Source organism: Ranitomeya imitator, chromosome 3 (assembly GCF_032444005.1).
Source record: "Ranitomeya imitator isolate aRanImi1 chromosome 3, aRanImi1.pri, whole genome shotgun sequence".
Lineage (NCBI taxonomy): Eukaryota > Metazoa > Chordata > Amphibia > Anura > Dendrobatidae > Ranitomeya > Ranitomeya imitator.
This window is the reverse complement of record NC_091284.1, coordinates 136702275-136990632: the sequence shown is the minus strand read 5'-3', so window position 1 is coordinate 136990632 and position 288358 is coordinate 136702275. Positions and strand designations below refer to the sequence as shown.

At 44.5% G+C, this 288358-nt stretch overlaps 2 protein-coding genes across 4 annotated transcripts in view; both read right to left on the bottom strand.

Moving 5' to 3' along the window:
* The window catches only part of EIF1AX (eukaryotic translation initiation factor 1A X-linked), a 20679-nt gene extending 19199 nt beyond the window's left edge, over positions 1-1480 (bottom strand). Inside the window, exon 1 of the mRNA XM_069761493.1 lies at positions 1230-1480. Coding sequence (XP_069617594.1) covers positions 1230-1245 — 16 coding nt within the window. The 5' untranslated portion in view covers positions 1246-1480. The remainder of the gene's footprint in view (positions 1-1229) is intronic.
* Positions 1481-82610: 81130 nt separating this feature from the next.
* On the bottom strand, positions 82611-280445 carry RPS6KA3 (ribosomal protein S6 kinase A3). Of its 3 annotated transcripts, XM_069761490.1 has the most exons (22): positions 280114-280445; positions 237210-237263; positions 129266-129382; positions 127456-127537; positions 123221-123301; positions 122342-122421; positions 120552-120658; positions 120187-120224; positions 118140-118282; positions 115203-115273; positions 113325-113413; positions 112071-112135; positions 111838-111940; positions 109433-109557; positions 105801-105923; positions 102250-102339; positions 101062-101220; positions 99183-99344; positions 97505-97581; positions 96153-96270; positions 87307-87447; positions 82611-85277 (listed from the first exon to the last, which is right to left on the bottom strand). In XM_069761490.1, the coding sequence occupies exons 1-22, from the start codon at positions 280438-280440 to the stop codon at positions 85152-85154; spliced, it is 2478 nt and encodes an 825-aa protein (XP_069617591.1). In that variant the 5' UTR covers positions 280441-280445; the 3' UTR covers positions 82611-85151. The 3 variants fall into 3 exon arrangements, with proteins under 3 accessions (XP_069617591.1, XP_069617592.1, XP_069617593.1); XM_069761491.1 differs by lacking the exons at positions 237210-237263; positions 280114-280445 and adding an exon at positions 192406-192546; XM_069761492.1 differs by lacking the exons at positions 237210-237263; positions 280114-280445 and adding an exon at positions 129850-129868.
* Between the last annotated feature and the right edge of the window lie 7913 nt (positions 280446-288358).

The following is a 288358-nucleotide window of genomic DNA, read 5'->3' as shown; positions in this document are numbered from 1 at the left end:
GGTTCAGCAGTTATCGCTATAAGTGAGAACTTACTGTAATTTTAAGAGGCTCTTGTAGACCAGAGCTCTCCATGTAATTCATGGACGAAGAATCATGGAGCACATATATTCAAGGGCTAGCCTGACTACCCAGCTCTCACTTCCAATCCCCCACCACTCTGGTAGGTCCCCATCAGTCCTGTAGTAATTACATCTTGCCTACCATCCACATGACTCCTGCAACCAATTGCTGGCCTCAATGGTGATGCTGGTATGGTAGAAAAGATTTAAAGAATCACTTTTTTTTTTTTTTTACTAAATCTGTGTGTGATAATATACTCACCTGCCGCCACCTTCTCCAGGTTCGCTCCTCTCCACGTTACTGTTCTTCAGATGCTCCGGAGCTGGATGTCTCTTTTCCAGTGTAAGCCTACAGGGCCTCGGTCTGACGCGCCATAGGCTTATACTGTAAGAGTCACTTTTGGGTAACACAGAGGGAAGTGTGACCCACACAGTGTGCAGCAGGGTGATATCACGGAGGAGAAGCACAGCGCTGGATACTGGAGAAGACAGCAGTAGGTTGGTATATTAACACACACATTATTTAGTAACAACCCTCCATGAGAGCGCTTCTGTAAGGGATTGTCTAGTAAAACAAACGATCACCAATACACAGGGTAGGTGAGAACCTGCTGAGCTGTGGTCGTGCGACCGCCGGAGCGGCACCAATCCCCAGAACAGGGAAGTGTTACCCTGGTCACAGTGTGAAGCGGCAGGACTGACGCCGGCCTCAGCTCCATTCATTCTGACTGCTTAATAGACAGTCTCACGGGGAGCGCAGCAGCGGCTGATCACGCGAGTTACCAGGGGATAACCAGGTAACCAGGGTTCAGCCGATCAGCGCAGCGCCAGCAGTGGGACCCCACAAATCAACAAGTTCGCTTTTCGTCATCGGAGAACCTTTAGTCCCCACAGAACAGCAGGAAACCACCAGAACACGGACCAGTATGGCGGTTACTGATTTTATTACCTCTCCTGCCCTCAATCTATTTTGTCTGTATTCTCTTCGGAAACCACTACGTACATCTGGTGCGGGCTACTGCTATCAGCTGTTCTAACACCCCGTGCTGGCACATGTCCGCCTACGTGCACAGGCCGCTATGGCTCCCAGTGCGGACACACGGCAAGTCCGGGCACCGCGCTCCTCCCCTTACTGACCACGAGTCGCCCGAGCCTTCCCTGGGCCTCACCTTTATTTTTAGGCATAGTGTGTGATACCGGCTGGCTCTGTGCGTGTACAGGAAGCGTTCAGGGCGTACAACGAGCGCAGGGACAGCGCCGACAACTCCGCCTTCCGGTGCTCGGGCGGTAACAGCACCACGTCAGGCCACAGACGCTTATTTTCTTACTCGGTCTCCCGCGTGCGTAAGGAACCGGCGTGCACAGGCGTAAAAGAGAACGTCCTCACGCCGGAAGCAACGATGAGGCACACGGTGACGTCAGAGGCATCACGGCGCTCACAGCCAATAAGATGAGAGCTGTTTTTTTTTTCAAGAGATAACTTTATTTGTAGGAAGAGTTTTAGACAAAACAACAATTGAAATTGAAGGAACCTTGGAGGGTTGGTCTCTGAGGACGATGGTAGAAAACAGATCATATGCAAAGAGGGACATATCCTCTGTCACCTGTGTCTTGTGTGATATGTGTCCTCTGTCACCTGTGTCTTCTGTCATATGTGCCCTCTGTCACCTGTGTCTTCTGTCACCTGTGTCTTTTGTCATATGTGTCGTCTGTCATATGTGTCCCCTGTCACCTGTGTCTTCTGTCATGTGTGTCCTCTGTCACCTGTGTCTTCTGTCATATGTGTCCTCTGTCACCTGTGTCTTCTGTCATATGTGTCCTCTGTCACCTGTGTCTTCTGTCACCTGTGTCCTCTGTCACCTGTGTCCTCTGTCACCTGTGTCCTCTGTCACCTGTGTCTTCTGTCATATGTATCCTCTGTCACCTGTGTCTTCTGTCATATGTATCCTCTGTCACCTGTGTCCTCTGTCATATGTGTCCTCTGTCACCTGTGTCCTGTGTCTTCTGTCATGTGTCCTATGTCACCTGTGTCTTCTGTCATATGTGTCACCTGTGTCTTCTGTCATATGTGTCCTCTGTCACCTGTGTCCTCTGTCACCTGTCTCTTCTGTCATATGTGTCCTCTGTCACCTGTGTCCTGTGTCTTCTGTCATATACAATACGATACGATACACTTTATTGATCCCGTGGGAAATTATGGTATCACAGCAGCACAACTTAAAATATTTCAGCACAACTTAAAATAAAAATCATAAATGTGTCCTCTGTCACCTGTGTCTTCTGTCATGTGTCCTCTGTCACCTGTGTCTTCTGTCATGTGTCCCCTGTCACCTGTGTCTTCTGTCATATGTGTCCTCTGTCACCTGTGTATTCTGTCACCTGTGTCTTCTGTCATATGTCTCCTCTGTCACCTGTGTCCTGTGTCTTCTGTCATGTGTCCTCTGTCACCTGTGTCCTCTGTCACCTGTGTCTTCTGTCACCTGTGTCTTCTGTCATATGTGTCCTCTGTCACCTGTGTCCTCTGTCACCTGTGTCCTCTGTCATATGTGTCCCCTGTCACCTGTGTCCTCTGTCACCTGTTTCTTCTGTCATATGTGTTCTCTGTCACCTGTGTCTTCTGTCATATTTGTCCTCTGTCACCTGTATCTTCTGTCATATTTGTCCTCTGTCACCTGTGTCTTCTGTCATATTTGTCCTCTGTCACCTGTGTTGTCTGTCATATGTGTTTTCTGTCACCTGTGTCTTCTGTCATATGTGTCCTCTGTCACCTGTGTCTTCTGTCATATGTGTCCTCTGTCACCTGTGTCTTCTGTCATATGTGTCCTCTGTCACCTGTTTCCTGTGTCTTCTGTCATATATGTCCTCTGTCACCTTTGTCCTCTGTCACCTGTGTCCTCTGTCACCTGTGTCTTCTGTCATATGTGTCCTCTGTCACCTGTGTCTTCTGTCATATGTGTTCTCTGTCACCTGTGTCTTCTGTCATATGTGTCCTCTGTCACCTGTGTCCTCTGTCACCTGTGTCCTCTGTTACATGTGTCCCCTGTCACTTATGTCTTCTGTCATATGTGTCCTCTGTCACCTGTGTATTCTGTCATATGTGTCCTCTGTCACGTCTGTCTTCTGTCATATGTGTCCTCTGTCATATTTGTCCTCTGTCACCTGTGTCTTCTGTCATATGTGTCCTCTGTCACCTGTGTCTTCTGTCATGTGTCCTCTGTCACCTGTGTCTTCTGTGATATGTGTCCTCTGTCACCTGTGTCTTCTGTCATGTGTCCTCTGTCACCTGTGTCTTCTGTGAATGTGTCCTCTGTCACCTGTGTCTTCTGTCATGTGTCCTCTGTCACGTGTGTCTTCTGTCATATGTGTCCTCTGTCACCTGTGTCTTCTGTCACATGTGTCCTCTGTCACCTGTGTTTTCTGTCATGTGTCCTCTGTCACCTGTGTCTTCTGTGATGTGTCCTCTGTCACCTGTGTCTTCTGTCATATGTGTCCTCTGTCACCTGTGTCTTCTGTCATGTGTCCTCTGTCACCTGTGTCTTCTGTCATATGTGTCCTCTGTCACCTGTGTCCTCTGTCACCTGTGTCTTCTGTCACCTGTGTCTTCTGTCACATGTGTCTTCTGTCACCTGTGTATTCTGTCACATGTGTCTTCTGTCACCTGTGTATTCTGTCACCTGTGTCTTCTGTCACATGTGTCCTCTGTCACCTGTGTCCTCTGTCATGTGTCCTCTGTCACCTGTGTCTTCTGTGATGTGTCCTCTGTCACCTGTGTCTTCTGTCATATGTGTCGTCTGTCACCTGTGTCTTCTGTCATATGTGTCCTCTGTCACCTGTGTCCTGTCACCTGTGTCTTCTGTCACATGTGTCTTCTGTCACCTGTGTATTCTGTCACCTGTGTCTTCTGTCATATGTGTCCTCTGTCACCTGTGTCTTCTGTCATATGTGTCCTCTGTCACCTGTGTATTCTGTCACCTGTGTCTTCTGTCATATGTGTCCTCTGTCACCTGTGTCTTCTGTCATATGTGTCCTCTGTCACCTGTGTCTTCTGTCATATGTGTCCTCTGTCATATTTGTCCTCTGTCACCTGTGTCTTCTGTCACCTGTGTCTTCTGTCATATGTGTCCTCTGTCACCTGTGTCTTCTGTGATGTGTCCTCTGTCACCTGTGTCTTCTGTGATGTGTCCTCTGTCACCTGTGTCTTCTGTCATATGTGTCCTCTGTCACCTGTGTCTTCTGTCATATGTGTCCTCTGTCACCTGTGTCTTCTGTCATATGTGTCCTCTGTCACCTGTGTCCTCTGTCACCTGTGTCTTCTGTCACCTGTGTCTTCTGTCACATGTGTCCTCTGTCACCTGTGTCTTCTGTCATATGTGTCCTCTGTCACCTGTGTCTTCTGTCACCTGTGTCTTCTGTCATATGTGTCCTGTCACCTGTGTCTTCTGTCACCTGTGTCTTCTGTCATATGTGTCCTCTGTCATATTTGTCCTCTGTCACCTGTGTCTTCTGTCACCTGTGTCTTCTGTCATATGTGTCCTCTGTCACCTGTGTCTTCTGTGATATGTGTCCTCTGTCACCTGTGTCTTGTGTCATATGTGTCCTATGTCACCTGTGTCTTCTGTCATATGTGTCCTCTTCACCTGTGTCTTCTGTCATATGTGTCCTCTGTCACCTGTGTCTTCTGTCATATGTGTCCTCTGTCACCTGTGTATTCTGTCACCTGTGTCTTCTGTCATATGTGTCCTCTGTCACCTGTGTCTTCTGTCATATGTGTCCTCTGTCACCTGTGTCTTCTGTCATATGTGTCCTCTGTCACCTGTGTCCTCTGTCACCTGTGTATTCTGTCACCTGTGTCTTCTGTCACATGTGTCCTCTGTCACCTGTGTCTTCTGTCACCTGTGTCTTCTGTCATATGTGTCCTCTGTCACCTGTGTCTTCTGTCACCTGTGTCTTCTGTCATATGTGTCCTGTCACCTGTGTCTTCTGTCACCTGTGTCTTCTGTCATATGTGTCCTCTGTCATATTTGTCCTCTGTCACCTGTGTCTTCTGTCACCTGTGTCTTCTGTCATATGTGTCCTCTGTCACCTGTGTCTTCTGTCATTTGTGTCCTCTGTCACCTGTGTCTTCTGTCATATGTGTCCTCTTCACCTGTGTCTTCTGTCATATGTGTCCTCTGTCACCTGTGTCTTCTGTCATATGTGTCCTCTGTCACCTGTGTCTTCTGTCATATGTGTCCTCTTCACCTGTGTCTTCTGTCATATGTGTCCTCTGTCACCTGTGTCTTCTGTCATATGTGTTTTCTGTCACCTGTGTCTTCTGTCATATGTGTCCTCTGTCACCTGTGTCTTCTGTCATATGTGTCCTCTGTCACCTGTGTCTTCTGTCATATGTGTCCTCTGTCACCTGTGTCCTGTGTCTTCTGTCATATATGTCCTCTGTCACCTTTGTCCTCTGTCACCTGTGTCCTCTGTCACCTGTGTCTTCTGTCACATGTGTCCTCTGTCACCTGTGTCTTCTGTCATATGTGTCCTCTGTCACCTGTGTCTTCTGTCATATGTGTCCTCTGTCACCTGTGTCCTCTGTCACCTGTGTCCTCTGTCACCTGTGTCCTCTGTCACCTGTGTCCTCTGTTACATGTGTCCCCTGTCACTTATGTCTTCTGTCATATGTGTCCTCTGTCACCTGTGTATTCTGTCATATGTGTCCTCTGTCACGTCTGTCTTCTGTCATATGTGTCCTCTGTCATATTTGTCCTCTGTCACCTGTGTCTTCTGTCACTTGTGTCTTCTGTCATATGTGTCCTCTGTCACCTGTGTCTTCTGTCATGTGTCCTCTGTCACCTGTGTCTTCTGTGATATGTGTCCTCTGTCACCTGTGTCTTCTGTCATGTGTCCTCTGTCACCTGTGTCTTCTGTGAATGTGTCCTCTGTCACCTGTGTCTTCTGTCATGTGTCCTCTGTCACGTGTGTCTTCTGTCATATGTGTCCTCTGTCATATTTGTCCTCTGTCACCTGTGTCTTCTGTCACCTGTGTCTTCTGTCATATGTGTCCTCTGTCACCTGTGTCTTCTGTCATGTGTCCTCTGTCACCTGTGTCTTCTGTCATATGTGTCCTCTGTCACCTGTCTTCTGTCATGTGTCCTCTGTCACCTGTGTCTTCTGTCATATGTGTCCTCTGTCACCTGTGTCTTCTGTCATATGTGTCCTCTGTCACCTGTGTCTACTGTCATGTGTCCCCCTGTCACCTGTGTCTTCTGTCATATGTGTCCTCTGTCACCTGTGTATTCTGTCACCTGTGTCTTCTGTCATATGTGTCCTCTGTCACCTGTGTATTCTGTCACCTGTGTCTTCTGTCATATGTGTCCTCTGTCACCTGTGTCTTCTGTCATATGTGTCCTCTGTCACCTGTGTATTCTGTCACCTGTGTATTCTGTCACCTGTGTCTTCTGTCATATGTGTCCTCTGTCACCTGTGTCTTCTGTCATATGTGTCCTCTGTCACCTGTGTCTTCTGTCATATGTGTCCTCTGTCATATTTGTCCTCTGTCACCTGTGTCTTCTGTCACCTGTGTCTTCTGTCATATGTGTCCTCTGTCACCTGTGTCTTCTGTGATGTGTCCTCTGTCACCTGTGTCTTCTGTGATGTGTCCTCTGTCACCTGTGTCTTCTGTCATATGTGTCCTTTGTCACCTGTGTCTTCTGTCATATGTGTTTTCTGTCACCTGTGTCTTCTGTCATATGTGTCCTCTGTCACCTGTGTCTTCTGTCATATGTGTCCTCTGTCACCTGTGTCTTCTGTCATATGTGTCCTCTGTCACCTGTGTCTTCTGTCATATATGTCCTCTGTCACCTTTGTCCTCTGTCACCTGTGTCCTCTGTCACCTGTGTCTTCTGTCATATGTGTCCTCTGTCACCTGTGTCTTCTGTCATATGTGTCCTCTGTCACCTGTGTCTTCTGTCATATGTGTCCTCTGTCACCTGTGTCCTCTGTCACCTGTGTCCTCTGTCACCTGTGTCCTCTGTCACCTGTGTCTTCTGTCACTTGTGTCTTCTGTCATATGTGTCCTCTGTCACCTGTGTCTTCTGTCATGTGTCCTCTGTCACCTGTGTCTTCTGTGATATGTGTCCTCTGTCACCTGTGTCTTCTGTCATGTGTCCTCTGTCACCTGTGTCTTCTGTGAATGTGTCCTCTGTCACCTGTGTCTTCTGTCATGTGTCCTCTGTCACGTGTGTCTTCTGTCATATGTGTCCTCTGTCATATTTGTCCTCTGTCACCTGTGTCTTCTGTCACCTGTGTCTTCTGTCATATGTGTCCTCTGTCACCTGTGTCTTCTGTCATGTGTCCTCTGTCACCTGTGTCTTCTGTCATATGTGTCCTCTGTCACCTGTCTTCTGTCATGTGTCCTCTGTCACCTGTGTCTTCTGTCATATGTGTCCTCTGTCACCTGTGTCTTCTGTCATATGTGTCCTCTGTCACCTGTGTCTACTGTCATGTGTCCCCCTGTCACCTGTGTCTTCTGTCATGTGTCCTCTGTCACCTGTGTCTTCTGTGAATGTGTCCTCTGTCACCTGTGTCTTGTGTCATATGTGTCCTATGTCACCTGTGTCTTCTGTCATATGTGTCCTCTTCACCTGTGTCTTCTGTCATATGTGTCCTCTGTCACCTGTGTCTTCTGTCATATGTGTCCTCTGTCACCTGTGTATTCTGTCACCTGTGTCTTCTGTCATATGTGTCCTCTGTCACCTGTGTCTTCTGTCATATGTGTCCTCTGTCATATTTGTCCTCTGTCACCTGTGTCTTCTGTCACCTGTGTCTTCTGTCATATGTGTCCTCTGACACCTGTGTCTTCTGTGATGTGTCCTCTGTCACCTGTGTCTTCTGTGATGTGTCCTCTGTCACCTGTGTCTTCTGTCATATGTGTCCTCTGTCACCTGTGTCTTCTGTCATATGTGTCCTCTGTCACCTGTGTCTTCTGTCATATGTGTCCTCTGTCACCTGTGTCCTCTGTCACCTGTGTATTCTGTCACCTGTGTCTTCTGTCACATGTGTCCTCTGTCACCTGTGTCTTCTGTCACCTGTGTCTTCTGTCACCTGTGTCTTCTGTCATATGTGTCCTGTCACCTGTGTCTTCTGTCACCTGTGTCTTCTGTCATATGTGTCCTCTGTCATATTTGTCCTCTGTCACCTGTGTCTTCTGTCACCTGTGTCTTCTGTCATATGTGTCCTCTGTCACCTGTGTCTTCTGTCATTTGTGTCCTCTGTCACCTGTGTCTTCTGTCATATGTGTCCTCTTCACCTGTGTCTTCTGTCATATGTGTCCTCTGTCACCTGTGTCTTCTGTCATATGTGTCCTCTGTCACCTGTGTCTTCTGTCATATGTGTCCTCTTCACCTGTGTCTTCTGTCATATGTGTCCTCTGTCACCTGTGTCTTCTGTCATATGTGTTTTCTGTCACCTGTGTCTTCTGTCATATGTGTCCTCTGTCACCTGTGTCTTCTGTCATATGTGTCCTCTGTCACCTGTGTCTTCTGTCATATGTGTCCTCTGTCACCTGTGTCCTGTGTCTTCTGTCATATATGTCCTCTGTCACCTTTGTCCTCTGTCACCTGTGTCCTCTGTCACCTGTGTCTTCTGTCATATGTGTCCTCTGTCACCTGTGTCTTCTGTCATATGTGTCCTCTGTCACCTGTGTCTTCTGTCATATGTGTCCTCTGTCACCCGTGTCCTCTGTCACCTGTGTCCTCTGTCACCTGTGTCCTCTGTTACATGTGTCCCCTGTCACTTATGTCTTCTGTCATATGTGTCCTCTGTCACCTGTGTATTCTGTCATATGTGTCCTCTGTCACGTCTGTCTTCTGTCATATGTGTCCTCTGTCATATTTGTCCTCTGTCACCTGTGTCTTCTGTCACTTGTGTCTTCTGTCATATGTGTCCTCTGTCACCTGTGTCTTCTGTCATGTGTCCTCTGTCACCTGTGTCTTCTGTGATATGTGTCCTCTGTCACCTGTGTCTTCTGTCATGTGTCCTCTGTCACCTGTGTCTTCTGTGAATGTGTCCTCTGTCACCTGTGTCTTCTGTCATGTGTCCTCTGTCACGTGTGTCTTCTGTCATATGTGTCCTCTGTCATATTTGTCCTCTGTCACCTGTGTCTTCTGTCACCTGTGTCTTCTGTCATATGTGTCCTCTGTCACCTGTGTCTTCTGTCATGTGTCCTCTGTCACCTGTGTCTTCTGTCATATGTGTCCTCTGTCACCTGTCTTCTGTCATGTGTCCTCTGTCACCTGTGTCTTCTGTCATATGTGTCCTCTGTCACCTGTGTCTTCTGTCATATGTGTCCTCTGTCACCTGTGTCTACTGTCATGTGTCCTCCTGTCACCTGTGTCTTCTGTCATATGTGTCCTCTGTCACCTGTGTATTCTGTCACCTGTGTCTTCTGTCATATGTGTCCTCTGTCACCTGTGTATTCTGTCACCTGTGTCTTCTGTCATATGTGTCCTCTGTCACCTGTGTCTTCTGTCATATGTGTCCTCTGTCACCTGTGTATTCTGTCACCTGTGTATTCTGTCACCTGTGTCTTCTGTCATATGTGTCCTCTGTCACCTGTGTCTTCTGTCATATGTGTCCTCTGTCACCTGTGTCTTCTGTCATATGTGTCCTCTGTCATATTTGTCCTCTGTCACCTGTGTCTTCTGTCACCTGTGTCTTCTGTCATATGTGTCCTCTGTCACCTGTGTCTTCTGTGATGTGTCCTCTGTCACCTGTGTCTTCTGTGATGTGTCCTCTGTCACCTGTGTCTTCTGTCATATGTGTCCTTTGTCACCTGTGTCTTCTGTCATATGTGTCCTCTGTCACCTGTGTCTTCTGTCATATGTGTCCTCTGTCACCTGTGTCCTCTGTCACCTGTGTCTTCTGTCACCTGTGTCTTCTGTCACATGTGTCCTCTGTCACCTGTGTCTTCTGTCACCTGTGTCTTCTGTCATATGTGTCCTCTGTCACCTGTGTCTTCTGTCACCTGTGTCTTCTGTCATATGTGTCCTGTCACCTGTGTCTTCTGTCACCTGTGTCTTCTGTCATATGTGTCCTCTGTCACCTGTGTCTTCTGTGATATGTGTCCTCTGTCACCTGTCTTGTGTCATATGTGTCCTCTGTCACCTGTGTCTTCTGTCATGTGTCCTCTTCACCTGTGTCTTCTGTCATATGTGTCCTCTGTCACCTGTGTCTTCTGTCATATGTGTCCTCTGTCATATTTGTCCTCTGTCACCTGTGTCTTCTGTCACCTGTGTCTTCTGTCATATGTGTCCTCTGTCACCTGTGTCTTCTGTGATGTGTCCTCTGTCACCTGTGTCTTCTGTGATGTGTCCTCTGTCACCTGTGTCTTCTGTCATATGTGTCCTCTGTCACCTGTGTCTTCTGTCATATGTGTCCTCTGTCACCTGTGTCTTCTGTCATATGTGTCCTCTGTCACCTGTGTCCTCTGTCACCTGTGTCTTCTGTCACCTGTGTCTTCTGTCACATGTGTCCTCTGTCACATGTGTCCTCTGTCACCTGTGTCTTCTGTCACCTGTGTCTTCTGTCATATGTGTCTTCTGTCACCTGTGTCTTCTGTCACCTATGTCTTCTGTCATATGTGTCCTGTCACCTGTGTCTTCTGTCACCTGTGTCTTCTGTCATATGTGTCCTCTGTCATATTTGTCCTCTGTCACCTGTGTCTTGTCACCTGTGTCTTCTGTCATATGTGTCCTCTGTCACCTGTGTCTTCTGTCATATGTGTCCTCTGTCATATGTGTCCTCTGTCACCTGTGTCCTCTGTCACCTGTGTCTTCTGTCACCTGTGTCTTCTGTCACATGTGTCCTCTGTCACCAGTGTCTTCTGTCACCTGTGTCTTCTATCATGTGTCCTCTGTCACCTGTGTCCTCTGTCACCTGTGTCCTCTGTCACCTGTGTCTTCTGTCACCTGTGTCTTCTGTCATATGTGTCCTCTGTCACCTGTGTCTTCTGTCATATGTGTCCTCTGTCACCTGTGTCTTCTGTCATATGTGTCCTCTGTCACCTGTGTCCTCTGTCACCTGTGTCTTCTGTCACCTGTGTCTTCTGTCACATGTGTCCTCTGTCACCTGTGTCTTCTGTCACCTATGTCTTCTGTCATATGTGTCCTGTCACCTGTGTCTTCTGTCACCTGTGTCTTCTGTCACCTGTGTCTTCTGTCATATTTGTCCTCTGTCACCTGTGTCTTCTGTCACCTGTGTCCTCTGTCACCTGTGTCTTCTGTCATTTGTGTCCTCTGTCACCTGTGTCTTGTGTCATATGTGTCCTCTGTCACCTGTGTCTTCTGTCATATGTGTCCTCTTCACCTGTGTCTTCTGTCATATGTGTCCTCTGTCACCTGTGTCTTCTGTCATATGTGTCCTCTGTCACCTGTGTCTTCTGTCATATGTGTCCTCTGTCATATTTGTCCTCTGTCACCTGTGTCTTCTGTCACCTGTGTCTTCTGTCTCCTGTGTCCTCTGTCACCTGTGTCTTCTGTCATATGTGTCCTCTGTCACCTGTGTCTTCTGTCACCTGTGTCTTCTGTCATATGTGTCTTCTGTCACCTGTGTCTTCTGTCACCTGTGTCTTCTGTCACCTGTGTCCTCTGTCACCTGTGTCTTCTGTCATATGTGTCCTCTGTCACCTGTGTCTTCTGTCATATGTGTCCTCTGTCACCTGTGTCCTGTGTCTTCTGTCATATATGTCCTCTGTCACCTTTGTCCTCTGTCACCTGTGTCCTCTGTCACCTGTGTCTTCTGTCATATGTGTCCTCTGTCACCTGTGTCTTCTGTCATATGTGTCCTCTGTCACCTGTGTCTTCTGTCATATGTGTCCTCTGTCACCTGTGTCCTCTGTCACCTGTGTCCTCTGTTACATGTGTCCCCTGTCACTTATGTCTTCTGTCATATGTGTCCTCTGTCACCTGTGTATTCTGTCATATGTGTCCTCTGTCACGTCTGTCTTCTGTCATATGTATCCTCTGTCATATTTGTCCTCTGTCACCTGTGTCTTCTGTCACCTGTGTCTTCTGTCATATGTGTCCTCTGTCACCTGTGTCTTCTGTCATGTGTCCTCTGTCACCTGTGTCTTCTGTGATATGTGTCCTCTGTCACCTGTGTCTTCTGTCATGTGTCCTCTGTCACCTGTGTCTTCTGTGAATGTGTCCTCTGTCACCTGTGTCTTCTGTCATGTGTCCTCTGTCACGTTTGTCTTCTGTCATATGTGTCCTCTGTCATATTTGTCCTCTGTCACCTGTGTCTTCTGTCACCTGTGTCTTCTGTCATATGTGTCCTCTGTCACCTGTGTCTTCTGTCATGTGTCCTCTGTCACCTTGTCTTCTGTCATATGTGTCCTCTGTCACCTGTGTCCTCTGTTACATGTGTCCCCTGTCACTTATGTCTTCTGTCATATGTGTCCTCTGTCACCTGTGTATTCTGTCATATGTGTCCTCCGTCACGTCTGTCTTCTGTCATATGTGTCCTCTGTCATATTTGTCCTCTGTCACCTGTGTCTTCTGTCACCTGTGTCTTCTGTCATATGTGTCCTCTGTCACCTGTGTCTTCTGTCATGTGTCCTCTGTCACCTGTGTCTTCTGTGATATGTGTCCTCTGTCACCTGTGTCTTCTGTCATGTGTCCTCTGTCACCTGTGTCTTCTGTGAATGTGTCCTCTGTCACCTGTGTCTTCTGTCATGTGTCCTCTGTCACGTGTGTCTTCTGTCATATGTGTCCTCTGTCATATTTGTCCTCTGTCACCTGTGTCTTCTGTCACCTGTGTCTTCTGTCATATGTGTCCTCTGTCACCTGTGTCTTCTGTCATGTGTCCTCTGTCACCTGTGTCTTCTGTCATATGTGTCCTCTGTCACCTGTGTCTTCTGTCATGTGTCCTCTGTCACCTGTGTCTTCTGTCATATGTGTCCTCTGTCACCTGTGTCTTCTGTCATATGTGTCCTCTGTCACCTGTGTCTTCTGTCATATGTGTCCTCTGTCACCTGTGTCTTCTGTCATGTGTCCCCTGTCACCAGTGTCTTCTGTCATATGTGTCCTCTGTCACCTGTGTATTCTGTCACCTGTGTCTTCTGTCATATGTGTCCTCTGTCACCTGTGTATTCTGTCACCTGTGTCTTCTGTCATATGTGTCCTCTGTCACCTGTGTCTTCTGTCATATGTGTCCTCTGTCACCTGTGTATTCTGTCACCTGTGTCTTCTGTCATATGTGTCCTCTGTCACCTGTGTCTTCTGTCATATGTGTCCTCTGTCACCTGTGTCTTCTGTCATATGTGTCCTCTGTCATATTTGTCCTCTGTCACCTGTGTCTTCTGTCACCTGTGTCTTCTGTCATATGTGTCCTCTGTCACCTGTGTCTTCTGTGATGTGTCCTCTGTCACCTGTGTCTTCTGTGATGTGTCCTCTGTCACCTGTGTCTTCTGTGATGTGTCCTCTGTCACCTGTGTCTTCTGTCATATGTGTCCTTTGTCACCTGTGTCTTCTGTCATATGTGTCCTTTGTCACCTGTGTCTTCTGTCATATGTGTCCTCTGTCACCTGTGTCTTCTGTCATATGTGTCCTCTGTCACCTGTGTCCTCTGTCACCTGTGTCTTCTGTCACCTGTGTCTTCTGTCACATGTGTCTTCTGTCACATGTGTCCTCTGTCACCTGTGTCTTCTGTCACCTGTGACTTCTGTCACCTGTGTCCTCTGTCACCTGTGTCTTCTGTCACCTGTGTCTTCTGTCATATGTGTCCTGTCACCTGTGTCTTCTGTCACCTGTGTCTTCTGTCATATGTGTCCTCTGTCATATTTGTCCTCTGTCACCTGTGTCTTCTGTCACCTGTGTCTTCTGTCATATGTGTCCTCTGTCACCTGTGTCTTCTGTGATATGTGTCCTCTGTCACCTGTGTCTTGTGTCATATGTGTCCTCTGTCACCTGTGTCTTCTGTCATATGTGTCCTCTTCACCTGTGTCTTCTGTCATATGTGTCCTCTGTCACCTGTGTCTTCTGTCATATGTGTCCTCTGTCACCTGTGTATTCTGTCACCTGTGTCTTCTGTCATATGTGTCCTCTGTCACCTGTGTCTTCTGTCATATGTGTCCTCTGTCACCTGTGTCTTCTGTCATATGTGTCCTCTGTCATATTTGTCCTCTGTCGCCTGTGTCTTCTGTCACCTGTGTCTTCTGTCATATGTGTCCTCTGTCACCTGTGTCTTCTGTGATGTGTCCTCTGTCACCTGTGTCTTCTGTCATATGTGTCCTCTGTCACCTGTGTCTTCTGTCATATGTGTCCTCTGTCACCTGTGTCTTCTGTCATATGTGTCCTCTGTCACCTGTGTCCTCTGTCACCTGTGTCTTCTGTCACCTGTGTCTTCTGTCACATGTGTCCTCTGTCACCTGTGTCTTCTGTCACCTGTGTCTTCTGTCACCTGTGTCTTCTGTCACCTATGTCTTCTGTCATATGTGTCCTGTCACCTGTGTCTTCTGTCACCTGTGTCTTCTGTCATATGTGTCCTCTGTCATATTTGTCCTCTGTCACCTGTGTCTTCTGTCACCTGTGTCTTCTGTCACCTGTGTCTTCTGTCACATGTGTCCTCTGTCACCAGTGTCTTCTGTCACCTGTGTCTTCTATCATGTGTCCTCTGTCACCTGTGTCCTCTGTCACCTGTGTCCTCTGTCACCTGTGTCTTCTGTCACCTGTGTCTTCTGTCATATGTGTCCTCTGTCACCTGTGTCTTCTGTCATATGTGTCCTCTGTCACCTGTGTCTTCTGTCATATGTGTCCTCTGTCACCTGTGTCCTCTGTCACCTGTGTCTTCTGTCACCTGTGTCTTCTGTCACATGTGTCCTCTGTCACCTGTGTCTTCTGTCACCTATGTCTTCTGTCATATGTGTCCTGTCACCTGTGTCTTCTGTCACCTGTGTCTTCTGTCACCTGTGTCTTCTGTCATATTTGTCCTCTGTCACCTGTGTCTTCTGTCACCTGTGTCCTCTGTCACCTGTGTCTTCTGTCATTTGTGTCCTCTGTCACCTGTGTCTTGTGTCATATGTGTCCTCTGTCACCTGTGTCTTCTGTCATATGTGTCCTCTTCACCTGTGTCTTCTGTCATATGTGTCCTCTGTCACCTGTGTCTTCTGTCATATGTGTCCTCTGTCACCTGTGTCTTCTGTCATATGTGTCCTCTGTCATATTTGTCCTCTGTCACCTGTGTCTTCTGTCACCTGTGTCTTCTGTCTCCTGTGTCCTCTGTCACCTGTGTCTTCTGTCATATGTGTCCTCTGTCACCTGTGTCTTCTGTCACCTGTGTCTTCTGTCATATGTGTCTTCTGTCACCTGTGTCTTCTGTCACCTGTGTCTTCTGTCACCTGTGTCCTCTGTCACCTGTGTCTTCTGTCATATGTGTCCTCTGTCACCTGTGTCTTCTGTCATATGTGTCCTCTGTCACCTGTGTCCTGTGTCTTCTGTCATATATGTCCTCTGTCACCTTTGTCCTCTGTCACCTGTGTCCTCTGTCACCTGTGTCTTCTGTCATATGTGTCCTCTGTCACCTGTGTCTTCTGTCATATGTGTCCTCTGTCACCTGTGTCTTCTGTCATATGTGTCCTCTGTCACCTGTGTCCTCTGTCACCTGTGTCCTCTGTTACATGTGTCCCCTGTCACTTATGTCTTCTGTCATATGTGTCCTCTGTCACCTGTGTCTTCTGTCATATGTGTCCTCTGTCACCTGTGTCTTCTGTCATATATGTCCTCTGTCACCTTTGTCCTCTGTCACCTGTGTCCTCTGTCACCTGTGTCTTCTGTCACCTGTGTCTTCTGTCATGTGTCCTATGTCACCTGTGTCTTCTGTCATATGTGTCACCTGTGTCTTCTGTCATATGTGTCCTCTGTCACCTGTGTCCTCTGTCACCTGTCTCTTCTGTCATATGTGTCCTCTGTCACCTGTGTCCTGTGTCTTCTGTCATATACAATACGATACGATACACTTTATTGATCCCGTGGGAAATTATGGTATCACAGCAGCACAACTTAAAATATTTCAGCACAACTTAAAATAAAAATCATAAATGTGTCCTCTGTCACCTGTGTCTTCTGTCATGTGTCCTCTGTCACCTGTGTCTTCTGTCATGTGTCCCCTGTCACCTGTGTCTTCTGTCATATGTGTCCTCTGTCACCTGTGTATTCTGTCACCTGTGTCTTCTGTCATATGTCTCCTCTGTCACCTGTGTCCTGTGTCTTCTGTCATGTGTCCTCTGTCACCTGTGTCCTCTGTCACCTGTGTCTTCTGTCACCTGTGTCTTCTGTCATATGTGTCCTCTGTCACCTGTGTCCTCTGTCACCTGTGTCCTCTGTCATATGTGTCCCCTGTCACCTGTGTCCTCTGTCACCTGTTTCTTCTGTCATATGTGTTCTCTGTCACCTGTGTCTTCTGTCATATTTGTCCTCTGTCACCTGTATCTTCTGTCATATTTGTCCTCTGTCACCTGTGTCTTCTGTCATATTTGTCCTCTGTCACCTGTGTTGTCTGTCATATGTGTTTTCTGTCACCTGTGTCTTCTGTCATATGTGTCCTCTGTCACCTGTGTCTTCTGTCATATGTGTCCTCTGTCACCTGTGTCTTCTGTCATATGTGTCCTCTGTCACCTGTTTCCTGTGTCTTCTGTCATATATGTCCTCTGTCACCTTTGTCCTCTGTCACCTGTGTCCTCTGTCACCTGTGTCTTCTGTCATATGTGTCCTCTGTCACCTGTGTCTTCTGTCATATGTGTTCTCTGTCACCTGTGTCTTCTGTCATATGTGTCCTCTGTCACCTGTGTCCTCTGTCACCTGTGTCCTCTGTTACATGTGTCCCCTGTCACTTATGTCTTCTGTCATATGTGTCCTCTGTCACCTGTGTATTCTGTCATATGTGTCCTCTGTCACGTCTGTCTTCTGTCATATGTGTCCTCTGTCATATTTGTCCTCTGTCACCTGTGTCTTCTGTCATATGTGTCCTCTGTCACCTGTGTCTTCTGTCATGTGTCCTCTGTCACCTGTGTCTTCTGTGATATGTGTCCTCTGTCACCTGTGTCTTCTGTCATGTGTCCTCTGTCACCTGTGTCTTCTGTGAATGTGTCCTCTGTCACCTGTGTCTTCTGTCATGTGTCCTCTGTCACGTGTGTCTTCTGTCATATGTGTCCTCTGTCACCTGTGTCTTCTGTCACATGTGTCCTCTGTCACCTGTGTTTTCTGTCATGTGTCCTCTGTCACCTGTGTCTTCTGTGATGTGTCCTCTGTCACCTGTGTCTTCTGTCATATGTGTCCTCTGTCACCTGTGTCTTCTGTCATGTGTCCTCTGTCACCTGTGTCTTCTGTCATATGTGTCCTCTGTCACCTGTGTCCTCTGTCACCTGTGTCTTCTGTCACCTGTGTCTTCTGTCACATGTGTCTTCTGTCACCTGTGTATTCTGTCACATGTGTCTTCTGTCACCTGTGTATTCTGTCACCTGTGTCTTCTGTCACATGTGTCCTCTGTCACCTGTGTCCTCTGTCATGTGTCCTCTGTCACCTGTGTCTTCTGTGATGTGTCCTCTGTCACCTGTGTCTTCTGTCATATGTGTCGTCTGTCACCTGTGTCTTCTGTCATATGTGTCCTCTGTCACCTGTGTCCTGTCACCTGTGTCTTCTGTCACATGTGTCTTCTGTCACCTGTGTATTCTGTCACCTGTGTCTTCTGTCATATGTGTCCTCTGTCACCTGTGTCTTCTGTCATATGTGTCCTCTGTCACCTGTGTATTCTGTCACCTGTGTCTTCTGTCATATGTGTCCTCTGTCACCTGTGTCTTCTGTCATATGTGTCCTCTGTCACCTGTGTCTTCTGTCATATGTGTCCTCTGTCATATTTGTCCTCTGTCACCTGTGTCTTCTGTCACCTGTGTCTTCTGTCATATGTGTCCTCTGTCACCTGTGTCTTCTGTGATGTGTCCTCTGTCACCTGTGTCTTCTGTGATGTGTCCTCTGTCACCTGTGTCTTCTGTCATATGTGTCCTCTGTCACCTGTGTCTTCTGTCATATGTGTCCTCTGTCACCTGTGTCTTCTGTCATATGTGTCCTCTGTCACCTGTGTCCTCTGTCACCTGTGTCTTCTGTCACCTGTGTCTTCTGTCACATGTGTCCTCTGTCACCTGTGTCTTCTGTCATATGTGTCCTCTGTCACCTGTGTCTTCTGTCACCTGTGTCTTCTGTCATATGTGTCCTGTCACCTGTGTCTTCTGTCACCTGTGTCTTCTGTCATATGTGTCCTCTGTCATATTTGTCCTCTGTCACCTGTGTCTTCTGTCACCTGTGTCTTCTGTCATATGTGTCCTCTGTCACCTGTGTCTTCTGTGATATGTGTCCTCTGTCACCTGTGTCTTGTGTCATATGTGTCCTATGTCACCTGTGTCTTCTGTCATATGTGTCCTCTTCACCTGTGTCTTCTGTCATATGTGTCCTCTGTCACCTGTGTCTTCTGTCATATGTGTCCTCTGTCACCTGTGTATTCTGTCACCTGTGTCTTCTGTCATATGTGTCCTCTGTCACCTGTGTCTTCTGTCATATGTGTCCTCTGTCACCTGTGTCTTCTGTCATATGTGTCCTCTGTCACCTGTGTCCTCTGTCACCTGTGTATTCTGTCACCTGTGTCTTCTGTCACATGTGTCCTCTGTCACCTGTGTCTTCTGTCACCTGTGTCTTCTGTCATATGTGTCCTCTGTCACCTGTGTCTTCTGTCACCTGTGTCTTCTGTCATATGTGTCCTGTCACCTGTGTCTTCTGTCACCTGTGTCTTCTGTCATATGTGTCCTCTGTCATATTTGTCCTCTGTCACCTGTGTCTTCTGTCACCTGTGTCTTCTGTCATATGTGTCCTCTGTCACCTGTGTCTTCTGTCATTTGTGTCCTCTGTCACCTGTGTCTTCTGTCATATGTGTCCTCTTCACCTGTGTCTTCTGTCATATGTGTCCTCTGTCACCTGTGTCTTCTGTCATATGTGTCCTCTGTCACCTGTGTCTTCTGTCATATGTGTCCTCTTCACCTGTGTCTTCTGTCATATGTGTCCTCTGTCACCTGTGTCTTCTGTCATATGTGTTTTCTGTCACCTGTGTCTTCTGTCATATGTGTCCTCTGTCACCTGTGTCTTCTGTCATATGTGTCCTCTGTCACCTGTGTCTTCTGTCATATGTGTCCTCTGTCACCTGTGTCCTGTGTCTTCTGTCATATATGTCCTCTGTCACCTTTGTCCTCTGTCACCTGTGTCCTCTGTCACCTGTGTCTTCTGTCACATGTGTCCTCTGTCACCTGTGTCTTCTGTCATATGTGTCCTCTGTCACCTGTGTCTTCTGTCATATGTGTCCTCTGTCACCTGTGTCCTCTGTCACCTGTGTCCTCTGTCACCTGTGTCCTCTGTCACCTGTGTCCTCTGTTACATGTGTCCCCTGTCACTTATGTCTTCTGTCATATGTGTCCTCTGTCACCTGTGTATTCTGTCATATGTGTCCTCTGTCACGTCTGTCTTCTGTCATATGTGTCCTCTGTCATATTTGTCCTCTGTCACCTGTGTCTTCTGTCACTTGTGTCTTCTGTCATATGTGTCCTCTGTCACCTGTGTCTTCTGTCATGTGTCCTCTGTCACCTGTGTCTTCTGTGATATGTGTCCTCTGTCACCTGTGTCTTCTGTCATGTGTCCTCTGTCACCTGTGTCTTCTGTGAATGTGTCCTCTGTCACCTGTGTCTTCTGTCATGTGTCCTCTGTCACGTGTGTCTTCTGTCATATGTGTCCTCTGTCATATTTGTCCTCTGTCACCTGTGTCTTCTGTCACCTGTGTCTTCTGTCATATGTGTCCTCTGTCACCTGTGTCTTCTGTCATGTGTCCTCTGTCACCTGTGTCTTCTGTCATATGTGTCCTCTGTCACCTGTCTTCTGTCATGTGTCCTCTGTCACCTGTGTCTTCTGTCATATGTGTCCTCTGTCACCTGTGTCTTCTGTCATATGTGTCCTCTGTCACCTGTGTCTACTGTCATGTGTCCCCCTGTCACCTGTGTCTTCTGTCATATGTGTCCTCTGTCACCTGTGTATTCTGTCACCTGTGTCTTCTGTCATATGTGTCCTCTGTCACCTGTGTATTCTGTCACCTGTGTCTTCTGTCATATGTGTCCTCTGTCACCTGTGTCTTCTGTCATATGTGTCCTCTGTCACCTGTGTATTCTGTCACCTGTGTATTCTGTCACCTGTGTCTTCTGTCATATGTGTCCTCTGTCACCTGTGTCTTCTGTCATATGTGTCCTCTGTCACCTGTGTCTTCTGTCATATGTGTCCTCTGTCATATTTGTCCTCTGTCACCTGTGTCTTCTGTCACCTGTGTCTTCTGTCATATGTGTCCTCTGTCACCTGTGTCTTCTGTGATGTGTCCTCTGTCACCTGTGTCTTCTGTGATGTGTCCTCTGTCACCTGTGTCTTCTGTCATATGTGTCCTTTGTCACCTGTGTCTTCTGTCATATGTGTTTTCTGTCACCTGTGTCTTCTGTCATATGTGTCCTCTGTCACCTGTGTCTTCTGTCATATGTGTCCTCTGTCACCTGTGTCTTCTGTCATATGTGTCCTCTGTCACCTGTGTCTTCTGTCATATATGTCCTCTGTCACCTTTGTCCTCTGTCACCTGTGTCCTCTGTCACCTGTGTCTTCTGTCATATGTGTCCTCTGTCACCTGTGTCTTCTGTCATATGTGTCCTCTGTCACCTGTGTCTTCTGTCATATGTGTCCTCTGTCACCTGTGTCCTCTGTCACCTGTGTCCTCTGTCACCTGTGTCCTCTGTCACCTGTGTCTTCTGTCACTTGTGTCTTCTGTCATATGTGTCCTCTGTCACCTGTGTCTTCTGTCATGTGTCCTCTGTCACCTGTGTCTTCTGTGATATGTGTCCTCTGTCACCTGTGTCTTCTGTCATGTGTCCTCTGTCACCTGTGTCTTCTGTGAATGTGTCCTCTGTCACCTGTGTCTTCTGTCATGTGTCCTCTGTCACGTGTGTCTTCTGTCATATGTGTCCTCTGTCATATTTGTCCTCTGTCACCTGTGTCTTCTGTCACCTGTGTCTTCTGTCATATGTGTCCTCTGTCACCTGTGTCTTCTGTCATGTGTCCTCTGTCACCTGTGTCTTCTGTCATATGTGTCCTCTGTCACCTGTCTTCTGTCATGTGTCCTCTGTCACCTGTGTCTTCTGTCATATGTGTCCTCTGTCACCTGTGTCTTCTGTCATATGTGTCCTCTGTCACCTGTGTCTACTGTCATGTGTCCCCCTGTCACCTGTGTCTTCTGTCATGTGTCCTCTGTCACCTGTGTCTTCTGTGAATGTGTCCTCTGTCACCTGTGTCTTGTGTCATATGTGTCCTATGTCACCTGTGTCTTCTGTCATATGTGTCCTCTTCACCTGTGTCTTCTGTCATATGTGTCCTCTGTCACCTGTGTCTTCTGTCATATGTGTCCTCTGTCACCTGTGTATTCTGTCACCTGTGTCTTCTGTCATATGTGTCCTCTGTCACCTGTGTCTTCTGTCATATGTGTCCTCTGTCATATTTGTCCTCTGTCACCTGTGTCTTCTGTCACCTGTGTCTTCTGTCATATGTGTCCTCTGACACCTGTGTCTTCTGTGATGTGTCCTCTGTCACCTGTGTCTTCTGTGATGTGTCCTCTGTCACCTGTGTCTTCTGTCATATGTGTCCTCTGTCACCTGTGTCTTCTGTCATATGTGTCCTCTGTCACCTGTGTCTTCTGTCATATGTGTCCTCTGTCACCTGTGTCCTCTGTCACCTGTGTATTCTGTCACCTGTGTCTTCTGTCACATGTGTCCTCTGTCACCTGTGTCTTCTGTCACCTGTGTCTTCTGTCACCTGTGTCTTCTGTCATATGTGTCCTGTCACCTGTGTCTTCTGTCACCTGTGTCTTCTGTCATATGTGTCCTCTGTCATATTTGTCCTCTGTCACCTGTGTCTTCTGTCACCTGTGTCTTCTGTCATATGTGTCCTCTGTCACCTGTGTCTTCTGTCATTTGTGTCCTCTGTCACCTGTGTCTTCTGTCATATGTGTCCTCTTCACCTGTGTCTTCTGTCATATGTGTCCTCTGTCACCTGTGTCTTCTGTCATATGTGTCCTCTGTCACCTGTGTCTTCTGTCATATGTGTCCTCTTCACCTGTGTCTTCTGTCATATGTGTCCTCTGTCACCTGTGTCTTCTGTCATATGTGTTTTCTGTCACCTGTGTCTTCTGTCATATGTGTCCTCTGTCACCTGTGTCTTCTGTCATATGTGTCCTCTGTCACCTGTGTCTTCTGTCATATGTGTCCTCTGTCACCTGTGTCCTGTGTCTTCTGTCATATATGTCCTCTGTCACCTTTGTCCTCTGTCACCTGTGTCCTCTGTCACCTGTGTCTTCTGTCATATGTGTCCTCTGTCACCTGTGTCTTCTGTCATATGTGTCCTCTGTCACCTGTGTCTTCTGTCATATGTGTCCTCTGTCACCCGTGTCCTCTGTCACCTGTGTCCTCTGTCACCTGTGTCCTCTGTTACATGTGTCCCCTGTCACTTATGTCTTCTGTCATATGTGTCCTCTGTCACCTGTGTATTCTGTCATATGTGTCCTCTGTCACGTCTGTCTTCTGTCATATGTGTCCTCTGTCATATTTGTCCTCTGTCACCTGTGTCTTCTGTCACTTGTGTCTTCTGTCATATGTGTCCTCTGTCACCTGTGTCTTCTGTCATGTGTCCTCTGTCACCTGTGTCTTCTGTGATATGTGTCCTCTGTCACCTGTGTCTTCTGTCATGTGTCCTCTGTCACCTGTGTCTTCTGTGAATGTGTCCTCTGTCACCTGTGTCTTCTGTCATGTGTCCTCTGTCACGTGTGTCTTCTGTCATATGTGTCCTCTGTCATATTTGTCCTCTGTCACCTGTGTCTTCTGTCACCTGTGTCTTCTGTCATATGTGTCCTCTGTCACCTGTGTCTTCTGTCATGTGTCCTCTGTCACCTGTGTCTTCTGTCATATGTGTCCTCTGTCACCTGTCTTCTGTCATGTGTCCTCTGTCACCTGTGTCTTCTGTCATATGTGTCCTCTGTCACCTGTGTCTTCTGTCATATGTGTCCTCTGTCACCTGTGTCTACTGTCATGTGTCCTCCTGTCACCTGTGTCTTCTGTCATATGTGTCCTCTGTCACCTGTGTATTCTGTCACCTGTGTCTTCTGTCATATGTGTCCTCTGTCACCTGTGTATTCTGTCACCTGTGTCTTCTGTCATATGTGTCCTCTGTCACCTGTGTCTTCTGTCATATGTGTCCTCTGTCACCTGTGTATTCTGTCACCTGTGTATTCTGTCACCTGTGTCTTCTGTCATATGTGTCCTCTGTCACCTGTGTCTTCTGTCATATGTGTCCTCTGTCACCTGTGTCTTCTGTCATATGTGTCCTCTGTCATATTTGTCCTCTGTCACCTGTGTCTTCTGTCACCTGTGTCTTCTGTCATATGTGTCCTCTGTCACCTGTGTCTTCTGTGATGTGTCCTCTGTCACCTGTGTCTTCTGTGATGTGTCCTCTGTCACCTGTGTCTTCTGTCATATGTGTCCTTTGTCACCTGTGTCTTCTGTCATATGTGTCCTCTGTCACCTGTGTCTTCTGTCATATGTGTCCTCTGTCACCTGTGTCCTCTGTCACCTGTGTCTTCTGTCACCTGTGTCTTCTGTCACATGTGTCCTCTGTCACCTGTGTCTTCTGTCACCTGTGTCTTCTGTCATATGTGTCCTCTGTCACCTGTGTCTTCTGTCACCTGTGTCTTCTGTCATATGTGTCCTGTCACCTGTGTCTTCTGTCACCTGTGTCTTCTGTCATATGTGTCCTCTGTCACCTGTGTCTTCTGTGATATGTGTCCTCTGTCACCTGTCTTGTGTCATATGTGTCCTCTGTCACCTGTGTCTTCTGTCATGTGTCCTCTTCACCTGTGTCTTCTGTCATATGTGTCCTCTGTCACCTGTGTCTTCTGTCATATGTGTCCTCTGTCATATTTGTCCTCTGTCACCTGTGTCTTCTGTCACCTGTGTCTTCTGTCATATGTGTCCTCTGTCACCTGTGTCTTCTGTGATGTGTCCTCTGTCACCTGTGTCTTCTGTGATGTGTCCTCTGTCACCTGTGTCTTCTGTCATATGTGTCCTCTGTCACCTGTGTCTTCTGTCATATGTGTCCTCTGTCACCTGTGTCTTCTGTCATATGTGTCCTCTGTCACCTGTGTCCTCTGTCACCTGTGTCTTCTGTCACCTGTGTCTTCTGTCACATGTGTCCTCTGTCACATGTGTCCTCTGTCACCTGTGTCTTCTGTCACCTGTGTCTTCTGTCATATGTGTCTTCTGTCACCTGTGTCTTCTGTCACCTATGTCTTCTGTCATATGTGTCCTGTCACCTGTGTCTTCTGTCACCTGTGTCTTCTGTCATATGTGTCCTCTGTCATATTTGTCCTCTGTCACCTGTGTCTTGTCACCTGTGTCTTCTGTCATATGTGTCCTCTGTCACCTGTGTCTTCTGTCATATGTGTCCTCTGTCATATGTGTCCTCTGTCACCTGTGTCCTCTGTCACCTGTGTCTTCTGTCACCTGTGTCTTCTGTCACATGTGTCCTCTGTCACCAGTGTCTTCTGTCACCTGTGTCTTCTATCATGTGTCCTCTGTCACCTGTGTCCTCTGTCACCTGTGTCCTCTGTCACCTGTGTCTTCTGTCACCTGTGTCTTCTGTCATATGTGTCCTCTGTCACCTGTGTCTTCTGTCATATGTGTCCTCTGTCACCTGTGTCTTCTGTCATATGTGTCCTCTGTCACCTGTGTCCTCTGTCACCTGTGTCTTCTGTCACCTGTGTCTTCTGTCACATGTGTCCTCTGTCACCTGTGTCTTCTGTCACCTATGTCTTCTGTCATATGTGTCCTGTCACCTGTGTCTTCTGTCACCTGTGTCTTCTGTCACCTGTGTCTTCTGTCATATTTGTCCTCTGTCACCTGTGTCTTCTGTCACCTGTGTCCTCTGTCACCTGTGTCTTCTGTCATTTGTGTCCTCTGTCACCTGTGTCTTGTGTCATATGTGTCCTCTGTCACCTGTGTCTTCTGTCATATGTGTCCTCTTCACCTGTGTCTTCTGTCATATGTGTCCTCTGTCACCTGTGTCTTCTGTCATATGTGTCCTCTGTCACCTGTGTCTTCTGTCATATGTGTCCTCTGTCATATTTGTCCTCTGTCACCTGTGTCTTCTGTCACCTGTGTCTTCTGTCTCCTGTGTCCTCTGTCACCTGTGTCTTCTGTCATATGTGTCCTCTGTCACCTGTGTCTTCTGTCACCTGTGTCTTCTGTCATATGTGTCTTCTGTCACCTGTGTCTTCTGTCACCTGTGTCTTCTGTCACCTGTGTCCTCTGTCACCTGTGTCTTCTGTCATATGTGTCCTCTGTCACCTGTGTCTTCTGTCATATGTGTCCTCTGTCACCTGTGTCCTGTGTCTTCTGTCATATATGTCCTCTGTCACCTTTGTCCTCTGTCACCTGTGTCCTCTGTCACCTGTGTCTTCTGTCATATGTGTCCTCTGTCACCTGTGTCTTCTGTCATATGTGTCCTCTGTCACCTGTGTCTTCTGTCATATGTGTCCTCTGTCACCTGTGTCCTCTGTCACCTGTGTCCTCTGTTACATGTGTCCCCTGTCACTTATGTCTTCTGTCATATGTGTCCTCTGTCACCTGTGTATTCTGTCATATGTGTCCTCTGTCACGTCTGTCTTCTGTCATATGTATCCTCTGTCATATTTGTCCTCTGTCACCTGTGTCTTCTGTCACCTGTGTCTTCTGTCATATGTGTCCTCTGTCACCTGTGTCTTCTGTCATGTGTCCTCTGTCACCTGTGTCTTCTGTGATATGTGTCCTCTGTCACCTGTGTCTTCTGTCATGTGTCCTCTGTCACCTGTGTCTTCTGTGAATGTGTCCTCTGTCACCTGTGTCTTCTGTCATGTGTCCTCTGTCACGTTTGTCTTCTGTCATATGTGTCCTCTGTCATATTTGTCCTCTGTCACCTGTGTCTTCTGTCACCTGTGTCTTCTGTCATATGTGTCCTCTGTCACCTGTGTCTTCTGTCATGTGTCCTCTGTCACCTTGTCTTCTGTCATATGTGTCCTCTGTCACCTGTGTCCTCTGTTACATGTGTCCCCTGTCACTTATGTCTTCTGTCATATGTGTCCTCTGTCACCTGTGTATTCTGTCATATGTGTCCTCCGTCACGTCTGTCTTCTGTCATATGTGTCCTCTGTCATATTTGTCCTCTGTCACCTGTGTCTTCTGTCACCTGTGTCTTCTGTCATATGTGTCCTCTGTCACCTGTGTCTTCTGTCATGTGTCCTCTGTCACCTGTGTCTTCTGTGATATGTGTCCTCTGTCACCTGTGTCTTCTGTCATGTGTCCTCTGTCACCTGTGTCTTCTGTGAATGTGTCCTCTGTCACCTGTGTCTTCTGTCATGTGTCCTCTGTCACGTGTGTCTTCTGTCATATGTGTCCTCTGTCATATTTGTCCTCTGTCACCTGTGTCTTCTGTCACCTGTGTCTTCTGTCATATGTGTCCTCTGTCACCTGTGTCTTCTGTCATGTGTCCTCTGTCACCTGTGTCTTCTGTCATATGTGTCCTCTGTCACCTGTGTCTTCTGTCATGTGTCCTCTGTCACCTGTGTCTTCTGTCATATGTGTCCTCTGTCACCTGTGTCTTCTGTCATATGTGTCCTCTGTCACCTGTGTCTTCTGTCATATGTGTCCTCTGTCACCTGTGTCTTCTGTCATGTGTCCCCTGTCACCAGTGTCTTCTGTCATATGTGTCCTCTGTCACCTGTGTATTCTGTCACCTGTGTCTTCTGTCATATGTGTCCTCTGTCACCTGTGTATTCTGTCACCTGTGTCTTCTGTCATATGTGTCCTCTGTCACCTGTGTCTTCTGTCATATGTGTCCTCTGTCACCTGTGTATTCTGTCACCTGTGTCTTCTGTCATATGTGTCCTCTGTCACCTGTGTCTTCTGTCATATGTGTCCTCTGTCACCTGTGTCTTCTGTCATATGTGTCCTCTGTCATATTTGTCCTCTGTCACCTGTGTCTTCTGTCACCTGTGTCTTCTGTCATATGTGTCCTCTGTCACCTGTGTCTTCTGTGATGTGTCCTCTGTCACCTGTGTCTTCTGTGATGTGTCCTCTGTCACCTGTGTCTTCTGTGATGTGTCCTCTGTCACCTGTGTCTTCTGTCATATGTGTCCTTTGTCACCTGTGTCTTCTGTCATATGTGTCCTTTGTCACCTGTGTCTTCTGTCATATGTGTCCTCTGTCACCTGTGTCTTCTGTCATATGTGTCCTCTGTCACCTGTGTCCTCTGTCACCTGTGTCTTCTGTCACCTGTGTCTTCTGTCACATGTGTCTTCTGTCACATGTGTCCTCTGTCACCTGTGTCTTCTGTCACCTGTGACTTCTGTCACCTGTGTCCTCTGTCACCTGTGTCTTCTGTCACCTGTGTCTTCTGTCATATGTGTCCTGTCACCTGTGTCTTCTGTCACCTGTGTCTTCTGTCATATGTGTCCTCTGTCATATTTGTCCTCTGTCACCTGTGTCTTCTGTCACCTGTGTCTTCTGTCATATGTGTCCTCTGTCACCTGTGTCTTCTGTGATATGTGTCCTCTGTCACCTGTGTCTTGTGTCATATGTGTCCTCTGTCACCTGTGTCTTCTGTCATATGTGTCCTCTTCACCTGTGTCTTCTGTCATATGTGTCCTCTGTCACCTGTGTCTTCTGTCATATGTGTCCTCTGTCACCTGTGTATTCTGTCACCTGTGTCTTCTGTCATATGTGTCCTCTGTCACCTGTGTCTTCTGTCATATGTGTCCTCTGTCACCTGTGTCTTCTGTCATATGTGTCCTCTGTCATATTTGTCCTCTGTCGCCTGTGTCTTCTGTCACCTGTGTCTTCTGTCATATGTGTCCTCTGTCACCTGTGTCTTCTGTGATGTGTCCTCTGTCACCTGTGTCTTCTGTCATATGTGTCCTCTGTCACCTGTGTCTTCTGTCATATGTGTCCTCTGTCACCTGTGTCTTCTGTCATATGTGTCCTCTGTCACCTGTGTCCTCTGTCACCTGTGTCTTCTGTCACCTGTGTCTTCTGTCACATGTGTCCTCTGTCACCTGTGTCTTCTGTCACCTGTGTCTTCTGTCACCTGTGTCTTCTGTCACCTATGTCTTCTGTCATATGTGTCCTGTCACCTGTGTCTTCTGTCACCTGTGTCTTCTGTCATATGTGTCCTCTGTCATATTTGTCCTCTGTCACCTGTGTCTTCTGTCACCTGTGTCTTCTGTCATATGTGTCCTCTGTCACCTGTGTCTTCTGTCATTTGTGTCCTCTGTCACCTGTGTCTTGTGTCATATGTGTCCTCTGTCACCTGTGTCTTCTGTCATATGTGTCCTCTTCACCTGTGTCTTCTGTCATATGTGTCCTCTGTCACCTGTGTCTTCTGTCATATGTGTCCTCTGTCACCTGTGTCTTCTGTCATATGTGTCCTCTGTCATATTTGTCCTCTGTCACCTGTGTCTTCTGTCACCTGTGTCTTCTGTCACCTGTGTCCTCTGTCACCTGTGTCTTCTGTCATATGTGTCCTCTGTCACCTGTGTCTTCTGTCACCTGTGTCTTCTGTCATATGTGTCTTCTGTCACCTGTGTCTTCTGTCACCTGTGTCTTCTGTCACCTGTGTCCTCTGTCACCTGTGTCTTCTGTCATATGTGTCCTCTGTCACCTGTGTCTTCTGTCATATGTGTCCTCTGTCACCTGTGTCCTGTGTCTTCTGTCATATATGTCCTCTGTCACCTTTGTCCTCTGTCACCTGTGTCCTCTGTCACCTGTGTCTTCTGTCATATGTGTCCTCTGTCACCTGTGTCTTCTGTCATATGTGTCCTCTGTCACCTGTGTCTTCTGTCATATGTGTCCTCTGTCACCTGTGTCCTCTGTCACCTGTGTCCTCTGTTACATGTGTCCCCTGTCACTTATGTCTTCTGTCATATGTGTCCTCTGTCACCTGTGTATTCTGTCATATGTGTCCTCTGTCACGTCTGTCTTCTGTCATATGTGTCCTCTGTCATATTTGTCCTCTGTCACCTGTGTCTTCTGTCACCTGTGTCTTCTGTCATATGTGTCCTCTGTCACCTGTGTCTTCTGTGATATGTGTCCTCTGTCACCTGTGTCTTCTGTCATGTGTCCTCTGTCACCTGTGTCTTCTGTGAATGTGTCCTCTGTCACCTGTGTCTTCTGTCATGTGTCCTCTGTCACGTGTGTCTTCTGTCATATGTGTCCTCTGTCATATTTGTCCTCTGTCACCTGTGTCTTCTGTCACCTGTGTCTTCTGTCACCTGTGTCCTCTGTCACCTGTGTCTTCTGTCATATGTGTCCTCTGTCACCTGTGTCTTCTGTCACCTGTGTCTTCTGTCATATGTGTCTTCTGTCACCTGTGTCTTCTGTCACCTGTGTCTTCTGTCACCTGTGTCCTCTGTCACCTGTGTCTTCTGTCATATGTGTCCTCTGTCACCTGTGTCTTCTGTCATATGTGTCCTCTGTCACCTGTGTCCTGTGTCTTCTGTCATATATGTCCTCTGTCACCTTTGTCCTCTGTCACCTGTGTCCTCTGTCACCTGTGTCTTCTGTCATATGTGTCCTCTGTCACCTGTGTCTTCTGTCATATGTGTCCTCTGTCACCTGTGTCTTCTGTCATATGTGTCCTCTGTCACCTGTGTCCTCTGTTACATGTGTCCCCTGTCACTTATGTCTTCTGTCATATGTGTCCTCTGTCACCTGTGTATTCTGTCATATGTGTCCTCTGTCACGTCTGTCTTCTGTCATATGTGTCCTGTCATATTTGACCTCTGTCACCTGTGTCTTCTGTCACCTGTGTCTTCTGTCATATGTGTCCTCTGTCACCTGTGTCTTCTGTCATGTGTCCTCTGTCACTTGTGTCTTCTGTGATATGTGTCCTCTATCACCTGTGTCTTCTGTCATGTGTCCTCTGTCACCTGTGTCTTCTGTGAATGTGTCCTCTGTCACCTGTGTATTCTGTCATGTGTCCTCTGTCACGTGTGTCTTCTGTCATATGTGTCCTCTGTCATATTTGTCCTCTGTCACCTGTGTCTTCTGTCACCTGTGTCTTCTGTCATATGTGTCCTCTGTCACCTGTGTCTTCTGTCATGTGTCCTCTGTCACCTGTGTCTTCTGTCATATGTGTCCTCTGTCACCTGTGTCTTCTGTCATGTGTCCTCTGTCACCTGTCATATGTGTCCTCTGTCACCTGTGTCTTCTGTCATATGTGTCCTCTGTCACCTGTGTCTTCTGTCATGTGTCCCCTGTCACCTGTGTCTTCTGTCATATGTGTCCTCTGTCACCTGTGTATTCTGTCACCTGTGTCTTCTGTCATATGTGTCCTCTGTCACCTGTGTATTCTGTCACCTGTGTCTTCTGTCATATGTGTCCTCTGTCACCTGTGTCTTCTGTCATATGTGTCCTCTGTCACCTGTGTATTCTGTCACCTGTGTCTTCTGTCATATGTGTCCTCTGTCACCTGTGTCTTCTGTCATATGTGTCCTCTGTCACCTGTGTCTTCTGTCATATGTGTCCTCTGTCACCTGTGTCCTCTGTCACCTGTGTCTTCTGTCACCTGTGTCTTCTGTCACATGTGTCTTCTGTCACCTGTGTATTCTGTCACATGTGTCTTCTGTCACCTGTGTATTCTGTCACGTGTGTCTTCTGTCATATGTGTCCTCTGTCACCTGTGTCTTCTGTCACATGTGTCCTCTGTCACCTGTGTCCTCTGTCATGTGTCCTCTGTCACCTGTGTCTTCTGTGATGTGTCCTCTGTCACCTGTGTCTTCTGTCATATGTGTCGTCTGTCACCTGTGTCTTCTGTCATATGTGTCCTCTGTCACCTGTGTCCTGTCACCTGTGTCTTCTGTCACATGTGTCTTCTGTCACCTGTGTATTCTGTCACCTGTGTCTTCTGTCATATGTGTCCTCTGTCACCTGTGTCTTCTGTCATATGTGTCCTCTGTCACCTGTGTATTCTGTCACCTGTGTCTTCTGTCATGCCAATTAGCCTCCTCAAGCTTGAATCCCTGGTTTGGTGATTCTTTCCAAGCAGCTGGTCCCGGCTGTACCCAACGATCTTCTATCTTAGGGAGACTCTTCGCTTTCCCAGAAGGCACCTGGAATATGCCAATTAGCCTCCTCAAGCTTGAATCCCTGGTTTGGTGATTCTTTCCAAGCAGCTGGTCCCGGCTGTACCCAACGATCTTCTAGCTCAGGGAGACTCTTCGCTTTCCCAGAAGGCACCTGGAATATGCAAATTAGCCTCCTCAAGCTTGAATCCCTGGTTTGGTGATTCTTTCCAAGCAGCTGGTCCCGGCTGTACCCAACGATCTTCTAGCTCAGGGAGACTCTTCGCTTTCCCAGAAGGCACCTGGAATATGCAAATTAGCCTCCTCAAGCTTGAATCCCTGGTTTGGTGATTCTTTCCAAGCAGCTGGTCCCGGCTGTACCCAACGATCTTCTAGCTCAGGGAGACTCTTCGCTTTCCCAGAAGGCACCTGGAATATGCAAATTAGCCTCCTCAAGCTTGAATCCCTGGTTTGGTGATTCTTTCCAAGCAGCTGGTCCCGGCTGTACCCAACGATCTTCTAGCTCAGGGAGACTCTTCGCTTTCCCAGAAGGCACCTGGAATATGCAAATTAGCCTCCTCAAGCTTGAATCCCTGGTTTGGTGATTCTTTCCAAGCAGCTGGTCCCGGCTGTACCCAACGATCTTCTAGCTTAGGGAGACTCTTCGCTTTCCCAGAAGGCACCTGGAATATGCAAATTAGCCTCCTCAAGCTTGAATCCCTGGTTTGGTGATTCTTTCCAAGCAGCTGGTCCCGGCTGTACCCAACGATATTCTAGCTTAGGGAGACTCTTCGCTTTCCCAGAAGGCACCTGGAATATGCAAATTAGCCTCCTCAAGCTTGAATCCCTGGTTTGGTGATTCTTTCCAAGCAGCTGGTCCCGGCTGTACCCAACGATCTTCTAGCTTAGGGAGACTCTTCGCTTTCCCAGAAGGCACCGGGAATATGCAAATTAGCCTCCTCAAGCTTGAATCCCTGGTTTGGTGATTCTTTCCAAGCAGCTGGTCCCGGCTGTACCCAACGATCTTCTAGCTTAGGGAGACTCTTCGCTTTCCCAGAAGGCACCGGGAATATGCAAATTAGCCTCCTCAAGCTTGAATCCCTGGTTTGGTGATTCTTTCCAAGCAGCTGGTCCCGGCTGTACCCAACGATCTTCTAGCTTAGGGAGACTCTTCGCTTTCCCAGAAGGCACCGGGAATATGCAAATTAGCCTCCTCAAGCTTGAATCCCTGGTTTGGTGATTCTTTCCAAGCAGCTGGTCCCGGCTGTACCCAACGATCTTCTAGCTTAGGGAGACTCTTCGCTTTCCCAGAAGGCACCGGGAATATGCAAATTAGCCTCCTCAAGCTTGAATCCCTGGTTTGGTGATTCTTTCCAAGCAGCTGGTCCCGGCTGTACCCAACGATCTTCTAGCTTAGGGAGACTCTTCGCTTTCCCAGAAGGCACCGGGAATATGCAAATTAGCCTCCTCAAGCTTGAATCCCTGGTTTGGTGATTCTTTCCAAGCAGCTGGTCCCGGCTGTACCCAACGATCTTCTAGCTTAGGGAGACTCTTCGCTTTCCCAGAAGGCACCGGGAATATGCAAATTAGCCTCCTCAAGCTTGAATCCCTGGTTTGGTGATTCTTTCCAAGCAGCTGGTCCCGGCTGTACCCAACGATCTTCTAGCTTAGGGAGACTCTTCGCTTTCCCAGAAGGCACCGGGAATATGCAAATTAGCCTCCTCAAGCTTGAATCCCTGGTTTGGTGATTCTTTCCAAGCAGCTGGTCCCGGCTGTACCCAACGATCTTCTAGCTTAGGGAGACTCTTCGCTTTCCCAGAAGGCACCTGGAATATGCAAATTAGCCTCCTCAAGCTTGAATCCCTGGTTTGGTGATTCTTTCCAAGCAGCTGGTCCCGGCTGTACCCAACGATCTTCTAGCTTAGGGAGACTCTTCGCTTTCCCAGAAGGCACCGGGAATATGCAAATTAGCCTCCTCAAGCTTGAATCCCTGGTTTGGTGATTCTTTCCAAGCAGCTGGTCCCGGCTGTACCCAACGATCTTCTAGCTTAGGGAGACTCTTCGCTTTCCCAGAAGGCACCGGGAATATGCAAATTAGCCTCCTCAAGCTTGAATCCCTGGTTTGGTGATTCTTTCCAAGCAGCTGGTCCCGGCTGTACCCAACGATCTTCTAGCTTAGGGAGACTCTTCGCTTTCCCAGAAGGCACCGGGAATATGCAAATTAGCCTCCTCAAGCTTGAATCCCTGGTTTGGTGATTCTTTCCAAGCAGCTGGTCCCGGCTGTACCCAACGATCTTCTAGCTTAGGGAGACTCTTCGCTTTCCCAGAAGGCACCGGGAATATGCAAATTAGCCTCCTCAAGCTTGAATCCCTGGTTTGGTGATTCTTTCCAAGCAGCTGGTCCCGGCTGTACCCAACGATCTTCTAGCTTAGGGAGACTCTTCGCTTTCCCAGAAGGCACCGGGAATATGCAAATTAGCCTCCTCAAGCTTGAATCCCTGGTTTGGTGATTCTTTCCAAGCAGCTGGTCCCGGCTGTACCCAACGATCTTCTAGCTTAGGGAGACTCTTCGCTTTCCCAGAAGGCACCGGGAATATGCAAATTAGCCTCCTCAAGCTTGAATCCCTGGTTTGGTGATTCTTTCCAAGCAGCTGGTCCCGGCTGTACCCAACGATCTTCTAGCTTAGGGAGACTCTTCGCTTTCCCAGAAGGCACCGGGAATATGCAAATTAGCCTCCTCAAGCTTGAATCCCTGGTTTGGTGATTCTTTCCAAGCAGCTGGTCCCGGCTGTACCCAACGATCTTCTAGCTTAGGGAGACTCTTCGCTTTCCCAGAAGGCACCTGGAATATGCAAATTAGCCTCCTCAAGCTTGAATCCCTGGTTTGGTGATTCTTTCCAAGCAGCTGGTCCCGGCTGTACCCAACGATCTTCTAGCTTAGGGAGACTCTTCGCTTTCCCAGAAGGCACCTGGAATATGCAAATTAGCCTCCTCAAGCTTGAATCCCTGGTTTGGTGATTCTTTCCAAGCAGCTGGTCCCGGCTGTACCCAACGATCTTCTAGCTTAGGGAGACTCTTCGCTTTCCCAGAAGGCACCGGGAATATGCAAATTAGCCTCCTCAAGCTTGAATCCCTGGTTTGGTGATTCTTTCCAAGCAGCTGGTCCCGGCTGTACCCAACGATCTTCTAGCTTAGGGAGACTCTTCGCTTTCCCAGAAGGCACCGGGAATATGCAAATTAGCCTCCTCAAGCTTGAATCCCTGGTTTGGTGATTCTTTCCAAGCAGCTGGTCCCGGCTGTACCCAACGATCTTCTAGCTTAGGGAGACTCTTCGCTTTCCCAGAAGGCACCGGGAATATGCAAATTAGCCTCCTCAAGCTTGAATCCCTGGTTTGGTGATTCTTTCCAAGCAGCTGGTCCCGGCTGTACCCAACGATCTTCTAGCTTAGGGAGACTCTTCGCTTTCCCAGAAGGCACCGGGAATATGCAAATTAGCCTCCTCAAGCTTGAATCCCTGGTTTGGTGATTCTTTCCAAGCAGCTGGTCCCGGCTGTACCCAACGATCTTCTAGCTTAGGGAGACTCTTCGCTTTCCCAGAAGGCACCGGGAATATGCAAATTAGCCTCCTCAAGCTTGAATCCCTGGTTTGGTGATTCTTTCCAAGCAGCTGGTCCCGGCTGTACCCAACGATCTTCTAGCTTAGGGAGACTCTTCGCTTTCCCAGAAGGCACCGGGAATATGCAAATTAGCCTCCTCAAGCTTGAATCCCTGGTTTGGTGATTCTTTCCAAGCAGCTGGTCCCGGCTGTACCCAACGATCTTCTAGCTTAGGGAGACTCTTCGCTTTCCCAGAAGGCACCTGGAATATGCAAATTAGCCTCCTCAAGCTTGAATCCCTGGTTTGGTGATTCTTTCCAAGCAGCTGGTCCCGGCTGTACCCAACGATCTTCTAGCTTAGGGAGACTCTTCGCTTTCCCAGAAGGCACCGGGAATATGCAAATTAGCCTCCTCAAGCTTGAATCCCTGGTTTGGTGATTCTTTCCAAGCAGCTGGTCCCGGCTGTACCCAACGATCTTCTAGCTTAGGGAGACTCTTCGCTTTCCCAGAAGGCACCGGGAATATGCAAATTAGCCTCCTCAAGCTTGAATCCCTGGTTTGGTGATTCTTTCCAAGCAGCTGGTCCCGGCTGTACCCAACGATCTTCTAGCTTAGGGAGACTCTTCGCTTTCCCAGAAGGCACCGGGAATATGCAAATTAGCCTCCTCAAGCTTGAATCCCTGGTTTGGTGATTCTTTCCAAGCAGCTGGTCCCGGCTGTACCCAACGATCTTCTAGCTTAGGGAGACTCTTCGCTTTCCCAGAAGGCACCGGGAATATGCAAATTAGCCTCCTCAAGCTTGAATCCCTGGTTTGGTGATTCTTTCCAAGCAGCTGGTCCCGGCTGTACCCAACGATCTTCTAGCTTAGGGAGACTCTTCGCTTTCCCAGAAGGCACCGGGAATATGCAAATTAGCCTCCTCAAGCTTGAATCCCTGGTTTGGTGATTCTTTCCAAGCAGCTGGTCCCGGCTGTACCCAACGATCTTCTAGCTTAGGGAGACTCTTCGCTTTCCCAGAAGGCACCTGGAATATGCAAATTAGCCTCCTCAAGCTTGAATCCCTGGTTTGGTGATTCTTTCCAAGCAGCTGGTCCCGGCTGTACCCAACGATCTTCTAGCTTAGGGAGACTCTTCGCTTTCCCAGAAGGCACCTGGAATATGCAAATTAGCCTCCTCAAGCTTGAATCCCTGGTTTGGTGATTCTTTCCAAGCAGCTGGTCCCGGCTGTACCCAACGATCTTCTAGCTTAGGGAGACTCTTCGCTTTCCCAGAAGGCACCGGGAATATGCAAATTAGCCTCCTCAAGCTTGAATCCCTGGTTTGGTGATTCTTTCCAAGCAGCTGGTCCCGGCTGTACCCAACGATCTTCTAGCTTAGGGAGACTCTTCGCTTTCCCAGAAGGCACCGGGAATATGCAAATTAGCCTCCTCAAGCTTGAATCCCTGGTTTGGTGATTCTTTCCAAGCAGCTGGTCCCGGCTGTACCCAACGATCTTCTAGCTTAGGGAGACTCTTCGCTTTCCCAGAAGGCACCGGGAATATGCAAATTAGCCTCCTCAAGCTTGAATCCCTGGTTTGGTGATTCTTTCCAAGCAGCTGGTCCCGGCTGTACCCAACGATCTTCTAGCTTAGGGAGACTCTTCGCTTTCCCAGAAGGCACCGGGAATATGCAAATTAGCCTCCTCAAGCTTGAATCCCTGGTTTGGTGATTCTTTCCAAGCAGCTGGTCCCGGCTGTACCCAACGATCTTCTAGCTTAGGGAGACTCTTCGCTTTCCCAGAAGGCACCGGGAATATGCAAATTAGCCTCCTCAAGCTTGAATCCCTGGTTTGGTGATTCTTTCCAAGCAGCTGGTCCCGGCTGTACCCAACGATCTTCTAGCTTAGGGAGACTCTTCGCTTTCCCAGAAGGCACCGGGAATATGCAAATTAGCCTCCTCAAGCTTGAATCCCTGGTTTGGTGATTCTTTCCAAGCAGCTGGTCCCGGCTGTACCCAACGATCTTCTAGCTTAGGGAGACTCTTCGCTTTCCCAGAAGGCACCGGGAATATGCAAATTAGCCTCCTCAAGCTTGAATCCCTGGTTTGGTGATTCTTTCCAAGCAGCTGGTCCCGGCTGTACCCAACGATCTTCTAGCTTAGGGAGACTCTTCGCTTTCCCAGAAGGCACCGGGAATATGCAAATTAGCCTCCTCAAGCTTGAATCCCTGGTTTGGTGATTCTTTCCAAGCAGCTGGTCCCGGCTGTACCCAACGATCTTCTAGCTTAGGGAGACTCTTCGCTTTCCCAGAAGGCACCGGTAATATGCAAATTAGCCTCCTCAAGCTTGAATCCCTGGTTTGGTGATTCTTTCCAAGCAGCTGGTCCCGGCTGTACCCAACGATCTTCTAGCTTAGGGAGACTCTTCGCTTTCCCAGAAGGCACCGGGAATATGCAAATTAGCCTCCTCAAGCTTGAATCCCTGGTTTGGTGATTCTTTCCAAGCAGCTGGTCCCGGCTGTACCCAACGATCTTCTAGCTTAGGGAGACTCTTCGCTTTCCCAGAAGGCACCGGGAATATGCAAATTAGCCTCCTCAAGCTTGAATCCCTGGTTTGGTGATTCTTTCCAAGCAGCTGGTCCCGGCTGTACCCAACGATCTTCTAGCTTAGGGAGACTCTTCGCTTTCCCAGAAGGCACCGGGAATATGCAAATTAGCCTCCTCAAGCTTGAATCCCTGGTTTGGTGATTCTTTCCAAGCAGCTGGTCCCGGCTGTACCCAACGATCTTCTAGCTTAGGGAGACTCTTCGCTTTCCCAGAAGGCACCGGGAATATGCAAATTAGCCTCCTCAAGCTTGAATCCCTGGTTTGGTGATTCTTTCCAAGCAGCTGGTCCCGGCTGTACCCAACGATCTTCTAGCTTAGCGAGACTCTTCGCTTTCCCAGAAGGCACCTGGAATATGCAAATTAGCCTCCTCAAGCTTGAATCGCTGGTTTGGTGATTCTTTCCAAGCAGCTGGTCCCGGCTGTACCCAACGATCTTCCAGCTTAGGGAGACTCTTCGCTTTCCCAGAAGGCACCGGGAATATGCAAATTAGCCTCCTCAAGCTTGAATCCCTGGTTTGGTGATTCTTTCCAAGCAGCTGGTCCCGGCTGTACCCAACGATCTTCCAGCTTAGGGAGACTCTTCGCTTTCCCAGAAGGCACCGGGAATATGCAAATTAGCCTCCTCAAGCTTGAATCCCTGGTTTGGTGATTCTTTCCAAGCAGCTGGTCCCGGCTGTACCCAACGATCTTCCAGCTTAGGGAGACTCTTCGCTTTCCCAGAAGGCACCTGGAATATGCAAATTAGCCTCCTCAAGCTTGAATCCCTGGTTTGGTGATTCTTTCCAAGCAGCTGGTCCCGGCTGTACCCAACGATCTTCCAGCTTAGGGAGACTCTTCGCTTTCCCAGAAGGCACCTGGAATATGCAAATTAGCCTCCTCAAGCTTGAATCCCTGGTTTGGTGATTCTTTCCAAGCAGCTGGTCCCGGCTGTACCCAACGATCTTCCAGCTTAGGGAGACTCTTCGCTTTCCCAGAAGGCACCTGGAATATGCAAATTAGCCTCCTCAAGCTTGAATCCCTGGTTTGGTGATTCTTTCCAAGCAGCTGGTCCCGGCTGTACCCAACGATCTTCCAGCTTAGGGAGACTCTTCGCTTTCCCAGAAGGCACCTGGAATATGCAAATTAGCCTCCTCAAGCTTGAATCCCTGGTTTGGTGATTCTTTCCAAGCAGCTGGTCCCGGCTGTACCCAACGATCTTCCAGCTTAGGGAGACTCTTCGCTTTCCCAGAAGGCACCTGGAATATGCAAATTAGCCTCCTCAAGCTTGAATCCCTGGTTTGGTGATTCTTTCCAAGCAGCTGGTCCCGGCTGTACCCAACGATCTTCCAGCTTAGGGAGACTCTTCGCTTTCCCAGAAAGCACCTGGAATATGCAAATTAGCCTCCTCAAGCTTGAATCCCTGGTTTGGTGATTCTTTCCAAGCAGCTGGTCCCGGCTGTACCCAACGATCTTCCAGCTTAGGGAGACTCTTCGCTTTCCCAGAAGGCACCTGGAATATGCAAATTAGCCTCCTCAAGCTTGAATCCCTGGTTTGGTGATTCTTTCCAAGCAGCTGGTCCCGGCTGTACCCAACGATCTTCCAGCTTAGGGAGACTCTTCGCTTTCCCAGAAGGCACCTGGAATATGCAAATTAGCCTCCTCAAGCTTGAATCCCTGGTTTCCCAGTAATCCCTTACTTTCACTTAACTACCTGTGTTACTTTCCTTACATTTTTCTGCCAAAATTATTGTATGAAACTGCTGTTTGGGTGGCTGGAAAAATTTTGGGGGGGAGGTGTTGCATGTGGAATCAGGGCTCCCAGCTAAGAAGGCTTTCACCTTTCCCATAACCACCAGGTCCTCATTGAAACTTTAATTCATAGCTGTAAATGCTGGCCCAGACCCAGATACCTCATGCATGGCCCATGGCTGACTGATGCTGTGCCATTTACAAATCTCTACTCTTGGTCAATTAATGACACTTTTCATGGTGTCTGCCCATAATTGTTGCTGTTTGGGAAGCTTTATGTCACCCTGTAAGGTGTTGTGCACATGTTTGGTTTGCCCTCCCATTAAATTTAATGGGGTTCGGGTACATTTGTCGAACTGTTCGACGAACGTCTAAACGTTTGGCGAATCAAACCGAACTGAACCTTAAAAAGATCGGTCATCTTTGGTTAGAACCTTTGCAGGGCATCACTCTGAATCAGGCTTTGGTGACACTTTTTAAAAAAATTTTTTTTTTACTTTTTGTGAAAGCCAAGAGTGTATTCTTCATGTGAGTGTGCTTAAAAAATGTGAGCAGTACCAGAAAAAAGTACACAAACATGAGTTCTATCACTGGTCATTACAAAAACATAAGAGAGTCAAATAAAATTACCAGATCGCCACAGCGAGGGTCAGGGATCAATGGCTTCCTGTTGATGAAGATCTCAGTCTACATTGCCTCCAATCCCAGAGAAGAACCAGTGGTTTGCAATGGGGAGCACAGCCCAATGGCCACTTCCTACCTTACCCCACCTCTATTGATCAGGACAGCACCCATAAGAGCCGCATCCCTAAAAGTCGTTATGACTAGGACAGACAGTGAAAATAATTAAAATAGATAGTGTACTGCCTGGACCTTCAGCCAGGAGTTCGAAAAAATTCTTGTATCCTGGCCGAAAGGTCTGGAATAAAGACGTGTGCTTAAAAGTGTAAAAGAAAAGTGCTGTGCAAATGTTCCATGAAACTCAACTGGGGTCCCTCACCGAGTAAGTTAAGGCACTTTAGGGTCAAAACTCCTCAGGCACTTCTACCCCTTAGCGTTTGAGACTACTCTAGCCTTAGCATCAGGTCGAGGGTAGGGGGTCACCTAACCGGATCACTATACACTACACCTGGCATTAACCCAAAAGCTTCCACCCAGTGTGAAATAATGCATCTGCTGTAGCATGAGCAGGCCTAGACCACAGCCACTAGCAGACAGTACACCTAGTCATAGCCAAAAAGCCAACAGTTACTGATGCTGCTGATTTGACATGTAATAAGTATGACAGTTTAGCCTCACAGACTGTGTATGTATGGTTTCTTAGCTTTCTTAAAAGAATATTGAGAAGCATCACCCTCCCAGCAGGTAGCATTGACATTATGGGATTGATGGCATAGTGTACAAGAAGAAAAAGCATGGTTATTTGTAAAATTCAATGGTGTAAGATTACATTCAGATCAGGTTGCTGCATAGTAAGGGATACCTTATATACAGTGCCTTGAAAAAGTATTCACCCCCCCCCATGAACTTTTCCAAATTTTTTTCACTTTACACCCAGAAACTCCTTTTTATTGGGATTTTATGTGATATACTAACACAAAGTAGCGAGTATTTGTGATGTGTAAAGGAAATGATACATGGTTTTCTAAATAGTTAAAAAATATAAATTTGAAAATTGTGACTTGTATTTGTATTCAGCCCCCTTGAGTTAATTCTTTGCAGAATCACCTTTTGGAGTCTGTCTCACCAGCTTGCAAAAGAGCAGATGTCGGCGCACTACAATATAATCCTTCTATGTATACAAGGGGTGCGGAGAAGTGGCAAACAACATATACCGAAGAGAAGAAAAAGATCCACTCTACAAAGAACTGCACACCACAATAAGTAACAATATATAAAGGGTAAACTTTATTGATGCATAATATTAAAAACATCTAAAAACATCCCCACAAAAACCCAAAGATCCTGCCGGACATACATGAAGCCAATGACTGTATGATAGCAGTCAACATAGCATAACTCCCAACCAGAGATAACATATAAACCGTAATCTAATATGGTGACCTGAATCTCAAAGCGTGCCACAGAGGTGAGCTATAAATAAGGGTGAATATAAGCCCATGTATCAGAGCCTAATAACATACCTTCTGTCTAGGAGAAAACTACACCTGTATGCCAGCTGAAGATGAGCGGACCAGGAGACGAGCCAAGCTAGATATATGTTTGTGAAGAATCCAGAAGGTAAAAAAAGGAGTGAATCTCCTGGAAATAGCGGTAACCACAAAGGTCCCAGTGAGAAAACAAGTGGTCACTGGTACCGGTCTTCAGGGCCGAGCATGGGACCCAAAAGGCATCAGGGAGGTCTCCAGGGAGAATAAAGGCGGCCAGGATCAGCGTTGGGTGAGACCCTACGCGTGTCGCCATTACAAGGACGGCTTCATCAGGGGAAAGTGAACTGACAGCAAACAATCGAAGTTTAAATACCTTACAATGTGCGTGGGTAAGCGTGTAATCAAGTCCGGAGGACGGAACCGGAAGTGATGTAAGGGAGAGGAGGAGCTGGAGAACAAGCAGGCGTCCCTGCCAACGGTGCATAGTGCGCACGCGCCGAAAAAGTATTCAGCGCGGCGCATATTATAATAAACAGCACTGTTGAATAGACGCGAGTAGAGGGGCCAGGAGTGACCGCAATGAAGTATATAAATAAAGAAAATCATGTAAATCGTCTTGGACCAAATGATTCCTGGAATAGAAACAAGTAATATGGGGACCTGTGAAAGAAGATATGAATTAAGAAAACAAAACAAAAATAATTGAGTGAAAAATGAAAAATATTAAAAAATAAAAAATAAAAAAAATGAAAAGTAAAATATGTGACAAGGAAATTATTAAAGATTGATTAAAAAATAAATAAATTAATGAAAAATGAATAATAAATAATAATGAAACATAATGAAGAAAAATCATAATAAACATGAATAAAAATAAAAATAAATGAAAAAATTACGTGACAAATAAAAATACAAGAATAATGATGCATATGTGTAATGACCTAAAAAAAGGAAGAAACACTGTAAAAATAAATAATGAATAGAATTTATTATGAAATATAGCAACATCAGTAAAAGGTTATATTAGTGAATCCAGAAAAGGATAAAAAACCTGTATCAGGTAATGGATATGGAAGATAGCACGAATTTTGAAAACATCTATCAAAGCATTTGTATACCCAGAGCCACAGGGAGACGTATCAAAGTGGCACACAAAGTGGCCAAAAGAGATATATATATATATATATGTAGAGAAGCCGCCCACAAAACTTCGAAGTATGGAAAGAGAGAGGGGCATAAAATGACCCGATATATACAAGCCTACTGGCATACAGAGGTAGGAGAGCAAAGGTTTGCTCTCACTTATGACCTATAACGGGTAATTGAAGCAAGTACATTCACAAGGGTATATATACCCAGGCCCGTCCTGAGGCCGCTACGTTCAGGACGTATAAACCTAATATATCGGTATAGGAAAATGAGAAGTATCTTAGCAGACAGCCTGTTACAGATGGACAAAGCATGGGTGTCCAAAAGGTTATGTATCCACCGAACAATTGTGGGGCCACAACGTTCAGGAATATAAGAATGTGACAATGGACCATGATAACTCGGGGAAATAGGTTAGAATATAGATTAACATAGGACTTGCAGCTGGTCTTATAACATATAAAAGTTCACAAATATCCACAAGTATCATTGATGGTAAAGAGTTCCAAAAATTGTCCATAAACCAAATATCTTCTCATGGCATTTCATTTGTGAGGCATCTTCCATCTGATGTAGAGCCATCCAACCGGATCATAATGTCCATAGATTTGTCAATGCTTATTATCCAGTCTGTGTTGAACTCCTATAGCGAAATGAGGAACTGTAGTGGAACCAAGATAAGTCTTAAAGTATCCTAAAAGAGAACATATAAAGGATGTTATAAAGTGATGACTTTAGCCAAGAAAACCCGTAAAGAGGAGGTCCTCATTTATACCACATGGAGTGGTTGAATGTAACAAAAAAATCCAACGGGCCTCCATTTGTAAAAGCTTGTTCTCTAAGGAGCCACCCATACCTGAACCCTTGACTTGTTCAAGGCCAACAACCCTCGTGCCAGAACATCTGCCAGCATGTTGCGACAGAAAATGTGATGCTACCGTAGTAAGTTCTTTACCTTTTTTAGAGTCTGCAGACGCGGTATTAATAGTGGAGAAATGTTTCTGAATACGTCTGCGTAATTCTTGGGACGTCTGTCCCACATAAACCAGTGGACAGGGGCAGATGATGGCGTCAATGACATTTTGAGACTTGCAGTTGATATATGACTTACGAAGATGTTCAGTGTGGTCAGTCGGATTACAAAATTTCTCTCTAACGGGATGCATGTATGAACATACACTGCAATCACCGCAGGGAAAAGAACCTTTTAGTGTGATACCCCGGTTTAGACGTATAGTGGGTCTGGTGTAATGACTTCTAGTTAAGATATCTCTCAGATTGGGCGCTCTCCTAGCAGTCATGAGTGGTTTCTCACTCACGATCCGTGATGTTGAAAGATCCGCTGTGAGAATACCCCAATGCCTCTGTAAGGCATGTCTTACATGGGACCAATGGGTGTTAAAGCCTGTGATGAACCGAACAGACTTGTCCAAAAGTTTTTGTGTAGGTTCCAAGAGAGATGCCTGTGACCGGAGGTTGGCTCGCTGGTATGCTTGTGAGATGCACCTGTTTGGATACGATCTCTTCTAGAACCTCTCCGTCAAATCTCGAGCTTCCTTACGGAAGTCATCATCAGATGTACAGTTTCTCCTAGTTCGTAGGAATTGACTCACAGGGACCCCTCTCTTCGTGTGTAGTGGATGGAAGCTGTGGTATTCCAGTACATTGTTGGTAGCTGTGGGTTTTCGGTATAATCCAGTGGATAACAGACCATCTTGACACTTGACGTTGAGATCTAAGAAGCATACAGAAGAGGAAGAATGTGTGGGTCAAAAAGATGTTAAACGTATTCTCATTAAGAGAGTTAATGAAGGTAACAACCTCCTCCTGGTGCCCCGACCAAATGAAAAAGACGTCGTCGATATATCTATACCAACAACGTACCTTGGATCTATACCAGACGGAATTGTAGACAATGGTGGATTCCCACCACCCTAAAAACAGATTCGCCAGGGCCGGGGCACAACGTGCACCCATGGCTACACCGGAAGCCTGGAGACAGAATGTCCTATCGAAGACAAAAAAAATTGTGTTTTAATACGAAATCAAGAAGGTCCACGATAAAGGAGTCATGCATCCTATCAGAGACTTGTAGTAGGTCCAGAAAGTACAACACCGCTTGTAAACCATGATCATGATCGATGTTAGAATAGAGTGACTCAACGTCACATGTCACCATGATATCACCTGGTGAAAGGGAAATGCCCTGGAGAGACGTAATGAAGTGTGATGAGTCTCTGATATATGAGGGCAGTTCTAGTACACGGGGTTGTAGGAAGAAATCAATATACGTACCAGCTTTTTCACAAAGACTCCCTATACTAGAAATAATAGGTCGTCCAGGCGGTCTGCAGATGTCTTTGTGTACTTTTGGGAGCATATAGAAGGTCGAGACTACAAGATGCTTGACCCAGATGAAATCGTATTCTCTCCCTTGCTGATAATACCCAAATCCAGGGCTCTGTCAATTAGTGTTCTTAATTTGGATGCATAGACTCCAGTGGGGTCTGATGGAAGTCTATGAGAGAAACGGGGGTTGTTGAGCTGTTTCTGAGCTTCTTCTAAGTAAAGATCATCCAAAGCACGATATTGCCCCCTTTGTCAGCTTCACGTATGATAAATTCATTATTTGATTTTAATTGAGCTAGTGCATGTTTCTCCAGAGATGTAAGATTGGCCACAGTCGGGATCCTAGAGGGCAATGCCTCTATATCTCTTTTGACCATGTCAAAGAAGACCTTAACAGCAGGAACAATAGACAAGGGTGGAGATATGCGAGATCTATTTCTGTATGGAAATTTGGGCTTACCTGCAGTATCTTACCTTTCAACTCTGACCACCTTCCCTCTCTCTTAAGAAAAACATCCCCACAGCATGATGCTTCGACCACCATGCTTGATATTGGGGATGGTGTTTTCAGGTTGATGTGCAGTGTTAGTTAATCACCACACATAGCATTTTGGATTTAGCCCAAAGAGTTTCACTTTGGTCTCATCTGACCAGAGCATCTTCTTACATTTGCTATCTGTGTCCCCTATATGGCTTTTTGCAAACTACAAATGCAATTTCTTATTACTTTTTTTCAAAAGTGGCTTTCTTCTTGCCACCCTTCCATAAAGGCAAGATCAGTGGAGTATACGTTTAAGGCCAGAATCACACTAGCATATGAATCAAGCGCAATGTGATTAAAAATTGCATTGCACTCGGACGAATGTTATTTAAAGGGACACTGTCACCTGAATTTGGAGGGAACAATCTTCAGCCATGGAGGCGGGGTTTTTGGGTGTTTGATTCACCCTTTCCTTACCCGCTGGCTGCATGCTGGCTGCAATATTGGATTGAAGTTTGTTCTCTGTCCTCCATAGTACATGCCCGTGCAAGGCAAGGTTGCCTTGTGCAGGCATGTACTACGGAGGACAGAGAATGAACTTCAATCCAATATTGCAGCCGGCGGGTAAGGAAAGGGTGAGTCAAACACCCAAAAACCCCGCCTCCATGGCTGAAGATTGTTCCCTCCAAATTCAGGTGACAGTGTCCCTTTAATGAAGCAATCCAGAACACCGTTATTTTTCTCTGACATATTTGGCTTCAGGGCAAAATAGCATCAGGCTGCGACTGTACACGTATATTGTGCGAGACTCACCAATGGAAACATATGGGTGCGAGAAAAAAATTGGACGCCACACAGACCATTCGTATAGCTTGCCACAAATATGCACACATCTCCATGAAGCCAGGAAATTGCATCAGACAAGAACAGAAAGCTTGGCAAGCAGATTGTCTCGGCAACCTATAAAACAAAAGAATGCCTCCACGGATACCAGCAACATAGCCAGGCATATCAATGTTGAAATGCTCACTGTCCTGGTGCAGGAGGGCCCAAAAACTGGGACCCTCGTGACGCCAACTATGTGGACCTCCATAAAAATGATGCAGGTTGGACACACATCTTCTACCAGATGTTCCCCAATTATGAGGATAGTACACGATAGGTGCAGCAGGAACTAAGTAAAATATTAATATACTGCAATTGTGTCTGTAGATCAACATAATTTAACATTTATATACCACTAGCTGAAGAGCCCGGCTGTTGTGAATTCTGTGGCTGAATTCACTCCTGTGGTCACAAGTGGTATTGCAGCCTCTGGGCTTCCTCCCTCAGGTGTTTTGGTGAGCTCGTTGGCTGCCTTGCTATTTAACTCCACCTGAGTGTCTTCCTTGCTCCTTGTCAATGTTCCAGTGTTGGATCTGAGCTACTGCATCTTTCCTGTGGCCTGCTGCTCTGCTAGATAAGTGTTACTTTGTTTTTGTTTCTGTTTTTTCTGTCCAGCTGTGCTATTCTCTTTTGCTGGAAGCTCTGAGACGCAAAGGGTGCACCGCCGTGCCGTTAGTTCGGCACGGTGGGTCTTTTTGCCTCCCTTTGCGTGGTTTTGCTTTAGGGTTTTTTGTAGACTGCATAGTTCTCTTTGCTATCCTCGCTCTGTCTAGAATATCGGGCCTCACTTTGCTGAATCTATTTCATTCCTACGTTTTGTCTTTTCATCTTGCTAACTGTCATTATATGTGGGGGGCTGCCTATTCCTTTGGGGTATTTCTCTGAGGCAAGTCAGGCTTGTATTTCTATCTTCAGGCTAGTCAGCTCCTCAGGCAGTGCCGAGTTGCATAGGTAGTGTTAGGCGCAATCCACTGCTGCTTTTAGTTGTGTGAGGATAGGTTCAGGTATTGCAGTCTGCAGAGATTCCACGTCTCAGAGCTGGTTCTATTGTTTTTGGGTTATTGCCATATCACTGTATGTGCGCTGATTACTGCACACTGTGTTGCCTGATAGCACAGCATAACAGTACAAGGAGCCCTACCAATGATTCTCAATAGAGGGAAAAAAGAAGTCCTGACATCATTTTTTTTTTTTTTTCCTCAGCTCTGTCTTCAGTTTTTTTTTTTTCCCCCTAGACATTAGAGTGCTTCAGGACACAGCTGTGGACATGGATATTCAGGCTCTGTGCTCCTCAATGGATAATCTCGTTATAAATGTACAAAAGATTCAAGATACAATTGATCAGAAATCTATGCTAGAACCAAGAATTCCTATTCCTGATTTGTTTTTTGGTGACAGAACTAAGTTCCTGAGCGTCAAAAATAATTGTAAGCTATTTCTGGCCTTGAAACCTCATTCTTCTGGTAATCCTATTCAACAGGTTTTGATTATTATTTCTTTTTTGCGCGGCGACCCACAGGACTGGGCGTTTTCTCTTGCGCCAGGAGACCCTGCATTGAGTAATGTTGATGCGTTTTTCCAGGCGCTTGGATTGCTTTACGATGAGCCTAATTCAGTGGATCAGGCTGAGAAAAATTTGCTGGCTTTATGCCAGGGTCAGGATGATGTAGAAGTATATTGTCAGAAATTTAGGAAGTGGTCAGTACTCACTCTGTGGAATGAATCTGCACTGGCGGCTTGGTTCAGAAAGGGTCTCTCTGAAGCTCTTAAGGATGTCATGGTGGGATTTCCTATGCCTGCTGGTTTGAATGAGTCTATGTCCTTGGCCATTCAGATCGGTCGTTGCTTGCGCGAGCGTAAATCTGTGCACCATCTGGCGGTATTGTCTGAGAGTAAACCTGAGCCTATGCAGTGCGACAGGACTATGTCTAAAGTAGAACGGCAAGAACACAGACGTCTGAACAGGCTGTGTTTCTACTGTGGTGATTCCACTCATGCTATTTCTAATTGTCCTAAGCGCACTAGGCGGTTCGATAGCTCTGCCGTCATTGGTACTGTACAGTCCAAATTCCTTCTGTCCATTACCTTGATATGCTCTTTGTCATCGTATTCTGTCATGGCGTTTGTGGATTCAGGCGCTGCCCTGAATCTGATGGATTTGGATTATGCTAAACGTTGTGGATTTTTCTTGGAGCCTTTGCGGTGTCCTATTCCGTTGAGAGAAATTGATGCTACACCTTTGGCCAAGAATAAGCCTCAGTACTGGGCCCAGCTGACCATGTGCATGGCTCCTGCACATCAGGAAGTTATTCGCTTTCTGGTACTGCATAATCTGCATGATGTGGTCGTGTTGGGGTTGCCATGGCTACAAACCCATAATCCAGTATTAGATTGGAACTCTATGTCGGTAACCAGCTGGGGTTGTCAGGGAGTACATGGTGATGTTCCATTTTTGTCTATTTCGTCATCCATTCCATCTGACATCCCAGAGTTCTTGTCTGACTTTCAGGATGTATTTGAAGAGCCCAAGTCTGATGCCCTACCTCCGCATAGGAATTGTGATTGTGCTATCAATTTGATTCCTGGTAGTAAATTCCCTAAGGGTCGTTTATTTAATTTGTCCGTGCCTGAACACACCGCTATGCGCAGTTATGTGAAAGAATCCCTGGAGAAGGGACATATTCGCCCATCGTCATCACCATTGGGAGCAGGGTTCTTTTTTGTAGCCAAAAAGGATGGTTCGCTAAGACCGTGTATTGATTACCGCCTTCTTAATAAGATCACTGTTAAATTTCAGTATCCCTTGCCATTGATATCTGACTTGTTTGCTCGGATTAAGGGGGCTAGTTGGTTTACTAAGATTGATCTTCGTGGTGCGTATAATCTGGTGAGAATCAGGCAGGGAGATGAATGGAAAACGGCATTTAATACGCCCGAGGGTCATTTTGAGTATCTGGTGATGCCGTTCGGACTTGCCAATGCTCCATCTGTTTTTCAGTCTTTTATGCATGACATTTTCCGTGAGTATCTGGATAAATTCCTGATTGTTTACTTGGATGACATTTTGATCTTCTCTGATGATTGGGAGTCTCATGTGAAGCAAGTCAGAATGGTTTTCCAGGTACTGCGTGCTAATTCCTTGTTCGTGAAGGGATCAAAGTGTCTCTTCGGTGTGCAGAAAGTTTCATTTTTGGGGTTCATCTTTTCCCCTTCTACTATCGAGATGGATCCGGTTAAGGTCCAGGCCATCCAGGATTGGACTCAGCCGACATCTCTGAAAAGTCTGCAGAAATTCCTGGGCTTTGCTAATTTTTATCGTCGCTTCATCTGTAATTTTTCTAGCATTGCCAGACCATTGACCGATTTGACCAAGAAGGGTGCTGATTTGGTTAATTGGTCTTCTGCTGCTGTGGAAGCTTTTCAGGAGTTGAAGCGTCGTTTTTGCTGTGCACCTGTGTTGTGTAAACCAGATGTTTCTCTTCCGTTCCAGGTCGAGGTTGATGCTTCTGAGATTGGAGCAGGGGCGGTTTTGTCACAGAGAGGTTCTGGTTGCTCAGTGTTGAAACCATGTGCTTTCTTTTCCAGGAAGTTTTCTGCTGCTGAGCGTAATTATGATGTGGGCAACCGAGAGTTGCTGGCCATGAAGTGGGCATTCGAGGAGTGGCGTCATTGGCTTGAGGGAGCTAAGCATCGCGTGGTGGTATTGACTGATCATAAGAATCTTACTTATCTCGAGTCTGCCAAGCGCTTGAATCCTAGACAGACCCGTTGGTCGTTATTTTTTGCTCGTTTTGATTTTGTGATTTCGTACCTTCCGGGCTCTAAAAATGTGAAGGCGGATGCTCTGTCTAGGAGTTTTGTGCCCGACTCTCCGGGGTTATCTGAGCCGGCAAGTATCCTCAAGGAAGGAGTCATTGTGTCTGCCATCTCTCCTGATTTGCGGAGAGTGTTGCAGAAATTTCAGGCTAATAAACCTGATCGTTGTCCGGCCGAGAAACTGTTCGTCCCTGATAGGTGGACTAGTAAAGTTATCTCTGAACTTCATTGTTCGGTGCTGGCTGGTCATCCAGGAATCTTTGGTACCAGAGAGTTAGTGGCTAGATCCTTCTGGTGGCCATCTCTGTCACGGGATGTGCGTGCTTTTGTGCAGTCCTGTGGGATTTGTGCTAGGGCTAAGCCCTGCTGTTCACGTGCCAGTGGGTTGCTTTTGCCCTTGCCGGTCCCGAAGAGGCCTTGGACACATTTCGATGGATTTCATTTCTGACCTTCCCGTTTCTCAAAAGATGTCGGTCATTTGGGTGGTCTGTGATCGCTTTTCTAAAATGGTCCATCTGGTGCCCTTGGTTAAATTGCCTTCCTCCTCTGATTTGGTGCCTTTGTTCTTCCAGCATGTGGTTCGTTTGCATGGCATTCCTGAGAATATTGTTTCTGACAGAGGTTCCCAGTTTGTTTCAAGGTTCTGGCGAGCCTTTTGTGGTAGGATGGGCATTGACCTATCTTTTTCCTCGGCCTTCCATCCTCAGACTAATGGTCAGACCGAACGAACCAATCAGACCTTGGAAACATATCTGAGATGTTTTGTTTCTGCTGACCAGGATGATTGGGTGTCATTTTTGCCGTTGGCTGAGTTCGCCCTTAATAATCGGGCCAGCTCGGCTACCTTGGTCTCTCCATTTTTCTGCAATTCTGGGTTCCATCCTCGTTTCTCTTCAGGACAGGTTGAGTCTTCGGACTGTCCTGGTGTGGATTCTGTGGTGGACAGGTTGCAGCAGATCTGGACTCAGGTAGTGGACAATTTGACCTTGTCCCAGGAGAAGGCTCAGCTTTTCGCTAATCGTAGACGCCGTGTGGGTCCCAGACTTCGTGTTGGGGATCTGGTTTGGTGATCTTCTCGTCATATTCCTATGAAGGTTTCCTCTCCTAAATTTAAACCTCGTTTTATTGGTCCGTATAGGATTTCTGAGATTCTCAATCCGGTGTCTTTTCGTCTGACCCTCCCAGACTCCTTTTCCATACATAATGTATTCCATAGGTCGTTGTTGAGAAGATACGTGGCACCTATGGTTCCATCTGTGGAGCCTCCTGCCCCTGTTTTGGTGGAGGGGGAATTGGAGTATATTGTGGAGAAAATTTTGGATTTTCGTGTCTCTAGACGGAAACTCCAGTATCTGGTCAAATGGAAGGGTTATGCTCAGGAGGATAATTCCTGGGTTTTTGCCTCTGATGTCCATGCCCCAGATCTTGTTCGTGCCTTTCATGTGGCTCATCCTGGTCGGCCTGGGGGTTCTGGTGAGGGTTCGGTGACCCCTCCTCAAGGGGGGGTACTGTTGTGAATTCTGTGGCTGAATTCACTCCTGTGGTCACAAGTGGTATTGCAGCCTCTGGGCTTCCTCCCTCAGGTGTTTTGGTGAGCTCGTTGGCTGCCTTGCTATTTAACTCCACCTGAGTCTGTCTTCCTTGCTCCTTGTCAATGTTCCAGTGTTGGATCTGAGCTACTGCATCTTTCCTGTGGCCTGCTGCTCTGCTAGATAAGTGTTACTTTGTTTTTGTTTCCGTTTTTTCTGTCCAGCTGTGCTATTCTCTTTTGCTGGAAGCTCTGAGACGCAAAGGGTGCACCGCCGTGCCGTTAGTTCGGCACGGTGGGTCTTTTTGCCTCCCTTTGCGTGGTTTTGCTTTAGGGTTTTTTGTAGACTGCATAGTTCTCTTTGCTATCCTCGCTCTGTCTAGAATATCGGGCCTCACTTTGCTGAATCTATTTCATTCCTACGTTTTGTCTTTTCATCTTGCTAACAGTCATTATATGTGGGGGGCTGCCTATTCCTTTGGGGTATTTCTCTGAGGCAAGTCAGGCTTGTATTTCTATCTTCAGGCTAGTCAGCTCCTCAGGCAGTGCCGAGTTGCATAGGTAGTGTTAGGCGCAATCCACTGCTGCTTTTAGTTGTGTGAGGATAGGTTCAGGTATTGCAGTCTGCAGAGATTCCACGTCTCAGAGCTTGTTCTATTGTTTTTGGGTTATTGCCATATCACTATGTGCGCTGATTACTGCACACTGTGTTGCCTGATAGCACAGCATAACACCCGGCGTTGCCTGGGAATAGTAAATATCTGTGGCTAGTTATAGCACCTCACGTCTCTTATTTTCCCATCATGCCTCTCATTTTCTCCCTTACACCTCTCATTTTCACCCTCACTCCTCTCATTCCCCCCTAACATTTGTCATTTCGACCTCACATCTGTCATTTTCTGATCACTCCACTATTTTCCCTCACTCCTCTCATTTTGCACTCACACCTTTTCATTTTCACCTCACACCTCTCATTTTCACCTCAGTATATACATGTTTGTCATCTCCCATATATATAGTATACACCTGTATGTCTTCTCTTGTATATAGTATATACCTGCTGTATGTCAACTCCTCCTGTATATTGTATATACCCATGTGTCATCTCCTCCTGTATATATTATATACCTGTATGTCATCTCTTCTGTATATACTATATACCTGTATGCAGGGCTGCCACCAGGATTTTCAGGGCCCCATACTGGCAACATTTTTGAGACCCCGCCCAGGCTCCACCCCAGCTCCGCCTCCACACCTCGAACCTTTCACAATCCCACTGCCCACTCTTGGAAAAACTTCACTTCTGCACCGCATCCTCACCAATTGCACATTAACAGTTCCCATTTAACACCAGATCATATACATAGCAGCTTTTGTTTTGGCCAAAAGATGTTTTAAGCCGCGATCATGACAAGGTAGACTCTTCTAGCTGGGTTATACTCTACTCTAACCTATTAAACATTTCTTGAAATATCCAATACTCGTTTTAAATATATTTTTATTTATTTTTCTTTAAGGGAATGTATCACATACATTTTTTTCACCGTGGTCGAACCACATATTACCATCACATAGTGACCGAATAATACCACATACAAGGGACAAATACCACCACACCATGACCAGACCAAATAATACCTAAAAAAATGAAGACTGCGCCTCTCCAATTGGTGAATTTACATCTCCTTTATTCTGCCTTCTGTGGCAACGTTTCGATCCTTCATGATCTTTATCAAGCACATCATGATGGATCGAAACGTCGCCACAGAAGGAAGAATAAAGGAGATGTAAATTCACCAATTGGTGAGACGCTGGCTTTATTTTTTATGAGATGTTTGGACGTTTTCCCAAGTAAGACTCCTTGGATGTTACATGCGCCTCCACCGTGGGTAAAGTTAACCCTCTGTTGCCATGAGGTGCTGTAAATCATTCTTTTTTTTATTCAGACCACATATTACCATCACAAGTGACCGAATAATACCACATACAAGGGAGAAATATTGCCACACCATGACCAGACCACATATTACCACCACATAGTGACTGAATAATACCACATACAAGGGACAAATACCACCACACCATGACCAGACCACATAATACCATCACAAGTGACTGAATAATACCACATACAAGGGATAAACACCACCACACCATGGCCGGACCACATATTACCACCACATAGTGACTGAATAATACCACATACAAGGGACAAATACCACCACACCATGACCAGACCACATATTACAATTACAAGTGACCGAATAATACCACATACAAGGGATAAACACCACCACACCATGACCAGACCACATATTACAATTACAAGTGACCGAATAATACCACATACAAGGGATAAACACCACCACACCATGGCCGGACCACATATTACCACCACATAGTGACTGAATGCTACAATACTGATCATTAATTAAAAAAAAAAATTAAAAACACTAATATTATATTATACACAGGAGCTCTCTACATAGTGTAAAGATAATACAATGATCACCAGTGACATTATACATAGGAGTTCTGTATACAGTGTATAGGTAATACAGTGATCATTGGTGACATTATGAACAGGAGCTCTGTATATAGTGTCAGTGTACAGGTAATACAGTGGTCACCAGTGACCTTACATACAGCAGTTCTTTATATAGTGTCAGTGTACAAGTAATACAGTGATCACCAGTGACATACACAGGAGCTCTGTATATTGTGTCAGTGTACAGGTAATACAGCGATCACTGGTGACATTATACTCAGGAGCTCTGTATATACTGTCAGTGTACAGATAATACAATGATCACCAGTGACATACATACGAGTTCTGTACATAGTGTATAGGTAATACAGTGATCACTGGAGACATTTTACACAGGAGCTCTGTATATAGTGTCAGTGTACAGGTAATATAGTGATCACCAGTGATTTTATGCACAGGAGCATTGTATATAGTGTACAGGTACTACAGGGATCACCAGTGATATTATACACAGGAGCTCTGTATATAGTGTCATTGTTTAGTGTACAGTGTACATATTGACTAACTAGTGACGTCTCTAGTTGAAGATATTCATCTTCGCTTTTCATCTTCATCCAGCACAGACCACCATCACTTCTTCCAGCCAGAACTCATCTCTGCAGAAAATAATACAGTTATCCAGAGCACCGCTTCCAAAATGCATTCCCCAATGTTTCTCCAACTGTATTCTCATAAATAAAATATACCACTGCAGTAATTATATCCCTTAATTAGCCCCAGCAGTAATAATGTCCTATATCCTGGTACCTTCCTGTAATAACGACCCCTATCCTGGTCTTCATGTGTCTCCATCCTCCTCCCATATGTCCTCCCATCCTGCCCCTTCATATGTCTTCATCCTTTTCCCATATATGTCCTCCCATCCTGCCCCCCTATATGTCCTCATCCTGGCCCAATATGTCTCCATCCTGCCTCCATATTTGACCCCTCATACTGTCCCCCCACATGTTACCATTCTGCCCCATATATGTCCCCTCATCCTGTACCCCCACGTCTCATCCTGCCCCCCATATATGTCCCCTCATCCTTCCCCCACATGTCTCCATCCTTCCCACACATGTCCTATCATCCTGTCCCCCCACATATCTCCATCCTGCCCCCACATGTCACCACATCCTGTCCATATATTTCCATCCTGCCCACATGTCTGTCCTCTCACCGTGCCCCTCCATATGTCTCTCCATATTACAGATTTTAGTCGGAAAAAAAAAAGTTTCTCCTTACCTGGCCACGCCCCAACGGTGGACTCTTCCTCAACCATTTGAGGCACTGGCGCATGACAGTGATGCTACATGCCGGTGCCTTGAGCTGCTGGCCTCTAAAGGTATATGCCCACGTTCAGGAATTGCTACGGTTTTGACTTTGCCTACTTATGCAAAATCAAAACTGCAGCGGCCAGATGTTACAGCATAGTGGATGGGATTTCTAAAATCCCATGGCCACTATGCGTGTATGTGCACCTACGGACAGCGCTGCGCGGGTTTATGAGCCGCAGCATGTCAATGTCTGTTGTGGAGAGGCTCATGTCTGCAACAATAGAAATCTATTTGCATGCAGTAAATCCACATGGTTCAGTGAACACATGTGGATTTACCTACGTGATTAGAATGCAGTATTTTGGAAAATAAGCTGCGTCCAAAGCGCTGCTACTTCCTGATTGTGGGAACATAGCCTAAATGGCTAGTGGGTACTATTGCCATGCAGGAAGCGGTCCTGCATGACAATAGATTTAAACTGAATTTGCGTTGGAGGACGCATGTTGAGTTACTGAGCAAATGGCTGAATCCTGACCCTGGAGTCTAGTGAGGAGAAGGGCCTTGACTGGTGAAGGGAAGGGCCCAGACCGGGGACGCACATTCAGTTACTGAGCGAACGGCTGACTCCTGACCCTGGGGCCAGTGAGGAGAGGGGACCTGACTGGTGAGGGGAAGGGCCCAGACCGAGGACTCACATTCAGTTACTGAGCGAATGGCTGAATCCTGACCCTGGGGTCCAGTGAGGAGAAGGGCCCTGACTGGTGAGGAGAAGGGCCCTGACTGGTGAGGGGAAGGGCCCAGACCATGGCTGCACATTCCGTTACTGAGTGAAGGGCTGAATCCTGACCCTGGGGTCCAGTGAGGAGAGGGGCCCTGACTGGTGAGGGAAGGACCCAGACCGAGGATGCACATTCAGTTACTGAGCGAACGGCTGAATCCTGACCCTGGGGTCCAGTGAGGAGAGGGGCCTTGACTGGTGAGGAGAAGGGCCCTGACTGGTGAGGGGAAGGGCCCAGACCGAGGATGCACATTCAGTTACTGAGCGAAGGGCTGAATCCTGACCCTGGGGTCCAGTGAGGAGAGGGGCCCTGACTGGTGAGGGGAAGGGCCCAGACCATGGACGCACATTCCGTTACTGAGCGAAGGGCTGAATCCTGACCCTGGGGTCCAGTGAGGAGAGGGGCCCTGACTGGTGAGGTGAGGGGCCCTGACTGGTGAGGAGAGGGGCCCTGACTGGTGAGGAGAGGGGCCCAGACTGAGGATGCACATTCAGTTCAAATAGGCGGCACACAGAACCAGATCGGGGCAGCGGCTGCAATTTGAACAATTGGTCCCCCCAAACCAGACAAATCCCACCCCTGGAATTGTCCTTTTCTGACAGCTTATAAAATCATAGGCTGCAGCCAATAGAAAAGGGACACAAAATAATACATTGAATTTATCATAAATCACAAGCAGCACTGGCATGTGATGCCAATATACTGCACCCAGACAAGAGGGAGGACAGCGCAGGAAAAAAGAGAGGGATATTAGAAAAGATGGACGAAGTGTCAAGAAAGAGAGAGAGGCAGGAGACAGCAAAGATGAAGGCAGAAGACAGAGGAATGGGACACAAGAGAGACAGGTGAGGGGGCTGAATATAAGACACTGGCTGTCTCCTCTCTGACTACCCCCTTTCTTTCTTTCCTGCTGCCTCGTCTCCTTGGTTGTCTGTGGCTCCACCCCCTTTGTTTAGCCCCACCCCTCCATGTTATTCCACAGCCTGATAGCTGGAGGGGAGGGATCGGTAGCCTGGCTCCTGAGTCTGACTCTGCTGCTGACTGCAGGCTGGGGTGAGTGATTATCCCGTGTCAGGACTGCTCCTGCCCAGCCTGCACTGCAGCGCAGAGTGCTATATATCAGGGGGCGGCATAGTGCTGCTGCTGTAGGAGGATTGTGCCACCCCCTGAGAGCGCAGATGCCGACATTAGGCACTTTTATCTTGTAAGCATGTCTCACCCAGTCCGGGCCCCTCCTCTTTCCATCTGCTCCCGGGCCCCTTACACCAGTAAGGGCTGTAATGCCATGATGGCGGCCATACCTAGCTGCATGTTCTTATTGCACAGGCAGCGGTTTTTCCTGTGATCTGCATTGTCTTGGCACTTTGTCCCATGTTATGGTCCATATTTTATCTAGTATGTCATTTGCATCAATAAAGGTTTATTCGTTGTTGTTTTTGTTCCCATTGTCGTATTTTCTGTGGTATCCACAGCCCCCCTTGATTTGCATGTCTCCTTTTCTCGTAGATTGGATTCAGTTCTGAATAAAAAGTACAAAGTTTTAAATAATACATTAACATATTGTACAAATTTCAAGATAGAAAACAAGTATGCACTTACGGACGGAGATCTAGAATGGGAGTGAAGAAGTTAAATTGGTCAAAATATATGTACTTCAGCTTTTGAGTGGCTGCAGCACCACTCTAGCATGATGCTGCCTTTCCTGGCGTGATTAATCCCGGCAGCTGCGCCACCGTCTTGTCACATCAGCCACTGCGAACAAATAATTTCAAGATTATTTCAACATCTTATAATTAGTTTAACACAAGAAGAAGTATGCCTGCGTCTGAGCAAGTTAAACATTGACAAATCCCCTGGCCCAGATGGCATTCATCCACGGATAATGAGGGAATTGAGCTCAATAATTGACAGACTGCTCTATCTTATATTCTTAAGGCTGGGTTCACACTGCGTTAGTGTGACCCGTTTATCGGACTACGTTACACCGCGGCATAATGCGGTGTAACGTAGTCCGTTAACGCCATTACTTTCAATGGCGGACGCATCGCTAGCGCACGCCCACAATGGGCTTGCGCTAGCGATGTGCCGTCATTGAGTGACGGACCCGAGACGCGGGCTGCAGCGTTTCCGGGTCCGTCACTGCTAGCAGTCCGTTTAACGGATGTGTTGAACGGACTGCACTAACGCAAGTGTGAACTTAGCCTAAGACTTTCTTGTAACAGGGGTGGTGCCACAAGATTGGAGGATGGCTCACGTGGTACCGATATTTAAGAAAGATAAGAAGGTGGATACCAGTAACTACCGTCCAAAGTTTTTGAGGGCATTAAGAGAGATGACCTGCAGAGATATATTGCAGAAAACACTATGATAACTGACAACTGGCACGGATTCATGAAAGATAAGTCGAGCGGTTGAAAAGTTGGGCTTAATTAGCTTAGAAAAAAGTCCCAGAGGAGATCTCATTTATATGTAGAAATACATGTGTAGTCAATACAAAGGACTGGCACAAGAGGTAGTAATGGCAGACGCTATAACAGCTGTTGAAAAAGGGCTGGATGCTAAAAAAAATTTCAAAGTGTGTAACTTTGCATGTTAGCAATATGGAAGAACTTACGGTAAATAATTCTAAAGGCGAAATTTCATTTGTGTTAAATAAAATGTTCAACCTTGCACAAACTCATGTTTGGACTTGGCTGAAATACAGTTTTAAAGGGAACCTGTCACCCCATTTTTTCAGATTGAGATATAAATACTGTTAAATAGGGCCTGCGCTGTGCGTTACTATAGTGTATGTAGTGTACCCTGATTCCCCACCTACGCTGCGAAATACATTACCAAAGTCGCCGTTTTCGCCTGTCAATCAGGCTGGTCAGGTCGGGTGGGAGTGTTCACAGCGCTGTTTCTTCTTCAGCTTTACGTTGGTGGCGTAGTGGTGTGCGCATGTTGAGGTGACTAATCCACTGTGGGCACGTGAACAAGGAGCGCGCGATCTGCGCTATCACCCCCTGTCATCGGTGGGGGCGGCCATCTTCCTGGGGCCGCGCGTGCGCAGATGGAGTGCTCTGCTGCACGGGGCTTCAGGAAAATGGCCGCGGGATGCCGCGCGTGCGCACAAGAGATCGCGGCGGCCATTTTCCCAAAGCCGAGTTTGCATCTCGGCTTTGGGAAAATGGCCGCCGCAATCTCTTCTGCGCATGCGCGGCATCCCGCGGCCATTTTCCTGAAGCCCCGTGCAGCAGAGCACTCTATCTGCGCACACGCGGCCCCAGGAAGATGGCCGCCCCCACCGATGACAGGGGGTGATAGCGCAGATCGCGCGCTCCTTGTTCACGTGCCCACAGTGGATTAGTCACCTCAACATGCGCACACCACTACGCCACAAACGTAAAGCTGAGGAAGAAACAGCGCTGTGAACACGCCCACCCGACCAGCCTGATTGACAGGCGAAAACGGCGACTTTGGTAATGTATTTCGCAGCGTAGGTGGGGAATCAGGGTACACTACATACACTATAGTAACGCACAGCGCAGGCCCTATTTAACAGTATTTATATCTCAATCTGAAAAAACGGGGTGACAGGTTCCCTTTAAAATGGGATTCTAAACATTTTTTTTAATTTAATTAAAATATAAAAGTGATCCACAGATCATAGTGTGAACACCTTGTTTGGGAGTGGATTAATTATAGGTTACATTGTGAACAAGTGTTGATTAGCAAATCTGCCTGCAATTTTGACTAACATCATTTTGATTATTGCATTTACACATTTTTCCATAATTACGAAATAAATCTAATATATAAAGCTGAATGTGTGTGTGTATGTGTATATGTATGTATGTATGTCTGGGATTGGCATCTGCACCGTCGCAGCTACAGCCACAAAATTTTGCACAGTCACATGTCTGGACCCCGAGAGCGTCATAGGCTATGTTGTGAGGCGAAATTTTAACCCCGCGCGTTCCAATTCACCCAACAATTTTGCCCCTATCTACATAATGGGGAAAAAGTGAAAGGAAAAGTGTTGGGAGGCAAATTGACAGCTGCCAGATGTGAACAAAGGGGACTTAAAGAGTGAAAGCGATGGCGCCAAAGAGTATATACCGTACAGATGCTAAGGTGGGACCCAAACATGGGATACTCACCACACACGGGGATATGAACACACACAAAAGGTGCCACAAACTACCACGTGCTTGAACACATACACCAACCTCGCCACATAAAAGTCGAAACACAAAAGTCGCCGCTCAAAACTCGCCACGCGCAAAACTCGCCATATGCAAAACTAGGCTCACGCAAAACTCGCCACACATGCAAAACTTGCACACGCGGAAAAATTGCCACATGCACAAAAGTTGCAACACATGCAAAAGTTGCCTCACACAAAACTTGCACATACTCAAAACGCACCACACATAAAACTCGCCACACGCAAAACTCGCCATGCGCAAAACTTGCTGCACACAATTTGCTACACTAACCTATCACATGCAACTCGACACACAAAAAGTTGCTACACGCATGTCGCCACACAAAACTCATCTCACAAAAGTCGCTACATGCATGTCGCCACACGCAACTCAACACACAACTTGACAAACAAAACTCGCCCTAAAACACACACAAGTCTGGTATTATCCTTCAAAAATAAAAATCTGATTAATAAGCAGACATACTACAAGAGCAACAAATGTACCATATAGGAAATAAGGCAGCTGTCAGTCACATGACCTGTCTATTATGTGTATGTGTGAGCTAATATATACTGCCAGGGGGGAGGGCTTCCTGTTGGCTGGGGATTTATCAGACTGTTAATTTAGCTTACAAATACTGAAGTAAAAATACTGACCAAATAACGTGTGAACGCGGTCTAATACAGGAGGAGATGACACACAGATATATGCTATATACAGGAGGAGATGACACACAGGTATATACTATATACAGGAGGAGATGACACAGGTATATACTATATACAGGAGGAGATGACACAGGTATATACAGGAGCAGATGAGACAGGTATATACTATATACAGGAGCAGATGACTTACAGGTATATACTATATACAGGAGGAAATGACACAGGTATATAAAATATACAGGAGGAGATGACACACGTATATACTATATACAGGAGATGACACACATATATACTATATACAGGGGAGATGACACAGGTATATACTATATACAGGAGGAGATGACAGGTATATACTATATACAGGAGGACATGACACACGTATATACTATATACAGGAGGAGATGACATACAGGTATATACTATATACAGGAGGAGATGACAACCTGGTATATACTATATACAGGGGAGATGACATACAGGTACATACTATACAGGGGCAATGACACAGGTATATACTATATACAGTGGAGATGACACAGGTATATACTATATACAGGAGCGGATGATACACAGGTATATACTATATACAGGAGGAGATGACTTACAGGTACATACTATATACAGGAGGAGATGACATACGTATATACTATATACAGGGGAGATGACATACAGGTATATACTATATACAGGAGATGACATACAGGTATGGCCGCCATCAGGGCATTACAGCCCTTACTGGTGTAAGGGGCCCGGGAGCAGATGGAAAGAGGAGGGGCCCGGACTGGGTGAGACATGCTTACAAGATAAAAGTGCCTAATGTCGGCATCTGCGCTCTCAGGGGGTGGCACAATCCTCCTACAGCAGCAGCACTATGCCGCCCCCTGATATATAGCACTCTGCGCTGCAGTGCAGGCTGGGCAGGAGCAGTCCTGACACGGGATAATCACTCACCCCAGCCTGCAGTCAGCAGCAGAGTCAGACTCAGGAGCCGGCTACCGATCCCTCCCCTCCAGCAGCGTCACAGCTATCAGGCTGTGGAATAACATGGAGGGGTGGGGCTAAACGAAGGGGGTGGAGCCACAGACAACCAAGGAGACGAGGCAGCAGGAAAGAAAGAAAGGGGGTAGTCAGAGAGGAGACAGCCAGTGTCTTATATTCAGCCCCCTCACCTGTCTCTCTTGTGTCCCATTCCTCTGTCTTCTGCCTTCATCTTTGCTGTCTCCTGCCTCTCTCTCTTTCTTGACACTTCGTCCATCTTTTCTAATATCCCTCTCTTTTTTCCTGCGCTGTCCTCCCTCTTGTCTGGGTGCAGTATATTGGCATCACATGCCAGTGCTGCTTGTGATTTATGATAAATTCAGTGTATTATTTTGTGTCCCTTTTCTATTGGCTGCAGCCTATGATTTTATAAGCTGTCAGAAAAGGACAATTCCAGGGGTGGGATTTGTCTGGTTTGGGGGACCAATTGTTCAAATTGCAGCCGCTGCCCCCGATCTGGTTCTGTGTGCCGCCTATTTGAACTGAATGTGCATCCTCAGTCTGGGCCCTTCCCCTCACCAGTCAGGGCCCCTCTCCTCACCAGTCAGGGCCCCTCACCTCACCAGTCAGGGCCCCTCTCCTCACTGGACCCCAGGGTCAGGATTCAGCCCTTCGCTCAGTAACGGAATGTGCGTCCATGGTCTGGGCCCTTCCCCTCACCAGTCAATGCCCCTCTCCTCACTGGACCCCAGGGTCAGGATTCAGCCCTTCGCTCAGTAACTGAATGTGCATCCTCGGTCTGGGCCCTTCCCCTCACCAGTCAGGGCCCCTCTCCTCACCAGTCAGGGCCCCTCTCCTCACTGGACCCCAGGGTCAGGATTCAGCCCTTCGCTCAGTAACGGAATGTGCGTCCATGGTCAGGGCCCCTCTCCTCACTGGACCCCAGGGTCAGGATTCAGCCCTTCGCTCAGTAACTGAATGTGCATCCTTGGTCTGGGCCCTTCCCCTCACCAGTCAGGGCCCTTCTCCTCACTGGACCCCAGGGTCAGGATTCAGCCGTTCGCTCAGTAACTGAATGTGCATCCTCGGTCTGGGTCCTTCCCTCACCAGTCAGGGCCCCTCTCCTCACTGGACCCCAGGGTCAGGATTCAGCCCTTCACTCAGTAACGGAATGTGCATCCATGGTCTGGGCCCTTCCCCTCACCAGTCAGGGCCCTTCTCCTCACTGGACCCCAGGGTCAGGATTCAGCCATTCGCTCAGTAACTGAATGTGAGTCCTCGGTCTGGGCCCTTCCCCTCACCAGTCAGGGCCCCTCTCCTCACTGGCCCCAGGGTCAGGAGTCAGCTGTTCGCTCAGTAACTGAATGTGCGTCCCCGGTCTGGGCCCTTCCCTTCACCAGTCAAGGCCCTTCTCCTCACTAGACTCCAGGGTCAGGATTCAGCCATTTGCTCAGTAACTCAACATGCGTCCTCCAACGCAAATTCAGTTTAAATCTATTGTCATGCAGGACCGCTTCCTGCATGGCAATAGTACCCACTAGCCATTTAGGCTATGTTCCCACAATCAGGAAGTAGCAGCGCTTTGGACGCAGCTTATTTTCCAAAATACTGCATTCTAATCACGTAGGTAAATCCACATGTGTTCACTGAACCATGTGGATTTACTGCATGCAAATAGATTTCTATTGTTGCAGACATGAGCCTCTCCACAACAGACATTGACATGCTGCGGCTCATAAACCCGCGCAGCGCTGTCCGTAGGTGCACATACACGCATAGTGGCCATGGGATTTTAGAAATCCCATCCACTATGCTGTAACATCTGGCCGCTGCAGTTTTGATTTTGCATAAGTAGGCAAAGTCAAAACCGTAGCAATTCCTGAACGTGGGCATATACCTTTAGAGGCCAGCAGCTCAAGGCACCGGCATGTAGCATCACTGTCATGCGCCAGTGCCTCAAATGGTTGAGGAAGAGTCCACCGTTGGGGCGTGGCCAGGTAAGGAGAAACTTTTTTTTTTCCGACTAAAATCTGTAATCTGGAGAGACATATGGAGGGGCACGGTGAGAGGACAGACATGTGGGCAGGATGGAAATATATGGGGGACAGGATGTGGCGACATGTGGGGGCAGGATGGAGATATGTGGGGGGACAGGATGATAGGACATATGTGTGGGAAGGATGGAGACATGTGGGGGAAGGATGAGGGGACATATATGGGGGGCAGGATGAGACATGGGGGTACAGGATGAGGGGACATATATGGGGCAGAATGGTAACATGTGGGGGGACAGTATGAGGGGTCAAATATGGAGGCAGGATGGAGACATATTGGGCCAGGATGAGGACATATAGGGGGGCAGGATGGGAGGACATATATGGGAAAAGGATGAAGACATATGAAGGGGCAGGATGGGAGGACATATGGGAGGACACATGGAGCCAGGATGGGAGGACATATGGGAGGAGGATGGAGACACATGAAGACCAGGATAGGGGTCGTTATTACAGGAAGGTACCAGGATATAGGACATTATTACTGCTGGGGCTAATTAAGGGATATAATTACTGCAGTGGTATATTTTATTTATGAGAATACAGTTGGAGAAACATTGGGGAATGCATTTTGGAAGCGGTGCTCTGGATAACTATTATTTTCTGCAGAGACGAGTTCTGGCTGGAAGAAGTGATGGTGGTCTGTGCTGGATGAAGATGAAAAGCGAAGATGAATATCTTCAACTAGAGACGTCACTAGTTAGTCAATATGTACACTGTACACTAAACAATGACACTATATACAGAGCTCCTGTGTATAATATCACTGGTGATCCCTGTAGTACCTGTACACTATATACAATGCTCCTGTGCATAAAATCACTGGTGATCACTATATTACCTGTACACTGACACTATATACAGAGCTCCTGTGTAAAATGTCTCCAGTGATCACTGTATTACCAATACACTATGTACAGAACTCGTATGTATGTCACTGGTGATCATTGTATTATCTGTACACTGACAGTATATACAGAGCTCCTGAGTATAATGTCACCAGTGATCGCTGTATTACCTGTACACTGACACAATATACAGAGCTCCTCTGTATGTCACTGGTGATCACTGTATTACTTGTACACTGACACTATATAAAGAACTGCTGTATGTAAGGTCACTGGTGACCACTGTATTACCTGTACACTGACACTATATACAGAGCTCCTGTTCATAATGTCACCAATGATCACTGTATTACCTATACACTATATACAGAACTCCTATGTATAATGTCACTGGTGATCATTGTATTATCTTTACACTATGTAGAGAGCTCCTGTGTATAATATAATATTAGTGTTTTTAATTTTTTTTTTTAATTAATGATCAGTATTGTAGCATTCAGTCACTATGTGGTGGTAATATGTGGTCCGGCCATGGTGTGGTGGTGTTTATCCCTTGTATGTGGTATTATTCGGTCACTTGTGATGGTATTATGTGGTCTGGTCATGGTGTGGTGGTATTTGTCCCTTGTATGTGGTATTATTCAGTCACTATGTGGTGGTAATATGTGGTCCGGCCATGGTGTGGTGGTGTTTATCCCTTGTATGTGGTATTATTCAGTCACTTGTGATGGTATTATGTGGTCTGGTCATGGTGTGGTGGTATTTGTCCCTTGTATGTGGTATTATTCAGTCACTATGTGGTGGTAATATGTGGTCCGGCCATGGTGTGGTGGTGTTTATCCCTTGTATGTGGTATTATTCAGTCACTTGTGATTGTATTATGTGGTCTGGTCATGGTGTGGTGGTATTTGTCCCTTGTATGTGGTATTATTCGGTCACTATGTGATGGTAATATGTGGTTCGACCACGGTGAAAAAAATGTATGTGATACATTCCCTTAAAGAAAAATAAATAAAAATATATTTAAAACGAGTATTGGATATTTCAAGAAATGTTTAATAGGTTAGAGTAGAGTATAACCCAGCTAGAAGAGTCTACCTTGTCATGATCGCGGCTTAAAACATCTTTTGGCCAAAACAAAAGCTGCTGACTATGTATATGATCTGGTGTTAAATGGGAACTGTTAATGTGCAATTGGTGAGGATGCGGTGCAGAAGTGAAGTTTTTCCAAGAGTGGGCAGTGGGATTGTGAAAGGTTCGAGGTGTGGAGGCGGAGCTGGGGTGGAGCCTGGGCGGGGTCTCAAGGGGGCCCCAAAAATGTTGCCAGTATGGGGCCCTGAAAATCCTGGTGGCAGCCCTGCAGCTAGGGAACTGGCAGCCTTAGAAAAATGATACTCGGTAAGTAATACAGATAAGAGCAAACCAGCTAGAGAATTAACTAATGAGTGGTGTCCGTGTACCCCAGTGCAAAACCCCAACACATCGGTGTGCAGTGCTCTGGTGAGGCCCAAACGGTAATTACCTAATCAGCAAGTGCACTCTGAAGGGCCAGCATATTATGCCTATAATAAAGGTAGGGTAATGCCCATACATACATGCTGAGTTACCTGGATCAAGGCTCAAAAGCAAGAATTTTTTGTTGCCAGGAGTTGTCTTTTTCATGGTTCAGACATCGTGAAAACGAGTTTGTTCCTTACTTTGTCCAGGAAGATAAGTTGGTTTATTGAATCAAGGTCGAAGGTTTGATGGGTCAATTCAAAATCCAATATGATTCAGCGCAATGGCATCTTTTTATAGATTCTTCAAAAAGAAGTCTCAAAGCAAAGTCTTGTGCATGCTGCTCAGGCAACAAGCTGGGTATACCAAATACCCTTGTTTTCTGTGTCTATGGGACAGTCGACAAAATCACTGGACCAAGAAGAATTGGCAGCTGAGGGTGCTCGCAGTTGGTGAAAAAAAAAAAAAAATGTCCTCCGAGAAATTTTGGTTCCTCCCCATAAAAGTTCTTCTACCACCTCTCCACATAAAATTGGGATTGATTAAGCAATTCGTAAAATCACTTCCAAAAGATGGAGAATGCTTTAAATACTTGGTCACCAAGTTTCCAGGCATCTCGGAGGCAAAATTGAAGGAAGGTGTGTTCTTCGGACCAGACATTAGAAGGCTTATAGCTGATCAAGAGTTTATCAATACCATGACACATCCTCAAAAAGAAGGGTGGTTTGCATTTAAAGAGGTCATAGAGAAATTTTTAGGCAATAACAAAGACCCTGACTACAAAAAAAAATAGTCGGACGAAAGCTGAAAGCATTTCATGCCTCCATTTTGAACAGAGGATCCCAAAGTCGTACTCCACCACCTCCTTGTGCGTGATAGGTGATAATTAAAAATTTGCCGCCGGTGGTCCAGGCCTCTCCGTAGATATGGCCTCAATATATTGTGGGACTATTTAAATATCTCATCCCTAACCATTACAAAAGGAACTGGTTCCACATATGAAGCTTGTAGAACCTGGGGGGGTGGGATACTCAAATCATTAGTTTGCAAGCCACCAACCCATTATTGAGAAATTGAAGACCCTGGAGTCTCCAGTTCTTCCATAATCTCCAATATCGAAAACTATGTTTGTGCTGTTAACCAGGGCCAACAGCACTACAAAGAAAACGGTTTATAATTGTAATATTGGGACCCCGAGTTTGAAGGCTTACAAACACGGATGTGCTTACCATCCAGGGATCATATGCAGTTGGGGAACTGGCACGTTTCCTCAAAGCCACAGGCTATCCGCAGCAAGTATTCTTGTTTGGGCTCTGGCATAACTGAATTCTGAAGGTGGGGCCAGATCTCATTACACGTAGAATGTACAACACCTGAGATGGTAGATTTCCCAATAAGAAACTCAAGATGAAGTGCAGCATGAGTGACCGTTGGATAGGAACCTAGAATAAAAGTATAACTTATAAATGCCAATATCTAGTTTCATTGTTAAACGCTTTGAGGGTACACAATGTCAAATTAGATTCCTAATAAATATAGCGTGAGTTTTTTTAAATCAAAAACACAGCTAAATTAATAACCTCAACACTGATAACACTAATCAAAAAGATGTATGCAGCATTAAAATAGCAAGTTGTGTGCCATGTTCAAAACAGACGTTTATAATAGGATGTTGAAGTTTACATCACTACTATTCATCCGTTGCACACAAAAAATATAGCCCAAACAAATACTAGTCCACTTGGTCAACAATAAGCATCACCATTTCATGGTTTTGATCTCCCCGAGGTCATTCATCCTTATGTTTATATTTCATGGTAAGGAACATCCAAATGTGATTTACATCAGGTAGTGCTAATGTAGAAATGTTGTAAAATCAGTGAAAACAAGATGGCAGAAAAATGAACACAAGATTTTATAAGAACGTATGGATGCAATTACATGCAATATACAACAAATATAGGAGTAATACATACCATAAAAGTAAGTAAAAGACGCTCCTCAAGTGTAATACATTTCTGCATCTTTTTGTCCTTGAATGTTACCCCACTGTCACACTACCTCCAAAAGTACATCAAAAGAAGAGATGCTCATCTCACTGTCAAAAAAAAAACCTGTCTGGAAGGCTGCGTAATGCACCATACAGATGGTGGAAATGTCCTTTAGTGGCCATTCGCATAAAAAGTGGATGGACCTACATTCATCTCCGCCGCCTTGGATCCACAACTGTGTAAGGATCCCCAAACGTTGAGATAAGACCCAATGTAAAAGAACCTGCTCAGTTATGCTTCAACTAAGCCTGTTAGACATATTTTTAATAAACAAGGACAACAAAAACAATATAAGGGGTCTATTGTATAGATTTGTGGCACGTTTAGTGTGATTCCAGCCTTAGACTTGTCTTGTGGGAAGAATCTTCCACCTGAGCTGTGGATCTCTGCAGCTCCTCCAGTGTCCACGGGACTTTTGGCTGCTTCTGTACTTCGTGCCCTTCCTGCTTGGGATGTCAGTTGAGGTGGTCACCCATGGCTTGGTAAATTTGCAGTTGTACCATATTACTTCCATTTTTGCATGATGAACAGTGCTCCGAGAAATATTCACAGTTTGGGCTATTTATTCTTATTTCATAAGTGATCGCATAAGCTAATGTTAAAAAGTCCTCCATAAAGACACCACTGAACAACAATAGCGAGCAATAAGAAAGTCACTGCTCTTTAAATGGAACATTGCAGCCCATCTGCAGTTTGCTTAACCACTTCGGGACATGCGCCGTACTAGTACTGCGCTGCCGGCACTGCATTTGTGCCAGCAGCAGTACTAGTACGGCACACCGATCACCGCGGTCTCACGCTGAGCGCCGCGGTGATCGGGTGCGGGTGTCAGCTGTATGTGACAGCTGACACCCTGCAGCAATGCCCACGATCGGCGGTAGCGTCGATCGCGGGCATTTAACCCCTCTGATGCCGCTGTCAGTAGTGACAGCGGCATAGAGGGGGATCGCGCAGGGACGGGGGCTCCCTGCGCTCTCCCACTGGAGAAACGCGATGAGATCGCGTTGCTCCGGTGACCCGGAAGGAGTCCCCGGATCCAAGATGGCCGTGGGACTCCTTCCGGGTCATGAAATGACCTGACTAGCCGGCGCCTGCTGAGAGTTGCTGAGAGCAGGCGCCGGAAAGCCTCCTGAACTTGCCTGTCAGATCGTTGATGTGACAGAGTGCTATGCACACTGTCAGATCAACGATCTGATCTAATACAGTGATGTCCCACCCTGGGACAATGGTTGAAAGTAAAAAAAACAAAAAAAAAACAAAACAATAGAATGTATAAAAAAAAAATCCCCAAATAAAGAAAAAAAAACATTTCCCAGTAAATCCATTTATTTATGTAAATAAAATAAACAATAAAAGTACACATATTTGGTATCGCCGCGTCCGTAACGACCCGCTCTATAAAACTATCCCACTAGTTAACCCCTTCAGTGAACACCGCAAAAAAATAAAATAAAAAACAAGACAAAAAACATTGCTTTATTATCATACAGGCGAACAAAAAGTGGAATAACACGCGATCAAAACGACGGATATAAATAACCATGGTACCGCTGAAAACGTCATCTTGTCCCGCAAAAAAAAAGCCGCCATACAGCATCATCAGCAGAAAAATAAAAAAGTTATAGCTCTCAGAATAAAGCGATGCAAAAACAATTATTTTTTTTTATATAAAATAGTTTTTATTGTGTAAAAGCGCCAAAACATAAAAAAATGATATCAATGAGGTATCGCTGTAATCGTACTGACCTGAAGAATAAAGCTGCTTTATCAATTTTACCACACGTGGAACGGTATAAACGCCCCCCCCCCCAAAAAAAAAAGAATTTCAGGAATTGCTGGTTTTTGTTCATTCCGCCTCACAAAAATCGGAATAAAAAGCGATCAAAAAATGTCATCTGCCCAATGGTACCAATAAAAACGTCAACTCGTCCCGCAAAAAACAAGATCTCACATGACTCTGTGGGCCAAAATATGGATAAATTATAGCTCTCAAAATGTGGTGATGCAAAAACTATTTTTTGCAATAAAAAGCGTCTTTTAGTGTGTGACAGCTGCCAACCCTAAAAATCCACCAAAAAAGCGCTATAAAAGTAAATCAAATCCCCCTTCATCACCCCCTTAGTTAGGGAAAAATAATAAAATGTAAAAAAATGTATTTATTTCCATTTTCCCATTAGGGTTAGGGCTAGGGTTAGGGTTACCATTGGGATTAGGGTTAGGGGTGTGTTTGGATTAGGGTTTCAGTTATAATTGGGGGTTTCCACTGTTTAGGCACATCAGGGGCTCTCCAAACGCGACATGGCGTCCGATCTCAATTCCAGCCAATTCTGCTTTGAAAAACAAACACTGCTCCTTCCCCTCCAAGTTCTCCTGTGCGCCCAAACAGTGGTTCCCCCCCACATATGGGGTATCAGCATACTCGAGACAAATTGGACAATAACTTTTGTGGTCCAATATCTCCTGTTACCCTTGGCGAAAAAAAAACTGCGGGCTAAAACATCATTTTGTGGAAAGAAAAAATGATTTTTTTTTAATTTTCACACCGCTACATTCTAAACTTAAGTGAAACAATTGGGGGTTAAAAGTGCTCACCACACATCTAGATAAGTTCCTTAGGGGGTCTTCTTTCCAAAATGGGGTCACTTGTGGGGGGTTTCCACTGTTAAGGCACGTCAGGGGCTCTCCAAATGCGACATGGGTTCCGATCTCAATTCCAGCCAATTTTGCATTGAAAAGTCAAATGGCGCTCCTTCCCTTCCGAGCTCTCCCATGCGCTCAAACAGTGGTTTATCGCCATATATGAAGTATCAGCGTACTCTGGACCCCAAAAGTTGTTGTGCAATTTGTCCTATTTCTCCTGTTACCCTTGGTAAAATGATACAAATTGGACCTGAAGTAAAAATTTTGTGAAAAAAAAAGTTTTGTGAAAAAAAACTGCACGGTGGTGCAGTGGTTAGCACAGCAGCCTTGCAGCGCTGGGGTCCTGGGTTCTAATCCCACCCAGGACAACATCTGCAAAGAGTTTGTATGTTCTCTCCGTGTTTGCGTGGGTTTCCTCCGGGCACTCCGGCTTCCTCCCACATTCCAAAGACATACTGATAGGGATTCTAGATTGTGAGCTCCATCGGGGACAGTGATGATAATGTGTGCAAAACTGTAAAGCGCTGCGGAATATGTTAGCGCTATATAAAAATAAAGATTATTATTATTATTAAATGTTCAATTTTTTTTAAACATTAAAAAAATTCCTGTGAAGCACCTGAAGGGTTAATAAACTTTTTGAATGTGGTTTTGAGTACCTTGAGGGGTGCAGTTTTTAGAATGGTGTCACTTTTGGGCATTTTCTGTCATATAGACCCCTCAAAGTCACTTCAAGTGTGAGGTGGTCCGTAAAAAAAATGGTTTTGCAAATTTTGTTGCAAAAATGAGAAATCGCTGGTCAACTTTTAACCCTTATAACTCCCTAACAAAAAAAAATTATGTTTCCAAAATTGTGCTGATGTAAAGCAGACATGTGGGAAATGTTGTTTATTTGCTATATTGTGTGATATAACTCTCTAATTTAAGGGCATAAAAACTAAAAGTTTGAAAATTGCTAAATTTTCATAATTTCCGACAAATTTTTGTTTTTTTCACAAATAAATGCAAGTCATATCGAAGAAGTTTTACCACTTTCATGAAGTACAATATGTCACGAGAAAACAATGTCAGAATCACCAGGATCCGTTGAAGCGTTTCAGAGTTATGACCTCAAAGTGACAGTGGTCAGAATTGTAAAAATTGGCCCTGTCACTTAGGTGAAAACAGGCTTTGGGGTGAAGGGGTTAAGATCTCGTGAACAAGCCAGAAAGCTATGGGGACAATGTTTTGTGAATAGTTGAGACTGAAATAGAGCTTTTTAGTTAATATCAGAAGTGTAATGTTTGGAGAGAGGAAAACACTACATTACAGCATAAACACCTCATACGATCTATGAAACACTGTGATGGTAGTATCATGGTTTAGGCCTGTTTTGCTGCATCTGGGCCTACTATAAATCTACCAAATCTTTTCCTAGAAATACAAATATCTTTCTGCTCCGCTCCTCAAGCTCTACACCTTTGTTCCTTAAACTCTTCACCCCCATCTTGTTTTCATCTTCGTGTTACAAATTTTACAATCCTGACCAGAGTCACTTTACCAGGTTACAACTCTGGAATGGTTCAATGTATCCCAGTGATTCTGAGACCGATGGAATGTATCCCAGTGATTTTCCTGACCTAATGTATTTCATGTTAGTGGTAAATTTAGGCAAATATTTTTTGCATTTATTTGTGAAAATATTGTAATTTTGGTGACGATTTCACAATTTTTAAACTTTTAATGTCCGTACACCAGTTCCGAACAAACCAGGAGAAACGTTCTGCCTGTACACAACATGTCCCTGTTCAGACTAGGAAAGTCCCTGCCTGACAGCGGAGGCTGGCACCATAAGATTACAAAATGGCGTCCCCACTCAACGTTGACTGACACTGAATGTCCTTAACTGCACCACCCTCACTGTAGACAATAGTGCAACACTAAAGAAATAATACTTCTAGAATGAAATACTCAAATCTGAGGATGAGGCATAGGTCTATGAACGTGTTCACACAGTCACACAGAAAAGACTGAGGGAAATAATCAGAATAAAAACAAAAACAAACGGAAGACGTGGAAACCTCCCCGACCCTAAACATAAAAGAAAGGAAAGTGTACTGGGGAGGAACACACAAAAATTGCAGGAAAAAGCAACAGAGAGTAAACCAGGCAAGTTAATCCCCTAGCTAGGGAGCTGGAACTCCACACATCCATCAACCTTAAAGTATAGCAAGCAAAGAAGGCAGGTGCAAGGCAAGCATGAATAGCTCCTTCCAATAAATGATAGGACAGATCCAAATAGGGAAGCGAGAGACTTGAGTAGATGCAAACCAAAGAAAGGAAAGAAACGTCAAAATAACCATCAGCAGTTGGATAGAGACCAATCACGCTGTGGCTCAGCAGTGAGGAATGTCGATCAGACAGCAAGGAAGTCACTGGATCGAGTCCAGAAACCAAGGCATGACACAATGGTTAAAAGCTGATCAGCAATAATTTCCCAACAAAATCACATTTGAAGTGACTTTGAGCGGCCTATATGACAGAAAATACCCCAAAGTGACAATTTAAAAAAATTCACCCCTCAAATTGCTCACAGCCACATCCAATAAGTGAATTAACTCTTCTGGTGCTTCACCGGAATTAAATCAATGTAGAAAAAAAATGAAAATGTAACACTTCCCCACAAAAATATTGATTTAGCATTTTCACAAGGGTAACAGGAGGAAATGGACCATACAATTTGTTGTAAAATTTCTCCCGAGTACAACAATAGCAGATTGTAATTTCTCTGACTCTGTTCTTTTATCTCATTTTAGGAGGTGTGTGTAAATCTGTTGTAGCATTAGGTCAAATTTATGTAGAAATATGGAGAATTCTGAAGAGTTCACACATTTTCAAACACTGCTATATAATATGCATGTAAATAACACAAACAGTTAACAAAATAACAAATATTACCAAACTGTTACTAAAGAAAACCCAGTATACAAGGGCCAAATACTACCGACATGCTAGGACCACATATTAAACTGAATATACAGTACTGCCTAATCTATCCATAATGCTCCAGAATAAAAACCACTATACAAGACCAAAATTACCAACAGTACCGCGCTGCATACTTTTCAAGTGAATACAGTACAGTAAATATGACATCTTCAGAATGAATTACTGCATTTTCCTTTATTTTTTCCATCCAACACAGACCTCCATGATAATTTCTCACAGCCATGACTAATCTATGCAAAATTGCAACTCTCAGACCTATTCGGTTCATTACTTTTCCAACACCTCTACACAAACACCATAGTGCCCTCCACCCCCACACCCTCAGTGCCTGATAATAGTACCCTTTTGTGTCCTACAGGTAATCTAAAAGTAAAATCCCACTTGTGTCCCCACGCAGTAGTGAGATCTCCCTTCATGGTCCCTAACAGCAATGTCTCTTCCCCTGCCCTGTATAGTAGTGTCATTGTGGTGACCCTCATACCGCAGTAATAAGCAATACTTTTTGCCTCACATACAGTAGTAACATCCTTTGTACCCTCATGAAACAGCATAATTTCCTCTGTGCCTCCTTTATAGTACTACGGTCCCCCATCATGCCCCCATACAGCAGTAACATCTCAGTTTGAGGCCACCAAATAGCATCTACCTTTGTGCCCCTATATAGTAATGTTGTCCCCATAAAATAGACCTCGTTAATTGCAACCTCCATTGTGGTGGATTGTTGATCTCTGCTGGAACCCAGCAGAGCAATGATGTAAGCATCCACAAAGTCATTGATCTACATGGCAGAACATAAATTGGCCAAGAAAAGATGTATACAGGAGCAGAGAGTATTATACTGGTAGAACACACCGTTAGTGCTGGAGGCAGGGCACAGCTATGCTGGCAGGAAGGGAGGGCTGCAGATTATTACTTCTCTAGTCCTTCTGAAAATAATCAGTGGCTGTTATCTGTAACCTGTTGCTTCAGGCGGAGGCGCTAGTCAGTTCTCACGAGTGCTCCTGTGGCAATAGTGATTGGAAGAAAAAGGCTGATCGGGTCAGTGCAGCCTTTTAAAGGACTGCAGAAGAGGCAAACATGGATTTTCTTTGCTTCATATTTTACCACGGTCTCACAAAAATGAATTAGCTTTATTAATAAACTTTAGCGAGAACCAGGGCTGTGGAATCCGTAACCTAAATCTCCGGGCTCCTCAATTTCCCTGATTCCCAACGCCACAGCACTGGTCACTACTGAGCATGTACATAAAATGCAGCACAGATTCATCTCTACTAAAAGCAGAGATCCTTAGATCAGGAACAGAACAGACATTTATAGGACATTTCATAACTTTCCTAAATTCTTATGAAAACACTTACAGCACATCCTGCACTGAACTACTGTACCCAACGTATCTAAACTCCACCAAAATGGCACCGACTCCTACTCTACAGCTTTTTTCCCCCTCTGGTTTTACAGAGCCGGCAGATGGTGCAGTTATATTCTTTGTAAAGCTTTGTCCTTCACGTTACTTCCAATAGATGGGACTAGAAACCCTCTTCTCTGTGAAATGGTTGTTTGCACATTTATTTCTTAATGAGCATTGCAAGGCCAATAAGTCTCCCTAGCCACCTCCTTAAAAAGATTTTTTTTTCCTTAAAGGGAATCTGTCACCCCAAAAATCGTATACATGAGCTAAGGCCACCGGCATCAGGGGCTTATCTACAGCATTCTGTAATGCTGTAGATAAGCCCCCGATGTAACCTGAAAGGAAAGAAAAACAAGTTAAATTATACCCACCCAGGGGCCGTCCCAGTTAGTTTCGGGTCCGATGGGCGTCGCGGTCCGGCGCCTCCTATCTTCATACAATGACGTCCTCTTCTTGTCTTCCTGCCGTGGCTCCGGCGCAGGCATACTTTGTCTGTCCTGTTAAGGGCAGAGCAAAGTACTGCAGTGTGCAGGCGCCGGGAAAGGTCCGAGAAGCCTAGCGCCTGTGCACTGCAGTACTTTGCTCTGCCCTTAACAGGACAAAGTACGCCTGCGCCGGAGCAGGAAGACAAGAAGAGGATGTCATCGTAAGAAGATGGGAGGCACTGGACCGGACCGCGACACCCATCGGACCGCACCGCCCCAGGACCGCCACTGGGCGATTATATAACCTGTTTTTCTTACCTTTTGGGTTACATTGGGGGCTTATCTACAGCATTACAGAATGCTGTAGATAAGCCACTGATGCCGATGGCCCTAGCTCATACGATTTTTGGGGTGACAGATTTCCTTTAAGAGTCAGAGAACTGTCCTCTACCTTCAAGTGTGGTTAAAAAAGAATAGTGAACAAGTGCCATATAAAAAGTGCACGGGAAATGACAGTCCACTCCAAAAGGTGAAAGGCCCCTAATTTATCATCCCCAACCCTCCAAACCAGAAGGCCATGAGAGACCGAGCAGAGGCCTCACAGTTGAGGCTTAGGATCCAATCTTGCTCCCAGAATCCACCTTGGTAGTCACCCCCCCCCCCTCCTTTGGAACTAGCAGTCATCTTAAAATGAATGTGTGATCACAAAATACCGGATTACGTACCGGTAATGCTCTTTTATAGAGCCCACGACAGCACCCACTAGAGAGAGGGGATCCGCCCCTAGGAACAGGAAACCTACAGAGAGATAAAAGGGGCGGCCCCCCCTCGCTCCTCAGTTGTTTTACAGAGAATAGGAGGAACCGCCGCCAGGTTTTAGTTAACAGGTTCGGGTATATACATATATATACATATTTACAACCTCATACTATATCTTCTAATATTTACACCTCACCAAAAAAGCACCATGTGCAACTATATACAGAAAAGGGAGGGATGTGAACAGGTGCTGTCGTGGGCTCTATAAAAGAGCATTACCGGTACGTAATCCGGTATTTTCTATTCGCCACGACAGCACCCACTAGAGAGAATTGCAGAGACTATAGACTGGGTGGGTTTACTGAGTCAAGGACCGATACACCAAAAGTTAGATCAGAAGCAGAGGATAGATCTAATCTATAATGCTTATAGAAGGTATTCGGTGAAGACCAAGTTGCAGCCTTACATATAAGGTCTATTGGCACATTTGCCCTTTCTGCCCAGGAAGTCGACAAGGCTCTTGTAGAGTGCGCTCCCACATGCATTGGAGGATCTTTCCCTCCAGCCTTATACGCCAAGATTATTGCCTCTCTGATCCAGCGAGATAATGTGATCTTTGTGACTCCGGCACCCTTGGTTTTACCCTGAAAAGACACAAAGAGAGCCCTACTCTTCCTCCAGTCCCTAGTTCTCTCTAAATAGGCTAAGACAGTCCTTTTTACGTCTAGGGTGTGAAGTCTTTCTTCTTCTGGAGTTGAGTGGTTCTCATAAAAGGTAGGTAACAGGATCTCCTGGGATCTATGAAAGGTAGAAGCCACCTTAGGGAGATAACAAGGATCTGTTTTTAAAAGTATCCTATCTGATGTTACCACAAAAAAGGGAGGATCTATAGATAAAGCATGAAGATCACTTACTCTTCTGGCAGAAACTAATGCCACTAATAATACCGTTTTTAAAGAAATATTTTTTAGTGAGGCTGCATGGAGAGGCTCAAAAGGTGATGGAGTCAATGCATTTAGGACTATCGATAGATCCCAGAGGGACCCGAGGTATGCTAATTGGTCTCGATCTCTCACAGGCAGATATAAACCGAGATATCCATTTATTAACTGCTACATCAAAATTAAAAAGAGCTCCTAAGGCTGACACCTGTACTTTCAGAGTGCTTACTGAAAGACCTAATTCCAGACCTTTTTGTAGAAATTCCAATATTGGAAATATAGGAATATCAGCGGAAAGTTGTGTAGTATGGAATTGAAGGAATTTCCTCCAAATTCTAACATAAATCCTGGTAGTTGAGGGTTTTCTACTTTTCATCAGAGTATCTATTAACCCACTAGAAAACCCCCTGAGATTTAGTAACTGCCTTTCAAACTCCATGCAGTTAAATTCATGCCCTTTGCCTGAGGATGAAGGAACGGACCCTGAGAGAGCAGGTCCTTGGATTGAGGCAGAATCCACGGGTCCGACACTGACATTGCCCTCAGCCATGAGAACCATGGCCTTTTGGGCCAGAATGGGGCTATTAATAGAATTCTTGCTCCTTCTTCCCTTATTTTTCTTATTACCAAAGGTAGTAGATTCCATGGAGGAAAAGCATATGCCAGGTCGAAAGTCCAGGGTACTTGGAGGGCATCGAGTATGTCCGGCTTGTCCTCCCTGTTTAGAGAGGCAAACGCCCTGACCTGTCGGTTGGCTCTTGTGGCAAACAAGTCTATTTGAGGAATACCCCATTGCGCCGTTATCATTTTGAAAATTTTTCTGTTTAGCATCCATTCCCCTTGATGGAGGGTGTGACGGCTCAGAAAATCGGCACGAAAGTTGTCTGTGCCCCTGATGTGAACTGCTGATAGTGATAGCAGATGACCTTCGGCTAATTCCATGATGTCTGATGCCAGCTCCCTGAGTCTGTCCGACCGCGTACCTCCTTGATGGTTTAAGTAAGCTACTGCCGTGGTGTTGTCGGAGAACACTCTTGTGTGAGAGCCGCTGAGCTGAGGAAGAAAGTGAAGTAGGGAATAATATATCGCCCTCAACTCTTTGACATTCGAAGAACTATCCAGTTCCGAACTAGACCAAAGATCCTGAACCCACTGATCCTTAAAATATGTGCCCCCCAGCCTTTAGGACCAGCATCTGTGGTCACTATACTAGAGGGGGAAATTACCCAGAGAACCCCCCTTGAAAGGTTTTTCTGATTTAACCACCACTTAAGGGAGTGTAATACTTCCGTTGTTAGATAAACTGTTCTATCGAGACAGCCTCTATTCTTGATGTCTTCCTCTAATATAAATTTTTGTAGAAGCCTAGTATGAGCCTGAGCCCACTGGACCGCAGGAATACACGATGTCAGAGAACCTAGTAATGACATGCTCTGTGTGAGTGACATACTACGATTTTCTATTGCTAAGGATACCTTATCAACTATGGAGAATTTCTTATCCTCAGGCAGCTTACAAATCTGGTCAGCTGAATCTAGAAGGAGCCCCAGGAATTTCTGACACTTAACAGGCTGAAGTCTAGATTTTTCCCAATTAACCAGCCACCCCAGGGATTGTAAGGAAATCACTACTTCCCGTAACCTCTGCTCACACTGTAGGGGGTCTTTACCCACAATCAATAGGTCATCCAGATATGGAATGACTAAAGTATCTTTTACTCTTAGGAAAGACATAACTTCCAATAGCAATTTTGTGAAAACCCTTGGGGCCATGGATAATCCGAAGGGCATCGCCTTATATTGTAGATGACGAATTTGTCCCTCTATACAGACTGCTACCCGAAGGAACTGCTGGAATAAATGATGTATAGGAATATGATAGTAAGCATCCTTAAGATCCAATACTACCATGTAACAGTTTGGAAATAGATTCTTTATGGCTGAACGAATGGATTCCATTTTGAATGTTTTAGGCCTTATAAAGGAGTTCAGCTTTCTTAAATTAATTATGGTTCTGAAAGAGCCATCCGGCTTACTAATCAGAAACAAGGGAGAATAAAATCCCCTCCCCATCTGGGAAGATGGGACTTCCACTAGGACTTGTTTGCGTAGGAGGGTTTTAACCTCTGTTTCAAGCGCCTCTTGCTGAGGCCTGGATCTTAAGGTGGTAAGGAGGAAGGAGTCCGGTGGAGTTCTAATAAAGTCTAATGTGAGGCCTGAAGATATTAATTTAATGGCCCAAGTATTTATTGTTATCTCTTCCCATTGTTGCCTAAACTGTTTTAATCTTCCACCCACTGGAGGAATATAATTACTGGAATTTGTCGGCTGGCTTGAATGGACGTTTATTAAACAGGTTTCCTTTTTGTTTAAAATCCTTATTGTTCCATCTGTCTCTGAAGCCTCCCTTCTTTCCGAATGGTGGCTTCCTGAAGGCCCTTCCTGACAGGGTATGGCACATAATTTGGATCTAGATTGGGCATCTCCTTTCCAGTTTTTTAGCCATAAAGCCCGCCTAGCCGTATTGGAGATATTAGCTGTTCTGGCCGCCAGTCGTAGGGAGTCAATAGAGGCATCCGATATAAAGGCAGCCGCACCTTTGATCAAAGGGATAGATGCTCGTAACTTCTCCCTGGATACACCATTTTTAATATTTTGCTCCAGCTGATCCAGCCAGACTAACATTGACCTGCCAGTACATGTGGCTGCAATTGCCGGTTTGAATGCCGTGACACAGGCCTCCCACGATTTTTTAAGGAGCGCATCTGATTTTCGGTCCATGGGATCTGATAAGGAACCTGCATCTTCCACGGGCAAGGAGAACCGGCGAGATGTAGATGCAACTGCAGCATCGACCTTTGGTATTTTGGTCCATGTACTCAAATCTTCGTCATCAAAGGGGTAGCGCCTCTTACAGGGTATTGGTACCAACCCTTTTTGACCTTTACCCCATTCCTTCTTAACGAGGTCCTTTATGGCCTGGTTTATTGGAAACACGTGGCCTTTCCGTTGGGAAAGACCAGCAAACATGATTTCCTGTGGTGTTTGGGGTTCTTTTGACTCAGATACCCCCATCGTATTTCTCACCGATTTAACCAAGTTGTTTATGCCTTCAGTTGGAAAGCAAACAAAGTCTTCTTCCCCTGAAGAGTCAGACAGTTGAGAGACATCAGAGTCGACCTCCCCACTCTCTGCTGACGTGTCAGCTCTAGGTGAGGATACTCTTTTCTTTTTCTCGATATTAATCGAGGAAGAACCGCCCCCTAACGACTGAAGTTCTTCCCGAATTATGAGCCGTATCTCATTCATTTTCACCGATTCCTCCTGCCGTAAGGTGTTATCTATACATGCCTGACATAGACTCTTAGTATAGGAGTCAGGCAGGGGTTCGGTACATATAGCACATTGTTTGTGCTTACTCTTCCCCGTCCTCTTTGCCTAGAATAATACAAGCAAAGGAATCAATATATGCTTCAGTGAAGCTATGTGTACACTCACCCAGCGTATTAATTTTACCGGCTGCGGGGTTGCCTTAGTTTGGGATGTGGAACGGGACGATTTCCTTCCCGATTTATCAGTGGAGTCACTTATCTTAGAGTGTCCACTGCTCTTTTTCCTGGTTTCGCTACTAGGTACTAGTGGCTCTTCCATGGAGTGCACACGGACCTCCTCTTGGGACGACATAATGCACACTGACTGCACTTCTAATCCTGACCTTTATAGTGTAGCCACTCCTGCATACATCCCCTGAAAAAAAAATTTTTTTTTTTTTTTTTTTTTTTTTACTCACAAGTCCGGCGTCCGGACACTGGGATCGCATGGGGGAATCCAATATGGCGGTTCCCCCGGAAATGGTCCTCTGACACCGCGACCCCGGAAGTTCAAGCTTCCTTCCATGGGACGCCGACGCTACTGTGCATGCGCCCGCGTCTGCTGCATACCGGAAGCGCCCTAAGCGCTGCTTCCCACACCATGTCGCCTCTTACCTCTGGAGGGAACGGAGGGAAGATTCCGCCCAGGGACGCCGCACCGCTGCTCAGCTCCACTTAGGAGGGCATTACCGCAGGTATCCACACTGCGCCGTGCATTCATTAGCACTTACCCAACGGTGTCCCAGCAGGGAGACCGTTGGCACCTTCAGGCTTCCCTGTCAGCCGCACCAGATGAGGGGGGAGCCCGCAGGAACATTCCCCCGACACTGTCCACCTGCTCTGGGACCCCTGTCACTCAGCAGAGTCGGTACAGGCGGTAGCCCAGGCAGGCCTTCCTCTTCTTAGCCATAGAGTTTTCTCTGTGGGTTCCCTTCTAGGAACAGGAAACCAACCGAGGAGCGAGGGGGGGCCGCCCATTTTATCTCTCTGTAGGTTTCCTGTTCCTAGGGGCGGATCCCCTCTCTCTAGTGGGTGCTGTCGTGGCGAATAGAAAATTAACTATTTACATCAGGTTTTTGAGTTAAAAGTACTTTTAGAGGTTTTAAGGGGCAACATTTCTCCTTGGGAGCACTAAAGTCCGTGTAAGGAGATTAGGAGATGTAAAGGCCATGCAACACTCTTCTTGTAATTTAAATATGCAACTAGCCTCTTGATGCCTCTTCAGGAGAAAGGATGGAAACTCTTGAATCAGCAATTTTAAAAGCCAATATCGATCTTTTAAGAGGGCCTTGCCACATGGCTTAATATAAAAAGCCAACCCAGGAGCTCCATCCACAGACCTGTTTTCCTGAAGCGTTTTTTAAAAAATGTTTTGTGCATATATGCAACACAGTATTAAGCCGCTTAAGTATGGGCTGGTCACTTTTCATAGCTGATTCATGAATCGGTTAAGAGAAGGGAAAAAAAAAAGTTGTTGCCCTATGGACAATAAGTCATTTCGGCAGTCACACTTTTTGGCATTTTTCTATTGCTTTCTCAGGCAGAATCTGACCGAAAAAGAATTTGTGCACAAACCCTTTGACAAATGTGTAGTATTAAGAATGGGGTCTAAGACAACTCCTTCAAAAGCAAATCGAACAAAAACAAAAAAAAAAATCATACTTCAAACACCACAAACCTAGTTCATGTAGGTATTTGAAAGTTTATTATATAAATGTCTGGATTTTCTTTAGAAGATTACAAAACTGATTAACATATATGTACAAGCAATGATTACCTTTAAGAATGGATCATAGTGGATAAATATTTACGGTTACATTTCAATGCAGGTGATGAGAGATATTCTCACTTGATTGTACTATGACACTGTACTCTAGTTTACTGCAATGGAAGCATTGATAAGCGTCTTCCAAAAATTGGATGATGGCAAAAGGGAGAAGAAATACAGAATTCTACTTCAAGTATGATAATGGTACTGACATGCCATGCAAAGTCTAATATAAAGAAGGATTGTACAATAACTGTAGAAAAATATTCTCTGATTCATAATAAAAAAAAAGTTACACAGCCCCTCCCACTGGAGATACAGTAATTCCAAAATAATTACATCCCTTTGTGTACAATGTCCCTTTATTCAGTGGTGGAATTAAGTCATAGAACACATCATTTTCACAAGAGAAAACTCATCCGTTATACAATACAGTTTAATTAAAAGGAATCTGTCATCAGGTTTATGCCACCTAATTTGAGAGTACCAGAATGTAGAGGCAGACCTTGATTCTAGTGATGGATCACTTACTGGCCTGTAGTTTTGATAAAAATCACTGTTTTATCATCAGGAGATTATCACTATAGGACTAGTAATCTTTTATATGCATGAGCTCTGTATAACCCAGTCCAACCACTGTTTGGCAGCTGTCTGCCTATGCACGGTACATACAGAAAACTGTCAGTGATGTGGGCGGGGTTATATAGAGCTCAGCATTCAGAGCTCTGCTAGATCTCCAGCAGGGAAAACAGGGATTTTATCAAAACTCCAGCCTCCAGTAAGTGATACATCATGCTGCTCTCAGATCGGGTTGCAAAAAAAAAAAAACAAAAAAAAAAAAAAACAAAACACCCCGCAAACATACCTGGTGACATTTCCTTCAAGAAGAATATCGCCTCTCCAGACATTTACTCTGCAGTGATAAAGAAAAATCTAAATGCCAAAATTAATTAAAAAAAATAAATCACATACCGGTTTGTCAGGCAAACAAATAACATATCTAAAGCTCAAAACTGCTTGAAGGGGGGGGATGAAGTTAATAAAAAAAAAATGGAACAATAGAAGGAAAGTCGTCCGTCACCACTGCCACGGATTAAATCCGGGTTTCCACAGGCTGCTGGGATAAGTTACAGCTCCGTATTTCATCCGCACACAGCTCCGATGGCCATACGGTCTTACCGCAGTTCACTGGAAAGAATTGGTGACATGAACAACTTGATTTTAGGACAAAATACAAATCAATGGACGCTTACTTGTTCTATTGCTTGCTTATAATACAATGCGGAAGAAGTGAAGATAGGTAAGAGAAGGTGGTCTCTCCACTGCTTTATCACCAGGCAGGAAAGCGGAGACCCCCTGTACACGCAATGGCTATGTGAAAGTCATCACTGCTCACGTATACATATGGAATACGTTATCGTATGGCGGCCTGCACAGGAACGCTTACATCACAGAACCTACAAGCATCTACCCAGTTCCAGTAGAAATGATGCTTCCATCACTGCCCGGATGACACAACTGAGGCAAGGATTACATGATTTGAGAAGAGCTAATGCTTGGACTAAGTTTTAGAATGAAGGCTGGGGAGCTTTCTCGTGGCTTTGTTCAGCCAAAGCTTCATGGCATTTAAACCCAACATCATCAAGTGAAGTATTACAAACAAAAAAGGCAGTAGAGCATGGATCTAACCGGATAATGCTGCACATCGGCTGTACGTGGTCTATCAAGTCATTTGTGCAGAGTCATAGCGTGCGGGCCAATCAATACCAGTGACGGCCATTTCTTTAGAGAACAGGCTCATGTTCTCCGGTAAGTGTTGGATCGTGTTACATTCAGACGCAGTGACACAGCTGCACTTTCTGAGGACGCACCGCCACTCCTGTGGGAGTCTCAGACCGTACAGGACGACATTGTGAAACCAATACAAGGCATAACAACTGAATAGAAAAAATAAAATAAGAGGTAAATTCGAGGACACAGTAAGAAATCAGGCAACGAATGAAACATAGAAAACTGCCATGAAATAAGCTGACACATCTGCATGGCACGAAGGTCGAGCATTTAACGAACAACGCTTTGAAATCACATAAGTGCTGAAAATGAAGAGTATCTAAATCCCACTGAAATGGGAGACTAAAAACTCCCTATAAAAAAAAATATTGGTTGCCATTGCTTCAGTGTATTCTTCATGCCAGGGAGGAGGGAAGTCTTATTGCTCCGCATTGTTGGAGGACCAGTCTTACACTTGTATCATATCACAGACTGGCCATTTGAGTCAGTAAGGTACAAGGGTTGCCATCAACCAGGTAAAGAGAACAGACAAAAAGCAGCAGCATTGATGGTGATCCGGCAGAGAGCAGGTGCCTGCCGGAGGGTCTCTTTTTGATATGTGCGATCTCTGTTGGCTTGGGTTTGTGCTGTGGATCTTCAGCTCTAGCACTCTGCAGACAGACGTTCACAGGGCGGTGGAGGTAATCTTCTTTATACCTCGCCTTTGGGCGAGAGTGGAACGGCCAACAGGTTCCAGCACTGGAGACAATGGATTGAGGTTCAAAGCAGAATATGTTGCGGCCATAGCTCCCTATAGAGGACAGAGAACATGTCAGTATAAACACATGAAATAGGGGGCGCCTCTGACATAGGGCAAATATAACAATACAACAGGAACAAATATCACCAGGAAAGATGATAGGAAGGAAAGACATTCGCTCATGTAAGTCGTATACTCCATAACAGAAAACAACCCATCTGTGATAGTATTACCCGTACATACCCCCAGTCTGGAGACGGGAAAGCTACAAGTTCAGAAAGATTAGGCACACAATCCATCCCATACTAAGTAGTAATAAACAGGGGCCAATAGCCAGATCAAACAATATATAGGTTTGGGCACTAACACAAGGTTTCCCATTATTTAACACCTGGACGTCACATAAGAGTCTATATATGATCACTAACACTGCAATGCAGCAGGAGAGCGACACTAATCTGTACCACAGAGAATTCTGCCCTGGTCCTCACCCCATGTACAATGATGAAACATGAGCTGGGGCTTCAACTAACTCACATTCAACCCTGTGTCTGCCATAATGACACAGGCCAACATTATAGGACTTAAAGAAATCGGAGCTGCTGATCCTCACACCCCCTCTTTCCAAAGCTGGAACACCGGAGGACCTCCACACGATCAGGAAGAACTGCCCGAGGCTCCTGCAAGCTGTGGCCGATACTGACAAGTAATAGCTGGAACACATTCAGGGTTTGGTGACTGATAACAGTGCTACAACTATAGGACTGCAGACCATGCTTGCTCATATTTAACCCTTTAAGGAACGGGACAATTTCTGCTCTTACACCCCTGTCTCGCCTTCCCTCCCCTTCTTCTAATAGCCATAACTTTTTTAATCTTCAATTGACATCGCCACATTGTGATTTTTTTTTTGTGGGCAGAATTGTTGTTTTGAATATCATTCATTTTACCAAACCATACACTGAAAAAAAAGATACAAGTGGGGTGAAATGGTAAAAAAAAAAAAAAAAAAACACCGTATAAAGTTTGGCCTTTGTACTGTATTCACAGGGCAGTAAAAATGACTAATTCTACATAACTTTTGTATATTCCGTCCACGGAGCTGATCAACTAGAAATGGTTATTTGCTCCGGAGCTGTACTTGTGTGTACCCCTAAACGGCAGCAATTAAATACTGTAATGAAATGTAGGAAGCAAAAATATAAATTTTGGCATTTAGATTTTATTTTTGGCATATAACGTATGCATAAATTCCTATATTGCCAGACTTTCAGACACAATCAACTTTTTTTTTTTTAATGGGAAAATGTTTACAATATTTTTTGAAACATTACTTATTTTTTGGGAACTTGAAATCGGTGACCGATCAGTGCAATTGTGCTTTTCCTAGGAACGCCAACCTCTGGCCGAGCTTCATAGTGGGGCTAAGGTTGCAGCCACTTGGGCCTTCATCGGGACCTCAGCTGCCACAGAAACACAGATTCGGGTGCGGCCATTTAAAAAGGCTACTGACGTTGTTTGACAGTGGGTAACAGCAGTGATCGAAGCTTTCTCTAGCCGCTGCTCTTCTTGACAGGTGACACTATGTAACACAACTGGCATCTGCCATTTTTGAAGTGGGCTGAGCTCCTGAGCCCACGCCACACACCTCAGTGATCTATGATGAACGTCACACAGGTAGTCATTGTAATACATTTCCCAGCTAATTTATAGTTTAAAGAGTTGCTCATAATGGGCACTCTTCCTTTATTAGTAGGGTCTCCCAAAAATAAATCCAGGAAGGTTTGGCTGTGGAAATTCCCAAAGAGGCTGTAATTGCTGGCAAAGTGTCTTCAATTTCACCACAGTGCCCCCCACAGGGGAAATAAAGCATTGCACAGTTCTAAATGAAATCAGTCCTAAGTCCTCTAGATAGACAAACGCCATCTGCACTTGATACTCAAAGGATCTTGAAGTGGAAGCTCGTTATTATCTCTGCGCTTCAGGGTTAGAGAATCTAATCAGAAATCTGTCCTGTCCATGTAACAGTGCTACATGCCTTCTCAATCACACATACACACTTATACGCAGTATTTCTTACCTTTACTAGGTGAGGAGCATCCTGACGGTTGAGCTGGAACTGAGGCAGCTGGTCACAGTGCACGATCCAGGGATGCTTTAGTACCTGGGCTGCTGTTAATCTTTGATGTGGATCCACGTGAAGCATTTTTGACACCAAATCCTAATAAAGCATAAACCAGTCTGAGTTCAACATTCATAACGTGGCTAAATACCGGCATGAATACTACTACAGAAAAGCGACATCATAAAGTAATGCACACCCATTGTAAGTCACAACCAAATTAAAAATTAAAGGTCATCTGTCTGCAGATTTTTACTAACTCATTTGACAGAAGCATGATGTAGGCAAAGAGAACCTAAATCCAAAGACGTATCACTTAGATTACTGGGTATAGCAGTTTTTAGATATAGCAATGCAGCAGAGCTGAGAAAGCTAACCCTGCCCATAACAGGCTGTGTATCTATATACTGAAAGAAATTAACTGGAGTATAAGTTGATACACATGCAATGGGTAGGAGCATGTTCACACAGGACATTAAACAGACTATGAATGTATATATTGTACAGACAGTGAGCTGCTTATCACAGGAAGGGGCGGAGTCGGACTAAAAATAATCAAAAAGTGCAACTGTGCGATATTACTATATATATATATATATATATATATATATATATATATATATATATATATATATATATATATATATTATAATATAATATAAAGTGCCAATGTGCTGTGACCATAGGAGAGGTCAGAACCTGTGCACTCCACATCAATCATGTGAAACTATGTGCAAAGAGAGGGTCAGAATAGCACAGCAGTGAATCGTCGTCATATACCTGTGGGGGACTGGGTCCTGTGGCTGCTTACACCAGACGCGCGTTTCGGAGCACTGTCCTTCGTCAGGGGGACTGACGAAGGATATATATATATATATATATATATATATATATATATATATATATATATATATATATATATATATATATATATATATATATATATATATATATATATATATAGTAATATCGCACAGTTGCACTTTTTGATTATTTTTAGTCTTGCCCCCCATTTCTCCGTATTAAATATTTTTAAAATATTTTTTTTTATAAATTTTTTTTCACGGATTAACACTTTGTTTTTTGTGGTCATCTGTGGCACAGCTGAAGTAAAAATCCTGAGTAGGTTATATCTGGGGTTATTTTCTTGCTGGGAACTATTATGTTTTTATCCTGCTGCGCAATTTTTGTTATTTAATATTTTATTCGTATGTATTATCATATATTTTATGTAATCAATTGCCACTTGCTGAAAATAAAGGCTTTAATTTCTAAATTCCCCTGGATTGGTATACTTTTCTGGTGGTTTTCCTGTTCAGTGCTTTGGTTTTTAATACTCACATTCCGATGTCTGTCACGTCCCCCGGCGTCAGCTTCCTTGCACTGTGTAAGCGCCGGCCGTAAAGCAGAGCGGTGACGTCACCGCTGTGCTCTGCTTTACGGCCGGCCGGCGCTGACCGTGCAGGGAAGCTGACGGCGGGGGACATGACAGACATCGGAATGTGAGTATGTGCTGTTTTTTTTTTTACTTTTAAAATGGTAACCAGGGTAAATATCGGGTTACTAAGCGCGGCCCTGCACTTCGTAACCCGATGTTTACCCTGGTTACAGGTGAACAAGCCGATCTAGCGATGACAGCGGGTGATCAGTGACCAAAAAAAGGTCCTGATCATTCCCCAGCAACCAACGATCTTCCAGCAGGGGCCTGATCGTTGGTCGCTGTCACACAAAGATATCATTAGCGGGATCGTTGCTACGTCACAAAAAGCGTGACGTTGCAACGATATCCTTAACTATATCGTTATGTGTGAAGGTACCTTAATACATCATGCAGTCTTCAGATTACATATAAAAAACCTGCTGACAGATTCCATAGAATAAAATATATAATGTGCAAAAAAATAAAAATAAAAACCCACAAATGTTAACACTTAAAAAGCAACATTTAAAGTGAGTCTGTCAACAGGATTTTGCCAAGTTAACTACATGCATTGTCGGGTTGGCATTGTTAAACTGATTAAAATGATACCTGGAGGTGAAGAAATCCGTCTTGTGGTTCCTGTGTAATGAGTGTTAGAGGTTTTAAGTTATTGATATACCCGTGCTCCGTGGCGGGAATGTAGGCAGAGTCTTATCTTCCTGCTCTAAGCCAGAGAAACCAAGGAAAGCCGCCCGAAGGGAGAGGGAGACACTGTATGTGCTATGGGGGTGGCCTGTGGACAGGTCTTTTCTTGGTTTCTCTGGCTTAGAGCAGGAAGATAAGACTCAGCCCACAATCCCGCCCCGCAGCACAAGAATCTCATCAACTGAAAATTTCTGACACTTATTACACAACATCCATAAGACAGACTTCTTCACCCCAGGTTTCATTTTAATCATTTTAACACTGACAACCTGACAATGCCTGTAGTTACTTCGCAAAATTCTGCTGACAGGTTCGCTCTAAGCCCAAGGATTCCAGGCTGTAAGCTTAGATCTAAACTGCACCATACAGAGCACATCTGTTCTATAGTAACGATTGAGATGACTGCTGTAATAATTCAGACCAGCTGGAACTTCCGAGAACTAAAAGAACTATGTAGCGTGGTGCCCAAGCTTCACATTATTGTTGTCCATAGATGCACTCACTCCATCCATAAGACACAGGTAATACAATTTGATTTGGTATACATCCTATATACGAGGGGCGTTCATTAAAGATTTCCCCTGACCCACTTCTATTTAGCACAGGACTGCATACGTCTAATGACACAAGTCTCTATAGGTTACATGGCAATTTGCAACTCAGAACTGATAGTGGTCTTGATTTTACAGGTGCTGAAGTGGTGTGAGGTTTGATAATGGACCCAGTGGAATACAGAGCAGTCATCAAGTTCCTTTACTTGAAAGGCCGCACAGCAAAGGAGACGTTCAATGAGATAAAAAGGGGTTTATGGTGATGATTCCCCATCACATGATGTAGTCAAGAACTTACATTGTCAATTCTATTGTGGTCGGACTTTGGTGCAACAGCGCCAATTCCAGGGCGTCCCCACTCTGATATTGATGAACACACCAGCCAACAAGTGGAGGTCACCATTTTGGAAAATCACCGCATAACCATTCGCCACCTAACCCAAAATGTCAAGACTAGTGTGGGGTCCATGGAAAAAAAATCATCCAAGACCATCTTCACATGCATAAGGTATCCGCTCGCTGGGTTTCCCAGCTGCTCACACCTTTCCAGAAGCAGGAACGAGTCGAATGCTCTCAGGCTCTATTGACTACGTGCCACGGAAACCAGGAGGATTTTCTCAACAGACTGATAACAGGATGAAAGCTGAGTCCATCACTATGATCCTGAGACTAAAGTCCAGTCGATGCAATGGAAACATCACGACTGCCTGCCTAGATGTAGATCTAGATGTAGCACAGCTTGACCCGTCGTGGGACTAACGGATCATCATCATCTCTGCGGAAAGGTGAGGAATATTGCTGTTTGTTATATTAACTCTTTTGCAGAAGACAGTGGAGTCTGGGGAATGGACGATGTTGTACGTATGGTTTAATTAAAATTTATCAAAGGAGTCTGTCATTCAAATTAACCCCTTAATGACGTTGGGCATAAGTACGCACACGTCGCACTCACTCCCTTTGATGTGGGCTCCGGCAGTGAGCCCACATCTTTCCCAGCACATATCAGCTGTCTCTAACAGCTGACATGTGCCCGGAAAAGCCACAGGTGGAATCGCGATCCACCCAGAGCTATTAATCCGTTAAATGCTGCTGTCAAACACTGACAGCAGCATTTAACATGCACTTTTGGCAATTGTGCAGGAAATCCGCCCATAGGTGACCCTGTCATGTGATCACAAGTCAACCTTGTAGATTGTGAGCCCTCGCGGGCAGGGTCCTCTCTCCTCCTGTACCAGTTGTGACTTGTATTGTTCAAGATTATTGTACCTGTTTTTATTATGTATACCCCTCCTCACATGTAAAGCACCATGGAATAAATGGCGCAATAATAATAATAATAATAATAATAATAATAATAATAATAATAATAATAATAATAAACAACAACAACAACGTGTCGGCATGACAACCAGAGGTCTCCTGGAGACCTCTATGGTTGTCACTGCTGGATTGCTATGAGCGCTGCCCTGTGGTCAGCCCTCATAGCAAGTGAGCAGTTCTGCTGCATGCAGGCAGGCAATCTGAGCATTGCCTGTATGTAGCAGAGCCGATCGTGTTATGGCAGCTTCTAGTCTTCCATGGAAACTATTGAAGCATGCCAAAAAAAAAAAAAAAGTTTTTTAAAAAATATTTAAAATATATTAAAGTTAAAATCACCCCCCTTTTGCCCCATTCAAGAAAAAAAACAAAAAAACTAACATATTTGGTTTGTGTTCAGAATAGCCTGATCAATAAAAAAAAAAAGGATAAACCAGATGACTAAACGGCGTAGCAAGAAAAAGAGTAAAAACGCCACAATTCTGTTTTTTTGGTCGCCACGACATTGCATTAAAATGCAATAATGGGCCATCAAAAGATCGTATCTGCTCCAAAATGGTATCATTAAAAATGACAGCTCACCGTACAAAAAATAAGTCCTCACCCAACCCGAGATCACGAAAAATGGAGACGCTGTGTATCAGAAAATGGCACAAATTTTTTTTTTAAAATAAAGTTTAGAATTTTTTTCACCACTTAGATAAAAAAAAAAGTACCTATACTGGTTTGGTGTCTATGAATTCATAATGACCTGGAAAATCATAATGCCAGGTCAGTTTTAGCATTTAGTGAACATAGTAAAAAAAGCCAAACAAAAAACTGGGATTGCACTCATCTTGCAATTTCAATGCACTTGGATTCTCCCCCCCACCCCGTCGTTTTCCAGTATAGAATATGTTAAAACCAATGGTGTCCTTCAAAAGTACAACTTGTCCTGCAAAAAACAAGCCCTCACATGGCTATATTGACTGAAAAATAAAAAAGTTATGGCTCTGGAAAGAAGGGGCGCAAAAAACGAAAACGAAAATACCTCTGGTAATAAAGGGGTTAAAGGACTTTTTCTGTGTTTTTTTTAAACTATATGACTATGGGGTTTGTAATCGGGGCGTCTTATTGACTCCTCCTTATTACTAACGTCAGGGCTTGATGTTACCCAACAATACAAAGGTGACATCAACCCCCCAACTATCACCCCACTTGCCACTGCTACAGGGCAAGTGGGAAGTGAGAGGATAAGTGCCAGAATTGGCAAATCTTAGTCCGGCTTCACACTCAGCGTATGAAAATACGGTCCGTATATTACGGCCGTAATACGCTGAAATGTCCCGAAAATAGTGGTCCGTAGCTCCTCCGTAGGCAGGGTGTGTCAGCGTTTTTTGCGCATGGCATCCTCCGTATGTAATCCGTATGGCATCCGTACTGCGTGGTTTTCTCGCAGGCTTGAAAGCCGGTAATTCAATTACCGGCTTTTTCTTTCTCCTTCCTAAAAGCCGACATGATTTGAGACATGGTTTACATACAGTAAACCATGTCTTCTCTCCATTTTTTTGCAGATTCCACACTACTAATGTCAGTAGAGTGTATCTGCAAAATTTGGCCGTTCTAGCTCTTAAAATAAAGGGTTAAATGGCGGAAAAAATTGGCGTGGGCTCCCGCGCAATTTTCTCCGCCAGAGTAGTAAAGCCAGTGACTGAGGGCAGATATTAACAGCCTGGAGAGGGTCCATGGTTATTGGCCCCCCCCTGGCTAAAAATATCTGCCCCCAGCCACCCCAGAAAAGGCACATCTGGAAGATGCGCCTATTCTGGCACTTGGCCACTCTCTTCCCATTCCCGTGTAGCGGTGGGATATGGGGTAATGAAGGGTTAATGCCACCTTGCTATTGTAAGGTGACATTAAGCCTAATTAATAATGGAGAGGCGTCAATTATGACACCTATCCATTATTAATCCAATTGAATGAAAGGGTTAAATAAAACACAAACACATTATTTAAAATTATTTTAATGAAATAAAAACAATGGTTGTTGGAGTATTTTATTCTACGCCCAATCCAATCACTGAAGACCCTCGTTCTGTGAAAGAAAAAACATAATAAACCAACAATATACTTACCCTCCGCAGATCTGTAACGTCCAACGATGTAAATCCTTCTGAAGGGGTTAAAACATTTTGCAGCAAGGAGCTTTGCTAATGCAGGCTGCTCCTTGCTGCAAAACCCCGGGGAATGAGTCTAAATATAGATCAATGAGCTATATTTAGCTTCATTTGCGGTGAGGCGCCCTCTGCTGGCTGTTTATAGATCGTGGGAACTTGCCTAGAAAGCCTGGGAGCTTTCTAGGAAATTTCCCACGATCTATGAACATCCAGCAGAGGGCGCCTCACCGCAAATGAAGCTAAATATAGCTCATTGATCTATATTTAGACTCATTCCCCGGGGTTTTGCAGCGAGGAGCAGCCTGCATTAGCAAAGCTCCTTGCTGCAAAATGTTTTAACCCCTTCAGAAGGATTTACATCGTTGGACGTTACAGATCTGCGGAGGGTAAGTATATTGTTGGTTTATTATGTTTTTTCTTTCACAGAACGAGGGTCTTCAGTGATTGGATTGGGCGTAGAATAAAATACTCCAACAACCATTGTTTTTATTTCATTAAAATAATTTTAAATAATGTGTTTGTGTTTTATTTAACCCTTTCATTCAATTGGATTAATAATGGATAGGTGTCATAATTGACGCCTCTCCATTATTAATTAGGCTTAATGTCACCTTACAATAGCAAGGTGGCATTAACCCTTCATTACCCCATATCCCACCGCTACACGGGAATGGGAAGAGAGTGGCCAAGTGCCAGAATAGGCGCATCTTCCAGATGTGCCTTTTCTGGGGTGGCTGGGGGCAGATATTTTTAGCCAGGGGGGGGCCAATAACCATGGACCCTCTCCAGGCTGTTAATATCTGCCCTCAGTCACTGGCTTTACTACTCTGGCGGAGAAAATTGCGCGGGAGGCCACGCCAATTTTTTCCGCCATTTAACCCTTTATTTTAAGAGCTAGAACGGCCAAATTTTGCAGATACACTCTACTGACATTAGTAGTGTGGAATCTGCAAAAAAAATGGAGAGAAGACATGGTTTACTGTATGTAAACCATGTCTCAAATCATGTCGGCTTTTAGGAAGGAGAAAGAAAAAGCCGGTAATTGAATTACCGGCTTTCAAGCTGTATAGCGCTGGAATAAATATTAATATATATACATATATGTGTCTCACTGAATATATATATATATATATATATATATATATATATATATATATATATATATATATATATATATATATATATATATATATATATATATATATATATATATATATATATATACACCTATTCTATGTGTACACATTTATTCTACCTATTGGACTGTAAGCTGTCAGTGTGATTTTACTGTACACCGCACTGAATTACCGGCTTTTCTCTCTAACAGCGCTGCGTATTTCTCGCAAGTCACACTGCTTGTCCGTGTGAAATCCGTATTTTTCACGCTTCCATAGACTTTCATTGGCGTATTTCTTGCGCAGTACGGTGACAAACGCAGCATGCTGCGATTTTGTACGGCCGTAGAAAGCCGTATAATACTGATCAGTAAAATACGGCAGATCGGAGCAGGGGCATAGAGAATAATTGTGCCGTATTTTTTGCGAGTTTTACGGACGTAGTTTCTGCGCTCTTACGTCCGTAAAACTCGCAAGTGTGAAGCCGGCCTTAGAGTTGATGTTCTTAGCCTGGGGAGGGTAAAGAATCCCCGGTTCCTTCCTAGGCTATTAATATCAGCCCACAGCGGTCTGCATAGCCTTTGTTATCATTAATTATATGGGTACCCAACGTCTTTTTGGGGGTCCCCCATTTTAATAGCCAGTAAAGGCTAAGTAAACAGCTGTGAGTTGATATTAATAGCCTGGGAAGCGCCATGGATATTCCCCCCTTGCCAGGCTATACACATCGGCCCCCAGCCATTGGCTTTTGTTCTGCTACACACTGTACTAATTGTATTTGTCAATGACACCCATCTATGCTATGTGTATGTACTGTAATATATATATATATATATATATATATATATATATATATATATATATATATATATATATATATATATATATATTTTAGTATTATTGTTTCTAAATGATTCCGAACTTGAACTCTCTTTCCATTATTTGAGGTCTGAAAGCACTTTTTTTTTTGTTTGATTTTTTTTTTTAAATTTTGACCATTTCTCCTTTCCAGAAGAAAAATACAAAATTTATTGCCTGGAAATTCAGAGACATGTCAGAAGTTTATAGAATAAAAATTTACATTTTACTCAAAAATATACCAATAAAGAGAAAAGTCAGAAAAACTGAACATTTTGCAGTGGTCTCAATTTTTGCCAGAGTTGCTGGCTTTTCAAAGGACATCGGTGTGTAAAAATCAGAAAGCACTCGCATGGTCAGAGTGCTGTGCACTTTTTTTGGTCGCACCCATTGGCTTGCATTGGCGAATATGCTTGAGGAAAAAAAAAACGCTGATGTGAGCTGCCCCATAGATTACCACTGGGCTGGGTGCTATGCGATGTTCTCGCATAGCACTTGGCTGTATTCTACGGTAGTGTGACCCCGGCCTTACACAAATACTAAATGCAAAAGAAAAAAGAAAAAATAGGATATATGTGTTTACACAACTTAAAGCAACAAATAACAGTTTGAAAAGAGACAGAATGGAATATATTTGCTATGAATGCAATTGATTTTATAAATAAAAGGATAGATAACAGACCTTAGCAATATCGGAAACTGAATTCCAGTAACCCCCACTTAGCGAGAACTTTCCGCTACCTATTCTTGCTAATATTTCTTCAGGAGTATCATCAGGTCCATTTGCGAATGGGGTATATCTGCAAATCAATACATACAGTACATTTATTACTTATTTATAGTGCTTATGTAGCACCAACATACTCTGCAGTGCTTTACAGACATTATTCACTATCTATGGACAGAGTAAATTGGGGTATGAAAGCCAAGCAAACAAAGAGAAAACAAAACAAAAAAAAATATTGGAGGCTAATAATAAAATGATAATCAAAAGAATGGTGTCTAAATTCCCAAAGGATTTAAGTAGTGTTCATGTTTTGGATTTAACCTCTTCTCAACATCCGGCATACATGTAAGGTGCAAGTCAGGAGCAGACATGTGGAGCGGGCTTCACAGGCTGACCCTGCGCCATGCCCAGCAGATGATTGTGTGTCACAGCCATCATCTGCCTCTAAGACGCGGGTGGAGTGGTGCACCACTTGCAACTGTGACAGGAACATCAACAGTGCGCCGGCAAGGGGGTGCTTCATTCTATGTTCCCACACACACAAAAAAGAAGCTTAAAAAAAAATATGAAAAAAAATAAAATAAATAAACGTCTAAAAATTCAAAATCAGCCCGGTTTTTGCCCACTAAAAATAAAGATATTAAAAAAAATTAAGCCATGTGTGGTACTGCAGTGTCCATAAAAGTTTAACTAAAATATAAAACTAAATGGTAAACAGAAAAATAAAAATTTCTAATGCCAAATTGCAATTTTTTTGGTCACCGCAATGCTGCGAAACATCAGTAAGAAAATATCAAAATGTCAGATCTCAGTAAATGGCCTCAAATACGTCCCAATCGACAAAAAACACGGCCTCACATTTCAGCACACGAAAAATCAAACATGGAAAACGATCAGATAATGAAAATGTTGTGATTTTGTTTTTTTCCACCAATAAAAAAAAAAAAAATGTGGACAAAGTTTGGCATCGCCATAATAGTACTGACGTGGACATTCGTGGTCATTTTTACTATACAATGCATTTCCAAAATAGATTTTTATTTTGCAATTTTAAAATACTTGGAATTTCCCCCCCCATTTTACAGTGCATTATGTGGTAAAATAAATCGCATCATGGAAACATACAACTTGTCTATATAAAGAAAAAAAAAAATACTCATTCGTCTTCCTGGACAGAAGAATAAAGTTATGGCTCCTGGAAGACGATGAGGAAAAGATGAAAAAGCAAAAATGGAAATCGGCAATATAAGAGGAAGTGGTTCATACTTGCAGCTAAACATCATTATACATCAGGTATGGACACTCACCCAGTAAGCATGGTGTAGAGGAGAACGCCCAGGCTCCAAATATCACACGCAGCATCATAACCCTGACGCTTTAAAACCTGAAATCCCAAGAGAAGTGTAAATACCTCCGCAGATACATTCAGCAGTGATTTAGTCATTTCATATATTGCAGGAATATTATACCATCATTAACCGGGGAGAAAACAGAGCACACAAAAAGCCGTTCACCTCCTCTATATGAAGGCTCTTACAATGGCACATGTCTACATGGCATCTGCTGCACTTTCGGACATCTTCTAAAAGGTCCCTTAGGGCCGGCTGGACCAGCTGCTCCTCGCCACTTCTGCCTCTTATAGTAGAGGCCTGGGAGCGGCATCATTTTCTTTATGGACTGCCATGCTTTTTCCATTCTACATATATATTATTTAATACACAAAGGACAGTAATACTGATAGGCTTTTCTTATTAAATATTAAATTTGGGAAGATTCTGAATGGGTTCTCTCCATAAAATGGGAAGCAATCATCTGAAAATTGTTAAAAAATGGTGTCATTTTTCTTTTCATTTTTCATATCATTCTTTATATGAAAAAAGTAAATAGTAATCTTGTAGGTTTCACACCGACCACTGGGACATTTTTTCTTAGACTTTGTCCTTTCAGGAAGATTTTTCAGCAAGGATCCATGTTTTCAGAGGTTGGATTACAATGACAGGCATCGCCTCTATACACCCGATTGTACAGGATCCACAGATCACAATAGGTGATGTTTCCGCTCGCTTCCTCCCCTCACTACACAATGACCTTTGCTCAATCATTGCTTTCAGGTTAGTTCATTGTGGCTATGTACATGTAACCAGTGTGAAAATTGCAAGATTTCTCTTTTTATTTTTAATACAGACTGATCGATGACAAAAAAACACATTTAAAATACAATTCTTCACGTAAACCTAATTTAAGCTAAAGATCATTTTGTGATGGTAGCCTCCCTTTACAGAAGCCACATCATACCGGAGGTGGCACAGCGCTGCTCATGGTGGTGTGGCTATAAATGGTACTGCAAGCTCTCTCCAGTGCAAGTGTATGGGAGGAAGCGTGTAGCACCATTTATGACGCTGTGCCACTTCCAATGGCCTGCCTCTTTCAATCAACTGATCGATGGTGGTGGTGTCAGAAATACGACCACACCGATCTAATATTGATGGATGATCACAAGGATCTTTTATCAATAATAAAGTCATGGAAAACACTTCATCTCCATGATATTAGGGTTGGTTAACCCCTATAAAAAAAAAAAAAGCTTTCTTTGAGCAGAGATTGTAGGGTGTTGTTATATATGGAACGCTGAATAGTGAAGGACAAAGTGGATATTAAATAATGTCAGACAATCCTTAATCCAAAAGAGAACTGCAGGTAATGAACATTTCCATGAAGTTCATCACAAGAGTTTCCCAGAGGTGAAAAAATGGCCCAAAAGATTTTAGAAATGAAATGTTGATGATACAAGTGCAGAAAAGCTGGAGAAGATTAAAACGTTTCCATCTCAGACAATTAGAGCAGCGCAATCAAAGTGCAACCAAAATGGTGCAGCCATTCGCTTCAGTGATTTGTAGCTTCCGGTTCTGAGCGGGGATCTCGGGGTTGGCACTGACCCGCAGTACGTTTCTTCCGCAAGCAATAGGACAACTAGTAGACAGTTACCTCAGGAGCTACAAAGTTAGCCGTGTAACAAGGAGTCATCAGCAAACCATTTTCTGCCCTGAGCTGCTTTGCAAATCCAAAGTCACAGATTCTAATAGACTCCGGATTTCCAGACTCGTCCACATAAAGAATATTGCTGGGTTTCAAATCTCTGTGGACCACCTGCCAAAAACAAAGTGACATTGTAAGAGCTTACATTTAATGAGCCCAATGCTAAAAAAAACGGAGCTATTGTGATGCATCTGATATACACGGTCATATAGTCAGAAGTGGAGCCCGCAGACAGGGAGTAAGGGTACCGTCACACTATACGATTTACCTACGATCACGACCAGCGATATGACCTGGCCGTGATCGTAGGTAAATCGTAGTGTGGTCGCTGGGGAGCTGTCACACAGACAGCTCTCCAGCGACCAACGATGCCGAGGTCCCTGGGTAACCAGGATAAACATCGGGTAACTAAGCGTAGGACCGCGCTTAGTAACCCGATGTTTACCCTGGTTACAAGCGTAAAACTAAAAAAAACAAACAGCACATACTTACATTCTGGTGTCCGTCAGGTCCCTTGCCGTCTGCTTCCCGCACTCACTGACTGCCGGCCGTAAAGTGAAGTGAAAGTGAAAGCACAGCCGCTGTGCTCTGCTTTCACTTTACGGCCGGCAGTCACAGTGCGGGAAGCAGGCGGCAAGGGACCTGACGGACACCAGAATGTAAGTATGTGCTGTTTGTTTTTTTTAGTTTTACGCTTGTAACCAGGGTAAACATCTGGTTACTAAGCGCGGCCCTGCGCTTAGTAACCCGATGTTTACCCTGGTTACAAGCGAACGCATCGCTGGATCGCATCGCTAGATCGGTGTCACACACACACACCGATCTAGCGATGACAGCGGGAGATCCAGCGATGAAAGAAAGTTCTAAACGATCTGCTACGACGTACGATTCTCAGCAGGATCCCTGATCGCTGCTGCGTGTCAGACACAGCGATATCGTAAAGATATCGCTGGAACGTCACGAATCGTACCGTCGTAGCGATCTAAATGGTATAGTGTGACGGTACCCTTAGGTGCGCAGGGCCGCGCTTAGTAACCCGATGTTTACCCTGGTTACAAGCATAAAACTAAAAAAAAACAAACAGCACATACTTATATTCTGGTGTCCGTCAGGTCCCTTGCCGTCTGCTTCCCGCACTGTGACTGCCGGCCGTAAAGTGAAAGCAGAGCACAGCGGCTGTGCTTTCACTTTCACTTTACGGCCGGCAGTCAGTGAATGCGGGAAGCAGACGGCAAGGGACCTGACGGACACCAGAATGTAAGTATGTGCTGTTTGTTTTTTTTAGTTTTACGCTTGTAACCAGGGTAAACATCGGGTTACTAAGCGCGGTCCTGCGCTTAGTTACCCGATGTTTACCCTGGTTACCCAGGGACCTCGGCATCGTTGGTCGCTGGAGAGCTGTCTGTGTGACAGCTCCCCAGCGACCACACTACGATTTACCTACGATCACGGCCAGGTCATATCGCTGGTCGTGATCGTAGGTAAATCGTATAGTGTGACGGTACCCTTAGTCCTTTCTTTAAGGTGCGCCAATAACTGCAAGTGAAAATCCAGCCTGTTATATTTATGGATTTCACCCTCCGTAGTGCAAAGGGTGAAATCTGCGCCAAAGCAATCCACTGATAAATGTGTTTTCAACCCCATTTCGCACGAGCCCCGTGTTCCTGCTGACATTTTACCACTCCATGCTACGAAGCTTTATCATGTCTTATAGCCGATCATAAACATATCGCCATAAAGTAGCCACGGGGATGGATTAAGCGAACCATTAACAGCAATCTCTGAATCTTCTTGGAAACTTCATTACACGCGTGCTTCTTTTCCTTACCCACTGTGAATGGAGGTATTCTACGGTTTTGGTTATAGTGTGCAGCACGGCACTAGCTTCCCTTTCGGAGAAGAACTTCTGACGCAGGATTTTGTCTAAAAGCTCCCCTCCTTTCATTAGCTCTGTTACTAAATACACATACTTTCCATCATCATACACCTGCAACACAGAAGACCATATATTAGTACATCTTTCACACTGTCCTTCCCCCATTTACTGAGTTCAGGAGTCGTCAATCTATCAGACGCTGGACATAATCATTCGTTACAATAACCTACACGTAATGTGGAAGGGACTAGTCTATGAAATAAGGATGCAGAGGAAATGTATTCACTTGTTGGTAACACCTCATTAAAAGCTCCCTACTTTCTTCCACATGGAGGCAAAAATTCAGTTTATTATACAAACCCTTGTATGTAGATACATACACTTAAAGGGAATCTGTCAATAGGCCCCATCGGGGAGCAGCACGATGTAGGGGCAGAGATTAGGATTGCACAGTTGTATCACTTACTTTACTGCTTGCTGCAGTTTTCATTAAAAAAAAAACTGTTTTCTCTACTGAAGATCTAGCGGATCTCCGAATGCTGAGCTCTGTATAACCCCGTCCCCACCACTGATTGGCAGCTGTGTGTACACTGTGCATAGGCAGAAGGCTGCTAATCTGTGTATGTGTGTGTGTGTGGGGGGGCACGGTTGCATTACTCGGCAGCAGGCCAAGTAGTCCTCTAGTGAATCTCCTGCTGATAAACTTGGGATTTTATCAAAACTACATTAAGTGATACATTACTGGAATCAAGGTCTCTGCCCATAGATCATGATGCTTTCAGATTGGGCAGCAAAAACCTGATGACAGATTCCCTTTGAAGATCAGAGACCCATTTGTCATTACTATTTGCATGTTTTACTTATGTTACATGGCAACTTATGATGCATTTATCATGAATACCATAACCGAATATTACTTTTTAATGGTTATATGTCACTTACAAATTCATGCTACAGAACAGTACCACTCTATTACAGAAATCACAAAATATCATGGATTCTGCTCACAGAACCCTCTATTGTGTAGTATAACAAAGAAGAAATATGAAATGCATTTTCATTCTGGGCATTTTGAGCTAGTAAATTCATTTAGGTAAAATTAAAACAAAAAAATTAAAAATATAAATAAAACAAACTTACATCTTTCAAAGTGATTATGTTTGGATGCTGGCCATAACGTAGCAAAATCTCAATTTCTTCTGTTGGATCTCGCTTACTCTTATCAATAATCTTTGAGCAAAAAAAAAAAAAAAAGATGAGAAAAAAAAAAAAAACACACAACACAACAAATATTGTAATATACAGTAAAGTATATGCACTAGATGTCAGATATCATGGTTAGTCCTGCCTGGTGACTTGTGGGTTACATCATTAGCACATAAGCAAATGTGGTCGCATTGAAACCAGTAATTTACCAATACATGACAGTCACTGGGGATCCAAATTTATTGCAAAATGACCACATTCACAATTACTTGCAATTTTAGCAGTGCAACAATGCGATATTACAATCACACCATCATAGTCATAATGTAGTTCTAGCCAAGTAGCAAGCTTGATAGCAGCAAATCAAAGCAGCATAAGGAAGCACTCCCAACAAAAGTGTTACACACTAAACCTCTCCCACTGCATGTATAAAAGTATAGGCGAGTGTCAAATATCAGTCGTCTCCCTCACAAGGCTTCAGTTCCAACTAGACGGTTCACACTGGGGGTAGTGTGAGGATCAGAAGTCGCTTTTAGGCCGGAGTCACACTACCGTAGAATATGGGCGAGTGCGATGCGAGAAAACATCGTATAGCACTCGGACCAGTGTTAGTCTATGGGGTAGATCACATCATGGTATATTTCTCAGGTGTATTCGACGTGCGTGTAAAATTGCAGCATGCTGTGATTGTACGTGTATATTGCCCGAGAGTCACCAATGCAAGTCTATGGGTGCGAGAAAAACTCAGACACCACATGGACCATCTGTTTAGCTTGTGACAAATAGACAAACATTTTCCTCATTTCAGCCCACTGAGCCATAAAATTCAATGGGGAAAATCAGTGAGAAATGTAAAGCCATACGGATGTCATATGGATACATGGGTGTGAGAAAATCGTATCATTGCATTACACACGGATGACCATATGGAGAACACTTGTGCGACTCTCGGCAGGGAGACTCGGACTGATTTTTCACACGTTTAGTCCGACTCCAGCCTTACAATGTAAGTCCATAGAGACGCCAAACCAGGCTCCATACACTACAATGTAAAAGTGACTTCCAACTCACAAAAACCTCTGTGCGATCCGGAAAGTCGACAGGAGTTCGGGAATTCTGTTTGTTCCATTTTAGAAACAAACTATTAGAATTAATGTCCATCATGGATCCATGGCAAAACTGATGCAAACAGGAGTGGGGGGCCCCATTGATTATTATGCATCTGAGGTCCATTGTCCAGTCTTAAAACAGAAAAATTTTCTGCATCATGCCCATTTGCTTTAGTTCTTGATAAAGGAAAAATAACAGAACCAGAACAAAAGTCTACGATAATCAAGAGGCCCCTCGGCTCCTGCTTCCAGCAGATAGGATCCATTGTGGCGATGAATTCCCTTTGTCTGTTCATAAAATTTAGAACTGTGAAACGCAGGTGGTATCTCGGCCTCAGATTTTCGTGTTCAGGTATTGATTGCCACAAGACGGCTACAGCTGCATATATTTGTAACCGTTCCTCTCACCAGATGTCAAAGACAGCATGTATCAGAGCCTGGCGGTGTGATTGCAGTCAGGTATGTCTTTCTTTGAAATGCAGCAGTGTTTCAGAGAAAAAGTTGAAAAGTTGTTTGACGACTATAGGAGGAGACCTAGTGCGGCCCCGGGCAGATTCTTACCGTCCTGCTCCATGTGCATAGTGAGAAACCGGTCAATTAGAATGCGGTGGGGAAAAGCCAGCTGGGGCCACACCGCACTAGTTACATCTCCCCTCAAGGTCACCGGCCAGCTGTTCAAAATGGCTGCAATCGCGCAGCCAGGCTCCGATTCATGCGCTGAGGCTCAGGCAGTATGACTAATATAGGTATAGGTATGTATTCAGACAACACTTAGTTACACCCTGCTCATATCTCAAATGCAAAAGTAAGAGGCAACGGCATGGTCATGGATCTCAACATAAGTCACAGTCAGAAAAAAGCCCACCGAAATAAAATATTGATTGTCGGCCATTGGCTTCTTGTTAATTTGTTTTAAAAGAATCACCTTTTTTTGCAGGATTTCTGGTGTAAAACCGTTTAAAAAGGTTTTGTGGAACCTTTGCTATTTACAGGTCAGTCCCTGCAAAACAGAGCGGCCAAAGCCCAGCCAACAAATTCCTCTAGAGATACGTCAGGTCAGTGGTGTAACTCAGGCGAGAAACGTACTTAATATTATTGGCGAGCCACACTCCACACAACCGCAGCGATAGAATGCACCAATCTTGCTTTGCGCAGGCGTGTACTACGGAGGACAGAGAATGAACTTCAATCCAATATTGCGGCCAGCATGCAGCCGGCGGGTAAGGAAAGAATGAATTAAACACCCGAAAACTCCGCCCTTATGACCGCAAACCGGTCCCGCCGAATTCAGGTGACAGGTTCCCTTTAACTGGGGTGTCTCTCAACATTAAGGCGCATCTTAATCCTGTAACACCCATCATTAACCCCTTCATGACCTTGGGGTTTTCCATCTTTGCATTTTCATTTATTGCTTCCCTTCTTCCCAGAGCCACAACTTTTTTATTTTTAAGTCAATATGGCCATTTGAGGGCTTGTTTTTTGTGGGACGAGTGGTACCGTTGGCTTTAAGAGTTACCATATCGTGTACTTGAAAACGGGAGACAAAATTCAAAGAGCGGTGAAATTGCAAAAAGACCGTGCAATTCAACATTTATTTTTTTTACCACGTTCACCAAAACTGACCTGCCATTATGAGTTCACAGATAGCAGACATGTCTAGGTTCTGTTTTATTTAGTTGATGAAAAAATAATTCAGTTTGCAAAAAAAAAAAAAAAAATCTGATCTGAGGTTGGGTGAGGGATTATTTTTATGTGTGCAGAGCTGTCATTTTTATTGATACCATTTTGGAGTAGATACGTTTTGATCGCCGGTTATTGCAATGCTGCAGAGACCAAAAAATGTAATTCTGGAGTTTTGATTTTTTTTCCTCTCGTAACGCCGTATACCGCTCTGATTAATTCTCTTTATATTTTGACACATAGGGTGTTTCTGAAAGCGGAGACAACAAATATGTGTTTTTTATTGTTTTATTTTGAATGGGGTGATTTGACTGACAGCATCATTTAACATGTTAACAGTCGAGGGTGGACCGCGATTCCGACCACGGCACGTCACCTGACGAAATCAGCTGGTGTGCAGGAAAACATGCAGGCTCAGAGCCAGAGCCCGCATGGAGTGCAGGGACATGACCTATGACGTACAGTATATATACGTCATAGGTCGTGGAGGGATTAAGATTGGAGCACAAAACACCAGTCTTAAAGAATCGGGTCCAATGACTAAGAAAACTACAAGTGGGCACACACACATCAGTTATTTGTAGATGGCAGTGATCCTACAACATCTCAGGACTGCCCGGTAAAACATATAAGGGGACAGACACTTTACTCTGCAGTAATAACAATCTGCATTATTATTATTGAGACAAACCTTACCTTCACTGCGTACTCCATATTGGTGGCCTTGTGAATGCACCTTTTACAAATGGAATAGGAGCCAACACCAATATCTTCCTTCAAGTCATAACCGTCAGTAAACTGGATGCTATTCCTATGAAGCTGAAATATGAATGTCTATTAATAATTGTCATAATACATATGCAACATAATCACAACACAAGTGCTTTACAGAGAACGCCACGTCAACCATTTGTAACAAATGTAAATCACTATACAGAGACCTTCCAGTTCTATGACAGTCTGATATGGGTAATTGGTCTACAGACACAAGGGACAAGAAAAGTAGTGACGTTGAAGACGCAGGGGGAGTGATTACAGCAGCGCTAACTCTGCAGTGATTGGTGACAGTCACCGCCCTGATGACTGATACAAGTGGCTGCAGGGAGAACAACTTCATTTTCTCCTTGTAGCTGCTGCTACAGTAAAGTAAGCATGCCCAACATAATACAAATGCTATTTATCTGCAGATTACCACTACATCCACAGGTAAATCAAGTTTCTGAGTTTACAGGTCCCCTTTAACCCTTTAAGGATTAGGGTTTTTTGGCAATTGTTTTTTTTCTCTTCAGAATTTTAAATTTATCGGCAACACCCCATATGCTTATATTTTCCCATTTATTTTTAATGAAAGAAAAAAGGGAAGAGTTTCAAACTTATATTTATAGTTTAACCGATTAATAAGCTACGAGTTATAATCTCCCATCAGAATGATCTCACTGACAGTCTCCGTTGACTAACTCCGCAGGCAACAATAGTTACTAAGGATGGCAAACGGTGCAATGTTTTTAATCAAACCCAAGTGCAAAATATATGTATTTGGGTTAAAAATAAAAGTAAAAAAAAAAAAAAAAAAAAATTATGTCCATATCCTTTAGGCTGTGTGCACACGTTGCGGTTTTTTCGTGGTTTTTCCCGATAAAAACGCTATAAAACTGCAAAAAAAACACATACAATAAGCATCCCATCATTAAGAATGAACTCCGCATGTTTTGTGCACATGATGCATTTTCTTCCGTGAAAAAACCGAATCGCGGTAAAAACTGCAGCATGTTCATTAATTTTGTGGGTTTTTTTTGCGGATTTCCCACTACAAATTGCATTGGGAAGTGTCCGGAAAAAAACGCGGCAAAACCGCATGCAGATTTCTTGCAGAAAATGTTCGTTTTTTCTCAGGAATTTTCTGTGAGGAATCCTGAACGTGTGCACATAGCCTTAAGGCATGTGTTCCCAAGCATGCTCTAGTCTGAAATCTCCCAATCAGAATGGCACAGATCTCATGCATTGCATTAAAATGTGTTAGGACGCAAACACGCGTTTCACACTGCAAAAGGGGACCATCAGATGTGAGCATGCCCCAATAAAGGAATTTAATAGTGACAGCCGTTGGCCCCTCTTCAGCTGGCCCCTGTGTCTGCCAGCGCTGGCTGAGAAGTGGAGACGTGTCACACACAAAATTTCCAGTTTCTTTTCCCAGAAGAAAAGCGGACATCTGTTCATTCTAGGAACATTTGCTTATGCTTCACATCAACACACATATGCAGCCATTTTTCCTGCTGACAAAACGCTTCTGCAGTTGTGAATATGCAAATTAATATTTGGTATATTTAAGGTCACAGCAGTAATACCCTGCGCTGGATCCTAAATACTCCGGGGTACAGATCATTTCTTCGGCCACACAGGGTGCGCTCAGGACATAAGGTGCTGCAGGGATATCTTTTCTAACATATTTTGGGAAGTACCGGAGATCCTTTTTGTTGAATGCAATGCATGCTCAGTGACAATCATTCATTGACACATTTATGGTTTGCTGCTGGCTAATGACATTTACCAGCATGATCACCATTTTCTTCCTTGGAACTGAAGTTTCAGTGTGAGTTAATTATTGATGACTGCCCCATAAATCAGAACCATAACTTGGTGCAGCCTACAGTTAAAGTCATACAGGGAAATCTAATGAATGATACTGTAGCTGATGTCCTCGATCTTTACACAGCTATTATCACAACATGTGAAGCACTTAAAAGGGAAGTCCAGGAATCACAGACTAATGACTGATCCAAAGGTGGTGATCGATATGAGATCAGTGAGGGTCGGACACCTACAGACTCCGCTGATCAGTGACTATTTATTCCAGACACCTCTGGATGCATCAGTGGTTGCATATCTGCTACCCCAAATAACAGCTGACCGGTGAGCCTTCTGGACCCCCAAAGATCTGATATCGATAATTTATCCTAGGGACAGGACATCAATATATTGTGCACGGACAACTGGTAGGAAGTCTTTGCTTTTTACTAGTAGTAGATCTCTCAGAATAACTAGGAATGAAAGGTAGGTTACAGAAAAATAAGAGGGGAAAGTTCTCACCATTTTAGGCTCTGTGCACAGGATGCGGATTTTGGTGGGGATCCGCAGCAGTTTCCCATGAGTTTACAGTACAATGTCAACATATGGGAAACCGAAAACGCGGTCCCCATGCTGCGGAAAATACCGCGTGGAAACGCAGCGGTTTACATTCCGCAGCATGCCAATTCTTTGTGCAGAATCTGCAGCGGTTTTACACCTGCTCCATAATTGGAAACCGCAGGTGTAAAACAGCAGTGGAATCCGCACAAAAACTGCGGTAAATCTGCAGTAAATCTGCGATAAATCCGCAGGAAAAACGCAGTGTTTTTGCCCTGCGGATTTATCAAATCCGCTGTGGAAAAATCCGCAGTGGACCATTCTACGTGTGCACATACCCTTAAGGGTTATAGAAAACCCAAGCAAAAGCAGGAACTTCTGAATGTTGAAACATGACAGAGCAGAAGTTATATATGTTTAGAGGAGAGACAGATACAGGTTTTAGGAAATAATTTTTCACCAATGTGAAACATCAGGACATTATGGCATCTTAGGAAGACAGATTTATCCTATTCTGGACTTTCCAGAGACATTACACACCAGGGCACTGATCGGTCCTACCTGCCCCATTTGGCAGACAGCACTCACCAATTCAAGTGAAGGATCAGAGAGAAGGAAAAAAAAATCATGGACTAGTTGCTAGAAGACATGGGAAAATCTAGCTGATTTTTTTCCCCATGTAAGAAAAACTGGGCTCTCCAAGTATTTATCGTCAGTCTTCAAACTTAAGAAAAATGGCTAATCACAAAACTCGGACCATCTGTTTTTTCGTGGATGCAAGACACAGATATATGAATCAGGCTATGTTCACACAGTGTTTTAGGTTACTGTCAGTGGCTTCGTCTGGGCTTATTCTCTAAAGCAGTAGAAAACAGGATTCAGATGTTTGTGATTACGGGGCCATTGACTATGAATTCATCGGACTCACATTGTGCTCCATGGGACATCTTTTTGGCAGTATGCGCCTATTTGAGAGTGGCACCAATAAGTGGTTGACTGCATTTTGGTGCCCGCTTCAAATATATTGGATATCTGAGACCATGTAAAAGTGTTCCCTAGCAGAACTGAGGTCTCTTTACAGGATTTAATTCTAGAATGAGATTTTCTTTTAATGCAGAAATATAATTTTTTAAATGCATCTAGCACCAATTATAGGATGGATTAAGCCTCATCTATGCAGGCAGCTCTTCAAAGCATTTGCTTACCGGAACAATGCCATGGACGCCAACTGTTTGTATAGCCTGGTTGTCATCCTCAGTAGAAATGGCCACAAAGCTAAAACCACGGAAGAGCTGGTGTGCGTTGGCACTAGCTGGAATACCAGGGGAGTCTAAAGAAAAGCAGAAAGAATAAAGCCAACACTGAACACAGCGGAGAGTACTTACAAGCCAGCAGAGACGTTATACATACTTTACTAATAGGAAGAGACAAAAATGCTAAAAGTTATCTTTTCAGGTTGGTTCCCTTTAAAGGGATTTCTGGTTTTATTGAACTACAGCTTAATCACCACTTAATGAAGAGTTATGTCACATTTCTAAAATACCTTGGGATTCAACTGTGCCTTATTATTAAAATCTCTGCTTGGAGCCAGTGAGTTGATATTACAATTATTTGCTCGATATCACTGTGAGATGCATCCTCGGATAAAAGCATGTAAAAATTTATTTAGTTTTTTTTTTTTTTTTTAAAGTACTTTAATATTGGGAAAAAAAACACCATACACACTGGTGTGTCTAATGACCTGAACTATAAGGCTATGTTCACACATTGCGTTTCTGCATGCACACAGCACATTGTCTGGCCATATGGAGAGAGAATGATGTCTCCCGCCGGTCCCCTGATGAACCCCCTGAATGATGCATATGGAAAGGTGTCCGGACTACTAATGGTAAATGTCACTTTTTCCCCACTTATATTGTGCATCATTGATGGATAATCTGTCTGGATTTGGACAGGGGGATTATGGCTCTGAATTATTGAGATAGAAGGGCTACTCCTTAAGTACTGATATTTTTGTATATGTACAATTTTTTTTCCTGGGGATTGGACCAGTGGGAATGAGATACTCCGGAGCAATATCTTGTGTAAAAAGACTGACCTGTTTTGGCAAATTGACAGCTGGACATGGTTTTGACTAAACTGCCTCAGGATAGTTAGTTCACTGTGTCCCTTAGAGATTGTACCAAGGTGAGGCAGCCATGTCACAGTCACTTATAGAAACAAAGGATTTTTCCGGCACTGGAGTCCTTTTCTTAAAAAAAATAATTTTCTTTATTCAGACATCTTCATCAGTAAAAACAGTACATACGGGGGGACCCCCACTTCGGACAAAGTTAATTTTTAGGGGTCTGTTTTTGGTTTTCTAGTTTTTGCACGCGCACACAGCGTACATACACTTGACTGGTACCAGAATACATTTCTAATAGGAATAGCAGAGGAGCAGCTCAACACAGAGGTGTAACAGAACAGGCTACAGAATTATATGGGCAATACAAACAGCCCATCATATTGTAATCTTTATTAGAACAATGTGCTAAAAAAAAAAAACCCTACAAAGCCATTAGACTGTGTTCACACTTTTTTCTGCAATTTTGGAAAATCGAAGCAGAAAATGCAACATGACTGCAAAGTGTGAACACAGCCTTAAACGGGATTACACGCAGCACAAGATGTACAATTGTCAGACTCCAATTACAAACACTATGCGTTAAAGCATGGTCACATTTTTGGACTAGTAGGCCATGTTGCCACATTGTACAAACACTGCATATCTTGGAGTTGTCCACCAATTCCATGCTGATGACTTCTCTCCGGGATAAATCACCAATCTCCTGTCAGTGGGGATGTGACACCGGAACCGCCATAGATCAGCAGTTTCTGCTGCCAGTAGCGGCCTGATGTCAGTAGTGCAGCAGAACAGCACAGCTCTGACAACTGTATCGTGGTTGCAGACAGGTCCTACAGCTCTGCTCCCATTCATTCGAATAGGGGGCGATGTGCAGTACCCGGCCGCTGCCCCAGTAGAGTTGACAGATATGTTGTGCAGTTTTGGCACAGGAAATGGCTGGGTGTTGCACCTTCACAGATATGGATCAATATAAAAAAAAGCGGACAACCCCTTTATCAGATAAGGGAAAGTGAATGTGATTCTATTCTCACTGCAAATATAAAAACTCCGTGGAACTGTGCGGGGGTTTTCTGTGTGCATTTCCCCTTGTATGGGGAGCCTGAAAGAAAAAAGCATGTAAAATTCGCAACAAAAACACTGCTTCAAGCCCAAACCAAAAAGTCATAAAAGATAAGAAAATGCAATAAACAGAGCAATTGGCATATTTGGAACAGGCATCTATGTAAAACAGGTTAGAACCCAAACCACGTCCACAGGTGGGAACATGGCCCTATAGGTACCGAACGATGAGACTGCAATCGGAGAAAGCTTCCTGACCTTTTCAGGGCCTCATTATTTCCAGAGAAGCAGCCGGAGAATACAGTAAATATAACACATCGCTCAGACCGTCTCTTACCATCAATCCAAACCCTTCTCTAAGCAGTCACGAATATACTAAATCCCTACCGATTACAGAATGAAAACTGGAGAAAAGCCTCTTACCTTTGGGTGTTTTTGCAGTGAACTCTGGATCAAAATAAAATGTGTCTTCAGGACCACCTGTGGCTGGCTTGAATGGAGGCTGGATTTCTCTTCTATACAATTTCTACAAAAGAAAAAAAATCAGTTATTTATGTAGGCTGCCAGACGAGAAGAAAAGCAATGTAAAATACCAAGACTGTCATCTGCACACATTCGGAAATATCCTACATTTTCCTTAATATCACTGCACTTACGTTCCAATCAATTGTCGCAAAGAAAGGATGCCTTTTAATTTCCTCAACGCCGTCAGGTCCGGCTCCTGTACAATGAGAAGTGGGAGGTGAAATGATCGTGTTGTGAGAAGACATTGTAAGGGCCTGGGCACACGTTGCAGACTTGGTGCGTTTTTGCCATGTAGATTTGCTAGTAAAACATGAAGCAATCCGGATGACAGCAAAGTGAATGAGAAACCGGAAGTGTCAGCACATGTTGAGTATTTTTGACTTGAAGATTTGATGCAGAAAATGATCTGCTGCAGGTCAATTCTCTGGGCGTTTTTCACAATTGACCTCAATCAAAGCAGTCAGAAAATGCATCAATAATGCAAGTTTTCCCTGCCGAGACACACAGAATAGGTGCAGAAATGGCTGAATCCATTTACTCTACGTATGCATGTAGCCTAAGGGATACATCACTATTCTAGAGTTCCTGTCCTGCCTGGCCGCTGTATGAGACACAGGTAAAAAATCAGAGGCGGCGTCCAGTTGTCAACTGCAAATAGTAGAATAGTTCAGTTTTGAGCTTTGTGGCTCCAAGTAACTCAGCTTGATTATATCAGATATGTAAGTAGAATGAACAAAAGATAACCAGTCCTTTGGGTGCAAAAGGATAAAATGACTACACAACAAAATGAATTATCAGTACGAAAAAAAGAAGTTCACGTAAGGCGACCAAGGAAGTCCAGTAATCATCAGTTAGAACGGAGAGTGGAGCAATATGTTCACAAAAAAGTTGTGCAAACAACTTTAACCACCTGAAAAAAAAAAAAAATTCAACTGGATCCATTTTTATAGCATTTATGTTTATGGAAAACGGATCCATTTCTCTCCCATTTGAAAAGCATCTGTTTTTTGCTGACTGGATCAGTTTCACATAGATGATTACTTGACAGCTCCCACGTCCAGTAGCAAATGTTAAATATTAAGTCGTCCACCTCCAGTAAGGAAAAAACGGTTCCTTTTCATAAGGGATAGCGACACATGGCTATTTAAAGGACCCATTTTACATAGACTTCAATGCGTAAAGAAAAAAAAAAAAAGATCTAGTTGAAATTAATTTTTTTCAGGGGGACATAAAAAAAAAGTTACGGTATGTCTGCACAACTTTTTTGCACTTTGATTGCTGCTAGATCCGTTCTGATGATTACGGGACATGTGAATTTAGCCCACCTGGAAAACATTTACACAAGCAAGAGATCCCAGGGATCCTTATTAAATACAATCACTCACCTAATCTGTTGGTGGGGTTTCTCTTAAAAAGCATACGAAGGAGAGACTGAGCTTCTGGAGTAAGGAACTGAGGCATCCCAAGCTTGGCCCTGGATAATCAGACAAATCACAGTTAACAAGACTTGTGAAGGTAAAGGAAGAAAAGTCAGGAGTTTTGTCAGTGACGTAACAATGTTAAGGACTTGGCCATAGCGCACGTCAACCAGAAGAGAAATCCTGTCACGTAAAGATGGGTATTCCCACCCTAGACATTATAGAATTAGATGCAGGAAAGGTTCACACAATGTCCAGTCATCAATATAATAGTGGAAAACCTCCTAAAAAGCAATATCATTGTTTTCTGTGCAGCAGTAGACAAAAGCCTGTAAGAGGCCGGCTACAGGGGTCATTAAATGGCTATTTCCATCTATGCCTTTTATGGCAGAGATGGGAATTACTGCTTTTAAAGGTCCCAACCATAGGCGGGTTTGCAAGGAGAGAAAAAAAAAATTCAGTGCAGCCGCGCCATTTTGCAGAACTTCTGTAAAACTGAAATGGAGTAACAGATACTGAATAATGAGTGAGCTATGCTGCTGCCGCACCTCCATGGATGTTTCGGTGACTCCCATTCATTTCTATGAAAGGTATGTAAAAGCAGAGGGCACCAGTAGTGCCAGGCCGTCTTCTGTAACCCCACTCCTGGTTGCTGGGACCTAGAAGAAGTTAGTCCTTTCTCTGCTATGGGGGGCACAAATTAAGTTACTAACCAAGAATTGTCTGCTTCCGGGAACGCTTCTTACATGGCATACGAGTATGGATATAATGGCTCCTCGTACTGCACAGTATACGCCGTTGGCTCTCTGTATGGGAAACACATGCTGCAGAGCTTCCTATACAGCAGAATACACGGTGCGCAGAAGCAGGAGAATAGTACCGCATGAATCACCCCCTCCTGGGAATCTATTGTCCCCAACATTTTTCACCAATAAACACTTGGCTTTATATTCAGGAGATCACCAAAAATGCCATTTACCTGCAGCTATAGGGTTTATCTGCAGGCAAATAACATTACAACCCTGGGTAGCCGGCCGACTTTAAAGGGGCTCTGTCAGAAAGGAATGACTGTGCAAACCAAGTGCAGGGGCCCGGGGCTTCACAGCGCGCCCCTTCATTCAAATACAACTTTCCACCTGATGGTTTTCCATCTATCTGCCGTTCTATGAAGAGAGAGCGGTCAATCAAAAAAAAAAAAAAAAGAAGCAGATGGAAATTGAGGAAAAACAAGCAGGTGGGAAGTTGTATGTAAACGATTGGCCCTGCCTCGCGGCGGTACTTCATTTTATCAGTGATTCTATGCTGACAGAGACCCTGTAACTCCTTACATCAGATGCCAAGGCAGTGACGAGGACCATCTTAACGAGATGCATACTTGCCGGACCTCCGTCTGGTGAATAGGGGCCTATGAAAATATAGATGTCGAATGTGATGTGCACTAGGCTTATTAAATGAAGATCAGACTGGGGAATAATCATGTGCCCATTACTGCCAACAAGCCAGCAGAATGCTACCGGTGTCAGCTGTCGGCCCCTCTGGTCCCCCCCAAGAGGCAATTGTCACATTCGGATTCCACTTTGCAGCTCTCCCATTTTCCTAAACCTGCTCCGGTTCACACAGAGGATTCCAACAGCAGAAATATGATTTCTACAGCAAACCAGTGCATCAAGATGTCCTTTATCCGCTCACCGACATGGAGGGTGGGCCACTTGACGAGCACAACCAATAGCCCACTCATTTGCTAGGAATGCGCAGGATTACAGCATCAGTCACCCAGTACATTAATACTAACGTAGCCCCCACATACAGATTACATTAACGCCAGGCCCATGTACGACTACTCACTTCAGAATCATGGTCATAGTTTCTTTTCTGTCCTTTCCTTGAAACGGCAAGGTACCCGTAAGCATCTCAAACTGTGGGCAAAACACGTAGACAAAAGGCATTAAGGCATTAGACGATGACATTGCTTGTATTGGAAAGGCTGAAAAGTCTTCATCCAGCAGTGGAAAAACACTTTCCCTCCACAATGCATTAGGGTAGGACACTTTCCGAGCCCCCATCTGACAGCGCACTAAATCTACTCCATGCGGAGGCTCCGGTCTAATCAGTAGCTGCTCCCGGTACATTACTGGGGTTATTTTTATATCTTCTGGGAGAGAAAGATAAGGAGGTGCAGGCGGCTAGCACAGAACGCAGCGATGGAAACAAAGGAACAATTGTCCGCAAAGGGTCACATGAATTAGATACATTTGGGCATGACTATAATTTAGATGCAAGATCTTTAGGACAATAAACCAGTAGTATTTATCAAGGATGAGGAACACCACACGGGCATATGATGGAAGCTAACCGATGAGCATCGTTGTAATTACTACATGTATTAATCAAGATGTAAATTATAGCCCATTAATGAAATTTTCATGGAATGGCTAATGTGTCGTCTTGGCCACATGATGGATGTGGTGAGCTATACTGCATATAACAGAGCCATTTATCTAAACTGTGCTCAATACCCAGCTCCATGGAGGAAGAGGCAGCGTACAATATAAGGATGCCCACACAGATGGGTATAGGGGATGTCCAGAATATTCACTGATAGATGGCAGCAGAAAGGAGGATCAGGCATGTAGAAATGTAACATACCAAATCGGGACTGGCAGCAGCTATTCTCTTCCCATGGAGAACAAATGCACACTCTGCAAAAGGAGCATGCATGAGTATGGGGAGGAATTAAAGGTGTAGGGTCGGTGAGAATGTGCCGATCCTTCCCTCTAGCAGCCATGAAGAACGGTCCAGCTGCCGTCATACACACAAGATGTGTTCCCCATTTAATGACGTGGAAGCCCAGACTTAGATGTTATCGCTTCTAATAACTAGTACTGGGAAAGATTTTAAAGTTCACTCATGAAAAAATGTCCATTAATTTGCCAGAATATTCTCACCAATTCCAGTTCGGCAAGTTCTGTAAAACGTCCTGCCTGATCTGACACGGACAGATGTGGACAGAGGGCAGTACACACTGAGCATAAAGCTGCAAGGGGAGGATGCCCAGACAAAATCATCCACAGGTCCTGAGATCGGAGCCACGCATAGTGCTCTCCAGGAATCACATGAGAGGCACGGTCATTTTAAAGGATTTTCATTTTTTTTTGCATTTTGGATTTGCTTTAGTTCACATTTTAAGAACTTGGATGGTTGCTTCACAGGAGAATGTCCCAATTTTATCAAAAAATGGAAAGTGAGGGCAACTAAGAATAAAAATTAATTTAGAATACTCAAGAAATGTAAGCACAGCACAGCCTCGGTATTTCATGCATTTTCCGTAGGAAATTACTAAATACTAAAGGCAAACCAATGTTGGAAAGTGAAGAAAAATCTGGCAAGTTGTGCAGACCCTTCTAAGCAGATGGCTGCAGCCTGCATGTATGCTACAGGATTTAGGTTCATTTCCCCACGTACTGTTAATGCCATCTGTAGGTAACATATTGCAGGCAGAAAACGTGGAGAGCTATTAAACCACTGACCTAGAAGCCGCAAACCCAACGTAAACATCCACCTGATGAAGACTGATCCTCTGTCGAAACGCGTGGTGGTTTAACCCCATCTCTCGTCTGTCTCTTTCCTGCGCTCCTCAGACCGTTAATCATTGTCTCATTGCAAACCCAATGTAAGCACAGTGCTTGCTCCAAACACCGCGTCATAACACCTACCGTATGTGGTTTACAAATGTAAAGGGATTTCCAAGTCTCAGAAAACCCCCAAGATGCATTTTACATGAGTTGCACAGTGCTGCGGGACTTGGCCCCTATAACAACCATGCTAGCAGGGTGCCTGTTGCTGGTACAGTACCTGAGAAAATAACCGTTTCATGTGTAAGTAGGGATTGGACACCCTTGGTGTGGCCAAGAATTTGGTGCACGGTTACACCTCCTCACTTGCATGCTGCGACCCTATCCATGCTTCTGATTGGCAGTGCTTGCTTCCCAGAGCGAGAACTGTTTGGATGTTGCTGGCATGTGTGCACACAGCTGTAGGGTGCGTTTTTCTCCCTGTCACTTTCTCTGATGCAGCTTGTTACCATAAAATGGCAAGAAAGGGTGGTGAGCAGCATCAAAAGGAAAAAAAAAAGAAAAAAGGCAGGGAAAATATCACTGGCCACTGCGAGTGTGGCTGCACACATGGCGGCAGCATGCACGAAGTGCTCACTGTCAATCACAAGTGGGGCAAGCGCCTTAATATGCAAATGAGGAGGTGAAACGGCACACCAAACATTAGGCCACACTAAGGGTGCACCAAAGCCACCTACATTACATAGGAATTAAAGGTTATTTTCTCAGGCACTGCACCAGTAATGGGGGCACTGCTAGTTTGCTTCTTATAGAGGCCATTTAAAATGCATTTTGGGGGGGGGTGACTGACTCAATTTATGATTTTTTTTTAATGGTTCTACAAATCTAGATTAGATGATCCGTCAACATTATGTCTATGAGGCTTAGGACACTGAACTGAATGCTGCAGTGAAGAAAGAGACTAGGCTTTTCCTGTTATAAATGATGCAAAAGATGGTATTAATTCATTATCCCTCGACTGAAATATGGCCACAAACTCAAGTATTGCACAAAGTACATTCTCTCATCAGAGGTCAAGGATTTTTACATGACCGACTGAAAAAGGACATGATAATAAAAACACTATATACGGTACTGCCAAAACCAGTGCAGAATAGGTGAAAAGATGTAAACATACTATGAAGAAAGCATTCTGAATGAAGACACCTACCATGAGAACACCAAAAGACCACCAGTCGGCACTCTGTGTATGGCCTCGTCTGTTTACAACCTCTGGAGCCATGTACTCCACTGTCCCGCAGAAAGAGTATGCCTTCTTCTCATGGTCAATAGACTCTTTACTGAGACCGAAATCTAATAAGACAGACACAGATGTACCTACAAAAATGGGCTCACATTTGCAGTTGAAAAATAAAAGGTGACATTCGGTAAGTACAATCAATAGTCTGCTAGGAAACAAGGCCATTTTTGCAGTATAAACGTATTTCGTATTTGCTTGTAGCCTTGCCTCCCTTACAGACCAGGCCATAAATATAGAAAGAATATGTCATTAAATTAGACCCCACCTTCCAAAAACAAAGACCCAACAGAAAGAGGATGTCAGAGTCTGACCCTAATGGAGGGCCCATCACACCATGAACAGAAGGTAAAATAAAGACGCCATTATCCATCCCTAGCTCACCTTACAGTAGAGCCTATACCTTAAGAACTGGCTAAGTCTCATGCCCAGCTAGAATTTCCCATTCTGTGGTTGACACATAAAAGGGTTCTCTGTTCCTGTTCACTTTCATAGGAGGCGGTGAGTGCTACTAATGACATTGTATGGGCAGATGCAAGCCAGGAAGCATGTGCGATACCTGTAAGCCGTGCATACATGCACATAGCCTGCGCCCAGGCACTGCACATCAGCCCCTATTAGAGTGAACGGGGTGGATCTGCAGTACCACACTGCGAACACTACACAGCTGACAGAGGTAATGTCCCGCTCTGCAATGGATCATAAGGCTAGACCACCAATATAAAAGTACTGGACAGCCCCTTTAAAGTGCCCACATATACGATGCACCAGCACACTGCGACTAATGAATACATGAACTCCAATAGTGCAATATTGCTGTAAACGTTAAAAACGCAATATACTTCGTTAGCTTTTTCTGCTCAGTCACATTTCTCCATGTGCCAAACCAGCCCCCCCGATTACATGAGGCTGGATTGGCACATGGGGAGGTAGAATATATAGCGCTTAGGTACCATCCATATAAAAAAGGTACACCTAGACGTGGTTGGATGGCTTAGGCGCGCTTTCATAAAAAAAAAAAAAAAAAAGCCAAGTACGTTGCATTTTTAGTATTTCCAGCTATATCGCACCTTTGGAGCTCATGTATTCATTAGTCGAAGTGTGCGGATGCATCGTGTATGTGTATATTAGTATATTATTTATTAGTACCAGAGCATTCATTTAATACTAAAGGTGTGCGGGCCCTATTTTTGTTTTTATAGCTAATCTCTTTAATGTGGATTTGTCAAATTTCACTAAACAAACTACATAGATTAGCTATTTTACACTTGACAAGGACGGTATTCCATGTCAGAATGGCCGTACATCCTGATCTTCAGTGGAGACAGACGGTCGTATAACTCGGACGAGGATCGCAATGTAATTCTCGGACTGGCCATCTGCCCTCCCGACAGAAGCAGGACAGCCTGTATTCCTATGCAGCCATCACACTCGGGTCAGGAATGCTGACAGCCATTCCGAGCATGGCTATCCTTTATAAGGCCGTCTGACTCTCCCCTTAGGAGGATATATGACCCCTAACAAAGATATCAGTACAAAGCACTTTGAGAAGTAATGCGCCAGCCTCAATGCACTTGAGAATAAAACTTCAAAAACCGTTTTTTCACTATTGTGTCAATGAAAATCTACTAGAAACGTAACAACGTAATAAGCATTAAAGGGGCTTTACACTCATACTTGAAGTTAGGGATCCAATATCCTCTTTAAGAGCATTTTATGACTACAGCAGAAGACAGGAGAATACTGACAGCTGCAGCTTGTACTGAGCAGTGTGAGATTTCAGCAGCAGAAGTATGGAGGAGCTGTCAATCATGCTAGGTGGGTGGATTTTGTGCTAAAAAATATATCATACAGCTATTCTAACATGACTTTACAGTAAGTCCTAAAAGATTAATTTAATAATTTATGCTTTAAAATGGCACCAAACCAGATCTTTACTGTAAAATGTATTCATCCGTACCTGTTAACTTGATGTGACCTTCCTCATCAAGCAATATACTAGAAAAAAAAAAATTGTCAAAATTGAGGTTTTGATTTACAAGGAAAACAAATAATCATTTTTATGAATGAAGCCCACTTGCTTTGTAAGTCAGTCAACTACATAATATAATCATATAGGGCAGCCTTCCGATACCATACAAGAGTGGGTCACCAGGCTTCAGTCCAGACCCAAGATTCATTACAAAGCTACAGTGAAGCTTGATCATCAGAGAACAACTGGATACGACAAATTCAATTACAGACATAAGGAAAAGTGGCATTGTATGGTTCTTTAGCGCTCCAGACATATAAGGATGTGTCAAGTCATAAGTACAAAGAACTTACTTTTCTGGCTTAAGGTCCCGATATATTATACCAAGAGTATGAAGATGGTCTAATGCAAGTGCCAATTCTGCCAGGTAGTATTTCACATCTTCTTCAGTGAACATTACCTATCAGCCGAAATAAGCAAACAATTAATATCCATCATTTACCCTGATCGTAACTATAAAACTCACTCTAATAGTCGGAATAAGCACAAAGGCTTTTTATCATCTCTTCTGTCTTACGGTCTATCATTTAGGAGGGAAGCAGTTACTAAATCCAGGAAAAGAAAAAAGCTGCCCTAAAAATTCAGTCAGATTGCCGCTTCCCCACTGGTTTCTGTACCAAATGGACACATCACCACTGTCTGCCGCTATACGTGCACCACGTACTATTAGTAATTAATGACTTATTCTGTAGATATATCATCTTGTGGATCCCTTCAAAGACCAAAGGGTTTTGGATGACTTCTCTCAGACTGACACATTGTAAGGCTATGTGCACACGTATAGTTTTTTTCATGCTAAAAACTCATTAAAACCACATACATTATGCATTCTATCATTTAGAATGCATTCTGCATGTTTTGTGCACATGGATGCGTTTTTTTCCGCGAAAAAAACGCATCGTGGTAAAAAAAATGAGCATGTTCATTATTTTTGCAGATTTTCTGCATTTTTCCCGCAATTCTATGCATTTGGGAAAAAAACGCACAAAAAATGCACCAAAAACACGTCAAAATCGCGGTAAAAACACATGCGGATTTCTGGCAGAAATGTCCGGTTTTTGTCAGGAAAATTTCTGCAAGAAATCCTGACGTGTGCACATAGCCTAAGGGTGAATTTTATTTATTTTCGATTCAATCTTTCACCAAATAAATAAATTTATGTATTTTTAATGATTTGCTTTTTTTTATTTTACTCTTAATTAACTTTTTCCACACCTTTTTTACAGGGCCTAGAGAAAGCCAGGATAGCATGATCTGTGATACCCAAGCATTTAGACGCCACTTTTTCCTTGCTTTTTTTTCCACCGAGTACAAGGCCCTCCCCCCCCCCCAAAAAAAAAAAAACATTTCAAAGGGTTGTGAATTAAAAAAACAAAAAAAAAACAAAAAAACGTTAGTTGTGCTTTAAATTAGACATTTTCACTATTTTAACTGTATCAAGCAATGTGCCACGAGCAAAAGATATCATCGCTGGCACCAACAGCTCCGCTATTATCCACAATTCAATACAAAAAAAAAAAAGTTTTCTGCATCAACATGTCATTAGTGCAGTGTGTGAAGGGGGCTGGCCATCTTGAAGCCAGTCCCCTTCTCGGTTATGGTTGATGCAGAGGCTCGCTCAGTTATAACCAAAGACATCATCTGAAAGGAGTTTGTATGTTTTCCTAGTGTTTGCGTGGGTTTCCTCCGGGTACTCCGGTTTCCTCCCACATTCCAAAGACATACTGATAGGGACTTTATCATCACTTTCACCGAAGGGGCGCACAATCTAAAGTATGCAAAGCGCTGCGTAATATGTTAGCTCTATATAAAAATAAAGATTATTATTATAAGAAAAGAGCTGGTCAGCCAGACCCCTTCATTAACAGAACTAGAGACCGGCTCTTTTGAATCGAACCTAAAGCAGAAGAATTGGAGGGGCCAGGCCCGGCAAGGAGAGCTTCTTTGCGGTTCATCTGATCACAAGTATATTAGCGAGTTGTGAATCATTTTAATGTTAAATAAGGGACAAACCATTTACCATTCATTGTATTGTAAACTGCTTGACCAAAGAAAAGGATTATTAAGAAACAAAAAAACCCACCTCTTTGGATAAGCGTGTAAACAAATCCCCACCCCTGAGAAAATCCAGAATTAGGTATAGTTTGCCTTCTGTTTGGAAAGCTGGAACAAGAGATTAGAAATCATTAAAACAATTGTTGTTTTTTTTTTTGCTTTTTACAGGCTATGCTTAAAAGAGCAAGTATCATCAAAACGACATGTAATATTACATTATTATTCTTTAAATCATTTAAGTTGCGATACTTTAGAAGTCGGAATATCTTTTTTAGCAGCTCAGTCCCTGCGCAGCCCTCTCAGTATACGGAATGTACATGGACACACCCCGTTGGCAGTTTATTCATACCTCTCCAGGAGGAATAAGAGGGGCTGCACAATGGAACGGTCTTAGAAAAGCTGCTCCTGAATTATTTGTACTTACTATAGACAGGTCCTCTAGATAATACATGGTAAAACGTCTTATTTCCACATACCTAACATCTTCTTTTCTTTGTGTTATTGTCATGCATTTCCTTTCAAGTTTGCAAACAAACAATACGAGAAACGTAAATTATATTTTATGCAAAGTACCATCTGCATGAAACCGTAATTATAGCGATGTGAAGGCAAATAAGCTGTACTACTTTACGCTTTCAGAACAGACAGCACATTGAAGAGGGAACCGTGCAGAATCAAAGAGGAGATCAAAGGCACTAATGCGAGAGACAAAGGCGAAAAGAAACGTGTCGCTGGGGTAGTCCTCGTACAGACAGAACCTGCTCCTGTGGGCCAATGCTTCCTGACATATTTAGACATTTGCACAGCGTGTGACTGCTAACAAGAAGCAGAGGCATTACGTGAGCGCCTGATGGCACATGCGAGCAGCTGGTGCCATTCTATCAGCAGTCAGAAATCTATTACTCACCATAGTGCAATTTGACAATAAACGGATGATTAACTTCCACTAAAATATCACGCTCCATTTTTGTTCTAACACGATCGCGAACTGTGGGGTGAGAAACAAACACACACAATATCACTTTAAAGTTTGATACCAACCATATTAGTGCAGCCAGAAATCCTTCATGCCATCTCGTGATCCTATAGATCGTATTCTGCCCTGTGTGTCTAGGCGGGTCCTTCATCCGCTGATGGCAGGAGTAGCAGTCTGCCCAGCTTTTCTTGCTGACAAACATTGTAGTAATTTAGGTATCCATGGCTTCGACAACTCAAATAGTTATAGGTGGCTTGTTGCTAGTGGTCGTAACCATGGATACCCAAGCTACTGCAATGCCTGCACATGAGAAAAGACACAGTGAATCAGAAGAACTATACATTTCTAATTCGAGGTATTTGCTAATATTACACCTACTACATATTGGGATAGGATCCTGAAGATGGGAATACCCCTTTAAAGTCAGAGAGATCTAATAAAGGGAATTTTGTGGTAACGGCGAAAACTAATCTTGCCAAGCAGTAACCATGGAGAAAAAAAAAAGCAAAGCCATAGGTGTGAACAGATGAATACAGAAAATTATGAGCAGCACGCCATGACCAACAGGGATTAGCAGTTGCATGTTTCACAGTGGCTTGTCATCCAGCGACAACCATCAGTTAAAGGAGAGGACACAGCACTTTCATGTCCCACTGCATATTGTACACTGAAACGTGGAAGTGTGGTCTCCTTTTATTTTCTTTGGATGTAAGTGTGCACAGAGTCAATGTACAGCATTGAAGAGGATGAAACCATAAAAATATATTTTAATGCTTAGACGGATAAGGCCTCTCACACCAATTCTTTGCTGTCAGTCGCAATCCGTCAAATTTTGAAAAAAAAAAAAAAAAACGTATCCAGCGACTGATGTCGCCGGATCTTTTTTTCCCCTCAGACTTGTATTAGTGACGGATTGCCTCACGTTTCATCCATTGTTCGCCGGATCCGACAAAGTAATTTTTTTTGGTCTCCGTCCGACGTTTGCTAGAATGGAAGCCTATGGTGCCGGTTCTGTCAAATGACGGGATCCGGGGACGGAATCTGTTTTTTTTTTTAAAGTGAGCATGCTTAGATTTTTTTAGGATCCAATTAATCGGATCAGCTAGTCTGATCAGGCAAAAAAAAAAAAAACGGATCCGTCGCATCAGTTCTTCACAATATGCGATGGATCAGTCGAGCCAACAGATTGCGACTGACGGCAAAAAAAGGAAGGGTGGTAGCACCTTATGATAATCAATGATGGAGTTATTGCTAATCTGTCAACTAAGCAGCAATTTCTGACTTCTCGTTATCTATGCGCAATCCATTATTGCTGTCCAGGCAACACAGCATATTGACTATTCATTATCATTCATGGATGAAATTTCCATTAGAACTTTAAAGGGAAGCGGTTGGCACATTTATGCCGTGGTCTCTGGGGGCAGCATGAAGTGGTGACAGACACTCAGATTTCAGCCGTGTGTCATTGATCTGTATTTGTGGTGTGCTTTTCTGCAACCATTTATATTCGTTTCAGCAGGACTTCCCGGAATTGGAGCTGCGGGCCCCCCACCTACTCACTACTGTGTAAGGCCATCTCCCTGTTACAGTGCATGGAGAAACAGCCTCATCACTTGCCTTTAGAGTTGGTTGGTTGTGTGCTAGTATAAAAACACAAACCCAAAAACAAAGCACAAATGTTATTAAAAGACAATGAATCTATGAAGTTATTGGCACTATTCTGTCATGCATTTCTCCTTCTGATAGGTTATTGTGTCCATCAATTTAAGATTGTAATTTTTATTTGTTTTGGTACTTACCTTTTGTATTCCCTTTTATGTATTTATCTCTCCATCTATACATATTCTCGCATAAACAAATATACGATTGCACAGATACTTACATTGTGTCTCTGTTCTTGTGTCACACACAGTATTTTGGGATTACCTTACAAATCGTGATGAGTGAAAATGCTCAGATAAGGTGTTATCTGAGCATGCTTGTGTGCTACCTGTCTTTGGCGTGCCCAAAAAATATGTTAGAGTCCCCGCAACTACATGTATGACAAACAGGCAATCCCTGCATGTGTTGCAGTTGTAACAGCCACGAGACATGCAGCTGCAGGGATTCATATTTTTCGAGCACACAGAAGATACTTTGTTAGCCACGAACATGCTCAGATAACACCACGTTTGCTCATCGCTCCCTTTAAATAAAATGTATGTTTTTCCTGATTTTTTGAGTACTTCATAGATTCATTGATACAGAGTGGAACTCTTACTTGAGCACGATATCCCGAGTGCCGTATATCTATTTATAGTTATTATAAGACAGTGATACCTCTTAAATTCCCCTGTGATCCAGCACAGATGCTTTGGGGGTCCCTCCCTCGCTTTTCTACAAGCCTCCAGCACTCACATTGTTTCCCCATCACCTAGCAGTCGATTAGTGGCCTGGATCAGCAGGGGGTTGAAGAGGTGAGTACATGGTGCAGGTGTGTAAGGTTTTTTTGGTTTCTTATTTTGTAACATTTGCAGCTTCCACCCACAATGCAAAAAAACTGGACAACCCCTTTAAAGGCAGATAACACGGAAATGATGCACTGCAAGTGCAACACACAGGATTACACCCAATTGTGATGGCCGATTCTGTCAAACCAAACACTGTTCGCAATATGATTCATGGGCCAAAAAAAAAAAATCAGAAGCGGTAAGATATTTTGGAGACTCTCCTGCGGATCATGACATATGAGGTGCCACCCAAAGGGTCACATTGCGTTAGCGCAATCCGCTAGCGCTAAACGGATTGCACTAACGCAATGTTTTCTATGGGGCTGCGGTCGGGGTCGCGGTAACGTCCCCGCTCTCGCAGATCCCCGATCTACGAGAGCGGGGATCAGACCGCGGGCGCGCCTCGGACGCTGCAAGCAGCGTCCGCGGCGCGCCAGGAATCACCGGCGCGTCGCTAGCGCGTGCCGAACATGGCACGCGCTAGTGAAGCGCGTTCCCATTGCCTTCAATGGGCGCGTTAACGGACGCGTTGCACGGCGTTAATTTCGCCGTGCAACGCTGTCCGTTAAACGCGGTCCCATAACGCAATGGGAACCCAGCACAGTCAAGTGATATGTAGGATTTCCGAACATGTAACACCGATATCTGGGCACTAATGTCACACTTCACTCTATATCAGAGAGCCTTATGGTGTGGGGCTTCTGTCCCTCAGAGTAGGGGTCACACAGCAAAAACTCATGCCCACGTGTGATGGCAAATGCACAAGTGTGGGGTAAAGCTGAGATATTACTGGGAAAATGTGGCCAGTGGGCACTCCCAATGGGCATTATCAGCAGCTGCTATGTGGCACCATACCTGTAGTGGCGTCCCCTAGTTGTTATGACAGCGATCAATTACAAGGCAGGCGTTTCTCAGGCTGCAGAAATCCCGGTTAAGTAATAGCTCAGGATGATGCCTCACACGTGGCAGCTCAGGATGATGCCTCACACGTGGCAGCTCAGGATGATGCCTCACACGTGGCAGCTCAGGATGATGCCTCACACGTGGCAGCTCAGGATGATGCCTCACACGTGGCAGCTCAGGATGATGCCTCACACGTGGCAGCTCAGGATGATGCCTCACACGTGGCAGCTCAGGATGATGCCTCACACGTGGCAGCTCAGGATGATGCCTCACACGTGGCAGCTCAGGATGATGCCTCACACGTGGCAGCTCAGGATGATGCCTCACACGTGGCAGCTCAGGATGATGCCTCACACGTGGCAGCTCAGGATGATGCCTCACACGTGGCAGCTCAGGATGATGCCTCACACGTGGCAGCTCAGGAAGATGCCTCATACACTGCAGCTCAGGATGATGCGTCATATGTGGCAGCTCAGGATGATGCCTCACACGTGGCAGCTCAGGATGATGCCTCATATATGGCAGCTCAGGATGATGCCTCATATATGGCAGCTCAGGATGATGCATCAGTAGGGCAATGAAAGATTTTGTATCGGATCCAATCACTCCACCTGCTCCATTTATTATAGGCAGATTGCTCAGTTCTTATTCTACATATTTGGGCTCCAGATAACGCAGTGCTTGTGAAATATAAGTAAGGCTGGAGGAAACCATACAACGCACCTGCTAAACACCAGGAGCAGAGCAATAAAAAAGATCCAATATTTGACTTACCTTTAAGTGTGGCTTTTTTTAATACTTTCATTGCATATAGTTGCCCAGCATCAGATCCTGAGATTTTCCGCACAAGAAATACCTGTAATAAAAGATTGGATTCTGCGGTTATTAAAAGTAAATAGAAAAGTGAAAGGATTCATTTTCCAATATTACAAGGCTGAAACGGCGGCCCTTAGGGGAGCAGCTGCTCAGTACTTAGACTTATTTTATTCTATGTGCCAAAATCTACACTTATTTCAGAAATAAGGTCCATTTCAGTCCCGCTTCCTGTGGTGATGGGTAGACACGGGCATACCAGACAGGTCACACTCACCTTAATAGATTTCCTTTAGATGTGATATCATAGCTGATTATTTCTTGCAGTGGCAATTTGTTCTGTGCATGTTCACAACTATTACTGTAATTTTCTGGGAATACACGGCACACTGAACAAGCTCGAGGTTGATTATATAGCACCTACCTACATGAACTACTAAGGGAAACTGATGTAAAAGAGGTAGGTGACCATGGGACCCCCTGTATTGGTAGAGGTAAGAACATGCAAAATGTTTCATCCTATGGAGAATCTCAAAATGAACAAATCCTGGTCCCATCCACTGCTAAGACCAGCCGATCACGGTGCGGGGAAGTCCGTGCTCTCTGTAGGGACTAATAGCAGATATGTTGGTGTACAGACTCTCCGGGCAGGAGGAGCTGACGGATCATCAGTGAACTCATTGAGCAGCCAGCAACGTTCAGAAAAACAAGGACTCTGAACAAGGCAAAGTTAGGAATAAAACGCAAAAATGCAAACGTTTGGCAGAGGTATTTATATTAATCCCACCTCTTTCTTTCTAAAGACACTTCTTCTCGTGGGATTGGGAATCAGAAAATAGGCAGAAGCTGCACCCGTCTCCGGAGCCATCCTGAGGTTATGATGTGCATTGCATTGCTGAACTATAGACAGTGATTATTGTTGTCTAGCGCTATACTTGGTTCCTGGTGATGGTCACATTAGAGAACATCTCTAATTTCCCATCACTGGCTGCTTGCTCATAGACTGCTATGCAGAAAATACATTATTTAAGGTAATGACATGTGGACCATAGCTGACTTGCCCTCACCATATAGCTTTATTTGACCATAAGTGGAGCAGAATGGTAGACCGTGTGCACAAACGGTCAGGGGTCTGTCACAACATTCATGCGGCCCCAACCACAGGCTACATGAGCCCGAGCCGTGCTGGGCTGCAGGATGACGTCGGCCAGCAATGGCCATCTCTGCAATGCTGTGACATTTTACAAAGTTCAGTTTGCAAATCCAAATAGGGACCATAAGGAGATCCAAGTAGTCCGGCCCGGTCCTCAGCCAGCTTCTCCCAGCACCACTCCAGGTGACTGACCGCTCTGTGTCCACAGATGAGAGAAACCCACCAATCCACTGGGCCGAGGTGGGGAGAAGTAGCTTGGGACTGCAGCGGACTAATCAGATCCATCCCTATGGCACCCGGCCGACTTTTCATACCTGGCTACAATGGTGCAGTCAGGCTTTGCTTCATTCAATCAGGTTGCAGGTTCCCTAAAATCACCGCTGGACTCCAGGGTAGAGCAACAGCGATGTCACATTTTCGAAGTCAAGTATCGTCAAACAGATGAAATATTGCTGCTTATTATAAACTAATTAAAGACACTTACACTTTATATGCACTTTGAATTTAATGGATTCATAATAAAATCTATTTGGAGATGCCAGACTGCTAAAAAGTAGCTTTGATGTGGCCCATGAATGCCATTATAAAACATATGTATGGATGAAACTTCACACTCACCTTTCCAAATGAGCCTTGTCCAAGTACCTTGAGAAGCTCAAACTGTGAGGGGTCAGCTTTCTCGTGTCCTTCCTTAACATGATGTGTAATTGCTATTTCATTTATGCTCCCTTCATCCTATGGAAATTAAAAACACAAAAATCATAAGGAAATACATCCAGAAAACCAAAGTGTAGCGTGACTAATACAGAATGGCTGAGCCATCTCGCAGTAGCAGCAGTTTATCACCAAAATGATGAATGACATGATATTACAGCATTAACACCTCGTGTCAGGGCTGCAATGAATGGTTCTGGTGATAATGTAACATAGACCAGGGCCTCGGTACTCAGTGATGGACTCCAGCCATGAACAGGAATATATTTCACAATCTATTTGTAGGATGCAGAACAGAAGATGATGCACAGAACATGCACCAATATGAATACCTGGAATAATCACATTCTCTAGATGATCAATTAGCAGATTTAAAGGCCTTTGTACAAGTAAAAACTAGGGAAATAAAGCCTGGTCATATTTTTCTCCTGACAACAGTGTCTACACTTTATTGCAGCTCTGGTAGTATTGTATGAAGGAACAAGTACCGTAATATGACAAAACTGATAGCAGAACCATAGCAGGAGCAGAGAGCAGCCAATCACATCACAGCTATTATTCCAGAACAGCTCTGAAAAAGAAAACTAATCGGATTGGCTCATCTCTATACACATTGTAGTCATGTACGAATACAAGGCATTTAATGTTTGGAAAAAATATATAACCGAGAAGGCAGCTACTGTAAATGTAGCACTTCTGTGGTAATGAGTGATTACTGGGTGCACGTCACCAATTACAAGCATTTGTGGCAAAACAATTTCACAAAAGTGGCCTCACTATCAATGACAATTTACACTGGAGACAAATAATAAAGGCTATAAAAGCTCAGACTAATCAGCAATAGCAATGACGTGTGTGAACAGGTTGAGAATTGAGGCCAGACTATGTCCATGTAATAATGTACATGTCAGATAGATGCGAAGATCAGTCTGTGACCTGCAACACCATCAAAATGAGAAAACACAGCACAATGGTCCTCTTACTTCATACACAGTAAGGGGGCCATAGGGCAGCCATGCACCTCATACAGATTATCAGGCAATTATATCCTGCCCCCATGAACAGCTCCCCCATTGTTTGATGGAGCGTGCAGAATGAGCTTCTCCTAGACTCCTCAGATCCTTCTTTCTCAGAAATCTGCTAATGGAGAAGAATCGGGATGCCCCAGAGGTGGCTGGACACTCCCAATAATATCGGTGAGTTCTGCTGTGTGTATGGTCACCTATATTATCGGATAAAAGAATAGCAGTAGTGGCAATGGTAGATTCTAAGACCTATTTGCCACCACATAGACTATATCACCATAGCAGCCATATATTCAGAATATTTTCAGTTTTTAAAAAAAAATGCAATTTATTAACCCCTTCATGACCCAGCCTATTTTGACCTTAAAGTCCTTGACGTTTTTTGCAATTCTGACCAGTGTCCCTTCATGAGGTAATAACTCAGGAACGCTTCAATGGATCCTAGCGATTCTGAGATTGTTTTTTTGTGACATATTGGGCTTCATGTTAGTGGTAAATTTAGGTCAATAAATTCTGTGTTTATTTGTGATAAAAACGGAAATTTGGCGAAAATTTTGAAAATTTCGCAATTTTCACATTTTGAATTTTTATTCTGTTAAACCAGAGAGTTATGTGACACAAAATAGTTAATAAATAACATTTCCCACATATATACTTTACATCAGCACAATTTTGGAAACAAAATTTTTTTTTGCTAGGAAGTTATAAGGGTTAAAATTTGACCAGCGATTTCTCATTTTTACAATGGAATTTACAAAACCATTTTTTTTGGGACCACCTCACATTTGAAGTCAGTTTGAGGGGTCTATATGGCTGAAAATACCCAAAAGTGACACCATTCTAAAAACTGCACCCCTCAAGGTGCACTAAACCACATTCAAGAAGTATATTAACCCTTCAGGTGCTTCACAGCAGCAGAAGCAACATGGAAGGAAAAAAATGAACATTTAACTTTTTAGTCACAAAAATGATATTTCAGCAACAATTTTTTTATTTTCCCAATGGTAAAAGGAGAAACTGAACAACGAAAGTTGTTGCCAATTTGTCCTGAGTACGCTGATACCTCATATGTGGGGGTAAACCACTGTTTGGGCGCACGGCAGGGCTTTGAAGGGAAGGAGCGCCATTTGACTTTTTGAATGAAAAATTGGCTGCACTCTTTAGCAGACACCATGTCGCGTTTGGAGAGACCCTGTGTGCCTAAACATTGGAGCTCCCCCACAAGTGACCCCATTTTGGAAACTGGACCCCCCAAGGAACTTATCTAGATGCCTAGTGAGCACTTTAAACCCTCAGGTGCTTCACAAATTGATCCGTAAAATGAAAAAGTACTTTATTTTCACAAAAAATTTCTTTTCGCCTCAATTTTTTCATTTTCACATGGGCAATAGGATAAAATGGATCCTAAAATTTGTTGAGCAATTTCTCCCGAGTACGGCGATACCTCATATGTGGGGGTAAACCACTGTTTGGTCACACGGCAGGGCTCGGAAGGGAAGGCGTGCCTTTTGACTTTTTGAATGGAAAATTAGCTCCAATTGTTAGCGACACCATGTCGCGTTTGGAGAGCCCCTGTGTGCCTAAACATTGGAGCTCCCCCACAAGTGACCCCATTTTGGAAACTAGACCCCCCAAGGAACTTATCTAGATGCATACTGAGCACTTTAAACCCCCAGGTGCTTCACAGAAGATTATAACGCAGAGCCATGAAAATAAAAAATAATTTTTCTTTTCTCAAAAATGATTTTTTAGCCTGGAATTTCCTATTTTGCCAATGGTAATAGGAGAAATTGGACCACAAATGTTGTTGTCCAGTTTGTCCTGAGTACGCAGATGCCCCATATGTGGGGGTAAACCACGGATTGGGCGCACGGCAGGGCTCAGAAGGGAAGGCACGCCATTTGGCTTTTTAAATGGAAAATTAGCTCCAATCATTAGCGGACACCATGTCACGTTTGGAGAGCCCCTGTGTGCCTAAACATTGGAGATCCCCCACAAATGACCCCATTTTGGAAACTAGACCCCCAAAGGAACTAATCTAGATGTGTGGTGAGCACTTTGAACCCTCAAGTGCTTCACAGAAGTTTATAACGCAGAGCCATGAAAAAAAAAAAAACAATTTCTTTTCTCAAAAATGATTTTTTAGCCCGCAATTTTTTATTTTCCCAAGGGTTACAGGAGAAATTGGACCCCAAAGTTGTTGTCCAGTTTCTCCTGAGTACGCTGATACCCCATGTGTGGGGGTAAACCACTGTTTGGGCACACGTCGGGGCTCAGAAGGGAAGTAGTGACGTTTTGAAATGCAGACTTTGATGGAATGCTCTGTGGGCGTCACGTTGCGTTTGCAGAGCCCCTGATGTGGCTAAACAGTAGAAACCCCCCACAAGTGACCCCATTTTGGAAACTAGACCCCCCAAGGAACTTATCTAGATATGTGGTGAGCACTTTGAACCCCCAAGCGCTTCACAGACGTTTACAACGCAGAGCCGTGAAAATAAAAAATCATTTTTCTTTCCTCAAAAATGATGTTTTAGCAAGCAATTTTTTATTTTCTCAAGGGTAACAGGAGAAATTGGACCCCAGTAATTGTTGCGCAGTTTGTCCTGAGTATGCTGGTACCCCATATGTGGGGGTAAACCACTGTTTGGGCACACGTCGGGGCTCGGAAGTGAGGGAGCACCATTTGACTTTTTGAATACAAGATTGGCTGGAATCAATGGTGGCGCCATGTTGCGTTTGGAGACCCCCTGATGTGCCTAAACAGTGGAAACCCCTCAATTCTACCTCCAACACTAACCCCCCCACACCCCTAATGCTAATCCCAACTGTAGCCATAACCCCAACACAACCCTAACCCCCCCACACCCCTAACCCTAATCCCAACTGTAGCCATAACCCTAATCACAACCCTAACCCCAACACACCCCTAACCACAACCCTAACCCCAACACACCCCTAACCCTAACCACAACCCTAATTCCAACCCAACCCTAAGGCTATGTGCCAACGTTGCGGATTCGTATGAGATTTTTCAGCACCATTTTTGAAAAATCCGCGGGTAAAAGGCACTGCGTTTTACCTGCGGATTTACCGCGGATTTCCAGTGTTTTTTGTGCGGATTTCACCTGCGGATTCCTATTGAGGAACAGGTGTAAAACGCTGCGGAATCCGCACAAAGAATTGACATGCTGCGGAAAATACAACGCAGCGTTCCCGCGTGGTATTTTCCGCACCATGGGCACAGCGGATTTGGTTTTCCATATGTTTACATGGTACTGTAAACCTGATGGAACACTGCTGCGGATCCGCAGCCAAATCCGCACCGTGTGCACATAGCCTAATTCTAAAGGTATGTGCACACGCTGAGGAAAACGCTGCGGATCTGCAGCAGTTTCCCATGAGTTTACAGTTCAATGTAAACCTATGGGAAACAAAAATCGCTGTACACATGCTGCAGAAAAACTGCACGGAAACGCAGCGGTTTACATTCCGCAGCATGTCACTTCTTTCTGCGGATTCCGCAGCGGTTTTACAACTGCTCCAATAGAAAATCGCAGTTGTAAAACCGCAGTGAAATGCGCAGAAAAACTGCGGTAAATCCACAGCGGTTTAGCACTGCGGATTTATCAAATCCTCTGCGGAAAAATCCGCAGAGGAACAGAATACGTGTGTACATACCGAAACCCTAACCCTACCCCTACCCCTACCCCTAGTTCTTACCCCAACCTTAGTGAAAAAAAAAAATCTTTATTTTTTTTTATTGTCCCTACCTATGGGGGTGACAAAGGGGGGGGGGGGGGGGTCATTTACTATTTTTTTTTATTTTGATCACTGAGATATAACCTATCTCAGTGATCAAAATTCACTCTGGAACGAATCTGCAGATTCGGCGCCCGCCATTTTGGAAGATGGCGGCGCCCAGGAAAGAAGACGGACGGACCCCGGGAGGCTAGGTAAGTATAAGGGGGGGGGGGGGGGGGGGGGAGATCAGGGCACATGGAGATCAGGGCACGGGGGGGGGGGGGCGTCGGAGCACGGGGGGGTGGATCGGAACACGGGGGGGAGGATTGGAGCACGGAGTGGGGGATCGCTGTGCGGGGGGGTGGAAATCGCTGTGCGGGGGGGATCGCTGTGCGGGGGTGGGATCGCTGTGCGGGGGTGGGATCGCTGTGCGGGGAGGGTTTGATTGGAGCACGGGGGTGTGACAAGAGGACGGGGGAGCGGAGCACAGGACGGAGGGGAGCGGACCACATATCGGAGGGCTGGGGGGGCGATCGGTGGGGTGGGTGCACATAAGTGTTTCCAGCCATGGCCGATGATATTGCAGCATTGGCCATGGCTGGATTGTAATATTTCACCAGTTTTTTAGGTGAAATATTACAAATCGCTCTGATTGGCTGTTGAAAGTGAAACTGCCAATCAGAGCGATCGAAGCCACCCCCCCTGGGCTAAACTACAACTCCCCCTGTCCCTGCAGATCGGGTGAAATGGGAGTTAACCCTTTCACCCGATCTGCAGGGACGCGATCTTTCCATGACGCATATGCTGCGTCATGGGTCGGAATGGCACCGACTTTCATGACGCAGCGTATGCGTCAAAGGTCGGGAAGGGGTTAAAGGAACCCGTCAGCAGGATATCACCCCAAATTATTTCTATGCGAATGTAGCTCCTGAAAAGACAAGCCCAGCCATAACCTCAGCCAGTCGGTCCGGTATTTCATTACTGGAGGGTTATACGACTATAGTCAATACCAACACTGGTCGTGGCTGATGCGGCAAGTTGTCAGCTACAGCAGGGGTGTCAAACTGCATTCCCCGAGGGCCTCAAACCATGCGTGTTTAAGATTTCCTTAGCATTGCACAAGGTGCTGGAATCATTCTCTGCAGGTGATTAAATTATCACCTGTGCAGTACAAGGAAGTCCTAAAAACATGACCCGTTTTCATTCCTCAAGGAATGCAGTTTGACACCCCTGAGCTACAGTGTACAGCCGACAGCCGCTGAATTGTCACCTGTATGGGGGGGGGGGAGGATGCTAGTCTCTTATCTCGCAGATCACTAAAGGGTTAAAAAAATAAAATATACACGTATTTGGCATCACTGTGATCCGAGTCCAATGTATCAAAATCTAAACTAAATCAATCCAAATAAAAAAAACAGCGCAACGAGAAAACAAATCAAGACGCCAGACCCTTTCTTTGGCTGCCACAACATTACAATAAAATGCAATAAGAGGAGATCAAAACATTGCATCTACCCCAAAATTATAGCAATAAAAGTCAGCTCAGGGAGCAAAAAATAAGCTCTTACACAGTCCCTTATCCTGATAAAAACGCTAAAGATCTTGGAAAATGATTAAATAAAAAAAAAACAAAAAACAAACAATGCTATACATCTTTGGTATCGCGTACTCACACTGATCAGTGGAATCACGTTACCAAGTCAGTTATACAGTATAGTAAACATGGTAAATAAACAATTGTGAAATTGCACTTTTTTATGCAATCAACGCACTTGAAATTACTTTCCATCACATGAGAAAATTAACGGTGTAATTCAAAAGTACAACTCGTCTCTCAAAAAACAAGCCATACAGCTATGAGACGGAGGAATACAGTTGGAATAAGTAGAATACATAATATAATATAATATAATATAAGAATAGTCTTGGAATAAGGGGAGGAAAAAAAGCAAAGCAGCAATAACAGAAAATTGAAAGATGCTGAAGGTTAAGAACCAAAACGGAGTTTTTTTTTTGTTTTTTGTTTTTTAAGACAAATATAGGATCCTCACTACTGAAAGCGACAGACAAGTCCTATTCCTGGTGCCTAGCAGCAATGAGGCGTACATTCAAACGTTATCACAATTTACCATTAGCATTTGTGGAGAGAAAAAAATGCAACAAATTACTTTTTTTTTTAGTATTTATTTTGTGAAAAAGTCACTGGCAAAGTACTGGAGAGAAGGTATGTGTCACTTAGGCTTCAGTGATATCAACCTAGGAAAAAGCCTCAGCCCTGTAAGTGCTGAAGGGGGTTAAAGGGAACCTGTCACCCCCAAAATAGAGGGCAAGCTAAGCCCACCAGCAACAGGGGCTTATCTACAGACAAGGGCAGACAAAGTACGCCTGCGCCGGAGCCGCAGCGTGAATATAAGAAGAGGATGTCATCTGATGAAGATAGGAGGCCCCGGACCGCGACACCCACCGGATCGGACCGCCCAGGTGAGTATAATCTAACCTCTTTTTTCTTATCTTTTAGGATACATCGGGGGCTTATCTACAGCATTACAGAATGCTGTAGAGAAGCCCCTGATGCCGGTGGACTTGGCTCACCCTTGATTTTGGGGGTGACAGGTTCCCTTTAATCAGCAATGTTTAGTGCCAAGTTGATTGAACAGCTGTAGAGCGTGAAGAGTCCAGACAATTACCCAACCTTCTAGAGCATTCAGTGTGGGGTGGGCCTGGAGGTGCAAGCTCTGGAGCTGTGTATTCATGTTAAGGAAAGTTGGACTTTGTTTATTCTTTATGCCGGTGGATTCCCGAAGCAAAAATGACCGTGCCATACATTAGGTTTTTCTGTTAGGCCAGGAAGGCCAGATTTATTTTTGCTAATGTTGCACTGGTTCATGCAGTACTTTTAATAAACCACTGGAAGAATTAATGAGACAGAGTTCCTGTGTCTACTGCCATGTGCAGCCAAGTGAGACGATCTATCTATTTTTATTTAGAGCTATGCAAAATAATCTCTTACTGAAAAATACGTGAAGTGACCAGGGATTAAGATAGTGGCATTTCCAAAATATTGAGGATCCCCAGCTATCTTTATATGTCTGCATAAGTGAACACCTCCAGAACTCTTCAGCTTGCCATCCTTCTGCTATTTCTCTCGGTAATACATGAATGAAACACCACCTGGGTATTGCTCATGCTCATACCCTGAATGATGCAATCCAATCAGTGCCAACAGGAGAAAAAACAAAAACTTACAAGGCAGATGTGAGTGCTCAGTACTGAACTTATTGCTGCGAGGGGCGTTCATTACAGATCACCTCTGACCCACTTCTATATCACAGGACTAACTCTGCATATGTCTAATGATATAAGTCTTTATAGGTTACGTGGCAACTTGCAACTCAGAACTGATAGCGGTCTTGATTCTACAGGTGCTTAAGTCATGTGAGGTTTGATAATGGATCCAGTGGAATACAGAGTCATCAAGTTCCTTTACTTGAAAGGCTGCACAGCAAAGGAGATATACGATGAGCTAAAAGAGGTTTATAGTGATGATTCCCCATCACATAATGTAGTCAAGAAGAGGCATCGTCAATTCACATGTGGTTTGACTTCAGTGCAACAGCTCCAATTCCAGGGCGACCCCACTCTGATATTGATTAACACACCATCCAAATAGAAGAGATGGGAGAAGTGTGTGTCCCTAAGTGGCACCTATGTAGAGAAGGACTAAAAACTGTGCCAAGTGTCATTGCTCTCAGGCCACAGGAAGTGGGTCAGGGGAAATCTTTAATGAACGCCCCTCGTACACAGTCAGGAAGAATAACTGATGTATGTTTTCATAAATACTTGTATTTCCCAATTCTAGAGCACAGTTACATTCATTTCCTGGCCCCGACAGCCCCTCTTTAAAGGGGACTTAAAAGTAATAGTAGGCTGGTAACAATGCACACAATTCATTGTGATGAATTATACAGCACTGCACAGTCAAATGCCATTTCATTTCTTACTCATTCATACGACCCTCATAACATATGGCATTACAACACGCCATCTGCCAACAGAAGGGAAAAACACAAATCATATGAATGTGCGTCTGCTGGGTCTTCTACCCTGCTAACCGGGCCATGATAGATGCAGCCTGTATGTTAGGAAACAGACAGCATTGTTACACCTAGTCACAGACAGCACGGTGAAGACCCCACAAAAGACGCTGCTTCGCGTTCACAGTAATGGCTTTTGATTATTTTTGTCTCCTGGTGATTTTAATTTTGCCTGTGGTCAGTGTCGATCTCCACGTTTTTTGGAGACTCGTGGCTCTCACATCATCACTTTTTGATTGAATGAAATGTAGAAATCCAGCAAAGCATCACACTTCTCTTACGGGCACATGAACGTAGATAACAGAACAGATCAAATCCAGTGTGAAACGCGCTGACTGTACTAGGGCCTGTGGTGCCCTTTAAAATGGCGGCTTTTCTTTTACATACTGTAATAACGGCCACATCCTCATTTCTGGCACCTCATTGCACATATGTAGTTTTCTATAAGATCTGCACATACCCTGCAATCAGCAACAAGGTTGCCAAGTGTATTTCCTCCTCAAAGCCAGTATTCCTCGCCTTACAGTCTGCAGCTAAGCGGAAGTACGGTTACACCAGTAGATGGCCATTCATCTGACAATACGCCTGATTACTCAGCAGGATTCAGCGCACAAGTTACTATGCCTACCTTTACCTTCTTGTATACTTTGTATGGAAGCAGTGTGTTCAGATTCCCATTATATTCTCACACTAACCCCATGGTGGCCAACGCCTGGCAGTATTTACCATTGTAACCTTTTATACCTGATCCAAAATACCTTTATGTATACTTTTTTTTTTAGGTTTTACATCTCCATGTCTGTATATTAGCATACTACTGTCCACCGGTTAGTTCTATCAGTCCCCATCCCCTAAAAGGCTTACAATCCAAAATCCATATTATAAGATTTCATAGGAAGCCACTTAAAGGGAACCTGTCAGCAGGATTGTGCACACACTGTGTAGGTTACTGTGCACAGTCCTGCTGACATTCCTTTTAAAGCGAACCTCAGCAAATTACATATGGAAGTAGAAGTATGGCTGTATAGCCACTTGTCACCTTATATAAAAGTCATACTTTTTTTGTTGTTGAGATCAGATGTGCTGGTCATAAAAACAAAAAAAAAAAACACAACATGTAAATCCACCTGGAAGTGCACTGGGGGCAACGCTGCACTTGGAAGCAGCACTCAATGTGCACTGAAACGCCCCAAGTGCACTTCTAGCCTGACTTGTACATGGCTTCTAGATTAGATTTCTCATGACTGGCAAAGCAGATCGCAACATAAAATGTATAACTTTTATTGGTGGACTTGCACCTATAAAGCGATATCACTACTTTCATATGTAAAAACATGCTCACACGGTTTCCTTCTACCTTCGCACAAAGGATGGGGAATAGAAGAGAACCCAGAGGAACCCATAAACACACAAATCCCAGACAAATCTTAGAGAACCCTAGTAACAGCATAAAAGGATTAAACACAGAAACCAAAACATGCCTCGATTTAGCATTCTTTTTGACAGTTTTATTTTTGAGTAAGGTTTTTAGCATTTTAATTTTTGCTCCAAGTTCATTAAGGCTTTTCCAATAGTTTTCTCAGTCCTTAACATTTTGGGGTTTGCTAGACAATGTAGGCATAGTTTAGTTACCTAGATGTTTTCAACTACTTTAATTTGTGACTTCTATATATGTCGCAATTTTTATTTTTCTGCAATGGTACGTTTGAAAGCATAGTGCAAAAATTTACCGTACTTGAGAAAAACATACTTCAGAAGCCACAGAGGACCAAGCCACACTGGAGAATAGTCAGAAAGGCGCGTCCCCGGTTGCTTCCTTCTGCCCGATTTCCTAGTGCGATAGGTCTCTCCCTGCATATATGTATGGGGAGAGACATGTCACTCCAGGGCAGCGGGTGGGAGAAGCTGCCAGGGACCCAACTCTCCAACTAGTCTCTTGGTGGCTTTTACACAATGTTTTTCTCTGAAATGCTGCAGAGTTCCAGAGTTGAACATAAATGGCTGAAATCATGCAGCCGGTCTGATCGATGCCGCTTGTGGATCAGGCAGCCTCAGTCATCAGGTTCCCTATAAGTGCTTGTTTCCATTTGCAAGAAACACGTCCGAGTCTCGCATGTAAAAACCAAGCTCTGGCGCCGGCACTTGGGAGCGGAGTGTGCGGCTCCATGTATTGCTGTGCGGCTGCACGCTCCGCTCTGGAGTGCCGGCGCCAGAGCTTGGTTTTCACATGCGAGACACGGATGCGTTTCTTGCAAATGGAAACAAGCCCTAAGGAACCCAGTACTAACTAGTGGCTCCACTAACTGGAAAGATCCGTTTGGGTCTCACCAGTATGGAGTAAAATTTAAACAATGTATTTTTACTGTAGAAAAGTAACCAGAAGTCAAGTCTTCGTGAATTATATTTGATGTCTATTTAATACCACAACGTGACCTGTTTTGGCTTTGCAGCAGTTTTTATAAAAAGACCTGACCGGCTTTATTGAAGAAAAACAATGGGATTGTCAGTGTATGTAACAGAAGTATGTAAGCAGCATGACTTGGAAGTTATTGGGCTCCAAAGCTAAAAACTGTAATAGGGCCACCAAACTTTACATATAATGATAAAGGAGCACACCAGTGAAATGCTAGCCATCGTGATATCACAGTGCTGGGATGCAGCACATGGACAATAACTGTTAGGAGGATATTGGGCATAGTGATGCACACAGCGATGTCACAGTGCAGTAATTGTGAATGTTTTACAGTACTGACATGTACAAAAGTGCGGTCACAGCACAGGGGTAGTAAGTGTAATAACATGTTGTATATACATAATGCACACAGTGAGATCATGCACATTAGATAGGTTTGCTCAACCTGCTTATGTCAATGGATCACCAGATCATCTAATGTGAAAGAAGGCCTCATGACTGTCCACCAACAGGCTACATCAGAGGATAGAAGGATTAGGCAGTCGGATTTCAATAGCAGAGTGTCCCAGTATATGGCGGACTAAGGAGAGGTAGTTGTAAGCCAGGGGTGGGCAATAATTTTGCAATGGGGCCGCATGAGAGACACTCACCCGAAGGACGGAGACCATCAGCCAGCAACTTTCTTCACCGCAGCACATCCCGCGCGGCGCTGGAGTGACGTACGCACGTGACGTACAGGGCCGATGCGGAGCGCAGCCTCTTGTGACCGGTGGCATAATGCTGCCTCCGGTCACAAGAATGATTGACACAGCCAGGAGCCAATGGCTCCTGATACTGTGTCAATCACATCCTGACCCTGGAGGACTCCAGTCTGGAGGAAATGTATACGCTGCAATGTGCAGCGTGTGGATGACCTCGGGGCCTTCACTCCAGCCGCCGGCCCTCATAAGCTTCTGGCGGCTGGCCGAGCGGTGCCGGCGGCGGCTGTCAGAAGTGACAGCTAGCTGGCGGGCCGTTAAAAATCATCAGGCGGGCCGGATGCGGGCCGCATCTTGCCCAGGTCTGTTGTAAGCCGAGCAATAGTTCAGCCAACATCCATCTAATGCACATGGCTAGCTTAGTGTTACTGTCTACTTCAACAACCCCTTCCTAAATGTAACAGTGCCCCTAAATACATTAAAAACACAATGTACAACCAGAAGCGGAGCTATTCCAGTGACATTAGCGCTGTCCTTACTGGTGTTCACAAGACATTGTTCTATCATGTGATAACTGGCAGACATAGGGCAACCATCACTGGATCAGGGTCTGCTACTTCTAACTCCATTTTTAGGTCTGCATCTGCAACCACAGGAGCATTTGCCAGAACCGTTTAATAAAAACTAACAAAACCGCATGTACTACGTTTAGTTTAAAGGGAACCTGTCACCCCCCCCCAGGCGTTTGAAACTAAAAGAGCCACCTTGTGCAGCAGTAATGCTGCATTCTGACAAGGTGGCTCTTTTAGTTATAGGTGCTGTAAATGCAGAAATAATCCGTTTTGTAATTTGTCCGAAATACCTGTCTTCAGTCCTGGAGGCAGGCCTTTCCCCCCCTGCTGCAGACGCCTCACAGCCATCACAAAAGTCTTCTTGGCACCGCCTCCTCAGCGCTGTTTTGAAATCTGCCGGCGCCTGCGCTCTTTTGTAATGCCTGGGGCAGGCGCAGTGAGCGCTGCCCGTCAGTCCTCCTATGCGGTCTCGCTGACTGCGCCTGTGCGGCCGCCCTGCTTGTGAATCCCAGCCCCTCAGTGTCTTATGATTTATTCACACTGCGGGGTTGGGATTCCAGGGAATGTGCACTGCGACCTGGGTGAGTGGCCCAGGAGCGGCCGCACAGGCGCAGTCAGCGAGACTGCATATGAGGACAGACGGGCAGCGCTCACTGCGCCTGCCCCAGGCATGACAAAAGAGCGCAGGCGCCAGTAGATTTCAAAACAGCGCTGAGAAGGCTGCGCCCGGCACCAAGAAGACTTGAGTAACGGCTGTGAGGAGTCTGCACCGGGGTGAGGGTGTGTGGGGAAGACCTGCCTCCAGGACTGAAGAAAGGTATTTCGGACAAATTACAAAATGGATTATTTCTGCATTTACAGCACCAATAACTAAAAGAGCCACCTTGTCAGAACGCAGGATTACTGCTGCACAAGGTGGCTCTTTTAGTTTCAAACACTTGGGGGGGGGGGGGGGTGACAGATTCCCTTTAAGGCTATGTGCCCACGTTGCAGAAAAGCAGACTTTTCCTCCTCAAAACCGCACACCCTTGCCAGAGAAAACACATGCAGATTGTCGCTTTTTTTTTTTTTTTTTTTTTAAGCGTTATTTCCCATGCATTTAAATACAAGTCTATGGTGGTGGAATCGCCTCGATTCCGCAAAATTAATGAATATGCTGCCCAATTTTCCACGATGAGATTCCGCTGCGGAAAAATACGCAGCATGGGCACAGCAATTGCAGAATGCAAATAAAATTAATGGGATGTGTTTTAAGCGTTTCCGCTGCGGAAAAATGCAGTGAAAGCGCTTAAAAAAACGCAACGTGGGCACATAGCCTAAAGGAAACCAGTCTTCAGAAACTGACCTAATGGTTAAAAATCAGGTTTTTTTTGTGTTAAAGCAGTAGTCAGCTTTTTTTTATTTATTTTTTCTATTTTGCCCTCTATTGGCAAATCGTATTGTGTATTGCAATAATTACCATTCGCTGTCTTCTGCAGTTTCCAGAACCGCTATGGTGACGCGTGACTGCATGACTATGGGTGTAAAGAGCGCTGTGAGAATCAATGGTGCTATACAAGCAAGAAAAATACATTTGCAACCCGCTGAATGAATCGCTTGGTGTCTTCTGTGTGGAGCAAAGGTCACTTTCTCAGTGAAAGTCTAGGACAGGGGTCCCCAACTCCAGTCCTCAAGGCCCACCAAAAGGTTATGTTTTCAGGATTTCTTTTGCATTGCACAGGTGATGCATTTATTACCTGGGCAAGACTAAGGAAATCCTGAAAACATGACATGTTGGTGGGCCTTGAGGACTGGAGTTGGGGACCCCTGGTCTAGGAGACTCGGAGGCTAGCCTGCGTAATTCTGAGTCTAAGACTAATGATGAGAAAATTGAAAAACTTATCTCTGCTCCACGCAGCCAACACACATTTTAATTCAACAGGCCACAAATGTGGTCAGTTACTCAGGCAACGAGACAGAAAATAAAAAGGGAATCGCTATTGTGTCCAAGAAAAGGATTCTATTGCAAGTACAGAGCCCGAAGTACATGAATGATGGGGTCATGGTCATCGCATTCGAGTGAGACCCTTAAATATTACCATTATCCAAGTCTATGCAACAAAAGCAGATAAGTCAGAGCAGGACATTGAGGACTTCTACGCTCAGGTCCATAGAACACACAACAGACCCTCAAGAAAGGTCTAACTTACATTATGGCTGACTAACATCCATTATAGATGGAGAGCAGGCAGGAGTGGTCGGCAGACAAGGCTTAGGGAAGAGGAATTAAGCTGGGGATTGCCTTGTGCTGTTCTGCAAAGAGAACAAGCTTAGAATCACCAACACTTTCACTCAGCCATCCCAAATGGACAACATCACAACCAGACTGACTACATCCTCAGATAGCAAAAATGGAAAGCATCAATCTTCACAAAAAAAAAAAAAAAAGCTACCAGGCAGACATTGGTTCGGATAATTTCTCAGTCTCCCAAGGGAATTATTTTCCATGCTGAAACAAGAAGCCTTTTTAGCACGTCAAGCAACCAAAGAATGTGATGGAATTGAAACTCCAGCAGGACATCAAGCAGAGGTGGAAAGAACACAGAATCTATAGGTCAGTGCCAGCACAGACCATCATGACGAGCGTGGGAGCCATGAGGAACCAGAACTACTGGAAAGTTAAGAGGATTGGGTGCTGATAACTGCCAAACAGTAAAGCATTAGAGGATGAGCGGTGTTCGAGTCGAACTGTTCGCCAATCTCAAATTCGAGCCGTTTTGGGAGGTGTTCGAGTCGTTCGACGAACCCGAACAATTTGCTTAAAATTCGTCTGTTCGAGTTTCTGTTCATTAACTGTTCGTTCACCAAAAGCCTAACTAGATTTGCACATTAAAACTGTTTATTATTGTTAATAGGCTGTTTCAGTGTATAGTGGGTGGGGGGCGGGGATAGATCTGTGCTGAAATAATGCCGATCTCCATTTTTTTTCCTTTCCCGCATTTACAGTGGGGCGGTGCAGTTTCTCAGCCTATCGGCGGTGCGCACACACACAGCAATGTGCATGTGATGCACACAAGCAAGGGCATGTGTCATTGGCTGTGTATGTCACATGTCCTCCTTGCCCTATAAGAACCAGCCATTTTCCCCGTCGCCACCATTTCCTCACTGCTGCAGCTTAGTGTTAGACGGCACCGCTGCTGCTGTGGGCAATATACAGTCAGTCTTTTGCGAGTGAATGTTCAGAGAGATAGGTTTAGGGAGTTGGGACTAGTTGTAATATCAGCCCTTTGCAGGGTAGGTTACAGCAGTTCATAGCACTGTTTGCCAGGCAGGTCTGTGCCAGTGCTGTGCAAGTGATTGTCACAGCATTTGGTGTAATCTAGCTCAGCCAATCCTTTTGGGCTAGTAGCATTGTCTGATAGTCAGCAGAGTAGCCTGCCTTTGAAGTTAGCTACACCGCCTGTGTATATCCATTTTCACTGCATCTAATCCAGTTATTAGTTTTGGGCCTAGTACCACAGTTTGGCCACTCAGTTCTGCTCGGTTTTCATCCATCGGTTGTTCTGCCAACAACTACAGATACAGAGTTGCCAATTAGTTAAGCACTAAAATGAGTGGCAAAAGGCCTGCTGCTGGTGGAAAGGGGAATAGGCGTGTTTGAAAGGGAAAAAAAAGTTGTGTCCGTGGGGTAGGTGGTAAAGCAACAGGAACATCTGCAGAAGAAGGACCATCTTCCAGCCAAAGTAAGAGGTCTACTTTTCGTGGACAATCTGATATGATCCCTTTCTTACGACTATCACTACAAGTACCGCCAAAAGTTCCAGATGAGGCACAAAAACAGCAGGTGCTTGAACGGATATCAAGTGCTCATTCAAGTGGGCTCTCCTCCTTGTCAAATTCAACATCACAACTACTCCAGTCCTCAGAGTTGTCACCCCAATCGCACTTGCTTCCTCACAGCTCCTAAGTCTCCAGCTGCCCGTTTGAGCATGGGGGTAACACACATGGTTGAGTCTGTAGAGCTGTTTACGCATACTATAGCCTGGGAATCAGAGGTCTGCTCCAGAGCTTCTGTGAATCCAGACGAGGAAATGATCTGCACTGATGCACAGAATCTTTGTGAGTCGGATCCAAGCCCAGATGAAGAAGGTTCTGAGCATAATGTAGACCATTGTTCCCAAACTAACTCCTGTTGGTGGAGACAATGATGATGATGAGACTGAGATACCCGATTGGAACGAAACTTGAGGTTGGCTCTGAGGACAACGGGTGTGAGAACACACAGGATGATAAGGTTGTAGACCCCACTTACTGTCAACCCCCAGTCCGCCAGTCCATGAGGTCAGCAGAAGTGGGGGAGGATGCTAGTGACTAGTCTGACGACGAGGTAACAGTGCGCCTTCCTGGACAGAGACGGGGTACTGGAAGCATGTCAACAACTGCATCCTCAACCCCAACTGTGCCTCAGTCCAGAAGTCGTGGTGGCTCTTCAGGTCGCACGGGCTCTATGCCTTGCATAGTCTGGGCATTTTTGACATCACAAAGGATGACCCAACTCATGTTGTTTGTAAGATTTGTCAATAAAATCTCAGTAGAGGCCAAAAAATCACTAGCTTGAGTACTTCATGCATGAACCGTCACATGGATATGAGGCATAAGTTGCAGTGGGAAGCACACTGTGCTACAATGCAGCCTAGTGGGCCGGGTCAACCACCATCTGCCCCATCAAGTGCATCCGCGTCCTCTTCATCCTCTGTTACTGTGGGGACAGCAGTCGCACATGGTTTTGGATGCAGACCTTCCACCTCTTTACCCGCAACAGCCAGTGTGATTGGCAGGTCGTCAGGACATTTGCTAGAGGAAACACCTGCTGGTGTTGAGCGCTCTCCGACATCAACACCACATTTTGATCAAGGCAACATAACATCTCCGCCTGCACCTTCCTCACAGATGAGCAGTTTGCCGGGGACACCCTACTCAACTCCGTCTAAGCACGGCAGCCAGCCCTCAGTCCCTCAGATGTGGACAAGTAAAAGACCATTTCCTCCTAGCCATGACAAAGCTAAGAGGTTGAATTTCTCCATCAGAAAGCTGTTGGCTACAGAAATGCTGCCTTTCTGCCTGGTGGACACAGAGGATTTTCGAGACCTTATGTCCGTCGCAGTGCCCCAGTACCAGATGCCCATTCGCCACTACTTCTCAAAGAAAGCTGTGCCTGCGCTACACCAGCATGTCACAACATCACCGCTTCCTTGAGAAACTGTGTGTGACAGGGTGCATTTCACCACAGACACTTGGACGAGTAGACATGGACAGGGGCGTTACATGTCGGTGACTGGGCACTGGGTAACTACGGCGACATCAGGAGAAGGGGCTGCTGTCCAAGTCTTGCCGTCCCCACGAGTTGCTTGTCGATCCTCTGTATCTAGAAGTTCCTCCACTGCTTCTGCCTCCTCAACCTCCTCTCGGTCCTCCACCTGCACCCAAAGCCTGTCTGGTAATGCCACCCGCATTCTAACTGCACAGAAGGAATCCTGCACACCTCCTCACTATGTTGTCACCAGGGCTCAACGGCATCAGGCAGTGTTTACATTGAAATGTCTGGGAAATGCGAGTCACGTAGAGGAGCTGTGGTCAGCTCTGGAGACCGAGTTCCATCAATGATTGTCTCCCCTCAACCTGCAGCCAGTGAAGGCTGTGTGCGACAATGCTGCAAACCTGGGCGCGGCCCTTCGCCAGGGCAATGTCACACATGTGCCTTGTATGGCTCACGTTTTGTACCTGGTTGTCCAGCAATTTTTATCCCACTATCCCAGATTAGATGGGCTTCTGCAGAGGGCACGGTCGCTGTGTGCTCATTTCCGCCGTTCGCATCCCGCAGCTCGACAACTTGCATCTCTACAGAAGTAGTTGGGTCTGCCAGTTCACTGGCTGAAATGCGATGTGCCCACACGGTGGAATTCAACTCTGCACATGTTGCAGCGACTGTGGCAGCACCAACGAGCCCTGGTGCAATACGTTATGATGTATAGCCTGGGCCAACGAGATCAAGAGGTGGGGCAAATCACGCTGCAGGAGTGGTCTCAGATCAGGGACATATGCACCCTTCTGCTGCACAGTTTTGAAATAGCAATGAAGATGTTTAATGGTGATGATGCCATTATCAGCATGACCATTCCGGTGATTTACATGCTGGAACACACCTTACACAGTGTTCAGAATCAGGAGGAGGAACAGGAGTTGTATGCGGAAGGGATCATATCTCAAAGGTCAAGAAGGTTGGCAGCACCAAGGCGGCTGGCATTGGAGGCTGGGGTAGAGGGGTTACCGAGGGCGCATGGTAGCAGCCAAACTGTTGAGGAAGGTGCAGGAGGCAAGGAAGAAGTGGAGGACGAACTGGCGCTGGGCATAGAAGACTCATCAGATGAGGGAGACCTTGATCAAATTTCTGTTGTGAGAGGTTGGGGGAGAGGGCAGACGAAGGAAGCATGATTCTCACCTCGCCACCACCAAGACAACAAGGACTAGGTCCTCCTGCATGCGCAAGACACATGAGTGCCTTCTTGCTGCACTACATGCAGTATGACCCTCGGATTGTCAGAATCCGAAGTAATGCCGACTACTGGGTTGCCACACTCTTAGATCCCCGGTACAAAAGCAAATTTGGCGAAATAATTCCTGCCATAGAAAGGGATTCACGCACGCAGGAGTATCAGCAGAGACTATTACAGAATCTAACATCTGCTTTTCCACAAAACACCAGTGGCGCACGTAGTGAATCTCTTGAGTTCTAACTTGCCAACCGTGGGACTATTAAGTCATCACTCAAACCGGAACAGTAACATCGTATCTGGTGGTAACAGCAATTTTTTCCAATCGTTTCAAGATTTTTTTTAGACCATCCTGTGCAAGGCCACAGGAGACAAGAAGTCTGACGCACAGCCAACGCCTAGAGAGGATGGTACAGGAGTGTCTCCAAGTTAACATCGATGCCATGACTCTGGAACTGGGACCCTTGCTTGTTTTGGGCTTCCAATCTTGAAAAATGGCCTGAGCCCGCCACTCACGCCTTGGAGATCTTGTCGTGCCCCGCAGCCAGCGTGTACTCAGCGCTGCTGGTGGTGTGCTGACAGATAAGCGCATGCGGCTGTCCAGTGACAATGTAGACAGACTAACGTTCATCAAGATGAACAAATCCTGGATCCGCAAGGACTTTTCAACCCCTGTGTCTGGGGAGACTAAAAGCTTGATGATTTTTGAAAATCACCTCACCAACCGTTTTGAAAAACGCCACTTAAGTGGTGTCTGTGGCCGAATTTTTGGAAAAAATGGATACTCTTATATAGTCCCCTTGCTGAGTTTTACATGACGTTGCCATCGTCAATTCCAGGTGGGTGGGGTCATCTGCAGAGTCGTTTCCTCATACTATGGCCTGGGATTCAGAGGTCTGCACCAAAGCTTCAGTGTCTGCTAATCAGCAGAGTAGCCCAGCCACCCACCGCCTGTTTACCTAAGTACTATTTTTAAACGGCATGTAGCCTAGGAAATCCTTTTGGGCCTAATAGAATTTGGTGCTACTCAGCAGCGTACTTCACCCATGAAGCAAGCTACACCGCCTGTTTACCCAAGTACTATTTTTTAACAGCACTATTTTTTTGTACCCAATAGCATTTTGTACTACTCAGCAGAGTACCCACCTTCTTTCTTTCTCAATCTAACCCCTCGGCTCTGGGGTGTCCACTCTCCCTCCAGCTCTCTCCTTCTCACAGGTGGACTCCCGCGTGCTTTCACACTGTGGCGAATCTTTTGGGCCCAGGCATAAGAAGTCGCCGAGGTAATGGATAATATGTGCCGCCTTACAAACGTCCATGACGACACATTCGAGGAAGCAACTAAACGCCTCAAATAGTGAACAGGATATGGAGCACCCCATAAGCTAACAGTGATCTATGTAGTATGCTCCTTCACAGAAGCAGCCCAATGGGAGGACACTATTCGGAGGCACAGGTAGTAACCGGAACACCCCCTCAATGTCTGTTTTGGCCATTAGGGTGCCCCTTACCAACCTCTTGACCCACCCGATTGCCTCGTCAAAGGAGGTACAGTACATAGTACTGTACTTGGTTCCACGTTGATGTTGTCGTTTACGGACCTGCCCCTTGGATATGACAAATGGTGGCTTAGTCTGAATGTATTGGGTTCATTTTTTGGCACAACTCCCAACGGGGGTACCACTACGTCTTCTAAGGAAAGTGTTCTGAATGGACCCGCGTGTTCTACCTAAAGATTTTTTTTTTTTGTCAAGACGTCTGGGTGTTGGTATAGTGAGTTTAGATTTTTACTCCAGCCTTTCTTGATTTTAGAAGGGCATGACATGCCTATATCTGTGTTTCCTCCTCCTCCTTTTACTCCTCCACCTCTTTTCGCATGACTATATGTATATTGTGACTTTTCTATGTTTTTGTGTCTTCTGGGCAGTTTGTCAGCTTTTGGACACCTTTTAAGGTGTTTTACCCTATACTATGTGTAGACATTTATCTTAGCTATTCTATTCTAACCTGTCAGTGTGATTTTACTGTACACCGCACTGAATTGCCGGCTTTTCTCTAGAACACCGCTGAGTATTTCTCGCAAGTCACACTGTTGGTACGTGTGTAATCCGTATTTTTCTCGCCCCCATAGGCTTTCATTGGCATATTTTTTGTCAATACGGTGACAAACGCAGCATGCTGCAATTTTCTACAGCCGTAGAAAGCCGTATAATACTGATCAGTAAAATACGGCTGATAGGAGCAGGGGCATAGAGAATCATTGTACCGTATGCAATCCGTATTTTCTGCACCTCTCTTATGTCAGTAAAACACGGTAGTGTGACGCCGGCCTAAAGCGCTGCGGAATATGTTAGCGCTATATAAAAATAAAGATTATTATTATTATACGCAGATGATACATCTCAGCTGGCAGAGTGAAAAGGACCCAAAGAAGCGGATCTTGAAGTTGAAAAAAGAAAAGAAGATGAGACTTTACCTGAACAACAAGAAGATAAAATTATGACTACCACAAATGAAGTCCAAGTAAAGAAAAAAAAAAATGAAGAAATAAGTGGTCGATAGCTTTGTTTTCCTTGGGTACCTTGTTCACAGTAGTGGTTCCACAGCAGAGATGACACGTCAATTGGCACTAGGGCATTTGGCTATGATCAGCATGGAGCAAAATTGTAAGTGCAAGGACATCTCAGTCACTGTGAAACAGACTGATCACTGCAATTGTGTTTCCAAATGCAACATATGGTTGTGAGACACGGACACTCTTGAAAGCAAAACAGAAAAAAAAATTGATGCATGTGAGCTGTGGTGCTGGAGAAGATTTCTACGATTCCCATGGACAACTAGGAACACGAACAAAGATGTTCCTGATGAGCCCAGAATTTTGGACATGCAAATTCAATAGAAAAGATGATGCTAATGGGAATTGTCAATGGTAAAAGGAAACAGAAGACCAAAGGCCAACTGACTGGACACCACCAAAAATGAACAACTAGCAATTCAACGAAGCTGCGGAAAACCAAGCGAAAACTGGTCTACATAGTATCCATGGGTGGGAAAGGACTGAATGGATAAAATTAGATTATTACAGGGGGAAACCAAAAACAAAGATCACCGGATTTCTCCTTTAAATGCATTTTTTTTATTTTTACATTTTTGTTTTTATTACTTTTATTAGATATGTTAAAAAACAAAACAAAAAACAACAAGATAGTGGATAGTGCAGTTTTCAGACTAGCCACTGGGGCTTTATTTAGACTCCAACTCCTTTTGTTAGAAGTTTAAGGCTATGTGCACACGTTGCGGATCTGCAGCGGATTGGCCGCTGCAGATGCGCAGCAGTTTTCCATCAGGTTTACAGTACCATGTAAACCTATGGAAAACCAAATTCGCTGTGCCCATAGTGCGGAAAATACCATGCAGAAACGCTGCATTGTATTTTCCACTACGTTTTACACCTGCTCCTCAATAGGAATCCGCAGGTGTAAAACCGCAGGTGAAAATCGACACAAAACTGCACGAAATCCGCAGGTAATCACTGCGTTTTACCTGCGGATTTTTCAAAAATGGTGCGGAAAAAAAAAAAATCAGCACATGAATCCGCAACGTGTGCACATAGTCTTAAGGTCATACCCTATCCCCATCTTTTGTATGGTCATTGTGAAGTGGGGGAGGGGCGTGCAGGGTCGGCTTTAACACCACCTCAATAATGGTTGATGGACCCTTGTTACCAGTTACTGCAATTCTGCATTTGATAATAAATGCAGCCTTGCTGAAAACCCTGAAAAGATAGGACGTACAATGACCAGTGTGAAAATTGCTAAATTTCTATTTCTGCAAGATACAAATGTTGCCCAAAATCCTCATTTACACAAGAGGTAATTTTTTTTTTTTTAAACACAGATTTCCTTTAAGAGGGAGGGCATGTTCAAAAATATGGCACAAAAATACCGGATTACGTACCGGTAATGCTCTTTTATAGAGCCCACGACAGCACCCACTAGAGAGAGGGGATCCGCCCCTAGGAACAGGAAACCTACAGAGCGATAAAAGGGGCGGCCCCCCCTCGCTCCTCAGTTGTTTTACAGAGAATAGGAGGAACCGCCGCCAGGTTTTAGTTAACAGGTTCAGGTATATCCATATATATATATATATATATATATATATATATATATATATATATATATATATATATATATATATATATATATATATATATATATATATATATATATATATATTTACAACCTTATGCTATTTTCTTCTAATATTTACACCTCACCAAAGAAGCACCACGTGCGACTATATACAGAAAAGGGAGGGATGTGAACGGGTGCTGTCGTGGGCTCTATAAAAGAGCATTACCGGTACGTAATCCGGTATTTTCTATTCGCCACGACAGCACCCACTAGAGAGAATTGCAGAGACTATAGACTGGGTGGGTTTACTGAGTCAAGGACCGATACACCAAAAGTTAGATCAGAAGCAGAGGATAGATCTAATCTATAATGCTTATAGAAGGTATTTGGTGAAGACCAAGTTGCAGCCTTACATATAAGGTCTATTGGCACATTCGCCCTTTCTGCCCAGGAAGTCGACAAGGCTCTTGTAGAGTGTGCTCCTATATGCATTGGAGGATCTCTACCTCCAGCTTTATACGCCAAGATTATGGCCTCTCTGATCCAGCGAGATAATGTGTTCTTTGTCACTCTGGTACCTTTGGTTTTACCCTGGAAAGACACAAAGAGAGCCCTACTCTTCCTCCAGTCCCTGGTTCTCTCTAAATAGGCTAGCACAATCCTTTTTACATCTAGAGTATGAAGTTTTACTTCTTCTGGAGTTGAGTGGTTCTCATAAAAGGTAGGTAACAAGATCTCCTGGGCTCTATGAAAAGTAGTGGCTACTTTAGGAAGATAACAAGGGTCCGTTTTCAAAATTATCCTATCTGATGTTACAGATAAAAAGGGAGGATCTATAGATAATGCATGGAGATCACTCACTCTTCTAGCAGAAACTAATGCCACTAACAATACCGTTTTCAAAGAAATATTTTTTAGTGAGGCTGTTTGGAGAGGCTCAAACGGTGGCTGTGTCAATGCTTCCAGGACTATGGATAAATCCCACTGAGGAACCTGCGGTATGCTAATTGGTCTTGAACGCTCACAGGCAGATATAAATCGGGATATCCACCTATTACCCGCAACATCATAATTAAAAAGAGCTCCTAAAGCTGAAACCTGGACCTTCAGAGTGCTTACGGAGAGTCCTAATTCCAAACCTCTTTGTAGAAATTCCAACACTGGAAATATAGGAACTTCAGATGAAAGTTGTGCAGTATGGAATTGAAGAAATTTTCTCCAAATTCTAACAAATTCTAGTAGTTGAAGGTTTTCTACTCTTCATAAGAGTGTTAATTAACCCACTAGAAAACCCCCTTATACTTAGTAACTGCCTCTCAAACTCCAGGCAGTCAGGTTCATGCCCTTTGCCTGAGGATGGAGGAATGATCCCTGAGAGAGCAAGTCCTTGGACTGAGGCAGAATCCACGGGTCTGACACTGACATCGCCCTCAGCCATGAGAACCATGGCCTTTTGGGCCAGAATGGGGCTATTAACAGAACTCTTGCGCCTTCCTCCCTTATTTTTCTTATTACTATAGGTAATAGATTCCATGGGGGGAAAGCATAGGCCAGGTCGAATGTCCATGGTACCTGGAGGGCATCGAGTATGTCCGGCTTGTCCTCCCTGCATAGAGAGGCAAACCTCCTGACCTGACGGTTGGCTCTTGTGGAAAACAAGTCTATTTGAGGAACACCCCATCGAGCTGTTATTAATCTGAAAATCTTCCTGTTCAGCATCCATTCTCCCTGATGAAGAGTGTGACGGCTGAGGAAATCGGCATGAAAATTGTCTATGCCCCTGATGTGCACTGCTGACAAGGATAGCAGATGACCTTCGGCCAACTCCATGATGTCTGAAGCCACTTCTCTGAGTTTGTCCGACCTTGTACCTCCTTGATGGTTCAGATACGCCACCGCAGTGGTGTTGTCGGAGAATAATCTTGTGTGAGAGCCGCTGAGCTGAGGAAGAAAGTGAAGTAGGGAGTAGTATATAGCCCTCAACTCTGACATTTGAGGAATTATTAAGTTCTGAACTGGACCAAAGACCCTGGACCCACTGATCCTAAAAATGTGCCCCCCAGCCTTCAGGACTAGCGTCTGTGGTCACTATACTAGAAGGGGTGATTACCCATAGAACCCCTCTCGAAAGATTTTTTCGATTCAACCACCACATAAGGGAGTGTACTACTTCTGACGTTAGGAAAACTGTTCTATCCAGACATCCTCTATTTTTAATGTCCTCATCCAATACAAATTTTTGTAGATGCCTAGTATGGAACTGCGCCCACTGGACCGCAGGAATGCACGATGTTAGAGAACCTAGTAGTGACATGACATTCCTTAATGACATACTACGCTTTCTGATCGCTAAGGACACTTTATCGAATATGGAAGTTTTCTTATCCTCAGGAAGCTTGCAAATCTGGTCAACTGAATCTAGAAGGAGCCCAAGGAATTTCTGACACGTTACTGGCTGGAGTCTAGATTTTTCCCAATTAACCAGCCAGCCCAGGTTTTGTAAGGATGACACTACCTCCTGTAACCTCTGCTCACACTGTAGGGAGTTCTTACCTACAATCAATAGGTCATCCAAATACGGAATGACCAAGGTATCTTTTACCCGTAAAAAGGACATTACTTCCGCTACCAATTTAGTAAAAACCCTTGGGGCCATAGATAAACCGAAGGGCATTGCCCGGTATTGTAGATGACGAATTTGCCCTTCTATACAAACTGCTACCCGAAGAAATTGCTGATGTAAATGGTGTATAGGAATATGGTAATAAGCATCTTTAAGATCCAATACTACCATGTAACAGTTTGGAAATAGATTTTTTATGGCCGAACGTATGGATTCCATTTTAAATGTTTTGGGTCTTATAAAGGAGTTCAGTTTTCTCAAGTTAATTATAGTTCTGAAAGAGCCATCAGGCTTACTAATCAGAAATAAGGGAGAGTAAAATCCCCTCCCTATCTGGGAAGATGGAACCTCTACCAGGACTTGTTTGAGTATGAGGGATTTAACTTCGGTTTCAAGTGCCTCTTGTTGAGGCCTGGATCTTAAGGTGGTAAGGAGGAAGGAGTCCGGAGGCCTTTTAATAAAGTCTAATGTGAGGCCTGAAGATATTAAATCAATGGCCCATGGATTAACCGTTATGTCTTTCCACTGCTTACTAAATTGTTTTAGTCTTCCTCCCACCGGTGAAATATAATCAGCGGAATTTATCTGCTGGCTTGAAGGGGCGCTTATTGAACAAATTTCCTCTTTGTTTGAAATCTTTGTTATTCCATCTGTCCTTGAAGCCTCCCTTCCTTCCGAATGGTGGCTTCTTGAACGCCCTTCTGTAAGAAGGAATAAAGGGATTAGGGAACCCCTTCTTCCTTTCACCTGCCTTAGTGAGAATTTCGTCTAAGACCGTTCCAAAGAGGTACTCACCCTGGCAGGGTATAGTACACAATTTAGCCCTGGACTGGGCATCCCCTTTCCAATTCTTTAACCATAAAGCGCGTCGTGCCGTATTAGTGAGGCTGGCTGTTCTGGCTGCTAGGCGGAGAGAGTCTATAGAGGCATCAGAAATGAAGGCTGCCGCCCCCTTAATCAAAGGAATAGAGGCACGTAGTTTCTCCCTAGATACACCACTCTTAATATTTTGGTCCAACTGCTCCAGCCAGACCAGCATAGATCTACTAGTGGACGTGGCTGAGATCGCCGGTTTAAATGCCGTGACACAAGCTTCCCATGACCTTTTAAGCAGAGCGTCTGATTTTCTATCCATGGGGTCAGGCAAGGAGCCCGCATCCTCTACGGGTAAGGAGGATCGGCGAGAAGTTGATGCCACAGCCGCATCCACTTTAGGAATTTTAGACCAAACTGCCAAGTCTTCATCATCAAAGGGGTACCGCCTCTTACATGATACCGGTACAAAGCCCTTCTGTCCTTTAGCCCATTCTTTTTTAACAAGGTCTTTAATGGCCTGATTCACAGGGAATACTTGGCCCTTTCGCTGCGATAAACCTGCGAACATGATGTCCTGTGGTGTCTGGGGATCTTTAGACTCTGACACCCCCATTGTTCCTCTTACAGCTTTAACCAAATTATTTACATTGTCTGTAGGAAAACAGACATAATCTTCCTCCTCCGAGGAATCCAATCTCTGAGAGATGTCCGAGTCCACCTCTCCACTTTCTGCTGATGTGTCGGCTATAGGTGAAAGAGTCCTTCTACTTCTCCTTTCCATATTAACCGCCGGACTACCCCTCAAGGACTGAAGCTCTTCCCGGATCATGAGACGTATGTCATTCATCCTGACCGAACTCTCCTGCTGTAAAGTGTTATCAATGCAATGTTGACATAGCTCCTTAATATATGAGTCAGGTAGGGGCTCATTACATATCTTACATTGCTTATGTTTAGATTTTGACGTCCGCTTAGCCTACAAAAAAGACACAAGCAGAGGAGACTACTGTAAGAGATATGAAGCTATATATACACTTATCCGGAAAAAAAAAAAAAAATATACCGGCTGCAGAGTTGTCTGGTCGGCCTGGGGTTTGGAACGGGACGATTTTTTCCCTGATTTATCCGTGGAATCACTCATTTTTGAGTGTCCGCTGATTTTCTTATTAGCATCACCACTAGGCAGGATTACAACCTCCAGTGGGCGCTCAATATCTTCCTGAGACGACATGGTGCGCACAGTGCCATGTGTCTCCAGCCTTATATAGAGCCGTTCTTACAAGGGATACACGCCCCCATCTTTCCTCCCCCCTTTTTTTTTTTTTTTTTTTTACCTGACCAACTTTATTAGCCCTCTCCACCGCTGTCCAAGGCGTCCACGCCAGCACGCTCAGCTGACCCCGCATACCCGGAAGTTCCTCTTTACATCCGGGTACGCCGACCATACAGCGCCTGCATGTGCGCTCGCGCGTCTTCCTTCTATGCTGCAGAGGAAGAGAAGCTCCTGCTACCGCGGCCGTTCATGCCCCACTGTGGCCGGAGGGTAAGCGCTTTCCATAGCGACACTTACTTGATGTGCTGACGGAATTCTTTAGGCGGTGGAGCAAAAACCAACGGTCTCCCAACAGGGAGACTGTTGTGATCCCGGCATGCTGCTGATGTATCCAGATGAGGGGGGAACCAACAGGAACACCCGTCTCTGACGCTCGCTCTGGGGCCCCTGTCGCTCAACAGAGACGTACAGGCTGTGTTCCAGGCGAGCTTTTCCTCTTCTTAGCTGCAGAGATTCTCTCTGAGGGTTTCCTCCTTGGGAACAGGAAACCAACTGAGGAGCGAGGGGGGCCGCCCCTTTTATCTCTCTGTAGGTTTCCTGTTCCTAGGGGCGGATCCCCTCTCTCTAGTGGGTGCTGTCGTGGCGAATAGAAAACACACATTAAAAAGTATAGATTTCTTTGAGGCTTTATTGTAGAGCAGTGACATGTACGTCTTATCCGTAATTCTTATCCGTAATTTAATATGCAGTAAAATTTCTGCCCCCCAAAAATCTGCTGCAAATTCTGCCCCTGCATACAAGATTAGACAAAGTACTGTGTTCTTCCATAAACAATGCTACATTAAACCATGGGATGAGTGGGATATTGTGACCCAGAACAAGAGATTGATAGAACTGAAGGTGCCGCACTGCAATACCACAAACCACCTATACACTGGTGTGGCACTGTTTTCTGGAGAAAGGTTTTCTAAATCTGTACAGAACCTTACAACTTAAAAGTGCAAATCTGTGCAGATGTGGTCTCCTTGCAGGTCTATGCTAAACATTACAATATGGATCATATTCACATGGCAGATCCATGTATCTGTTACAGTGAATTCCTTACAAGTCTTGTTGATTGCGGTTTTGTGGACCAGAAGCAGAGAATCCATGGAACTATAAATAAATTGAACTTACACAGAAGCAGCCTGTTTTTAACTTATCAGCTTTTTGCATCTGCAAAACCGGTCATCTGAATGCGCCCTACAATAAAACTATTGGCGAAGACCAGTAGACATTAAAAGGGTGATACCTAGCATAAAAACAAACTAAACATCAGAAAATCATTCATCAAGAAGGGAAGACATCACAAGCCTAAAATAGTACGTGAAAAGTTGAGGGCATTCATCAGGACATTAACCATGCACGAAGCTGTACTGATCTAAAGCCACAAGACACTGATGTTTATGGCTCATAAAACTCCACATAATCACAAGAAAATATGCCAGCAATGTGCAAAAGAAATACAAGAACAAAGCAGTTTATACTAAACTCTGAACTCAACGTAGCTTAATGACCGAGACAATGTGACTTGCAATCATGTGGGTCTTGTGACAGCACTTCCTTCTCTTAACACTGGACCTTTGTATGACATTACAAGTAGTGTACGAATATATATATATATTTTTTTTTAAAGTCAGGCTGAGATTATGTTCTTGGTTACCACTACGCTCAGGCTATGATTCAAAATAATTAATAAGCATTCTCTGGATGTTTCCAATGAGGTATGCAGAAGGCCAAAGTGAACTTTTTGCAAATATTTTTTAAGTATTTTCCATGCAAATGAATTGAAAATAAGGCATACAAGTTCAGGTAAGGAGTCCCACAGACATTCCGGAAATCAGTCCGTAAGTACATAAATGTAGATGTGTAAAGTCAGCCACACATGAAGGTGGCAAAAATGACGGTAAAAATATTAAATCATGACAAAATTTAATAATCTGGGTTATTGTATAACATGTTTGACATGTGTAGAAAAAGTGCATTAACTAGAATACTCATGGAGGTCAAAACCAAAAACACAGAGGGTGGAAATCATGAAGATTGGCATTTCATATGCCCGTCTTGAAGCTACAGCATGGGATCACAGTCACTGCTTTCTGTGAGGTAAAATATTCAAACACAGGTAGGTAAATGTTCTACCTCACAGAAAGAAGCATCTGCAATTCCACGTTGCCCTGTTTGTATACTCTTTTGTGGTACCTGTACAGTCAGACACATTCATTACACAGCACATAGTGGGAATGCATTTATAAAACTATTTTTTTTTAAACATGTAATTGTGGAACTTCTTTATATCCCAAGATACAGTGTTTAAAATGTACTTTGTGGGCCAACCCATTTAAGAGGTTCATGCCTCCTAATAAATTTGTCGCATCTTTGGGTTTTCCAAGAGTCAGAAAATGAAATACACAGGCTGATTTTTGCTATAATCTACGGGTTTCCTGGTGTATAGTATACTAGACTCGTTAGTAGGTTGACCAAGCCCCATATAAAAAGGTGCAAAACCACAAAGGCCCATTGTGGCAAATTCTGTGGCTTTCTATATATCTCTATATATAATCTCTCATCACTGAAGTCATTCCGAAAAAGCAGGCTCCAGCAAGTATAGTGTTCATAGAGTTAACAGAGCTTGTCAAGGGCCAGGTTTACGTGCAGTCAGATGAGTGGGATTGGCTGCTCACATATTCCCAACCTAGTATGGCAGGTGTAAGAAAGTCCAGCTGTGTTATTAGGGTGGTGTGGGTACAAAGTGGAAGACCCTGCTTGTGTGGCTCAGTTTCCGCTAGAGGCGAAGAGTGACATTTAAAAACGGGCGAGACCGTGCTATATGTGGACTGATTACCATTCTTGGTGCCATTGCACTTTTTGCACACAGAAGAGGCTGTTTTTGTTTGTAAACAGGATGGTATACGAACATTTAATTAACTGTATGTTTGTTTTGAACCAACTAAATCGGACTCCTCTGTGCACCAGCATCTGACAGCAGATTCCCTACAAAATACACTGGTCAAAAAACTAAAGGGAACACAAATCCCACATCCTAGATATCACTGAATGAAATATTCCAGTTGCAAATCTTTATTCATTACGTAGTGGAATGCGTTGAGAACAATAGAACAAAAATTATCAAACTAAATCAAAATTAATATGCCATGGAGGTCTGGACTTGGAATGATACTCAAAATCAAAGTGGAAAATCAAATTACAGGCTGATCCAACCTCAGTGGAAATGCCTCAAGGCAAGAAAATGACGCTCAGTAGTGTGTGGCCTTCACGTGCCTGTATTACCTCCCTACAATGCCTAGGCATGCTGCTGACGAAGCGGTGGATGTTCTCCCGAGGTATCTCCTCCTAGACCTGGATTAAAAAAAATTAGTCAACTCTTGGACAGCCTGTGTGCGTGCAACAGTGTGTTGGTGGATGGTGCGAGACATGATGCCTCGGATGTGCTCCATTGGATTTACATCTGGGGAACAGGCCGGCCAATCAATAGCATCAATGCCTTAATCATGCATGAACTGATGACACTGCAGCCAGACGAGGCCTAGCATTGTCATGCATCAGAAGGAACCCAGGGGCCACTGCACAAGCATATGGTCTCACAATGGGTGCGAGGATCTCATCCCTGTATTTAATGGCAGTCAGTACCTCTGGCTAGCACATGGACGGCTGTGCAGCACCCCAAAGAAATGCCTCCCCACATCATTACTGACCCACTGCCAAACTGGTCATGCTGGAGAATGTTGCAGGCAACAGGCCATTCTCCATGGCGTCTCCAGACTGTCTCATGTGTTCAGTGTAAACCTACTCATACGTGAAGAGCACAGAACGCCAGTATCGAATCTGCCAATCTCGAGGTTCTCTGCAAATGCAAATCACCCTGCACGGTGTTGGGCTGTAGGCACAACACCCACTTGTGGATGTCAGACCCTCATACCACCCTCATAGAGTCTGTTTCTAACAGTTTGAGCAGATACATAGATGTTAGTTGCCTGCTGGAGGTCATTTTGCAGAGCTATAACACTGTTTCTCCTTGAAAAAAAAAAAAAAAAAAAAAGATGTAGAAGTGATCCTGCTGCTGGGTTGCTGCCCTCCTACGGCCCCTCCACGTCTCCTGGTGTACTGGCCTGTCTCCTGGTATCTGCTCCATGCTCTGGACACTTTGCTGATAGACAGTTTCCCTTCTTGCCAGCGCTCACAATGATGTGCCATCCTGGATGAGCTGTACTACCTGAGCAACTTCTGTGGGTTGTAGACACTGCCTCACGCTGCTGTACAGTTTCTCTAATGCTTCAGGCCCATCATGTCAACCTTCTACTATTACTCCTCACGTATCTTATCATTTGAAAACAAAGGCCACTGCTAAATCTTGTAGGCAATTATTTCAAAGTGATAACATGCAAAGTATCTAAAAATCACATTTTATGCCTTGTATCAATACTAGTATGTAAATATGGGATTATTCTGATAGAGTTCATAAAATGCAGATCCTCCCAAGAATCTGGCCTATAAGAAACATGAGAAAGTCAGTTACTCACTGATAACGGTGTTTCTCGGAGCCCATGACAGCACCACGGAGAGAGGGGATCCGCCCTTCAGGGACAGGAAACCTACAGATAAGAGATCGGTACCTCTGGTGATGACCAGGTGGCCGCTTTGCAGATTTGTTCAACTGATACCTCTGACCTCTCAGCCCATGAGGTAGCTACCGCTCTTGTGGAATGCGCTTTTGTACTACCCGGGATCGTATTCCCAGTGGATGAATACGCCAAGGCTATTGCCTCATTTATCCACCTTGCCAAGGTACCCTTGGATGCCCGGAATCCTTTCCTGGGACCCTGAAAACAGACAAACAGAGCCTTCCTTCCTATACTCTCGGGTGGAATCTAAATATTGGACTAGACATCTTCGGACAACTAAATAATGGAAATTTCGCTCTCACTTTTTGGGTTTGGGCAAAAGGACGGCAGGGATACCTCCTGTGACCTATGAAATTTGAATGCCACTTTTGGCAAATAGGCCGGGTCAGGTTTAAGAGTGACTGTCCTCTAATATTTTTGTGAATCGTGGGTTAGCAGACAGGGCTTGAATGTCACTTATTTTGCGTGCAGATGTAATAGCTACCAGAAGAATAGTCTTAAGTGACTGTTTTTATGGAAAAATATTTAGAATTGAGAGTCCTCAGTGGTTGATACCTTTTAATGGCTAACTGAAAAGATGGTAACAAATTGCAAGCTTTCAAGACTACATACGTCTCTTCATCAGGCAAAGAGTGTTTTTATGGGAATTGTGTCTATGGGTTCAAATGGAGGAACCATTAGTGCAGAGAGGACTAGGTTTAGGTCTCACAAGGGTATTTTTTGATTATCTAGAGGTTTTGATCTTGTTACTGCTTTAATAAATCTTATTACCCATGGATTGGCTGCAATATTTTGATTATAGAGTGCTCCTAGAGCTGCCACCTGTACTTTTAGAGTAGTGACCGCCAACGCTTGTTCCAGACCCTTTTGTAGGAATTCAAGTATTTTATTAATTGAAGCCCCATCTTGGACTTTCACCATGGAGACATAAGAATTTTCTCCAAGTTCTCCCGTAGGCTTTAGTAGTAACAGGTTTCCTACTTTTTGAAAACGTAGCTACTAAGTTGTCCGAAAACCCCCTTTCTTTTAATAGTCTCCGTTCAAAATCTAGGCTGTTAAATGTAAGTTAGTTGGCTGCGGGTGGAAGATCGGTCCTTGCTGTAGTAGGTCTGGTATATTCGGTAGGATCCATGGGTCTGAGACCAATAGTATCCTTAGCCAGGAAAACCATGTCCTTTTTGGCCAGAACGGAGCTATAAAGATCATTTTTGTTTTGTCCTCTCTGATTTTCTGAATGACTGCCAGAATAAGAATAATTGGAGGAAAAGCATATGTCAGCTTGTGAGTCCATGGAATTAGAAAAGCATCCAGAGCCTGGGGATTCCCTTTCGGGTTCAGTGAGCAAAACAGGTTTACTTTTTTGTTTTTGTAATTGGTGAACAAGTCTATTGTTGGGGTCCCCACATTTCTGTAATCTGGTTGAAGATAGATTGGTTTAGGGACCAGTCACCCTCTTAACCGAGTACGACTCAAGTAATCTGCTTTTTCGTTGTTTGACCCCTGAATATGTAGTGCCGAAAGGGATAGTAGATTTTCCTCTGCAAGATTGATAATTTTGGCGGAGGAACTCAGTGAATGAGACCTTGTTCCTCCCTGGTGATTTATATATGCTATTGTCACTTTGTTGTCCGAAAAAATTCAGACATGATGTCCTCAAATGTAAGTCAGAAAAAATAGAGCTCAATGCACCGCCCAAAGTTTTTGTTGGTTTGAGGATGCTGATAGTTCCTGATCTGTCCAGTTTCCCTGAGCCACTCTTGTCTCCCATGTGAGCCCCCACCCCCAGGGACTCGTATCAGTTATTACTCGAGATATCTTTACTATCCAATGGATTCCCTTTGAAAGGTTTTGGTTTTTCCCCCACCAGAGAAGGGAATGAATAACTGAGGAACTTAAGACTGATGCGACCTTCTAAATTGTCTTTTAGTATTGATTGCATCTCCAGTATATGCCATTGAAGCTCTCTCATGTGGAATTGTGCGAAAGGTACTGCTGGCAGGCATGAAGAGAGAGAGAACAGTAGCGACATCGCCCTCCTTAGTGTCATGGAGGGATTGTGTAGGGTTCGCGCTACCATACTCATTATGTTGTCTTTTTTGGAAACTGGGAGCCAGCATTCTTGAACATGGGAGTCTAATGTTAGTCCCAGAAACTCCTGAATTTGGCAGGGTTCTAATCTCAATTTTTTTGTACAGTATTTATGAGCCAGCCTAAGTTTGTCAGAATGGTTATCACTCGGTCTCTGTTCCCTGCTACTTTGAGCAGAGTCGCTTACGATAAGGAAATAGTCTAAGTAAGGGACTATTAATATACTTTGTTCCCTTATGTGAGCCATCATTTCCGCCTCTATTTTTTGTGAATACCCGTGGAGCTATTGATATTCCAAACGGGAGGGCTCTGTATGGAAAATGTCTTACTTGTCCGTTTATGGAGACCACCATTCTGAGAAATCTTCGGGATTGTTTGTGAATGGGCACATGGTAATATGCATCACTTAAGTCTAGCATGACCATGTAGCAGTTCGGGAAGAGGATTTTTATGGTGGATTTTAAGGTTTCCATTTTGAACTTTTGTTTTTTTACATATTTGTTCAGGTTTTTTAGATTTATTATCGTTCGATAAGAGCCATCCCGTTTTGGCACTAGAAATAATGGGGAGTTAAAACCCCTTCCTATCTCTTGGGGGTGGGGTGGGGGGGGGGGGGGGAGATCTCCTGAATTACAGACTTCTGTAATAGGGTCATAATTTTGTTTTCTAGTGCGGTTTTCTCTGCTGCTGAGGACCTTGTCTTTGTGATTACATAATTTTGAGGGGGGTAAAGAGAAAAAAAAAAAATCTATTTTTAGTCCTGAGTGTATTCGATTTAAATTCAAGAGTTGTTGGATATTTTCTTCCAGGCGGGAAGGAACGAAGTGAGTCTTCCCCCCACCCCGGGAAAAAATGTCATTTAGAGGGTTTTTGTCACGGGAGGTGTTGCCAAAAAGGAAACCCCTGTCCTTTCTTCTTCCTTCGTCCCATCTATTTTGTTTTCTGGGGGGCCTTCTTCGAAAAAATCTCCAGTTCCAAAAGGACTGTCTAAAGGGAGTTGGTCCTAGGTTTGGAAACCCTTTCTTTTTATCCCCTGCTTTCTGGAGGATGTCATCCAAGGTCTCCCCAAACAAGAAATTTCCTTCACATGGAATAGAATATAGTTTGAGTTTCCTTTGGAGATCCCCCAGCAAAATTTTAAGCCATAATGTTCTTCTGGCTGCGTTGGGAGAGAGCTGCAGCTTTGGATGTTAAGCATACTGAATTCCACTGAAGAATCTGCTTGCTAGGAACGCTGCTGCAGCTCTAATTACAGGGATTGAATCTAGCATTTTATTTCTGGGTGAACCGTCTTTCATTTGTTTTTCCAACTGGTGAACCCACCCCATTAAAGATCTAGAGGTGCATGTTGCTGCTACCACAGGTCTCAAGCTACCCCCAGCCGATTCCCAGGCCCCCTTAAGAAAGGTATCCGCTTTTTTTTATCTAAAGGGTCTTTAAGGGTACCCATATCCTCGAATGGAAGAGCGATTTTTTTTTGAGGCCTTGGCTACAGCAACGTCTAATTTAGGCGCTTTGTCCCAAGAAGTAGATGCCTCCTCTTCGAAAGGATACTTTCTTTTAAGAGAGGGTACCGAGGAATTTCTCCTATCAGGTTTCTCCCATTTTTTTTTTATCAATGTTTGAACGTTAGTATTTAGGGGAAATGTTCTCCGCTTTTTGTGCCCCAGGCCACCAAACATTATGTCTTGAGCAATTCTATCAGGACGGGGATCCTCTACCCCCATAGTAGCTCTAACAGCTTTCACTAGAACGTCTACCTCATCTAGTGGGAAGCAGTGACGGCCTGCCTGAATCCTCATCTGAGGAAGATGAGAAGGAAATCGGATTTATTGGAATCAGCGTCCTCAGATGTAGACTGGTCAGAGTGGGAATATACCACCTCTTTTTTCTTATCTCTCCCCTTTTTGAAAGATGTGAGGGCATTCTGAACTTCAGATCTAATTATTGTTTTCAGTTCAGACACGAAATCAGGGGCTTCGTCACATAATAAACGTTGTATACATGGAGTTACAAAGCTTTTTGTTCCAGGCTACCGGCAAAGCTTTGTTACAGGTAGGACAGGATCTATTTTTCGTTTTCTCCAACCTCTTTCCCTATTAAGGGAGAAAGAACCCATTACAAAAAATAGACTCTCAGAGTTCACTCACCATTCAGACGTGGACATGGGTACCGGTTCTGGAGGGGGGCCAGGAACTGGTAGAGGAGAACCGTGAGAAGGAGATTTGGTCACTGCAGCAGATCTGCCGCGCTGCGTTGAGCGACTGCTGGACCCGCTTCTCCTGGTCCCCTTAGGTTCTGCTTCCTTCTTGTGGTGCTGCTGCCTAGGCTGCTGCTCCGGCTCTTGCTGCGCATTGCTATCCTCCATGTTTCCATGGAGTTTGTGCAACAAGCATGTGTGCACAACCTCCCTATTTGACTTTGCCGCCACCTACCAGCGACTGACGTCCTTTCCGGCCTCTACATCACGTCCCGGGGAGTAAATGCTACCGCGCATGCGTGCGGCGATGACCCAGAAGTCCTACTGCATTTCTGGAGCGGTGGCCATCTTTGTACACCCGGTGCGTGCACTTGTCGGCACAGGAGCTCCGGGTGTCTCAGCGCCCCTTCCTCCGTCGGAGTGGCGGAGATTCTCCCTCCGCACTCCCTGAAGAACCCCTCGGTTCCAGCGATGGCGGCTTTGGGCACCGGACCAGCCGCGACAGGAGCCTCCTCACTGCCAGAACCCGGGTGGCTCCGGTCCTTGGATACAGATCTCCTTTGCAGGTACCGTGCCGAAAAAAGGGTTCCCCGTCAAGGACAGGAAACCAACTGATGCTAGTGAGAGGTACCGCCCTTTTATATGTAGGTTTACTGTCGCTGAAGGGCGGATCCCCTCGCCGTGGTGCTGTCAAGGGAGACCGAGAAATATATATCAACCACTGCAAAAGTAACAAAGTGAGCCTGAAAAAGTGAATGCAATAAAAATATAACAGCATGCCAAAGTTATACGACATCATGAACTTAGGTATGTTTCTGTTCCCCTACATAATAGAACTAACCTTTGCTCCTAACATAAAAAGTCCTGTCTGGACTGTTCAGACAAATGGGAAGACAAGAAGGGTTCGTCTTTGGAGGTATACTACACTGCTCAAAAACTAAAGGGAACATATACCACATCCTAGAAATCACTGAATGAAATATTCCAGTTGCAAATCTTCATTCATTACACAGTGTAACGCGTTGAGAACAATAGAACAAAAATGATCAAACTACGTGGAAAGATTCTCAAAATCAAACTTGAAAACGAAATTCCAGGCTAATCCAACTTCAATGGAAATGCCTAAAGACAAGGAAATTATGTTCAGTAGTGTGTGTGGCCTCCACCTTGCCACAGTTCACATTGAAGTGCCATCCTGGATGAGCTGCACTACCTTTTGTGGTTTGTAAACACGGTCTCATGCTACTTTATAGTACCTCTAGTGGTGAGAACAATGACAAAATGAAAAAGTGACCAAAACAGTCAAAAAAGGTAAGAACAGAAATAGTCTGTGGTCACCCCTTGCAGCACCACTTCTTTATAGGGGTTATCTTGCTATTTGCCTGTCATTTCTACCTGTTGTCTATTCCATTTGCACAACAGCAGGAGAAATTGATTCACAACCGATGTTGCTTCATAACTGGACAGGTTGATTTTACATTCACTTGGAGTTACATTTTGTTGTTTAAGTGTTCCCTTTAATTTTTGAGCAGTGTGCAAGTTATTCATGGTAAAGATAAATGCAAGGAGAAATTATAAAGCACAACTTTTTATTGTAAATGACACACCCCACATTGCTCATATGAAAGTTCAAGAAGACTGTACAAATAATGGGGAGGAATTGAAATGCTATTCCAGTGTTATTCCCCTAGGCTGTAATATTCTGTAAAAGTACAATTTCTCAAGACATCACATAGGAGAACTCAGCATTACTGTGCATATTCCATTTCTTATTGAAACCCCCAAGACATTGTGCTGTAGATTACACCTTGGTATCGCACCTTGACGCTGCTCGGCATGATAGCATTAAGCGCTTTCACAGATCAAAGGATTTTACATAGCACAGACAGATGTGTCAACACATCTTCACAAAAGGCGAGATACTTATGTATGTACTCCCAGATAATTTTAGTTCCAGCTGACGAGTGTGTGACACTGCTGTGGTGTCTATTAGAGATAATGCACCTTGTCTACCAGCATCCGCATCTTACCTATGATTTTATTTACAAGTCAGGCAACTAAACCAGTAGCATATTTGCTTCTACAGTTGAAAGCAGCGTACATAGACCTAAGGTACCGGTGATCACGACAATGGCAAACTGTATTCCCACGAATATAGTGGCATGTGCACACAACCTAGTTTTCAGGAGGATTCTGTAGCGGAAACTTCCTGAAATCCTGTCAGAAAATGTTTCTATGCCTAATGTGCGTATGGATAAGCTTTTGAGTATCTTAAAGTGCTTCAGGTTTTTAAAAAGTAGTGACAGGATCCTTCTTCTGGTGTTCTCTGCTCAGAAAATGCTGAGTACTTTACTAGTCAATGGAAAAGCTCAAAAGACGTCTGGACTACAGATGAGCGAAAGCGAATTTGCTCAGGTTCCCTCTAATTTGTCAACCCATAGCGCTTGCCGAAAAAGCTGCAGAGGGATCCCGGCTTCCTGGATCGTGGCGGCCGATCAGTGCAGCAGCTGCATGTGTCGTGGCTGTGTAACAGTCACGACAAGCATGGAGAGCCCAACAAACAGGCAATGCATCAATGCAGTGTGGTATGGAGGCCATCAGCCTGTGGCATTGCTGAGGTGTTATGGAAGCCCAGGTTGCTTTGATCGCAGCCTTCAGCTCATTACATTGTTGGGTCTGGTGTCCCATCTTCTTCTTGAAAATACTCTATAGATTCTCTATGGGGTCAAAGTCAGGCGAGTTTGCTGACGAATAAAGCACAGTGATACTGTTGTTTTTAAACCAGGTATTGGTACTTTTGGCAGTGTGGATAGGTGCCAAGTCCTGCTGGAGAATAAAATTTCCATCTCTAAAAAGCTTGTCGGCAGAAGGAAGCATGAAGAGCTCTAAAATTTCCTGGTAGACGGCTGCGCTGACTTTGGTCTTGATAAAACACAGTGGACCTGCACCAGCAGATGACATGGCTCCCCAAACCATCACTGATTGTGGAAACTTCACACTAGACCTCAAGCAGCTTGGATTGTGGCCTCTCCACTCTTCCTCCAGATTCTAGGACCTCGAGTTCCAAATGAAATGCAAAATTTACTTTAATCTGAAAACAGCACCTTGAACCACTAAGCAAACAGTCCATTTCTTTTTCTCCTTGGCCCAGGTAAGACACTTCTGGCCTTGTCTCTTGGTTATGAGTGGCTTGACACAAGGAATGCGACACTTGAAGCCCATGTCCTGGATACGTCTCTGTATGGTGGCTCTTGAAGCAATGACTCCAGCAGCAGTCCACTCCTTGTGAATCTCCCCCCAACATTTTTTGAATGGCCTTTTCTTAAAAATCCTTTCAAGGCTTGTTATCCAGGTTGCTTGCGCACCTTTTTCTGCCACACTTTTTCCTTCTACTCAACTTTCCATTAATATGCTTGGATGCAGAACTCTGAACAGCAAGCTACTTTAGCAATGACCTTTCGTGGCTTACCTTCCTTGTGGAATGTGTCAGTGACTGCTTTCTGGACATCTGTCAATCAGCAGTCTTCCCCATGATTGTGGAGCCTACTGAAACAGACTAAGGGACCTTTCAAATGCTTAGGAAGACTTTGCAGGTGTTTTTGTTATTCTAATTTACTGACATGAGTTTTGGATTTTCATTGGCTGTAAGCCATAATCATCAACATTAACAGAAATAAACACTTGAAATAGATCACTATGTTTGTAATGACTAATATACAGTATAGACCAAAAGTTTGGACAACGTCATTTAAAGATTTTTCTGTATTTTCATGAATATGAAAATTGTAAATTCACACTGAAGGCATCAAAACTATGAATTAACACATGTGGAATTATATACTTAAAGTGTGAAACTGAAATTATGTCTTCTATAACTAGGTTCTTCAAAGTAGCCACCTTTTGCTTTGATGACTGCTTTGCACACTCTTGATGAGGTTCAAGAGGTAGTCACCAGAAATGGTCTTCCAACAATCTTGAAGGAGTTCCCAGAGGTGCTTAGCACTTGTTGGCCCTTTTGCCTTCATTCTGCGGTCCAGCTCACCCCAAACCATCTCGACGGGGTTCAGGTCTGGTATCTGTGGAGGCCAGGTCATCTGGTGTAGCACCCCATCACTCTCCTTCTTGGTCAAATGGTCAAATAGCCCTTACACAGCCTGGAGGTGTGTTTGGGGTCATTGTCCTGTTGAAAAATAAATGATGGTTTAACTAAAACACAAACCGGATGGAATAGCATGCTGCTGCTAGATGCTGTGGTGGCCATGCTGGTTCAGTATGCCTTCAATTTTGAATAAATTCCCAACAGTGTCACCAGCAAAGCACCCCCCACACATCACACCTCCTCTTCCATGCTTCACGGTGGGAACCAGGCATGTAGAGTCCATCCGTTCACCTTTTCTGCGTCGCAGAAAGACACGGTGGTTGGAACCAAATCTCAAATTTGGACTCATCAGACCAAAGCACAGATTTCCACTAGTTTAATGTCCATTCCCTTGTGTTCTTTAGCCCAAACAAGTCTCTTCTGCTTGTTGCCTGTCCTTAGCAGTGGTTTTCTAGCAGCTATTTTACCATGAAGGCCTGCTGCACAAAGTCTCCTCTTAATAGTTGTTGTAGAGATGTGTCTGCTGCTAGAACTCTGTGTGGCATTGACCTGGTCTCTAATCTGAGCTGCTGTTAACCTGCGATTTCTGAAGCTGGTGACTCGGATAAACTTATCCTCAGAAGCAGAGGTGACGCTTGGTCTTCCTTTCCTGGGGCGGTCCTCATGTGAGCCAGTTTCTTTGTAGCGCTTGATGGCTTTTGCCACTGCACTTGGGGACACTTTCAAAGTTTGCCCAATTTTTCGGACTGACTGACCTTCATTTCTTAACGTAACGACGGCCACTCGTTTTTCTTTACTTAGCTGCTTTTTTCTTGCCATAATACAAAGTCCTACAGAATAGACTGTTAGAATATCAGCTGTGTATCCACCAGACTTCTGCACAACACAACTGATGGTCCCAACCCCATGTACAAGGCAAGAAATCCGACTTATTAAACCTGACAGGGCACACCTGTGAAGTGAAAACCATTCCTGGTGACTACCTCTTGAAGCTCATCAAGAGAATGCCAAGAGTGTGCAAAGCAGTCATCAAAGCAAAAGGTGGCTACTTTGAAGAACCTAGAATATAAGACATAACAAAAAAGTGTGAAACAACTGAAATTAAGTATGTAATTCCACATGTGTTAATTCATAGTTTTGATGCCTTCAGTGTGAATGTACAATTTTCAGAGTCATGAAAATACAGAAAAATCTTTGAGAAGGGGTGTCCAAACTTTTGGTCTGTACTGTATGAGTTTCACTTATTGTATTGAAGAACAAATAAATTAACTCTTTCAATGATATTCTAGTTTTGGGAGAAGCACCTGTATATTTATGGTTTTCTAGTACTGAGCTGCAGGTGTGGATAAGGCTCTGAAACATTAGACCCACGCAGGATACAAACATGAGCATAAATCACAATACCGCTCAAATACTTGGGTACCTTGCAGCTTCAATTTTCAGCTACAGAATACATAAAAGAAAGATATAAAAGGTTGTTACGTTACAAGTGGAAACCTCAGATCACATGCCGCTGCGGATTCAGCTGCATTGTAGTTGTCATCCCATGTGGCCGTACTGTAAAGGATTTATGCAGAACACCATGTTTATCAAATGTAATAATACATTAAAGTATTGCTCATGTTTATTGTACTTGTCTATATATGCCCCCTTTTTTCACATATAAAGTGCCATGGAATAAATGGCGCTATAAAAATTAATAAATAATAAAGTGACGCTTCATATGCTATTACTTCTGGCTATATTACATGTATTCAGCAGATGGAAAGTCTATTTTATGTAGCGTCTTTTCTCTTTTTCCCCACCAGCAAGTAAATGCTGCGAGCGCTAAATCTACATAACACAGGTATGCAGATGCTTTTTTCAGTGCTACCCAAGAACACATAGGTGCCACAGTGTTACTGTGACTGCTCTGCACATTTTCCCCATACATTACAGATTATATTCCCTTTGTACCTATTCACTATTCTCTGCACTGTGACTCAGCCGCAGGACAGCAGCTCATGAACTGTATGAAATGAAATCCTAATATTTTGAGGGCTAGACTACCGTAATTCTATTCACCCAGTTGTCATAGTGACTAAGATGGGCGCACTGAACACTAGGCCAGCTCTTCCTGTGCTGGAAATTCTAGAACTGCTCTGCTCAGTCGTACGTCCTCGCTAACCTCTCCTCTGGTGCATCTACAGGACAATTACAGCAGGTTATAGTATTGCTGTGTGCCATTTCCCAGCACAACGAAGAAAAACTACAAATTCTGTAGGAAAAAGTCTCAAATGCAGGAGAATAGCATGAAAATGTGAAATAAAGGGGAATCATTATAGGATTGCTTTAACGGGATATTAAAGATTCAATGATCCTACTGAAATACTGATCATGACGGAAGTGACGAAGATCGCCAAATATGAATACCGTATATACTCGAGTATAAGCCGACCCGAGTATAAGCCGACCCCCCTAATTTTGCCACAAAAAACTGGGAAAACTTATTGACTCGAGTATAAGCCTAGGGTGGAAATGCAGCATTTACCGGTGAATTTCAAAAATAAAAATAGATCATTATTTCCCCATAGCTGTGCCATACAGTGCTCTGCACCGTTCATATTTCCCCATAGCTGTGCCATATACGGTGCTCTGCACCGTTCATTGTGCCCCATAGATGTGCCATATACGGTGCTCTGCACCGTTCATTGTGCCCCATAGATGTGCCATATACGGTGCTCTGCACCGTTCACTGTGCCCCATAGATGTGCCATATACGGTGCTCTGCACCGTTCATTGTGCCCCATAGATGTGCCATATACGGTGCTCTGCACCGTTCACTGTGCCCCATAGATGTGCCATATACGGTGCTCTGCACCGTTCATTGTGCCCCATAGATGTGCCATATACGGTGCTCTGCACCGTTCATTGTGCCCCATAGATGTGCCATATACGGTGCTCTGCACCGTTCACTGTGCCCCATAGATGTGCCATATACGGTGCTCTGCACCGTTCACTGTGCCCCATAGATGTGCCATATACGGTGCTCTGCACCGTTCACTGTGCCCCATAGATGTGCCATATACGGTGCTCTGCACCGTTCATTGTGCCCCATAGATGTGCCATATACGGTGCTCTGCACCGTTCACTGTGCCCCATAGATGTGCCATATACGGTGCTCTGCACCGTTCACTGTGCCCCATAGATGTGCCATATACGGTGCCCTGCACCGTTCACTGTGCCCCATAGATGTGCCATATACGGTGCCCTGCACCGTTCACTGTGCCGCATAGATGTGCCATATACGGTGCCCTGCACCGTTCACTGTGCCCCATAGATGTGCCATATACGGTGCCCTGCACCGTTCACTGTGCCATATACGGTGCCCTGCACCGTTCACGGTGCCCCATAGATGTGCCATATACGGTGCCCTGCACCGTTCACTGTGCCATATACGGTGCTCTGCACCGTTCACTGTGCCCCATAGATGTGCCATATACGGTGCTCTGCACCGTTCACTGTGCCCCATAGCTGTGCCATATACGGTGCTCTGCACCGTTCATTGTGCCCCATAGATGCTCCACATAAATCTCTGCCGCCGCCGCTGTAATAAAAAAAAAAAAACCACATACTTACCTCTCTTGCTTGCAGCTCCCGGCGTCTCGTTCCGGCGCCTCCATCTTCCCGGCGTCTCTGCGCTGACTGATCAGGCAGAGGGCGCCGCGCACACTATATGCGTCATCGCGCCCTCTGCCTGAACAGTCAGAGCGCAGACGCCGGGAAGATTGAGGCGCCGGCCGGGAAGATGGAGCGACGCTCGGCGGCTGGAACGAGGACAGGTGAATATGCTATACTTACCTAGTCCTGGCGATCCTCGCGCTGTCCCTCTGCCTGGTCTTCGGTGCTGCAGCTTCTTTCTCTATCAGCGGTCACCGGCACCGCTGATTAGAGGAATGAATAGGCGGCTCCGCCCCTATGGGAGGTGGAGCCGCTTATTCATTTCTGTAACGAGCGGTCCCACGTGACTGCTGAAGAGGGGAAGAAGCTGCAGCACAGAAGACCGTGGGACGGCAGGGACAGCGCGAGGATCGCTGGGACTAGGTAAGTATGCCTCAGCGCCCTCTCCCCCTCACCCGCCGACCCTGCCACCCACCTTGACTCGAGTATAAGCCGAGAGGGGCACTTTCAGCCCAAAATTTTGGGCTGAAAATCTCGGCTTATACTCGAGTATATACGGTATCTGTCAACGGCATCAACATCTTAAGAAAGAAAAAAAAAAAAAAGCAAAAGCGCAAAATCAAATCTAAAAAGGGCCTGTACACATGAGGCAGCCATCTTTCCCAACTCGCTACACAAATGAACCTTGGATGTATGCATCTTCACACCTTTGGAAGAGGCATGTCTCCCCTTGACAACAAAGGGATGGGGCATTTAAATTCTCTCTCCCGAAATCCTGTTACAGAAGATTTAGAAGCCCCCATACAATGGGTAGTTAGGCGGCCCCACCTACAATGGCTGGTTCCTCCAAATTTAGTTTCATGTGTAATGGGGTTCTAACAGATTGCAAATAATGTCCCTGGACGATCACCACAAGCATGGTCTGGTCACTAGTGACTACGATGGCAGCCACATTTTTCACAAGAGGCTCTAGACAGTATACAGCCCTTTGGGAAAGAGCCAGGAATCTCAGGGTCAGAGCCAGATGAGAATTCAATGAGAATATAGTAAACTAGATGGTGGCCCGATTCTAACGCATCGGGTATTCTAGAATATGCATGTCCACGTAGTATATTGCACAGCCCACGTAGTATATTGCCCAGCCACGTGGTATATTGCCCAGCCACGTGGTATACTGCCCAGAGTCACGTAGTATATTGCCCAGCCACGTATGGCACAGGTTAAAAAATAAACACTCACCTTCCGAGGGAGCCCTTGCAGTCATGTCGCCTGTGTGCGGTGCACTCAGCAGCTTCTGGTCCCAGGGTTGGTAGCGCAGGAACCATGATGACGTCACGGTCACATGACCGTGACGTCATGGCAGGTTTTAGTCGCATACCAATCTTGCCACCGGAACCTGCCGCTTGCATGGAGCGGTTACCAGAGCGTTGCGAGGAGCTGGAAAGGCAGCAGAAGGTGAGTATATAATGATTTTTTATTTTTTTAAAATTTTTAATATTAGATCCTTTTACTATTGACGCTGCATAGGCAGCATCAATAGTAAAATGTTGAGGACACACAGGGTTAATAGCGGCGGTAACGGAGTCAGTTACCCGTGGCATAACGCGGTCCGTTACCGTTGGCATTAACCCTGTGTGAGCGGTGACTGCGGGGGCGGGGGAGTATGGAGCAAGCGCCGGGCACTGACTGCAGGGGAGTAGGGAGGGACTAATCTGACTGTGGCCGTCGCTGATTGGTCGCTGCAGCCATGACAGGCAGCTGGCGAGACCAATCAGCGATTTGGATTCCATGACAGACAGAGGCCGCGACCAAAGAATATCCGTGACAGAAGGACAGACAGAACGACGGAAGTGACCCTTAGACAATTATATAGTAGATGCTGACAGAAAACTACTTTGTACTATATTCTGCCCTTCTCTAATAAAGTCTAAGTCTTCGACGTCTTTTAGGGGAAAAAAAAAAAAAACTTGGAATCTACCTGAAAACCTATTAGAAAACACAAAAAATAAACATATTTCTGTATAAAAATGCCTTGCTGTGCATATGTTCAGTGTGTTAAATGTCTTAACCACGTCAGGCTTTAAAAACACCAAGCAGTTAAAAGAAGCGATGTCCATTCTTCTGGCATCTTCGATTCTGCATACGCTTGGTACTTCAAAAGATGTCTCAAAAAGGCTCAAAAGATGTCTAAGAGCAATTTGCTTCAAGAAACACTAAGTGTTTCTTTATAATTCAATGGAGTGAGGAAAAAAACAACAAAAAGACACGGCAGTAAGGGCATGTGCACAAGACGTCTTTCAGGAGGATTTGGCAAAGCACTGCAAAACCACCACGTAAAATGAACACAATGCACAGCAATGGAAAACACGGGTATTACATACCTGGCAATGTGTTTTTTTCATGAGACATGACGGCATCACGAGAGAGGGGATTTGCCCTTCAAGGACAGGAAACCTTCAAGATAAAAGGGGCGGCTCCTCTCTCCACATCAGTTGTTTTACAGAGTACGAGAGGAACTCCGCCGGTTAGTGTACACAAATGCATCCTATACGGTTCTATTCATCGACACCCGAGGGAGTGTATAATACAAATAATGCTAATAATGCACCCAACTAATGACGTGATCAAAAGGGTGGGAATCTAAGGGTGCCGTCATGTCTCATGAAAAAACATATTACCAGGTTTGTAATACCCGTGTTTTCCATCATATATGACGGCACCACGAGAAAGTTAGAGAGATTTGTATTCTCTTTTAGGGAGGGATCACGGCTTGTAATACTCTTCTCCCAAATGTGAGATCAGAGGTAGCAAATAGGTCTAGCCTATAATGTTTAAAAAATGTAGACGGAGAGGACCAAGTGGCCGCCTTACAGATTTGGTCGATGGTAGCATCTGCTCTCTACGCCCACGACGTCGCCATGGCCCTCGTGGAGTGGGCTTTCAGACCCTGTGGAACAACCCTGCCTGCACTATTATACGCTAGAATAATGGCCTCTCACCTCCATCTAGCGATAGTATGTTTTGAGGCTTTAAGGCCTTTCCATGACCCTTGGAATGAAACAAATAAAGCCCTGTTTCCTCCAGGATTTTGTCATCTCTAAATACTGTAGGATACATCTCCTGAGATCTAGGCAATGGAGTCTCTCCTCTTTCTTGTTACCAGGATTGGGACAGAAAGAGGGTAGGGTTATATCCTGAGCCCTATGGAATCTCGATACCACTTTGGGGAGATATGCCGCATCTAATTTTAATACAACCCTATCATCCATAATTTGTGTGTAAGGGAGGTCAGCTGACAACGCATGTAAATCCCCAACACTACAGGCCGATGTAAGTGCCACTAACAAAGCGGTCTTTAATGTTAAATACAACTTCAGATAAAGTACTAACGGCTCAAAAGGGCTTTCTGTCAAAGCTGTCAATACTAAATTTAGATCCCATGGTGGAGGAGTAGGGGATGGAACAGAGTCCGCTCTACTACAGGCTCGGATAAACCTCACCACCCACCTATTGCTTGCCAGGTCACAGTTGAATAAGGCTGCTAAAGCTGAAATGTGTACTTTGAGGGTACTAACAGCTAATCACAGATCTAAGCCCTTTTGCAGGAACTCCAGTATTGCCACTATTACATAGTAACATAGTTAGTAAGGCCGAAAAAAGACATTTGTCCATCCAGTTCAGCCTATATTCCATCATAATAAATACCCAGATCTACGTCCTTCTACAGAACCTAATAATTGTATGATACAATATTGTTCTGCTCCAGGAAGACATCCAGGCCTCTCTTGAACCCCTCGACTGAGTTCGCCATCACCACCTCCTCAGGCAAGCAATTCCAGATTCTCACTGCCCTAACAGTAAAGAATCCTCTTCTATGTTGGTGGAAAAACCTTCTCTCCTCCAGACGCAAAGAATGCCCCCTTGTGCCCGTCACCTTCCTTGGTATAAACAGATCCTCAGCGAGATATTTGTATTGTCCCCTTATATACTTATACATGGTTATTAGATCGCCCCTCAGTCGTCTTTTTTCTAGACTAAATAATCCTAATTTCGCTAATCTATCTGGGTATTGTAGTTCTCCCATCCCCTTTATTAATTTTGTTGCCCTCCTTTGTACTCTCTCTAGTTCCATTATATCCTTCCTGAGCACCGGTGCCCAAAACTGGACACAGTACTCCATGTGCGGTCTAACTAGGGATTTGTACAGAGGCAGTATAATGCTCTCATCATGTGTATCCAGACCTCTTTTAATGCACCCCATGATCCTGTTTGCCTTGGCAGCTGCTGCCTGGCACTGGCTGCTCCAGGTAAGTTTATCATTAACTAGGATCCCCAAGTCCTTCTCCCTGTCAGATTTACCCAGTGGTTTCCCGTTCAGTGTGTAATGGTGATATTGATTCCCTCTTCCCATGTGTATAACCTTACATTTATCATTGTTAAACCTCATCTGCCACCTTTCAGCCCAAGTTTCCAACTTATCCAGATCCATCTGTAGCAGAATACTATCTTCTCTTGTATTAACTGCTTTACATAGTTTTGTATCATCTGCAAATATCGATATTTTACTGTGTAAACCTTCTACCAGATCATTAATGAATATGTTGAAGAGAACAGGTCCCAATACTGACCCCTGCGGTACCCCACTGGTCACAGCGACCCAGTTAGAGACTATACCATTTATAACCACCCTCTGCTTTCTATCACTAAGCCAGTTACTAACCCATTTACACACATTTTCCCCCAGACCAAGCATTCTCATTTTGTGTACCAACCTCTTGTGCGGCACGGTATCAAACGCTTTGGAAAAATCGAGATATACCACGTCCAATGACTCACCGTGGTCCAGCCTATAGCTTACCTCTTCATAAAAACTGATTAGATTGGTTTGACAGGAGCGATTTCTCATAAACCCATGCTGATATGGAGTTAAACAGTTATTCTCATTGAGATAATCCAGAATAACATCCCTCAGAAACCCTTCAAATATTTTACCAACAATAGAGGTTAGACTTACTGGCCTATAATTGCCTCCCCTTCACGTATTGGCCCTGAGCTGGACAGGAATTTCTTCCATAGTCTCCCATAGATCTTGCTCGTTACTGGTTTTCTGCTACTGAGCAAGGTGGATATTAAACCAGCTGAGAACCCTTCTTTCTCCAACGACCGTTCAAATGCCAGGCTGTCAAATGTAGCCCGGAATTCTGCGGGTGGTTGAAGGGACCCTGTGTTAGAAGGTCCTGGTCTTCCGGGAGAACCCACAGGTACGTCACTGACATCACTCTCAGCCAGTAAAACCATGGTCTTTTCGGCCAGAAGGGAGCTATTACAATCACTCTGGCCTTGTCCTCCCTGATCTTCAGAACTGCTGGAATTAGACATATCGGTGGGAAGGCATACAAGAGTCCTGATGTCCATTGCCAACGGCCTGTCTGCTGGGTTCAGGGAGCAGAACTTTTGAACTTTTTTGTTGGCTTTTGGAGGCAAAGAGGTCTACACTGTCTTCCCCCACATGTGCACTATCCGTTGAAAAATTGACTTTTTTAGGGACCATTCCCCTTGCCTTAAGTGGTTCCTGCTTAAAAAGTCTGCCTTTATATTGTCCACACCTCGAATATGCAGGGCCGATAATGAAAGGAAATGCCTTTTGGCTAGAGTCATGAGTCTTTTGGTTATGTGCATCAGTGACAGAACGGGTGCCCCCCTGGTGGTTCACGTATGCGACCGCTGTTCGGTTGTCTCATAGGACTCTCACATGATGCCCTGTCAAGTGTGGAAGTAACCTCTTTAGCGCTTTTTCGATTGCTAGGAGTTCCCACTCGTTTGAGGATTTTTCTCCTCTTGAGCTCAGGGGTCTTGGACCCATAGTGTGTCTGAGTGAGCTCCCGACCCCCATGAACTGGCGTCTGTTGTGATTACTTTGGAGGCTGTGTATGTCCAGGGAACTCCTCTCGGAGAGGACTATCTGTAACCACTATCTGAGTGATTGGATTACAGAGAGCGGGAGAATGAGCTTCTGCTGCTCCTGAAGTTCCAGGTCGTTCTGCAGCACACACCATTGCAGCTCTCTTGCATGGAACTGGGCCCATTTTACTGCCGGTATGCAGGAGGTTAGGGACCCCAACACCGACATGGCTCTTAAAGTCATCTCTGTTTTTTTTTTTATGTCGTCATAATCATTTGTTTGATTTTTTCCTCTGGGAGGCGACACTCCTGCGCCACGGAGTCGGTTATCCCTAGGAAATTCTGGACCATTGCTGGCTCTAGTTTGGATTTTATGAGGTTCAGTTGCCATCCTAGTGTCTGTAGAGTGTCCATCACTATTCTAACCCCCCCCCCCCCACAACTTTAGCCAAATGACCCCCAGTTTTCAATGCCCAACTTATTATAAAGTAAAGATTGACAAGCTTAAGTAATAAGAATTGATGTTTTTGGCATTAAAATGGGCATTGTAGGTGTTTTCCTGTCCTCTACTCACTGCCGACTGATTCCCCATTGACTTGCATTGGGTTTCGTGTTTCGGTCGGCCTCCAACTGTTTGCAATAATCGGCCGATTTCGCCCGACCTGACTTTTGACTAAGTCGGGTTTCACAAAACCCGACTCAATCAGAAAAAAGTAAAAAAGTCGCTCAACTCTAATGGAAACCTTTTCCTCCCCTGGATCGCTTGTCCAAGTTGCTCTTGTCTCGGTCTCTAAACTGCTGTCTTCGGAATTTTCGGCTTCTCTGAAAGGAGTGCCGAAAGGGCTGAAATGGCTGTTTTGGAAAATTTTTCTTTTTGTCACTGGCTTTTTCTAACACCTCATCTAATGCCGGTCTAAACAGGAAGTTCCCCTCACATGGCAAAGAGCAAAGTGTTATCTTTGCCTGTGTATCTCCTGGCCAGCATTTAAGCCATACTGCACGGCGTCCTGTGTTGGCTAAAGCTGCTGACTTTGCTGCCAGTCTAGCTGAGTCTGCTGACGCCGCAGCTAGAAATACTGCCGCTGCTCTCATGGACGGTACTGCCTCTAGGATAGTCTCTCTGGGAACTTTTTGTTCTACCTGATACTCCAGGTTGTCTATCCATATTTTAAGGGAGCTGGCTACACAAGTGGCCGCGACAGCTGGCCTCAGTGCTCCTGCCAAGGCTTCCCATGCTGTTTTCAGGGAACTGTCCACCTTTCTATACAGAGGTTCTTTTAGAGAACCTACATCCTCGAATGGCAGGGAGGATTTTCTGGCTACTTTTGAAATTGCCACATCAATTTTTGGGGCTCTATCCCAAGATGAGGACGCCTCCTCCTCAAAAGGATATCTTCTCTTTAGGGAGTTGACTATTTGGGATTTTTTCTCCGGTTTTTGCCATTCCCTCTTAATCAGTTCTTGTAGCTGTTCATTAATAGGGAACGATCTCAGTTTTTTCTTTTGCAGACCACTGAACATTAGTTCTTGGGCTGTCTTTTTTGCCTTCTCATCTACCAGCCCCATGGTAGAGCGAACAGCTTTTATAAGCTTATCCGTAGCCTCTGCTGGAAATGCATCTTCCTCCTCTGAGCAGCGAGCTGTATCTGAGTCGTCCTCGGAGTCCGAGGAATCCCTTTGGGATGCTACTGAGGGGCTGGATCTGTCCCTAAACCTGGTATCTGTGTCGGCTGTCTGTAATGCTTTTACAGACCTAGAGACCTCTGACTGGATCAGAGATCTTAAGGCCCCTTCACATTAAGCGACGCTGCAGCGATACCGACAACGATCCGGATCGCTGCAGCGTTGCTGTTTGGTCGCTGGAGAGCTGTCACACAGACCGCTCTCCAGTGACCAACGATGCCGGTAACCAGGGTAAACATCGGGTAACTAAGCGCAGGGCCGCGCTTAGTAACCCGATGTTTACCCTGGTTACCATCCTAAAAGTAAAAAAAAAAAAAAAAAAACAGTACATACTTACCTACCGCTGTCTGTCCCCGGCGCTGTGCTCTGCACTCCTCCTGTACTGGCTGTGAGCACAGCGGCCGGAAAGCAGAGCGGTGACGTCACCGCTCTGCTTTCCGGCTGACCGACGCTCACAGCCAGTACAGGAGGAGTGCAGAGCACAGCGCCGGGGACAGACAGCGGTAGGTAAGTATGTAGTGTTTGTTTTTTTACATTTACACTGGTAACCAGGGTAAACATCGGGTTACTAAGCGCGGCCCAGCGCTTAGTTACCCGATGTTTACCCTGGTTACCAGTGAAGACATCGCTGGATCGGCGTGTGTGTCAGCAGGGAGATCCAGCGACGAAATAAAGTTCTGGACTTTCTTCAGCGACCAACGATCTCCCAGCAGGGGCCTGATCGTTGGTCGCTGTCACACAACGATTTTATTAACGATATCGTTGCTACGTCACAAAAAAGCAACGATATCGTTAACAATATCGTTATGTGTGAAGGTACCTTTAGGCTCTCCGTAAAGGAGGGTGTTTCCTCCGCCACTGTGGTTGATACACTGACACAGTCTTTTACCCCAAGATGTCTTTAACCCTGCTGTTCTGTTCGGGTCATAGTGACCCGAACAGACTTTTTGCGGCCCTGTAGATTTTTTTCTGTAAGTCTATAAAACTTGAGACTCCTTGACTTTTCCTCATTTGGGGGGGAGCTACCTATGAGTATTTTTTTTTTTTTGGTTACTTTTTGCTACACGCAAAAAGTTACACTTGTGTTCGGGTCATAGTGACCTGACATCATTTTTTACAGCTGTGAGGCCATATTTTCAGTGAAATAAAGGAGTTATAACCTCAGTTGGCTCTATTTATTGCATCTACTATTGTATATCAATTGATTTATTTCCTAAATTATTTCAATGGGGTCGTACACGCGCTCTACCGGGGGTATGCATTGAGATCTGCGCACCATAAAAATGGCTTTATATTGATTATTTTTGGTGCGCAGTCTATTCTAAAATGTAGAGTGCATCCGGAGAGATCACTAGGTGTGCACAACACGTGTATATTATGCGCAGAACGGACTGCTCAGAACGCGCTGTCTAAGACTTTTTTTTTTTTGTAAAGCTGAGCTGTAAAGTCTTGCAAATAATTTTTTTTGCTAAGTAAGTCTGTCTTCCTGGCTTATCTGCTTGTTTTCAGAAGGGTTCTTATCTTCTCTGCTCTTATCAGTACACATATGCTAGCCCAGACATGTTACCTTTCAGTTTCTTTGGAGAGCAGCTGTGTGCTTCTACCCCCATGGCCTCTTACGGCATCAAAAGAAAAAAGATGCAGCTATTGCCCTTCTACTTGTGACAACAAGACGAGTATAACATGTTCTGGCTGTAAAACATTTCTATGCAAAAATCATGTGTATTGTTTTTCATGCAAGAATCCGTAAATTTATATGATCATGTAAATATATTCACATTGTAATGTTTATTATCTTTAATTTTTTATCACAAAATGTTTGATTTGATGGTTTTGTCTTTTTTACCAAATATGTGTAGTTTTCTATTTTCGTTTTGCTCATTGGATGGATCTGTTTTTTCAGAATAAAAAAAAAAAAAAAAAAAAAAAAAAAAAGATTTCTAGTTCATTTTTCTATTTCTTTTTTTTTTTTTTTTTTTTACTACCAAACATGTTCACAAACAGTCTAGTAAGCAAAAAGTATTAAAAAAAAAAGGAGTTACAGTGTCTAAAATCAAGGTTTAATAAGCCGGGTCATTGTGACCCGGAACACTACAAGTGTATAGTAAATGCGAACAAAACAGCAGGGTTAAAGGCTTTTTACACAAGGGACATTCCTTATTTTTAGCTTTTGCCTTATATTTTTTGGGGACCTCCTATACTCCACCCCCCAAATGTATGTAAGAAAAGAGGGGAGAGACTGAGATGAGAGAAAAGAACAGACATTAGCATGCTGGACTTTCTCAAAGTTCACTCACCACTCGGACGCTTTCAAAGTACGGGTACCGGATCCGGAGGTTGACTGGTTTTCTCCGTGTCTCCCAATGAGACTAGGGACCCCTGCTTGGTATGGCGGTCCGTCCGTACGTACGCTGTCCGAGCAGCTTCTGCTGCTGCCATGGCGTATCTGGCTCTTCTCACTTGAGCGAGACCGCCTCTTCTGCACCTCTTGCTGTGGCATTAAGTGTTCTGGTGAAAAGCTCTCCATCTTACACACTACCACGTAACAAGAGTAGTCACCTTCAACCTGGCCTGGTTTAGTGACACAGGGCAGCACTTCTGGTTCGTTTAAATAGACTCACTTCCTTCCCCCCCCCCCTTTTTTTCATGGATCACTGTGCTCTAATCAGGTGTATGTGCGCACCTGCATGTTATATGCAATCAATCACCTGGCTGATCGTGCCTTTGTAGTGGTCCAGTCTCAGCTGGCTGATAAATGCATCTGCGCTTTTTCCTATGCGCGCCGCCGGTAGTCACGTCCGGTCCGCGCTACTTAATCAACTATTCACCTGGTTGATCTCCCACCGCTCAGCGTGACGCTTGCGCAATACAATCATGCCTGAGCGCGCACCCGGCAATCACATCCGGTGCACGCTCTAATTCACTGATCACCTGGTTGATCCTGCCTCTGCTGGTCACCGCATCTAAGCGTGCACCCGGCCGCTTTCTGTCCCCCTTTGCACACACTAACGTTCCGTGTGCCAACAGGTGCTGGGCACATGCGTGCGCTTCCTTCTTCTGCCCGCGCGGTATACAGCGCCGGCCAATTAGGCTTTTGGTCCCCCACATGGGGAACGGGGAATGTGACTGCGGCGCCGGCTCCAGCTGCCCCCAGCGTGCCTCACGAGTACTCACCAGTGCTATGACCCCCGCAATACTGCCGCCTCCATCCATTCCTCTGAAGGAAACGCCACGCTATCTGCAGGTACCCCACATATCATCCAAGCTGTGGGGGGAGGGGGGTTGGGGGTGACTGCACAATGCGCTTAACAGGGAGGGCATTACTACCTCCAAGGAGTCTATCTTGCCCGGGCACCGATGTGCCTCACAGGCTGCATGGCCACTATGGGTCAACAGGGAGGGTACAAAGACTGTGACCTCCGAGGACTTAAAAGTGACAGGTTCTGCAGCATCAGGGAGGATACACTGCTGTGGCCTCCGAGGCTCCATCTTCACCCGGGCATTGCCTCACGGGCTGTGGCCATGCTTCGCTCAGGGGGGGCATGGAAATACATGGCCCCCGAGGAGACTACTAGTACCTGGTGATGGGTGCAGCAAACAAATGTCTGCCCAAATCCACCCAACCCAGGCATCCTCTTCTGTCTTCATCAGAAGTCTTCATCTTGAGGGTTCCCGGTCAAGGACAGGAAATTAACTGATGTGGAGAGGAGCCGCCCCTTTTATCTTGAAGGTTTCCTGTCCTTGAAGGGCGGATCCCCTCTCTCATGGTGCCGTCATGCATGATGGGAAAAATTACATTACTGTGCACATGTTGAGTCTTGTTACTCCTTTTAACAGTGCTAAAGTTCACAAACCGTGAAGGGGTTAAAAGAAGCAGCCTGCTCATCCATCCTGTCAGTGAGTGAAGCAAGCTCACATTAGGAAATAACAGAAAAAAAAAAAAAGGACACTGGTGGCAGAACAGCCCAAAAAAAAACAAAAAAAAAAAAAAACTAAGGCAAAACCGCTTCAGGAAAAAGATTGCCAACATTTTCGTGAAGCCGAGGAAATCATAATAAATAATAAAAAAATATTCATATTTGGCAATGTCTGCCTAGAAAAACTAAGAAGCTTTGACACAAGTTTACATGTCAATATATTTTCACAAACCGAGTGATCCACACAAAATCACGGAGATGGGCCTAATTTTGATCCGAGTCTCGGATCTCCCCTAAGTCTATAGGTCCATGAAAAAACTTGACAGCACTCACAAGGCTGTGGAGTTCGTTGTGGAGTCGGTGTCCATTTTGATGGAAATGGAATGAAATGGACCGACTCCGACTCCTAAAATAACTTGGGTTCAGTTCAGGATGAGCTATAAATGTTTTTATAATTTGGGAAAGTTATGAAAAGTCCTATAAATGTCTGTTCTGTTCCAGATTTCAGGATCTTGGCTCTTTTAGTGGAGATGAATCTGTGCTGCACTTTATGCCCATGCTTAGTAGTGACAAGTGCTGTGGAGTTGGAGTTAGAATCTGAAATCAGGGAAGTTGAGGAGTCTGCTTACCGACTTCACAGCCCTAAGCACTCAGATGCAGTCTGTGTACAGTCGTTTTTAACAGACAGTTTGATGGGGAACCTTCATCCGAGAAAAACTGATGAAATTCTAACCAAACTCAGGTGGTAAAAACACTGATGACACTCGGACTGTTAGGGCCGAGCCAGACTGCTGTATAACTCGTGCGATAATCGCATCGCACTGCAAGGTCTGGCTGGCATCTCTCCCTACCTGAGCATGACAGTGTGATGCATTTCTATGCAGCTCTCAAGCTCAGGTCAGGAGAGTCGAAAGCCATTACAAGGTTTACGATGCGATTCTCGCACAAGAAATACGGCAGTGTGTCTCTGCCCTTATTCTGCTTTTATTTCTGCAGTGTTACATATACTAATGAGGCAGGATTAGGCCAGAGGGCATCTCTTCCCCTAGACTAGTCCTGGCTTGGATCATCTAATTAAAGGGAATCTGTCACCTCATTTTAGGCCTATAAGCTAAAGGTACCTTCACACTGAACAACTTCACAACGATATCGCTAGCGATCCGTGACGTTGCAACGTCCTGGATAGCGATATCGTTGTGTTTGACACGCAGCAGCGATCTGGATCCTGCTGTGACATCGTTGGTCGGAGCAGAAAGTCCAGAACTTTATTTTGTCGCTGGATCTCCCGCAAACATCGCTGAATCGGCGTGTGTGACGCCGATTCAGCGATGTCTTCACTGGTAACCAGGGTAAACATCGGGTTACTAAGCGCAGGGCCGCGCTTAGTAACCCAATGTTTACCCTGGTTACCAGTGTAAATGTAAAAAAAACCCAAACACTTCATACTTACATTCCAGTGTCTGTCGCGTCCCTCGGCGTTCTGCTTCCCTGCACTGTCAGCGCCGACCAGCTGTAAAGCAGATTACAGCGGTGACATCACCGCTGTGCTTTACGGCCAGCCGGCGCTCACAGTCAGTGCAGGAAAGCACAGCGACGGGGGACAGACACCGGAATGTAAGTATGTAGTGTTTTTTTTTTTTTTACATTAGCACTGGTAGCCAGGGTAAACATCGGGTTACTAAGCACGGCCCTGCGCTTAGTAACCCGATGTTTACCCTAGTTACCAGGGGACTTCGCATAGTTGGTCGCTGGAGAGCTGTCTGTGTGGCAGCTCTCCAGCGACGCTGCAGCGATCGGGATCTTTGTCTAGATCGCTGCAGCGTCGCTAAATGTGACGGTACCTTAAGGCCACCGCCATCAGGGCTTATCTACAGCATTCTGTAATGATGTAAATAAGCCCCTGATGTAACCTTAAAGATAAGAAAAACAAGTTAGATTATACTCACCGGAGGGGGGGGGGGGGGGAAAGGGGGTGTCTGGGTCCGATAGGCGTCGCGTTCCGGCGCCTCCTATCTTCATGTGATGACGTCCTCTTCCTTGCTTCCTGTCGCGGCTCCAGTGCAGATGTACTTTATCTGTCCTGTTGAGGGCAGAGCAAAGTACTGCAGTGTGCAGGGCCTCTCTGACCTTTCCCGGCGCCTGCGCACTGGAGTACTTTGCTCTGCCCTGAACAGGACAGATAAAGTACGCCTGCACAGGAGCCGGAACAGGAAGCAAAGAAGACGTCATCATATGAAAATGGGAGGCGCTGGACCCGGACAGCGACGCCCATTGGACCGGACCGCACCAGTACTGCCCCTGGGTGAGTATAATCTAACTGGTTTTTCTTATTTTTCAGGTTACATTGGGGAGGGGGGGGGGCTTATTTACAGCATTACACAATGCTGTAGATAAGCCCCTGATGGTGGTGGCCTTAAGGTACCGTCACACATAACGATATAGTTAACGATATCGTTGCAACGTCACGCTTTTGGCGACATAGCAACGATCCCGCTAACGATCTCGTTATGTGTGACAGCGACCAACGATCAGGCCCCTGCTGGGAGATCGTTGGGGAATGATCAGGACCATTTTTTGGTCGTTGATCACCCGCTGTCATCGCTGGATCGGCGTGTGTGATGCCGATCCAGCGATGTGTTCACTTGTAACCAGGGTAAATATCGGGTTACTAAGCGCAGGGCCGCGCTGAGTAACCCGATATTTACCCTGGTTACCATTGTAAAAGTTAAAAAAACAAAAAACAAAACTACATACTCACATTCTGATGTCTGTCACGTCCCCCGGTGCCCACTGTCAGCGCCGGCCATAAAGCAGAGCACAGCGGTGACGTCACCGCTGTTACTGCCGGCGCCGACACAGTCAGTGCAGGGAAACTCTTGGCAGCAGCACGTGCATTAGCAGCGCTCTTGCCAAAAGCAGTTTTAACCCTGTGGACGCCGGCCGGGGACGTGACAGACATTGGAATGTGAGTATGTAGTGTTTTTTTTTTACTTTTACAATGGTAACCAGGGTAAATATCAGGTTACTAAGCGCAGCCCTGCACTTAGTAACCCGATGTTTACCCTGGTTACCCGGGTGCTGCAGGGGGACTTCGGCATCGTTGAAGACAGTTTCAACGATGCCAAAGTCGTTCCCCTGATCGTTGGTCGCTGGAGAGAGCGGTGTGTGTGACAGCTCCCCAGCGACCACACAACGACTTACCAACGATCACGGCCAGGTCGTATCGCTGGTCGTGATCGTTGGTAAGTCGTTTAGTGTAACTATACTTTTAGCTTATAGGCCTAAAATGGAATGATTAACAGATCACAGCCAGGGCTCAGTCTGGAGGAAGAGACTACCTCATTACTTAGTTGCAGGTACTGTCACATATGCTAATCAGACCTTATTAACATATAGGAATTGTGTGCATACCCCTATAGTAGTGGCTGGGAACAGTGTGGGGTCTGAAAGACTACCCTTGGTAGATTTGGATGAGAAACAATATTGTGTCTTGTAAACTCCCCAAGAACAGTTCATCTGGATGAGAATATGGTGTTGCATGATGGGACACTGCCACTCTGCAGACAGTCCATATACCTCTGTACAAGCTGCATGCATATGGCTTTGCAATGTGCAAGACTTTGTTTATCTTTTCTAAACTGATGAAATTAACTTTGCTTTGTCATTTTACCCCAAAAGTCCAGTTTTTCTATACACCATTTTAATTTAGAAGGCTATTCATTAAGTTTAAAGGGCACCTGTCATCAGGCTTGTCCCATGTGAGATACGGCCACCACCTTTCTGTCCTGATATATAGCATGCTAATATCCTGTATATCTACCCCCATCAAAACAAAAACACCGTTTATTAACTATACTCACCTACGGGGCGGTAGGGTCAGAGAGGCGTCGCTGTCACGGTCCGATGCCGCCTCTCTTCCCGAGATGCCGTCCTCTGTCATCCACAGTCTCCCAGGCATTGCGCTTCTGAGCAGGGGTACGTCTCTACCCTGACCAGAGCAGAGCAAAGTACTGCAGTGCACATGCGTCGGGTTTCCTAGACCTTTTCCTGCACATGAAAACTGCAGTGCTTTGCTCTGCCCTCGACAAGTTAGATAAGTACACTTGCGAAAAAGCACATATGCTGGGGACACTGTAGGATGTGTCATCCACACCAAGCATAGAAGGAGGACGGCATCGAAAGAAGACAGGAGGCACCGGACAAAGACAGCGACACCCATAGGACCCCACCGCCCCGTAGGAGAGTATAATAAAAAGGAGATTTTCTTTTGCTGTGGGCCAGATTGGGGGCATATATCAGGCCTGGAAGGTGGTGGCCGTATCGCACATGGGACACACCTGGCAACAGGTTCCCTTTGAAGGGTAGCCCTCGTTAAGGTACCTTCACACATAACGATTTCGTTACCAATATCGTTGCTTTTGTGACATAGCAACGATATCGTTAACAAAATCGTTATGTGTGACAGCGACCAACGATCAGGCCCCTGCTGGGAGATCGTTGGTCGCTGGGAATGATCAGGACCTTTTTTTTTGGTCGTTGATCACCCGCTGTCATCGCTGGATCGGCGTGTGTGACGCCGATCCAGCGATGTGTTCACTGGTAACCAGGGTAAATATCAGGTTACTAAGCGCAGGGCCGCGCTTAGTAACCCGATGTTTACCCTGGTTACCATTGTAAAAGTAAACAAGAAAAACAAACAAACAAACAAAAAAACAGTACATACTTACATTCCGTTGTCTGTCCCCAGGCGTCAGCTTCCCTGCACTGTGTCAGCCGGCCGGCGCTGACAGTGCAGGGAAGCTGACGCCGGGGGACAGACACCGGAATGTAAGTATGTACTGTTTTTTTGTTTGTTTGTTTTTTTTTGTTTTTTTTACTATTACAATGGTAACCAGGGTACACATGGGGTTACTAAGCGCGGCCCTGCGCTTAGTAACCCCATGTTTACCCTGGTTACCCGTGGACTTCGGCGTCGCTGGAGAGCCGTCTGACAGCTCTCCAGCGACCACACAACGACCTAAACAGCAACGCTGCAGCGATCGGCATCGTTGTCTATATCGCTGCAGCGTCGCTAAATGTGACGGTACCTTTAGAATTTTATCAATTCAAATCTATGCTCAATCACTAGGAGTCCAGTGGGCGGTCTTATTCAGGGATTGCCAACCTTCCAGCTAACTGCACAGTCAGACATTGCTGTCGATCATGATGTAGGACTACCCAATTGACTCCTTATAGAAATAGAAAAAAAAAAGTTAATTCTTAAATTATACTCAAATTTCAAATCTGCTCACTTTCTCTTTCTAGTGTACCAGGCTGTCTGCAGACAGAACTGAGGGTACAAGACAGGTCTGTAATGTTACTATTTGTACCCTGAAGACACCAAAACATACAAACTGTATATTGGGAGTTTTACGGTGTTTGTTTGGTGAGGATTACACGTATGATTTGTCTACAGTACATGTTTAATAAGGTTTAGCTGCTCAAAAAACGCAGCAAAACCTGTTGTATTTTTGCACTTTCCATAGCTTTTAAGGGTGAAAACGCGCTGCAAAATGCTGAAAATTTATGTACTGCAGATTTTTGCAGTGCTCAAATTCAGGAAAGAAAAAAAAACAAAAAAAAAAACCAAGCGTGTACTTGAGATTTCCGATCTATCACAACTTTTGCTGGTACTGTTAAGGGTAGCTCCTTTTCTTCAGGAAAAAAATGGAGAAAGAAAAAAAAAAAAAAGCGCACTGCCGAAGAAATGCACAGCATGAACGTAGCTATATACGGTAATCCTAAAGTAAACAACTTCAAAAGCTAGCAAAAAATGGCATGGCGCACCGCTTCAACACAGGAAGATGGCAATGGTTGAATAAAGTGTTTAATGCTATTTAATAAGCATCTGAAGGAAAAAAAAACAGCTGTGAAAGTGAGAATCACCTGGCGGCAGTAGCTATCCCGTGCTGCTAAATAAGACCAAGATGTATGAATGAATACCAACAACAGTGCAGGGTTGAAGTCAATGTGTGGAGTTCTCGTAGGTTCGTTTTTGTAGGCTCTGCACAGATAATGATGACTGGCATCATGAGTCACACGACAAGTCAGACTAATGCGTCAGTCGTTTCTGACACTGACATCAGCAATCTAAAATGCTAGGTTACTTCCTGGCAGATACCCACCATGATAATCCTCTCGCTGCGATACCGGCAATTGTATGTGCTTAGAGTAGTTACCCATTTACTACGTCTACAGCAAGAAACCTGCCTGCCACAATCACGGCTACGTCACACAATGTAGTTCGTTTCACTGTCTGACCTGTGTAATGTGGCTTAATGTGACACTTCAATAAACTAAATGAATCATTTTATTCACAAAAATATCTGAACTCTGATCAGAGAGTTCACTTCCCTGAAATGTCAGCAGACGTATACCATAGACGCAGGCAGCTCCAGGGTCTCCCCTCCGTGTAGGCAGATATTGTGCAATACGATCACAATTTAGTACATCTGGCCAGAAATAAATATTATATATATATATATATATATATATATATATATATATATATATATATATATATATATATATATATATATATATATATATTTATCATCATACATCTCAAATGCAGCAATGGTCATACACTGACCTCTTGGACCACACATGCTATTTAAGCAACCACTGACAACAAGACTCCTAAAAGCCAACAGTACATAAGAGTGTACACAGATGAAATATAATAAAATAAACTAGAACCACTGTTCAAGAAGTTGTTGAAAATGTAACTGGCAACAATACACAGCCATGTAGAACAAGAAGAGACATGTCACCTTAGGACAACGCACCTCTGCTAGTCACTGTACTACCCTCATACACAAAAGGAGGAGAGGAGGGAGGACAGAACAAAATCTTACCCTTAAAGAACGTATCCGTAGACCCCAAAACTTTAACATGGCCATAAAACCATAATGTTAAGACTGTCCTGCACCGACATCTGACAAGTTAAAGAGGAAGGCCAAACCCCTTAAGTTCTTGCTGCTACCAGCTGTTCCGGCAATTAGAAAATTTCCTGTGAGGGGAGAGTCAGAGATTGCTAGCAAAGGACTCCTGATCCTTTTCCTCTGACAAAAGAGGAAAAAAAAAAAAAGCTCAGTGTACAAACTGAGATATTGCCGGACATGAGATCCAAGCAGGAAGCTCGAGTCCTACAATGGCTGACAGCGATATGATCCCACAGATGCTGCTTCTGCTTTGTGGTTTTCAGAAACACGCAAGACAGTTCACTGTAACGCAAGGTTGAGGGCAAACAAACAAGACGTCTTACTTTTAATCAGTAGCAAAGCCAAAACGACAAGGTAAACACACATTCCCATGTGCAATAATACACGCCCAGCTCATCTGTAAGCACTTCTGTTCTATAGTATAAGATGATGGGTCAGACCTTTGCCCGCATGCTCCACCAAATGTGTTGTCCAACACAGAGCTCTTGGTAAATATACTCTGAAGTATACAGAGGATGTGCGATACACAGAAATCCATTTAGGAGTACATCATGTCATATTTTTGTCCTCTAGACATATTAAGCACACTGACTAAGTGAATCATTTTATTCCTTGCTTCGACACTACCACAAAGTGCATAAACGTAGTCATGGACGCAATAAAAAAATCTGCAAGTCAGACCACTTCTGGCACAAGAGTCTGCTGGGAGTAATTACAGTGTGATTGAGGGACATTACAGCCGGCATGGAAGCTGAAAGAAGAACACATCCTTTTAAGATTTTATAGCAAAAAAACCCTTAAAATTAGAGGGATGGAAAATGTCTCTACAGATTTAGATTGACGCACCCTGACATGCAGGAAGGACACAATGACCAGATTACAGCAGTTTAACCTATCCAGCCATGATATGATCGCATAGTTTCTTCTAGTCCAATTAAATTTGCTTCCCCTTGTAAATACTCCTTACTGGCAGGTGCTCTTCTAGAGGACATATATTTGCCTTTATGAATGCTTAACGAAAAAAAAAAAAAACATTACAAAGAGCTGATTGCAAGAGCCCCAAAGGCAATTCGTATATAGAAATGCTGCCATCTACAATAGTCTTAAAGGGGTACACACCACTCAATGCTGCATGTGAGGTAAGGGGGGGGGGGGGTGCATTTTTCTAAAACTATTGATTCACCCAATTTAAAAATATGGCGTGGGGACCCCTCTATTCTTGATAACCAGCCTTGCTAATGCTGACAGCTGAGGGTTGCCCCTAGCTGTGAGTTTGGCATGGCTGGTTATCAAAAATACAGGGGAACACACGCAGTTTTTTTTTTTTTTATTATTAACAGCGCAGGAGCAGTGATGAATACTCCCATCAGCTGCTCCTGCTCTCACTGCTATTAGCAGCAGCAGGCGTCAGATGATGGGCAGTGTAGTCCCATCACCTGACACCAGTGACCAAAGGAAAACTTCATACCTCCGATCACAGCTGAGCGCTCACGCTGTCTTGACAGCATGGGAACCGGTGCTCTGACTGCTGGGGATGATTTTACCGCTGATCAGAAGCGGTGTTTGCAGCGTGTCATGCACATGACAGCCTGGCAAACATTGTATGTTCGAGTCTCCCATTCGAATGGGGTGGAGGTCCACTGCTCAGTGTATCTGCTGCATGACAGGCTGTATGGTCACATCATGCAACCTGCCATGAGATAACATCCTGACATCAGCGATACAAAAAAAACAAACAAACAAACAAACAAAAAAAAAACGAAAACTGTGTGCATGACATCTCTGAAATCTCATAAGATTTGCTGGTACTGTAAAAAGCAGCTTATAATTAGCATGAAAAAAGGCAGCAAAAACGCCCAGTGTGAACATATCTTTAGTTTGCAAAAAAATACGCAACATGTGAAAATAGCCTATAGAAAAGCTCCATCTTTTACTTCAAAAACTAACTCGGTTTAGCCTTCTTCACCAAATATTTTTCCCCCCTTTCCTGACCACTCCGCTTATAGCAGAACAATCCCAGCTTAACATTCTCACACGGGAGAATAAAAAGTATTCTGTGGACACAGCCCTGACAACGCAATATTTGCAACAGGATGTCAGGAGATTTATTTAGACATTACGAGACGCAGGATGCGTAGGTTTCCTCCTTAAAAATAAAACACTGCTCGATGTCCTCACTTACTCAAGAGCACTGAATGCGGAATCAGCAGTCTGGAAACAGGCCTATTTCTGGTGCTGTCCTAATGGAAGAAGCTATCGCTTGCTGAACACTTAATGGCCCCGTATTGATCTGTGCAGCGGCAATGAGTCAGTCATTTACATTACCTCCAATGTGGAGCGAGTAGGTCAAAACACGGCTTCAAATACCTACAATAGCCCCAAAACAATGCGCTTACAAAAGTAGATAAAAGTTAGGCCTCTTTCACACTTCCGTCTTGAGACGGCCGTCATAATGCATCGGAGTGACCGGAATTTCAATGGGGAGGGAAAGAGCGACGTTTTCTCCACACGACGGACCGCTATTTTCCGACGGATCCATGGCACGACTGATAAAACGGATGGCCATCCGTCACTAATACAAGTCTATGGGAAAAAAACGGATTCTGCTGAAAAATTTGCAGGATTTTGTTTTTTTTCCAAAAATCGACGGATTTCGACAGGCGGAAAGAAGGAAGTGTGAAAGAGGCCTTAGACTTCTGACACCTAAGGCTTCTTTCACATTTCTGTCGGTACTCGGCCGTCGCCAAGCGTCAGAACGACGTACCGACGGAAGTTTGTGAATTTGTGAGTGACGTGAGCAACGGACGCAGTGTTTCAACGCGTCCGCTGCCCATTGTAAACTCCCAGGGAGGAGGGGGCGGAGTTCTGGCAGCGCCTGCGCAGTAAAAAATGCAGGACACAACGTATGATAAAACGTTCCCTTGAACGTTTTTTCGATACGATGGCCCGCCAATTACTGACGCATTCAGTGCACGACGTATGGAACGCGTGCCCATTAGTCGCGATGCGTCGGTAATACAAGTCTGTGTGAAAAAAAACACATCCTGCGGGCAACTTTACAGGATGCGTTCTTTCCACAGGACGCATTGTGACAGTCTGCAGAAAACGGAAATGTGAAAGTAGCTCAACTTGCCCCCCCATGTTGGCAAAAAAAGCTCTGGTCCATTGAGGCATTGGCTTCACAAGAATTTTGAAAGCGCCTGTGGTATCTGGCAACAAAATCCTGAAAGGGCTTTTCCAGGAATGATTTTTATACTTGGGCTCCCCCACTGGGAAGACATCAGTGCTCCAGCATCGGCTTTTCATCATATTTGTAGACAGGCTACAGTGGGGACGTCAGATTAGAGGTACCGTCACACTAAGCGACGCTGCAGCGATACCGACAACGATCCGGATCGCTGCAGCGTCGCTGTTTGGTCGCTGGAGAGCTGTCACACAGACAGCTCTCCAGCGACCAACGATCCCGAGGTCCCCGGTAACCAGGGTAAACATCGGGTTACTAAGCGCAGGGCCGCGCTTAGTAACCCAATGTTTACCCTGGTTACCATCCTAAAAGTAAAAAAACAAACGCTACATACTTACCTACCGCTGTCTGTCCTTGGCGCTCTGCTTCTCTGCTCTGGCTGTGAGCGCCGGGCAGCCGGAAAGCAGAGCGGTGACGTCACCGCTCTGCTTTCCGGCCGCTGTGCTCACAGCCAGAGCAGAGAAGCAGAGCGCCGAGGACAGACAGCGGTAGGTAAGTATGTAGCGTTTGTTTTTTTACTTTTAGGATGGTAACCAGGGTAAACATCGGGTTACTAAGCGCGGCCCTGCGCTTAGTAACCCAATGTTTACCCTGGCTACCAGCGAAGACATCGCTGAATCGGTGTCACACACGCCAATTCAGCGATGTCTGCGGGGAGTCCAGCGACGAAACAAATAGTCCGGTTCACTATGTATTGATTTAGGCCTTCGCCGGATTTTTTTGGAGAGTCTGAAAACTATACATTTTTGGAAAGGTTATAGTATAAGCAATACGAAAAACAATGTTTCCATTTGCCCCGAGTCCCACGTGACCGCCATATTGGATTTGACAAAATGGCTGACGTAAAACCAATTTTCGTTAATATCTCAGCTTATAAATAACATAAAAATAAAATTTGACAGCTAAACATACATTTTAGGGCTAAGAAATGCAATATTACTAGTTGCAGATGTGTTTTAGATATTTACTACAGCAGTTTTTTATAATTAATTAGTATTGACATAATAATACATAATGACAGGAATCACATGTTTTTTTTTTCTTTTATTACAGGAGTTGAACATGACAGACAAACCACAAGCTACTGAAGTCACTTGTGAAGGTGAGGCACCTATCAACTGGAAGCTATGTATGCTCTGTCAGTCTTCCAATGGCAATGAGAAGTTGGTGCAAAATCCTCGGATACAGTCTTACCAGCGCATTTTGGACATAGTAGCAGAGAGGGCAAGTTTACAAGATGGCAACTATGTTGATATCCATCGACGGATTAGCAACAGGAAAGACACAATCGCTACACATCAGGCAGTCTACCATCGAAGTTGTTACACAAATGCAATTAACAACGACCAAATACAACGAGCCCGGGACCGTTATGCACATGCATTAGCTACTGGTAGCCACATTACCAAGAAACGAGGATTAAAAAGAGGACGTGCTGAAATGGACGAATCAGGTTCATTAACATCTGACTCTTCATCACCATTCACGAGGTCACATACATGGCCACTGGATAAGGAAAAATGTTTCTTTTGTCAGAACGATGAGAATGAGAAGCTTTATAATGTGAGGACAGTCAACGCAGGGAAATCGTTGAAACAAGCTATTGAAACATCAGATAATTTAACACTGAAAACAAGACTGAACACATGCATTGCACCAGGGGATGCACATTCTATTGACGTCCGGTACCACAAAAGCTGTTGGACAAAGCATGTTTTTCATGGACAACGAGAACGTAGTACCAACAGAACAGACCACAAAGAACCCTTATTACAACGTGCAAGTCTGCTAGAGTTGATAAACCTAGTGGATATTCAAACACAGAACCAATCATATCTATCTATACAAGATATCGAAACCACTTATTTGAATATGCTTGGTATAGAAGGCGTGGAAAATCACAAACCTACATTCACTAGAAAGTGGCTCAAAGAAATTATAATGAATGCCTTGCCACATCTGAAATCCTGTCTTTCAAAAAACAGAAGGGAATCAGCAGTTCTTTATTCACCAGAAGCCTGTGAGGAAATCATGGTTAATTCTGCAATGGAATGTCGTAGTGATGATGCAGACAACATGCAGACAATCTACAAAGCAGCACAGTTAATTAGGAAAAGCATTGCTAATTTTACAACGGAAGTCAATGATAAAAACACCATAACGGTCACTAGTGACATAAACGACGTTCCAGCAGAATTATATTCCGCTATCCGTTGGATCATAACAGGGCCGATTGACAGCCTTGAAACTCAAAGAAGGACCAAAATAGTTGACCGAGCAGCACTCACTATGAGTCAGAACATCATGTATGAATTCAAATCAAAACGCCAGGTCAACTACAAGCCAAAAACCGAATCATCAGTATTCAGACAACCCAACGCACGAGAAAACCCACAGGTCCTGGGGCTAGCTCTGACTGTTCATCACACAACTCGCGATAAGAAATTAATGAATCTTCTTAGTTCACATGGGTTTTGTGTTCCCTATGGCCGTACCCTACGAATGGAAACTGCTTTGGCTAATGCTGTTGTAGAAAACACCCGAGAGTTAAAAGGTCTTTACGTGCCACCATTCTTGAAGAAGGGTACCTTTGTGTTCTTTGCAGTTGATAACACAGACTTTGCAGAGGATACCCCTGATGGGAAAGGAACCACACATGGAACTATTACTGCTGTATATCAGCAAGTAGATGCTGTTGGAGAACCAGTTGCACCACCCTTGAAGATAACAGATGCCCACACTTTATCTGTCACTCCATACCATGTACATATGTTGCACTGTGACAAGCCAAAAGTACAACATACCCAAAGATCAGAACACTTTGTCACAAACAAGGAAATATCAGGTTCTTCCCAACTTTCACAATTTGGATGGATTGTTGCTACTGCTGTATCCAGAATGCAGCAACTAGAGAAAGCATCGAGCAAAATTCCTGGATGGTCAGGATACAACTCACTGTTGTCCGAAAGCAAGCGATTTACCAACGTTGGAGCCTTACCACTGCTACCAGAGCTAGCACACGAGTGGTCAACCTTGCTGACTGTGATCATGCAAGCAAGTGAACTGAGGAAGTTGACTGTTGGTGAAGATCATCCCACTGTTATTTCATTTGATATGGCTCTGTATGAGAAGGTTGTCCAACTTCTAGATGCAAGACCTGATCTGAAACGCACCGTTGTTCCACGACTGGGAGAGCTACATGTTGTAATGGCTGCCCTGCGCGCTCTGGGTACCTCTACGGAGAACTCGGGTATTGATGATGCATGGATAGAAGGTGATGTGTATGGGTCTGCAACAACAAGGCAAATACTGAAATGTACCCATTACAAGCGTGCTCTTCGTGCTCACACATATACATATGTTGCTCTGTATGAACTGTTGCTGGACGAGTTCTTCATTGATAATCCAGAACTAAAACAGGTGTGTTTGATGGCAACAGAGGGAATTGAAGCTGCCTGTTCTGAGGAAAACAAGAACACAAAAAGTAAGTCAGTGAAACAAGCAAGCACTACCCTACTAGAGGCCTTGACCACTGCTGACATAATCACAGTCTTTCAAACATGGGTGAAACAGAGATCCAAAAATGCAATGTTCAAGTCAATGATGAACTACCTACAGCGAGTGGAAACAATCCTTTTATTTGTTGCTGCAACCAGGAATGCAGACCTTGAGCTTCATCTTCAAGCCGGAGAGCAGCTCAGCAAGCTCTTCTTTGCATTTGACCGGATGAAATACAAGCGATTGTGGCCAAGGTATATCACGGACATGCATGACCTTAAAATAAATCACCCTCAAACATGGGAAGAAATGAAAGCGGGTAACATTTCAGTCACGAAAAGTGCTATCCCATTTGTATCCATTGGGGCGGACCATGCATGCGAGCATCTGAACAAGCTGATGAAAATCCATGCTGGCATAGTCGGCATCTCGAACAATGCCAATGCTCGTCAGAGATTCTTCATGGCCACACCTGAACTCTCCCGAGTTGTCAAAGAATATACCAGACAGTTTGATTTAGAACGTGACAAAACCAGAGAGCATCACGATCTTGGGCCAAGTGCAGTCAAGAAGTGTCATCATGTTATTGACAAGATTAAGGAAGCAATTTTGAAACATGGCAACCCATTTGCTGTTGTAGGTGACAAGTTGCACAATGTAATCACCCATGCCTACATCCCTGATGAGTATGTAAAAATGATCCTGAATGCAGATGAGACAGGTCAAAAGCTGTATGAAGACTATGTGTTGGCGCAAATCAATGGGGATGTTAGCCTATGGGCACCAGTAAAGAAGGAGAACAACAGGATGTTCATGTCGGCAAACAAGAAAACCACAGTAAAACTCCGAGACAAGACTGTTGATCTTAAGGAGACCAAGGACTTGTATGGAAGAATGATGGTTTTGGCAAGGTCCAACAGAGACATAAACCAGAGAGTGGCCATTGGGAACTACGAATTCACTCTGACCCCAAGAGCCTTTTTTGCTCCAGATGGTACAATGTTACCATGCCATGACAAATCGAAACTGATCAGTCTCCTTAACAAGTTGGTTATAGTAGAAACTCCACAGAAAGATCTGCAGCCAGAAGATAGGATGGACACAAGATCAGATGATCCAAGTCGCAAGATAGCCCTGGTAGATGGAATGGTTCTTCTGCAAAAGATGGCCAAGAAACCGGCAACACTAGTGACAGTCAAAGATCTCAGTTACTGCTTCAATGACAGGATTATGTCTCTCACAGAAAATTACGATGAAATAATCCTTGTGTTTGATACGTATAGGGAAAATTCTCTCAAGGATGCTACCAGGGATAAAAGAAGAAAAGGAAAGGCACCAATTCAGTACCAGGTCAGAGATGAAACAAACATTAATCATATTCCAATGAACAGGTTCCTTTCACATGACAAGACAAAGGCTGACCTGACCAACTATCTTGCTGCAAAGACTCTAGAGTTCAACAGTTCATCACAAAAACTGGTCATCACTTGTTCTTCAGGGTGTACCAGGAGCAACAAAAACTTAGTTTTCGACGACAACAATCACGAAGAAGCAGACACACTGTTGATCTACCAAGCTGTCTTGGCAACACAACGAAACCCACCGGATGCAAGGATGGTTTTCTTCTCCCCTGATACCGATGTACTGGTGTTGGTCATAGCTAACTATGACCTCATGCTGAAGAATACATCGATTTCAATGGTCTCTGGGATGATCGAGATAGAGCCAATAAGGAGAGTCATAGGGGCAGACAGAGCAAAGGCTTTGACAGCCTTCCATGCATTCACTGGTGCTGACACAACTGGAAGTTTCTCTCGAATTGGCAAAGCAATCTGGCTGCAAGCTTACATGAACGCAACACCAGATGTAATCAGTTCTCTGCAGATGCTTTCGACTGAAAAAGAAGTGAGCAAAACTATGTTGTCAACTCTTGCTACCTTCGTATGTTTTGCTTACTCTCCAAAAGGCATTTTTATTAAGAATATTCCCGAACTGCGATGGCATCTATTTTGCAAGCATATGGCAGAAAGTGACAGGTTACCTCCTACACTCGGAGCTCTAAAACAACATGTCCTCAGAGTCCATATCCAAGCCAGAGTGTGGGGACAAGCTAACATTGCTTTGCAGGATTCTCAGCTGGATCCCGAGAAGAATGGCTATCACAAAGGGTTGGATGGACAGTTGAAACCAACCATGACAGATGTTCTTCCAGCTCCAAAAGCAATAATCGAGATGATTAGTTGTCAATGCAAACATGACTGTTCTTCTTCAAGGTGTTCGTGCCGAAAAAATAACTTATCCTGTACCGATCTTTGTCAGTGTGACAGCGAGTGTATGAATGACGAGGACACTCAGACCAAATATGAAACTGATGATGACAGTGATGGTGGCGATATGTAAAGACACTCTGGTTGTTCAAAAGTTAAAAACATTAACTCTCTGCTTTTCGAGTTCGAAAATTTGTTCAAATATAAACCGATACAATTTGTAGTCGTATATAGAGTATTTATTTGGATACCACTGCATTTCTTAGTACTCAAAATGTATGTTTAGCTGTCAAAATTTAAGTTTTACGTTACTTACAAGCTGAGATATTAACAAAAATCGATGTAAATCAGCCATTTTGTAAAATCCAAGATGGCGGCCACTTAGGACTCGGGGCAAATGGAAACATTGTTTTTCTTATTGCTTATACCATAGCCTTTCCAAAAATGTACATATTTGAAACTCTCCAGAAAATTCCGGCGAAATTACATAGTGAACCGGGCTAAAAGTTCTGGACTTTCTTCCCCGACCAGCGACAGCACAGCAGGGGCCTGATCGCTGCTGCGTGTCACACTGGACGATATCGCTAGCGAGGACGCTGCAACGTCACGGATCGCTAGCGATATCTTCTAGTGTGACGGTACCTTAACCACTGCAGACAAACACTGCACTCGCTTGTGCTGTCCAATCGCGTCAAGACTGCACAGCACAGACTGTAGGCAGGGGTAAAGAGATTTCGCTGCAGCAAGGGAGGGTAAGTAAGGCTCTATTTTTCATTTTTCACCCAGTGGGAGTCTATGAAATAAAAATTCTTGAAAACTCCCCTTAAAGATGACCTGTCAGTGACCAATTCTCCATATGGTTTCAGAAATCTGGGTCTTACTATTGCCTGAAAATTTTTATGGCATTTTCCAAGAGGGCGATGCGAGACTTAAAGGGGAATTTTGCTAAGCAGACAATGGACATGCCCTCCACAGAATCCTGTGAGCCAAACCCCATTGTACAGACCACAAAAATCTGCATGAGGAGAGAAAGAAAAAAAGCTTGTATGGAAAACTGAAGGAAAAAAAAAAAAAGTGACCACTTTTGACCTTGTGGCAGGTACTCTTCAAAGGAGTTGTGCAGTCTTGGGCTATGTTCACACGTTGCCTTTTTAATGCAAATTTTAAGCAGAAATTACAGCACCAGCAGAGTCTGAGATTGGTTTTATGTTCCAGACGGATTTGGAAAACTGCAGCGTTTTAGAAAACTGCAGCATGTCACTTTCAGCGATTTTTCAGCGTTTAACCTGTAGGAAGCAATGGGTAGGTACAAAAACACGGGTATTTTTTTGTGCTGCAAAAACCTAAGAAAGTTCAATCAGGCTTTTTTTTGGGCCACTAAACTATCAACATGCACAAGAGATGACAAAAATACAGAAAAATGCTTTTTATAAACCGCTTAAAATCTGCATTAAAAAAAACGCAAAGTGTGAACATAGCCTTAGGGTGCAAGTCTGCAGACTTCTGAATCCTCACAGCGCTCACACTGCAGGTGGTCATGTGGCTGCGATTTGCATACTTCTGGCTACACTCCAACAAGGCGTGTGGCCTCGCTTGTCTAGTCGGCATGTAACTGCATGTATGCAATTCACATACTTGCCTGCTCCCGGAGAATCGCCATAACGCACAGTGCGTGCGATTGTGAAGGCTGAAGTCATATAGAACTTGTTCCCCAAGGCCAGACACCCCCTTTACATACTGTTGTGCAGATTTGCCAATTGATAGGTGAACGGAATTCTATGGGCAATTTTTGTATGTATCGAACATTTTCATATAACACTATGTGAATAAAAGCTTTCACAAACTTTGCTCCCGTTCTGCACAAATAAAAAACAAAAACCAAAAACAACAACCTACAAGAATTACTTGTCTATTCAATAGGAAACAGCTAGGGGATATTTTTCATTGTCTGTTTATCCTTGATAGAAGCGTAACACATTAAGGCTATATTCACACTTAGCGGTTTTTACCGCGGAACCGCCGCGATTTTGATGCTGCGGGTCCGCAGCAGTTTCCATAGCGTTTACAGTAACATGTAAACCCTATGGAAACCGCAAACCGCTGTGCACATGCTGCGGGAAAAACCGCGCGGGAACGCAGCGGTTTACAACCCGCAGCATGTCACTTCTTTGTGCAGAATCGCTGCGATTCTGCACCCATAGGAATACATTGAACCGCTTACTTCCCGCATGGGGCTGTGCCCACGTTGCGGGAAGTAAGCGGATAATGTGCGGGTGGTACCCGGGGTGGAGGAGAGGAGACTCTCCTCCAGGCCCTGGGAACCATATTTGGGGTTAAAAAATAAAAAATCTGGTTATACTCACCCTCTGATGTCCGGAGCTCCTGGGCGCTGCACGCGGCCGTCCGGTCAGAGTTGCTGTGCGACCAGGACCTGCGGTGACGTCGCGGTCACATGACCGTGACGTCACGAAGGGTCCTTCTCCCACAGCATCTTAGGAACCGGACCGCCGGGTGCAGCGCCCAGGAGATCCGGACATCAGAGGGTGAGTATAACCAATTTTTATTATTTTTAACATTACTATTGATACTGCATATTGCTGCATATGCAGCATCAATAGTATAGGCGGAAACCCGCAGCGGAAAACGCGGAACAAACCGCGATAAATCTGCAGGGAGAACCGCAGTTGTTTTGCCCTGCAGATTTATCGAACCCGCAGGGACCCGACGCAAGGTGTGAACATAGCCTAAGTGGTGTCAGCATGAAATAATGAGACAAATGAGAAGCCCACACTGATCAAGCTTTGTGCTGTGCGGCATCTCAGCAGAGTTGGAGGCAATGTAACACATAGGATTGTATGAGGAGCAGAAAGTAACATGCAAGGCAGTGAGCAACAGGAAGAGGTCTTCATCCAAAGATAAAAACAGACAATATTTTTACAGTTACTTCGCTGCACAAAGGAAGGGGCCAATATACTGCAGTACTGGTATAACTAGAGGGACGGGGACAGTGGAAGAAAAGGGTTTCTTTTGGACTTAAAAGAAAAAAAAAATAATCTAAAGAGCGGCTTTAAAGTATTTTTAGGTGTGATTTTATATTTTATAGAAATCTTTAAAATATCTTTAAATATAATACATAAAAGATGTGTCTTCAAGGGAAGGTGCCACCAGTTTTCTTGTATTTTGTTTTTTTGTGAAATTAAGCTTAAAATAGTAATTAAAATGTATTAATGCAATGTTTGCACTGTTTGCAAACATTTCTATATGAAAAATATTATATATTTTTCTACAAATATACATATTTACCACTAGGCGGAGCATTTTCCGTTTAAGGCCATGTTCACACAGTGCGTTTTTTACCGCGGAACCGCGGCGGTTTTGCCGCTGCGGTTCCGCAGCTGTTTTCCATGCAGGGTACAGTACACTGTACCCTATGGAAAACAGGACACACTGTGCACATGGTCCGGAAATTGTTAAAAAAAAGACGCGCTGAATAGCTCCCGGAAAAAAGAAGGAGCATGTCAATTCTTTTTCCGGAGCCGCAGCGGTTCTGCACCCATAGACCTCCATTGTGAGGTCCAAACCGCAGTAAAACCCGCAGATCAAAAATATATCTGCGGGTTTTACTGCGATTTGATGTGCAGAACCGCTGCAGCAGGAAGTGCGGGGAGCGGGCGGAAGTGCGTGGGCGGAGTGTGGCTGCCCCCCCCCCCCCCCGTGTTCCGATCCCGCCCCCCCGTGCTCCGATGCCCCCCCCCAGTGCTCCGATGCCCCCCCCAGTGCTCTGATGCCCCCCCCGTGCCCTAATCTCCCCCCCTTATACTCACCCGGCGTCCCGGTGTCCGTCCGGCCGTCTTCTCCCTGGGCGCCGCCATCTTGCAAAATGGCGGGCGCATGCGCAGTGCGCCCGCCGAATCTGCCGGCCGGCAGATTCGTTCCAAAGTGCATTTTGATCACTGAGATATAACCTATCTCAGTGATCAAAATAAAAAAATAGTAAATGACACCCCCCCCCCTTTGTCACCCCCATAGGTAGGGACAATAAAAAAAATAAAGAATTTTTTTTTTTTTTTTCACTAAGGTTAGAATAGGGGTAGGGGTAGGGGTAGGGTTAGGGTTAGGGGTAGGGTTAGGGGTAGGGTTAGGGGTAGGGTTAGGGGTAGGGTTAGGGTTAGGGGTAGGGTTAGGGGTAGGGGTAGGGTTAGGGTTAGGGGTAGGGTTAGGGTATTTTCAGCCATTTTAACCCTAAAAAAATTCCTAGAAAACACACAGACTCTGGCTAGAAAACTGCATAAAAAAAACGCATCAAAAAACGCATCAAAAAACGCATCAAAAACGGACCAAAAAAGGACCAAAAAAAGGACCTGCGTTTTCTGCCAAGAGCTGCAGTTTTTTAAAAAACAGTCAGGGAAAAAAAAAGGATGGAAATCCTGAACGTGTGAACATACCCTTAGACCTCAAGCAGCTATAGTAACATTTAGCAGCTTTACTCTTTGCTGGAAAATTGGGGCAGTAACTGCTGACATCACCATTTCCCTCCCCTTTTGGGTGGTCTAATATCCCTGGGGCAGAATGAAGAGCAACATCACAGGGCAGCACCATTTTGTGTGTGACCGCCCTGTGACCTGCTATCACCAGCAGTTACTGCATCAGAGGCACAGCTAGTTTGCAGAGGAGCAGAACACAGTGGGCTCAGCAGCATTTTTTGTGAATAACATTCTTGCCATCCCCCTTCCTCCACCTTAATCCCTGTCCTGTCAGCTGCCCTGCTCTCTCTCTCTCCAGGTGTCACCTCCTCTCTGCAGGCTGTGAGTGCAGCTTACCTGAGATCACAGGGACTGTGTGTGAGGGGGAGGCAGAGACACAGCAGGAGAAGCACACAGGGCAGCATGTGAGGAGCAGAGGATGTGTGCCTGCCTGGAGTACAGAGGAGCAGTGAGGGCTTCTTCTGTCCTGCAATAGAGAGTAAGTGGAGCTCGGCACAAAGCACAGGGCTATAATAAAATGGCAGCTAGTCACACCTACAGCAGTGAGTTGTGCAGCCCACAGAGGCGTGCCCAGCTCACTGCTAATGCTGCTGCAATGTTACAGATAGGAGATAATAGACCGGCGCTGACCCTATGCCCATGGGGTGCCATAATCTGACACTGATCGTGCCCTGCTACTGCTGCAAAGCCAAGAAGTCAGCCCCCAGTGCATTCTTTAAACTCATAACACATGAAATCTGTTTCACATGCATTTCAAACTTGCTTATAGCAGCATGTTATGCTACATTACAGTGATTTAATAATGACCTACAAACACGGTAACTTCCCTTTAACCCCTTTCTGCCATTAGACGTACTATTGCGTCCATGTGGGGTGGGCTTTACTTCCCAAGGACGCAATAGTACGTCATATGCGATCGGCAGCGCTCACGGGGGGAGCGCCGCCGATCGCGGCCGGGTGTCAGCTGTTTATCGCAGCTGACATCCGGCACTATGTGCCAGGAGCGGTCACGGACCGCCCCCGGCACATTAACCCCCGGCACACCGCGATCAAAGATGATCGCGATGTGCCGGCGGTACAGGGAAGCACCGCGCAGGGAGGGGGCTCCCTGCGGGCTTCCCTGAGCCCCCCGCAGCAACGCGATGTGATTGCGTTGCTGCGAGGGTCTCACCTCCCTCCCTGCTCCCTCCAGCCCCGGATCCAAGATGGCCGCGGATCCGGGTCCTGCAGGGAGGGAGGTGGCTTCACAGAGCCTGCTCAGAGCAGGCACTGTGAAGGCTGCAGCGCTGCTTGTCAGATCAGTGATCTGACAGAGTGCTGTGCAAACTGTCAGATCACTGATCTGTGATGTCCCCCCCTGGGACAAAGTAAAAAAAAAAAAATTTCAAATGTGTAAAAAAAATATAAAAAAAAATATTCCAAAGTAATGAAAAAAAAAATAAAATTATTCCCATAAATACATTTCTTTATCTAAATAAAAAAAAAAAAATAAAAGTACACATATTTAGTATCGCCGCGTCCATAACGGCCCGACCTATAAAAGTGGCCCACTAGTTAACCCCTTCAGTAAACACCGTAAGAAAAAAAAAAAAAACCGAGGCAAAAAACAACGCTTTATTATCATACCGCCGAACAAAAAGTGGAATAACACGCGATCAAAAAGACAGATATAACTAACCATGGTACCGCTGAAAACATCATCTTGTCCCGCAAAAAACGAGCCGCCATACAGCATCATCAGCAAAAAAATAAAAAAGTTATAGTCCTGAGAATAAAGCGATTCAAAAATAATTATTTTTTCTATAAAATAGTTTTTATCGTATAAAAGCGCCAAAACATAAAAAAATGATATAAATGAGGTGTCGCTGTAATCGTACTGACCCGAAGAATAAAACTGCTTCATCAATTTTACCAAACGCGGAACGGTATAAACGCCTCCCCCAAAAGAAATTCATGAATAGCTGGTTTTTGGTCATTCTGCCTCACAAAAATCGGAATAAAAAGCGATCAAAAAATGTCACGTGCCCGAAAATGTTACCAATAAAAACATCAACTCGTCCCGCAAAAAACAAGACCTCACATGACTGTGGACCAAAATATAGAAAAATTATAGCTCTCAAAATGTGGTAACGCAAAAAATATTTTTTGCAATAAAAAGGGTCTTTCAGTGTGTGACGGCTGCCAATCATAAAAATCCGCTAAAAAACCCGCTATAAAAGTAAATCAAACCCCCCTTCATCACCCCCTTAGTTAGGGAAAAATTAAAAAAATGTATTTATTTCCATTTTCCCATTGGGGCTAGGGTTAGAGTTAGGGCTAGGGTTAGGGCTAGGGTTAGGGCTAGGGTTAGGTTGGGGCTAAAGTTACAGTTAGGGTTTAGATTACATTTACGGTTGGGAATAGGGTTGGGATTAGGGTTAGGGGTGTGTCAGGGTTAGAGGTGTGGTTAGGGTTACTGTTGGGATTAGGGTTAGGGATGTGTTTGGATTAGGGTTTCAGTTATAATTGGGGGGTTTCCACTGTTTAGGCACATCAGGGGCTCTCCAAACGCGACATGGCGTCCGATCTCAATTCCAGCCAATTCTGCGTTGAAAAAGTAAAACCGTGCTTCTTCCCTTCCGAGCTCTCCCGTGTGCCCAAACAGGGGTTTACCCCAACATATGGGGTATCAGCGTACTCAGGACAAATTGGACAACAACTTTTGGGGTCCAATTTCTCCTGCTATCCTTGGGAAAATACAAAACTCTGGGCTAAAACATATTTTTTGTGGGAAAAAAAAAGATTTTTTATTTTCACGGCTCTGCGTTATAAACTGTAGTGAAACACTTGGGGGGTTCAAAGTTCTCACAACACATCTAGATTAGTTCCCTGGGGGGGTCTAGTTTCCAAAATGGTGTCACTTGTGGGAGGTTTCTACTGTTTAGGTACATTAGGGGCTCTGCAAATGCAATGTGACACCTGCAGACCATTCCATCTAAGTCCTCATTCCAAATGGAGCTCCTTCCCTTCCGAGCCCTCCCATGCGCCCAAACAGTGGTTCCCCCCCACATATGGGGTATCAGCGCACTCAGGACAAATTGGACAACAAATTGTGGGGTCGAATTTCTCCTGTTACCCTCGGGAAAATACAAAACTGGGGGCTAAAAAATAATTTTTGTGGGAAAAAATTTTTGTTTTATTTTTACGGCTCTCCATTATAAACTTCTGTGAAGCCCTTGGTGGGTCAAAGCGCTCAGCACACATCTAGATAAGTTCCTAAGGGGGTCTACTTTCCAAAATGGTGTCACTTGTGGGGGGTTTCTACTGTTTAGGTACATTAGGGGCTCTGCAAACGCAATGTGACACCTGCAGACCATTCCATCTAAGTCTGCATTCAAATGGCACTCCTTCCCTTCTGAGCCCTCCCATGTGCCCAAACAGTGGTTCCCCCCACATATGGTGTATCATCGCACTCAGGACAAATTGGGCAACAAATTTTGGGGTCCAATTTCTCCTGTTACCCTCAGGAAAATACAAAACTGGGGGCTAAAAAAATAATTTGTGGGAAAAAAATTTTGTTTTATTTTTACGGCTTTGCATTATAAACTTCTGTGAAGCACTTGGTGGGTCAAAGTGCTCACCACACCTCTAGATAAGTTCCTTAGGGGGTCTACTTTCCAAAATGGTGTCATTTGTGGGGGGTTTCAATGTTTAGGCACATCAGTGGCTCTTCAAACGCAACATGGCGTCCCATCTCAATTCCTGTCAATTTAGCATTGAAAAGTCAAATGGCACTCCTTCGCTTCCGAGCTCTGCCATGCGCCCAAACAGTGGTTTACCCCCACATGTGGGGTATTGGCATACTCAGGACAAATTGTACAACAATGTTTGGGGTCCATTTTCTCCTGTTACCCTTGGTAAAATAAAACAAATTGGAGCTGAATTAAATTTTTTGTGAAAAAAAGTTAAATGTTCATTTTTATTTAAACATTCAAAAAATTCCTGTGAAGCACCAGAAGGGTTAATAAACTTCTTGAATATGGTTTTGAGCACCTTGAGGGGTGTAGTTTTTAGAATGGTGTCAAACTTGGGTATTTTCTATCATATAGACCCCTCAAAATGACTTCAAATGAGATGTGGTCCCTAAAATAAAATGGTGTTGTAGAAATGAGAAATTGCTGGTCAACTTTTAACCCTTATAACTCCCTAAAAAAAAATTTTGGTTCCAAAATTGTGCTGATGTAAAGTAGACATGTGGGAAATGTTACTTATTAAGTATTTTGTGTGACATATCTCTGTGATTTAATTGCATAAAAATTCAAAGTTGGAAAATTGCGAAATTTTCATAATTTTCGCCAAATTTCCGTTTTTTTCACAAATAAACGCAGGTACTATCAAATAATTTTTACCATTGTCATGAAGTACAATATGTCACGAGAAAACAAATGTCAGAATCACCAGGATCCATTGAAGCGTTCCAGAGTTATAACCTCATAAAGGGACAGTGGTCAGAATTGTAAAAATTGGCCCGGTCCATAACGTGCAAACCACCCTTGGGAGTAAAGGGGTTAAAGGGGTATTTGCATAACTTATCCTATCTAATGCTTTTTTTTTTTTTTTTTTTTTTTTTTTAAAGGGGATATTCGGGACTTTAAAAAAGAAAGCTAACAGAGGCAACTGCCTGTCTGTTGTACCCAGCGCTGGTCATTGACTGCTCCTGCCAGAGATTCATCTACTCCCTGTCAACAGAGCAGCAGTTTCTCTTCCTGTTGACAGGGAGGGACGACTGGCATCATGCTGATTGACAGCAGGCTTCCTCCAATTAGGCAGCAGAGAAGGCTGTCAGTCAGGATAACCCTACAGAGATGACCTTTTTTGCTTATATCGCATGAGTTTTTTGTGAGCAAATCTAAAGCATATGTTAATGGCCAGTTCTCATTCCAAGGATACAGGCTGCAAATATTAAGAAAAGTGTTACCGTCTCAAGAATGGTTGAACATTTTAACAAGCAGAACATTGCAAAATGTCTTGTATTTACAATCATTATTCAACAATACCCATTTATGAAATGGAATAAACCTAGAAGTATTTCATAATTTCCACCAGCGCAGTTAAAACACCTGGCCACTGGCTTAGAAGTTGATTCTGATTTACAGTTTGAGTACTTTTTAATTTATACTGTTTCTTGTTTAGAATATCTGATATTACAGAAAGTTTCTAAAAAGTTAGGCAGGTCAGTTTAAAAATAATAACAGAGCAGCAGTTTCTCTTCCTGACAGGACAGGACAGGACTACTAGCATCATGCTAACTACTAAATCAAGTCTGTGTTGTCTCCCACATAATAGAATCTAGGAAAGGATGACTGAATGATAGGGATCATGTATACGACCAGTTAGGGTACCGTCACACAGTGGCATTTTGATCGTTACGACGGCATGATCCGTGACGCTCCAGCGTCGTAACAATATCGCTCCAGCGTCGTAGACTGCTGTCACACTTTGCAATGTACGACGCTGGAGCGATAATTTCATGACGTATGTGCGATGTAGAAGCCGTTGGTTACTATGCGCACATCGTATACAATATCGTGCACACCTTTGTTACACCATGCGATTATGCCGCCACAGCGGGACACTAGACGACGAAAGAAAGTTTCAAACGATCTGCTACGACGTACGATTCTCAGCGGGGTCCCTGATCACAGGAGCGTGTCAGACACAGCGAGATCGCTGGAACGTCACAAATCGTGCCGTCGTAGCGATAAAAATGCCACTGTGTGATGGTACCCTTAGACTATTCTTTCCAGAGACAGGTGATCATAGAAGTTTGGCTAAAAGGCCATGAAAACTTCAAAGTGGGGCTGAACAGACAAATGGTTGGAATTTCAATGCCCGATTCTTGCGTTTTATGGGGAGATACCCATGGCATCAGCCTTTTCCTCTTTCCTAGTTGAATACACATAAATGCTCAGCTAAATAGAGCAATCATATGTATGTCGTAGGCAGGAGAGATCGTAGTTTGCCGAAAAAAATATCGAATTAACTGCTACCTTGTGTCCAATGATCACCTAAAATTCAGTCACATCTGTACAGTGACATTATGCATGGCTGTAACAAACCTCCAAAGTAATAATGCATATGTTATAAGAAGGCAAAACCTTTAAACTTAAACATTGAAATGTATACCATGTTTCATTAAACAGCCTGACATGGACTCTGACGTGATATGATGATTGATGATGATGATGATGATGATGATGATGATGAGTGGGTAAGAGTGAAGGTCCGAATATCTCATCTCGGGTCCTTTTATCTCGAGTCATGCAAATGACAATTCTCTACGTTGGACATTTACCGTACTTCACTGCTGCATGTATGGCCGAATTCAGGCAGACACATATCAATGTCCGAGTACAGACGAAGAGGTCTAGAGGGCCTGAATGGCTACTGACCCGAATACAAGAGCCTCCTTGGAAAATGAACATTGTTTCGTTTTATTTTCTATAGACACTTGCCCAGATTACACCATGATACTACTTTATTGTAAAGTGACATACTAATTTATAGCGGAAATGAAAAGACTTAAACAGTAACTTTTAATTTGGTGTATAGCAGGCCTAGCCCATAAACACAGGATATAACAACTTCCGTTCAAACTTAATCTGTAAAATCTTTACTTCCAATTGAACTTGATCTTATTAATACCAGTGATAAAATGTTAATGCCACTATTGAAGAAATAAAAAGATCAAAACCAAATGTGTGAATGCTAATATGTACGGCAACTTGGGGGACCCACAGAAGACCATATATATTTTCCAATAGCAAGTATGGAAACTTTAATTTTCTATTTAAACAGCCACTAAAAAAAACAAAAAAAAACAAACAAACATGATGGTACTTTATTGTACAAATTATTTTCTTTTGGAACTGTACATCATGATGATTAACCCCTTAGGCTACGTTCACATTAGCGTTGCGCAACGCACAAAAAACCGCGCGCAAACGCACGCAAAAACGCTGCGTTTTGCGACGCGTGCGTCGTTTGACGAAAATCGGACGCACGAAAAATGCAACTTGTTGCATTTTCTTGCGTCCGACGCTAGCGTCGGAAACAACGCACGTGTCGGAAAACGCAACAAAAAAAACGCACGCGTCCCCCATGTTAAACATAGGGGCGCGTCGCCGACGCAACAGCGACGCACATTAGCGGAACGCTAATGTGAACGTAGCCTTAGTGACAGAGCCAATTTTGTCCTTAATGGCCAAGACAATTTTTACAATTCTGACCACTGTCACTTTATGAAGTTATAGCTCTGGAACGTTTCAACGAATCGATTCTGAGAAAGTTTTCTTGTGACATTGTACTTCATGTTAGTGGGAACATTTCGACATGACTTGCATTTATTTATGACAAAAACAGAAAATTGGCAAACTTTCAAACTTTTAATGTTTGTGCCCTTAAATCAGAGTCATATCACACAAAACAGTTAAATAACATTTCCCACATGTCCACTTTAGATCAGCACAATTTTGGAAACAATTTGTTTTGTTAGGAAGTTATAAGGGTTAAAACTTTGCTTGACCAGTGAGTTCTCATTTTTACAACAAAATTATTTAATTATTATTATTATTTTTTTTTAATAGGGACCACCTCACATTTGAAGTGAGTTTCAGGGTCAATATAACAGAAAATACCTAAAAATGACACCATTCTAAAAACTGCACCCCTTAACGTGTTCATTCATTCAAAAAGTTTATTAACTGTTAGGTGCTTCATGAGAACTAAAGCAATGTGGATGGAAAAAAATGAACAAAAATGAACACTTTACTACTTCTTCACAAAAAAATGTACTTTAGACTCAAACATTTTCACAAGGGTTTCAGGGGGGGGGGGGGGGGGAAGGACCACAAAATCTGTTGTGCAATTTCTCCAGAGTACAGCGATACCCCATATGTGGGCGAAAGCCACTGTTTGGGTGCATGACAGGGCTCAGAAGGGAGCGAGCAACATTTGACATTTTGAACGCAAAATTGGCTGGAATCAATGGCAGGCACCATGTCGTGTTTGGAGCTCCCCTAATGTGCCTAAACAGTGGAAACCCCACATTTCTAACTCCAACCCCAACACTGCCCTACCCTTGACCCTACTCCCAACCGTAACCCAATCCTAACTCTAACACCAACCCTAACCCCAACTGCAAAGAATGAAAAAAAAAAAATTATATATTATATATATATATATATATATATATATATATATATATATATATATATATATATATATATATATATATATATATATATATGTTTCCATTTTATTATTTCTACTTAACTAAGGGTGTGATAAAGGGGGGTTTGATTTACTATTTATCTTGATCACTGTGATAGGGTCTATCACAGTAATCAAAATGAACCAATAGGAAAAATCTATTGTTGCTGGTTACTGGCTGATCTACGCATGCGCCTGCCGTTTTCTTCCCGGAAGAAGAGGCTGAAAGTCAGGAGACAGAACCGGAGGGTCCAGGGACACACGAGGTATATGGGGGGGGCCCCTCTGTGGACCCTAATTTCTCTCTCCTCTGGTATGCTAGATCATAATCAGAGGAGAGAGAAGTGAATGGGAAATCTGATTTTATTTTTTTTGCGATCGCCATTATTCCGTGAATAACTGATCACAAGCCTGGGGATGGTAAAAACCGACCCGAATCATGTTCTCTGGGGTCTCAGCTACCCCCGGTAGCCACGACCCCAGAGATTTTCTGTCGCTGGGGGAGCGGGGGCCATATAACTTTATCAGCGCCATTAAAAAGCAGTGCTGAGGAATAAGTACCCTTAACTGGTCTATCGGTGGTCGTTTAGAGGTTAATGCAAATTTCTGACATTTAGGTTATACTTCGATGTAGCAGAAATAGTTCTTCAAGATGCCCTGAAATCTTCCAATAACGGATTCACTTTCAAAATAAACAAAACATTTATTTACATTGTTTTGTAGTGAATATTTTAACTATAAAAACTAAATCCACTATGTCTGATCATTGCCCAATAAATCTTCAATACCAAAAGTATGGCTTTGGCAACCAGTCAAAGCTTCTCTTACCTCCATGTTTTCCTTACAGAGACAGAGGCGGAAGATCAATCCTCGGGGATGTACACAGGGATTCTATTTCGGGCTGCATGTGACTGACATGTTTGTGCTCATTTTCTCAACAAAATTACTAAGCTTGTATATACATTCTGTCAGCAGTAAATATGTTCTCAAAAACCAATATTTACAACCTGGATCAAACATATCCCACAGAAATGGAAACAAGTGATGGAGAAAAGGGGTCCAGAGAAGCAGTGATGTATCACGAAGGGCGACTACTACCACCCACAATGGAGAATAAAATAAGCAGTGACCTCCCCTCCCTGCCACTGAAGACAAACACTGCATACAGTGGTTTGCAAAAGTATTAACAGCTTTTTAAACATTTTGTTACATTACAACCTGTGTTTAAATATTTTGGCAATCCAATTTGTGTGTGATGCATCAGCATCAAATAGTCCATGGTGGTGAAGTGATAAAAATTGTGTCAGAAATTAATGAGATCAATTATCTTAAAATTGGCATATATGATATATAGAGACATATACACATACTTACTTTTTTTTTTTTTTTCTTCACCCTTTTGCCATGAAGCCCCTAAAAATTTCTGGTGCAATCAATTACCTTCATAAGTCACATGATTAGTGACAGTGAGGTTCCCTGTGTGCAATCTAACACACATGGTCTGTGTCACATGGTCTGTCAGTATATACACACACACCATCTCTAAAACACCATTAATCAAGAGGCACTACAAACCGAACACCATGAAGACCAAGGAGATAAAATAAGTCAGGGCCAAAGTTGTTGAGAAGTACAAATCAGGGTTGGAGTACAAAAAAAAAAAATTTTTTATAAATTATATATATATATATATATATATATATATATATATATATATATATATATATATATATATATATATATATCCCAATCTCTGATTAGCACCATTAAAATCATAACATTGAAACAATATGGTACCACACAATCCTGCCAAGAGAGGGCCGCCCATCTAAACGCTCAGCCCAGGCAAGTAGGGCATTAATCAGAGAGGCAGCAAAGAGACTGAAGGTAACCTCTAAGGAGCTGCAGAGTTCCCAGAGACTGGAGTATCTGTCCATACAACCACAATAAGCCGTACATACCACAGAGGTAGCCTTTATGGAAGAATGAGCAGACAAATCATAAGGCTCATTTTGAGATTGTAAAAAGATGTGGGAGACTCCCCAAATGCATGGAGGAAGGTGCAGTGGCCAGATGAGACCAAAATTTAATTATTAGGCCGGCGTCACACTCAGCGTATGCAAATACGGTCCGTATATTACGGCCGTAATACGCTGAAAAGTCCCGTAAATAGTGGTCCGTAGCTCCTCCGTAGGCAGGGTGTGTCACCGTTTTTTGCGCATGGCATCCTCCGTATGTAATCCGTATGGCAGGCGTACTGCGTGTTTTTATCGCAGGCTTGCCAAACCAACATACGCCTATACAAGGGATCCATGTGTTAAAAAAAAAAAAAAAAAAAAACATATATATATAGTGTGTGTGTGTGTGTGTGTGTGTGTGTGTGTGTGTGTGTGTGTGTGTGTGTGTGTGTGTGTGTGTGTGTGTGTCTCTATCTATTTATTATTCCTTCATACAGTGCGAGATAGCAAAAAGCCGGTAATTCAATTACCGGCTTTTGCTTTCTCCTTCCTAAACCCGACATGATATGAGACATGGTTTACATACAGTAAACCATCTCATATCACCTTTTTTTGCATAATCCACACTACTAATGTTAGTAGTGTGTATCTGCAAAATTTGGCCGTTCTAGCTCTTAAAATAAAGGGTTAAATGGCGGAAAAAAGTGGCGTGGGCTCCCGCGCAATTTTCTCCGCCAGAGTAGTAAAGCCAGTGACTGAGGGCAGATATTAATAGCCTGGAGAGGGTCCATGGTTATTGCCCCCCCCCCCCCTGCCCCCCCCCCGCCCCGTGGCTAAAAATACCTGCCCCCAGCCACCCCAGAAAAGGCACATCTGGAAGATGCGCCTATTCTGGCACTTGGCCACTCTCTTCCCATTCCCGTGTAGCGGTGGGATATGGGGTAATGAAGGGTTGATGCCACCTTGCTATTGTAAGGTGACATTAAGCCTAATTAATACTGGAGAGGCGTCAATTATGACACCTATCCATTATTAATCCAATTGAATGAAAGGGTTAAAAAAAAAAAAACACATTATTAAAAATTATTTTAATGAAATAAATAAAATATTACAACAACCTTTGGTTTTAACGCCCAATCCAATCACTGAAGACCCTCGTTCTGTGAAAGAAAAAACATAATAAACCAACAATATACTTACCTTCCGCAGATCTGTAAAGTCCAACGATGTAAATCCTTCTGAAGGGGTTAAAACATTTTGCAGCAAGGAGTTCCGCTAATGCAGGCTGCTCCTTGCTGCAAAACCCCAGGGAATGAAGGTAAATATAGGTCACTGACCTATATTTAGCTTCATTTGCGGTGAGGCGCCCTCTGCTGGATGTCCTCATATGAACTCGAGCCTGGGAGCTTTCTAGGTAAGTTCCCACGATCTATGAACAGCCAGCAGAGGGCGCCTTACCGCAAATGAAGCTAAATATAGATCATTGACCTATATTTAGCTTCATTCCCCGGGGTTTTGCAGCAAGGAGCAGCCTGCATTAGCGGAACTCCTTGCTGCAAAATGTTTTAACCCCTTCAGAAGGATTTACATCGTTGGACTTTACAGATCTGCGGAAGGTAAGTATATTGTTGGTTTATTATGTTTTTTCTTTCACAGAACGAGGGTCTTCAGTGATTGGATTGGGCGTTAAATAAAATATTACAACAACCTTTGGTTTTATTTCATTAAAATAATTTTTAATAATGTGTTTTTTTTTAACCCTTTCATTCAATTGGATTAATAATGGATAGGTGTCATAATTGACGCCTCTCCATTATTAATTAGGCTTAATGTCACCTTACAATAGCAAGGTGGCATTAACCCTTCATTACCCCATATCCCACCGCTACACGGGAATGGGAAGAGAGTGGCCAAGTGCCAGAATAGGCGCATCTTCCAGTTGTGCCTTTTCTGGGGTGGCTGGGGGCAGGTGTTTTTAGCCGGGGGGGGGGGGGGGGCAATAACCATGGACCCTCTCCAGGCTATTAATATCTGCCCTCAGTCACTGGCTTTACTACTCTGGCGGAGAAAATTGCGCGGGAGCCCACACCAATTTTTTCTGCCATTTAACCCTTTATTTTAAGAGCTAGAACGGCCAAATTTTGCAGATACACACTACTAACATTAGTAGTGTGGAATATGCAAAAAAAATGGTGATATGAGATGGTTTACTGTATGTAAACCATGTCTCATATGTCGGGTTTTAGGAAGGAGAAAGCAAAAGCCGGTAATTGAATTACCGGCTTTTTGCTATATCGTGGCTGTATGAAGTAAGAATATATATACATATATGTGTATATATATATATATATATATATATATATATATATATATATATATATATATATATATATATATATATATATATATATATATATATATATCTATTCTATGTGTACATATTTATTCTACCTATTCTCTTCTAACCTGTCAGTGTGATTTTACTGTACACCGCACTGAATTACCGGCTTTTCTCTGTAACACCGCTGCGTATTTCTCGCAAGTCACACTGCTGGTCCGTGTGTAATCCGTATTTTTGGGGCTTCCATAGACTTTCATTGGCGTTTTATTTGCGCAATACAGTGACAAACGCAGCATGCTGCGATTTTCTACGGCCGTAGAAAGCCGTATAATACTGATCAGTAAAATACGGCAGATAGGAGCAGGGGCATAGAGAATAATTGTGCCGTATTTTTTGCGAGTTTTACGGACGTAGTTTCTGCGCTCTTACGTCCGTAAAATTCGCAAGTGTGACGCCGGCCTTAGCCACCAAGGTAAACACTATGTCTGGCACCAAACCAACACAGCTCATTACTCCAAGAACATAATCCCCAGTCAAACATGGTGGTGGCAGCGTCATTCTGTAGGGAATTGTTTCGGCAGTAGGGAAAATTGTCTGAGTCGAGGGGGAAGATGGACGGTGCAAAAAAACAGGGATATCCTTGAGAAAAAAAAAACTGTTTCAGTCTGACACTGATCGGAGACTGGAAAAGGATCTAGTATAAGCATTTTGGTTCTGATCCGAAACTACCGTAAGTCATGATGTTACTGTGAAGAGGACTAAGGCTATGTGCACATGATGCCGATTTGCTGCAGATCCGCAGCAGATGTTTCTGCGCAGAAACGCTGCAGATCCGCACTGTGATGTACAGTACAATATAAATCAATGGGGTAAAAAAAAATAGCTGTGCAGATGGTGCGGAAAAGTCAGTGCGGAATTGCTGCAGATTTCAAAGAAGTGCATGTCACTTGTGCGGATCTGCAGCGTTTCTGCACCCGTCCATGTTAAAAATCTGCAGTTGCAAAAACCGCAGAAAATCCGCATCAATTCAGCATAAAAACCGCACAAAAACCACAACAAATCCGCGGCTGCGGATTTTGTGCAGAAAATTCTGCACCTCTTTTCTTACGTGTGCACATACCCTTATAGGCTATGTGCACACGTATTCTTGGCCACTGTGGATTTTTTCGCAGCAGATTTGATAAATCTGCAGGGCAAAAACGCGTTTTTGCTGCAGATTTATCGCGGATTTACTGCGGTTTTCCATAGGGGCAGCTGTAAAACCGCTGCAGAATTCGCAGAAAGAAGTGACATGCTGCGGAATGTAAACTGCCGCGTTTCCGCGTGTTTTTTTCCGCAGCATGTGCACAGCGTTTTTGGTTTCCCATAGGTTTACATTGAACTGTAAACTCATGGGAAACTGCTGCGGATCCCGCAGCTGCAGAAATGTTGCAGATCTTTGTTTTTTTTATGAATCGTTACTCTGTGAAGGTGACATTGCCTTCAAAATCAACAAGAGGACTTTGTGTACAACTGCAAACAATTCACAACAAAACAAGTTTTCGTAACATGGCCGCTAAATTAAGTGATGGGACTTGAATGCTGCCTCATAATAAATCAGGCAGCAATTTGTACTTGCAGGAATCCTGCAGTTTCAAGGCATGAGGTTAGACATGTCTAGGAGAAGCATTCCCGAGCTTTTAACGTTCAGCATTACAAGTCTTAACCCTCCGTCACATACAACTGATCTGACAGGCGCTTCTCTTTTACTTTCATTTCTCCTTCCTCACCAGATTGTGAGGAAACCCCCTCCCTCCAGGTAGTCTCCTGTCTCTTGAAGGTCTGTGAAACCTGATATCACAGTTGGATTTCAGAGCTTCAGGGGAGAGGATATAGCTGCACAGATCTCTCAGGCTCATTGTATGCGAATACGTCACATTCAGTAAGGTTGGTATTTTATGTTTTTATTCATCACAATAGTTTATTTAGCTTGTTTTATGAATGTATAGCACAAAATGTGAGGATATTTCATAGAAATAAGGGAGATTTTATAAAAGAAAGTGTGCTGCTCAGGCATATACAGTAGTTCCCTAACATATTCCTTCTCTTGCTTCAGATTATCTGCTGAAATGGAGAGGAAAATGTACAATTTATCCTAACAACTTGATGTTGAGGAAGTAACAAACATGCTGTTAGATGATAGAGACCTCACACTGAATGAGGATTTAGGAGAGGAAAGTGAGATTGATTCTCATGATGAGGTGGAAGAATGTGTCCTGGATTCTGAAACAGAGCAAGATGGTGACAGTGGTGAGGATGAAGAAGTTGGATCATATTATATTGGAAAAGATAAAAATACTAAATGGAACAAGAAGCCATTCCAGAAAAAACGTAGGGAACCTTTAAACATTATTACTCACCTTCCTGCAGTAATAGGAACTGCACGTAATGCAAAAACTGCAGTTGAATGCTGGAACAGTATATTTACAGATGACATTCTGGACTCTATTGTCACATATACCAACCAATATATAGACATTATAAAGGACAAGTACATCTGCAACAGAACCATCAAGCCCACAGATGAAATAGAACTGCGTGCTTTTTTTGGATTACTGTACCTTGCAGGAGCTTATAGGGCAAATAGACAAAGTTTGGAGGAACTTTGGGGTAAAGATGGGGATGGAGTTGAAAAATTTAGCCTTGTTATGTCCATAAACAGAGTCAAGATTCTAATTCGTTGCCTTCGGTTTGACGACAGAACTACCCGAACCGAACGCAAAACACATGACCGACTTGCTCCAATTCGTGATATATTTCAAAGATTTGTTGTAAACTGTAAACAAAGTTATTACCCTGGAGAGAATCTCACTATTGACGAAATGCTCCCTGGTTTTCGTGGTAGATGTGCCTTTCGTCAATATATTCCATCAAAGCCAAACAAATATGGAATAAAAATTTATGCCCTTGTTGATGCCAGTAAGACCTACACTTACAACCTGGAAGTTTATGCAGGAAAACAACCAGAAGGTCCTTACTGTGTGAGCAACAAACCCATTGATGTTGTAAAAAGACTGGCTGAACCCTTATTTGGATCGTGTCGCAATATTACAGCTGACAATTGGTTTACAAGTTGTGATCTGATTGATTATCTGAAAATTCAGAAGCTGTCATATGTGGGAACTGTAAGAAAAAACAAAAGGGAATTGCCGCCAGTTTGTAAGTGTGAAAGAGAGACAACAGTACAGCAGTATGTTTGCATTCCATAATGGAAAGGCTTTAGTTTCCTATGTACCACATGCCAAAAAAAAAATCGTACTTCTTCTATCAACACTTCATGATGATGCTGCCATCGATCCTGGGACTGGGGCAGAAAAAAACCCGGAGATAATTACATTTTACAATGCCACCAAAGGGGGTGTGGATACAGCAGATCAGATGTGCTCCACTTTCAACGTCAGCAGAAACATCAAACGCTGGCCAATGGTCATATTTTTTGCTATGTTGAATTTGGGTGGTATAAATTCACAAGTAATTTATCTTGAAAACAAGCTTGAACCACTCCGTAGACGATTGTATCTGAAAAAATTGGCCCATGAACTAGTACTTGGAGAGCTACGCAGGAGAAGCGTGAAAACAATCGGTATCCCCTCTCGCCTTCAAGTTCAGCTCAAAAGGTTCCGCCCAGAAGATGATGGTGAAAAGTCACCATCTGCACCACCTGCCAAACGGAAAGCGGAACCAGAAGGCTTTCAAATTCTGAATGTCTCAAATGTCAAAGCAATTTGCCTGACACATGCAAAAATGGTGTGTAATTCTTGCTATTTGCTCTGCAAGTGTGACTTTTCTGGGGAAACCTCAGCATCTACTTCTGATTGAATATGTTTTTAATAGTACTTAAGGTACCTTAAAATTAAGTTTGTGTTCAAAAATTTTCTTTGTACATTTTTTTGAGAGAGTCGAACTGGGGACTATTTGGCGGGAGTTTTAAAAAGTTTGTATTTCATAGTTATTAGTTTTATGTTAAGTAAATGTTTTTTTTGCAACTGATTATGTGTAGTCTCTTTTATTACATCCCTATGAAGGTCACTGATCACTTTTAGAGCACTGAAATTGCAAACATTAGATATTACAGGTATTTTTCCAGCAGGCGCCTGACAGGCACATTGTATGTGAACTCGTTAGTCCGAATATTGTATGTGACCGAGGGTTAAGGATTACAGAGGTACATGGCCCAATGCCAAGCGCTAGAAACTTCCCCAGGAAATCCGGTACTCGTTCATATTACAGGTGACTACACAACAGATACAATAAAAGAGATATTCCTTGGAGTAATAAGACAATATCTCAAAGTAAGAAAAAAATTCACAATTTGTCAAACAAAAAAAATAAAATAAAGAAAAAGACAAATGAAATGCAATATATTGCAGTACAATATAAGACTAGATACATGCCAGTCTCATAGGTGGAACCCACATATACTATATGGCACAGACAGCGGTCACAACAAAACCATTTTGCAGCTACAGATCCATATTACTATTAGCCAAAATAGCACAAAAATGTTCTGCAATTAGCGAATAGAAATGATGAGAGAGAATATGGCTTACTCTGGACACGGTTTTGGACTAAATGATTTAAATGCAACCTGTCATGTCAGATAACACTTATTCTGCAGATATGGGGTCAGGCAGCAGGTTAATAGAGTTACGATGCCCGACCGATTTACTGAAAGCGCTGAACTGGGAGAAAATGAACTTTATTCCTCCGGCTTTCAGTCATGACGGGAGCAGTTCCAGTCACTGCTCACAGCACAGAGCAGCAGCTGTAAGTACACCCCGGCAGAGACTGACAGCAAAGCCAGCTGTCAGTAAATCTGCAGATGGTCGACATTACATGACCGCCGGCCAACACGTTTGCCAGTCAGCGGTCGTTTAATAGCTCGTTTACACAGGCAGACCGCGCTTCAGATGTGCACAGAACCATCAGTAATAAATTTACGCCTAGGCTGCCATTGTTCTCAGGAGCTCAGATCCTCTTTACACGTGTTTATATGTGCTGTGGAGAACAATGAACTTGCAAACCAAAAATATCATTTCATCTGAAGAACAAGTGTTTCCCGCTCAGTGTGTAACGTAAATGTACCTTTGCTAGAGACCATACAGTCCCCAGCACAGGATTACACTATAGCCAATGGTGGATCTTATGTCAACAGGCTGAACTCCTCTCCTCCCTTCACAATGGCCTTTAATAATAATAATAATAATAATAATTTTTATTTATATAGCGCCAACATATTCCGCAGCACTTTACAATTAAGCGGGGACATATACAGACAATAAATTCAGTATAAGTTAAGACAATTTAAACAGTGACATTAGGGGTGAGATCCCTGCTCGCAACCTTACAATCTTTACCTATATTACATCAACACAACACTTCTATACAAATTCAGCCTGGTAAGTGTATGGCTATTCATCTCAATGAGGCTTCTTAAAAGACGTGGTCAGGTCTAAAAGCATGTGCAAATTTATTTTTGTTTAAAAAAAAAAAACAAAAAAAAAACCATTTGACACAAAAATATGATTTAACCCCTTTCCGACATCAGGCGTAATAGTACGCCGATGTTGACCTCCCTCCCTTTGATGTGGACTCCGGAGCTCAGCACACATGTTTTCTGGCACATGTCAGCTGTTTTGAACAGCTGACATGTCTCTAAGGCTAGGTTCACACTGCGTTGTGTGAACCCGTTTAACGGAATACGTTACACCGCGGCATAGCGCGGTGTAACAGTCCGTTAACGCCGCCATTGCTTGTAATGGCGAACGCATCGCTAGTGCATGCCCACATTGGGTGTGCGCTAGCGATGTGCCGTCATTTGAGTGACGGACATCGAACGCTGCTTGCAGCGTTGGCGGTCCGTTCCTCGCTAGTGCAGATCGGGCATCTGCGCTAGCGGGATCGGCAAACGCAATCCCTTTTGGGACACTGCGTTAGCGCAGTCCGTTAGCGTATGCGCTATACGGACTGCCCTAACGCAATGTGAACCTAGCCTAACAGCCGCGGGTGGAATAGCGATCCACCTGAGGCTATTAACTAGTATATTAAATATAAGTAAATATTAAAAACATCAACTTGGCGCGCAAAAAAAAAAAAGCCCTCACCCACCCCGAGATCACAAAAATGGAGAAGCTACGGGTATCGGAAAATGGCGCTTTTTTTGTAAACAAACTTTGGAATTTTTTTCACCACTTAAATGAAAAAAAAGCTAGACATGTTTGGTGTCTATGAACTGGTAATATAAACATAAGGATGAATGACCTCGGTGAGATCAAAACATCAAACACCGCGGAGACACCATCACGTGTTTCTCAACGCAGTGATCCAGAACACTGCCCCCATCCCTTATGGGAAATATGCAAATGCATGTAGAAAAGCCGCGGAGACACCATCATGTGTTTCTCAACGCAAGCAATAAATAGCCAGGTCTTTCACCGGGAAGGAACAACCACGGGAAGGGCAGCATCCAAAAAGGAAAACCACCTATGCCAAAACATGGTATCCCGAAACAGCTGTCTGTGGATGGATACTATATTTTGGCATAGGTGGTTTTCCTTTTTGGATGCTGCCCTTCCCGTGGTTGTTCCTTCCTGGTGAAAGACCTGGCTATTTATTGCTTGAGTTGAGAAACACGTGATTGTGTCTCCGCGGCTTTTCTACATGTATGAACTGGTAATGACCTGGAGAATCATAATGGCAGGTCAGTTTTAACATTTAGTGAATATGGTTAAAAAAAAAAAAACACCCACAACAGGGACATTGCACTTTTTTTGCAATTTCACAGCACTTGGACTTTTTTTTGGCGGTTTCCAATACACGATATGGTAAAACCAATGGTCTCGTTCAAAAGTACAACTTGTTCTGCAAAAAATAAGCCCTCACATGGCCATTTTGACTAAAAAATAAAGTTATGGCTCTGGGAAGATGGGGAGCAAAAAATGAAAATGCAAAACCAAAAATAGCTCTGGTTGTTAAGGGGTTAAATACTAGTCATACGCATTCCCTTTATTCCATTTGGGCAGGCCAAAGTATGCTGAAAACGTTGCAAAACAAAACATGATAATTTTATGGAAAACTAGGAATTGTTTCACACAATGCAAAAAAAAAAAAAAAAAGTGAAGATCAAAGGAAAAGAAGTAGGAAACTAACAGATAAAACAAATGCTTACATATAAAAGTTACAAGCTACAGGATGTGTACAAAACGCAGGACACCACAGAAATTACACCTTCCTCTGATCTACAGTAGCTGATTCTTGTACAGGTAGAGAGAAGGTAGATGTAGTACTGCACGGTACTGAAGGGAGGCGCTACTAGACTGCTAATAACTATGAACTTAAGTAATGAAGATATTATTTAGTTGGTAAACGAAATGAAAATATCTTCCAAAGAGGAAGCAGCATTAAAACGTTTGCAACCAACAACCTTTTCCTGGGAGATAGCGAAGCGGGGGTGGAAAATTAACCCCTTCGGGTTGCAAATTCTTGATATGGGAAAGATAGGGGAGGAGCTAAAGGAATTCTTCAAAATTAATAACGGTAGTGCAGCAAAACATGTGGTGTGGGATACCATGAAGGCATATCTGAGGGGGATATTATTTAAAGAGGTATCTAGGCACAAGACACGAACAAGGGAATCTGATAAAGTGATAATGGAAGAATTGAGGGTAGCGGAGGCTGCATTGAATGATCTGCGCTCACAAGACACCATAAAAGCGTATGAAGATGGCTCAGGAGGAGGTGAATAAGTTACACTTACGCAGAGCAGAGAGGACAAGAAATTTTCAAAGAGAGGCATTTTACGCGGAAGGAGAGAAGGTGGGTCACCTGCTATCGGTGGTGGCATCTGCGCAGAGGGACTCGGCATATGTACATGCCTTAGAATTGGAGAATGGTAGTATTGTCACACAGGGGGCCCAAATTTTGGAAGGATTTAAGGGATTTTATAGCAAACTATATTCATCACGAATGGAACAGGGAGAAAAAGATATTGACAGGTTTCTAGAGGAGGCAAATTTGCCTAGAATAGAGGCAGAGGATAGAGACTGGTTGGATAGGCCGCTTACGGTGGAGGAATTGGAGGGTGCCTTGAGGTCCATGGCGGGAGGGAAGGCTCCGGGGGCGGACGGCATTCCTGTTGAACTTTATGGTGTCCTTACTGAAGAACTGCTAACTCAGTTATTGGGGGTCTTTGAGGAGTCGCTGGAGAGGGGTATATTGCCTAATTCCATGAGGGAGGCCATTATTGTGGTCATCCCCAAACCAGACAAAAATCCACGGCTGCCGGAGTCATATAGACCAATATCACGCCTAACAACAGATGTCAAGATTCTGGCTAAGGCCCTGGCGAACAGGCTGACCCGGGTGATAGAAAAAGTGGTTCATTGGTTCATTCGGACCAATCAGGCTTTATGCCTAATAAATCAACTGCCATCAACTTGAGAAGGCCATTTCTCAATATGCAAATACTGGCTGATAATGCTGGTAGGAGAGTGGTGGTGTCCCTCGATGCACATAAGGCCTTCGATAGTATAGAATGGCAATACTTGGTCGGTGCTGAGTCGCTGTAGGTTTGGGCCAGTCTTTGTGTCATGGGCGAGACTCCTATACTCCTCTCCGGTGGCCAAAATCAAAGTGAACAATGCAATGTCGGACAGCTTTCAACTCTTTAGAGGTACAAGGCAGGGGTGCCCGTTGTCCCCGATGCTGTTTGCCTTAGCGGTGGAACCACTGGCAGCGGCTATTAGAAGATCTCAAATAGTGAAGGGGTTTTTATATGGGAAAATGGAGGAGAAAATTGCTTTGTACGCAGATGACATATTGCTTTTTCTTGAGAATCCTGGGGAACCATTAGGGAATGTAATAGCATTAATTGAGAGATTTGGGCAAATTTCAGGGTTAGTCATCAATTGGGACAAATCGAGTGTTTTGCAGGTGGATAGAGAAATGGATTGTACGAGGGAGGTGGAAGAAGGCACAAAACTAAGGGTGGCCACACAATTTAAATATTTGGGAATTCAGGTAGCTCTCCCCTTAACCAGATTTGAGGAACTCAATCTCGAGCCTTTAATAACTAAATTACGCACCAAGATCTCAGTTTGGAGTAAGCTAAATTTGTCGGTGGTGGGAAGAGTGAATCTCCTCAAGATGGTGGTGATGCCTCAGATTTTGTATATTTTGCATAATTCTCCGGTATGGATCCCAATGAGAACATTTCGTAGATTAAGATCGTTATTCGGAGAGTTGGTGTGGGGAAGGAAGAGCCCAAGGATTAGGCAGGAGACTCTGCAGAGACCCAAAGACGAGGGGGGCTTGCATTACCTAACCCCTGGTTGTACTTTCTGTCTGCACAGAGCCAGCATCTTAGGGGATGGGGGAAAGGGCTAGAGAAGGAACTGGGTCATAGTAGTCTGGTGCATATCAGCGGACTATGGCCCTTGAGTCAGGGTCTGGAAGCAGGACTCTAAGAAATTGGGGACTTGTTTTCTCACCATGAATTTAATTCATAGGGTATGGCAGATGCTTAAACGAATTAGGGGAGTTGGGGGATTCACAGAGTTTTCACCCATCTGGGATAACCCCTCTCCAAGAATTTAACCATATGGAAGGAATGGGAGAATGGAGGGAAAAAGGCATTGGGTTGTTAGGACAATTGATTCACAATGGGAGTCTTAAATCTTATGATACGCTTCAGCAGGAATTTCAGTTCCCGGGGTTAAAATGGTATCAATATAGACGAGTTCAACATGCTTTTCAGGCACAGAGGAGGAGAGGGCCCATAGTGATTCAGAAAGATCTCATGTTAGACTTTATACTAAATAATAATGGAACAAAGGGGGCAATATCGGAAGTATATGGGGATTTACTGCACACATTTTTAGCAGATTACCCGATTAAGGCTAGAGAGAAGTGGGAGGCTGAACTGGGGGAAATACCGGATTACTCACCGGTAATGCTCTTTTATAGAGCCCACGACAGCACCCACTAGAGAGAGGGGATCCGCCCCTAGGAACAGGAAACCTACAGAGAGATAAAAGGGGCGGCCCCCCCTCGCTCCTCAGTTGTTTTACAGAGAATAGGAGGAACCGCCGCCAGGTTTTAGTTAACAGGTTCAGGTATATCCATATATATATATATCCATATATATATATATCCATATATTATATATATATATATATATATATATATATATATATATATATATATATATATATATTTACAACCTTATGCTATTTTCTTCTAATATTTACACCTCACCAAAGAAGCACCACGTGCGACTATATACAGAAAAGGGAGGGATGTGAACGGGTGCTGTCGTGGGCTCTATAAAAGAGCATTACCGGTGAGTAATCCGGTATTTTCTATTCGCCACGACAGCACCCACTAGAGAGAATTTCAGAGACTATAGACTGGGTGGGTTTACTGAGTCAAGGACCGATACCCCAAAAGTCAGATCAGAAGCAGAGGATAGATCTAATCTATAATGTTTATAGAAGGTATTAGGTGAAGACCAAGTTGCAGCCTTACATATAAGGTCTATTGGCACATTCGCCCTTTCTGCCCAGGAAGTCGACAAGGCTCTTGTAGAGTGTGCTCCTATATGCATTGGAGGATCTCTACCTCCAGCTTTATACGCCAAGATTATGGCCTCTCTGATCCAGCGAGATAATGTGTTCTTTGTCACTCTGGTACCTTTGGTTTTACCCTGGAAAGACACAGAGAGCCCTACTCTTCCTCCAGTCCCTGGTTCTCTCTAAATAGGCTAGCACAATCCTTTTTACATCTAGAGTATGAAGTTTTACTTCTTCTGGAGTTGAGTGGTTCTCATAAAAGGTAGGTAACAAGATCTCCTGGGCTCTATGAAAAGTAGTGGCTACTTTAGGAAGATAACAAGGGTCTGTTTTCAAAATTATCCTATCTGATGTTACAGATAAAAAGGGAGGATCTATAGATAATGCATGGAGATCACTCACTCTTCTAGCAGAAACTAATGCCACTAACAATACCGTTTTCAAAGAAATATTTTTTAGTGAGGCTGTATGGAGAGGCTCAAACGGTGGCTGTGTCAATGCTTCCAGGACTATGGATAAATCCCACTGAGGAACCTGCGGTATGCTAATTGGTCTTGAACGCTCACAGGCAGATATAAATCGGGATATCCACCTATTACCCGCAACATCATAATTAAAAAGAGCTCCTAAAGCTGAAACCTGGACCTTCAGAGTGCTTACGGAGAGTCCTAATTCCAAACCTCTTTGTAGAAATTCCAACACTGGAAATATAGGAACTTCAGATGAAAGTTGTGCAGTATGGAATTGAAGAAATTTTCTCCAAATTCTAACATAAATTCTAGTAGTTGAAGGTTTTCTACTCTTCATAAGAGTGTTAATTAACCCACTAGAAAACCCCCTTATACTTAGTAACTGCCTCTCAAACTCCAGGCAGTCAGGTTCATGCCCTTTGCCTGAGGATGGAGGAATGGTCCCTGAGAGAGCAAGTCCTTGGACTGAGGCAGAATCCACGGGTCTGACACTGACATCGCCCTCAGCCATGAGAACCATGGCCTTTTGGGCCAGAATGGGGCTATTAACAGAACTCTTGCGCCTTCCTCCCTTATTTTTCTTATTACTATAGGTAATAGATTCCATGGGGGGAAAGCATAGGCCAGGTCGAATGTCCATGGTACCTGGAGGGCATCGAGTATGTCCGGCTTGTCCTCCCTGCATAGAGAGGCAAACCTCCTGACCTGACGGTTGGCTCTTGTGGAAAACAAGTCTATTTGAGGAACACCCCATCGAGCTGTTATTAATCTGAAAATCTTCCTGTTCAGCATCCATTCTCCCTGATGAAGAGTGTGACGGCTGAGGAAATCGGCATGAAAATTGTCTATGCCCCTGATGTGCACTGCTGACAAGGATAGCAGATGACCTTCGGCCAACTCCATGATGTCTGAAGCCACTTCTCTGAGTTTGTCCGACCTTGTACCTCCTTGATGGTTCAGATACGCCACCGCAGTGGTGTTGTCGGAGAATAATCTTGTGTGAGAGCCGCTGAGCTGAGGAAGAAAGTGAAGTAGGGAGTAGTATATAGCCCTCAACTCTGACATTTGAGGAATCATTAAGTTCTGAACTGGACCAAAGACCCTGGACCCACTGATCCTGAAAATGTGCCCCCCAGCCTTCAGGACTAGCGTCTGTGGTCACTATACTAGAAGGGGTGATTACCCATAGAACCCCTCTCGAAAGATTTTTTCGATTCAACCACCACATAAGGGAGTGTACTACTTCTGACGTTAGGAAAACTGTTCTATCCAGACATCCTCTATTTTTAATGTCCTCATCCAATACAAATTTTTGTAGATGCCTAGTATGGAACTGCGCCCACTGGACCGCAGGAATGCACGATGTTAGAGAACCTAGTAGTGACATGACATTCCTTAATGACATACTACGCTTTCTGATCGCTAAGGACACTTTATCGAATATGGAAGTTTTCTTATCCTCAGGAAGCTTGCAAATCTGGTCAACTGAATCTAGAAGGAGCCCAAGGAATTTCTGACACGTTACTGGCTGGAGTCTAGATTTTTCCCAATTAACCAGCCAGCCCAGGTTTTGTAAGGATGACACTACCTCCTGTAACCTCTGCTCACACTGTAGGGAGTTCTTACCTACAATCAATAGGTCATCCAAATACGGAATGACCAAGGTATCTTTTACCCGTAAAAAGGACATTACTTCCAGTAGCAATTTAGTAAAAACCCTTGGGGCCATAGATAAACCGAAGGGCATTGCCCGGTATTGTAGATGACGAATTTGCCCTTCTATACAAACTGCTACTCGAAGAAATTGCTGATGTAAATGGTGTATAGGAATATGGTAATAAGCATCTTTAAGATCCAATACTACCATGTAACAGTTTGGAAATAGATTTTTTATGGCCGAACGTATGGATTCCATTTTAAATGTTTTGGGTCTTATAAAGGAGTTCAGTTTTCTCAAGTTAATTATAGTTCTGAAAGAGCCATCAGGCTTACTAATCAGAAATAAGGGAGAGTAAAATCCCCTCCCTATCTGGGAAGATGGAACCTCTACCAGGACTTGTTTGAGTAAGAGGGATTTAACTTCGGTTTCAAGTGCCTCTTGTTGAGGCCTGGATCTTAAGGTGGTAAGGAGGAAGGAGTCCGGAGGCCTTCTAATAAAGTCTAATGTGAGGCCTGAAGATATTAAATCAATGGCCCATGGATTAACCGTTATGTCTTTCCACTGCTTACTAAATTGTTTTAGTCTTCCTCCCACCGGTGAAATATAATCAGCGGAATTTATCTGCTGGCTTGAAGGGGCGCTTATTGAACAAATTTCCTCTTTGTTTGAAATCTTTGTTATTCCATCGGTCCCTGAAGCCTCCCTTCCTTCCGAATGGTGGCTTCTTGAACGCCCTTCTGTAAGAAGGAATAAAGGGATTAGGGAACCCCTTCTTCCTTTCACCTGCCTTAGTGAGAATTTCGTCTAAGACCGTTCCAAAGAGGTACTCACCCTGGCAGGGTATAGTACACAATTTAGCCCTGGACTGGGCATCCCCTTTCCAATTCTTTAACCATAAAGCGCGCCGTGCCGTATTAGTGAGGCTGGCTGTTCTGGCTGCTAGGCGGAGAGAGTCTATAGAGGCATCAGAAATGAAGGCTGCCGCCCCCTTAATCAAAGGAATAGAGGCACGTAGTTTCTCCCTAGATACACCACTCTTAATATTTTGGTCCAACTGCTCCAGCCAGACCAGCATAGATCTACTAGTGGACGTGGCTGAGATCGCCGGTTTAAATGCCGTGACACAAGCTTCCCATGACCTTTTAAGCAGAGCGTCTGATTTTCTATCCATGGGGTCAGGCAAGGAGCCCGCATCCTCTACGGGTAAGGAGGATCGGCGAGAAGTTGATGCTACAGCCGCATCCACTTTAGGAATTTTAGACCAAACTGCCAAGTCCTCATCATCAAAGAGGTACCGCCTCTTACATGATACCGGTACAAAGCCCTTCTGTCCTTTAGCCCATTCTTTTTTAACAAGGTCTTTAATGGCCTGATTCACAGGGAATACTTGGCCCTTTCGCTGCGATAAACCTGCGAACATGATGTCCTGTGGTGTCTGGGGATCTTTAGACTCTGACACCCCCATTGTTCCTCTTACAGCTTTAACCAAATTATTTACATTGTCTGTAGGAAAACAGACATAATCTTCCTCCTCCGAGGAATCCAATCTCTGAGAGATGTCTGAGTCCACCTCTCCACTTTCTGCTGATGTGTCGGCTATAGGTGAAAGAGTCCTTCTACTTCTCCTTTCCATATTAACCGCCGGACTACCCCTCAAGGACTGAAGCTCTTCCTGGATCATGAGACGTATGTCATTCATCCTGACCGAACTCTCCTGCTGTAAAGTGTTATCAATGCAATGTTGACATAGCTCCTTAATATATGAGTCAGGTAGGGGCTCATTACATATCTTACACTGCTTATGTTTAGATTTTGACGTCCGCTTAGCCTACAAAAAAGACACAAGCAGAGGAGACTACTGTAAGAGATATGAAGCTATATATACACTTATCCGGAAAATAAAATATATACCGGCTGCAGAGTTGTCTGGTCGGCCTGGGGTTTGGAACGGGACGATTTTTTCCCTGATTTATCCGTGGAATCACTCATTTTTGAGTGTCCGCTGATTTTCTTATTAGCATCACCACTAGGCAGGATTACAACCTCCAGTGGGCGCTCAATATCTTCCTGAGACGACATGGTGCGCACAGTGCCATGTGTCTTCAGCCTTATATAGAGCCGTTCTTACAAGGGATACACGCCCCCATCTTTCCTCCCCCCTTTTTTTTTTTTTTTTTTTTTTTTACCTGACCAACTTTATTGGCCCTCTCCACCGCTGTTGAGCGCCAAGGCGTCCACGCCAGCACGCTCAGCTGACCCCGCATACCCGGAAGTTCCTCTTTACATCCGGGTACGCCGACCATACAGCGCCTGCATGTGCGCTCGCGCGTCTTCCTTCTATGCTGCAGAGGAAGAGAAGCTCCTGCTACCGCGGCCGTTCATGCCCCACTGTGGCCGGAGGGTAAGCGCTTTCCATAGCGACACTTACTTGATGTGCTGACGGGGATTCTTTAGGCGGTGGAGCAAAAACCAACGGTCTCCCAACAGGGAGACTGTTGTGATCCCGGCATGCTGCTGATGTATCCAGATGAGGGGGGAACCAACAGGAACACCCGTCTCTGATGCTCGCTCTGGGGCCCCTGTCGCTCAACAGAGACGTACAGGCTGTGTTCCAGGCGAGCTTTTCCTCTTCTTAGCTGCAGAGATTCTCTCTGAGGGTTTCCTCCTTGGGAACAGGAAACCAACTGAGGAGCGAGGGGGGGCCGCCCCTTTTATCTCTCTGTAGGTTTCCTGTTCCTAGGGGCGGATCCCCTCTCTCTAGTGGGTGCTGTCGTGGCGAATAGAAAATAGATGATGACAAATGGGAGTTTATTCTAGAATACGTACCCAAATTGTCGATGAGTGAACCTGGGAGACTGTCGCAACTGTATGTGGTAAATAGGGCCTATAGGACACCCGACTTGTTGTTTAGAGCTGGATTGAGATCTGATTCTGGGTGCCCTAGGTGCTCTCAGTCTGGGGCGGGTATACTGCACATGTTGTGGCTATGTCCCAGACTCTTTTCGTATTGGGTGGTAGTGTTGAACCAAATTGGGGTGCTTTATGGGTGTGCGATTCCCAGGGATCCAGTGGTTTGTGTACTTGGGTATGTGGAGGAAATCTCGGCCGACGAAACTGCAAAAATGGCAATAGCTAGATTACTTTTCATTGCAAGGAAAGTGATTGCGAGATACTGGATTAGGGAGGAACCTCCAACCAGGCGTGAGTTTGTTGCACAAGTGAATCATATTGTCCAGCTCGAAAAAAGCATTTATATCAAGAGGAATAGGATGGGTTTTTTTCAAAAGCTGTGGCAGCCATGGCTAAATGGGAATAATTGAGGGGTTGTGGTAAACAATGTTAATGATATAATATGTCTGTAATAGGGAAGATCTTCTCTTTGAGAGTTTGGTATGGTTGGTTATCTGAGGGAGGGGGGGGGGGGAGGGGTATATTTTCTTGTTCATTAAAAACACAAATGTAACTTGTTATATAAGTGGATATCATTTATTATGCTTAATAAAAATCTATCTGATTTAAAAAAAAAAAAACAAAAAACAACCTTTTCCTGGTCGTCGGTGGTTTACACAGATAGACCACAGTTCACACGCGTGATCTGTAAAAGCTTGTTCAGTGTACATAGGCCGCCATTGTTCTCAGCAGCGCAAGTCTTATTTACACAGGGCAATGTGCTGCTGAGAAAGATGATATTTCACACAAGACATTTTTAAGGAATGAGAGTTTTGCTCGCTCATTGGGAGCCTATTTAGACTGCACGCTTACTGTAGCTATAGCGGATCCGTCAAAAAACCGGATCCGTTGCATCCGTTTAGGTTTTTCGATGGATCCGTTTTTTCATATCTCCAAATGGGAGGCTCCCAAACGTGATTGGCTACTGGAAAATAATGGAAACCTATAAATTGAGTGCTTTAACACCCCATCTTTGAGAGGTTGTAGAGCAAGTAGCAGAAATGGAAGGAAATATCGTGACCATCCATGCATCTATCCATCAGGCAGGTTGCTGGCAGCTTCTTGCTGGCACATTGAGGAATGAAGCCGCAAGGCAGGTTTATATAGATTTGGGGCTGTCTGGCCAATTGAATACTAAATACAGATTTGGAGCATGTTTAGGGCAAAAAAAAAAACCGAATCAGTCGCTGGATTCCATCATTTGACGGACAGCAACAGATCCTGCGCCCATAGGCTTCCATTCTAGACAACGACGGACCGACGGACACCGCTGGATCAGTCGCTGTCCGACGCAGACAAAACACGTTACTTTGTTCATCCTCTCCAGACGACTGATAAAAAATTCCGACGGATCCAGCACATGACGGACGAAACGTGAGGCCATCCATCGTAATCCGTCGCTAATAAAAGTCCATGAGAAAGATGGATCCAGCGAGCAAATTCGCTGGATCAGTTTTTTTTTTTTCCTTCACAAAATGACAGATTTTGACTGGAACAAAAAGACTGAAGTGTGAAAGAGGCCTTATTTCACCCTCAATTCACCCAAAAATCTAAATGTGCAGTAGGTAGAGCCTGTGGCGATGCCAGATTATTTAAATGTACTATGCTGTGCCACAATATACAAAGACAACAAGTCTAACAAACAACCGAGAGGACGGCGATCAGGCACGATCAGCATTCGAATAGCCATTTTGTACAAGAGTTGGGGTTAATAAAACCCTTTCTTCCAGGTATGAACACTTTCTGCTAAATACACTAGACCACAGTACAGAACCTTATCACCTCTGGAGGCTGAACACTTTCTTTTTACTAGCTTAGATACATATCTCTAATGTAGTACATTTACACGTAAACTTAAAAGGGGTTGTCCAGTAAAAAGAAGTTATCGCCTATCCTGATGGGGGTCCACCCACTAAGACCTGCACCAATCGTCAGAGTGGGGCACTTTTATCCCCGAATCGAGAACGTAGTGAATGGGCACGCTTGGCTGCTGCTCCATTCATTCACTATGAGACATCAAAGTACTTGGCTCGGCTTTTTCTGGAGAATGAATGCAGATGTGGTTGGCTTCAAATCTGCAGCTCCATTTTGTATTGGGGATAAAATTTCGCTGTCAATTGGTGCGGCCGGGTCCCAGCGGTGGGACACTCACTGATCTGCAAGTTATAAAGGTGTGGTCCAGTGAAAATAAGCACAGTACATGAGCACAATCTATACCATTCATTTCAGTACTGGTCGGTAGTTCATATTTGTGCTGCGTTGACCAGGAATCATTTTTTTATTAAACTATGCTACTTGGTGCACACATTGTGTAGCTCAGCCGCTCACTGCACCTTGCCATCTACGTCATTTCCATCTAGCAACTCTTTATTTTAAACACAAAATTATTTCTGGCCACAGTACTGGATTTGGATATCAAAGATTTTTTTTTTCATTATGGCCAAGTCCCGTACACAGTGCTGTGCTAGGTTTGAACAGTCGTTTTGTGTGTGACAGACTATATTTAAATAAGCAAATCTCTTAATACCCCATTTTTATATAAACCAATGACCAGTACCGAAATGAATATGACATTATAAGATTTATATGACATAATACAAATATGCAAACCTAAAAAATTATGCTAAATTCAAATAATTCATTATATGACTCAGTCATGAAGTAGTCAACAACCTCTTTAAATGCTTTGATATAAAACGGATTTATGTCTCGTGAAGAACAAAGAGGGTAAAACAAACTCATCAGGTCCCGTCTGACTGACCCTAACCTCTACTATAGCTCTATGGATTCAGATTTCATTATTCAAATAAGATATTCAACGCAACTTAAAAAAAATATATATATATATTTAAAACAAACTTTTTTACCATCTTTTGTAGTCTTGCTTATTCTATATAGTGTAAATTTCCATCATCTTTAAGGCTACAATGTGTATACAGAATTTTTTTTTTACGTGTGTTACTCATTGCAATATTTAAAGAAAACTTACACTGTTTTCATTGTCATCTTCACACATCGATTCCTCTGCAAACTGCTGTCCATTCTGTAATTGTAATAAAAAAATATTTTATTAGTCTTCTACATCATTAAACATTTCATGTTAAACTATTCAAAAATACATAACGCACCAAAAAATTTCACAGGAACTGGTCATCAGATTCATGCTGCTCAGACCACGGGTAGCATGGATGAGACACTGGCTGCATTAGTGCAGTTTGCATGTTTTACTCTGCGGCTGGGGACTGCCAGGGATGGCTAGTCTGAGGCTGGTCCCTGGTGACTTCTTCCTGGCTGAGTCTAGACTGTCGCTTTATGTGTGAACCGGTCACTTAAAGGGATCGAGTCGGGAATAAGCGTCCAGGTACCTGCCACAGACTAGTCCACAGCCAGGTTTTCAAAGTAGGTTTTCACTACGATGCCACTGTTTCAGAGTAAGGCTATGTGCGTACGTTGAGTATTTGCTTGCAGAAATTTCTGCAAGGTTTCTGCACCTCTTGGCAGGAAATACACTGCTGCAAAAATGCAGTTTTAACTGAGCATAGGCCCCGGCATATGATACTACGTCTCCCATCAGCGGCTGTTATCAGCGATAGCAGACGCAGCCCGATGGGAGGAGTAGTCTCATCAGCCCACGCCTTCTGACCTGCGTTAAGCGTTTTACCGCAAGTCACCGCCACGGGTCACCCAAACATCTGCCAGCATGACCTCGCAGCGCTCTGACCAACGGTCTTACCGGTGGTAGCGTTACTGCTGATAACCACGCCGGTGTTTTCCACGCCGTCACACAGATGACAGCGTGGGAAACACCATAGGGAGCCGGTGAAACTCAAACAAAAACTTTGCAAATCAGCAAACATTTTTATACCTGCATTTTTGTTGCGGATTTGACTGACTCAATTGAAGTCAATGGGTGAAAAACGCTGCAGAAACACAAAGAATTGACATGCTGCAGAAAAGAAAAAAATAAAAAAAAAAAGAACGCACTGCAAATACTCAAGTAAAATTACTGATCATGTGCACAACACTACAGGATTGTCATTGAATTAGCTTGCATAAGGATTCTATAGCATTGTTTGGCTAATTTCTGAGCGGGAAAACCGCCGCAAAAACGCACTGTGTGCACATAGGCTAAAACAAAATTATGGAGATTTCTCCAGCTTATCAAAAATGGACAGAACACAGAAAAACCTCAGGATACCATCAGTGTGCTGCCCATTTTCTCAAGGAGCCACTCACTGAACTTTTTTCCCCATACTAGCAACCTGTATTGTCAACACATCGTTTTAATCAATTTTTAGCAGGTCAGAAATGGTGATTAGTTGGGTCTTGGAATTTAGATTCCCACCAGTCGCTAAGATAAACTTCCTTGATCTAGCCCTAAGCTGCCTTAGATTTTGAATCCAACTTTATCCAATTCACAGATGTAAAGCTTAGAAGGCGCAATACAACTCCACTCGCTTGTGTGTCGGTGTGAGCAGGGCCAGAGAAATCACATCTAGATGCACACAACCTGTCACTCGCATGCCAGCCGATATCTGTAGATGCGATTTCACAGTCCCCACTCATTTCCATGGAAGTGAAGCTAAATTTACCCTTTAAAAGGGTCGTTGTTGTGTCCAGATACTGTTACATACTTGTTATGACGCCCCATGCTGTTTTTCCAAATCTGTAAGAGCATTAACCTAAAGTGTTCAGTGGCATCAGCTCAGACTGGTCAACTGGATTCTCCTGTACATGGCAGAAGCGATTGCCGCTATTGAGCAGGGCACTAGATGGAGCTTCCTCTGGGTACTGTAGGTGAGTGTTTAAGGGAGTAATAAACACCAGGCACAGCCATAACCAGCATGAACAGTGGCATGTACAAGTTTGGGCACCCCTAGGCAAAATTACTGTTATTGTGTACAGTTAAGCAAGTTGAACATGAAATGATGTCTAAAAGGGCTAAAGATGACAGTTCCTTTGTATTTTAGGGGGAAAAAAAATTTATATATTTTTTACATTTTAATAATTACAAAGAGGAAAATGGGCCGATGTCAAAGTTTGGGAACCTAGCATGGTTAGTACCCAGTGGCACAGCTTGTAAATGATTTACGTAGCCAGCCAAGAGTCTTTCAATTCTGGTTTGAGGGATTTTCATCCATGCTTCCTTCGAAAATTCTTCCAGCTCTGAGATTTCTGGTCCGTCTTCCATACACTGCTATTTTGAGGTCTAGCTACAGACTTTCAATGATGTTCAAGTCAGGGGACTGAGGGCCATTGAAAAACCTTCAGCTTGCGCCTTTGGAGGGAATTTACAGATGGTGTTCTGTTTGCACCAAGAATTAGTTGAAATTTCATTGAATACATTCTTCCTTCTACCAGTGCCATTGGCTGCAACACAACCCAAAAGCACAATTGATCCACCACCATGCTTAACGATTGGCTAGATATTCTTTTCTTGGAATTCTGTGTCCTTTTTTCTTCACCTTTGATCATTGTGGCCAAGGAGTTCTATTTTTAGACAAAGTATTATAATTATAACCAACTTCCTCCCCGGCACACTCTGCATCTTCGTAAAATAATAGCAATCAAGCCTGACAGGAGTTCGGCCGTCCATTTGCTCATGTACCAGTTTGTAAATTGGAAGCAACCATGAATTGCCTGGTGCATAGTTAATGTTTGGGCATTAATAAAACAGGACCATGTAAAGAAAAACCGTTCAGTGTATTTTTCTTCATTCAGTATGAACTCTATGCAGTCCATCTTGAAGAGATGGGCTACCTTCGTATTAATTAAGCTCAAAGAGGGAGTACTATCCTGTGCCTATAAATGTAGAATACTTCTACAGGTGGCAGAATACGGCCCTGCTGAACAGAAAGGCTCACAAACTGATCTTGTGGAAGAATTAAGGAGTTCTATTTTAATCTCATCAGTCCACAGGACTTGTTTGCAAAATGCACAAGACTTGTTTAGATGTTCTTTTGCATCCTTCTGAAGCTAAATTTTAAAAGGCGAGGATGCAGGAGAGGTTTGCTTCTGATAACTCTTCCATGAAGGCCATATTTGTGGAGGTGTCCCTAAACAGTACTACAATGTACCACAACTGCAGAGTCTCCTAATTATTTCTGAATGTCTTTTGCAATCAATCGTGGGTTCCGATTTGCCTCTCTAGCAATCCTTCGAGAAGCTCTCACTGAAAATTAGCTTGGTCTTCCAGACCTTATCTTGACCTCCACTGTTACTCTTAGGGTACCGTCACACTATACGATTTACCTACGATCACGACCAGCGATATGACCTGGCCGTGATCGTAGGTAAATCGTAGTGTGGTCCCTGGGGAGCTGTCACACAGACAGCTCTCCAGCGACCAACGATGCCGAGGTCCCTGGGTAACCAGGGTAAACATCGGGTAACTAAGCGCAGGACCGCACTTAGTAACCCGATGTTTACCCTGGTTACAAGCGTAAAACTAAAAAAAAAAAAATAAAAAAAACAGCACATACTTACATTCTGGTGTCCGTCAGGTCCCTTGCCGTCTGCTTCCCGCACTCACTGACTGCCGGTCGTAAAGTGAAAGTGAAAGCACAGCCGCTGTGCTCTTTCACTTTACGGCCGGCAGTCACAGTGCGGGAAGCAGACGGCAAAGGACCTGACGGACACCAGAATGTAAGTATGTGCTGTTTGTTTTTTTTAGTTTTACGCTTGTAACCAGGGTAAACATCGGGTTACTAAGCGCGGCCCTGCGCTTAGTAACACAATGTTTACCCTAGTTACAAGCGAACGCATCGCTAGATCGCATCGCTAGATCGGTGTCACACACACCGATCCAGCGATGAAAGAAAGTTCTAAACGATCTGCTACGACGTACGATTCTCAGCAGGATCCCTGATCGCTGCTGCGTGTCAGACACAGCGATATCGTAACGATATCGCTGGAACGTCACGAATCGTACCGTCGTAGCGATCGAAATGGTATAGTGTGACGGTACCCTAAATTGTCATTTCCCAATTACATTTCCAACTGAGGAAAAGGTAACATTTTCAAAGTGTTAGGCAGCTGCTTAGAAGAACACATGGCTGCTGTTTTTGGACACAAGGTTAGAGGCGGCTGGGTTTTTATTAAGCTGGGAAATTTGCATCACTTGGCCTTTCCCAACGATGATAGTGAAAAAACTATAACCTTATCAAGACAATTAAGGTCTGAAACCTTGGTCAAAGGGTCAAAGGGTATGTGCACACGTCAGGATTTCTTGCAGAAATTTTCCTGACAAAAACCAGACATTTCTGCCAGAAATCCGCATGAGTTTTTGGTGCGTTTTTTCCCAAATGCATAGAATAGTGGGGGAAAAAAAAAAAAAAAAAATGCAGAAAATCCGCAAAATTAATGAACATGCTGCTTTTTTTTACCACGAAAAAAACGCATCATGTGCACAAAACATGCAGAATGCATTCTAAATGATAGGATGCATAATGTATGCGTTTTTAATGAGTTTTTATAGCGTTTTTACCGCAAAAAAAAAATGCAAAAAAACCTGAACGTGTGCACATAGCCAAAGTTATCTGAGCACACAAATCTCAAAGGGTACCCAAACTTGTTCATAGGCCAATTTCTTTTCTATACTTTTTAAAATAGATTATATATACACACACACATACACACACTACAGACCAAAAGTTTGGACACACCTTCTCATTTAAAGATTTTTCTGTATTTTCATGACTATGAAAATTGTAAATTCACACTGAAGGCATCAAAACTATTTGATTCATAGAAAAATCTTTAAATGGGAAGGTGTGTCCAAACTTTTTGTCTGGTCTGTCTGTCTGTACGTACACACACATTACATATATACACACACACACACACACACACACACTACATATACACACACACACACTACATATACACACACACTACATATACACACACACTACATATACACACACATACTTTTTTTTTCTTTGCCTAAATTACAAAGGACGTGTGTCATCTTTAAAGGGAACCTGTCACCCCCAAAATCGATGGTGAGGTAAGCTCACCGTCATCAGGGGCTTATCTACAGCATTCTGTAATGCTGTAGATAAGCCGCCGATGTTACCTGAAAGAGGAGAAAAAGAGGTTAGATTATACTCACCCAGGGGCGGTCCTGCTCCCATGGGTGTCTCAGGTCTGGAACAGCGCCTCCCATCTTCATTCCATGACGTCCTCTTCTGGTCTTCACGCCGCGGCTCCAGCGCAGGCGTACTTTGTCTGCCCTGTTGAGGGCAGAGCAAAGTACTGCAGTGCGCAGGCGCCGGGCCTCTCTGACAGCTGCGGAGCCGCGGCGTGAAGACCAGAAGAGGACGTCATGGAATGAAGATAGGAGGTGCCGGAGTGGACCTGAGACACCCATTTGACCGGACCGCCCCGGTGAGTATAATTTAACCTCTTTTTCTCCTCTTTCAGGTTACATCGGGGGCTTATCTACAGCATTAATGAATGCTGTAGATAAGTCCCTGATGACGGTGAGCTTACCTCATCATTGATTTTGGGGGTGAGAGGTTCCCTTTAACTTTAGGCCTTTTAGAGATCATTTCATCTTCTGCAATTCCATAATTTTGACTAGGGGTGCACAAACTGTTACATGCCATTGTAAAAGGAATCTAATGGAATCCAAATATAAAAGCCAGTTACATATATTACCCAGCACAACACACAAATGTGTTTAGGCAAAAACTACTATGAAACATTGTGCTAAGTACCAAGCAGTCCCTGCGCTCCACGTTGTAATAATGTGTGAAGAAGCTGAACACAAAGTACTATGAAAAGAAAAAAAAACAAAAAAAAAAAAAACAGCTTGCTCTGAAACAATTATGCCAAGGGAAAATCCACATGAAACCCTTAATAGAAAACTACTCTAAAGGTACCTTCACACTCAGCAACTTTACAACGAGAACGACAACGATCCGTGACATTGCAGCGTCCTGGATAGCGATCTCATTGTGTTTGATACGCAGCAGCGATCTGGATCCCGCTGTGATATCGCTGGTCGTAGCTAGAAGTCCGGAACTTTATTTGGTCGTCAGGTCGGCGTGTATCGTCGTGTTTGACAGCAAAAGCAACGATGCCAGCAATGTTTTTAGATGGAGCTAACAACCAGCGAGAACGATAAGTGAGTCGCCGTTACGTCACTGGATCGCTCCTGCATCATTCTGGAGTTGCTGTGTTTGACGTCTCTACAGCGACCTAAACAGCGACGCTGCAGCGATCGGCTCATTGTCTATATCGCTGCAGCATCGCTGAGTGTGACGGTACCTTAACCTTTAAATGTGCCACAACAACAAGCTAACTGTCCAAAGTGATCAGATGAGTGATGCTGTCAATCATATTAGGTCACAGGAACCACCACCACTTATTCCCTTCTTTGCCTAAGTCAATAACAGAGGATTAGGTTAGAAAAAACAATGGGCATGGTAATTGGACTTAAAGGGCCTGATGCATCAAAGCTGTCATGCCAGAACTTTAGTGTAAAAGCTTTGAAGAGTCCCAAAATGAAGGGACAACTACAAGTTGCACCAAAAATGTGCTACTTTTGGCGGTCTCATGCCAGCTCTGGGAAAATGTGCAGAGCTTGGGTGGGACATCAAATTCAAGATGAGCGGCAGTGCTTACTGCGCAAAAAAAAAAAAATCCTACTCTACCAAGAGCTGGAGAATAAATTTATGGCGAGGTGCATGCCACTCATCAGGGCTCTCCAGACCCATGAAGAGGCTTCTGTCTCTCCACTAAGCCTTTGCTGCCTATCTGACAAGGAGCAGAAACTGTCCAAAATACATAAATATGGGGTCATTCATGATACACTTTTTTGATGCAAGAACGGACAAAACTGTCGCATTCAGCATAAAAACTTCCCGATGTATTAGGCAGCTTTCACACTGTCCACCAAAAAACAGTGCTCGACCCATAAAACACTAGTATACTATAACCAAAAAGCAAATAAAATACAATTGCAATTTAAAGAGAACCTGCTGCCAAGAAAATGCAAAGCAATATGCAATCACTATGATATAAAGCAGTGTAGGTTGATATATAATTTTATGACAAGACTCAGAATAACCTCTGTTTTTAGAATTTAATCTTCTGCCCCGGTGGGCGGTCCTATCAGTGACTGACAGCCATCTCTGCATGTAAATGTATAAAAACACAGCTGTCAGTCACTGATAGGACCGCCCACTGGACTGAATCTCAGAAAGAGCAGAGGTTTAAAAATGATGAGAGCATGGGTTATAATTAATCTTTTCTCATAAAATTACACATCAATCTGCCCTGCCTTCCTCCCTATATCATGGTGCCAGCAGATTACTGTGCATTTTCATGGTGACAGGTTCCCTTTAACTAAAATAAACAGCATTTAAATAGACAAAACCAGCTAATATGTCTTCAATGAACATCGGCATTTCCATCCATGACCAAAGTTGTGAAACCTTAGAGCTGAACACGAGAACCTGACAAAATCCCAAACATATCCTAAATACAATCCAATCAAGTCAGAAAATTCACAACTGCAAGTAAGCAGCAGCCGACTGATACGGATATACTCACCGGTCTTTAATGTAAAGAGCCAAGAAAAACCATTTTTTAAGAACCTCCTTTTGAGTGAAGCCTTCACAGGAATCTCCTTTACATATGGACCAAATATCACCTGACATTATCAGCTTAGATACAGCGTAAAAAAACATGGTTTCCATGGTAGCCTTCGGGAAAAAAGAATAGTTGAAAATAGATCTGTTTCCTGGACGTATACCCATGGCAGCAGGAGGCATGAGATTTACCATAGCGATACATTAGGAGATGGCATGGTCCTACAAGGAAGCTATCAGGTGGTTTATAATTAATATATTGAGTACCTGATGACGCGTTGTGTCATTTCCTAAGACTGCCTTTTTCTTTGCTGGGAGAATCTAATATTTCTACCGCCCTATGGTAACATTTCGGACTTATTGGCATCACACTTTCCGATGTCTGTATTGAAAAGTTGTAAGTCCAGTTAATGACCAGTGAACCACAGATATTCTAATCGGGTAGGACTATTCATACATGGCAATTACTGACCCAATCTGGCATGGATAATGGCGGCTGTACACCTGTCGGAGACTGCTTGTTGGGCTGTGGATGTGTCCTGAACAGGCGACTGAACAAACCGCTGTCGGACCTCCGGCTGCTGCTAATCAATGATAAACAATTTTTCCCATTTGTCGTCAGACTTTTTAACATTCAGTATTTTTACCTTTGTACCTTATTGGTTGTGTCTTTATACTTTTTCTCCTATATCCAAATTTGGTTCTATCTAAGCATCCTGCTCTCAATAGCCACCTCTGACAAAAAGCTCCAATGTTTTACGAAAGTGAAAGCATGGTGTGGATTACAAATCTGTAGCATGCGTTCAATTAGGGTACGTTCACATTAGCGTTTTGCGGGGCTGCGTCGGGCGCAGCCGCGGCGACGCATGCGTCATGCGCCCCTATATTTAACATGGGGGCGCATGGACATGCGTTGTCTTGAGTTTTGTGATGCATGCGTCTTTTTTGGCGCAAGCGTCAGGGCGCAGAGGACGCAGCAAGTTGCATTTTTTTTGCGTCCAAAATCATGCCAAAAAAGGACGCATGCGTTTTGCATGCGTTTGTTTGCGTTGTGCGTTGCGTCGCCGACGCATCCCCGCACAACGCAAATGTGAACGTAGCCTTACAAGAATTTTAATTGCAGTTTTTCACCCCATTTAATGCTTAGTAGCTGAAACAGGGAGAATTTGCAAAGAAATCCCAATGTTACTTTTTCCGCAACACAGCCTTAGTGTCCACTGAACCTTAAATGAGTTGCTCATAATTTTAGAAAATTTGCCGCTGGACAGGAAATTGTAGAAAAATAAACATACAAAATTTACCCCGTGAATTCATGGGTGATGGGTTAATAATTCTGATCATGTTGTCAGGCCATTTTAATTGTCAGACATGGACATACAGTACCTACCTCTAAGTGGCGCTAGAGAGACAATTTTCGTTTCTTTAGGGGACATAGCTATTTGCATGCTTTTCTTGGGGATTATTGTTCCTAAAATGTCATACTATGCCGATATCACTATAGGGAACCCGAATCAGATTCATGCTGCCCGAGCCACAGACGACATGAGTCAGAGACTGGCGTTTTAGAGTAAAAATAAAGCTAGCTGGTGGCAAGGCTTCTTGCCCGATTCAGTCTCCGTCCAGCTTCTCTTCTCCCTCCCCTCAAGTACAGTAAACATGTACATATTCCACTGGAGCAAGTTTTTTTTTTTTTCGTTTTATTTTGTGACATTTGTGACTTTTTTTTATATGCCAAATTCTTCAAAAATGGCTCATATTGTTCATGAATTTTGAGAAAAATCAGAAATGCTCTTTATTTTTGTCCTCAACCTATGACTTTAGCTTAAAGAGTTACATGTTCATCAAATGCTGCAAAATTTAAGCCTTAGGCTACTTTCACACTTGCGTCAGTACGGGTCCGTTGCAATGCGTTGGGCCGACGTACGTTGCGAAATTTCTGCACGACGTGGGCAGTGGATGCAGTTTTTCGACGCATCCGCTGCCCATTCTGAAATTCGGGGAGGAGGGGGCAGAGTTTCGGCCACGCATGCGCGGTAGAAAATGGCGGACGCGGCTGACAAAAAACAAACAAAAAAAAACCGTTACATTGAACTTTTTTTTTTATGACGACGGTCTGCCAAAACAGATCCGTCGCATGACGGACGCGACGTGTGGCCATCCGTCACTAATACAAGTCTATGGGCAAAAAACGCATCCTGCGAGCACATTTGCAGGATCCGTTTTTTGCCCAAAACGACAGATTGCGACGGATCTGAAAACATGGAAGTGTGAAAGAGGCCTAAGCAAAAATTTCAGACTTACATAAATTCCCTTCAGGAGGGTTAGCATGAATCCGATTCCTTTAGGGAGAGTTCTCCCCGGAAAAATGCATCTACTTTAATGTATTCTTTGGTAGAACGCTTACTTTGTAATTGCGTGACTACCAAAGAAGATCGTGACTTTACGCTAAAGATCATTCAATGCAGAATAATGTCTCGTATTCATGGGGAATTACCAGATGTTCATGCCGAATTGACAAAATGCTGAGAAAGAATGGTTTATGTGAATGAAAAATGTACTGAGCAGCAAAATCAAAAGCAAAAAAGGAAAAGAATGTGAGAAGTCGGGAAAATGAATGACTACAGTAAACCCTCAGACTGCATCCTCCTTGTAAAGTTGCATAGTGGAGAGGGTTAAATAAAAATGTTCTTCCAGGCAAGACAGGACAGGACCGTATACTATGACTGTGCCTTATAGCTTTAGGCAAGCACCATAACATTCACACGTATGTGTCTCCACAATTTTACTCTGGATATTTACAGCGTCAAATCTCATACGAATGTGGAAATTGTGCAGTCCTGCCCAATCACTTATTACGGCTAGGTGGAAATGCCTGGCAGAAATGACGTAGGACACCTACATTCCTGTACCTACAGCCCCCAATTACAGCAGATCTGCACAAACAATAGGCCCTTTATCTGAGAAGCGGATCCGGGTTGCTCCCTAAACTCAGTGTAATTTTCCACCTTCCTAACAAACCTCTGGAGTCTGGATTTTCACTTCCCCAGGAGTCCACTTGAGCAGAACATCCGTCTGTGTGGCTCATCCGCGCAGAAACTTCAGCTGCTGCTCACAATTTCGTGTGGACGTTCACACATCGCAGCATTCTCTTCACATACGCTGGTGTCAGCATGACTATGAACATCGCTCAAGATGCCATGTCATAAATACATGTCATCTGTCCTAAAGAATATCTCCGCTGATAATGGAACAATGAAAGACGATGCCATGCATGCCAGGCTAATAAATCCATTTATGCACGAATAAAACTGACAAGTCAGAATCTGACAGTAAATTCCCTGCAGTTCGGGTCGCTCATGAATGCTGACAGCTGTCTATTGTCCTTTAGAATTAATAGGAACCATCGAGGGCCATTTCTTTTGCTCTATATGGGTATACCTTGACGATTGGTGGAGCAGCTTAGTATACCGTATATACTCGAGTATAAGCCGACCCGAGTATAAGCCGACCCCCCTAATTTTGCAACAAAAAACTGGTAAAACTTATTGACTCGAGTATAAGCCTAGGGTGGAAATGCAGCATTTACCGGTGAATTTCAAAAATAAAAATAGATCATTATTTCCCCATAGCTGTGCCATACAGTGCTCTGCACCGTTCATATTTCCCCATAGCTGTGCCCCATATAGTGCTCTGCACCGTTCACTGTGCCCCATAGCTGTGCCATATACAGTGCTCTGCACCGTTCATTGTGCCCCATAGATGTGCCATATACAGTGCTCTGCACCGTTCATTGTGCCCCATAGCTGTGCCATATACGGTGCTCTGCACCGTTCACTGTGCCCCATAGATGCTCCACATAAATCTCTGCCGCCGCCGCTGCTGCAATAAAAAAAAAAAACACAAAAAAAAACAAAAAAAAAAAAAACACACTCACCTCCCTTGATTGCAGCTCCCGGCGTCTCGTTCCGGCGCCTCCATCTTCCCGGCGTCTCTGCTCTGACTGATCAGGCAGAGGGCGCCGCGCACACTATATGCGTCATCGCGCCCTCTGCCTGAACAGTCAGAGCGCAGACGCCGGGAAGATGGAGGCGCCGGCCGGGAAGATGGAGCGACGCTCGGCGGCTGGAACGAGGACAGGTGAATATGCTATACTTACCTAGAACTGGCGATCCTCGCGCTGTCCCTCTGCCTGGTCTTCGGTGCCGCAACTTCTTTCTCTATCAGCGGTCACCGGCACCGCTGATTAGAGGAATGAATAGGCGGCTCCACCCCTATGGGAGGTGGAGCCGCTTATTCATTTCTGTAATGAGCGGTCCCACGTGACTGCTGAAGAGGGGAAGAAGCTGCAGCACAGAAGACCGTGGGACGGCAGGGACAGCGCGAGGATCGCTGGGACTAGGTAAGTATGCCTCAGCGCCCTCACCCGCCGACCCTGCCACCCACCTTGACTCGAGTATAAGCCGAGAGGGGCACTTTCAGCCCAAAATTTTGGGCTGAAAATCTCGGCTTATACTCTAATATATACGGTACATTTTTTTTTTGCAAAAAACGTATCAACTAAATACCCTGTTTTTTCCATTTTTTGACTATCACTGGCTTATTACTGTTTTTTTTTTTACAACAGAGTATTTTTGACCTCACTATGCTCTTTTGTGTATTCAAGTTTCTTGGTGGTGTGTGAACAGGTTCCTACAGACTTGTTCATTGCGCAAGTAGCCCATGTGTTTCTGGTTCTGCAAAATGTAAAACTACTTGCCGTAACCAGCGCTCGTTTATCACAGGAATCTGAAGGACATTCTGGGCTTATCATCCAATATGTAATAAATGCTCTTAGGGCGCAGTCATAAAAGTGCAGGAGGCGAGGGATACACGAGCAACGCCATAAATTGTACACATTGTAAATCCGTGTTTATGGCAGATAATGCTCCATGAAAATCCACACACATTGTATGCTCCCCGAAGTGCCATAACCTGGCAGGGACAGCAGAAAAGCTGCACCTTAATGGGGTTTTCCCTTAGACAGCATACATCATCTTACCGCAGCAAGGGGAGAAATCTAAACACAGAGGACTCAAGAAATGTCAAGAACTGGAAATAATGGAGAGCTAGTGAGCATGTGCGACCATACAGGAATGATAGACATGTAATGGATCATAGTCACACATGTTCACTAATGCTTTATTCACACAGGGGCCTGCGAGACCCTCGCTCTTAAGGTACCTTCACACATAACGATATCGTTAACGATATCGATGCTTTTTGTGACGTAGCAACGATATCGTTAAGGAAATCGTTATGTGTGACAGTGACCAACAATCAGGCCCCTGCTGGGAGATCGTTGGTCGCTGAACAAAGTCCAGAACTTTATTTCGTCGCTGGATCTCCCGTGGACATCGCTGGATCGGCGTGCGACACCGATCCAGCGATGTCTTCACAGGTAACCAGGGTAAACATTGGGTTACTAAGCGCAGGGCCGCGCTTAGTAAACCGATGTTTACCCTGGTTACTAGCGTAAAAGTAAAAAAAAACAAACACTACATACTTACCTACCGCTGTCTGTCCCCGGAGCTGTGCTCTGCACTCCTCCTGTACTGGCTGTGAGCGTCGGTCAGCCGGAAAGCAGAGCGGTGACGTCACCGCTCTGCTTTCCGGCCGCTGTGCTCACAGCCAGTACAGGAGGAGTGCAGAGAAGCAGAGCGCCGGGGACAGACAGCGGTAGGTAAGCATGTAGTGTTTTTTTTTTACTTTTACGCTGGTAACCAGGGTAAACATCGGGTTACTAAGCGCGGCCCTGCGCTTAGTAACCCGATGTTTACCCTGGTTACCAGCATCGTTGGTCGCTGGAGAGCGGTCTGTGTGACAGCTCTCCAGCGACCAAACAGCGACGCTGCAGCGATCCGGATCGTTGTCGGTATCGCTGCAGCGTCGCTTAATGTGAAGGGGCCTTTAGGATCACTATCTCAGCAGCTTAACACCTAACAAATATGCAGATTGATAATGGATAAATGTCATTTATGGGACAACCCCTTTAACCCCTTAGCGACCGCCGATACGCCTTTTAACGGCGGCCGCTAAGGGTACTTAAACCACAGCGCCGTTAATTAACGGCGCTGTGGAAAAAGTGTATAGCGCCCCCCACAGGCCGATTTTCTCCGGGGTCTCGGCTGCCGAGGGTAGCTGAGACCCCAGAGAACATGATTCGGGGGGTTTTTAACCCTCCCCGCATTTGCGATCGCCGGTAATTAACCGTTTACCGGCGATCGCAAAAAAAAAAAAAAAAAAAAAAAAAAAAAAGCGATCTCTTTTTAATTTCTCTGTCCTCCGATGTGATCGCACATCGGAGGACAGAGAAAAGGGGTCCCAGGTGGCCCCCCAATACTCACCTAGCTCCCCCGATGCTCCTCGTGTCTCCCGGTGGGCGCCGCCATCTTCAAAATGGCGGGCGCATGCGCAGTGCGCCCGCCGGCCGGCACCGGGAGAATCTTTGGGGTCTCGGCTGCCTGGGGTAGCCGAGACCCCAAAGAGCATGATCGGGGGTCGGTTTTAGCGACCCCTGTTTTGCGATCGCCGGTAATTAACTGTTTACCGGCGACCGCAAAAAAAAAAAAAAAAAAAAGTAAAGTGTAATTCTCTGTCCTCTGATGTGATCGCACATCAGAGGACAGAGAAATAGGGGGATTCGGGGACCCTAGCATACTCACCTAGGTCCCTGGATCCTCTTGCTGCTCCTCCTGGCCGCCGGCAGAAGAACATGGCGGACGCATGCCCAGTGCGCCCGCCATCTGTCTCCATCTGCCGGCCGGCAGGAGAACAGCAGTTAGGGCTAAAATTAGGCTTAGGGTTAGGGGTAGGGTTAGGGGTAGGGTTAGGGGTAGGGTTAGGGTTAGGGTTAGGGGTAGGGTTAGGGGTAGGGTTAGGGGTAGGGTTAGGGTTAGGGTTAGGGTTAGGTTAGGGGTAGGGGTAGGGGTAGGGGTAGGGTTAGGGTAGGGTTAGGGCTAGGGTTAGGTTAGGGGTAGGGTTACGGCTAGGGTTAGGTTAGGGGTAGGGTTAGGGATAGGGTTACGGCTAGGGTTAGGTTAGGGGTAGGGTTAGGGGTAGGGTTGGGGCTAAATTTAGGGTTAGGGTTGGGGCTAAATTTAGGGTTAGGGTTGGGGCTAAATTTAGGGTTATGCTTCTTTCACACTTACGTCGGTACGGGGCCGTCGCAATGCGTCGGCCCGACATACCGACGCACGTTGTGAAAATTGTGCACAACGTGGGCAGCAGCTGTAGTTTTTCAACGCATCCGCTGCCCAATCTATGTCCTGGGGAGGAGGGGGCGGAGTTACGGCCACGCATGTGCGGTCAGAAATGGCGGATGCGACGTACAAAAAAAACGTTTCATTGAACTTTTTTTGTGCCGACGCTCCGCCAAAACACAACTGATCCAGTGCACGACGGACGCGACGTGTGGCCATCCGTCACGATCCGTCGGCAATACTATGGGCAAAAAACGCATCCTGCGGGCACATTTGCAGGATCCGTTTCTTGTCCAAAACGACGGATTGCGACGGAATGCCAAACAACGCAAGTGTGAAAGTAGCCTTAGGGCTAGGGTTAGGGTTGGGGCTAAAGTTAGGGCTAGGGTTGGGGCTAAAGTTAGGGTTAGAGCTGGGATTAGGTTTAGGGTTTGGATTAGGGTTGGTATTAGGGTTAGGGTTGGCATTAGGGTTACGCTTGGGATTAGGGTTAGGTTTGGGATTAGGGTTAAGGTTAGGGTTTGATTAGGGGTGTATTGGGATTAGGGTTAGGGTTGAGATTAGGATTAGGGGTGTGTTGGATTTAGGGTTTTGATTAGGGTTATGGTTAGGGTTGACATTAGGGTTGTTTTGGGGTAAGGGTTGTGATTATGGTTAGGGTTAGTGATTAGGATTATGGATCAGGTTGGGATTAGGGTTAGGGGTTGGAGCTAGAATTGGGGGGTTTCCACTGTTTAGGTACATCAGGGGGTCTCCAAACACGACAGCCAATTTTGCGCTCAAAAAGTCAAATGGTGCTCCCTCCCTTCTGAGCTCTGCCGTGCGCCCAAACAGTGGGTTACCCCCACATATGGGGCATCAGCGTACTCGGGATAAATTGGACAACAACTTCTGGGGTCCAATTTCTCTTGTTACCCTTGTGAAAATAAAAACTTGGGGGCTACAAAATCTTTTTTGTGAAAAAAAAATATTTTTTATTTTCACGACTCTGCATTCTAAACTTCTGTGAAGCACTTGGGCATTCAAAGTTCTCACCACACATCTAGATAAGTTCCTTGGGGGGTCTAGTTTCCAAAATGGGGTCACTTGTGGGGGGTTACTACAGTTTAGGTATATCAGGGGCTCTGCAATCGCAACATAATGCCCACAGACCATTCTATCAAAGTCTGCATTCCAAAAAGGCGCTCCTTCCCTTCCGAGCTCTGCCGTGCGCCCAAACAGTGGTTTACCCCCACATATGGCACATCAGCGTACTCGGGATAAATTGGACAACAACTATTGCAGTCCAATTTCTCCTGTTACCCTTGTGAAAATAAAAACTTGGGGGCTACAAAATCTTTTTTGTGAAAAAAAAAAATATTTTTTATTTTCACGACTCTGCATTCTAAACTTCTGTGAAGCACTTGGGCATTCAAAGTTCTCACCACACATCTAGATAAGTTCCTTGGGGGGTCTAGTTTCCAAAATGGGGTCACTTGTGGAGGGTTTCTACTGGTTAGGTACATCAGGGGCTCTGCAAATGCAACATAATACCCGCAGACCATTCTATCAAAGTCTGCATTCCAAAACGGCGCTCCTTCCTTCCGAGCTCTGCCGTGCGCCCAAACAGTGGTTTACCCCCACATATGGGGTACCAGCATACTCAAGACAAATTGGACAACAACTTTTGGGGTCCAATTTCTCTTGTTACCCTTGTAAAAATAAAAACTTGGGGGCTACAATATCTTTTTTGTGGAAAAAAAAAATATTTTTTATTTTCACGGCTCTGCATTATAAACTTCTGTGAAGCACTTGGGCATTCAAGGTTCTCATCACACATCTAGATAAGTTCCATGGGGGGTCTAGTTTCCAAAATGGGGTCACTTGTGGGGGATTTCTACTGTTTAGGCACATCAGGGGCTCTCCAAACGCGACATGGCGTCCGATCTCAATTCCAGCCAATTCTACATTGAAAAAGTAAAACGGCACTCCTTCTCTTCCAAGCTCTGCGGTGCGCCCTAGCAGTGGTTTACCCCCACATATTGGGTATCAGCGTACTCAGGAGAAATTGCACAACAACTTTTGTGGTCTAATTTCTCCTGTTACCCTTGTGAAAATAAGAATTTGTGGGCAAAAAGATCATTTTTGTGTAAACAAAAGCGATTTTTTTATTTTCACGGCTCTACGTTATAAACTTCTGTGAAGCACTTGGGGGTTCAAAGTGCTCGCCACACATCTAGATAAGTTCCTTAAGGGGTCTAGTTTCCAAAATGGTGTCACTTGTGGGGGGTTTCCACTGTTTAGGCACATCAGGGGCTCTCTAAACGTGACATGGCGTCCGATCTCAATTCCAGCCAATTCTGCATTGAAAAAGTCAAACGGCGCTCCTTCACTTCTAAGTTCTGCGGTGCGCCCTAACAGTGGTTTACCCCCACATATGGGGTATTGGCGTATTCAGGAGAAATTGCATAACAAAATTTATGGTTACATTTCTGTTTTTACACTTGTGAAAATAAAAAAAATGGTTCTGAATTAAGATGTTTGCAAAAAAAAGTTAAATGTTCATTTTTTCCTTCCACATTGTTTCAGTTCCTGTGAAGCACGTAAAGGGTTAATAAACTTCTTGAATGTGGTTTTGAGAACCTTGAGGGGTGTAGTTTTTAGAATGGTGTCACACTTCATTATTTTCTATCATATAGACCCCTCAAAATGACTTCAAATGTGATGTGGTCCCTAAAAAAAAATGGTGTTGTAAAAATGAGAAATTGCTGGTCAACTTTTAACCCTTATAACTCCCTAACAAAAAAAAATTTTGTTTCCAAAATTGTGCTGATGTAAAGTAGACATGTGGGAAATGTTATTTATTAACTATTTTTCGTGACATATCTCTCTGATTTAAGGGCATAAAAATACAAAGTTTGAAAATTGCAAAATTTTAAAAATTTTCGCCATATTTCCGTTTTTTTCATAAATAATCGCAAGTAATATCGAAGAAATGTTACCACTAACATGAAGTACAATATGTCACGAAAAAACAATCTCAGAATCAGCGGGATCCGTTGAAGCGTTCCAGAGTTATAACCTCATAAAGTGACAGTGGTCAGAATTGCAAAAATTGGCTCGGTCATTAAGTACCAAATTGGCTCTGTCACTAAGGGGTTAAACAACTAAATGTAAACCGTATATACTCGAGTATAAGCCAACCCGAGTATAAGCAGAGACCCCTAATTTTGCCACAAAAACTGGGAAAACTTAATGACTCGAGTATACGCCTAGGGTGGAAAATGCAGCAGCTACCAGTAAACCTCAAAAATAAAAATAGATACCAATAAATTTAAGACATCAGTAGGTTAAAAGGGTTTTTGAATATCCATATTGAATCAGGAGCCCCATATAATGCTCCATACAGTTTATGATGGGCCCCATAAGATGCTCCATATTAAAATATGCCCCATATAATCCTGCACAAATGTTGATTATGGCCCCATAAGATGCTCCATACAGACATTTGCCCCATATAATGCTACACATGTCCCCATACAGAGATTTGCTCCATATAATGCTGCACATGGCCCCATAAGATGCTCCATACAGACATTTGCCCCATATGCTGTTGCTGCAATTAAAAAAAACAAAAAAAAAAAAAACCTCACCTCTCAGGCCCCCGGCACTTGCTAGATTCACTGGTCCGTGTTCCACCGACAGCCGTCGCTGCGTCTTCCCCGTCCTCTGCACTGACTGTTCAGGCAGAGGTCGGTGCGCACACTAATCGTGTCATCGCGCCATCTGACCTGAGCATCACTGCAGAGGACGGAGAAGATGCAGCAGCGGCTGTCGGAATGGGGAACAGGTGAATATCGCGCACTGCGTTATACTCACCTGCTCCTGGTGCGGTGCAGTCCCTGGTTCTCCGGCGCTGGCAGGTTCTTCCTGTATTGAGAGGTCACATGGTACCGGTCATTACAGTAATGAATATAAGTATCCACCCCTATGGGAGTGGAGCCGGGTCCATATTCATTACCGTAATGAGCGGTACCATGTGACCGCTCAATACAGGAAGAAGCTGTCAGCGCTGGAGAACCAGGGGCGTGCAGGGACTGCGCCAGGAGCAGGTGAGTATTATTACACAGCCGCTGCTCCCCCTCCCCTGCCGACCCCTGGGAATGATCGAGTGTAAGCCGAGAGGGGCAATTGCACCCTAAAAAAAAAAAAAAAAAAAAAGCTGAAATTCTCGGCTTATACGGTATATTAGTGCCTTGTTTTACTCATGTTTATTGTACTTTTCTATATTTGCCACATTCACATGTAAAGCGCCATGGAATAAATGGCGCTATAAAAATGAATAATAATAATAATATATTGTCTTTGCTGTAATTAGTCTCCCCTCCTTTCTATGAAAAAAAAAAAAAAAAAAAAAAAAGACACCCCCTGTAAACAGAACCAGTCATCGGATCTGTCTACTAAATGGCTGACAGCGGGTTTGTTCACCCTAGGGTGGCTTTTAAATGGTTGCCCTTTACAATGTCGATCATCCACATCGAAACTGTATCACGTACTATGGCTTTATGCTCCTCTATTTTTGGCTTGGAAAGCAGCAGTGACGCTTAGCTCCAAAAATGTTGTGTGTGAAATACGTAATGAGGCTTATAATACATAATGATGGGGAGTTCCTCTTGTCATGTAGTCAAGGTCCCAGAAGCAAAAAGTGCCTCATGTTTTGCACGGAGTATAAAATATGGATCAAAAAGCTTAGAATATTATCTAGCTAGATGGAGATTAAAAAATTATGGTTATCCTCCGATCCAACCAAATTCGTCCTTTGCAAGCTTTAGCATCGACCCATTTTCCTTTTTGTAAATTTTTCAAATGTAGAAGATGAAACGATATTATTTTCCTAAAATACAAAGGAAATGTGTCATCTTTAGCTTTAGGCCTTTTAGAGATCATTTCTAGGGGGAATCCCTCGATCCTAGTACCTTCTCAAGGACTATGGAGAAGAGCAGCCAAGACTTATGCTTCACCTACAGGGAAAATCAATTTAAACTACAGTACCGTACTTATGTTGTGGTATAATACCTGATTTCCCAATGACAAATTGAATCCTGATATTCCCAATTATTGTTGCAGGGGTGGAAATAATGAGTTTGCCCTACCTCATTTATTTTGGTCATGTACAGGTGAAAATTAAGACTCATTTTTAGGGTCATTGGTTTTCTGATACTCTTGGATCCCAAACTCTACCTGCTCAATATCAGGTTCAGGCAAGCCATAAATCCCAAAAGCTTTTGATTCAGCTACCCATGACCACTTAAAGTTTAATAGCATGTAAACGGAGGCTGCTAAACCCCCCATCAAGTACTGAATTACACGCGTATCCGAAATATATTGGACAATAATCTTTACATGGATCCATCAACAAGTATGGGGATGCACCCCATGAATTAAGCAGCAATACATAATGCAATGGGGGTTGCCCAGGTGGATAAAACAAGTGCATTGGTACTGCAGATGGTGTAAAATACTAATTTTTTTCACATACGACCTCTGAGGAAGGCGAAACGCACATTGGGGATTGGGATGCCGTTGGTCAGGCAAACCTCTCTCTCTATAGGTATGTATTTACCAATCACATTTTCTACATTTTTTGATACAGCTTTAATGTGTCTTTTTGTCACCTTGTCTCTCCACATACTGCTATGCAGCTAGTATACATGGATCTACTAAGATGGTAGGATACATTGTATGGGAGATACGGTTGGTTTTACTACTATAAATTTTGAACATTATTATTTATTATAGCGCAATTTATTCCATGGTGTTTTACAGGTGAAAAAGGGTGTACATAAAAAAAAAAAAAAAAAGACAAACAAGTAATCTTGAAAAAAAACCAAGGGTGGAACAAGGGTTACTGCAGGTTGTATGCTTGTAGGAAGAGGTGGGTCTTCAGGTTCCTTTTGAAGGATTCCATGGTACAGTCTGAAGTGTTGGGGTATGGAGTAGTAGGGTGGGAGAAGTCTTGTATGCAATTGTGGGAAGAGGAGCTAAGAGAGGAATAGCAAAAGGAGCTTGTGAGATTATTATACATGATATATTACTGATTGCTGCCTATTGTCCTATGTATTATAACGGCTTTTAACCCATTACTAATTCCATTTTGCATACCTTTATTGAGGTTGACTACTTAGTATACTATCTTGTTTTAGGAGATGAACGTTAGGTCCTAAATAATTGTACATATCCTGACCCAATGTGTCAATTGTGTTTTGATTTTGTTTGAATCTAATCTTTTGAAAATGTTTGAAGAAATGTTTTATACCATGTGGAGTACCACTGCACGCGCATACAAGATGTACGAATAATGGAATACCTTACAGCCAAACTTAATAGTCGATCTCCTTGAGGCAGTCTGGACTCTTTGGGACACATATTGGGTACAAAGATGGTTCATAGTCATGGATAGGAAAAGCAGTTCTTGTAATCTGTGCAGTTAGAAATATTCTCTAACCCCTCCCCCCCCTCCCTATTATGGTCTTGTCTATGTCTAAATATGATTACAAGATGCAACCAGGTAGTTTTACCCTTCAGGTGATTTTCAGGAATTAATGCAAAGTGGCATGATAGGAATACAAGTATTTTTACCACCTAAATGTTGCTAACTTCTGAACAGGCCACTATAGCCGGCAGACTAAGGCCGCTATTTGGCCATTAATTGCCATGGCAAACATCAGGATCACACAATCAAGGTCTCAGGGTGCCAATGGGGTTAAGGAGGAAGCCCTCACACTCTGCTAACCATTTATATGATGTAGTCATTATTGACAGTAGCATATAATAGGTTAAACGACCAGAGTCGGTGCCAACACCAATTGTGGCTGATACAGCAAGTTGTCAGCTATAGTGGACAGCTGCTGGATTGTCACCTGTAAGGGAATGAAATTCATTTATATCTCAGGTCAGTAAAAAGACAGATTGGCGGTCATTAAGGGGTTAATACCCCTCGCTTGGCCCCCATAAAATAATAAAGCTTATACTCACCTGTGCAGGCACCATTCCTGCGGTGCTGCTCTCCGCCTCCCGGAGTTCCCGTGCTGTTGCTGTGACACGTGATGCCGGCACCCAATCACTGCTGGCGCCATTTTCCCCACCCAGACATCCTCTTCTTGTTTGATTTGTCCGAAGGTGAGGACAGTGTCACAGCAGCCGCACGCGAGCCCCGAGAGTCAACACAGCGGGAACAGTAACGGGAGTATAGGCTTTTTATCTTAAGGTCCCTTCACATTAAGCGACGCTGCAGCGATACCGACAACGATCCGGATCGCTGCAGCGTTGCTGTTTGGTCGCTGGAGAGCTGTCACACAGACCGCTCTCCAGCGACCAACGATGCCGGTAACCAGGGTAAACATCGGGTAACTAAGCGCAGGGCCGCGCTTAGTAACCCGATGTTTACCCTGGTTACCATCCTAAAAGTAAAAAAAAAAACAAACAGTACATACTTACCTACCGCTGTCTGTCCCCGGCGCTCTGCTTCTCTGCACTCCTCCTGTACTGTCTGTGTGAGCACAGCGGCCGGAAAGCAGAGCGGTGACGTCACCGCTCTGCTTTCCGGCTGACCGACGCTCACAGCCAGTGCAGGAGGAGTGCAGAGAAGCTGAGCGCCGGGGACAGACAGCGGTAGGTAAGTATGTACTGTTTGTTTTTTTACTTTTAGGATGGTAACCAGGGTTAACATCGGGTTACTAAGCGCGGCCCTGCGCTTAGTTACCCGATGTTTACCCTGGTTACCAGTGAAGACATCGCTGGATCGGTGTCACACACGCCGATCCAGCGATGTCCACGGGAGATCCAGCGACGAAATAAAGTTCTGGACTTTCTTCAACGATCTCTCAGCAGGGGCCTGATCGTTGGTCGCTGTCACACATAACGATTTCATTAACGATATCGTTGCTACGTCACAAAATGCAACGATATCGTTAACAATATCGTTATGTGTGAAGGTACCTTTAGGGTCAAGAAGGGGTTGTCCTAGTAGTTAACAACCCCTTTAAAAAGAGGTTCTGTCTTCTCTCTGTACAAGACTGAATGGCCGCCCAATGTCAGACTGCCATCCGTGTTGTAGAGGAAAATCCTCCTAAGAAAGCCCTCCTCCTAAGAGGGCAGTTTTAACTGAATTGCATGATGGTAGTGCAGAGTATTGTTGAAAAGGGAAGGGGGGGGGGGGCACGCGAATCTCAAAGTGTACAGAATGTCAAACGTCTAGTCCAAAATGATTTAAAAGCTCTCCTTCTAGGTTGTTAATCTGAAGAGTAAAAAAAAAAATCTACTTGCAAATCCAGCTCTCTGTTACCCAAGAGCTGACGTCAGGACAAGGATTGCTCGTCTGTGCAGGCAGTTTTATGGACAGAACAGGAACAATGACTGCCCTCGTAAAACAAAAGAAAACCATCTATATATTTAAGAAAAAAAAAAAAACAACACACAACAAACTACAAGACTTAAGAATAGGAACTTTGCAAAGAATAACCGAGTCATTACTAAACCACATACATTCAAAATTACCGCATTTTTCTGACCATAAGATGCACTTTTTTCCTCTAAATTTGGGAGGAAAGTGTCGTTGTGTCTTATGGTCGGAATGTAGCATGTGGGGAGGGGGGCCACGGCTAGTGGATCGCACTGGGATCCCACTTGCAGGAGGCAGAAAAAAAATGTCCCAGCTGCCTGGAATCCTGTGGTCCGATGATTAAAGTGCAGTGAATATTCATTAGCCGCTTCCCTGCCCACCTGTCAGCTGAGCAGCAAATGAATACTCCTTCACTGAAACACACATGGTTTCCCCAGCCTGGATTCTGCAGCAGCTGGGGAGATCTGTATGTCCGGTGGAGAAGGCGGCAGCAGCAGGGGGCCAGAGGGGACAAGATCGCTGCATACCTGCCTGGCTGTGCTGGATGCTGAGGCATAAGGACCTGTGTGATGTCATGAAGTGGGCGGGCTGGAGCATCACACGGCAGCACAGAGCCCTCCCTCTTCTGATGTCATCACAGGTTCTTCAGACTCCCCACTAGAATCTGCAAGCTACAATTAACCCCTTCCCGACCTTTGACGCACCATATGCATCATGAAAACCTGTGCCAATCCGACCTGTGACGCAGCATATGAATCATGGCCGGATTGCGCTCCTGCAGGCCGGGTTAAAGGGTTAACTAATTTCACCCGGCCTGCAGGGACAGGGGGAGTTGTACTTTAGCCCAGGAAGGGAGGCTTCGCCCCCCCCCCCCCGTGGCTACGATCGCTCTGATTGAAAGTGAAACGTCACTTTCAACAACCAATCAGAGCGATAGTAATATTTCACCAATGAAAATTGGTGAAATATTACAATCCAGCCATGGCCGATGCGGCAATAGCATCAGCCATGGCTGGAGATCGCGATCTGCCCCCCCCCCCCACCGCCACCGATCACCTCCCCTCCGGTCATCTAGTGTCCCCCGCTCCCCTCGCTGTCCACTTCCCTCCCCCCCCCATATACTTACCGACCTGTGCCCCTCCCGGTCTCCATCCACGTGTTCGATGGGCACCGCAATCTTCCAAAATGGCAGGCGCATGCGCAGTGCGCCTGCCGACCGATTCGTTACAGCTACATTTTGATCGCTGTGATAGAAACTATCACAGCGATCAAAATAAAAAAAAAAAATAAATAACCCCCCTTTATCACCCCCATAGATAGGGACAAAAATAAAATAAAGAAAAATTTTTTTTCTCTTCTTTGCCCCACTAGGGTTGGTTCACACTGCGTCTAAGCAGTCCGTTAGACGGACTACGTTACACCGCAGCATAAACTCAGTGTAACGTAGTCCGTTATGGGCGCCATTGACAGCAATGTCGGACGCATCACTAGCGCACGCCCACAATGGGCGTGCGCTAGGGATTTGCCGTCATTGAGTGACGACCCGGAGACGCGTACTGCAGTGTTTCCGGGTCCGTCACTGATAGAGCATCTGCTAGCTCTATCTGCGCTATCTGCGGTAGCGCGATGCAAACGTCGGCACTTGCGCTAGCAGCAGCCCGTTAGCGTATGTGCTGAACGGGCTGCTGCTGGCGCAGTGTGAACCTGGCCTTAGGGTTAGGGTTACGGCTAGAATTAGGGTAAGAACTAGGGTTAGGGTTAGAATTAGGCTATGTGCACACGGTGCGTATTTGGCTGAGGATCCGCAGCGGATTGGCCACTGCGGATTCGTAGCACTTTTCCAACAGGTTTAAAGTACCATGTAAACCTATGGAAAACCAAATCCGCTGTGCCCATCGTGCGGAAAATACCGCGTGGAAACGCTGCATTGTATTTTCCGCAGCATTTCAATTCTTTGTGCTGATTCCGCAGCGTTTTACACCTGTTCCTCAATAGGAATCCACAGGTGAAATCCGCACACAACAAAAACACTGGAAATCCGCGGTAAATCCACAGGTAAAATGCAGTGCCTTTTACTTGCGGATTTTTCAAAAATGGTGTGGAAAAATCTCACACGAATCCGCAACGTGAGCACATAGCCTTAGGGTTAGGGTTGGAAATAGGGTTAAGATTAGGCTGTGGTTAGGGTTATGGTTAGGGGTGTGTTGGGGTTAGGGTTCTGATTAGGGTTATGGCTACAGTTGGGATTAAGGTTAGGGGTGTGTTGGGGTTTAGTGTTGGAGGTAGAATTGAGGGGTTTCCACTGTTACGGCACATCAGGGGTCTCCAAACGCAACATGGCGCCACCATTGATTACAATCAATCTTGCATTCAAAAAGTCAAATGGTGCTCCCTCCCTTCAGGAGCCCCGACGTGCGCCCAAACAGTGGTTTACCCCCACATATGGGGTACCAGCATACTCCGGACAAACTGGGCAACAACTATTGGGGTCCAATTTCTCCTGTTACCCTTGTGAAAATAAAAAAATGCTTGCTAAAACATCATTTTTGAGGAAAGAAAAATGATTTTTTATTTTCACGGCTCTGCGTTATAAACTTCTGTGAAGCACTTGAGGGTTTAAAGTGCTCACCACATATCTAGATAAGTTCCTTGGGGGGTCTAGTTTCCAAAGAGGGGTCACTTGTGGGGGGTTTCTACTGTTTGGGCACATCAGGAGCTCTCCAAACGCGACATGGTGTCAGCTAACGATTGGAGCTAATTTTTCATTCAAAAAGTCAAATGGCGCTCCTTCCATTCCGAGCCCTGCCGTGTGCCCAAACAGTGGTTTACCCCCACATGTGAGGTATCAGTGTACTCAGGAGAAATTGCCCAATACATTTTAGGATCCATTTTATCCTGTTGCCCATGTGGAAATGAACAAATTGAGGCTAAAATAATTTTGTGAAAAAAAAAGAAGTACTTTTTCATTTTTAAGGATCAATTTGTGAAGCACCTGGGGGTTCAACGTGCTCACTATGCATCTAGATAAGCTCCTTGGGGGTCTAGTTTCCAAAATGGGGTCACTTGTGGGGGAGCTCCAATGTTTAGGCACACAGGGGCTCTCCAAACGCAACATGGTGTCCGCTAAAGATTGGAGCCAATTTTTCATTGAAAAAGTCAAATGGCGCGCCTTCCCATCCGAGCCCTGTCGTGTGCCCAAACAGTGGTTCCCCCCCACTTATGGGGTATCGGTGTACTCAGGACAAACTGTACAATAACTTTTGGTGTCCAGTTTCTCTTTTTACCCTTGGGAAAAAAAATTGTTGCTAAAAGATAATTTTTGTGACTAAAAAGTTAAATGTTCATTTTTTCCTTCCATGTTGCTTCTGCTGCTGTGAAGCACCTGAAGGGTTAATAAACTTCTGGAATGTGGTTTTGAGTATCTTGCGGGGTGCAGTTTTTAGAATGGTGTCACTTTTGGGTATTTTCAGCCATATAGACCCCTTGAACTGACTTCAAATGTGAGGTGGTCCCTAAAAAAAAATGGTTTTGTAAATTTTGCTGTAAAAATGAGAAATCGCTGGTCAAATTTTAACCCTTACAACTTCCTAGCAAAAAAAATAAAAAAAAATGGTTCCAAAATTGTGCTGATGTAAAGTAGACATGTGGGTAATGTTATTTATTAACTATTTTGTGTCACAACTCTCTGGTTTAACAGAATAAAAATTCAAAATTTGAAAATTGCAAAATTTTCTAAATTTTAGCCAAATTTTTATTTTTTTCACAAATAAACGCAAAAATTATTGACCTAAATTTACCACTATCATGAAGCCCAATATGTCACGAAAAAAGCAATCTCAGAACTGCTAGGATTCGTTGAAGTGTTCCCGAGTTATTACCTCATAAAGGGACACTGGTCAGAATTACAAAAAACGGCCAGGTCATTAAGGTCAAAATAGGCTGCGTCATGAAGGGGTTAAACGTTTAGTCTTTACAACACACAATAAAGCACTCTGCCACTCCTGTAGTGAGCTATAACTCCCAGCATGCCATAGGATCTGCAGGACACGCTTAGATTTATAGTTCTCCCAATGGGATCTTAAAGCAGCACTCCAGTGTTAGTTTTCAGTTCTGGAGTGGTGCTTTAAATATAAGCCCTGTGCCCCCATTCTTATACTCACCCTCCAGCATCTTCATGTAGTACTTTACAGACACCACACTGGTCCTGCAGCAACATCTTCTACCCATAGCTTCCAACATAACATACTATTATGTTTTATTATTTATAATGGTATGTTATTAAATTATAAATTTTTTTTGCTTCAAATATTTTTTTCCCTATTTTCCAAATCTAAAACCTGGGTGCGTCTTATAGTCCGAAAAATACGTTAAATTGAAGAGTGGTCTTCTACAACAGAGGTGTCAAACTGCATTCCTCGAGGGCTGCAAACAGGTCATGTTTTCAGGATTTCCTTGTACTGCACGGGTGATAATTTAATCACCTACACAAATAATGAGTTGGTGATTAAATTATCACCTGTGCAGTACAAGGAAATCCTGAAAACATGACCTGTTTGCAGCCGTCGAGGAATGCAGTTTGACACCCCTGTTCTAGAAGATGGAAAGACTGCGTACAGCTTCTTTCACACTTCCGTCTTCCAAATCTGCACAGGATCCGTCAAGACGTTGAAATGACGGATCCTTTGCAGATTGTGGAAAACGTTTGCATTGGGCCAGTCTTTCTGACGGACCTGTCGAGCCTATGTGCACCTGTTGTGTATGCGTCTTCGCAGCGGTTTTCCGCTGCTAAAACGAATACACAACACAAACCAGGTTTAAAAAAAAAAAAAAAAAATTGCAATATTCTCACCCACCGGCGTTCCCGTTCAGCGTCACCGATGTTTCCGGCAGCTAGCATTACTTCCTAGTAATACATTGCGACCTCTCGCGAGATTTCGCAATGTATTACTAGGAAGTAACGCTAGCTGCCAGGAGCATCGGTGACACTGCGCGGGAGCGCCGGTGGGTGAGAATATTGCGATTTTTTGTTTTATTATTTTTTACATTATTTCTGGTTACAAATGATGCTGCATAGGCAGCATCAATAGTAATAAGAGAGAGCGAGAATTTCCCTGACAGGAAATTCTTCCACGCATGCTCTCTTTGAAAAGGCGGGACCCATCGCTGGATTCCTGCTTTTCACAGGCAGCGACGCATCCTACGCCCATAGGCTTCCATTGTAGCCAGTGACGGGCAGCGCAGGATGCGTCGTTGACTAATTTTCCAACGTGCAGAAAAAAAAACGTTCCTCTGAATGTTTTCTCTGCCTGACGGACCATTTTTTTTTTTTTATGCAGGATCCAGTGAAAGGCGGATGAAACTGATGGCCATCCGTCGCTTAGGCTACTTTCACACTAGCGTTTTCTGCAATCCGTCACAATGCGTCGTTTTGCAGAAAAAACGCATCCTGCAAAAGTGCTTTCAGGATGCGTTTTTTCCCCATAGACTTGTATTGACGACGCATTTGCGACGGATTGCCACACGTCGCATCCGTCGAGCGACGGATGCGTTGTGCTTTTGCGGACCGTCGGGAGAAAAAAAACGCTACATGTAACGTTTTTTTTCCTCCTGACGGACTCCGCCCCCACCTCCCCGCACCTTACAATGGGGCAGCGGATGCGCCGGAAAAATGCATCCACTGCACCCATTGTGCAATGCAGCAAACGCTAGCGTCGGAATCTCTCCCCGACGCATTGCGACAGGGAGATTCCGACGCTAGTGTGAAAGAAGCCATATACAAGTCTATGGGAAAATGCAGGATCCTGCTAATTTTTTTTGCAGGATCCTGCATTCTCAAAAACAACGGATTGTGACGGGAGCTGAAATACGGAAGTGTGAAAGAGGCCTAACACATGGTGGAACTAGACGTCTGACAAGACGCTGATCTGGATACAGGGTGGTCTTTTGATTACATTGAAACTCCTCAAAAGCAGCAATGACATGAAAATACACAAAATGTTATTTGAAATTAAATCTAATAAAAGACCACAGTAACAAAATACATAATATATCAATTAAAGTAGAATGTATTGATCTTTCTGCCACCAGAGAAGGGAGCGGGGGTGGAAAGTGTTCAGTGCACAAAGATTCTGTAGATTAAAGCGACTGTCAGCACAGAATTACTGTTCAAACCAAGTACAGGCGCTTGGTGCATCATGGCGGGACCAGTCATTTAACTACATCTCCACACCCCCCTTATTTGATAGTTCTGGCTTTGTAGAGTCAGGAGGTCGGAGATAGATGGAAACCAAGCAGGTGGGAAGGTGTATATTTAAAATGTTATGATGCCCCGAGAGCCCGTACTTGGTTTGAACAGTAATTCTGAAGGGTCCCGTTTAAGAGACCGCTCTATGGCCACTTGCTATTGGAATTCCAAGGGAATTTAGACCTCCATCACCATGTACATATGCGTTTCATCTGCTCTTTTTTAAGATTGTAGTTTTTATTGAAAATTTCTCAAGAAAAGAAAAAAATAATTACCATGTATATACCCGAGTATAAGCAGAAATGAGTAGAAGCCGAGGCACCTAATTTTGCCACGGAAGACTGGGTAAGCTTATTGTCTCAAGTATAAGCCAGATATGCATTGTCCCCTCATCCCAGTCCTGGTATGTGTGGTTCCCCCGGTCTCCTAGTTTTATGCATGGTTCAGTGTCCTCCCCCTTGTATGCATGGCTCTGCGTCCTCCTCCATCATACTCACGTTGTCCTGCACGACCCTGCATCTCCTTGTCTGGCGCCAGCAGCTCTCCTCAGCTCAGAGGTCATACATTTAACATGGACCAAAAGGAATCCCAAAGAGACCAATCAAGGTTAAATCTCTCTACACCACTGTCATTAAGGGCTGCTCGGTATCTGTTCCTGATATCTTTGATGTGAGAATATAGATCTAGTTGGGAAGGAGGAGAGGTTTGCTTCCAACGGTAGGCAATCAAACAGCGTGCTGCTGTTAACATATGTAAAAGCAATCTAATGGACCTCTTGGATATGGACTCAGGGAAAATATGTAATAGAAAGAGCTGAGGACTTATTGGGAGATCCACTCCAAAAACTTGCTTAATGAGGAGTTGGACTATCACCCAAAACGGTTTAATCAGTGGCAGTCCCAAAAAATGAGAACTATAGGAACTCTAGACAGGACAACGCCAGCAAAGAAAAGGAATAAAAATGTAGGCGTATGGTACCAGAGATGAAGGATTTTGTACCGGTTTTCTGTGTATGAAATACAAGATGCAGTCTTGGCTGCTCTGGTCCAAACATTTCTCCATTCTACCACGGTCAGTGATTTAACCAGATATTCCTCCCATTTGAGCATACAAGAGTGTCTAGTTACAGAATCTGTCTGGAGCCTGTAGAATATTGGAAATACTAGATAATAAACCTCTTGTTATTGAACTATTCTTGAACAGTCTCTCGAAGGAGGTAGGAATGGAGGTCTGGAGACGGTGGAATAATGATGATGCAAAGTGCCTAATGTTAATATTTGAAATAATGTAAGAATAGAGAGAAATTTGTTTTCAGCTCAGTGTAGAATAAGCATTGTATAATTAATTATGTCAGTGAAGTTAAACAAGCCAGATTTGAGTCCATACCCCTGTAAATGAGTGGGTTAAACTTCCATGGAAATTCGGATGGAAAAGGAAGGAAGGGCAGAATTCATTGATGTCAGATTGAATTTTTTAGCGCAGACCCTCCATATATTTCTGGTGTGCATCATTGGACCCAATAGGTCTATTGACGGGGAATTGTAGGCCAAATTCCAGATCAGGGAGTTAAGGTGAGCTGGTGCTAACCATAATTTTTGAATGTCCATCCATTTCATATAGGCAGGTTTAGAAGACCACATCTTTTTTATCAGCCAACATTACCGACTTTGAATTCTATGACATCTTCCTGCCCATGTGTGCGGTGGTGGTACAGCGGCGAGCGGTGGTGGTGGTGGTACGTCAGTGAGCGGTAGCATATGGCAGTCGCCATTCTTCTTCTGGGGTCCGTCGTCTAACTTGGCGCAGATGGAGGAAAGCTGAGATCTCCATCCGCGCCTGTCTCTATGCAATGTCTCCAGGAAAATGGCCACAATATGGCACAGGCGCAGATGGAGATCTCAGCACCAAGAACTCCATCTGCGCATGCGCCCCCCCCGGCATCCATTTTCCCGGAGTCCACCGCATAATAAACACTGAAGGGGCTCTGGGCTTTCACAAAATGTTGGCGGAGCCCCCGCACCACTGGACACCTGCAGCGCCACTCTTGCCTCCTCCAGCAGCAACCCTGCTCCCCTGCAGCTTGCACCACCGAACACCAGCAGCAACCCTGGTTCACAGTAGCCACCACCCTTGATAAGCAATAAGATGCCTGGATTGTAAGAAGCACCACCATTTTATTAAGAAAAAATTTTTTTTTTTTTTTTTCCCTCTCATCAAGATTTGGAGTGAGTCTTCTAAACCGCAAAATACGGTAATTTAAATTCTTCGCACTTAAACTGAACTCCTGGTGATGCTCTAATGGCAGCAGCCAAAGGCTCAATGCAAAGGACAAAAAGTAGAGGGGAATGCCGGCAACCCTGTCTGGTGCCATTTTTTATCTTAATTGGCTTAGAGGAGCTATGAGGAAGATATATTGTAGTTGAGGGACTAGAGAATAATCCTTCTACAGCTTTTATAAAAGGGCCTTCTATGCCATATGTTCCAAGGGCCTTAAGAATAAAAGGCCAAGTGAGGCGATCAAACCCCTTCTCTGCGTCTAAACTCAGGAGATGAGTAGGTTACTCAGATTTTTTTTTTTTTTTAACTATTAGTATAAGATCAACTGCCCTTCTGGTGTTGTCACCGCCTTGTCTAAAAAGGGACAAATCCCACTTGATCTTTGTGGACCATATAATGATATTATTATTAATAATAATAATATTAATATAGCACCATTGATTCCATGGTGCTGTACAGACGCATTGCTAAAATTTTTGTGAATATCTGAATTGAGAAGGGCAATCGGTCTATAGTTTTTACTGTCTAGTCTATCCTTGCCTGGTTTGGGAATCAATGTTATAAAGGAGTGTAGCATGGAGTCAGGGATCGGAGCTCCCTTCTAATCACCAATAAGACGCTGGCAGAGATTTGGGGAGAGTCAAAACTGCAGAATTTAAAAGCTTACATATATTTAGGCCATATGTCCTTAAGGATTTTACCTTATCTAAAATGGCTCATGTAGGCACTGCTTCACAAAAGGTGTCTTCCCCAGTTTTCAGATATAAAATACCTTTAAACTTTGTAAAATTTTGCGCTAATATAGGTAGCTGAAAAAAAAAATAAAAATGTTGCAACTCTTGGCATTTTTACACCAGTCCCAGCCAGCTCTGCCAAAATAGGGGGACATTGAAAGGGATGGTGGGTGGCTAAACGGCCCATCTAACCGATAAAAATGTATGTCACTTTGGTGGTGAAGATTTCTGCAAAAGTGTATGCTACTCACTGGCAGTAAAGCACACCAGTTGTAAGATGTGTCTATTTCGCTCAAAGGGAATCAGTCAGCAGGGCTTTGTTATGTAATCTGAGAGTAGCATGATGTGGGGGCAGAGACCCCGTTTCCTGGGATGAATAACTTCGTTTACTGGGTATAGCAGTTATGATAGTCAGTTTTCTCTGCTGCAGATTGAGCAGAGGTCAGATGTTGAGCTGTCTATAACCCCATCCACACCACAGCTTCCTGTGTACCATGTATGGTGACAGAGCTGCTGATCAGTGCTGGCGGTGGTTGCACTAGGATGCAAGAGGCCAGTTCTGTGATCTCAATCTCCTGTTGATAAAACACTGATTATAATGAAACAGAAAAATACGGCACAATAAGTGACATTTCTGTAATTAGAGTCTCTGCCCTTAAGGTACCTTCACACTGACCAACTTCACGATATCGCTAGTGATCCGTGACGTTGCAGCGTCCTGGCTAGCGATATCGTGTTTGACACGCATCAGCGATCTGGATCCTGCTGTGAGATCGCTGGTCGGAGCAGAAAGTCCAGCACTTTATTTCGTCGCTGGATCTCCCGCAGACATCGCTTTATCGGCGTGTGTGACGCCGATTCAGCGATGTCTTCACTGGTAACCAGGGTAAACATCGGGTTACTAAGCGCAGGGCCGCGCTTAGTAACCCGATGTTTACCCCGGTCACCAGTGTAAATGTAAAAAAAACAAAAACAAACACTACATACTTACATTCCGGTGTATGTCACGTCCCTCGGCGTTCTGCTTCCCTGCACTGTCAGCGCCGGCCAGCCATAAAGCAGATTACAGCGGTCACGTCACCGCTGTGCTTTACGCTCACAGTCAGTGCAGGAAAGCACAGCGCCGGGGGACAGACACCGGAATGTAAGTATGTAGTGTTTGTTTTTTTACATTAGCACTGGTAACCAGGGTAAACATCGGGTTACCAAGCGTGGCCCTGCGCTTAGTAACCCGATGTTTACCCTGGTTACCAGGGGACTTCGCATAGTTGGTCGCTGGAGAGCTGTCTGTGACAGCTCTCCTGCGACCACACAGCGACGCTGCAGCAATCGGCATCGTTGCTAAATGTGACGGTACCTTTACATCATGCTGCTCTCAGATTACATAGGAAACACCTGGTAACAGATTTCCTTTAAAGAAATTAGGCACATTTCACCTCATTACTCCTGATCATTAAGGGTATGCGCACAGATTTCAGGAGGGTGCAACTTTTTTTTTTTTTCTCCACTACAAAAATACACACAAAAAAACCCGCAGCAAAACCACGTAAGCATAAGCCCTAAAACTAGCATGCACAACAGCAGTCTTAGGCTACTTTCACACTAGCATTTTTTAACGTACGTCGCAATGCGTCGTTTTGGAATAAAAACGCATCCTGCAAAGCTGCCCGCAGGATGTGTTTTTTCTCCATAGGCTTTCATTAGCGACGCATCGACACACGTCGCATCCGTCGTGCAACGGATGCGTCGTGTTTTGGCGCACCGTCGGCACAAACTGTTACATGTAACTCCGCCCCCTCCCCCCAGACCTTACAATGGGGCAGCGGATGCGTTGTAAAACTGCATCCGCTGCCCCCGTTCATTTTTTTCCCGCAGTTTGCGTCGGGCCGACGCATGGCGACAGCCCCGTACTGACGCTAGTGTGAAAGTAGCTTTAATGAACAGGGCACACAGTACATCCGAAGCTAAATGTCAATGCACTGTATAGTGTTCTATATACGCGGCAGAGAAACTAAACAGGAGACAGCCATGTCCCTTTCAGTAAATTGTTACAACATAAAATGAAAAATATGTAAGCGATAAAGTGAAGACATGCCATTCCCATTAGTGTAAAAAAAAATATATATTTTTGGTTAAGCTGTACAATATCTGCTGAACAGTTAAAAAACAGGTCTGACCTGTTTATTGTCAAGATTGTGTTGGATAAGTGTTTTATCACCTCCAATGTGGCATGCCTGAGAAAGGGTTTGGGGCACTTATGGGAGACAAGTTACATAGGTTGCAGTTCTAGTACTAATTTGATGTAAGTTTGTAGCCTTATCATGCTGTGGCCAAGACACAAGTACATGCCAACTTTCACCCGTCATATCTTTTTCAATTTTTGTAAGACTAAACTCTGTCATTATGACTCAAAAGCTTTTAGGCCATGTTCACACAATCAGTATTCGTAAGCCAAAACTAGGAGTAAAGAAAACAGAAGAAGTGGTGACGTGTTTCTACTATACGTTTCCTCTGTTCCAATCCTGATTTAGGCTTATAGATACTGAATGTGTGAATGTAGCCTTATAGCGCAGACAAAGCTTCACACCCGACAGGCTCTTTTGAAAGGCAAATCTCACAAATTTTGCAGGCGATGTACATATTGAAGATTTTTGACATTTTTTAATCACTATTATAGGCCTATCTGCCCCAATGGGCTAATCCTTAGTAAAGCTAAAGGAGCTTTCCCTTTATAAGTGATAGGATCCCTATCAATCAAGCTCTACCTTCTGTCTGCCTCCACATTTTTTTTTTCTCTTTAGACAAGAGTTTAGACATAAATCACCAAGACTACGGAAGCAAATGTCTGTGTGTATATGCGCCTGCTTAATATAATAAATATAATATTTATATTATACACATATACATACCAAGATTTTCAGCAACCCATAAAAATGGACTGGAAGTGCCCCTCTCGGCTTATACTCGAGTCATTGTTGGGGGGTGAGTGACGACGGTCACATACTCACCTGCTCCTGGCGCTGTCCCTGCATGTTCCATGGTCTCCGGCGCCAGCAGCTTCTTCCCCTGTTCAGCGGTCACGTGGTACCGCTCAAATAGGGGTGGAGCCACATATTCATTACTGTAATGAGCGGTACCAGTGACCACTGAACAGGAAGAAGGTGCCGACGCTGGGGACCATCTGTCCGGGAGAAGCTGCGTCGGGAGCAGGTGAGTGTCATTCACCTTTCCTCGTTCCACCACCGCCCCGTCTTCCGCGTCCTCTGCAGTGACTGTTCAGGTCAGAGGGCACGATGACGTATTAGTGTGCACGCCGCTCTCTGCCTGAACAGTCAGTGCGGAGAGACGGGACACTGAGGAGCAGCGACGAGAGGAGAGTATGTCATTTTCTTTTTTTTATTGCAGCATCAACATTACATGTGGCATATTTTTACATGTATCTATTTGGCCATAATGAACTGTATGGAGCATTACATGTGACACATTGTTATATGGAGCATCTTATGCGGCCATAATCAGCATTATATGGGGCCCATCATGAACTTTATAGAGCGTTATATGGGGCTCCTGATTCAATATAGATATTCAAAAACACTTAACCTTCTGATGTCTCAATTAATTTAACTTTTATTGTATTTTATTATATCCATTTTTACTTTTGACATTTACCAGTAGCTGCTGAATTTTCCACCCTAGGCTTATACTCGAGTCAATAAGTTTTCCCAGTTTTTTGCTGCAAAATTAGGACATACATATCTACCTAGAGTTTGGACACCTCGATTTAAAGATTTTTCTGTATTTTCATGACTATGAAAATGGTACATTCACACTGAAGGCATCAAAACTATGAATTAACACATGTGGAATTATATACTTAACAAAAAAGTGTGAAACAACTGAAATTATGTCTTATATTCTAGGTTCTTCAAAGTAGCCACCTTTTGCTTTGATGACTGCTTTGCACACTCATGGCATTCTCTTGATGAGCTTCAAGAGGTAGTCACCGGGAATGGTTTTCACTTCTCAGGTGTGCCCTCTGAGGTTTAATAAGCGGGATTTCTTGCTCAATGTGTAAAAAACAGATTCGGTAGCTGGAAATGTTCATTCACACATCCGTTCCATGCGTTTATTGCCGGAAACGTCCCTTCAGGCTTTTTCGACGGACACAAAAAACGTTGCAGTGAACGTTTTTTTGTGTCCGGCAAAAAAGCCTGAAGGGACGGATCCGGCACAAAATGGATGAAACGCATGTCCTTCAGGCAGAATCCGGCGCTAATACAACTCTATGGGAAAAAAACGGATCCGGATTGTGCCTAAAAGAAAAAAACCTGATGTGTGAAAGCAGCTTAAGTAAAGAAAAACGAGTGGCCATCATTGCTTTAAGGCTACGTTCACATTTGCGTTGTGGTATGTTGCGTCGGCGACGCAACGCACAATGCTTGCAAAAACGCATTGTTTTGTGACGCATGCGTCCATTTTTGGCCGATTTTGGATGCAAAAAAATGTAACTTGCTGCGTCCTCCGCGCCCTGACGCTTGCGCCAAAAAAGACGCATGCGTCACAAAACGCAAGACAACGCATGTCCATGCGCCCCCATGTTAAATATAGGGACGCATGCGTTGCCGCGGTTGCGCCCGACGCACCACAAATGTGAACGTAGATTAAGAAATAAAGTGATGCGCCCTCTGCTGGATGAACTCACAAACTCGAGCCTAGGAACTTTTCAGAATATTTTCCCACGCTTGAGTTCATATGAGTTCATCCAGCAGAGGGCGCATCACTGCAACTCGAGGTAACAACAGTACATTCCCCTGCAATTCCATTCATTCACCAAGTTTTACAGTCAGGAGCACAGCTGCATTAGCAGAGCTCCTGGGTGTAAAATTATTTAACCCCTTCAGATGGATTTACAGTGTGGGACAAGATTGTAACGACGGAAGGTATGGAATATTGTTGTTTGTTTTATTTAACTTTGCTTCTGGTGACAAGGGTCTTCAGGTGGATTAAGAGTATAATAAAATATTAAAAAACACCGTGTGTATTTCATTAAAATACTTTTTAATAATGTATGTGTTTTATTATCCATTTCGTGCTATTGGATTAATAATGGAAAGGTGTCAAAATGGACGCCTCTCCATTATTAACCTGGCTTAATGTCACCTTACAATAGCAAGGTGACATTAATCGTTTATTACCCTATATCCCACTGCTACAGGGGAGTGGGAAGAGAGTGGCCAAGTGCCAGAATAGGCGCATCTTACAGATCTGCTTTTTCTGGGGTGGCTGAGGGTAGATGTTTTTAGCCGGGGGGGTCCTATAACCATGGTCCCTCTCTAGGCTATTAATACCTGCCCTCAGTCACTGGCTTTCCCACTCTGGCGGAGAAAATTGTGCGGGAGCCCACACCATTTTTTTCCGGGATTTAACCCTTTAATTTAATAGCTAGAGACCCCAAATTTGACACAAAGACACTTCTTACATTACTAAAGAGGAATATGTAATAAAAGAAGGGATATGAGATGTAAACCATGTCTCATATCCTGTCTGGTTTGTGAAGCAGATAGGAAAAGCCGGCAATTGAATTACCGGCTTTTCTGCTATCTAGCGCTGAATTAAATATATACCGTATATACACCTATACTATGTGTACACATTTATTCTATCTATTCCATCAGTGTGATTTTACTGTACACGGTGCTGAATTGCCGGTTTTTCTATAGAACACCGATGCATATTTCTCGCAAGTCACACTGATGGTCCGTGTGTAATACGATTTTTTCTCGCCCCATAGACTTTCATTGGCGATTCTCGGCCGAGATACGCTGACAGTCGCAGCATGCTGCGATTTCACTCGGATCCTGAATACGGCCGAGAAAACAACGGATAATAGGAGCTGCCCTATTGATTAACATTGAGCCGAGTGCTATGCGATTTTTTTTTAATCGCATTGCATTCGGCCGTTACGGTCTAGTGTGACTCCGGCATTAAGAGAAGACTTTGTGCAGCAGGCCTTCATGGTAAAATAGCTGCTAGGAAACCGCTGCTAAGGACAGGCAACAAGCAGAAGAGAATCGTTTGGGCTAAAGAACACAAGGAATGGGCATTAGGCCAGTGGAAATCGGCGCTTTGGTCTGATGAGTCCAAATTTGAGATTTTTGGTTCCAACCACCGTGTCTTTGTGCGATGCAGAAAAGGTGAACAGATAGACTCTACATGCCTGGTTCCCACCGTGAAGCACGGAGGAGGAGGTGTAATTGGTGTGGGGGTGCTTTTCTGGTGACACTGTTAGGGATTTATTAAAAATTGAAGGCATACTGAACCAGCATGGCTACCACAGCATCTTGCAGCGGCACGCTATTCCACCCAGTTTGCGTTTAGTTGGACCATCATTTAATTTTCAACAGGACAATGACCCCAAACACGCCTCCAGGCTGTGTAAGGGCTATTTGACCAAGAAGGAGAGTGATGGGGTGCTACGCCAGATGACCTGGCCTCCACAGTCACCAGACCTGAACCCAATCGAGATGGTTTGGGGTGAGCTGGACCGCAGAGTGAAGGCAAAAGGGCCAACAAGTGCTAAGCATCTCTGGGAACTCCTTCAAGATTGTTGGAAGACCATTCCTGGTGACTCCCTCTTGAAGCTCATCAAGAGAATGCCAAGAGTGTGCAAAGCAGTCATCAAAGCAAAAGGTGGCTACTTTGAAGAACCTAGAATAAAAGACATTTTCAGTTGTCTCCCACTTTTTTTGTTAAGTATATAATTCCACATGTGTTAATTCATAGTTTTGATGCCTTCAGTGTGAATGTACAATTTTCATAGTCATGAAAGTACAGAAAAAAAATAAAATTTCATACATACACACATTTTATGGTAATGATATTTAAGGCACTAGTAGATTTTTTTAATGCTACATGTCGTTATAAAAGTCTCCATTTTATTGCCTTTATGCAAATAATTTAAAATGATTAATAACCTTTTTGGAAAAATATGGAATTATTTTTTCCGATTTCATTTTCTTGACAGAATCCTGTGGAGCTATGTCTGACAAGCTGCTAATGGCACAGTATCGCATGTGTCACTCAGATTACATAGAAATTAGCAAAGATTCAGGATGATCTCCCGGGAGCAGATTTCACTGTGCACACAGCCCCATGCTTGCGTTACACCGGCAGGCACCACCAAACATCCTGGATACTCTTCATCTTTCCCGCACACTCATTACCACCCACAGATGATGTTGCAAGATCAGAGGAGAATCTGAGTAACGTTGCGATGTCACTACTAGACTCCCCTGCAGCCGCACCCTGCTGCCATAGAGGAGCAAATCCTTCTAATTCAGGAAGCGGCATGTTGCTACATTTTTGACAGTTGCCGAGAAGATGAACTGTGATTCAAACCTCTTGTCTGGTGGAGAAAAGCAGCAACATGGGCAGCAACTTGCCCCTCTTCCTCCCGAAACAGGAGAAGAGAAATGTAAGAGCCTAGAGGTCTCCAACCTCATAAATAATCCACTGCCTCTCCCTGCCAGACTGACTTGTTTTAGGGGAGATGAATGCTATTAATGGTCCTCAAGTTACAGATGAGCACACAGTGAGATGACAGCAGCAGGGAATTTGCTTTCTGGCTCTTCTCCATAGCCTTCTAATGCCCAATTACTCGGCCAGGTTTAGAGGTTGAAAAGGACATCAAAACTGGGGTCACCGCCAGATCAGTCCGCCTAACAAAGAACCGCTCACATGCAACATCTGTGCCAAAAAAAATCCTACAGACAATTCTGCAGATGCAGGGCGCGCCTACGATCTGGTCACCTGCACTACTATACAGAAGGATTAATTATTATACAGAATGGCCCAGCCTGTGGTACAGTAGTAGTATTGTGTCTATTGAGTGACAAATAAACCTTACTTAACCCCATATTGATGTAGATTTGCCTTAAACCCTTATATTAATCCATATGCATTTGTAAACGGGGAACACTATTGTCCTGACCAAAGTAATGATCGGCTGAACGGTCGTTCACATATTGATTGCATCTTCTCTGCGGGAAGAAAAATGATCGTTGTCAGTAGAGAGAGAACAGGCTTCTGACAACAGTGTCCACCGTATGGGGAGTGATGGATCCACAGTGATCAGTTGTACAAAGCCCTCAATCACTAAGTGAAAAAAAAGATATGAAATTTATTGGTCACCTTCTGACACTGCTGATCGGCGCTCGTTAAGTTCATCTGCACGTGTAAGAGGTGGCGTCCACTAAGCATATATACATGGTCTATACATCACACACAGCACATAAGGAAAGCAGCCGATGGACACAATGGACGGCCACCTCCAGGGATACCGGCCACCTACATCCTCCTGTCATCTCTGGAGGCTGCACTACCATATTAGTCAGCCCACGGTGAGTCGTCATGTGCCTCCTGCTCCAAGTTCTCAATCGTATGCATGAATGAATGTAATACTATAAATAGGAGGTGGCTGACATATACCGTAGTGATTTCTACTGCACTGTGACCCACAACGATCAATCACCAGGTTGATCAATTAAGTTTTTTCTATATGATCCCAGGGATGGGAGGCGGTGGTGACATGGGGGAACACAATGGTGACCAGGGGGATGGTGGTGATTCTGATCACAGGGATGATAACCATCACTCATTTCTATAACCTCTTCCCCTCTTAGATTGTTCCATTGATAAGTCACTTAGACATGTAATTGAGGGAAACGCTGTGTGAACTCCTCCTTAACTGTCACCTGTTTCCTGACAAGTGTCACACCGTCATCTGCTGTCACCTTTGCCCTGCTGCAGGCACAGCCCTATGCAGCCACTAGCTGGGCACAGTCCGGTGTAGTCAATTAGCCAGCCACATTCAGGCAACATGTCAAGTCCAGCCCATGCCGCTGTGCAGTCGCCGGTCAGGGCACAGTCCCCGATGCTGTCATTGGTCAGGCACAGCCCCCGATGCTGTCATTGGTCGGGCACAGTCGCCGGTCAGGGCACAGTCCCCGGTCAGGGCACAGTCCCTGATGCTGTCATTAGTCGGGCACAGTCCCCCGGTGCAGTCGCCGGTCAGGGCACAGTCCCCGATGCTGTCACAGGTTGGGCACAGTCCCCGGTCAGGGCACAGTCACCGGTGCTGTCATTGGTCAGGCCGCAGTCCCCCGGTGCAGTCGCCGGTCGGGGCGCAGTCCCCGGTCGGGGCGCAGTCACCGGTCGGGGCGCAGTCACCGGCGCAGTCACCGGTCGGGGCGCAGTCCCCGGCGCAGTCACCGGTCGGGGCGCAGTCACCGGTCGGGGCGCAGTCCCCGACGCAGGCACCGGTCGGGACGCAGGCCCCGGTCGGGGCGCAGTCCCCGGCGCAGTCACCGGTCGGGGCGCAGTCACCGGTCGGGGCGCAGTCCCCGGTCGGGGCACAGTCCCCGGTCGGGGCACAGTCCCCGATGCTGTCATTGGTCGGGCACAGTCCTCGGTGCAGTCACTGGTTGGGCACAGTCCCCGGTCAGGGCACAGTCCCCGGTGCAGTCACTGATCGGGCACAGTCCCCGGTGCTGTCACCGGCCGGCACAGTCCCCGGTGCAGTCACCGATCGGGGCACAGTCCTCGGTGCTGTCACCGGCCGGCACAGTCCCCGGTGCAGTCACCGATGGGGGCACAGTCCCCGGTGCTGTCACCGGCCGGCACAGTCCCCGGTGCAGTCACCGATCGGGGCACAGTCCCCGGTCGGGGCACAGTCCCCGGTCAGGGCACAGTCCCCGGTCAGGGCACAGTCCCCGGTCAGGGCACAGTCCCCGGTCAGGGCACAGTCCCCGATGCTGTCATTGGTCGGGCACAGTCCTCGGTGCAGTCACTGGTTGGGCACAGTCCCCGGTCAGGGTACAGTCCCCGGTCGGGGCACAGTCCCCGATGCTGTCATTGGTCGGGCACAGTCCTCGGTGCAGTCACTGGTTGAGCACAGTTCCCGGTCAGGGCACAGTCCCCGGTCGGGGCACAGTCCCCGATGCTGTCATTGGTCGGGGCACAGTCCCCGATGCTGTCATTGGTCGGGCACAGTCCTCGGTGCAGTCACTGGTTGAGCACAGTTCCCGGTCAGGGCACAGTCCCCGGTCGGGGCACAGTCCCCGATGCTGTCATTGGTCGGGGCACAGTCCCCGATGCTGTCATTGGTCGGGCACAGTCCTCGGTGCAGTCACTGGTTGAGCACAGTTCCCGGTCAGGGCACAGTCCCCGGTGCAGTCACTGATCGGGCACAGTCCCCGGTGCAGTCACCGGCCGGCACAGTCCCCGGTGCAGCGATCACCATATATAGTAAGTGGCCGCCGCGCCGCCCGGTACAAACTTCTCCGGATCCGTCACTTTGTTTCCCCCTCACTTCCTGCCGCCGCTGACAAGACACAACATGCCCGCCCTCTCCCTCCTGCTCACCTCGCTCTCCACTTTCTGCACCGGCAGCTTCTGCCATGGGTCTGCCAGCTGCGCCAGTGGCATCTTCCCCGGCGCAGGACGGGCAGCGGTGTGCCCTGGGATTTCCCGTACAGCTTTCAAAGAGGGGACAAAAGGAGCCGGCTCTCTCAGCTGGGTGCCCGCTTTACTGCTGGCTCCGTTGTCGGTTGTCCGGTAGCGGGCGAACGCGTACCGCTCCAGCGCAGCTCCTCTCCAGTCACACTCACTCACATACTGATTTTCACTTCCTCTCACAACATGGCGTCCCCTGAAGTACCTGCCGTTCTCAGCTAGAGTTCCTGACGTCATGGTGACGTCATTGGGTGGGCGTTGCATTCCCCGCCTTTGGTCTAAGGCCACCAGGTGACAGAGAGCAGAAGAATGGGGCGGAGCTGCGTGTGGGATGGCCAGCAGTGTCCGTGTGGGCGGCCATCTTGGTTGTGGCAGTGCGCGCCTAAGTTTCACAATCGATTAAATTCGGCTGCGGTTTTTGTTCTAGACTTTTTTTTTATCTCTTGCTATGTTTAAGAAATTAAAATACGTCCTGTTATATTGTATGCTGTGATTCAATATGAGGTTAGAGGTGTATAGTACACTTGTAAATCTGTCCATACCATAGTAATGTGACAGCAGATTTATGATGAACGGAAAAATTTGGGGGCTAAAGAAAATATTTAATTATTCGGTTGGGAAACTGCGCCTAGCTAACAGAAACCTGACTGATGTGATCACTGCTAGTGATTGTGACTTCAGTTTTTCTCTTTAATGAAGTGGAAAAAAAACTGAGTAATAAACATATATATGTCGGCCCTGTTCACACCAACATTCAGTGGTTAAAGACGTACTCAAGGAATGAAAGAAAAGGGTTAGAATAATTCATTTCCTAAATACCGATAGTAAATCACATTCATTTTCTTCAGAAAGTTCATAACTATGGGATTAAATTACCGCTGCCTTGTCACCCTGACAGAAGGTGATCGGTCCGGGCAAGTGAGCATGTGCAGCGGTGAGGTGGCGGTACCTGCACCACACATCTCCAGGTCACAGCAGCACAGCCCTACTGCACATGCTCACTGGCTGCGGCCCTGTCACCATTCTGCGGTGTAACAATATGGCCGCCAATTCATTCCATAATAATTCATGTCCTAGTGAAAAACGAGTGACTTTCTAATTCTAGGTGTTACGAAATGTATTTAAATAGTCAGTGAAAAGATTGAGACACAAAAGCGCAAATAGGGTCTTATCAAACGTTACACAAAGTTGCCCACCAAGAGAACTACTCACCTGGTGAGATTGAAGGAAGGACATATATTAATGGCGGCTGCTGCAGATCCACAGGTCAGTGCAGGACCTGATTGAAGCACACACTTGTATTTAAAGTGATATTTCTGTTATACATTTTTTCTATTACTGCAGAGCTGACACAATTTAGAGGTTTCCATTAAGATTTCCAGTGTCTGCTTGGATCCTTCACGTTATCCATTCTAAACAGATCTCATAATATTAATGTGTAATACTCTACCTAGTGGTTTTTATTTGTTGATGTCAGCATTTTGCATCAAAAAAATGTTGCAAGTTGATCATGTTGGCGCAATTATGTGTCCTCCTATCCTGACACAAGTGACCTGATAAGTGTGCATCCTCTTATCCCGACACCAGTGACCTGATAAGTGTGCATCCTCTTATCCCGACACAAGTCACCTGATAAGTGTGCGTCCTCTTATCCTGACACAAGTCACCTGATAAGTGTGCGTCCTCTTATCCTGACACAAGTCACCTGATAAGTGTGCATCCTCTTATCCCGACACAATTCACCTGATAAGTGTGCATCCTCTTATCCTGACACAATTCACCTGATAAGTGTGCGTCCTCTTATCCTGACACAAGTCACCTGATAAGTGTGTATCCTCTTATCCCGACACCAGTGACCTGATAAGTGTGCATCCTCTTATCCTGACACAATTCACCTGATAAGTGTGCGTCCTCTTATCCTGACACAAGTCACCTGATAAGTGTGCATCCTCTTATCCCGACACCAGTGACCTGATAAGTGTGCGTCCTCTTATCCTGACACAATTCACCTGATAAGTGTGCGTCCTCTTATCCTGACACAAGTCACCTGATAAGTGTGCATCCTCTTATCCCGACACAAGTGACCTGATAAGTGTGCATCCTCTTATCCTGACACAGTTCACCTGATAAGTGTGCATCCTCTTATCCCGACACAAGTCACCTGATAAGTGTGCGTCCTCTTATCCTGACACAAGTCACCTGATAAGTGTGCATCCTCTTATCCCGACACAAGTGACCTGATAAGTGTGCATCCTCTTATCCCGACACAAGTGACTTGATAAGTGTGCATCCTCTTATCCCGACACAAGTCACCTGATAAGTGTGCATCCTTTTATCCTGACACAGTTCACCTGATAAGTGTGCGTCCTCTTATCCTGACACAAGTCACCTGATAAGTGTGCATCCTTGTATCCTGACACAGTTCACCTGATAAGTGTGCGTCCTCTTATCCTGACACAATTCACCTGATAAGTGTGCGTCCTCTTATCCTGACACAATTCACCTGATAAGTGTGCATCCTTGTATCCTGACACAGTTCACCTGATAAGTGTGCGTCCTCTTATCCTGACACAAGTCACCTGATAAGTGTGCATCCTTGTATCCTGACACAGTTCACCTGATAAGTGTGCTCATCTTATCCTGACACAAGTCACCTGATAAGTGTGCATCCTTGTATCCTGACACAGTTCACCTGATAAGTGTGCGTCCTCTTATCCTGACACAAGTCACCTGATAAGTGTGCGTCCTCTTATCCTGACACAAGTCACCTGATAAGTGTGCATCCTCTTATCCTGACACAAGTCACCTGATAAGTGTGCGTCCTCTTATCCTGACACAATTCACCTGATAAGTGTGCGTCCTCTTATCCTGACACAATTCACCTGATAAGTGTGCGTCCTCTTATCCTGACACAATTCACCTGATAAGTGTGCATCCTCTTATCCTGACACAATTCACCTGATAAGTGTGCGTCCTCTTATCCTGACACAAGTCACCTGATAAGTGTGCGTCCTCTTATCCTGACACAATTCACCTGATAAGTGTGCGTCCTCTTATCCTGACACAACTCACCTGATAAGTGTGCGTCCTCCTATCCTGACACAAGTCAACTGATAAGTGTGCGTCCTCCTATCCTGACACAAGTCACCTGATAAGTGTGTATCCTCTTATCCTGACACAATTCACCTGATAAGTGTGCATCCTTGTATCCTGACACAGTTCACCTGATAAGTGTGCGTCCTCTTATCCTGACACAAGTCAACTGATAAGTGTGCGTCCTCCTATCCTGACACAAGTCACCTGATAAGTGTGTATCCTCTTATCCTGACACAAGTCACCTGATAAGTGTGCGTCCTCTTATCCTGACACAAGTCACCTGATAAGTGTGGATCCTTGTATCCTGACACAGTTCACCTGATAAGTGTGCGTCCTCTTATCCTGACACAATTCACCTGATAAGTGTGCGTCCTCTTATCCTGACACAAGTCACCTGATAAGTGTGCGTCCTCTTATCCTGACACAAGTCACCTGATAAGTGTGCGTCCTCTTATCCTGACACAATTCACCTGATAAGTGTGCGTCCTCTTATCCTGACACAAGTCACCTGATAAGTGTGCGTCCTCTTATCCTGACACAATTCACCTGATAACTGTGCGTCCTCTTATCCTGACACAATTCACCTGATAAGTGTGCATCCTTGTATCCTGACACAGTTCACCTGATAAGTGTGCGTCCTCTTATCCTGACACAAGTCAACTGATAAGTGTGCGTCCTCCTATCCTGACACAAGTCACCTGATAAGTGTGCATCCTCTTATCCTGACACAAGTCACCTGATAAGTGTGCGTCCTCTTATCCTGACACAAGTCACCTGATAAGTGTGCGTCCTCTTATCCTGACACAAGTCACCTGATAAGTGTGCGTCCTCTTATCCTGACACAAGTCACCTGATAAGTGTGGATCCTTGTATCCTGACACAGTTCACCTGATAAGTGTGCGTCCTCTTATCCTGACACAATTCACCTGATAAGTGTGCATCCTTGTATCCTGACACAATTCACCTGATAACTGTGCATCCTCTTATCCTGACACAATTCACCTGATAAGTGTGCATCCTTGTATCCTGACACAATTCACCTGATAAGTGTGCATCCTTGTATCCTGACACAAGTCACCTGATAAGTGTGCATCCTCTTATCCTGACACAAGTCACCTGATAAGTGTGCGTCCTCTTATCCTGACACAAGTCACCTGGTAAGTGTGGATCCTTGTATCCTGACACAGTTCACCTGATAAGTGTGCGTCCTCTTATCCTGACACAATTCACCTGATAAGTGTGCATCCTTGTATCCTGACACAATTCACCTGATAAGTGTGCATCCTTGTATCCTGACACAGTTCACCTGATAAGTGTGCGTCCTCTTATCCGGACCAAGTCACCTGATAAGTGTGCGTCCTCTTATCCTGACACAATTCACCTGATAAGTGTGCGTCCTCTTATCCTGACACAATTCACCTGATAAGTGTGCATCCTTGTATCCTGACACAATTCACCTGATAAGTGTGCATCCTTGTATCCTGACACAAGTCACCTGATAAGTGTGCATCCTCTTATCCTGACACAAGTCACCTGATAAGTGTGCGTCCTCTTATACTGACACAAGTCACCTGATAGGTGTGCTCATCTTATCCTGACACAACTCACCTGATAAGTGTGTGTCCTCTTATCCTGACACAATTCACCTGATAACTGTGCATCCTCTTATCCTGACACAAGTCACCTGATAAGTGTGCATCCTCTTATCCTGACACAAGTCACCTGATAAGTGTGCATCCTCTTATCCTGACACAATTCACCTGATAAATGTGCATCCTCTTATCCTGACACAATTCACCTGATAAATGTGCATCCTCTTATCCTGACACAAGTCACCTGATAAGTGTGCGTCCTCTTATCCTGACACAAGTCACCTGATAAGTGTGCATCCTCTTATCCTGACACAATTCACCTGATAAGTGTGCGTCCTCTTATCCTGACACACTTCACCTCATAAGTGTGCATCCTCTTATCCTGACACAATTCACCTGATAAGTGTGCATCCTCTTATCCTGACACAATTCACCTGATAAGTGTGTATCCTCCTATCCTGACACAAGTCACCTGATAAGTGTGCATCCTCTTATCCTGACACAATTCACCTGATAGGTGTGCTCATCTTATCCTGACACAAGTCACCTGATAAGTGTGCGTCCTCTTATCCGGACCAAGTCACCTGATAAGTGTGCGTCCTCTTATCCTGACACAATTCACCTGATAAGTGTGCGTCCTCTTATCCTGACACAATTCACCTGATAAGTGTGCGTCCTCTTATCCTGACACAATTCACCTGATAAGTGTGCATCCTTGTATCCTGACACAATTCACCTGATAAGTGTGCATCCTTGTATCCTGACACAATTCACCTGATAAGTGTGCATCCTTGTATCCTGACACAAGTCACCTGATAAGTGTGCATCCTCTTATCCTGACACAAGTCACCTGATAAGTGTGCGTCCTCTTATCCTGACACAAGTCACCTGATAGGTGTGCTCATCTTATCCTGACACAAGTCACCTGATAAGTGTGCATCCTCTTATCCTGACACAAGTCACCTGATAAGTGTGCATCCTCTTATCCTGACACAATTCACCTGATAAATGTGCATCCTCTTATCCTGACACAATTCACCTGATAAATGTGCATCCTCTTATCCTGACACAAGTCACCTGATAAGTGTGCGTCCTCTTATCCTGACACAAGTCACCTGATAAGTGTGCATCCTCTTATCCTGACACAATTCACCTGATAAGTGTGCGTCCTCTTATCCTGACACAAGTCACCTGATAAATGTGCATCCTCTTATCCTGACACAATTCACCTGATAAGTGTGCGTCCTCTTATCCTGACACACTTCACCTGATAAGTGTGCATCCTCTTATCCTGACACAATTCACCTGATAAGTGTGCATCCTCTTATCCTGACACAATTCACCTGATAAGTGTGTATCCTCCTATCCTGACACAAGTCACCTGATAAGTGTGCATCCTCTTATCCTGACACAATTCACCTGATAGGTGTGCTCATCTTATCCTGACACAAGTCACCTGATAAGTGTGCGTCCTCTTATCCGGACCAAGTCACCTGATAAGTGTGCGTCCTCTTATCCTGACACAATTCACCTGATAAGTGTGCGTCCTCTTATCCTGACACAATTCACCTGATAAGTGTGCGTCCTCTTATCCTGACACAATTCACCTGATAAGTGTGCATCCTTGTATCCTGACACAATTCACCTGATAAGTGTGCATCCTTGTATCCTGACACAATTCACCTGATAAGTGTGCATCCTTGTATCCTGACACAAGTCACCTGATAAGTGTGCATCCTCTTATCCTGACACAAGTCACCTGATAAGTGTGCGTCCTCTTATCCTGACACAAGTCACCTGATAGGTGTGCTCATCTTATCCTGACACAACTCACCTGATAAGTGTGTGTCCTCTTATCCTGACACAATTCACCTGATAACTGTGCATCCTCTTATCCTGACACAAGTCACCTGATAAGTGTGCATCCTCTTATCCTGACACAATTCACCTGATAAGTGTGCATCCTCTTATCCTGACCCAAGTCACCTGATAAGTGTGCATCCTCTTATCCTGACACAATTCACCTGATAAGTGTGCATCCTCTTATCCTGACACAAGTCACCTGATAAGTGTGCATCCTCTTATCCTGACACAATTCACCTGATAAGTGTGCATCCTCTTATCCTGACACAAGTCACCTGATAAGTGTGCATCCTCTTATCCTGACACAATTCACCTGATAAATGTGCATCCTCTTATCCTGACACAATTCACCTGATAAGTGTGCATCCTCTTATCCTGACACACTTCACCTGATAAGTGTGTATCCTCCTATCCTGACACAAGTCACCTGATAAGTGTGCATCCTCTTATCCTGACACAATTCACCTGATAGGTGTGCTCATCTTATCCTGACACAAGTCACCTGATAAGTGTGCATCCTCTTGTCCTGACACAATTCACCTGATAGGTGTGCTCATCTTATCCTGACACAACTCACCTGATAAGTGTGCATCCTCTTATCCTGACACAAGTCACCTGATAAGTGTGCATCCTCTTATCCTGACACACTTCACCTGATAAGTGTGTATCCTCCTATCCTGACACAAGTCACCTGATAAGTGTGCATCCTCTTATCCTGACACAAGTCACATGATAGGTGTGCTCATCTTATCCTGACACAAGTCAACTGATAAGTGTGCGTCCTCCTATCCTGACACAATTCACCTGATAAGTGTGCGTCCTCTTATCCTGACACAAGTCACCTGATAAGTGTGCAGCGCCCCAGAGATCTGGTCGTTGCAGTATGACACTCTGCCACTAAGGGGAGTGATGGTACGTCTGATGGCACTGAAGGAATTCTACTGACCAGGTATCACCAGCAGGCCCCTCCTCACACTGGTAAAACTAGGGGTTGGATAGAAAGTTAGTCAGAAGCTGACTGGGTTGGATTCAGGCAACATCCCGTGGCAGGGGGTGTTGCAGGGAGAAGACACAGGGGGGTCCCTGTCAGGCGTGGGAACCTGGCAGGCACCTAGCGACCAGAACAGAACGTTACGGAACCGCGCCTGCACACCCCGTGGCGGTATCCTAAGAAAGAGACACGAAGCAAAGGATATTGTGAGACAGTGAGAAACAAGATCAAGCACAAAGGAGAGCCAGTAAGAGTCGTGCCGTGAGACCGAGGCAACATCCTACTGAGGCGCGTAGCCGGTGGCCGGAACACCGAGGGAGTAACTTACTCTACGCCTTACTTCATTCTCCGCAGGACAGTTAATTATAAGTTGGCTGTCTCATCTAAACACCTACGAAGACATAGGGTGCAACAGTGGGAGAGGGGCGTCTCTAGGGTCCCGGAAGACCTCCAGGCCTTCCCGTCATACGGGTGCGTCCTAGCCATAACATACCTGGGGGACGTTGAACTAGAAACATCTGGAACACATTAGAAAGAAAGAACGAACGAGAACAGAAGTTGTGAGGACTATTCCGAATGCTCAGCAGGGTAGCACTACAACACACAGGCGCTA

Coding starts and splice junctions, on each gene's coding strand:
- RPS6KA3 (XM_069761490.1), bottom strand. CDS start 280,440: ATGACGTCAGGAACTCTAGCTGAGAACGGCAGGTACTTCAGGGGACGC. Junction 120,659..122,341: donor TTACACGCTTATCCAAAGAG/GTGGGTTTTTTT, acceptor TTCGGCTGATAG/GTAATGTTCACTGAAGAAGA. Junction 109,558..111,837: donor CACTGCAAAAACACCCAAAG/GTAAGAGGCTTT, acceptor GCTTTTCTTTAG/ACTCCCCTGGTATTCCAGCT.